Source organism: Rhinatrema bivittatum, chromosome 10 (assembly GCF_901001135.1).
Source record: "Rhinatrema bivittatum chromosome 10, aRhiBiv1.1, whole genome shotgun sequence".
NCBI classification, from domain to species: Eukaryota; Metazoa; Chordata; class Amphibia; order Gymnophiona; family Rhinatrematidae; genus Rhinatrema; species Rhinatrema bivittatum.
In genome coordinates, this window is record NC_042624.1 from 101,902,484 (window position 1) to 102,170,824 (window position 268,341).

Genomic DNA, 268,341 nt, shown 5'->3' on the forward strand with positions numbered 1-268,341 from the left:
TGTTGATTCCCACTGGCCAGTACCAACCCACCCTACCCCAACTCACAAGTGCAGTTCCCACTAAGGCAACCAGGCTGGGGGGCCAGAGCACGAGAATCCCTGGGCTGCAGTTTTAACTATAGATTCTGCTGCTAAGAGCATCTTATCCCAAAGCTATTGTACAACCTACAGGGAGATCAGCACCAGCAATATAGCAGGAAAGCTCCTAGGAGCTAGAACATTTAGATTTTTCTTGGTAACAAAGAAAATCTAGATTTGCTTAGCCTCTCTCTATCCCTCCTATTCTTCTCTTCAAGTCTAGTTGGGTTGATCTTTTCCATATCAAAAAGAACTAAATAGAGGAAATATGACAGACTCCAGACTCACTTTTTCTCCTTTGATGGTCGTTTCAGGTTGGTTTTGTGGTTCGTGCTTTACAAACTGGCTGTTATTCAAGGTTTCTGTGGTTTGTAAAGAGGAGGAGCTGCTGTTGTTGGAACATATGGTTCTTATACACTCCGACATCATGAACTCTGAAAACATACACAAATCATCATCCCCCCCCCCCACCCCCCACTCCCCAAAATAAAATAAAACACACACACGCCAAACTCAGGTGGCTTGATTCAGTCAAGGAGATGTTTGTTGTTTTTCCTCCTACCCCTACAAGAAAGACATTTTTTATTTTTTTGCTACTGCTTTTGGAACAGTAAAGGAGAATAGCAATGTATGAGATAATATTCACCTCTGTGTCCTTCATTTGTATACCTTCAATTCTCTAGGACTTCCTAAATGTTCAGGGTGGCATTTTCTTTCTGTGAGTAGGAACTCTGCCAGCAGCTGCCACTGGCAAGAGAGAAAATTGTACAGAAAATATAGTGCGAAAGGCTAAGCTGACAAGAATGGAGATCACTGTTTGAACTACATTTCCCATGCTGCTTTGCATATTATAGTGAACATGCTGACATCAGTTTAGACCTTTGCAGCTGCTAATTAATTGACTGGGATTCATGCCCCAATTAAAATAGTTTAAAATAATAAAAAAAAAAAATTGCCCTTTTGGAAATTTTGCATTTCAAGGCTCTTGTAGCTATGCTTTCACTTCTGGCCTCACGCAAGCCCTGTTGCGCCATTTTTATTTCAAAGTTTTTCTTGTAAAAGGACTCTTCTCCTGTTTTAGCAGGCTCAAATCATCTGTCTTGGAACCGCGGTAAAGTGCTAAAACCGAGACACCATCCAGCTGCTGTTATTCACTGCCTCATCACCTCCCTTCCCTGTGCCAGGGATCCAGTTATTGGCAAACAGTGTTGATTCCTAAACCCGCAGGCAGTCTTCCTTTTTGTTCCCCTGGCCCCAAGAGCATTTCTCGGGATGAGCAGGAATTACTCAAGTGTGATGCACAGAACAGTCTTCCAGTCCTAGCTTGCCTAGCTTAATAAATTAACTCTCTATAGTAGGGGATACCAACGGGCTCCATGTCACTTGGACAGGCCGACCCACAGCCCTACTTATGCAACAGTGCAAATAATCTTAAAAAAAAAAAAAAAAGAAGCAGGATTCTATGGTACACAATGAGATAAACTAGGACTGACTTGATCCATCCACATGACGTAGGCTGGAGTGATCGGTCCAGCTCCAATGATAAATTAACATTCAGAGCTATAATTCTCAATTTTCTCTCACTAAAATACTTAACAAGTTGACTATACTGTTCAAAAAAAACAAACCACCACGATAAGCTTTGACGCCAGCCTGTTTGTCTTTAATATCCAATAATGGCTCTACAACTCGTACATTTGGGCTTAACTGAAAAATCTGTGCTATGATAAACAATGGCAAATAAAAAGTCAATTTACATATATATTATCTTCTTTTTAAAAGTCTGGAGAGAGAGAATCTGACATTATTCTACAGAGGCACAGATTTGTTCAGATGCACAACTGAAAAGTGTACTGTGTATTCCTATAATAATTTCGAATGGGGCTCTTCAGGTAGCAGAGAAAGTTGATGTCAGCTACTTGTCCTTTACGGTCTTAAGTCTCACGACCTTGTTAAAACATGTAAACCCACAAGGTCACTGCTGCCAGCAGGACCGCTAGTGTCAACGGTTTTATGCATCTGGATCGATGAGTTTGGGAGCACTCGAATGCTTTCTTAATTGTAAACGTTTTCTAGGACTGAAACTGCACAGTTAAGGAAGATGGCAATGGCTGGGACCTGGATTATCATTTCTTCTTTTTTTTTGGCCGCACTTGTTCTTCTCAGGCCTTTTATGTGATGACTGTTGGACTGGTACGCCCGGTTCTTTCCTGCAGCTTGGAAATCTTCAGTGCAATGGTGATAAGAGGAGACAGCATGACCTGCACAAAAGCAGTAATGACATAAAACCAGGCGGTAAGTGAGCGTTCTGTGCAGGGGACATCTACAGGATTCGCCTACTGCTCACATACAGGCTGATACAGTAAAAGTCGCGATTCAGTAAAAAAAAAAAAAATATTCAAATTAGGGCCCGCGGTAAAAGGAGGCGCTAGGGACACTAGCGCGTCCCTAGTTCCTCTTTTTTGACAGGAGTGGCGGCTGTCAGCGAGTTTGACAGCCGACGCTCAATTTTGCCGGCGTCGGTTCTCAAACCCGCTGACAGCCACGGATTCGGAAACCAGACGCCGGCAAAATTGAGCGTCCGGTTTTCAAGCCGCAGGCCGATTTAAATTTTTTTTTTTTAAATTTTTAATTATTTTTAACTTTTGGGACCTCCGACTTAATATCGCCATGATATTAACTTGGAGGGTGTACAGAAAAGCAGTTTTTACTGCTTTTCTGTGCACTTTCCCAGTGCCGGCAGAAATTAACGTCTACCTTTCGGTAGGCGCTAATTTCTGAAAGTAAAATGTGCGGCTTGGCTGCACATTTTACTTACTGAATCGCGCGGGAATAACTAATAGGGACATCAACATGCATTTGCATGTTGCAGGCACTATTAGTTTCGGGGGGGGAGGGGTTGGACATGCATTTTTGACGCTCTATTACCCCTTACTGAATAAGGGGTAAAGCTAGCTCGTTGAAAACGCGCGTTGAAACACGGGTTAACAGTGCGCTGCACCGGAGCGCACTATACTGTATCGGCCTGTTAATTTGTGAGAATTTTGAACTGACCCCATAATGCCTGTTTTCTAATGGGGGTGGGTTACGAGCAAGTGCACAGAAAGAAGAAAACCTAGCTAGGAACCTGAGAAACGAAATAAAATCCAAAATCCAATCCAATCTTACCTGAAAATGTTACTCCTGTGTCCTCCAGCCTCTGCCCCTCACTCTCTCTTGTGATTAAGACAACCATAAGACCAATAAAAACGTGGTCACGAGCATTGGAGAAAGTGCCGCACCATCTGGGAGTTATTACGATTTACTGAGGGCTCTCCTTCTCTGTCTTTTGAGTGGGGGGTTACTTTGGGTAAACGAAGTGCTTCACCCTTACCTGTGGGTCTTCATATATTTTTGAAGGATCTTTCTCGTAGCTGTCAATGTACAATCGAATGGTGGCGCCAGCACTTCCCGTACCACTCAGCCTGAAGATGATTCGCGAGCCATCAGCAAAGATTATTCTTAGACCCTAGCAAATAGGAAAGGCAGAGGACACGGCTATTTAACTCCGCTCGTGGTCAAGGTGTCTCCCTGGCCCATGGCACTCCTGCCCACAACACCGATAACACGGAGAGGGTAATTTCATGACAGCCCACCTAGGGCTGAACTCTGTGAGTAGAACACACACACAAAACGTCAGCCTTAATTTAAAAAAAAAAAAAAAAAAAAAAAAACCGGACTTACCTGCAGGAATTGGCGAGGGTACCCCGTGCGGCATGAGCGTGCACATACATGTGCCTTGCTTGGGAGCAGGGGTTAGTGTGTGTGTGCACACGTTTACGTGCATCCTTTAAAAAAATTGAGAATTCTGCTCCTAAGTGGTTTCCCCGCGCCCAACTCCGCCCCATTCAAGGTCACGCGAAATAACTTCTGTGTGCACTTGTACATGTACAGTGCCCACCCACTCCCCGGGTCATTTTCAAAAAGCCCGCTTTGGTAGATTAACCTCCCAAAAGTCTAACTTGCCAAAGAATGAGGCTTTGGAGGTGGTTCTGTAAGAGATAAAATGATTATTTTCTGCCACGAAAGTCGACTCTTCAAAACGAGAGGGGGGTGCCAAACTCGACACGGTGAAGGAACCTGCTCAAGGAGTCACAGAGCAGGGCCCCTGTGCTCTGTGCTATCTGCACCAGGCGGGATTATGTCCAACAGATTCCAACTCTTGGGTAAAATGTTTGGGATACTTCTGCACATTTGGTTCGTACTCGGCAGGGACATGTTAAGACAGGGGATAATCGCAGCCGGCGACATCTCCGGCGAGTGCCCTGTCACAGCTCGTGAGAGAATCATCTAGCACCAGGCATTGCACTGCAGTTACCTTCACACCGTAGGACCATGTTTAAGCATCGCCGCTCTTAGGATTTATGGATTAAAAAGCTTTGGCGTGCCTTAGAGTGCATCGTAAGGCCATAGAAATTCACCAGTAACCTCAAGACATCATTTTCTGGTAATGTTTCCTTTTCACACATGGTAATCCCGTTTCTTCTGTGAGGCAGATGTTAAATCTAAATCCACGGAGGCTCAAGGGATCAGACTCATCACAGATACATTAGAAATTGGAGCACGCATTTCTCGGACAGGCTGCTGTGGCCTTTGCTCACTTCCAGGATCCTGCAGCTGCTCTAAACCTGCAACCACATCATGCACATTCTTTCTAACAAGATGGATTATGCTATTGTAACTGGTAAATTCCTAGCACACATGTATTGTCCCTTCTTCAGCCCAACATTGTTTATTTTACTTCTGGTGCAGGATCATATATGGAAAATTCAGTAACTAGGGGTCCTGGCTAAATTCGTGGCTTCTAAACAAACCATTACTATTGCATCTCTTGTTCCAAATCTGTTTATATAGAAATATAGGTCAACAAAATATGTTGAAGGTAGCACATTTTCATTGGATGATACATGCGGGACTGGCTTTTGAGAGTAATATTCCCTTCATCAGTTCAGTGAAAGCTGAGCTATTGAAAATGATGTTTAAATATACAAGTATATTGTAGGCTGGATTACACCATTAATGTTTGTTTTCAAAGCCAGAAAGAGTTGTAGTGTACAAAAGATGGGTGGACTTGAGGGGGAGGGGATTATAACTCTTCAAGGCTAATCACAAATGTATTAGGTTAACCCAATAAAAAGGTCTCATCTACATCTGGTTTGTTGACCTTTACTTCTATCTAGCTACAGCAGGGCTGGCCAACGCCAGTACTTGACAGCCAGACAGACAGACTTGGTTTCAGGATATCCAAAATGAATATGCATGAGATAGATTTGCATACAACAGAGGCAGTGCATGCAAATCTATCTCATTGTGGATATTCGGAAAACCAGGCTTGTTTGTGGCTTTTGAGGACCGGAGTTGGCCACTCCCGAGCTAGATTAACACAATTACCGCATTAACTTGCTTGTGATCAGTGCTCCTAAAACCACAGGTCAGCCCAGGCACAAAAGGTCTTGGGCAGGGCTGACCTTAGAATGGTGCAGGACCCAAGGCGAATCAACTGCAGCAGGGCCTTACAACAGTGGCCAACAGGAAATTATGGTGTTGGGGATGGCGCTACCATGACAGTGTGAGGTCCCCCAAAGTGCAGGGCCCAGGTTGCTCACCCCTGTTTGCCACTCCCCTCCCCTCCTCGGGAAAGCCTTGTGGATAGGTCAGAGGTAAACAATTCTGGACCTCCAAAGCTGGCTCTTAGGGTACACACAATGAATATTCTTAGGGTACACACAATTAATATTCATCAGACATGCCTGCATATATTTGGTCTAAGAACCAGCTTAAGTTCCAGTTCTGAGTATCCTGAAGAAAACTCAGACCCGTTTCTGGCTCTGGAGGATTAGAGTTGCCCATCCCTGAGACAGGGCACATCCCAGAGGCCCCATCTATCATCACACGCTCTTTTTTATACGACCAAAAACAAAATAAAAACTTTGCTTGGGATCGTTCCAGTTTGATTCCCATTCTCCTGGTCACGATCTAACTGGTTGTAACGAGGATGAAGCCAATGGAACAGATACTGAAGGAGGGTAGCACCGAAGACGGAAAATTGATTGGCGACGGCTCTAATTTATTTTTTTTAAGCGTTTACTTTAAAAATATCTTTGTGACATGCACATTTCTCACCTGGTTCCTTGAAATGCTTCCATCTACAGGGTCACTGTACTCAAAATCGTCAGCTTTCTCCACGGCGTAAACCTTGTCACCAACAGCAAACTGCTGCCCTACGAAGGAGCGATCAAACATCATAGTCTCCAGGTCTTTCATCATCTTGCCGGCTGCACTGGCGTCCACTTCCTCATAGTCGTACCTAGACCCCGCCACCATAGGACAAATCAGAAACGTTTGATGTGAAAAACAAGCAATCAGTGCTTAAGTGCACTATTACAATTCTTATTCCGGCGCAATATGTAAGGCGGTTGAGATTTCAGATTGTGATCACAAAAAGACAGGAAGTCGATTTTTGTGAGTTGTATGTTTCCAATTGATATCTTGTCAACGGGAGGAATAAAGGCCAAGGTATATACGTGTGTGCACGAAAGAGAGAGAACATTTGTGAACCTCATTTTATCTCTGCAAATGCTGCTGGGCGCTCACCTTTCAAATCTCTTCAACAAATATTCAATCACTCTATGGGTTTTACCGCTATACTTTTAGGCTTTTGAGAGGTCATCCGGATTGCTGCTGTACTTCTTCATGACGCAGATGCAGAATTAGGACACCTAAAATCTGGGCTTGACCATTAAGAGGGTCATTTTGAAAGCTGATTTCTGTGGGTAGCTTTTTTTTTTTTTTTTTTACCCCACCCCAAGTGGCTTTTTGAAAATTGACTGCCCTCAGTGCAGGTAAAAGAATGCATTTTCAAATCTACGCAGGTTATTGTCCTTTAAATTCTTTTCCCGCACAGAAAGCAGATGCAACTACTGCGGCTATTTCGTGCCCACGGAAATAATCAAAGCAAAACCACGCATGCAGTTTTGTTTTCCTTACTGGTGCAAATCTTTCCAGTAAAAAAAAAAAAGTGATTTGCATCATCGCAGGCAGTTTGATTACTGTCCCCCTGTAAAAGCTAACCTTTCGAAGAGCAGGAGTTCCACGGGGGCAGAGTTTTAAAAAGATAATATTTGGGCTTGGGGGGACAAGCTTCTCCGCCACACAACTTCCCAGCGAACGTTCCTGGCGCGCCATCAACTCAAGGCCTCTGTCTGGATCTGTACCGCCACCTAGTGGTTAAAACAAAATCTCCAGCTCCTGGCTGCTTAAGAGCAAAAGTGCTCGCTCCGTATTTTAAAGCCGGAAGTGGCGAGGGCAATGGTCAGACTTACCCAGGGAAGGCGATTTACTGAAAATAAAAAAAAAAAAGTGACCCTGTTCCTATAGGACAGACTCGGCAGGGTCAGACTTCAAGCCGCACGATTTAGTCGGGATATTTCGTAGTTCAAGAGCCACTCTCTGCCTCCAAACCACGGTCTGGCCGCTTCTTACCGTGTAAAGAAATTCCGCCCGTACTTTTGCCAGTGGTCCTTCAAGATGTCCTCCACACTCTGCTTGCGAGTGGCGACAATCGACAACCAAGCAAGAACAGCCCACAGCCCGTCTTTCTCACGGATATGGTCAGAACCTGCAAAGGGCCAAGAAAGAAAGTGACAGTCTTCAGAGAGCTTTCATACAGAGGGGTCAGACCCCAGAAGAAGTTTAAAAATCCCGACGCGCTTCAGGAGGGCAGGCCTGGGGGGGGGCTCACCGGCAGTGCTGGTCTGATCCTCCAGCCAAGTCTCCAGTAGCCCAGGGTTGGCTGGGGATGCTGTGGGGAGGGGGGCAGAATTCATAGCCTCTGGGGATGAGGGGAGTCAAGGTCATCGTTGAGGGCAACACCTGGTGGCCTGATTCGGAGCCCATGATTCAGTGCTCTGGAAGGATCCCCATGGGGGTAAAGTATGCATTAGGGTTTCAAAATGAATTCCAGCAGGTGCCTGAATTTACCAGCTGCAAACTTCAAAAATTGTCCGGGTAACAGAAAAAAAAAAAAAAACTTCACGAAGGTCACAGACAGAAACTGGGGAGAGGCAGGGGTAGCATTGCCCTCTCACAGAGGCACCGAAGCAGCGAGTCATGCAAGGCCTGAGTGATCTTATGCTGTGGCACCTGCAGCCGCAGGAGGCCCCATGCTGCCTGAGGGCGGAAGGAGCACATTAACGGGAATAAAAGATAGGACAAAGTAGTGAAGGCAGTTGATTGAGAGTATAGCAGGTCTAGGAGTAAGCAGTGGCAGTGCAGCTGCAAGCGGGCATGCGTCAGAGCTGGAAGGAAGCAGAACCGCACTCGAAAACAGCAGGCAGTGAGGTGGCAGCAGTTTTTGCCGTGAAGCTGGTTGAGAGGATGCCAGGATTGAGAAACAGCAGCAGCAGGTGTCATCGGGCAGCCTGGTACAGGGCCAGGAAGGAAAGGGATCCAGGAAACACTCAGAGCAAGAAGCAGCAGTACAGCGGCCTGTGCTCCGTGGCTGAGAGGTGCATCGTGGCTGGTGTTTCACCTGAGGAAATGGACTTTTTTTTTTTAATTGCCCGTCCAATTTTTTTTTTTTTTTTAAATTTATAATATACGCACATTCACAAAAAAAAAAAAAGAAAATCTAAAAGCTTCATGGTGGAGAACAAGTCAATACACACAAAACGCAAACTCAAAGACAGAGACAGACCTAAGCATGTTAAGAGACAGGAAAAATGCAAATTAAAGATACTTCTCCTGCTGCTTGCTAATTACTAAAGAATCGGGACAATCCAGATCAAAAGCCTGCTTAAACAAAAAGGGTTTTATGGATTTCTTGAACAATTTGGTGGACACCCTAGTTCGTATCTGTTCTAAAACTCTGGGGCCCGCCACAGATCCCAGTGCACCAGCTTGGAGGGTGGGGGGAGAACTTCCAATAGGCCTCCATTTATAGGGTCTGAAGGAGCGGGAAGGTTTGGTAAGCGCCTGACACCGCATTCATCCACGGAGGAGAATCGTTGTTCACCAGCTCATGCATCCACACGGCTCGCTTAAAACGCAACTCTGCATCCAGCAGGCAAGCAGTGCAGGGATCCGCAGACCCGCGTCCGCAGGGTGGGTCTGCGGATCAGGCAAGCAGTGCAGGGATCCGCAGACCCGCGTCCGCACGCCTGTGCCCTGCTGGTGCGCAAGGCCTTCCCGGGGCAGGGTTAGGGAGGGGTTGAAAGTTCAAACGGACGTGCATAGGCTTTCCTGAAAAGTTCCCGCGCACGGCAGACGTGCGAGTGCATGCGGGTAGATTTCACGGAATCGCTTTGACTCGTGAGCGTCAAGTCCGCTTTGAAAGCTGTTGTAATTTCTGCACGAATTTGCCAGCTAACTTATGGGGCGAAGTTACTAAATTACCCCCCCCCCCTCCCCCAGTATTAAGTGAAAATTAAAGCAGCTTTATAAAGACCCGTGCACTTATTGGCAAGTTTCTGCTGGGAGGGAGGGAGGGGGAGGGAAAGGTCAATGTGAAAATCTTTCAACATGGAGCATAAATTAATCTTAGAACAGATAATCTTCCCATATCAGTCTGGCACTTCTAACTTATCTACACCTCTTGCTTGAAAAGATGCTTCTGGCCCCGGGAGTGCTGGGGAGCAAGTTCAGCTCCTCGTTTCATCCCCCTGAGCAGTGGCCGAGTGAGGAGGTCCCAAACTTCCTGCAAAGAATTGAAGCTCCCTATCCAGGGCTAAAACGTAACCGGCCATTTACAAAAAAAAGGACGGCCCAAAACGTTAACCGGTGCTGCCGTGCGGGTCGCGCCCAGGAGAAATGCGGAATCGGCACTGAATTACCCTTACCACACCCCCCCCTTAGAAGCAGAAAAACAGACAGCGCTTACCGGTACCAAAACTCTCCTCCCCGCACAGGGACAGCTTGTTCGCATCCATCAGGTTTCCAAAAAACTTCCAGCCGGTTGGCGTCTCGTACAAAGCGATCTTTGTAGCTTTGGCCACCCTTCAAAAACAAAAAAAATAAAAATGGAAAAACTGTGCATCGCGGCAAGGTTACGACACTGCTCATAATAAACACATTATGCTTTGTGGCAGAAGCAAAGCGGACAGTTTTACATTCAGCAATTACCTTAGAATAAACCCCCCCCGCCCAAAAAAAAAACGTTTGTTGTCCTTTCCTTTTTTTTTTTTTCTGACTTCAATGTCATTTGATTATCAGTCGTTTGGGACCCGGCTGCACCAGATTCCCATCGAGTGACATCTGGGACTAGGTCATGTTTACCTTTCAGGAGTTTTTACCCAAACTAAGAGTTTGAAAATTCGATATCCATTACGATAAAAATGCCCCCCCCCCCCCCCCCCCCATCGTGTAGCATGCTGCGGGAGATACGAAACCAAATGATTATTTTGGCAATTTCCTCCCTGCTCCGTCGGAACCAGGACCGAGGGCTGACACCTTGAGCCTTTTATTTCTTCCCTCGTGTTATGCTCCCTCCTCACTTTACTTTAGTGCAGTCAAGCCTCGGTCGGAGGGGCCAAGCTGGCATCTTCCAGGATCTAAGTGCAGCCATTAGGTGTCACTGTTCCCCAATGACCGAGACGCCCTATCACCCCAGGGGCTGTGAATGCACCTCCCCCCCCCGCAGCATTCCCAGCGCTGGATGGCCTATGAAACAGATTAGAGTTTTCTTTTCCCTCTACAACCTGAGCCAGTACAACCTGGAACTGTGAAAGAAACGAAGCTGCCGTGCATCGTTACTTTCTGCTGGTACAACCAACGGTTACTGCCGTGGAAGCTCAGCGCTGGAGCTTGGAAGGTTCCGAAGTTCGTTCCTGGGTTGGTTGGTTGTTTTGGCCTGGCACGTTCCTCCTGCTCTTTTGGGCTTCCTTCCAGCTCAGTTGGAACCGGCCTCCTATGGGGTACCACCCGGTTTTCACGCTATTTTTGTAGCTGCTGCAGAGATGGGTTTTGGCCAGGGGCCACAGACCACGGCTCTCTCTCTCTCTCTCTCTCTGGAACCCGATGCACGTGCGCCTCGAGTCTGGCCAGTAGGTGTCAACGTTGTGCAAAAAGCTGAGGTTCTCCCCGAAACAGAGGCTGTGAACGCTGCCTCACCAGCATCTCCAGCCCCTACCGGACTGTTCAAAGACCTTTCTGAATGAAGCGTCTGGAAAATTTGGGAGTTTGTCCCCTCGTTCACTGCATTTTAAATCAAAAGGCTTTCTCGATTCAAGTGCACTCGTGTGATTCAGTTTCACCAACTGTTCCGAGATGCACTATCAATTCTGGGAAATTTACAGCTGTAAAGATCCATAGTTAATGCCATTTCTTCAGCCAAGTTGAGATTTGGCCGGCCAGATGGTGCGATTTGAAAATCCTGCTGCGCTGACCAGCCCCGAGAGAGCCGCATAACTGTTTATTTGGCTAGAAAGTTATCGAGCTAGCTCGGGGGCGAGCGGGGCATTCTGGGGTGAATTTCAGTATTATCTGGATAACTTTTAACGAGGCCGAATATCCCTGCAAAGTTAGCTGGATAAGTTTATCTGGCTAAGGGCCTCATTTACTAAGCATTTTCCCCATAGTCACAGAATGAGACAAAAGCATTAGTAAATCAGGCCCTAAACTTGGTAACTGGCCAGCGGCTGAATATGGCCCTGAAAAAGTGTTTAGTTTTCAATACTACTTGATTTTTTATTTATTTTTTTTAACAATAAACTTGAGCTGGGCATTTTTCACTGAAACACAGCCCATGCTGGGATTATTTTTTGTTTTTTTTTCTCTGTGCAATAAGTGCTGTAGACACTCCCCCTTCCACCCCTACAATAGAAGCCTTTTATATCACCAGCACAGCAGTTAATTTTGTTTTAGCCTGTAGGAACTTACATTGGTTCTACATATATCCCCAAGTTTTGGAAAAAATCAGCCAAATTATCTAAAAAAAAAAAATCAATCACAATTATCTCGGTACACTTTTGGCTTAGTATCAGTGCAGGAAATGATTTACTGTCACTTGAATGTGGAGTCCATTAGCAGGCGGGAGTACCAGCGCTTTTCCATACTTAAAATCATTTTAAGCCAGTGTTTGGCACAGAGAGGTCCAAACATCTTCTGCTGCTTGCGCTAAAAAAAAAAAAAAAGTATGAAAGCCCACACCAGGCACAAGACAAAGCCTTCTTGACCACTTTTGTCCCCTACCTATCCAGTGCTCCACTGGTGGGCATGCTCCGCGCAAACCCTCTGACCCCGGTCTGCTGGAAGTAAGGGATACTGAAGATATTGGCAGCGATGACGGCCACGGAGTCCGAGGGGTTAACGAAGAATCCGTGCTTGCCCAGAATCATGTTACGGTCCTGAGAGAGAAGATCAAAAGGGAGGCATTAGGCTTTTCCACTGGAGAATAAATCCCGACTCACCATCCTTATTAAATCAATACACATATCCAATAAGGGCTACACACAATAGAATGAGGTAATTTTATTGTTTTATTTATATATATATATATATATATATATATATATATATAAAATTTCCAAAACTTGGAGATATATATATATATATATATATATACATATATTTTATTTTATACGGGAAGGACAAGTTGAGTTGGAATTCAGCAATGACAATGGGATTACCGTTCCTCTTCTTGGGGATACTGCCTCGAGATCTCGGTGAAACAAAGCGTCACTTCTCAAAGATCTCACGCTCTGCCTCAGCGTGACCTCTTACACAGAGCTGGGGCAGGGGTTCTTGAACACCCCCGGAAAGGCTCAGTGCCAACCGCTGCCCTGCGGGAGACCACTGGATACCGTGGAGTGCAAAGTTGGAAAAAGTTGTCCCTGGTCTCCTGCTAAGATGTTTTCCCAAATGTTCAGAAAGCAAAACACAAATTTCTGGGCGGCGGCTGCAGGATAATACTTGATCCAGGACAAATTCGGCATCCGGTGGAATAGGAGCAGGCAGGCAGAACAGGACAACAGTGCCAGCGAGTCCTAAGGAACATTTCAGAGGTCAGAGCAACAGCGTTTGATCCACTGAACCCAAGATAAAAACAAATTATTGGAGTTTCTCCTTCCTGCCGCAGCAAAGGTGGCATTAGGTAAACTCGGAACGAGGAATTTCTCCGTTTCGAGTTACATGTTCCCAAAATAAATTTCAAAAGTGCCTTTCGAACTCTCCAGGCTTGCCGCTTTCTCTAAAAGGACAACGTGAGGGACCAAGGAGTGTGATCAGCAGATAGCTGCAACATGAACTGACCGGTCCGGCGCAACGTGCTAAGGGACGTTCAGCTCCTGTTCTGATACAAAGGGGCCCAACAGCCCAATCCATGGGCTGAGGATCTCCTTTATTCCAGTTTTTTTCTCCATTGCCCGTAGGATGCTTTCAGATCCTAAATTCCCAGGCACTCAGGTGCAGCCCAGTTAATTCCGATAAATACTTTTAAAATTCTAACATTTCCTTTCAACGATTTTACATGCCGTCGATTCTGAAATACAGGTTTACACTCAATTCTTTCTTCATGCCCCCTCTCTCGGGCCTTTTCTAGCTCAGATTCTGCTGCAGCCCGTTGTCAGAAGGGTGACAATTAAGTGCCAAAAAATAAAGTCAGTATGTCGGAGATCTCGTGCGTCCCGGCGAGGTGCACATGAAGATAGAGAGAGGACGGGCCCGTGGGATGGACTTATTCCAGCACTCTTAGCTTGCTGAAGAATTGCCTCTGCCGTGGCACAATAACTATTTTCTATTTACTTAAATTAACCCAACACCAACGCAGTTCCTCGGGACTCTTCAAGTTAAAATGGAAAAAACATTCTGGCTGCGCGTGCACAATGAGGAAAATCTTCCGCACTACCTGTGCTGTTACAAGCCGGACCCTGGCATGAGCAGGTACCTTGTCTGTATTGCGCAAAAGTAGAAATAAATCTGAGCTTTCTAGAATACAAAGGACAGGTTTCCGTACTCTCTTCAGTCACTGGTAATAACAGCAAGGTTGCGAGTCTAAGCCCCACCACTGCAATTACAACTGTCCGCCCACCGGCTGCCCCTTCCAAGCCAGCACTCACCCCCTTCAGAAGGTTCTCCTAGCGCAGGGGCTCCCAACCTTTTGGGGAGCCTGGACTCCTTTTTCAACCTGTGCACCCCCACAGGCTTCTCCTTAATTTTTACAAGCAGTTAAATGCCATAGGGAGAAAGGATTACAATAATAAGAAACAATATGATGCACCCCAGAATCATTTGCAATAAGAAAAAACATAAGAAAACATAAGAACATGCCACACTGGGTCAGACCAAGGGTCCATCAAGCCCAGCATCCTGTTTCCAACAGTGGCCAAACCAGGCCACAAGAACCTGGCAAGTACCCAAAAACTAAGTCTATTCCATGTAACCATTGCTAATGGCAGTGGCTATTCTCTAAGTGAACTTAATAGCAGGTAATGGACTTCTCCTCCAAGAACTTATCCAATCCTTTTTTAAACCCAGCTACACTAACTGCACTAACCACATCCTCTGGCAACAAATTCCAGAGTTTAATTGTGCATTGAGTAAATGTATAAAAAGTAAATGTATAAAAATTTATATTAAATAAGGAACGGTTTGTGATTATAAACTTTGTTCTCCCTTCTGCCCTCCCCCCTTCATGGCCCCTTCCCAAGTACCTTCCCTCCTTCCCTCCACCTACTGCACCATCCTGTGTGCTCTCCCCTCCTGCTCGTTCCTCCTCTCTGATTCTGTCCCTCCTGCCTTCCCAAGTGCTCAACTTCCTGTCCTCTCCCCTCTCCAAAGCGTTCCCTCCTGCCCCCTTCCCTAACGCCTTTCCTTCTGTCCTCTCCTTCCTGTGTCCCTGGTCTCTCGACTGCACTCCTCCTTCCCCGAGTGCCTCGCCTCTTGTCCCCTTCCCCGGTCCCCTCTCTCTCTCTCCTTCCCTCTTCCCATGGCCCCATCCCAAGTGTTTCTTCATTTATTTGGATTTATTGCCCACCTTTCTGAATAAGGAATTCACCCAAGGCGGGGACGACGACGTGTTCGAAAGGAGTCTGAAGGAGCCTTCAGTACGGAGTAAAGTGGATATTCATCAGCAACGGCGAAACTAATCCGGTTCTATGTTTTACTTAAACTTGAAACAAATCAACAATGGGACTAAGTAAAATCGACACAGGACTCATTAACAGGCCGATACAGTAAAATCCGCGGGAGAGCCAGCGCTCCGAGGCGAACGCCCGCTCTCCCGACGCGCGCTCATGCCACTCTCCTGGGCGCGCGATCAAGTATTTAAATGAGGGCCCACGGTAAAAGGAGGCGCTAAGGACACTAGCGCGTCCCTAGCTCCTCCTTTTTGACAGAAGCGGTGGCTGTCAGCGGGTTTGACAGCCGTCGCTCAAATTTACCGGCGTCAGTTCTCAAACCCGCTGACAGCCATGGGTTCGGAAAATGGATGCCGGCCAAATTGAGCGTCCATCTTCCGACCCGATTTTTAATTTTTTTTTTTACTTCTGGGGCCTCCGACTTAATATCGCTTGCTGTATAAGGGGTAAAAACAGCACGTCGAAAACGTGCGGCCAAACCGGGGCTAAAGGTGTGTGCTCAGCTGAGCGCACTTACTGTATCGGCCTGTAAGTAAGAATACAAACATCTCAGCTCAGCAGTAGCTTGCAGCAGCATTGTCAAGGCGCTCGCAAAAATATTGATTGCAGCAGCTGTATAAGGCACCCCTAGGTGCCCAGCAGTTTATAGCACTTCCTCCTCCCCCCCCCCCCGCACTCCTCTCTCAAGGCCACGTCTCCTCTCCTCCCCTTCCCCTTTCTGAGTGCTGATCCCACTATGGCCCCTCTCCTCTGACTCCTCCCTCAATGCGCATGTAGCAGTGGCCAGAAATGCTCCCCAGATCACACTCCCCCGCTTGCTGCTGCCTCTGGTCGTGTGGAGCAGCAGCCTGTGAAGGTGCTGGTGGCAGTGCCCTTCCCCTTCCCCTCCTCCTTTTGGTGGCCATCAGCCGCTGGTCTGTACTTCTTGAGGCTGGGATCAGGCAGCCGAGCCTTACGGCAGAGCTCCGCCCAGGTGAGGTCAGCCCGCTCCTCTTCTCAGCAGTTGCACGTTGGTGGCCTCCCTTCTGGCGGACCCCTCTGCAAATGGTCTCGTGCATCCCAGGTTGGGGACCACCGTCCTAGCGCTTGCTTTGGTATCTTTACCATCTGTCGAAACATCAGCAATTGGGTGGAAAACACTGCAATAATTTACTTTTCTGAGAACTAACTTTCCATTGCTCGGCATCTGACTGCTGCCATCTTCTATGTATTTTTATAAGATTTTTAACATCCCTGGGGTTACTTGGCTTCAACCAATCTTTCCTGCTGTCAGACGATTCTCACCAAAGCCTTAGTTCAAACTCAAAAGTCTTTAGCTTATGTTTCAAACGGAACACGTCACAGTGTTCTGAAATGGTTCCCTGCCTTCTTATCTAATGGAACATTCCAAGTCAAACTAGGCAATCATATGTCTGATATCTTCCATATCGAAACAGGGGTCCCTCAAGGCTCAGCACTATTCAATATCTATATGATCCCAAAGTACTGGTGGACTTAGGAATTACATTCTTCCTACGTGCCGACGACATACAGTTCTACATTCCATTCTCCAAATCTCTTGAAAATAAAGCAGCGACACTTTCAACCTATATGAAAGCAATTCAGCAGGAACTAACAGTAAACCCTAAAAAGACTGAAATCATCTGGCCAAGCAGAAGCTCTTCAACAGCTAAACTACTGGCTCCAGACCTGGATAATTTCCAAATTACGCCCTCAAATCAAGTAAGGGATTTAGGTATCCAGCTAGAAGAGGAAAAGCACATCAATAAATTAATTAATACAGGTTAACACCAAGTTGCGTATATTACATCGGCTGAAACTTCTATTAACTTTTAAAGACTTCAGAATTGTATCCCAAACTCTAATTTTCTCAAACCTAGACTTCTGTAACTCCTTATTTCTCAGCCTTCCCGCATGCCTCTTAAAACCATTACAAGTACTACAAAATGCCTCAGCAAGGCTCTTGTTAGGATTAAGGAAATTCAATCACATTACATCCTCGCTAATTTCTCTACAATGGCTGCCAATACAATCCAGAATCTATTTTAAAGTATTAACAGTAACTTTCAAAATAATTCACTCTAGTAACACCAGTATGATGGGTGTGACATTACAACCATTCACACCGCAGAGAACACCAAGATCCCAAAATAAAGGACTACTGGCTGTGCCAACAATACGGAGCACACACCTGACGCAAGTAAGAGATCGTGTATTTTCCATAGCAGGCACAAAACTCTGGCATTCTTTACCTGAAATGCTATGATTGATACCAGACAGAAAAAGTTAAAAGTGAACTAAAATATTAGCTATTCAAAAATGCATAAAACCTAACATTAACATCAGAAAGTAAAGATCTACAATAAAAGAACAGGAGATACGAATGATGCTTGAGAAACTAATTAACGAGATATTGTAAGAATCTCAATACAAAAGACAGAATAATAATTCTGGTCGCCGCATCTCAAAAAAGATATAGTTGCGATGGAGAAGGTACAGAGAAGGGCAACCAAAATGATAAAGGGGATAAAACAGCTTCCCTATGAGGATAGGCTGAAGAGATTAGGGCTGTTCAGCTTGGAGAAGAGACGGCTGATATGATATGATATGATAGAGGTCTTTAAGATCATGAGAGGTCTTGAACGAGTAGATGTGACTCAGGTTATTTTCACTTTCGAATAATAGAAGGACTAGGGGGCATTCCATGAAGTTAGCAAGTAGCACATTTAAGACTAATCGGAGAAAATTCTTTTTCACTCAATGCACAATAAAGCTCTGGAATTTGTTGCCAGAGGATGTGGTTAGTGCAGTTAGTGTAGCTGGGTTCAAAAAAGGTTTGGATAAGTTCTTGGAAGAGAAGTCCATTAATGGCTATTAATCAATTTTACTTAGGGAATAGCCACTGCTATTAATTGCATCAGTAGCATGGGATCTTCTTAGTGTTTGGGTAATTGCCAGGTTCTTGTGGCCTGGTATGGCCTCTGTTGGAAACAGGATGCTGGGCTTGATGGACCCTTGGTCTGACCCAGCATGGCAATTTCTTATGTTCTTATGTGAAATTTATCTTGTTCATTTTTATTTCTACTTTATTTTATTCTATTTTATTTTTGTACTTCACGTCCTGTTTTTCATCTTTAACTAATACGTATTTGAACAATTCATTTGATAGAGGTTAATGCCTGGTAATGAATACTTCCTATGTAATCCATCATTATTTGCAGATTTATACCTATGAAGTAAGTTGTGCTCGCTGGCCCACTGCTGGTGCACGATCCCAAGCACAGCTTGACGCGCGTAACCTTTTTAAAATCCAGCCCAAAGGGTTTAGGCTCCTAACAATTGGGGTTAGGCTCCTAATTTGGCTCTTTTGAACATTTACTAGGGTTGAGTATCTAAGTTTAGGATCCTAGTTTCACTATCCTCTCAAATTTAGGATCCTAAAAGTTGGGTGGCTGTGGGGCGGAGTTAGGGCAAGAAGTCAAAGTTAGGAGCTGAGCACTGATTTTCAGAATAAGGCACATAATTTAGAAGCCTAGATCTAGGCAAATAAATAGCAAGCTTTCATGTAGGAGCCTAACTTTATGTGAATCTTCAGCTGAAAACTTAAGCATCTAAGTTTGACTGAAACAGGCACCTTTTAGAAGCACAGTTTTTTTTTGTTTTTTTTTTTAATATCGGGCTCTTAAAATCCACTTTGTCAAAACTTGTGTTAAATACCACATTCTGCTCTGTCAAAATTCAGCAACTCATGAAGAGATTCAACAAGAATTAGCTCCCTGTCCTTTATTTTAAACCTTTCTTCTGAAGGAAGGCTGCCCCTGTGCTCTCTGGGCCAGATTTTGTAACCTACGCCCGATTTTATAACATGCGTGCGCGCAGGAGGGGTTTTAAAGGGTTACGCGCGTATAATGGATGTCTATGACCTAAGTTTAATATGGGACATCCGAGGTCCTTGTTTTCAAGAGCTGCTCTCACAAAACATGCACCTTTGGAACGGGCTATTCAAGTCCTTTCCAACAATGCCAACATCATCTTTTTCGAGAACTCCTAGTCAGAGCTGGGGCATTTTGAAATTTTTGTAATCCTTAGAAAGGGCTACAAACATGGTCGCCATGTTTCCCAGGTTGAGGTCAACATCACCGGCCGAGGGCATCAGATGCAGCAACTCTGCCCCCCCCCCCCCCCCCATCCAAAACTGGCACCGGAGCCTCCGCACTGCTGCTGCAGCCTGCATAGGTTACAAAATAAGCATCGAGTCAATGCGGAAGCACTAAAAAATAGACGAAAAGCATGGATTGACCGCTGGAGGCTGATACTGCCTCCCCAGCGCTCCTAATGTGTCTGCACGCCAAAAACACAGAACAGAACAACACAACGTCAGTTCAACAAGCCCTTGCTGCCACAATAAAGGCTCCACCACGGGAGACCCTCCCTGCTCCTGTGACTGTCAGGAGGTTTTCTTACTGGGGGAACCTCCTGCATGAGGTGTAAGTTAATGACGACAACAAATAAGCTCGCTCATTTTACAGGCTTAATGGCACTCTGTAACCCAAAGCAGCATGGACTGGACACACAGTGAAGTTATACTGAATACACTTTACTCAAGAAGGTGCATGCACAGAACCTTTTACTGCAGAGAGAGCAGCATTTTCATGCATAAATCGGGCCATGTGAAAAGTGCCCTCCCTCAATGCAGCTAGAGGCAAGCGTGCTGATCAACAATGCGCGACTACTCTTAGTCACGTTTCCTGGGGACATATTTAGTTCGGAGAAGGGAAGGAAAAACCACATGCATAGGGTTGCATTTCCAACTCAATGAGCATTACTTTTCACACCATAAGCAGGTGAAAATGTCCACAGATAACTCATACCGGTGGTGAGAGCACAGGTGCATTTTCACTCTGCGACTTGGTACAATGTCCACAGGTAAAATAAAAACCCCAAAAAAACAAAAAACACCTGTGGACAATGTACAAAATTGGACAGTTTGGGAACGGCCCCCACGCTGTATTGTTGTGAGGTTGTAGCGTCACCTGAACAGAAAGTGGAGTGCAACTGCTCTCTCATTTACCCCGTCTCCATCAAAGGCAGCTCCAAAGTCGTGCTCTCCCATCTTCATGGTTTCCACCAGTTCATGGGCGTACGTCAGGTTCGGATCAGGGTGGTGACCACCAAAGTCCTCCAAAGGTACGGAGTTCACAGCTGAGTTTGCGGGGGCTCCCAGCTCCTCGCACAGGATTTTCTTCACATACGGTCCCACAACTAGTGCAGAGGAAAAAATGTATAATATATATAAAAACACAGGAAGTGGGAAGCATGCATGCAAGTAGCCCAGCAATATGCTGGCATGATTGCCAAGAGATACACACGGTTCTGGAATTATCTATACGCAGATAGATTCTGGACGAGAAGACCCTAGTTTTTGATGCAACGAATTTTGCTAACAAATTTTTGTCAACCCAGCTCACAGCCCGAAATATTCCATCGCGAGCAGAAAACCTGACTGATCCACACCTTCTCTCCGCCCCACGACCCCTCTGATATGTAGCCTCAGCACATGTCTAAAACCTGTATACGTAAGCATGCATTACTGACGTTGCCAGCTCAGAAAGTAACAGAGGCATCTAGGGCGGACCACGAGGGTGACATGGTAAATCAGCACGGAGGAGAACTAGGGAAAACCTTCTCCCGCGGACACTCCTTGTGACCCTGGCAAATCTCGATCTCCTGTTGCTTCAGTTACCCACTTAGACTGTGAGATCTTTGGGAAAAGCACAATATTGTACCTAAATTCCAATAATGCTGTAAGCCACCTTGAGCATCATTTGGAAAAGCAGGCTAAGAATAAAAAAGCATTATTAAATCGTGTTATAGTGTCATAGAACTGGATCTCTACAGGACTGTGGGGCTGATTAAATGAGAAGTCATCAAAGGCTATGTTTATGGATCAGCTCATGGTTGAGGTGGCATTATCCATCAGTGATGCACCGTTTACACAGAAGCAGTGGAGGTGCTGGTCTTCAGAGCATTAGAAGAAGGTCACAGCCTGTACACGTATTTTCTTCCTCTGTTTTTACTAATTATTCTTCATACACCACCAGGCTCAGTACAGCATTTAATGGAAGCAGAGCAGACATACACCGTGAAAACTCAATGTAGAAAAAATAGGTCACATACAGAGTAGGATGAGGTGGTTGTTACTACGTCAAGGGTCCCCATCCATTAATCCAAGGCCTCTCTGGGACAAACCCTGGATGACACAGACCTTTCATTTATTTTAAAAAATGTCATAGACCACCTTCAAGTCCGAAGCCCAGTCAAAGCGGTGTTCAACCAATTAAAATGCAATAAAATACAACAGACATATTATAGCAGTGCAACATTACTCAGCTAAGAAACCTCACAATAAACCTTGCCACCACTGATGTTCTAGCACACTTAATATGCATACCGCTGAAAAAAGAGCCACATCTTAAGTCTTTTTTTGAAACCTTAAATATTCTGTTTCTTGTCAGATTTCCAATAGCAGCTTAATCCACAAAGTGGGAGCCACTATGAAAAAGCCCTTAAGATCTCAACTGTGTCCTTTGCACCACTCTGGTTGAAGGTATGATGAGCAGCAGTCCCCGACTAGAAGGTAAATTCCTCCCAAGACGATAACCAGTCAGCTTCTCACATAAATAGCTCAGGCTCACCCCTCTTAATACCGCAAAAAGCAAAGCAAGCACCTTAAAGTGCACACGTGCTTCAAATCAGGAGCCAGCGTAACACGGACAACTCTTGCTGGAGTTTTTCGTACAGCAGCCCAATACAGTTCTTGTCACCGCATTATGGGGCAATCTGGAGCTTATAGATTCAACGCTGTGGCAAACTCAACAAAAGCCCATCATAATAATCTCGAAGGGAAACAACTAGGGGATGAGTTAAGTCCTTCACCCTCCAAGGCAGGCTGTCGTTTTCGCATCATTTGAACAATCCTGTGCCTCTTCCTCCATCTTAAAGCCTTAAGAAAGACCTCCTCAGATTAAGGTGAAATATGAAGCTCTGAGCATCCCATCTCCAAAGACCTTAACTAGAAGCGTGGATGAAGACTTCTCTGGTACATGTGGGACAGCGCAAAGAGGAGCTCGACCAGGAGAAATGTCTGCTCAGGTTTGAGGGAAACGTCTAAACCAGGGGTAAAAGCAAGCAACCCCGGTCCTCATGTGCTGCAAATGGGTCTGCTTTCCAGGATATCCACAATGAACGTGCGTGATAGGTTTGCATAAAATGGGCCTCCGACGTACGCAAACGTATCTCGTGCAAATTCGTTGCGGATATCCTGAAGACCAGGCCTCTTTGCGGAACTCAAGGATCAGAGTTGCCTACCTTTGCAGGGGCACAGATACAAGCCGGATGCGAACGGTGCCTCTTTGCTGGAAGCAAGAGGGAACATTGATACATGAAGCTGCCATGCTCCATGTGAAAAGGGCAGGATGGGAAAAAAGGAAGAAAACACAAGAGCTCAACTTGTGATGACCTAAGAGCCTTACTGTGACGTGTGGCTGTGTATTTCTTGAAGCACTTACCATCAGGCAAATATTTCAGAGTTTGACTAAATGTATTCATTGCTCAGGACAGCCCCCCCACAAACAGCCTAGACAAATTCTGATGTGGGTTAGCAGGACACAGAGTTACTGCAATTTGGGTGAAAACACTTGCTTTTTTTTTTTCTTTTGCCACATTGTATGGTCTGTTGCTTTTTACGGCTAGCCAGAACGGGGACATTCTCTGCGTGCCCCCACGCAAGCACCGGCATAATTCTCATTTTAGGCTCCAGAGCAGGCTAAGACCAGGACACCCAGTTTGTAGCAGCACCTGTCAGCACTCAATATTGCTTCCACCGAGACCTATCTGGCAGATACACTGCTGACTCTGCAGGCCTGCTATCTATAAAGATGTCACATTTAGCAGAAGCCCCTCGTGTACTGTAACTCAGGAGAAATTAGGAGGAGAGAAGCAGAAACACAATTAGAGCTGTATTCCTCCCCAAAAGCTAAATAAATACATACTAAGCAACTTTCCTCAGTGACATCAAGGGGCCTGAGTTTCAAAGCCATTTACATGCAGAAACCCAAACGTTTTACGTGCGCAAACGGCTGGGCTCAGTTCACATAAAAATATGTGGGTAATCAGATTTCACGCACACTTTTATGCAAAGTGGAGGCAGGCGTTAAGGGAGAAGAAGCTGAGGATCACACGCGTGCTTTGACGCGGTAATAAAAGCATGCACGGAAGTTAACCCGCTCTGGAGAGGGCAGGTGGGGCTTTCTGTGACTTTCGTTTCTGCCTGGCCCAGGCCACTTATCCGGGAATTTTCAAAGCAAAGGAAACTTTTCCACCCAAGTGCACCTAGAAAATGAGGAAGATAAAGTCTTCCTGCAGAAGGTACGTGCAGACCTTACCCCAGCGTGCACAGTCAGAATGGGGGCGGGGGACCCCCGTTAGTACATCTGGCTTTTTGTCATCAGACTCATCACCCAGCCACGTGACTTTATTAAAGATTCTGTAATCTTCATTCTCTGGCCAGAAAACAATTAAAAGCTAATCCATGCACTGCACTGTAATGAACAAGAGACTCTCCCCACCTCCTCACCACACTTTTATTTTTAAATTAAGACCACACAAATTCAGTAGCCAAACTAAGCATTCAGTAGCCTGCGCTGATGGGACGTCTGCAGCTGTGAAATCCTGTAGCCAGTTTGCAGAGCGATGCTGCATGGGTGCTTTCCCTCTGATAAAATTGCCTACAAGGTCCGTGGGCACATGCCCCCCCAATATTTCTGCAGGCAGTGGAATGGGGGCAAAGCACTGAAAATCCAGAAAGTGTACATATGTCGTTTTCTCCCCCATCTGAAACACAACTCCTCAGAGCGGCTTTTTAATCTGGCTGAAAGTTTCCCCGGCACATGGAGGGGAGTGGGGAACAATTTAAACCAGGGCAGTCTCACTGGTCAACTTCTTAGTTGGCTAAATCCTAGTCACCTTACTGTTTCCACCTCTCCCCCACCTAAATCTTTTTGGAAAGTCATCTGCTGCACTTGGGACAAAATTCACGTAAGGAAGGTAGTGCAAGGGCACCAACGAGTTACAAGAACGCCCTGAGAGGAAGCGCCGATCTCTCCCTACGAAGGACTGAGAACCCCTGTGCCCAAATCCTTCCCTGCGGTCTTCTGCCAGACCATATTCTCAGCAGACAACCAGACGCACAATATCTGCATTTACATTTTGATATTTCCAAGCTTTTCAACTAAAAATGGCCCAATCCTTCTCGGGCTGAGGTCACCTTCCCCAGGGCAGTTGCCAGCCTATGGTTCACCCTCCCTCCCAGATATTCCTTGTTGCAATTTGTTTTGGTCTCTGGAAAGGGGGAAGTGGAATATAAACAAACATGATGATGATGATGATGATGATGATGAAATGAGCATCCGGACCGATCCATTGGGCAGGCCCAGATGGATACAACAGCCCCGGAGCTGAAAAGCACTAATATAAGGGATTCGTTTTTCAAGTGACTCGTTTAAGACCCGCAGTAAGGCAAGAGTTTTCCTTTAACCCCACATAAGCTGCAGTGTGCCCGTACGCGGCGGGACGCGTCTTCTTACCTCCGTGCATAGAGTCTATCCGAATCTTCAAGCGATTGTGTCCCGAGACCAGCTCCTTTAGCGCACTGAAGTCAAAGATGTTTCGCAGCATGGTAGCGTAAGCTTCCACAGAATCTACAATCTCAACTGGAAAAAAAAAAACAAAAAACGCTAGCTATAATATAAAAACAGTTACCGCAGTGACATGCGTACTTGTGGCTTGACAGTTCGATTTTACATTTGCAATTCCATCTGTGGCTGGCATTTCTTTAACCTGCCATTGAACTAGATTACAGAATTGACCGTGTGTCTTCTACCCTGGATTCTGAGGTTGGAAAAAAAGAAGGCCCTCTCTCATCAGGAGCCTCTCTGTTTCTTTTTAAAGCCTCATCCTTCTACTGGAGAGAACTGCCTAAAAGCAAAATGCAGAGCAACGTGCATCACAAGGCTGAACTGTGTACAATTCTGGTCGCCGCATCTCAAAAAAGATATAATTGCGATGGAGAAGGGCGACCAAAATGATTTATTTATTTATTTATTTTTAGTTTTTAATATACCGATGTTCTTGTATAATATACAAATCACACCGGTTTACAATGAAATCAAACTGACGCCTCCATGGGCGTTTACATTGAAACAAGATAACAGATGTTATGGGGGGCAGAGGAAACTTGGAGAAAGTTACAGCAATTGAGCATGAATAGCTAAATGGAGATAACTAAAAATGATAAGGGGGATGGAACAGCTCCCCTATGAGGAAAGACTAAAGAGATTAGGACTTTTCAGCTTGGAGAAGAGACGACTGAGGGGGGATATGATAGAGGTGTTTAAAATCATGAGAGGTCTAGAACGGGTAGATGTGAATCGTTTTTTTACTCTTTTGGATAATAGAAAGACTAGGGGGCACTCCATGAAGTTAGCATGTGGCACATTTAAAACTAATCGGAGAAAGTTCTTTTTTACTCAACGCACAATTAAACTCTGGAATTTGTTGCCAGAGGATGTGGTTAGTGCAGTTAATGTAGCTGGGTTTAAAAAAGGATTGGATAAGTTCTTGGAGGAGAATTCCATTACCTGCTATTAATTAAGTTGACTTAGAAAATAGCCACTGCTATTACTAGCAACGGTAACATGGAACAGACTTAGTTTTTGGGTACTTGCCAGGTTCTTATGGCCTGAATTGGCCACTGTTGGAACCAGGATGCTGGGCTTGATGGAGCCTTGGTCTGACTCAGTATAGGCATGTTCTTATGTTTCCTGGTACGCACCTGTAAATGGCTTAAACTTGTTCTCCAGGTCGAACTGCTGCTTCCCAATGGTACTCAGGTCCACTTTCAGGTCGGGGCAGATTGCATAGTCTTCGATAGTCTTGCTAAGCTGGAAAATCTTATCTGTAATAGCTTCGGGAGCAGGTCCTGGAAGTGCAACCGATATAGTAAAACATGCACCACTTAAGGTACTAAACAAATAGAAACAGTGAACTACTGAAGCCTATCTACTTGTGACGCAATGCAAGAGAAAGCGCAGAGTCGTAGGTTTGGGACACTGAAATCTGTGATTGACTTCACTAACTGCTATGCCCCACTTGTTGCGTTAAAATATAATACATTACAGTATAAGCCAGTTTCTTTCTTTCCCCTACATATGATCAAACAGGTAATGCTATACGAGGTCCAAAGGGGATAATATCAATATTTCTGTTATTAACAACTTTTGGAGTCTCTCGATTTAGAATAGCACAGCCTCCCATGGAACTGATAAAGTAAGTGTGGTGTCTGAACTTTTATGAAAGATTTATTTGTAAACCACCTAAAATGAAGAAAGCATGGTTAATACATTTTTTTTAATAAAATGAACAAACCCTTTAGTCCAGTAGTCAATATTGCAATAAATTTTTGAAGAGAGGGAAGTTAGTAGTAGATTAATCTACGAATAAAAAGATTTCAAGAATACAACGAGCAGCAGTTACTCATGTAGTTGCCAAAATGTAAAATACCATGGAGATGAATTCTGGTGAGAACACAACTTGCCTCCATTGGAAGTGTTGAATTTAATGCCAAAGTCGCCACTGGGTCCGCCAGGGTTGTGGCTAGCTGTCAAAATGATGCCGCCGATTGCTTTGATTTTTCTAATAATACAGGACACAGCTGGTGTGGAGAGAATTCCATTCTGTCCAATCACTAATCGACCAATCTAAAAAATACAAAAAAAACCAAACCCCAACAGAGTCAAAAGTATAACATAACAAGGTGGGAAAGCTGAACTCGTTGCTGGCGCGCACAGAGGATCCCAATGCAGACCAGCAAGCTTGAACGCTACGGACGTGTTCTTTACACCTGTGACTGACTACAGGAGGCACAGATCCAAAGAGCAGCCAGAACGTGCATGCCTCCAACATATTGCATCATACTGCAGTGTGACGTGTGCCAGCGTGGACTAAGCGTGCCCACAGGGCTGCTCAAAACAACGTTAAGCAGGAAAAGGCAAACAGAGCTCTCTATGGTGGCGGCTCTTAGGTTTTAAGAACAGTAACCTCCAAAAACATTTCAAATGACTTTTTAATTCATTTTTAACTTAAAATGGGTCCACTAAAATTCCTCTCTCGGGCAAGCTTGTAGGACTTTACTAGTCCTGAAAACATGTACTGGACTAGCATAGTTAGTTTTTTTTATTGAATTATTTTATAGTTTTCTGTTTAAGAAATTTTAATTCTGGAGGATACCTTTGTTTGGGTCGCTTCAGTTGGCCAACACCACCACTATTTTTGACTTAGCCTTCTAGAGGTTTCCCGTTTGCCAATGCTCTTCACTGGGAGATTAAGTCTCCTCCATCTATTCTCTCCTCAATCCTACCTCTTCAAGAGTTTCCAAACATTTGGGTCGATACAGAAAAAAGTGTGGGAGAGCCGGGAGCGCCCACTCAGGCCACTCTCCTGTGTGCGTGATTTAGTATCGTCCCGCATGTAAATGAGGGCCCGCGGTAAAAAGAGGCGCTAGGGACACTAGCGCGTTCCTAGCGTCTCCTTTTTGGCAGGAGCGGCGGCTGTCAGCGGGTTTGACAGCCGACGCTCAATTTTACCAGCATCTGTTCTCGAACCCTCTGACAGCCACGGGTTCAGAAAATGGACGCAAACTGCTCTTCCAACCCGCGGGCCGATTTTTAATTTTTAATTTTTTTTTACTTTTGGGGCCTCCGACTTAATATCGCTATTTTCGACATACTATTTTTACCCCTTATACAGTATAAAGGGTAAAAATAGCGCGTCGAAAACACGCGGGCCCCCCCCCCTGAAACTAATAGCGCCCGCAACATGCAAATGCAAGTTGATGGGCCTATTAGTTATTCCTGCGCGATTCAGAAAGTAAAATGTGCAGAAATAGCAATATTAAGTCGGAGGCCCCAAAAGTAAAAAAAAAAATTTAAAAATCGGCCCGTGGGTTGGAAGACAGACTCTCAATTTTGCCGGCGTCTGTTTTCCGAACCCGTGGCTGTCAGCGAGTTCAAGAACAGACGCCGGTAAAATTGAGCGTCGGCTGTCAAACCCGTTGAGAGCCGCCGCTCCTGTCAAAAAGGAGGCGCTATTACCCCTTACTGTATAAGGGGTAAAAATAGCGCGTCAAAAACGCGCGGCCAAACATGGGCTAACAGTGCGCTCCACTGGAGCGCACTGTACTGTATCAGCCTGATTGGCAGATACACACGAAACTGACGCATATGCATTTTATCAGGATCCAGAGACGGTCCATTACTTCAGATTATGGGTCAGATGTGCTAAACATTTTCCCAATCACACAAAATATGAAAAATGCTTCAGTACATCTGATCCGGTGTTTAAAAATAATCTCATGAACTCTCAGAAACTAGTCTTTTACCTCTAGGTAACCTAACAAAAAAAAGGCTAACAGTTATTTAGCACATGCTACAGCTCCAAATCATTTGAATACACAAAGGACTTGATGAGTTGCACCTTGCACAGCCAGAGAATTCCAGTTGCCTGGAATTCCTCCTTCCCCATGGTCTATTAGGGATGTAATAAAGAAAAGATGGCCATGAATCTTCAACCCAACTACTAGAAAACAAAACAGATTAAAGAGAGCTAATGCAACAAACAGGTCCCAGCAAAATCACATAACAGAGCTGCCAGGCCATTTTATCATCACATCCATAGGTTTTTCATCACATCCATAGGTTTTTCATCACATCCATAGGTTTTTCAACAAAATTAACAACAATGTTCATTAAACTTGTACTAAAAGCAGTGGGGTTTTTTTCTTTATAATATATTAGATGAACAAGACATCACTTATAAAACAATACTTTAACTACGCACCCAGACTAACAAATGAAATTACAGTAAAATAGAATTTAAATCACAGAATGTGATCAGACATGGTGTGATGGGCTGTTACTCAGGTTTGGAAACTCCAAGACAGAGCGACACTCTAAATTCTTGGTTATTTCTTTTGTTTTAAGACTCTCTCTGCACAGTAACACCATTTCTGCCAGATCAGCGAACGTATTCACCGAGGGTCCAGATCAGCGCGTTTACAGCTGTAGCATTTGTGATGCAACAATATTTGTAAAATTCTATGTTTTAAAACAATTCTCAGACAAGAATGAGAGTCGCCAACCATTCAATTCGGTCATGGTGAGCAAGAAATCAATCACCTTTCCCTAATGACAGTCGGGTGAGAAGATTTAATATTAAGCGTAAAGAAGGTAATGTGATTTCCCCCCCCCCCCCCGCTGTGAAATCTCTCTCTCTCTAAATCACAGCAAGCAGACCATCTTTAAAAGACGCTCGCATTATTTATTATATAATAGTGGTATTTCTACCCCTTGGGAAATTACAAACATAGTAGTGTGTTTGTCATCTGATTTTATAGATATCTTGGTTGTAAAATTAGAGGGAGGGGGGCAGCACAATGTTGAATGAAAGAATATATATAAAGCTTCCAGCTCCCCGACCCCCTTCCCTATTAACATTCCTGCGTTCAGATTCAGCATTTTCTGAAGCTGACTGTACGCAGCCAATAAATACCAGGATTAGCTGCCAGTCACCAAAAAAAAAAGCAAATGCATGAAAAATATTTGCATGGTCATATTGTATTGCTACCTAGTTTGGCTTTTTACCCTGCTCAAACGTACCAGCTTAACCACGTGCCAGTTTTACATTGCAACAAATGCGAATGCTGCCTTTCTACATGTTGCTAGTCACATAGGTTAAACTTGATTATATTCCATAATTTCTAAATAGCCAAAATCAATCAATTACAACATAATGGGAAACAAGCAAGCAAACTTCCTCAGCGTAAGGCCCATTTATTAACTGCACTCAGAGAGAGAGAGAGAAAGAAAGAGAGAGAGAGAGAGAAATCAGGCAGAGTAATATGGACTGAAACTCAGATTTATCACATACTAACCCCATTGGCAGCAGCCATCTGAGCTATTATTTCTATCGCAGATTTATTAAAATATCTACCATCTCCTCCTACTACCATGGTGGATCCCTGTCGGTCTCTAAGGTCTACTGAAGAAAATATACTCTGGATAAAATTCTGCAAGTAGTTTGCCTTGGTCTCGAAATAGTAAGTCTTCTTTCTTAATCCACTGGTTCCCGGTTTCTGGTCATAGTAGGGTGCCGTCGGCAAAGTCAGCAATGGCAAAGGGCTATCATCCATTTTTCTAATCCATCAAGGTGCATAAAATAAATAGCTCATGTAGAAAATGAAAGAAATGACTCTGAACACCAGCTAGGACAGATCTACTTGTTGGACACACAGTGAAGCAGTCCAAGTGCCCAAAAATAGCGCCTTGGCCCCAGGAGCTGAATGCAGTTTCTGTAACAGTAGAAGATTTCTCTCTAGCACTTGCCCTGGAAGATCACTGTCAGACAGAGAATATGCATAAGATTCTGCGCTACAATCCCTTGCGGAAATGAAAACGCTAATTTTATAAATTCTGAATTCTTTTGGATTGCGGTCCCTGTGCGACTCCTCTGTTACTTCTACCTTCAGTGACATCCGGGCTGCTTACTGGGGGATCAGGCTTCACCCAGAGGCATCGATTTGCTTCCAGGCTCTGCCTTACAAGCCAATGCAAAGATAGAAGCGTTTCAGCCCGGCAAGCAGATTTACAGACACAGGCAGGCCTTCAGCTGCGGCAGCACAGTTCCTTAAGAGTCTTGGATGGAAGGCGAGCACCGAGAAGGTGAATCTAGAGTGCATGATAGCCCAGCAACTTAAAGGCTGCCCTTAAAATGAAACTTCAAAGAGATGTTATATATGATTTCCTGGTATGTGGTTCTTTAACAAATATGGATTATATAGAGTTTACAAATGTAAAGGGCCCTTTACCTTAGTACAGGAGTAATTACATTCTTTAGGTGGCACATTCTTGGCCATCCCGACGGGTGTGCAATATGAGGTTTCTGCTAGCAGAGGGCACTGTAGAAAACTTGAGTAATTTTCTAGACTTCTCCAGGAGAAGGAGAGCTGGTGCTAGAGGCTCTCTGGAGAGTCAGGATCTCAGACGGATCTGCAGGCACTAAGGAGTGAATTTTCAAAGGAGCTACGTGCGGAAACGTAACATACCATCGCAGCAATCTTCAAATGCCATTTTCTCGAGTAAAGTGCACTTACACGAGTAAATCCTATGGACAATTAAACGACATATATGGTAGCAATTTTCAAAAGCCCACTTACGCGAGCAAAGTGCATTTACATGTGCAAAACCCAGTTCCACTGGTAGAGAAGGTGAAGGGTTAAAGCAGACTGGAGTTGATGTAATACAGGTTAATATCCTGTGCAGGTAAGATGGGGATTTTCAGCAACGCCAAAAATGGTACAGAAGGGCAGGAGGGTCTCTATGTAGGTTTTAGTGGGTTTCAAAAAGCCAGATTTTTACCACTTTTCGGAAGGTTAGGAGGTCTGGGGCGAACCTGATGAAAGGGGACAGAGAATTCCAAAGGATAGGAGCAAAGCCTGCGAAGGTTCTATTTTTGGTGTTTGGGAGGCCTTTAGTTCTTGGGAGGTGGGATCACAAACAGCGCGTTTAGCAAGCAGGAGGGTTTATATAAGGGGGTGAGGGTGCTGCCGCGGTAGGCTGGAATCTGACCTTTGAGGGATTTTAAACACAAAAACACAAAAAGTTTAAACACAAAAGTTAGGAACTGTAAAAAAAAAAAAAAAAAAATCCCACTAACTTCACACGCAGTCACAGCAACATTTTATTATACTTCACAACAATATCTTATCTAATCATTTTGCTACACATCTACATTTTATAATATTATACATATTTATTAATTGATACAGCTGGTTAAAATGCTTATAGTCGTTCTACAATTCTTCCCCTTTCATATCCAAGTTATTTTTCCATGTTTTTTGTAACTTTCTCACATCCAAAATATTGTTATAATATTTGTTAAGTTTCATACTATATTTGTTCTTGTATTGGGAAATGTTCTTTACTTTGTTACTCTCTGCCTTTACTCACATTGTTAATTGTAAACCGGGTTGATGTGATTCCTATCATGAAACTCGGTATAATAAAAATAACAAATAAAAATAAATAAATAAATTTTATAGGCCTGGGTCAGGATCTCGACTATGGCAGAGTGTTGGAAGCCAGTGTAAGCTTCTCAGGACTGGGGGTTATTCAGTCAGATTTCTGTATGCTCACCATCACTGCGGGCCACAGCATTTTGTATGAGCTGTAGGCAGCAACAAGTCCAGTCAAAGCAACCACCTGAAACATCAGATCTGTTTAAATGGTATCTTTTGCCTAAAGCAATCTCATAAAAAGCAAAACAAATTACAGCTACATTCTAAATGACTGGGGGGTGCTGATGTAGTAAAAAGGTTTATCCAATTTTGTGTCTATGCAAAAAACAAACAAAAAAAATGCTCAGTACATCTGGCACTGGGAGCTAAGGAGATGGCAGACAGCCCTTCAAGTGGTCATGCAGCGACCCCCAGCTGACTGCGCTAGAAGTGGCTCCCAAGTGGTCAGTAGACGTGCGATGACTAGGAGAGGAGCAAGATGGAGAATTCAGACTTGGGGGACATTTTTTCAGCTTCTGTTTAATAACATTTTAAAGCAAACTTGAGACTGAAAGCCTCTCAAATAGTCAAATAGCTGGGGTAGACAACTTGGGACTTGCATGAGCAAAATATAGGAAGATTCCATAGAACAAATACATATGAAGCCATATCTGATGAATATTCATTGAAAGCTGTCTGGTTTGCAAATTGCAGCCCTTGTCTATCACTGATGTTTACTGTAAACTCTACAGTGTGTGTGTGAGACAATAAAATAGTTACAAAAAATACATAAAATTTTAACAGGACCCACAACAGGAGAAAATAAGTTATTGAAAAGTTATTTTCATCACGATTTCTGGGATCACTCAATTCTTTGTTAAGTTTTGATACCTTAACTGAACCGATGTAAGAATTAGCCAAAGATAAATGTATGTGGAGTAGGAACTCGTGTCTTGAAAGCTCAGGCATGAAAAATTTCTTTTGATACTTTTTATGGACCAAAGAATGAATTATTAGAACACACAAAAAATCTAGAATTTTCATATTTCATATTTATTTATTTATATACCATCATTCTGAGTTAACAATCACAGCGGTTTACAATGAAAAAAAAACCACATTGTATAAAAAACTAAAATATATACATCCAAATAAAAAAAACAAAAAACTTACAACAAAAATAAGTGCAGTGAAAGGAAAATTGGTTCTTACCTGATAATTTTCATTCCTGTAGTACCACGGATCAGTCCAGACTCCTGGGTTTTGCCTCCCTTCCAGCAGATGGAGACAGAGAGTTTTGACAGACTCTGCCATATATACCAAGGTGCCACCCACAGTCTGCCAGTATTACTCAATGTCAAAGCAGAATGGATCCAACCAAACTAACTATATACAGGAAATGTAAACCCAAACTTGAAACAACCGGATCACTAAGGCTGACCGTGACCCAAACCTGAGAAATCAAATCTGCAGAATTATCTTAGACAATTATCGACCGAACGGACTCGCCCTTGATGTAATGCTGAGAAAAGGGTGGGACTCTGGACTGATCTGTGGTACTACAGGAACAAAAATTATCAGGTAAGAACCAATTTTCCTTTCCCTGTCCGTACCCGGATCAGTCCAGACTCCTGGGATGTACCAGAGCACAATTACTTAGGGTGGGACCCGGAGAGGCCCGCTCGAAGCACACCTTCTCCAAATTTCCCCAGGACTGGCGCCCGGACATCCAGTCGATGTTTCGCAAACGTATGCAAAGATTTCCACGTAGCCGCTCTACAAATCTCTTGAGGGGAAATATGTTGACATTCTGCCCAGGAAGCCACCTGAGCCCTAGTAGAATGCGCTCAAACATTTACCGGCGAGGTCTGGCCCCGCAGTAAATAAGCCGAGTTGATAGCTTCCTTCAACCAGCGAGCGACAGTAGTCTTGGAAGCCATATGCCCCCTCTTCGGACCACTCCACAGTACAAAGAGATGGTCCGACAATCGAAAGGCATTCGTGACTTCCAGGTACTGTAGGAGCACTCTCCGAACATCCAACTTCCGCAAGTCTCGCGCGAGGGGATCCAACCGATCCACATCCGCAAACGATGGAAGTTCCACTGACTGATTCAGGTGAAAGGAGGAAACTACCTTCGGAAGAAAAGATGGGACCATACGCAACAAAACTCCCAACTCAGAAATCTGTAGGAAAGGCTCCCTACAAGACAACGCCTGAAGTTTCGACACCCTTCGAGCCGAGGAAATAGCAACCAAAAACACCACTTTTAAGGTAAGATCCTTCAAAGTCACTCTCCTTAAAGGCTCAAAGGGCGAACCACACAACGCATTGAGAACCAAATTCAGATTCCACGAAGGACAAGGGGACCGAGGCAGGGGACGCAAATGCTTGACTCCCCGAAGAAAATGTGCTATATCCGGATGCGTAACCAACAACATTCCGTGAATAGAACCTCGGAAGCAACCAAGTGCCGCCACCTGGACCCTAAGCGAACTGCACGACAAACCCTTTGCGAGACCAGCTTGTAGGAAACACAAAATATCTGCTATAGACGCCCGGATGGGATCAACTTTCCGTGCTATGCACCAATCTTCAAACACCTTCCACACCCTAGCATATGTTAAAGATGTAGACGACTTTCGCGATCTCAAAAGGGTAGCAACCACCTGTCCGAATAACCCTTGCCTTTTAAGAGTCACCTCTCAAAAGCCATGCCGCTAGACAAAAGCGATCCGCCTCTTCCAAACATACAGGGCCTTGATGAAGGAGAAACGGGATGGCTCGTAGACATAGGGGCCCCGACACAGTCAGGTTGAGCAGATCTTCAAACCACAGGCATCTCGGCCACTCCGGGACTACCAGTATTACCTCCACCAGGTGCAGTTCTATCCGGCGAAGCATCTTCCCTATGAGGGGCTATGGCGGAAAGGCATAAGTAGTACGTCGGTTGGCCATGGGAGTTCTAGCACGTCCACGCCCTCGGCGCCTCTCTCCCTGTGCCTGCTGAAAAACCGTCGGGACCTTGGCACTCTTGAAGGTCGCCATCAGATCGAGAGCGGGAGTGCCCCACTCGTCACAAATGAGTCGAAAGGCTTCGTCCGCCAATTCCCACTCTCCTGGGTCGAGGCGGTTGTGACTAAGAAAGTCCACCTGTACATTTTCGACGCCCGCTATGTGGGACGCTGTTATACGGGACAAGTGCTGCTCCACCCAGCGTATCAGCTTCTGTGCTTCCTCCGCCACTGGGCGACTTTTGGTCCCTCCTTGCCAATTGATATACACCACCTTGGTCGCATTGTCGGACAAGACTCAGACCAATTTCCCCTGAATCAGAGGACGGAACGCTTGTAAGGCCAGAAGTACCGCTCTGGTCTCCAGGCGATTGATGGACCACTGAGACTCCTGTAGAGACCATAGGCCCTGCACAGACTTCCGGAGGCATACCGCTCCCCACCCGGAGAGACTGGCATCCGTAGTCACAATCGTCTATGCGGGCATTACTAGGGAAACTCCCTTTTGCAAATTGTCCGAGCAAAGCCACCAGTCGAGACTGGACCTCGCCACCTCTGGAAGCAGGAGAGGGAGATGAAACTGTTCCGAAACCGGACTCCACCTGGACAGCAATGCTGACTGTAACGGACTCATATGCACAAAGGCCCACGGTACAAGCTCCAGAGTGGAAGTCATGGATCCCAAGACCCGCAGGTAGTCCCACACCCAGGGAAGACGGTTTACCAACAGAGCCCAAACCTGACTCTGTATCTTGGTAATGCGGTCCACTGTCAGGAACACCTTCCCTTGTCGCGTGTCGAACAGCGCTCCCAGAAACTCCAAGGACCGGGAGGGAACAAGCTGACTCTTGGACAAGTTGATTACCCACCCGAGGGATCTCAACAGCTGTAGTACCCGGCGAACCGCCTCTTGACAAAGCTCTTCGGACTTTGCTCGAATCAGCCAGCCATCCATATATGGATGTACCAACCAGCCTTCCCTGCGAAGCTGAGCCGCCACTACCACCATGATCTTGGTGAATGTTCTGGGAGCGGTGGCCAGTCCGAACGGCAGGGCTTGAAACTGATAATGGTAACCTAGGACAAAAAAACGTAGAAACCACTGGTGATCCTTTCGTATGCTGATGTGTAGGTATGCTTCCATTAGGTCCAGCGACGCCAGAAACTCGCCCGGACATACGGAGGCAATCACCGACCGCAAGGTCTCCATGCGGAAGTGAGGTACCCGAAGACAGCGATTGACTCCTTTTAAGTCTAGGATGGGCCAGAAAGTTCCCTCTTTCTTTGGGACCACGAAGTAGATGGAATACCGGCCTTTCCTTTGTTCACCCAATGGGACCGGGGCAATAGCCCCCAGGGCCCGAAGTCGACGTAATGTGTCGAGTACTGCCTGACGCGTTTCTTGATATGTGCACGGAAACGCGTTTCTTGATATGTGCACGGAGACCTCAGGAATAGCTCGCAGGGATGGCGTACAAAATCTAATGTGTAACTGTGTTTTATCACTGTGGACGCTGGGGAATTTACCTCCCAAATTAAGTCTGGAACTCATCTCCTGTAGCTATGTCTGCCGTTGTATAGCTATATTTGTTACTGTATATTAAGGTTCACCTTATCCTTCATGCCTGCTGCTCTCCTTTCCCGTGCATTTCCTCTCGCACGTCCCAGTTTTTATGACCCTGTTTTTTGTAACTGCTCTTTTCCTACTTCATTCTCCCTAGTTACTTGTAAACCGGCATGATATCTCTGATGATGGTTGGTCAAGAAAAACTACAATAAATAAAATGGTTAAAAGGCAAGATGAAAGAGACTTTTATCCTAAAAACTTCCTTTAGAAAACTGGAAGAAGGATCCATCTGAAGAAAACAGGAAAAAGCATAAGCATTGTCAGGTAAATGCAAAACATTGATTAGATAGGCTAAAAGATAATTTGAAATGAAGTTGGCTGCAGAGGCAAAAAACGCATAATAAAAACCTTAAAATATTTCTGAAGCAGGAAACCTGCAAGGGAGATGGTTGGACTGTTAGATGATCAAAGGGCTAAAAGGGGCACTTAGGAAAGATAAGGCCATCGCAGAAAGACTAAGTGAATTATTTGCTTCCATGTTTTACTAATGAGGATGTTTGGGAGATACCAGTTCTAGAGGTAGTTTTCACGGATGATGATTTGAATGAACTGAGCCAAATCATGGTGAACCTGGAAGATGTAGTAGGCCAGATTGACAAAGAATGGCAAATCACCTGGACCAGATGGTAAACACCCCAGGGTTCTGAAAGAACTAAAAAATGAAATTTCAGACCTATCATTAAAGTTGTCCATTGTACCTGAAGATTGGAGGGTGGACAATGGAACTCTGATTTTTAAAAAGGGCTCCTGGAGAGATCCGGGAAACTACAGACCGGTGAGCCTGAGTGCCAGGAAAAATAGTGGAAACTATTCTGAAGAACAAAATCATACAACATATAGATAAACATAGTTTAATGGGACACAGCCAGCATGGATTTACCCAAGGGAAGCCTTACCTCACAAATTTGCTAAATTTTTTTGAAAGGGTTAATAAACATGTGGATAAAGGTGAATCAGCAGATGTAATGTATACTGGAATGGCCCTGACCTGTAGGTTTCAAAGCGCTGCAGCGCTTCCTGGGCTTCACCAATTTTTATAGACAATTTATCCATGATTACTTCTTCTTGGCGGCTCCATTCATAGCCCTGACTAAGAAAGGTTCGGACACCAAAAATTGGACCAAGGAGGTTGTTCAAGCATTCCATCATCTTAATGAGGAGTTTACTCTTGATCCATGCTTGCACCACCCAGATCCGTCCAAGCCATTCATCTTTGAGGTAGATACATTTACACTCAGGGTGGGCACTGTCCTCCTACAACATAGCAATAATGGCATACTTGTGGCATGCTCCTACTTTTCAAAAAAGGACTATACTATAGGAGACCGCAAGCTACTAGCAGTTATGTTGGCCTTGGAAGAATGGTGACATCTGTTTGAAGGAGTCAAGCATCCAGTAACCATCTATACGGATCATAAGAACCTTGAATATTTGGTGCAAGCTCAGAGATTAAACCCCAGGGAAGCCTGCTGGTCATTATTGTTTCTAATCAATTTGACTTCGAGTTGTGGTACCGACCTGCTGAGACGAAGCTTTCTCCCATTCTCTCTCCTGCCCTACATGAATAAAACTGTGAGAGCATGGCTTTGGGGATTGTTATTAGCCGCTGCCAGCCCCCAAAGAACCCTGGACCCTTGTGGCTACTGACTTCATCACTGACCTTCCCCTCTCTGGCTGCAAAACAACCATATGAGTGGTAGTAGATAGAGGCTTGAAGATGGTGCACTTCAGACTCTTCCTAAACCTCCCCTTTGCACCTGAATCAGCCAAACTCTTTATTCAACGCATCTTCCATCTGCATGGGCTACTATTTAACATTCTCTCAGCCCGAGGAGTGCATATTACACCTCACTATTGGAAAGGCCTGTGCAGAAAGTTTGGAATGATGGTTTTCACCTCTGCTTATCACCTCCAGAGTAACAGACAAACCGAACGGGTGACTCAAAGCCTCAAGACCTTGCTGCATGCTTACTTGAACCAACGACAACATAATTGGGCATCCTTTCTTCCGTAGGCGAAATTTGCCTATAATAACCATATGAACAGTTCTACAGGGTCCCTTTTACATCATCTTTGGGCACCAACCCCATATACCTAGCTTTGTTCCCATCTCTGACAACTGTCCAGCAGCTAACCTGATGGGCAGGAGCTCCAGGAACTGTGGCAAAGGACCCACCTCCTTCTAGACCAAGCAGAGAAATGTTTTAAAGAACAAGCTGACAAAAAACATTGCCCAGCACCTCAACTCCGCCCAGGAAGTCTAGTCTGGTTTAGCACCAAAAAACCTAAGACTTAAGATGCCCTCCAAGAAGTTCACCCCATGATTTGTGGGCCCCTTGCCTGCTGAGCAACAATTGGGTCCTGTGGCCTATAAACTCAGAGAACCAGAATCCTTGAAGATTCACGAGGTATTTCACGCCTCTCTATTAAAACCAGGAATTCTCTCCTGGCTGGGCAAGCCGCCCCTCCAAACCACCGAAGTGGAAATTCTAGACTCTCAAAAAGTCTGGAACCAATTACAATACCTTATTTCTTGGAAGAACTATGGACACAAAGAAAAGTCATGGGAGCTGGCCTCTAAGGTAGAAGCCCCCCAACTTGTATAGGAATTTCACAGATTTCTCAGGAAGCCCAAACCCAGAAGCCTGGGGTGGTGGGGGGCTTTGGAGGGTCGGTACTGTTAAGATTCAGCACTCAACCCGATGCTGGTCAGTCTCAGTGCAACGAAGTTGCTGGAGTCAGCCTCCCATGCCACCTTGTCTCTCCTATAGACCACAACGTGGCTTGGCCTCAGTGTGGCAGAAATGCCACTGAACCCGGCATCCCACGCTACCATGCCATTGTGACCCGGCGCACATGATACACGTGCAGTGGCATGAACCCTTGAGCGATGCCTCCAGATGACGCCAGCTTCTTGAACTATTTAAGCTAAGGCCCAACAGCAGTTCCTAGCCTCAGCAACGGGTCTCCTGCTTTGCAGTGCGTGTTGCCAACATTCCCGTGTTCCTGCGTCTTTAACTTGCCTTCTCCTGCCTTGCCTCATCTAGTGCTGGCCTTGCCTTGTTCTGCTCTCTTGATCTTCGCCTGTTTCCTTCATCCAGCCCCCTCATCCAGCTTTGTCTTGCTCATCTCATTCAGTGTCTTCAGTGTATCTTCGTCCTCCCTTGGCTTGACTTTCCGGATCTTGACCTTCTGCCTGGACCTAACCACATTTTACCTGCTGCCTGGGCCTGACGTTTTGCCTGCCATCTATACCTAACCTTCTGCCTGGACCCGACCAGGTCTGTCTCTGACTCCATCTGCCCACTACCTGACCTGACCCTGGTGTGCTATTAGACTCTTGCTCTTGTCTCTGCCCTAGGGACCTGCCTAAGACCTGCTGGCTGCCAGAACCCAAAGATTCAACCTGTGGGGGAGGCGGATGGTATAGGTGAAGCTCCAGTCTGTCCTGCTACAGGGCGCATTCACCAGCTGCTTGCATAGGCCTCATAGGTTCACCTATGAGTTTGCGTCAACTATGCTGCAGCACAAGGCCTCACACCAACCTTTACATCCAGTGTGTGAAAGCATCTAGCAATTTATTTATTTATTTGTTGAGTTTTATATACTGTCATTTGGTAAAGCCATCACAACGGTTTACAAGATTCAAAAGATATTCTCTTAACATATGTGAATTAAGGGTGGTACAGGATACATATTATAAACATAAAGTTAAGGTTTTTTTAATAGTCCGAAATAAAATCATTTTTGAATGAGAAGGGTTTGCTTGGTGCTGGTTGATTACTTGTTTTTGCGTGGTTTCAGTTGGTAATTCTGTTGGGTGTTTGGATGTTGAGATACTGGATTGTCAATGTAGACTTTGTAAAACAGCCACGTTTTTAGATCCTTTTTGAATGTTTTAAGGTTAGATTGTGTTCTCAAATCTTTTGGGAGGGAGTTCCATATTTAGGGCAGGCGATGGAAAATGTTCTTTCCCTGGTTGTTGTCAAATGAACATCTCTGATGGGGGGGAAGGTTAAGCGGTCTGTGTTGTTTGAACGTAAGTTTCTTTAGGGATTCTGGGGGGTTATGTTTAAACCAGTTTGACCTTGATGTTCATTGTGTAGTAGTTTGTGAATGATGGTCATGGATTTGTGTTCAATTCGGGATTTGATTGGAAGCCAGTGTAGTGAAATCAGTAATAGCGTTATGTGGTCATTCCTTTTTGTTCCAGTCAGAATTCTGGCTGCCGAGTTTTGCAGAATTTGGAGAGGCTTGATGTTGGAGTATGATATTCCGATCAGTAGGGAGTTGCAGTAGTCGATGGTTGAGAATATGAGTAGCTGTAGTACAGTTCTGAAGTCATAAGGGTTAAGAAATGGTTTCAGACATCTTAGTTTGTGATATCCTTCTTTGATTTTGTTTGATATATGGTTCTTATATGAAAGTTCCTTGTCAATAATTATTCCTAGGTTTCTGGTGTGAGTGACAGGGAGTATTGGGTTCATTTGATTGCCAATTGTGAGTTGGAGTGGTGGTGTTGGATTGGGTTTTCTATCCATGAGGATTATTTCAGTTTTGTTGATGTTGATTATGAGTTTCAGGGATGATAGAAGATATTTAATTGAGACAAGTAGAGCAGATGTTTCTTTGAAAGTTTCTTCAATTGAGTTTTGGATGGGAATTAGAAGTTGAATGTCGTCAGCGTAGAGGAAGTGGGTGATTCCACTATCTTTTAGTAGTTGGCATATAGGAAGAAGGTATATGTTGAATAGAGTGGCCGATAGCGCTATGCCTTGGGGAACTCCAGTGTTGAGGCTAATTTTTTTGGATGGGTTGTTGTTAAATTGATACTTGGTAGGTTCTGTCGGATAGATAGGATGAGAACCATTGTAAGGTAGTGTCAGTTAAGCCAATTTCATTCAGCCGTTCTAGGAGTATATTGTGGTTTACTGTGTCGAAGGCAGCTAAGAGGTCAAGGAGTATGAGTAGGTATTTGTTTCCTTTGTCGAATCCTCTTAATATCGTGTCTTTCTGAATCCAAATTGGGTTGGTGATAGGATGTTGTTTGTTTCAAGGCAATCTGATCAAATGCATGGACACATGACCACAGGCAACCATCTTGGCCAAGATGACCCCCACCTACTCTCCTCTCCACACCATCATACATTAAGCATTCTTTCCTCTGGAAAAGGTTTGTGCATTAATACTTTTGAATTATCTGAATTTCTCTACCATACACTGGTATACATCTTTAGGTCCTTAAGGCTCATCTTACAGAGCACTTGATGTAGACTCTGCACCATTTTGATAGCTTCTCTCTGGACCGCCTCCTCTTATCTACATCCATTTGGAGGTATGGCCTCCCGAACTGGATAAAATATTCCTTGGGAGGTCTCTTTAAAAACCCGTAGGGAGGAATTATCACATTCCTCTTTCTACTGGTTATGCATCATCTCTCTATGCACCTAACCAGCCCTCTGGCTACTGATTTATCACACTTTCACTACCTTGAGATCACCAGACAGGATCACCTCAAGATCCCTCTCTCAATTAGTGTACATCGTTATTTCACCCACTCCCTTGAATTTCTGCAACCTGACATAATGATTCCGTCGACAAAAGAAATCGAAATGGATATCGGTCTATGATCTTTCTTGGGAGCAGCACCTGCCCTATGGAACTCTCTCCCAGAAAAACTCTGCCCAATGTACGACTACTCCTACTTCAGGAAGCAGTAAAAACTTGACTCTTCTGCCAGACTTTTAAATGACAAACCCACAACTACCACCCACCCTTATAAGTAGTTGAAACCTGTTCTTCTGCAAGCATTAGAATTAAACTGTTTCAAAAGTAAACTAACCTCCTGGCAGCCTGAACCTGCTGCCACAATCTGTTGCTCTGCTGAGATGCTGTTTGTTTGTGTCGTTTAGTCCTTATTGCTTATTTATTTTAAGTTTCAATCCTTTCTGTCCACCTGCCTCCAACTAAAATTGTTATGCTACATCTACTAGTCTCTGACTGTACGGTCCATTCTAACACATTGAACTGTATATTGCTATCTTGATATGTTGTACCCGCCTTGGGTGAATTTCTTAGTCAAAAAGGCGGGTAATAAATCCAACTAAATATTACTGTCTCATCCTCACAGTCATTTAGGCATTGGGGAAAAAGTGAAATACACTGTAGTCTTGCGATACATTTGGGCAGCTGTGCAATGACTGGTATCGGTAGTGACAGCATTGCTGTTTTTTTTGTGCATGCGGCTCAATGCTGGTTCCATGATTCTGAAACAAGTGGTGGTGCATCTACAAGGATTGGTGAAGTAATCTGTGCAAAGAAGGAAATCATAGCTTTCTCCGATGGTCTCTCGCTCATGGTCCCATAGTCTATCAATGCAATAATGTCAAATCAGTCCATTGGGTATTCTTGCAGATAGCAAGGGCCAGCTTTGGTCTACAGCTGTGGGTCTGCAAGAAGACTAAATTATTCTTTCAAACATTTGTGGCACTTGGGATGACTGCATCTCAATTGTACAATCTTGCTTCTCTTAACTCATTCTGTCCCACATTTTTTAAGACGCTATCCTCTAAATAGGGCACTGGGGCATAATGGGTTAAAGATCTACAGCCCAGCCTGATCTAAGCATGTCTTTTTTTTTTATTCTGCCCTATGTGACAGGTTAGCCACTTCAAAGCAGTTTACAGTTCAGGTACTAGAGTTCTTTCCCTGCCCCACAGAGGCAATGGAGAGGGAAGTGACTTGCCCAAGGTCACAAGCAGCGACCCTGGCCTCCCTGGTTCTCAGCCTGCTACTCCTCTATTCAGAGTGGGCCATGAATATTTCTGCAGGACTTCTCACTGCAGTTCACGAGATAATATGTAGTGCATTTAAGAAAGAAGCAAGTTAGATCAACCACCCTTCTTTGATGACGTTCTCTGAATTTTTGCTCATCTGTAACTTTCATCAACTTAACCATTTGATGCAAGGTACAGGCACCAGCTCTCTGCATACTTGAGCATGCCCAAAAATAAGAGGGGGTCAGCCTCATTTCCTCCTATCCCCCCCAATTCTCTAATGCCTCGCTCACCCACTGCCACTGCCAATCAAAGCTGATATGACGAATAGAACAGTGACACCTCACCTGCATCCTCTTCCTTTGCCACTCAATGCTTAAATTTTATGTTTTTTTGAACCATGCAGCACTACAGTGTCCCTGGTGGTTCAATGTGTAACTACAACTTCCTAAAGCAGAGGACATGGCCTGTGGCACTGCCCCGCCCCCTCCTCTTCCTGCTTCCAGTTTGCCATGGAGGAGGGGGGTGGGGCAGCTTGGGGTCTGAGAGGAACTATGGATAAGGAATGCAAGAAAGGGGCTGGAAGAGACAAGCAGGCAATGGTTATGGGGTAAGACATAAGCTGAGAGATTTAAGAAAGGGGACTGGCATTGAAGGAGGGTGAAAAAGGGCATTCAGGACTGGGACAGGAAAGTAATTTGTGTTCAGTTTTGGGTCCCCAATCATTTTGGAAAGTTGGCTCCTATAATGCAAGGTGACGTGGTGGTATGACAAATCAGATTACATTTCACAAATTCATCAGAAATCAGCATAGTTCCATTATCCGACAGGATAACAACCATGTGAGAATCCAAGTATAATTTGCAGTCAGCACCTTGAACTGGATAATTTCTAGCCACTTGCAGAAAAAGTTGACAAAAAGGAATATTTGCTTTTGCTGTGGTCTTGTGAAACTGATGCGTAGCCTTGACCTGTCACCACGGTTTCATCATCTCTGTCTCCTGAATGTAAAGCTGCACTTGGTGGAGCATTATGTAAAAGTTTTGACACTGTACTGTATTTCTTCCAAGCATGTTCAATTTCAGCATCTATTCCTGACCATCACATGCTATTTCTAGATACAGCTTTCATGCATGCAAAAATAATTTATGATAAATCAATGATAAAACCTGAAGCGGAGAATATCAATGTACTTACATGCTTTTAAAAAAGTAGAAGGGAGAAAAGAATTTAAAATTAAGTCCATATTTTAAATCTTAATTAGTAAAAGAAACATACCTCTTTCATATGCAATAATTTCTAACTGAAATGTCAACATATGGGCATACTTTTCATTGCAGATATGCTGCAGAAAGTTAAAATTATGGCAGCAAAATTGAATGTATCTTGCTGCAGAGTTTACCCTCAGGTTCCTCCAGAGAACTAAAGGACCTCAATTATAGCTTGCTGGAATTCACAGTTGATTGACTGGTATTTATGGTAGATTCTATGACTAATTAGGTGTGTATATTGCTATGTTGTATACACCAAGGGATCCACTGCAACCTTTCACTAGGAGCAGAGTTAAATTTATGCTTTGGAAAACCTGTCACGACTTTGTCGTTCCTTACAAAAAGTCTGGAAGAACAGCAGACTTATGGAACACACCAAATTCAGTGTCTACACAGTCTATGTTGTTAGTACTGTCCTCTACTCTATGGCAGCAAGGCATGGACACTGTCCTCACACCAAGAGAAGAGGCTGAACAGTTTCCACAAGCCTATGGCATATCCTGAACATCTTCTGAGAGGATAAAAGTCCAAGCTCAAATTTCCAATATCTTCACCCTGCTTAATCAGATGCTGACTTGGGCACAGCTGTCATATGCACAATGGCAGAATTCCCAGAGTCATCCTATAAGAAGCCAATTGACCGTCCACACCTGCAATACAAGGGTGTGCACTAGTGACCTTAAGGTCCTTAACATTAACACCTAGGAAACATCTGCCCAAGACCCTTGTCACTTGAAATATGAACTCCACAAAGGCCTTCAAAAATAAAGAAAGATGGATGAACAGGAGGACAAGAGAGTTTGCAGGAAGAAACTCCAAAGCTCAAACATAATTGTGTCCATTTTCTGTTGTAATCATGAGCCACTTGCATGTGGGTCTCTATAGCTATAGAGGCCAGGAGCTGCCTTCTTAGAAGCTGATAAGCACATGAAGGACATAAGAACATAAGAAAATGCCATACTGGGTCAGACCAAGGGTCCATCAAGCCCAGCATCCTGTTTCCAACAGTGGCCAATCCAGGCCATAAGAACCTGGCAAGTACCCAAAAACTAAGTCTATTCCATGTAACCACTGCTAATGGCAGTGGCTATTCTCTAAGTGAACTTAATAGCAGGTAATGGACTTCTCCTCCAAGAACTTATCCAATCCTTTTTTAAACACAGCTATACTAACTGCACGAACCACATTCTCTGGCAACAAATTCCAGAGTTTAATTGTGCGTTGAGTAAAAAAGAACTTTCTCCGATTAGTTTTAAATGTGCCCCATGCTAACTTCATGGAGTGTCCCCTAGTCCTTCTACTATCCGAAAGAGTAAATAACCGATTCACATCTACCCGTTCTAGACCTCTCATGATTTTAAACACCTCTATCATATCCCCCCTCAGTCGTCTCTTCTCCAAGCTGAAAAGTCCTAACCTCTTTAGTCTTTCCTCATAGGGGAGTTGTTCCATTCCCCTTATCATTTTGGTAGCCCTTCTCTGTACCTTCTCCATCACAATTATATCTTTTTTGAGATGCGGCGACCAGAATTGTACACAGTATTCAAGGTGCGGTCTCACCATGGAGCGATACAGAGGCATTATGACATTTTCCGTTTTATTCATCATTCCTTTTCTAATAATTCCCAACATTCTGTTTGCTTTTTTGACTGCCGCAGCACACTGAACCGACGATTTCAATGTGTTATCCACTATGACACCTATATCTCTTTCTTGGGTTGTAGCACCTAATATGGAACCCAACATCGTGTAATTATAGCATGGGTTATTTTTCCCTATATGCATCACCTTGCACTTATCCACATCAAATTTCATCTGCCATTTGGATGCCCAATTTTCCAGTCTCACAAGGTCTTCCTGCAATTTATCACAATCTGCTTGTGATTTAACTACTCTGCACAATTTTGTGTCATCTGCAAATTTGATTATCTTACTCGTCGTATTTCTTTCCAGATCATTTATAAATATATTGAACAGTAAGGGTCCCAATACAGATCCCTGAGGCACTCCACTGTCCACTCCCTTCCACTAAGAAAATTGCCCATTTAATCCTACTCTCTGTTTCCTGTCTTTTAGCCAGTTTGCAATCCACGAAAGGACATCGCCACCTATCCCATGACTTTTTACTTTTCCTAGAAGCCTCTCATGAGGAACTTTGTCAAACGCCTTCTGACACACGTCTATGGCCTATTGAGACTGAAGGAGCCTAAGATGACAAACCAAGGGATAAACAGCGGGATGTGGGTGAAATCTCACTACAACACCCACAGTATATTACTATTTCAACACTAATTTTTTTGTTTTCTAGAACAGTTTTGCTATTTAGAAGGGTAAAGAGACTGCATGGCTCTGAAATTACAGTGAGCTGACCATATGTGACTAACTGTACTACTCCAGGGGTAGCCAACTCCAGTCCTCGAGAGCCACAAGTAGGATTGGTTTTCAGGATATCCACGATGAATATACTTACATACGATGGAGGCAGTGCATGCTAATCAATTTCATGCATATTCATCGTGGATATCCTGAAAATCAGTCCTGCTTGTGGCTCTCGAGGACTGGAGTTGGCCAACCCTGTACTACTCCATTTGCAATTTCATGGCCTTTTTATATTCTGCTTTTCAGGCACCTCCCAGTGGATTACATTCAGGCACTCTAGGAATCATAATTCCTTGAGGCTACAGAGTTTTGTTAAGAATCCAAAGGATAAGCTCACACATTACCAACATGATCTCATTTGGGGAGGGCTACTACCAAGAATAAAAGTGCAGCCATTCTTCCAGTATGCTTGGATTTAAATAGCAGCTAGTGTAAATATAAATAAGTGCATGTACAGATTAATGTAAGCAGTTGTGTAAAGTACATGCCTCAAGAGACAAAGTTAACTAAGATATTGCTCAAAGTGCTATTGGCTGCCATGGTGAGGACAGAGGCACTTCCTCCCTTCCCCACATCCCCTGGTTGTCATGGTAACTAGGGCCGGACAGTTAAAGGGACTGCACTTCAGATGCCCAATGTGGCACGCACTAATTGCCTTGCCAGATTATTGTAATGCCCTCATCCTTTGCACAAATCTATCACAACAAAACTAATGTCATTTTACTAAGAAACTAAAACTCACTAAGCTAAAAGTGGCATCTGCAAGAATAAATGCACCTTTCAGGGAATTTTGGTTTTCATAGGAAAAAAATGTAATTTGCATAAAAGAAACCCCTTTGCAATTTTGTTTTAAACCCGAGTTGACGTTTTATCCTCACCTGGCCTTGAACCAAGAAACAGAAAGTAACCTTTACAAAAAAGGCATTAAGCCTGGCGACACGCATTGCTAAGTGGAAACTGTATCCCGCATGCCTGCAAGGTCAACTTAAATGTCAAAGGGCAGAAGCGGTCCGGTGCCGCCCCCCCCCCTGCACAAGGAGACTGCAAGATCATCTCGCCGCCGACTGCAAAGCCCCCCCACCGGGACGGCGGCGGCGGAGCCCGCAACCCCGGCGCGGGCACGAGGGAGGGATCTGCGGCACTGCCAGGCCCACGCGGGCGGGCGGGGGCTGCACCTGAACCTACCCCGTTGGCGGCGGCGATCTGGACGATGAGCTGGATGGCCTCCTTCATGTAGAACCGGCCGTCGCCCCCCACCACCAGGACGGCGTCCTGCCGCGCGGGCGGCTCGATGGTGGACAGGATGCTCTGGATGAAGTTCTCCGCGTAGTGGGCGCAGCTCTGGAAGACGCTGACCCGCTTCCGCAGGCCGCTGGTGCCCGGCTTCTGGTCGCCGTAGGGCTGCGTTTTGACGATGCGGATGGCGGCCATGGCCGAAGGAGGAGGAGGCGGCGGCAGCGAGCGGTGCGGAAGCTGGGCCGGGACTGCGAGGCGGGGACGCCGGCTCTCGGGCTCAGCCGGGGAGGGGAGGAGCCGCCCGCTCAAAGCTGCTCCCATCTCCCCGCCCCACCTCCGAGGGAGCCGGGCTCGGAGCCAGGCCTCCCCGCCTCCTGCCAGCCCCGAGCCACGGGCGTACAAAGGTGAAGATGAGCTCTCCCTCCGGCTCTGGGATTGGTTTTTGTTTTTTTTTGCTTTAGGCATGGAATTCATTTTTCGCCTTGGTCGGAGCAGTGTGTGCGTCTTGATCCTTTCTTTCCATTACTTTTCACCTGAAACAGATGTGGGGCAGGGGCTCACATTCAGTATCCTAGGCTATGCCGACCGACCCCTCTTTAAGGCTGGCATGCCAAGATCAATAGGCGCCCCTTTGGGTGAGCAGCATTGAGTGGCTGGTTTTAGATGCCTAGTGCACTCACTCACCCCTCTAATAGTGATAATTTTCTGATTCCAGAGAGAGAACAGGGAAGAAGCCTTTCAGGAGAAGAGCGGGTTCCTGAAAGCAACTGTATAATAAAGAAGGGAAGGAGAAAGAGAGTGTGCCCCCTCCATGGGACCTGCTGGGGCAAGTCACAAGCTGAGAGCAGATAGCGGAGGTGGCAAGCATTTGATGGGGTGCATGACCCACTCACAGCTGCAATGTTGGCAAACATCTATGAGTAGATCATCTTTTAACTATTACCCAAATTCACAAATAAAATTGTTATCCTAGTAACTAGCTGTAGAACAGGACAATTCTCCCTATTTCCCAATGTAAGTTAATATACTGGTTGGTGGGTCCAACTTTATAGCTGTTTATTTAATATTACATCTAATCATATCTTCCCTTCATCCAAGAACTCTTCCACATTGTTCAGAAAGACCAAAGTTCTTTACCTGTTGACTACAAGGACCACCAGCTAGTTTGGTCATGGTCTAGGCCCAAATGCTTAATCCAGTTTTATGGATATATTTCTGAAGCTATGGTTCTCAATTTGAGAAGTAGGGCTCCCAAGAGAGAGAGAGAGACAATATTTTGGGGAAGCTCAGATTTTCAACAGTGGAGTAATGTTCTTACCCTTTATAGAACCTAAGATTTGCCATACTGGGTCAGACGAAAGGTCCATCAAGCCCAGTATCCTGGCCAACCCAGGTCACAAGAACCTGACAGGATCCCAAAAGGTCAATAGATTCCATGCTGCTTATTCTAGGGATAAGCAGTGGATTTCCCAAAGCCCACCATAATAATGGTTTATGGACTTTTCTTCCAGGAACTTGTCCAATCCTTTTTTAAACTCAGCTACACCAACAGTTTTCAATCACATCTTCCAGTAATGAATTCCAGAGTTTATGCATTTTTTCTCCTACTTGTCTAGTAACTTCATTTAATGTCCCTTAGTCTTTGAACTTTTTGAAAAAGTAAACAACAGATTTGCATTTTCCTGTGCCACTCCGCTAATTATTTTATAGACCTCTATCCTATCTCCCCCTCAGCTGTCTCTTCTCCAAGCTGTAGAGCCCTAACCTCTTTAGCCTTTCCCTCATGGGGCATTGATGAACTGCATCACATGACCTCATAGGTGATGGCCCATTTAGGATTTTTGTGTTGTTTAATCATCTTGCACCGCATAATGTATACCTCTCCGCTTATCAAATATTCTTATAATAAAGGCAAACAACCTCTTTTCAATATCATTCCTTATCATAGACTTCAATAGCATAACTCATTTATCAATAATGTGCCAAAATCTTACTAATATATTTTCTTTTTCATTCACAAATTTAATAAACCACATTTACTAAGATGTTAGAGAGATATAACGTTCTTCCTGCTTGTATGCTACCATCTTTAGTTAAGCAATAATCCCTATTGACATTTGCTGTCAGTGAATACCTCTGCTGTAGTATGCTTGTGAGCTTTGATCAAATAGAATATCAATGGATAGTAAATAGCAAGTGTCCCATCTGGACAAGGTATTATACAGTTTAAAAACAGGGTTTGAAGAATTATTTTAAGGTTTTTTATTCTAGGATGTTTTGGGGGAAAGAAACAGTGGATACAAACAATCCAATAATGTAACACGATATTTCTGGGGATTAATACCCTATGTTACAGTCATTTGCTTGGAATTTTTCTGAACATTCTCTCTCATTTACAGCACAATTCTTAAGGGTTGTAATATCTTTTATTGAACCTACAAAACTATTTTTTGTATACTGTAGATGTAGTTGTCTGAGCTGGCCCTTGGATTAGGCAGGCAATCACCTAGCTCTGGAATGTATGCAGAAGTACATAAGGCTCTGCCCCAATGACTTTATTGGCCATTACCCCAAATCTCAGGCAGCAGGGAACAGCCCTCTGCTTCCTGCTTCAACCCCTCCCCTCTCAGGCAGTGTGCAGGAAACAGGAGAGGAGGGGGCGAGCCTTCTGCAGCACATAGAGCAGAGCGAGGAAAAGCCATGCTGCTCTCTACTCAGGCCCCTCCATTCTTGTTATTTCCCCCTTCCCTCCTGTCCTGCAAGAAATGGGAGGGGAGGTGGATGGGGCTGGAAGGAAGAGAATTCGGTTTTTATGTGCCTATTTCCAATTTGTGGTTAGGGATTTTTTTTGTGTGTGTCAAACATAACATATTCTGCCATTATGTAGTTTGTGTACTCCAGCTTGTTCATTTTCCCAGTAGGAGGTATAGTGCTAATAGTAAATTCCAGGTTTTAGTTAGTATGTTGTTCCAAATAATGCTCAAGGCAGCTTACAGCAGTTTTAGAATTGAGCTATAATAAATGCCTGTCCAAACTGCGTACCTGACGCAACGGGAGAAGGAGCAACCAGACAAGCTTCAGAGACTACTTTCAGCCAATGCGGTATGGGATTTTTTAAAATTTATACATTTCATGTATTTTCTTTTGGTAGGCAATCTAAAAAATAAGATGACACATTCATCAGACTATGATATGATTTCTGAAAAAATATATATATTTATAACTATCTATCTATAATTCCCTTTTGTCCTGAAGACCAGTCCATACCTGCGGGATGCCCTTGCTTGCCAGTAGGTAGTGGCAGAGAATTTTTCCACATTTCTTTTCTGCTTACATCACTCACTATTTGTATCCTGGGATAGCTGGGTGTTTCTTCCTCGGTAGTTCTCTGCCTCCAGTTAGGTGGTGGTGCATGCTGAGATAGCTGGGAACTATTAAAAAATGTAAAAAAATAAAAAATAAAAAAAAAGAGAAACAGGGACAGAACGTAAGGTAGGCCAGGACTCTGGGGAACACTCACCTTCCAAAAAAAAAAAAAAGGGACGAGGACAGCAGAGTATCTCCCGGGTGAGTCCTCAGCAAGCATCAGTCTGCATGGGGCAGTACCAGGAGGGGGAGACGCACGCTTATAGGAAGCGATTGGCGTTTAGACGGAGGAACAGAAGCAAGTTCTCCCCCTCCAGCAAGGCACATGGCCGACAGGGGCCGAAAACGCACGCAGTGTAGAACAAGGAGGAGATATGGCCAAAACAGAATCAGGACGGCCTTCCTGGTGGATGCATTTTATGATTTAATGAGGGCTTTGACCAAGCAGATGGCATCTGTGTTAGTGGCAAGGAGGTTCGTGTGGCTCAGGCACTGGGAGGCAGATGTGCCCTCGAAATCAGGGCTTAACATCTCTTTGGAAGGAGTTAGACACCTTAATGAAGAGCATGGTGGATACAAAGCTACAGAGACTCCCAGAAGATAGGCCTTGGCATTGGTTACCCCAGTATCAGAATTTTTTCTGATGTCTCCCTGCAGGTCTTAGGAGAAAGGCAAGGTAATCAGAAAAACCTTAGACAAATTGGTGGCACTAGAAGCGATTGTCCCAGTACCAGCCTCCGAGAGGGGGACAGTGTTAGTCCCCGTATTTTGTAGTTCCTAAAAAAGAGGGAACATTTTGTCCAATGCTACATTTGAAAAGAATGAACAGAACCCTAAAAGTGAGAGGGTTAAGAATGGAAACATTGAGGTTGGTCATTGGGGCAATCAGGAAGGGAGAATTCCTGACTGCTCTAGACCTAGCAGAGGCAGATTTACATATCCACAACAGAGAAATGCATTGGAGGTGTTTGAGGTTTGCAATGTTAGGGAACCGTTATCAGTATAAAGCACTGCTGTTTGGCCACAGCACCGAGGACCTTCACCAAGGTAATGGTAGTAGTAGTGGCAGCAGCACTAAGGAGAGAAGGGAGTTCAGTGTACCTATATCTAGATGACTGGCTGGTCAGAGGAGGAAAGCAGGAGCTTCACAAGGAAAGTGAGGGTGCTCCTCAAGGAGTTAGGATGGGTAGTGGCTCTAAATTGCTCTTGGGCTCATTTCAAAGAGCAGTTTACCTGGGGGCCCTGTTTGACACTGAGCAGGCAAAGATGTTTTTGACACAGGAAAGGGTAGACAAGCTAAGATACCAGGTGAGGAATCTTTCAGCAGCCAGGAAGCCCACAGTAAGGGAATACTTGCAGGTGTTGGGGTCAATCACAGCAACCATAGAGGTGGTCCCATGGGCGAAAGCTTATATGTGCCCGCTACAGAGAGCATTGCTGTCATGATGGAATCCCAGTATGCAGAAATATAGGGAAAAGCTCAGGCTGATCTCCAAGGCCAGCCTACGTTGGTGGCTAGTAGAAGGCAACTTATTAGCAGCTGTCAGCCCAGTTCCACTAGAGTGGATGATGTTAACAACAGAAACCAGCAGGTTAGTCTGGGGGGCACACTGCAAAGGACAAGTGATGCAAGGCAAATGGTCAGATAGGGAGGGCGGCCTCAATGAACCTGTTGGAGCTGAGAGCAGTAAGGCTGGCATTCAGTCTCTTAAGTCACTTAAGCACTTGGCACTTAAGTCTCAGCGTCAACCACAGCAGTGTCCTATATAAATAGGCAGGGAGGTATGTAGAGTTGGCAGTTAGAGGAAGAGGCAGAGCAACGAATGAACTGGGTGGAAATGAACCTGATGGCGTTGACAGCCAATTTCATAGCAAGAAAGGAGAAATTTCAGGCGGACTACCTCAGCAGGCACATGCTAGACAAAGGAGAATGGGAACTAGCGGAAGCATTCACAAGAATGGGAGGTGGGAAAAGCCAGAATGGGACTTGATGGCAGCCAGAAGGAATGCCAAGACAAAACGTTTTTTCAGCAGGTACCAGGAACAGGGCTCAAAATGAATAGATGCCCTAGTCTAATCGTGGCCGGTAGACCAGATGCTGTACATTTTCCCGCCACAGCCCTTGATAGCAAGGATACTGAAGAGAGTGGCAGAACCTGGGTGGGGGTGCGGATCATTCTGGTAGCCCCAGATTGTCCCAGAAGGTCATGGTATGCGGATCTAGTGAGGCTGAATAGAGACGCGCCACTAAAACTAGGGAAAGCCGAGAGCCTGCTCAGGCAGGGCCCAGTAAAGTGGGAGGTCAGATCATTATTATCTTACAGCCTGGCTCTTGAGAGGAACAGGGTAGATAAAGACTATTCCAAGGCAGTAGCCACCTTGTTAAGGTCTAGAAGGCATTCTACCATCCGAGCATATGGTAGTGTCTGGAAGGTTTTAGAAGAGTGGTGCACAAGTAGGAAAGTTTCTCCAGAGGCAGCAAAAACAGGGGAAATCTTGCAGTTTCTGCAGGATGGCCTAGAAAAGCGGTTAGCCCTGAACTCACTCAAAGCGGCAGCATTTTCTTGTTTTACAGGTTGCCTACTTCCCCAACCCCAATACTAGCAGGAACGAACATCAGTACAGCATGCTGTGCACGGAGAAAGTCCTGAAACCCTTCTGTCTCTGATTTAAGATATAAACTTTCTTTTTTTTTTTTTTTTTTTAAACCTTACCTGTCTCTGGTTGCAGGGGGAGAAGGGCATCTGCCGACACCACCATGCTTGGCTTCCTGCATCTGCTGCCTTTCAGCTGAACTAGCAGCTAAGGCCATGCTTGGAAACCCAGCTACTGGACCAAGGCACACCTCTGAGAGACCATGCAAATCACCTCAGGAATGCTCAACTGGGAGAGGGACCTTTAGCTATCATCACAGGAAAGATACATGTCCACCCACCATCTACTGGGCAGGTCACTGCAGGGCCTCGTCTCCATCTGCTGGCAGGGGAGCATAAACCCACTGGTCCTGAGTTCATCTGTCTACATGCTTTTTGCACTTTTTTCAGCACTTCAAAATGGATTACATTCAGGTACTGAATGATATTTCCCTATCCCTAGAGGAGGGTAAAGTGACTTGCCCAAGGTCACAAGGAGCCATAATGGGACTTGAACCCTGGTGGCCTGGTTCATTGCCTGCCTCACTAACCACTCCGAAGAGCAAGCATTCTAGGCTTTAGCATTGCAACTTAAATCATAGAAACATAGAAATGACGGCAGAAGAAGACCGAATGGCCCATCCAGTCTGCCCAGCAAGCTTCACACATTTTTTCTCTCATACTTATCTGTTTCTCTTAGCTCTTTGTTCTATTCCCCTTCCACCCCCACCATTAATGTAGAGAGCAGTGATGGAGCTGCATCCAAGTGAAATATCTAGCTTGATTAGTTAGGGGTAGTAGGGGCATTGCCTTAGAGGGCTTCTGAGAAGATGATCTTGAGGGAACAGGTGGAACCAAAAAGTTGTAGCATTTACTTTTTAAATAAGAAACCCTTTACATTTCCCTTAAATGTCTTTTTACATACTTTTGATCGTAGCTGGAAAACATGAATACCTCCCTAACATTTAAAACTATGACAGAGACCAATTTCTAAATCGCAGTTCTGACAATGATGGTGATGTGTTAATTACTTATTGAAACACACTGGATTCATTTTTAGACTTATGATAGTAAAAGATAAGCAATACCTTTTTACAATATTGGACACTTTGACCCATTTTCAAGATCTGCTTAATGTAATTTAAACCTGGAACTGCTCGCTGATTGGCGCCTGAGGCAAGGTGTGAAATTAACCAGAATAACTTGTCTTTCCAAACCCATGCTCAAGGACAAGTTAAAAATTCAGGTACAGTAATTAGTCCTGCCTCAGAGAGAGTTTACAATCTAAACTAATATAGGATATCAGAAAAACTATACTCCGGTGATGGGGTGAACAGTGCTGCACAAAATGTTAATTAAAGATGAGAAGATGTAATCATATCCCTTCCCAAGCAAACAAAAATACAGGAGCTGGCTGAAATGTAGTGTCAGTTCTTTATGACGTAGCCTCTTCAGAAGTCAATAGATGGTGGTATTTTTTTCACAGAAATATATATTGCTTAGCTATAGAAAGAAATAAAGAAAGCACTTTCAGCAATGACCTGTTGGTCTATAGCTAGAGAATGAATTGTTGTTCCTAATCCTTTTTCCCACCCTGGAGAACCTTTCCTACTTGCTGTTGTGCTATACAAGGAAAATGTAGATAATCTCAAGATTTAAATATTTGTTTCACCTTTAGCAAGTTAAGTGGCTTTGTCACAATGAACAGAGGACCTACTGGGCAAAGAAATACAAGGCCGTATGATGAGATTATTCTTAAACTGAATCCTTATGTACCAGTTTAATTGTGGTATATGCCTTTAAAGTTTCTAATTAGCACCAATAAAATTAACATCTCTGTTATAATCAACTAAACTTAATTTTCTTGAATTTAAATAGTCAAAATACATGATCACAATAATCTGAAGTACATTATGCCTCGAGTACATACTTTACCAGTGTGTAAAGTGGGAAGTGTTGAAGAGTTACTCAATATTGCCTCATAATAAAGGAATCCATCTAGTTATGTACAAAAACCAACATCTTCTCAATATACATTGCAAATGAACCTCCTTATATTTATCCTAGACTCACTCAGCATCCTACTATCTTTCTCTTCAATGAAGGTTGTATAATGAGAAATTAATAACTGCACATGTTGCTTCAATTTTGCATACTAGAAAAATCAGCTTCACATTGAAAATAGAACCTTTGTATTGTTTTTAAGAGAAAAATATCTTTTTTAAAAGTGAATAATGCTCACAGGTTTGTTAAAATCAGTGGTTTCTCAACTGGCAGAGTGTACCTTGCATAATGAGAATTAACCAAGCACTAGCACCAATGAGCCCTATAAATGTTTTTGCACAGCTGACATTTGCATGCCCAGTATACTATTACAGCAGAGCAAGTTAGACAGTGCAAAGGTCACTGACTGGTAAATATAGTTTTCCAGTGCTGCTTGCTGCACACTCAGACAAGATCCCGTAAATCAAATGTTGCTTCATAAAAGAAAACTGAAGCAGGAAGTTCAGCGTTAACTCATACATGTTTTCCTCTACCAAATCCTGAACAGTTTTTACTGTATAGCAGAATATCGGGCCAATACAGTAAAAGTCGCGGGAGAGTGCCCGCTCTCCTGGCACGCGCACAGGCCACTCTCCTGTGTGCACGATTTAGAATTCAAATGAGGGTCCGCGGTAAAAAGAGGCGCTAGGGACACTAGCGCGTCCCTAGCGCCTCTTTTTTTGACAGGAGTGGTGGCTGTCAGCGAGTTTGACAGCCGACGCTCAGTTTTGCCGGCGTCGGTTCTCAAACCCGCTGACAGCCATGGGTTCGGAAACCGGATGCCGTCAAAATTGAGCGTCCGGTTTTCAACCCGCGAGCCGTGGACTGATTAAAAATTTTTTTTTTACTTTTGGGACCTCTGACTTAATATCGCCATGATATTAAGTCGGAGGGTGTACCGAAAAGCAGTTTTTACTGCTTTTCTGTATACTTTCCCGGTGCCGGCAGAAATTAACGCCTACCTTTGGGCTTGGCTTGGCTGCACATTTTACTTACTGAATCACTCAGGAATAACTAATAGGGCCATCAACATGCATTTGCATGTTGCGGGCGCTATTAGTTTCGGGGGGGGGGGGGGGGGTTGGCCGTGCGTTTGACATGCTATTACCCCTTACTGAATAAGGGGTAAAGCTAGCGCATCTCAAACACGTGTCCAAACGCGGGTTAACAGTGCGCTCGGCCAGAGCGCACTGTACTGTATCGGCCCGTATGTTGGGAAGATTCTCAATGAGTCAGTCAGACTAGGCTACATGTAAAACTGTAATCGTGCCACCCAGTGGCCATTTTAAATATTCAGCAGTGCAAAAAACTATACAAGTCTACTACTGTCTTTATTTTATCTTTTCAAATGCTGTTGCTAAATTTGCTGTTGCTAAATTTTCCTATAGATGTTAAGAACATAAGAAGTACAATCACAGATAAACAAATTAGGGAACAACTAGTTTTCAATTTAAATGCAACTAGCTGCTAGAGTTAAATATTGTGTTGCCAAAAAGAGATAAAAAGACCAGTGACTGAAACAACTGGCTTATGAGCTTCTGTGTTTATCAGATACTTTGCCAGTCCTGAGGTCTTTTCTCTCACCATAAAAATATACAAAATATCTAAAATTATAAATTACTAAAACATTTTAAATAGCTTACAATATAATAAAGATCAACAATTTTTTTAACTGTAGAAATTTTGTGAGAAGTTGGCAACACAATATTTAACTCTAGCAGCTAGTTATTTGTTTGCAAGAACATAAGTACCAAGTTGGGTCAGACCAAAGGTCCTTTGAGCCCAGCATCCTGTATCCGACAGTGGCTAATATACAGGCTGATACAGTACAGTGCGCTCCACAGGAGCGCACTGTACTGTATTGGACGCGCGTTTTCGACGTGCTAGCTTTACTCCTTATTCAGTAAGGGGTAATAGCGCGTCCAACCCCCCCTCCCCCCAACCTAATAGCACCCACAACATGCAAATGCATGTTGATGGCCCTATTAGGTATTCCTGCGCGATTCAGAAAGCAAAATGTGCAGCCAAGCCGCACATTTTACTTTCAGAAATTAGCGCCTACCCAAAGGTAAGCGTTAATTTCTCCGGGCACCAGGAAAGTGCACAGAAAAGCAGTAAAAACTGCTTTCCTGTGCACCCTCCGACTTAATATCATTGTGATATTAAGTCGGAGGTCCCGAAAGTTAAAAAAAAGTTAAAAAAAAAAATTTTGAAATCTGTCCGCGGGTTGAAAACTGGACGCTCAATTTTGCCGGCGTCCGGTTTCCAAACCCATGGCTGTCAGCGGGTTTGAGAACCGACGCCGGCAAAATTGAGCGTCGGCTGTCACACTCGCTGACAGCCGCCGCTCCTGTCCAAAAAGAGGCGCTAGGGATGCGCTAGTGTCCCTAGCGCCTCTTTTTGCCACGGGCCCTCATTTGAATACAGAATCGCGCGCACAGGAGAGTGGCCTGTGTGCACGCCGGGAGAGTGGGCGTACGCCCGCTCTCCCGCGACTTTTACTGTATCAGCCCGTTGGATCTTTAGGGAAGTACATGATAAATCTCAAAGAGGAGATCAATTTCTTTTTGCTCACTCGCAGGGATAAGCTGTGGCTTTCCCCAAGTCCACTTGGCTAATAATTGTTCATGAACTTTTCCTACAGAAGCTTGTCCAAATCCCTGTTATTCCTAGCTTTGCTAGGTGTTTTGACCACATCCTCTGGCAACAAATGCCATAGCTTAATTGTTCATTGGATTGAAAAAAAAAAAAAAAAGACTTTCTCCAATTTTAGGCCTGGATTTATCAAAATGCGGTAAGTACCACATGCGATTGCAAAAGGGGTGTGGTTTATGCAAAAATTCAGTTTATCGCAATTTGTGCTAATTACCTATGCAAAGCGCCAAGTTAGTGCACATTGCGATAACATTATCAGAATTTGCGATAGGTGTCAGACCTGATGTATTTCCTGCATATGACCACTGGGTGGACCATTTTTTGAGAGAGAGAGAGCCTGGCCACAATATCATCCCCCTAGGTAGGTATTTGTATCCCTATGGTAGGCCCACCTAATAACTCGAGGTGGGGTTTAAGTATGAGTGTATGGGGTTAGGGGCCACTTTGACATTCTATGTGACATGTACGAACATAACAGTGGTCTCTTGTGAAGATTTGATGGCCTTCGGAGTGAGGAAACTCACTCCAAGTTGAGATTTGGGCAATGTTCTCTCAACCTAGCTTGCTGGACTCTCTATCTGGGTAACATCAAGCTAGGTGTATGTATATATATATATATATATATACACACACACACACACACACACACGGCTCTGGGCCCTTCAATTCACCTCAAATAGGCCTTACGGGAGACATCGCAAAGGGTGATGAAACCTTACCGCATGGTCACGGCAGCTATCGCACAGCCTAACGCAATTCAAAGAGGTGTTGTTAAAATCGGCGTTATGGCTGTGCGATAGCTCTTCGCAGACAGGTTAACCCAGCCCACTCTCCGCCCCTAACTCCTCCTATTTTCTGAATTTGCATCGCACCAAACGATATGGTGCTATCACATGCGTTAAGGACCTATTGCACGCGTTAACGGGGCTTTTCGCATGCGATAAGCCCTTAATGCATGCGAAAACGCCTTATCGCATTTTGATAAATGAACCTCTTAGTTTCCTTCTGTTTCCTTTACTTCTTGTATGGATTCAATGGAGCAGTACTATATGGCCCTTGCTTTGTCTTTGATGTAGTAGGGGGTACAGGGTTGGGATGGATGGGTTGGATTTCTACGATATGGTTTCTGCTATTATATTATATTATACTAGTGTGTTTAGGCTGTGATAATGTGTTATGCTGTTAGTTTTGCAATTTTGTTATATAATTGTGAAATGCTAATACAAATATTTTACAAAAAAAAAATTATTCTTGGGCCAACAATATAGCTATCCAACACCACTTCCTCAAATACTTCCTCCTAAATCAGCTTTTTTGAAGTAGGTCCAATAAAGCTAAATCTGAAGCCTGAGAAATTTAAATTTCACTGACATATGAAATGCAAGGTAATTTTTTTTTCTAAAATCTTTTGATCAATGGACAGGACCAAAGCATATGTATATAAATTATCCTCCACCTGAAATTCCCTCCAATTGGATAACACTTCACCGAACTTATAGATCCTGTACAGCATAAGATAAGACCTGTGCATAATTAAAAAATTATTAACCTAGACTCACTAGGCCTCAAATAACTTCCCCATATATTCAAGATTTGTCATTGTTTAACCTCAAATGAAATTCCCAAATCACTCACTTTAGCAATGGCACAATGTTTTAAAATTAAGAAATATCTTTTTGAAATTGCATTAGTTAAAAGAGCCCAGTTTCTTATAAACTTATCTAAAACCATAACTGTTCATGAATGGATTTCTCCAGGCTAACACTAAGACTGCAGCTCAGTTCTCAATGGCATACATTTCTTTCACTTAAGACAAATTTTAGTTGTATGTTAGAGAAGGCCTTCAGTCTTCCATGCATAAATAATTGTTTAACATATATGACTATAAGGGCCTAATTTTTATATATTCCTTTTTTATATAGACATTGGTAGTTAATTTCTTTTAGGTAGATCATGTAATCTTGCTTTTGTCATATTTCTCTCTTTGAATTCTGCTTTCTTCTAGCAGAAGTCCTGGTTTCCTTTGGCCAGCTGACCTTTCACCTTTATTGTCTATTATCTTATGTTTCTTGTTACTTTTCTGTTCTGTGAGATAGCAAAGAGGAAAAGGCTATTTTTTTAAGGCAGATTTGGTTTAGATAGTAATCACAAGCGATCTGTTAATTAGCCAGAGACTGGGAAACTATCAGAGGTATACCTCAATGGTCATCAAGTCATCACAGATGGACATTTGAAATTGCAAAAACTGAAAAAATAATTGTTGGCCATACAAAGTGCTGAATGTGTAACTTTTGTAAGTGAACTGTTTCAAATCCTGGACAATCGGAAACGCCAGCTATCAGATGGCATGCAACCTTTGCTGAACTGGGAAAAGTTTTCAATATCTTGTATGAACAATGCTGGTATGGTATCATAGCAAGATTTCTGCTGATTGATTTGGAAAAGAATAAGCAACTAGGAGACGTTTACTGGCAGAACTCACTTTGAAAACTTATTCATTCTTGAAATAACTTCTTTACTAACCAATTCACTTACATGCAACCAGCTGTACATAACTGCAGTACAAAGTTACTGTAATACCAGCACTAGTGAAAAGACTAACAGTAAAAAGAGAGCTGATCACATAGTTAAAAGGCAGTCTCAATTTTAGAGGAACAAAATACCCAAAAATTACCTTATAATTTTCAGGGATATGTTTGATTTTAAACTGGAAGTCACTGAGAATATTGTTACGAATTGTTGTGGCCAGTGATGGTATTGTATTTTATTTATTTTAACATTTTATGTATGTAAAATTTGAAAACTGCCTAGACTGATGATAGGCGGTATAGAAAAGAGAGAAAATATATAAAATGTTGTCTGCTATTATGAAATATATTTTGTTTATGTTAGGAAACTTTATCAATCAATCTGGGGGAATTCTTATTTGTGTTCAATAGGATGGTTACTTTTGTTGTATTTGGTGTAGAGTGGGGCCTTGAGATAAACAATGGAAATTTATTAGGATAGTCTCACACCAAATTAGCTGAGGGTAAGAGATTTGGGGGTGGATTTAAGACAATTCACCAGGGTTTACATGGCCTCTTTCTTCTCCCATTGTTTCCAATAAAAGGATTGTTTATATCAATCCATAATTCAGATTTTTGTTACAGTGGGGCTTCTAAAGATGTCCCTGGCTTAAGTTTATACAGTTTATGTACTTTATGCCACAGTGACCAAGAAGATTTGAATATAAGATTTAATGACACCAACTCATTAAGTTCCTGATACAAAATATCAGGAAAAATAAATACATTTAAGGGCAGATTTTCAAAACTTACATGCTTAAGAGCCTGGGGTTTACGCATGTGGCCGGGCCTTACGCGTGCCGGGTCAATTTTCAAAGGGCCCGGCCACACGTGTAAGTCCCAGGGCTAGAATAAGGAGTGGGGCGGGGCTAGAGGGGCCCCGCACAGTAGCCATTTGCTGCTGTGCCGGGGGATCGCATACCAGCGCGTGCAACTTGCTCCTGCTCAGAGGCAGAAGCAACAGGTAAAATAAAATTAGGGGTATTTAGGATAGGGATGAGGGAGGGCAGGATAAGGGAAGGGAGGTTAAACTAGGGGGTTGGGAAGTTCTCTCCCACTCCGCTCCTTAATTGGAGCGAACTGGGAGGGAACTGGGGAAGGCCCTGATGCATCACTTCATGTACTTGCATAACTCTACCCCCCCTTGCGCATGCAGACCCGAAATTTTATAACATGCGCGCGTATGTTATAAAATCGCGCGTCCGTTTTGAAAATCTACCCATAGATTTTTAGCCCACGTTTCCAAATGATATACAAGGAGGTTTATGGCATTTTTAGAACTTAGAAGCAGTAAGTTGCTGCCCCAAATAGCTTTCAATTTAAGTGGGTACCCAAGGCAATGGGAGATAAACTGACTTGAACAAGGTCACAAGGAGTGTCAATGGAAGACATTAGGATCTAAATGCTGGTTTCCCTGGTTCTCAGTCCATTGTTCTAACCAATAAGTCACTCCAACAGTTCTTTTTCAATAGTCACCCAGTCTGTTCTTCTATCAACAGACAAATTAGCACATGCACACATGGTCACTTGATAAACTCAAGAATAAAATGTGTTAGCCCACTTATTAAGAATTAGAGAAGTTATTTTTGAACAGAGACAAATTTTGCAACCTTTTAGCTAAAACTGTTTGGGAGTAATTTTCAAAGGGACTTTTGCATATAAACAGTATAGTGCATGCAGAGGTAGCCTTTTATAACATTTACTCCTAATAGGCAGGTAAACTTACGCAAGTGTGTCATATTCACCCACAAGTTCACCCAGACTGAGTAGAGGCCTTTCTGGCAGTGGAGTTGGGAAGGGGTTTGGATTTATGTGCATACTTTATGAAGTTTGCCAGCATGTACCAAACTTTTCAGGAAAACTTTGTCTACACAAAATAGCAACTGGAACTTGCGTGGGGTAGTTTTGCCAGAATAATTTTCAAAGCGGACTTATTTGCGTTTTTGCTAATTCCTTCCGCAGGCTGTTTGAAAAGGAGCCTCCCAAATATCTACTAGCATTAAGCTATGGGAACATAGAATATTTAAACATATGTGTACAGGAGTCAAACTACATACGAATACAGAGTGGTGAATGCATAACAAGCATACAGCAAAAATGAGAGAAAGTCAGTGGAAAAAATGATTTTTTTTCCCCCACTGATTTTGCTCTCATTTTTGTTGGGTAAAATAAACACTGATAAACCTCTGAGAAAAATGAACTACAAACTGAAAAATGTCTCTACATATAAAATATCCAAGCTGATGGAGAGTCACAACCAGGTATCGGGCACAACACAACAGCTGCAGAAACCTGCTTCAAGAAACTCTACAGCTCCACATGCATTTTTAGAAACAAGGTTTGCTTTGGAAACATTGAAAGAAGTGAAAGCTAGGCTTATGCATGAATTTTCTAATGACCCTTTTTGGACTGAGGCCATTTTCAATAGGGTGGGTAGCAGGCCCTTATCCATCTTTTCCCTCCCTTCCCTAAGTTTGGACCCAACTGGTGAATTTTTGTGGAAGCTATCATGCCTCCATACAACTGGATGGCGTGAGCTGGCTCCTGAATGCTTTTTTACATGAGCTGAAACATGCTAAAAATTAATGTAAACAATGAAACCCTATCTAAATGGACTCACACTACAATCACACTATTTCACTGCAAAATAGAAAGTCTTTCACAAAATTCCAAGAACATTATGATGTGGATTGCCAAGAAGGGATCAAACCAAAGACTGCATGAAGGCAGATAAAGGGTGTTGTCTTTCTAAAATGTACCAAGGTCAACTGCTTGCCTCCACTATATTAAATGAAACTTTCTTTAAAAAAACATAGACAGTATAATAGTACAGCAAAAGTTCACATGAAACAAATTAACATCATAACTGTGAACAAAGGAAAACGAGGGAGGCCTATTTAATGAAATCATAGGAAGACACACAGAAAACCATTTAATATGGAAGGTGTTGTTTATCTAACGATACATACAATATAAACAGCAGAAGGCCAGCATCTCCTGGTAAAGTTTTACCATAGCAGCTAATTACCTTGTTAAACACCCGTTTATAGATACTGTTTAGGTTCTGCAACCTTTTTACAAACTGTGTGGTAGATGTAGTCATTACACTGTAAGAAACAATTTCAAAAATATTGTATGACTTTTGTTTATTACAAAATAAATAGCAAAAACATTACAATGCTGTTTTAAGCTATAAAGTTTTCTATCTAAAGTTTTCAAAAAGTCTCTGCATTTGTTTAGATCCCCAGTTCCAAACATTTCCATCAAAGCAGATTGCATTTCAGACTTTTTCAGCTATATTTTATTAGCATATATACAATATTAATTGGTTTTTTAAATCAATGAATAATAAAATAAAGTTTAGATCATTGGAATTTTTAGCAGGTATAAAAGAACAATAACTTGCATCGGGAAAGGTTAAGCTAAGATGTTTTGTATACAATTATAGATCCATTCTTGACTCTCATTCAAAGGCATCGTATGTTGGCAAATCTGTACATAAAAAAATGAAAGTTATATGAGCTGTGTTCGTTTATATTTAATTCATCAAAATGATAAATGTTAATGCTTTATTGGCACTGCATCATATAAGAAAACAAGTGGTTTAGAGTTAGAAGACTTGCATGTCTTGCAATAGCATTTCAACACAGGTAAAAAAAAAGGCTACATTGAAATGCCTAAGCATGGGAATATTATTCAGCATTACCCATCTTTCAGAGGTAAATATCATTTCAGAAGTGAAAGTTATGTTCCATTTCTGAAGATCAAGCTCTGGGTTATGGTGCTACTGGACCCTTTAGAATTCCTCAAGAAGCATGAGCTCTCTGATAAGGTCTAGCAGTGGATTAAAAAGTTACCGAGGGGCTGCTCTGATAGCACAGTACTGCCATGTGAGAGACCCGGGCTCAAATTCCAGATGGGACTCCGGTTCCTCAACCCGGAGTGTTCCCTGCCCCTTGAGTGGGGGGAATGAAGCACCTATTGGAAGGCTCAAGGAGGCAATGGAGCCAGGTTCTAAAGGTCTGTGCTCCTCAAAGAGCACTGTTGCTACACTAGCTGGGCTAGACAGGAAGAGGAGTGGGATTAAAATTAGGGAAAATATCCTGGTGTCTGCAAATGAAGGCCTATCATGCCTTGGAGTCATAAATGACAGTGAGCATGGTTGGTGCAGGTTCCGAATGACTTGGAAGAGGCAGACTCATCCCCCAAAAAGGAAACAAAAAAAAGGCCTTCGAGGAAGAAACTGAAAAGTGGAAAATAATCTGGGGGTAATTTTCATTCTCCCCGCAAAGCTTTGAAGCCGATATTCATATTCCAAAGGAAATGCTCTGTGGAGTTTCCTTTTGAAAATTCGGGCTGGTGCAGGACTTGGCACCTGCTTTGGAGCATGCGCAAGGCACGCGCATTAAAGAATCCATGGGGAAATCCCTACACATACTTGCCCTCTCCCGTCCTAATCCCATCCTCTTTTTCCCGTGGGTAAAAGCGTGCACACTGTGTGCTTTCACCTACACGGGGGAAGGGGGGCAATTTTCTGACAGAGTTTTATGCAGTTAAACACAGGTTTACCAGAGTTAAAAGTTCAGAAAAATGCTCTCTTAAAAGTGACTTTTATCTCGGAGGGAGAGTGCACAGTGCCAGACACCTTCTGGTATGTATTATAAACCAGCCAGCTTTCTGATCAGCTTTGTTAAAAGCCCGTTTCAAAGGAATGTTGTTACACTGGATAAGATGAGAAAAAGAATTGTTTTTTATCCTAGTGTGGCTGTTTATAGCAGTTTAGCAACGCTGTCACTTATTTTTAAAAGCTTTCTGCCATGTGTTTCTTCCATTGCTCTTGATCCACGTTGCCCTGGTGAGCCACCCTGCAAGTGTTAGAAGGCTAGGGCAGCTTAGAGGGGTTGGCAAGTCCTCTTACTTTCATTTCCATCTCCTTGTTCTCATCCCATGGAAGAACACAAAAAGCAAAATTTGCAGTGGCTGGGATCATACTTAGAAGCAAAGGTCTGAGGAGAATGGGCTTCAGTTGTCTCAGATAATTAAAGTGGCAGCTTAAGCAACAAATTTCATTTGAGCCACAAAAAAAAAAAATAAAAAATAAAAGTCAAGCCACGGGACTCTTCTTATTTATTAATTTAAATTTGATGTTTTTCAAATTTTGGTCTTTATCATGTACAGCATGAGGGTAATTTTCAGCAGCTCGTGCAGGGCTACAGTTTGAAAATACAAAGTACAAACAGACTTTAGCCTGAATTTTAAAAGCGAACTTACTGTATATGCATACGTCCATTTTGAAAAATAGCGGGTGTGGGGTGGAACGCGTAAATGTGTACATGTAGATTTATATGAATACTTTCAAAACTGAAACACATGCAAGTAAATGTACATTACGCATCTCCGCCCGCTAACGAGCAAGAGTAAACGTGTGCGCGTAAGCCGCGCTGTGTTCCGCACACGCCTGCTGATTTTCAAAGTGGAAAAGCAAAAGTATGTGTGGAAATGGTTTCTCCGCCCCGAAATGCGCTTTTTAGTTTGCTTAAAAGTATGCATGGAATTGCTTCTGCTGGCATTTTTACACACACAACACCCCCCCGGGTAATTTTCAAAACACCATTTATGCACCTACATCTTTTTGAAAATTCAGCCCTAGGAAAGCTAGAAAAGTGATTTCTGTAACAGTTGCATGCCCTCCAGTGAAGGGCAGAGTTACAAAAAATAACCCACTTTTTCCCACAGATGTATTGCAGAGTGTGCTGAACTAAGGGGAGAAAATTAGAACAAAAAGACCACTGCATTCTTCTATGATTTTCGCTACAAAAATACAAAGACTAAGTTGTACTTTCTGTTGTGACCTTAGGCATTAAAATTAGGAAAGAAAAAAATGTTTTACCGTCTGGGATTTTGGTGGCACTTCCACCGCGAATGTGCTGAGTCCCCTGCTACTAACACAGTTTTTACTTTGCTCGTTGTTGACATGAAGCACCACCTTATTCACAGACTAAAAGAAAACGGAGAGAAAAAACTGCAGGCACTGTGTGCATAATAATAATAATAATAATTTTTTTTTAACTAAAATATGTCAAAGGTTTGAGATTCTGCTTTACACTCAAGACAAACTAAAATGAACACTATACGAATGCAGAAACTGGTGCCTGATTAAGAAATGCATTTTGCAGAAACAAATTAATAGGTATGACTTGCCTTAAAAAGCACACACATGGGGGGCAGCCTAATGGCCATGCTGGGTAGTACTGGAGGGGAGAACTGGGTTTGATTCCTCCTCAGGCTGACAGGTGTCAGGGCACTCTGGAGACAGTAGTGGGAGTCCCAGCCATCGCTCAACAGTCCCACCTACTGCCTGGCTCAAGACCACACTTATACTGGGGTTCAGAAGGGACCCAGTCTGTATCTCTCCACTAAAGGGCGGCTCCTACAATGCCTGGTAGAGATGGGTGGAGGGAGGGAGAGTTGGCTGCAGTGAAGGTTCAGGGTAACCCAGCCCCAGCAGGAGCAGGTTCAGAGTGAGCTGGACGCCCAGAGGAGGAGAATGAAGTCCTGAGCACAGGCCTCCCTCGGCATCGATTTTATGTTGGGACTCTCGAGAGCTGTAACAAAACATCCTTCCTTATGCTCTCCTCTCCACATCTCTACCCAGCGATCCTCTAATCTGCCCTTTAAACTTGCTACTCCTAGAAAGAGCTAGCAAGGACCAGGGCTGGGTTTAGGCACAGGCAACACAGGCATGTGCTTCGGGCACCAAATTCTGAAGGTGCCCAAAAACTTGGATCCCCCCCTGCTGCTCTCTGATTTTCAGGGGAAGAATAGGAGGGAACCCCTTACCCAAAAGTCCTCTGCCTATGGGTGCCGTCGCATTAAATGCAGCCCTGGCAAGGACACGTGAATAAACAGAAAAATGTGCAATCGATGCAACTGGAAACTACTATTCAATCATTGTGAGTTTCAATGGTGCCCTTAAAGGAATGTCTCAGGAATAAAATGTGTGCTGGGGAGAGGTTGCTAGTATTTTCTTTTTCTGAGCCGGAGCTTCTCCCTGTAAGACATGAACTGCAATAAGACAAGGCTTGAAAGTGGCGTCGTCGTTCCATTCGGCAGCTTTCCTTCAGGACTGAACTCTGCACTTCCTGCTGGCAGCCCAGCTATGTGTATGGCGCAAGCAATTTCTAAAAAGGACAGTGGGGGAGGGGTAGTGACATCATCAAAAAATAGCTGGAGAAAACTATACAAAAATAATAATAATAATAATAATAATGCTGTACCTTATTTTCAATAACAGACGTGATACGCGTGTCGCTCTTGTACGTATAGATAATCACATTTTCATAACCATCCATGACTTTGGCTTCTCCTTTCATAACAACAGACTTGCAAATAGCCTGTTCCAGCTGCCCACTGCCTGCCTGCAGATTGGTGGCTTTCAGTCTGGGTTTGCATTTCTCAGCAAAGACATCAATAATGAAAGGGCACGCCTATTGTGTGAGAGAAAGAAGGTGAAACGGTAGAAAGTGCAAAAATTATCGCTTTTCAGATTTTGATTTTAATTGGTAGGCTAATATCCAAGGTTCTGCCCGCCCTTCAGATTAAGTTCTAATACTGCAGCTCTAGGAACAGAAACAATGCTATGGTAGCGATTCCCCTTCAAAACCCATCAATTCATGCCCTTCTGTCAAGTGAAAGAAAGACGGTAGAGAGCTGGGACAATTGGTAGCTATGGTAGGGAGAGGACAGAATAGTCTGTACCAGGAGCTTCAATGCACAATTGAAATACTCATACATGAATGAGGATCCAGCTTCACTCAGAACTGGGACTCTACTTACAGAGATTTAGGACTTTTCAGGAGAGATGGCCTACATGCATTGTAGAAGAGGACCAAGTCCTCAGCCAAAAGTTTAGATTCTACATTGGAAAAAGCTTAACCGAGAGGCAGCAGGGAGAACCAAGCTGTCTTCCTCCGCCACAAGTGAGTGAAATCAGCTGTGAAAGTCCCAAAGGTGAGAAATCTAAAAAATGGCCTAGAAAATGACAGGAAGGATAAGGCAGGTAAGTCTAAGGATACAGAGAGGGGAGTCAGGAAGAGAAGGGGCAACATTTTAAAAGCCAAGTGCAAGAATGCTTAAAGTTTGGGCAATACAGCCCTAGAACCTGGAGCCTATAAAGGCAGAAGCTAACCTGGATATTACCACTATCAGAGAGAAGTAGAGGAATGAGAATCATAACTAGGACATATCCACAATGGCTAAATCTGTTCAGAAAGGACAGGCTAGGTGAGGAAAAGGGAAAGAATGGCAATTTATATAAAAAGGAAGGCAGGCACTATGGATTACCCTGGAGATGGGAATCTGAACTGTCACAGAGGGAATACTTTGACAGATAGTTAGCACACGTCATCCATAAAAACAGAGATTTTATTTGCTGAATTCTGATTGGGGCATTCCAGTTGCAATTACAGGGAGGAGCAGGAAGAACCTTTCATGTTTCCAAAACGTGCTGGAGAAATTTGTTAAACTATCTATCAGGGTTGGTGCTTTCTTAATGCAGCATAATTGATGGCCTGGGGGCAAAGCCAGTCAATCTTCACCCTCCCCTGTGCATCTCTTTTCCCCTCCCTTCACTGGCTCTGCAGTTCTTTTTTGAAGAAGCATTCTCTGTGCAGGCTGACCCTGAATCAGACCACCAGTGGCAGCTTTGAAGCCACAGTATTTTTAGTATTTGAGAGAGGGGAATGTTACCTGACGTGCTCTCATAGTCCTCATGGTGGACTCACTCTCTTTTTTGGCACCATAATGGGTATTATAAATTCATGCTAATGGTGGTAATAGTAATGGAAGCCCGTAGAGTGGGTGGCAGATTTTTGATTTGCCTAAGTTAGGAGAAAACATACGACAGCCTTACTACTTATAAGAGGAGAAAAGATATTGTGTAGTTAATTGAAATATCGTTTGCACCCACCCATTTATGGAAATTTTATTTATTTATTTATTTTTGGTTTTTATAGACCGAGGTTCCTGTATAAAATACATATCACACCGGTTTACAAAGAAATAAAACTGATGCCTCGTAGGGCAGTTTACATTGAAACAAGTAACAGGTAATATAAAAGGGCATATAGGAACTTAGAGGAGGTTAGAGGAAGTTACAGAGAAGAAACATGTCAAGTTTAATTGCGATAACAAACTATTCAGAAACCTATGTACAGGAAGGTCAATACTTTGGAAGAGTACAGGAATTGTATTCTTCCGGCTCTTAGATCTCCGGGAATGCTTTTGCGAAAAGCCAAGTCTTTAGCTTCTTTTTGAAATGAAATCAATGTTCAAAGGGATCTAGCCAGCTAGAACAAAACCTCTGAAAATTTGCCGGGTTAAGTAGCAAAATGTATCTGCTTAAAATCTGGATAAGCCTGGAACTGAAGGAGAAAGTTAGGTGGCTCGTGTGAATTTTCCGTGCTAGCCACTTAACTTGGCTAGCAAAATCTAGGCACTGCAACAGGCCTAAGTTTGGCCAACCACCCTCCCTCCCAACATAAGAACCCAAAAAAGTGTTCAGCATTAACCACCCACCTTTCCAATCCTCCTGCTGGAATGTAAAAACAATGGGGGCCACCTTAACCCCTACCAATCTCCTGCCCTTGCTTTTCCCCCAAATCCCCAGGTGTACCCCTACCTCCTGACTCCTCCTACCCTAGAGCTCCAAAATGCTTCCCTGAGACAAGCGAGAGGAGGTCACAGTGTTACCTCCTCCCCCTCTGCTGTATACTAAGTGCTGTGAGCTTAAGAGCTTACCAGCACTTAACATTCATTTATTTAGAGGGACCAATCCCCTTTCAGAACTGAGAGCTGGATTTTCTAAGGTCGCAGACCTTAGAAAATCCGGTGGTAACGGGGGGGCGCAGGGGGGGGGGGGCGGGCCTGCGAAAGCAGCCATCGCACCACTGTGGTGCGCTGGCTGCCGGCTTTCGCACCAAATAACTACACCATGAAAGGTGTAGTTATTCGGCGCAAAACTGGCGGCGATAAAGGTCCTTACCTTTCGCCGCCAGCGATGTCTGCGCTGTGTCAGCCCTAGTGCCGCCCCGAATCCTCCTCTTCCGGGGCCAACTCCGCCCCCATTTAGTTATCGCACGCGAAAAGGGACTTTTCGCGTGCGATCGCTTTTGAAAATGACCCTGAGTTAGCTAATTTTCAATCAAATACTGAGGCTTGCAAATTTTGAGGCAAGCTGTAGCAACGTTATTTGCTTTGCATCTGATTTCCCCTATTTATGAGCTGATTTGCATATATTTGCATGCAAATCTGCTCATTTAAATACTCATGTTGCGCCAGGTTTTCAGGGGGAAAGAGCCTGTGAGTCATACTGCCATCTCCTTACCTGCAGCAGTATGCGTCACTCAGGTCTCCTTGCAAGACACTTGTAGTTCCTGATCCTACAGGTCCTAGGAATTTCATGGGGTCACTTTCCTTTACCTTGCTGGGTGCTTCCCTCTTACCTGCACTTCTTAACTTAAAAGTATGTTTTTCCCTATTGATTCCCTCTGAACCCAGGGCACCGTAGGAACCTGCCCCCTCTCTCAACCAAAGACAAGCCCCATCTTAGACAAAGGTGTACGCCATCGATTTACACACCTCCTCCCTTATCTCTGTATTCTGATAGAAGCATTATCCTTTTTTACACTGATTTGAACCAGGACTTTTACTAAAAGAACTCAAGGATTGCCTGTGCAATATTCTTGATTTCATCTCAATATTTACATTAAATTTTCTATGTTTTCTTCAATTACGCTGTAAATAAATGTTTTGAAAATTAAGAAGTGGGCCTCCTAAATAAGTGAAGTCAAATACAAAGTTTAGCTGCTTGTGAATCAAGTTATACACTGCGTTCAGACAAGATATCCGGTATTTCAAATACCGCATGTCATCTGTGCATTAAAGCATTTACCGCGTGGTAAAGACTAACACAGCTTAGTAACTAACTCCTTAAATTTTACAAGGACTGTCAGCGGGATCTGAGCCCTGGCTTTCGCAGTTCTCAGTCTGCTGCTCCCTGACTAGGCTACTCCTCCACTCTAAATAATTTTGCAGTACAAATGCATGCAGGAATCAAGAAATGGATTTTGTTGTAAAACTGATCTACCTCTGTCATTTCCAGTGCTCTGTTGTAACCCATTGATTCCAAAGTTACCCAGAGGTCCTCAGGGTCCCCTTCACGATCATTTGCTTCCATGAGATTTAGATCAATAAATCCTTGCCTTGTTAATTCATTTTTCTTTGTATCAAAATTTTCTATTTACAAAAAGAATACATGACATTTTTTTAAACATTTTATATATCCTTTATGTATGTATGTTTGTCTATAATTTTGCAAACTTAACTTTCCATACTAGGAGCTACATTCAGACCTCAATGCTACTTGAATACACTGTAGTTAAACCAGATTTCAGCACTTAGCTAAATCTTTTAAAAACAAAAACAAAACAAAAAAAAACAAACCATATGTGTTTATTTTCCATAAAACTGAAGACAAAATAAAAATGAATACTTCAAAGAAATTCTCTTGCTATGGTGACATAGGTGACTTCTCATTACTATGGTGTCCAATTTTTAAAATGTACCTTTGCAAACAGCCCAGGCATCATCATCACACTTCTCACCGCTAGTTCTCAGCTCAAAAAAATTGTACTCTTCAAGGCTTAGAAGTCCATTTCCATCTAGATCAATTACATCAAATATATCTGATAACGTTGCTCTAAAGTACAGAGAAAAAAAACAATAAAATACTTCAAACTTACATTTCTACACGTACTCACATTTCGTAGTTCACATTTCTAAAGGGAATCCTTCCGGGCAGGCTGTGCCAATAACATGCGTTTTTATGCTTAAGCAAAGCAATTAATGTAAATTCATTTGAAAACTAATAAATTCTGAACTTCTGTATGATGGAGCATAAGCAACTACAGAAAACTCACCTAAACTCCTTAGTGAGCACCAAATCATTGCTCTCATCTCGGTGAACCAGCCTGGCCTCTGCAGTAACATGCTTCCTTTTCTTCCTGAGTCGACAGCCAGTTGTGAATGGGATCAGCCAATAAACACCAGAGCCCATTTCACCTTTCCAGCCAAATGTCTATGTTTCAAATAAACAAAAGAAATTGAACATTTCCTAGTTGATGCTTCTATTTCTAATTCCACTATAATTATGAATTAGTTGCATAAAACAAAACACACTAAAGCTAGAACAGGGTTACAGACGATAACTACAAAACTCCTCTAGTCTGCTTCGTTTCCCTTCTTATTGCAGTCATGCAGACCCCACTTGATCTTTGACTTAACTTTCACTTCTCCACATCTAAGGATCCACTGTGCTTATCCCAGGCTTTCTTGAATTGCAGGACTGTTTTGGCCTTTACCACCTCCGTGGGCAGACTGCTTCATGCATCCACCACCTCTCCTAGGAAGAGATAGTGGATGCCATCTCTTAATCCTGGCTCTATCCTTTTTCAGCTCTGCATTAAGATCCCTTCTTATAAAACGTCCTCATCATTGAAAAATGCTTGCCCTCTGTGCATTATTTATACCGTGGAGGTATCTGGATCTCTCTAACATATCTCATTCTCTTCTCTCCTCTGGATGTACATATTTCGGCCCCCAAGTCTCACCTCACAAGGTCCATGATACAATTGCTATGTCACTTTGCACTGGTGCAGCTTTACTTATATCATCTTGGAGATGCGACTTCCAGGACTATGCATAAAAATCCCACCTCTCTCACCAATGATTTGCACAGATAGATTCATCACCTCCTTTTTTTTGTCTGTGGACTATGCCTCTTCCTTTGCATCATAACATTCCACTTGCCACTGTTTGGCAATCTAGAAATGATCACTTCTCATGATCGCCACCCCTTGGTACTGTTACCACCCCTGCCCACCACCATGAGGTCTAAGACACAGCCCCACAGCTCAGGGATTCAGTCAGTGGCAAAGATTTACAAATTGTACATTCTTAAAATAGTTTTCCAGCCTTGCTTGTGCCTATATAATCTATTTTCTTTTTACTGGATGAGGAAAAGGGATCTCAAGTATTAGTACAGGCTGGAGATCTCAGGGATGGGGAGGGGAGAAAGGGAGGGCGAGAGGACCAAGGATGGGGAGAGAAAGGGTGGAGAAAGGGAAAGAAGGCTGGGATGGGGAGGATCGGAGGGGAAAATTGAGGATGGGGAGGGGGGGTGTTTCTGGGATTCAGGAAAAGGAAGAGGAGGAGTAGAGACCCAGGAAGGTGTGGAAATGAAGAGAGATCTAGCAAAACTAAAGGAATGGTCTACAGTTTGGCATCTAAGATTCAATTAATGCTAAAAAATGCCTAGGAACTCTGATCAGGGCATTTTTGGCCAGATACACAGTCGATTTGTTATTTCCACTTTGATTAAGGGGATAGTACCTTCAGTTTTCTATGATTTTTATGCATGTTGAATTTGTTCCTCGCTTTGAACAACAGAACGTGCAGGTTATTCATTTTTTAAATAAATAAATAAATAAATAAATAAATCTGGGAGATAGAATCCAAGATCAAGGAGGAAAGGATCTGAATTGCAGTGGTGGTAGGGGAGGGAAAGGCAGTATCTCTACCATGCTCCGATCCTGCTCCCCTCTCTAACCTCCCACCCAATCCCTTCTCTCTCATACATACAAATACTGCCCCCTCCCTTATTCCCACTCTCTCATACACATCCTTCCCAGTTAATCCCCTCTCGTCCCCCCGCCTCCCTACTCATCCCCAATAATCTCCCATTCAGTCCCTCCTAAATTTCCTAAAGTGATCCCCTTTTGCTCTGTGTTTCAGGCTCACACCCTCCCTTCCTGTTTGACGCACATTACTTGACCAGATCATATACTGCTCACTTTGGCTTCTGTGCCCCAGATGCATGCCTGTTTATTTTTTTTATTACACCAGATCTTAGATGCCAAAATACTATTCAACACATTTCAATGTTAAGCAAATAAAAGTATATTGTTTGTCTTCCTCCCTCGCTATGGTATGAGGCATAATAAGGTATACCAGATCTAAGATGGATATCCTCACTTGCTTTTATTTTGATTTTTATATGGATTACCATGTTTCTTTTGACAGATATATGCTTGCTGGATGTTAACTGAAATTTAAGAAATAAACAGTTAAAATAAAAAAAATATATTGTTTTTCAGTAAGCTGAAATAAACTTTTTGGCCCTGTAGATCCTCCTCTCTCCATCTTCCAGCTTAACCCAGAACCAGCGTTGTTTGCTGAATCCATGGCTATGCCCTGAGTCAGAAAGCTAACTAGTATGTAAGAAGCACTAAATCTAGGCCATCCTAGGGCCCAATTCCTCAAAGGATTTTCTGATAGAAAAGAAAAAGAACAGAAGAAAACTCCTTGCTAGATCGGTACTATAGTCTATTGATGGTGGCCAAGGGCATACTGTATAAAATTCAGGAGCCCGGTTTTCAGCGCCATTTGTCCTGCTAGGTTCAAATGGTACTGTTTGAATATCCAGCTGTGCTCAGAGGCCAGCACCTATCCAGCTATATTTACATCCAGCTATAAAGTTAGTCAGATAATAAAGGGGTGAGGTATTCGTCAGAGGAGGATAGAATTTGTGGAAAACAGATTACGTCACCTGAATTTAAGGTTTCTTAAATTTTCCTAGGGTGGTTGATGAACCCCCTAGAGTAACATTAAGCATTGAAGATTTCTCCAGAGACTGTTCCTACCTTGAATAAAGTCTACTTTTTGACTTCTGGGGGTAGACAGATGCAAGCAGAGACCTTAGATATTACAGCTTTCCTAGAAACTTCAAATTTTGCAATTTCTGAAAGATCTACTTTATTGGTATCGGGGTTTTTTTTTCACATTATCACTGGCAGCACCGCGGGAAATAATTACACCTTTTCCCGTGGTGCTGTGGAGGCAATAGTGTGCAGTGCAGCCACACCACAGCAGGTGAAACCGCACCCCCGCAGTGCAGCCGGCTGCCCGCTATCGCCCTCCCGCCCCTTTTTCTTTTCGCGACACATCATGGGGTAAGTTAGCTAGATAAACTTATCCAGCTAACTGACATATTTGTGGGTATTCAGCAGCAGGTGCGTGTCGTTCAATATCCAGTATAAGTTTACTTGACTAAGTTATGCACTCCCCACACTGCTGAATACTGGGCTCTAGCTATTTTCTTTTATGTAATGTGGTTTATAGCATATTGTCTCCTTTAGTTTAAAAAATATATAATAGCCCTAGACAGTCCTAATATAACAATGTGTACAAGGGCTAGCCCGTAAACAAGACTTGGTCCTACTGGTCTTTGCAAACTGGCAAATATGTACCTTTCTTTTTAATATAAAAGATCCAAAGCATTCAATATCAAACCTCATTGGTTCTTAGTTCTGTGAAGCACACAAGCTGTAAATCCTCATCTTCATCTTCCTTTAGAACATACACAGCTGTGTCCACTGAAATCCACTGGGATGGCTTCCCTAGTGTTTTTTTTTTTAAAAGACGTTAATGCAATGAAATCAATTACCATGGAAGACACTCGCACAGGATCCTAGTGAACAAGAGCACAACTGACCCCATAGCTAATCCATAACACGGACATTAAAAAATATTTGGACGCTTTTCTATTGTTCAGTATTCCTTAATGATGACATTCAACTTTGGAGTAGTCACAGAGCAAGAGAAAACACTTTTTGGTAGTTTTCTCCAGATTTTCTGTTCCTGGAATCCCCAAGGGCTGAAGTCTTCTCCAAGGATAAATCTTTTAGTTTTTCTAAGTGGAGTCTTGATTCTACATAATTACTCAGCCAAGTAAATGACCAAATATGTGGAAGTTATTGACTTATAGCATTTTTCCATGCTGTAAAATATTTGAACTGAAGCAGTTTTGTCTCTCTCTTGCAGTCCATGTTTTGTACACTTCCTAATTTTGCAGACTAGAAGCTTGGGTGCCTATGCATCTGTACATTCTGATCTGTGCATCTCCCCCACCCACCCCCCTTCACCTGCCCCAAAATCCTGAAACTTCAAGTTCCCAGCATCAGCACCAAACCATCTCCCCCACCCACCCCCCCCCCCTTCACCTGCCCCAAAATCCTGAAACTTCAAGTTCCCAGCACAGTCACCAAACCATGGATTTAATTTTGCCAAACAGATATAGCAATTAATCTATTTTAGTATATTTACAGGTTTGCAGGTTATTCTTCCTGGAACCAAATATTCAAAATACACACCAATTTACTTTTTGAAAGCCACGATTCATTTCTGATAAATAAAATGGTATTTTATAAAACTGACAAGACAGGAAAGAAGTTGCAGTCAAAATAACAAAACACAGAAAATTAAAAGTGAAGCACTTAGAATAAATATATGTGCACAACAGTAGGAAAAAAAAATCAAGCATCCACAATCATTATCTAGATTTCATTTAGGGGCTTAAATACTAAATGTTTTCCCCATTTTGTGGTCTGTGGACTAAACATTTTTCCTATAGATACAAAATAGAAAAAAAATCATTTAGTATATCTAGCACTTACGTTGCTATGGAAAAAGTACTTAAGCCCAAAATTTTCAAGTGTACTTATGTGCATAAGTCCACTTTGTAAATCTGCAGGTGTCCCCGGGATGCATGTGCAGGAAGTTACGCCAGCTCCTGATCAGGTTGAACTTTTTCTGTGGATATTTATGTACATACTTTTGAAAATGGAAAGCATGCACATAAATGCTTCCCCCCCCCCCCCAACCTGGAATGCAAGGGTAGGGATAAATATGCACGTGATTGAGTTACTCGCATGACCTGCTGTGCTCAAGTCCTTTTGAAAATAATAATAAAGAGAGGTTAAACAACCAACTTTTCGGTTCCAAAAGAAGGCTGCCTAGCAAAAAAAAAAAAAAAAAAAAAAAGTTTTAGTATACATTCAAGTTCTGAAAATAATACTGGACAAAGTTACTAGCACTGTTAAAAAAACCCAAAACAAACAAACATCTACTGGCAAATTTGCAAGTAATAGGGCTGAACTTTTTCTTTGCATGACTCGCATGCTATAATAGCACTTACTGCCCAGTGAAATCAGGTGACTAAAATACAAAGAAGCATTTCCTTATTACTAAGTGGAAGCAAAAAAAATCTACAAAGCAAATGCAGCTAACATATGCTTGATTTAAGAAATTGTTTCCTTTGGCTGAGCACGGCAGTGCTTGCATAAAAGTGTTACATCAAAACCAACAGCTGACCTACCTGTTTTCTGGAACTTAGTGAAACCCTGCATTAGCAGTTTATTTGCATTTAAACAAAATACCTTCTATTTGGCTGAGGTTCAGAGGTTTAATAGTTAAATAGACAGTTGACTTCTGAGGAATGTGCAGTCTGTAACGATGTGTCACTATTTCACCATCTTCCTCTAAAAAGAAGCATCCTTTTGACTGTGTGCATTGCCACTCCTGAAAACAATGCACAAGAAACCCCAATTAGCAGCAGAATACTTAAGGAACAGTAAATAGGAAAGCATGATCATCCTTACTTCTCTAATGTGTTTATATCTATTCATAACTTAACATTTTTTTTATTTTGAAAATAGTAATATAGCTCTATCAATAAACCCCAGACCCCAAAAAGCAATAAACTGTTATCAAAATCTTGACATTTTAGTTTAGTAAATGAGTGAAAATCAAATGGTATTAGATATGTGATAGAACAGTGATCTTTACTATTTTTCCCGTGGGGGACACATTGAGAAAAAAAACGTCATTATGAGAGCCAGGACCATTATGGAGAAAAGTAGCTGGCACTCTGGGCAAAGGCAGGGGTGGTACCCTTCCAATGACAAATTGGGCCCAGATAGGGGGAGGGGAGGGGAGGCCCCCCCCCCATGATGCGGCTGACATGACTGCTCAAGTGATTCAGAACAACTCATGTACTAAACAAAATCTGTTCCCATGCATTCTCTCTCTCAGCCCGTCTTCACCCCCCCCAACACACACACCTCCTCTCCCCTCAGCCCATCTCAATCCCATTCTCTCTTTCACTCTCCCTGCCCAAGACATTCTCTTCCCCCCCAACAACACAGTCCCCCCAACCCCATTACAGCCAGGCTCAATCCCCACCTGCCCATCCCACCTATTAGCCTCTACCATCCTGTTCCCACCTTCAGTTATCTCCCTAGTTTGTTAATTCCTCCCCATGAATACTGTGATAGACTGTTGGACTCTCTCACTGAACGTTGGCGTGACTCGGTCACACAAGCTGCCAATGCTTCAGCTCCTTTAAGATCATGGTATCCTAAGCGCTCTGAATCAACTCCTGGTTTAATTCCATCCTGATGGAGCAAAAATGTATTCTGTGTAGATCCGAAACCTGATGGCGCAAGACGCCTTCATCCGATAGGCCTCGCAAACTATAAATCTTTGCGTGACGATTATCGTTTAGCTGTTAATTCTGCTTGAATGACCGAATCATGAAATCAGCTATTCTCATTAATTATTTTATACAGTCAAATCCTTTTCTCAAGCCTCTTATATAAGTTCACCTCCATTGATTTAGGGACAAATGATACTCTAGCAACCGCCTTTGCTTCATTCTTTGAAAATAAAACGCAATCATTTTGTAACTCTTTTCTACTTGCTCATTCAATCCCAATCTTTCCAAATCCCACTGTACCCCTGTGGCACAGTTTTACTGACATTTTTCCAGATGATATAGTTCAGATTATTCAGTCTGCTAATAGCTCCACATATCCTCTTGATCCCTGGGCTACTGCCCTTTTAAATGTTGTCACATCGAAATAGCTCAGATTTTAACCAACATCGTTACTCTCTCTCTCTCTACTGGTATACTGCCTGCTCGCCTTAAGTATGCTTCCGTTACTCCTATTCTTAAGGTCCAGAGTTACATATCGCCAATTTAATTCTTGACACAGCACTTCAAAAAGATTGCCTATCCTTGGTGTATACCTATCTCTCTTACAAAATACCAACTTCCATGCGTACTTCTGAACTCCACTCCGGAATGCCCCAGCCTGTGTTTTTTTCTGCTGGTAAAATTTATGTGCGAAATGGAAAATATGTATATATTCTCAACATTTATAAAATAGCATATCTGCTAGTACATGCTAGCTACTTACAGGCAAACATGCTATTTTTATGCACAAAAATCCTTTGAATATTTACTCCTATACATGGCCTCAGTGTCTCTCTTACTCACTCTCACACATACTAGGCACAGCCTCAGTTTATCTACATAGACCCAGCTTTCCTCTGTCTTAGCCACAAACATATATATTGGGTGATTCTATAGGTTTTTTTAAAATTTCCCAAACATGCTATAAAATAGCATAAAAATCCCTGGGTGGCTATGAATGAAGGCTCATAGTGCTAGACCCCAGACTTGGTTTCGATTGAGCTGGAAGTACAAAAGAGCAGGAGCAAACTGCTGGATGAAAAAAAAAAATGGGTTCCTATTCATTGTCTTGGGAAGAGAGGTTCATTTTCTTAAAACCCTGGATCATTAAAAACATTTGTTGGTTCTCATTTAATTAGTTATTAAAGACTGTGCTCTCCTGCATCATGGCTTGCTATGCTTATACAGTACAGGAGATGGTGCTATAAACACTCTAACGTGTCATACAATTTTGCCAAAGCATCACCTAAAGATTACAGTGTCTACCAAGACATATGACAATCTTAAAACACTCTGTTACAAATTTAATAGTCTGTTGGCCGTGACTACCTAATTCTGATCAGTTATTATAATGCACATTAATAGCAGATTCCTGCTATTTTTGCTAAATAAAAATATTATGATTTTTCAAGCAATCTTCTTGCTATAAAGGTGAACAAGAACATTCATATTCTGTTTTGCATTGGAGGATGTTACTGGAGAATAAGCGCTGGCTGGATGTAGTTAATCATTTTTTCTCTGGTTTATCTTCCCCTCTGAGGCCTCTCTCCATACTACTTTCCATCTAGCTCTCAGTGTGAATGACTTCCACTGCTGCACCATTTTTCACCATGAACATCTCCCCCCTCCCCCACACACATATATGGACCATGCCCTGTTGCAATTTACTGTCACCAACAGTGTTAGACACAGTCATTTGTTCAAAGCAACTTTCAATGCTACAGTGCCCATAAGTATAGTACTTGGCTATTCTTCCATGAACCACAACCCTTCCATATCCTGGTGCTCCAGAGAAGCCGTGGCCCGAGACAGGGACGGGACCCAGATCTGCTACTGGACTTGGGGAATGAATCAGTTAATCATTTTCTGCAGTCGCTACCCATTTGTTTACACTCTACTTGGTTGTGAAATGAGAAATGGCTCCTGTACAGGAAACCTGGTGTTTTGTACACTCACTATTATGTTTGAATAGATTAGAAAAGCAAATTAAATTGCAGGAGGGCTGTAAAGTCCTGAACAGAATTTGAAAAATAATATATGTTTCTTGAAGGCAGTGTTTTTAAATTTTAATATAGAACCAAAATGTCACCGTCTCGCAGTTTACGATTTAAAGCACTTCAGAGCCCAACAAACCCAGAGTTGTTATTTGAAACAAAAATGCTTCTCAAGAGAACAATGAGTTCAGTTTTTCCAGTGGTAGTTATGGTATATGGTCATCATAATTTTTTTTGCACACAGAGGTCTCCAGGTGCTCATTTTTAATGTGTCCTAGCAGTTTCCAGCTTACACTCTATATTTTTGTAGCTATTATTTTCTGTTGAATGAAAACTAGAAAAGGTTGAGTCAAGAAAGAGAAAACAAAAGGAAAAAGATCAATATTAACACTCAACAAATATTGACTTTGCAAAGGGACTTTGCTATTTCCCCCCCATAGGAACTGATATTGAATGAATGATTTATTGTAAAGAAAACAGAAAGAGTGCGTTCCTCTAAATAAAAATCAATATCGTCAAGTTATAACTACAAGTTAATTGACAGGGAACTAAATCAAGTCTTGGTTGGCAATCCATAACTCACAAAATTAGGGCTCACCACAGAAGTTTGGTAAAAAATCTGAGATGTTTATGTTTCGAGGGATGGAGCCTCTCTCCCAAGTATGGGCCTGGGGAAACATGGCTAGTACTGGAAATTTTCATGGAATAGAATCAAGCATCCGTTCTGAAGGCAGTGTCAGACAGCCATCTGATTCTGGAAGACTCATCAAGATAGAAACAGAGCGGGTCGGGAACCCACAAACACCGCACTATGTAACAGGACAGCTGTCACTCAGGAAGAATCCAAAAGCTAGAGAAAATGAGACTGAGGTCGCCAGTATAGCTTTTTTTTTTTACCTTTTATTTTTTGAGATTATTTGGATCCTTGGTAAAGCTACACCTTTTCCACTCTCAGGCGCTGTCAAACTGAATTTTAAAAAGGTGCTGTGACCCAGTTAAAGCGACCAGTGGTTCTGGAACCCAGTGATGTGCTGCATGGGGCTCTTGGAGGCTCCTGAAAGCCCCTTGTTACATGATTTTATGAGAACACAGTGGGCTCTTACTTAGTGCAGCTAAAAGCCCCTTGCTGAGAACTTGGCAGCGCTGCGAATCAGTGTTGCCGAGGAGCTGCAGAGTGAATGCATTTCTAGGCGGAAGCAGTCAGAGAACCAATGCAGCAACTTGAGAAGAGGGGTTACACGGTCATAGTGACTGTGAAGGAAGATTTATTGATTTAAAAGATTTGTAACCCTGCACATTCTGACGTTCAGGGCAAGAGACAATTAAAACACACAAAATCAACAGACATTTTGAAAGACATTCATCACATCCTAAATAAAACAGGACAATAAATTAACATTAGGCTAAACTTTAGACAAATTCTAATTGTACTAAGCTGTGCCACTGAATTCTGAATAGATTGCAGTGCAGAAAGGTGGCTGAGAAGGAGGCCTATGAAGAGCAAGTTGCAGTAATCTGAACGGGATGAGCATTTCTGTAGCATGTTCGGAAGGGAAGGGATGAATTTTAGAATCTTACAGGCCGATGCAATACCGAGCGCTCAGGTTAACTCATGGTTAGACGCACGTTTTAGACACGTGTCCGTAACCCCTTATGCTATAAGGGGATTACTGCATCCAAAATGCGCAGCTAATAGCTCTCATCATATGTAAATTCATGTTGACGAGGCTATTAACTAATAGTATGATGTAAAAAAAATAAATGAGCACCAACATGCACATTTTTACCCTAAAAAATTAATCCCAGCCCCGGAGTTGGCGTTAAGTCTTGAGGGGCCCCAAAAAAAAAAAAAAATAATAAAAAGAACTTATACTTTCTACTGAGTCTAAGTGTTCTTGTGTCCCTGGCCACAAGCATAGAGTGTGCTTTACATTTTACAAAAAAACCCCAGAAAATACTGCTTTTTTGTGGTTCCTCTGACTTAATATTGTGGCGATATTAAGTCAGAAGAACCATAGAAAGCAGCAACTTGAAAAATAAAATAATAAAAAAAAAGTCTTGCCAGCAGTCAGGTTTGGAAAATGAATGCTCAATTTACTAGCGTCCATTTTCCTCGTAAAATTGAGCATCCGTTTTCCTAACCCATGCACATCCACTTCTCCTGGGTGCCCGATGCCATGGACGCGCTAGGGACGCACAATTTATCCCTAGCGCTTCTTTTTTAGCATGGTGGCCTATTTCATTGAGTGCCCAGGAGAGATGATTGTGCTCTTGTTAAAAAAAAAAAAAAGTGCGTCCAGTTTGAACGCACATTTTTTGCGCATTGATATTGCATCAACCTGTTAGAGAGGCAGAAATGACATGCTTTAGCATGGAAATGACATGGACGTGTAAAGAAGAAGAGAGGCAGAAAAGATTACTCCAAGCTTACGGGTGAAGGGAACTGGGAAGATGGCAGTGCCAACCACAGAGGTAGAAAAAAAACAGAGGGGAACCGGGTTTGGGGTGGGGGAAGACAAGAGGTTTAGTCTTGGTCAAATTAAGTTTAAAGTGGCAGTGGAAAATTAATTTGGCAGCGTCAGACAAGCAGTCTGAGATCTCAAATACTTCCCTAAATTTTAAGATGAATTTAACAGTGATTAGAAGCTTGAAATGTAGGGTAATTCTTCTGGGCATCTAAATGGCAGATGCAATTTGATGTGATGTGGACAGGTGCGGAGTGATGTACGTGGGGAAAAATAAAAAAATCTCAGCTGCAAGTGGGCGATACTGGGTTCTGTGTTGGGAGTCAGTGCCCAAGAAGGGGACCTCTGAGTCTTTGAGGACAATGCCTCTATATCGTTGGCTCAGTATGTGGCGGAGGTCAGAAAGGCAAACTGAATGTTCAGAATTCTTTGGAAGGAATCCAGAACAGGCCTGAGAGTGCATTAAGGCCTTTATGTAGCTTCATGGTGCATCCACACCTTGAGCACTGTGTGCGGATCTGGGTGCCCTATCTCAAAAAAGACTTACCGAACATAGAAAGGGTACAGAGAGGGGTGACAAAATAATAAAGGGGATGAGAAACTACCTTTTGGAGAAGGGTAAACAGATCAGAGCTCTTTAGCTTGAAGGAGAGATGACTGAGAAGAGATATGATTGAAATTTATAGAATTATGAGCGGGGGGGGGGGGGGGGGGGAGAACAGTTATTTACTCTTTCAAGCAACACTAGAACTAGGGGGCACTCCATGAAACTAGCAACAGGCAGAATTAAAACAAATTATAGGAAGTATTTTTTTTCACTCTGCACACAATCAAGCTATGGAATTTGTTGCCATAGTCAAGGCAACTAACATAGTGGAGTTCAAAAGAGGACTGGAAAAGTTCCTGAAGGAAAGGTCCAAACCCAGATATTTACCAGGCAGACTTGGGAAAGCCAGCACTTATCCCTTGGGGTGAGATACAAGAAATAGGTCAGCTACTGGAAAGCTGCCAGGGGCTTGTGACCTGGACTGGCCTGGTCATAGACAGAATGCTGGGCTTGATGGACCTTGGCGCTTCTGACCTTCTTATGGTTTTCTGCACATTACATTTTCTTTAGTCACGAGGCAACAGAAAGATGTGCTGCTCAGTAAGCCAGCCAGGTTGATAACACTCACCGATCATCTAGCACAGGACAATGTACTTCAATTAAATCCCCCCACCCAAAGGAAAGAGGAATTGGCACAATATGATTTATATAATCCCATTTAAAATGGCAGTGCCAATATTTCTAACAATTCACAGGCAGCAAGCACTCACTTATATTTATGCTTATTCTTACACAATTTGAATAGGTTACTAAAAACCTATGCTTTACAAACAAATCCTTTCACTATATCTAAATTCAAATGATCAATTTAAGTTTTTAATGTTAATTAGGAATATTAAAAGTGTTCTGTGTATTACCTACACTCGTCTTAATTCGCTTACAACATGAACTTCAGGCTGCTCACAATAAATTTATCCATAACTGACTGTAAAAGACAAGTCATGCTTCTTTATTTTTTAACCTTTGAAATCTTGATAATAGGATGCCCTAACGATTTATAAAAGTATAAGTTTAAAAAAAAAAAAAGAGAGCGAAATAGCAATGACATTAGAGATTACCTTTATGGTGTTTGGTTCAATTAGCTTTGAATTTTTAGCACTGTTGGCACCCATGCTGATAATAGAAGAAACAGATGCTTTGTAGCTTCGAGCTGACAAGGGTCGTGCAGATCTGTCAACTAAAACATTGCTATTAATTACCTCCATGCTTGACTTGAACCAGTGCCAGAGTGAGGACACAGGCTTGTGTTACGCTGTTTTGCTATCACAGTCATGCAAAGCAACTTGAACAATGGACTGCAAATGTACATGGCTAAATGAGAAGTGCTGTACAGAATGATAACTAATCTGGTAATACACTGGACTGAACGTTTTGGAGGCATCTGATCTGTCTTAGTTGGTTAGCTTTATGTAACAATTCCACTAGCAGTTAACTTAAAGGACCAACCCCTTAGATGGACTAAGCCGCGATGGGTTTTTTATGCCGGAGGGATCCCGATATCGCAGGGGGTGCTGGCACGATAGTGGAGCCACTCTCTTGAAAAAGCATCGCGGCTGTATGGCGTGTTCTTGTGTCTCGTGGCCAAAACACTGCAGGACAAAAAGAAGGCAATGGCAGCCCCACCCTCACGGGACCACCATCACCTTAAACGGCTGTTGGCCCGAAAAAAAAAAAAAAAAAGTTGCCTGCAACCAGGGAGGTTGAGCGGGGTTCTCTGCTGAACCCTGTCTCAACCCGGGGAGGGGGGCACAAGCTGAGGCAGCCCTGACTCCCCAAAATGTAAATAAACAAACAAACAAACAAATAAATAAATAAAAGAACCGCACGACGATGGCTCCGGTTCCCCCCCCTTCCCAAAGCTAAAACATAAAATGTGGCCCCAGCCCCCGCTGGCATATCCTATACCCCCACAAGAGGCAGAGATTCCCCTTGAAAGTCCATACTCCCCACCCCAAGTGACAGCAAAAAAAACAAGAAGGTCCTGGGACCCTCCCGATCCGCAGACCTTACCCCAGTCATATGGCTGGGGCAAGTTCAGGTCAGCGCCATTCTGGAAAATGACACCGACCGGGCTGATTGGGGGGAGGCGGGAAGGGGGCATAGGAGCCAGGACTCTGTTTTTTTCCTTTAGGGGAAGGCCCAGGACTTTTTTTTTTTACACAATCGCTATCAGTTAGAGAGTGGGGGAGGGGCAGGGGGGCCACTGCTGTCACTTGGAGGAGGTGGGGGGATATGGACTTTTGGGTGGGGGATCTCTGTCACTCGGGGGTGTGGGGAGTACAGCAGCAGGGGGCTGTGGCCACATTTTATATTTTAGCTTTGGCGAGGAGGGAAGGGGGACCGGGGCTGATGCTGCATGGATCTTTTTGGGGTTTTTTTTTAATTTACATTTTGAGGGAGTCAGGGCTACCTCGACTGGCGGCCCTGGGTTGAGATGGGAGTCAGCACTGATCCCCGCTCAACCTCCCCATTTGCCGCGATTTTTTTTTCCCTGCCACTTTAAATATGCAGCAGTAGCCTTGGGACCTGCATTAGGATCCTGGGTCTCCCGCCTCACATCTAACCTATTTCAGCTAGGTGTTATTTTATCATGCCTGATCACTTTCTTGGTCAGCCGTGATAGCAGAGTTGCTTACCTGTAACAGGTGTTCTCACAGGACAAGCAGGATGGTAGTCCTCACATATGGGTGACATCATCAGGATGGAGCCCAATCAGGGAACACTTCTGTCAAAGTTTCCAGAACTTTGACTGGCACCTACTGGGCATGCCCAGCATGGCACTAACCCTGCAGCCCAGCAGGGGTCCCCCTTCAGTCTCGTCTTATAGTAAAAATACATGTGAAAAATAAAATAGGAAAATGAACCCAACACCGCGGGGTGGCGGGCGGGTTTCGTGAGGACTAACATCCTGCTGTCCTGTGAGAACACCTGTTACAGGTAAGCAACTCTGCTTTCTCACAGGACAAGCAGGATGGTAGTCCTCACATATGGGTGAGAACAGAGCTGAGGATGCCCGAGCGATGCACCAAATGTACCCAAAGACGTGCAACAGGCACAACAACTGGGGTGGAATTTGGTTAAAAGGCATCCTGAACCCTAACGGGTCGTAAAAGGGTGTTGGTACTTCAAGTTGAAATAGGTTGCATAGCACACACTGGCCGAAGATGGAATCTTGTCTGTCAGCCTTGTCTAAACAATAATGGGCTGCGAAGGTGTGGAGAGAGCTCCAGGTAGAGCCTTACAAATGTCAGCAAGCGGCACTGAGCGTAAGTGCACTACTGATGTTGCCATGGCCCTGATAGAATGTGCCTTGACACGATCTTGTAGCGGAATGCCGCCTGCTGGTAGCAAAAGGAAATACAGTCTGCTAACCAGGAGGAGAGAGTCTGCTTACCCACAGGTTTGCCCAATTTGATGGGATCGATGGAAACAAACAATTGAGTGGATTTCCTGTGGGCAGCTGTATGGTCTAGATAGAATGCTAGAGCACATTTACAGTCAAGGGTATGCAGAGCCAGTTCTCCTGGATTTGCATAGGGCCTGGGAAAGAAGGTGGGAAGTATAATGGATTGATTAATATGAAACTCCGATACTACTCTCCTGAGATATGCAGCTACCACTACGAGACACTTGGTGAAGACTCGTGGGGCAGATGCTAGGCTGAATGGCAACACTCGATATTGGAAGTGTTTTGGGCCTACTAGGAACTGCAGGAATCTGCGATGTGACGGAGTAATTGAAATGTGTGTGTAGGTGTCCTGGAGGTCTAGAGAGCAGAGCCAATCTTCCCTTTGGAGAAGGGGAAGAAGAGAACCCAAGGTCACCATCTTGAACTTTTTTCTTTGTGGGTATTTGTTTAGGGTGCGAAGATCTAGAATTGGTCACACACCACCTGACTTTATTGGTATCAGGAAATACCTGGAGTAAAACCCCTGTCCCTGTTGGGAGAGGGGTACCGGTTCTATTGCTCTGGACTGGAGAAGCAGAGAGACCTCCTGTTCTAGGGGCGGTGAGTGGTCGGATGTTCCCCACGTCAGCTGAGGTGGGGAATCCAGTGGAACTGAGAGAAAGTTGAGATGGTAACCTTGTGTCACTATCGCAAGTACCCATTGGTTTTTGGTGACTGTGTGCCAAACGGTAGAGAAGTGACACAAGCGACCTCCAAAGGGTACGTGTGGAAGTGGAATCTGGGTACTGCTCTCTAGGAAGGAGTCAAAAGCCAGATGCTGGACCTGGTTGGGGAGCTGGCTGTGACTTTTGTACCCTGGGTTTCCTAAGTTGGCCTTTCTGATAAGGCTTAGAAGACCGACCCTTGGCTGCCGGGGGATAGTATCTCCTCTGTCGGTAGGCTGGTCTCTTGGAATCTCTCCTAAAAGGCCGTTTAGAAGAGGGATCAGAAGGTAACAAGGAAAGCTGGCGCAGAGTCTCTTGGTGGTCCTTGAGCTGCGCCACCGCTTCTTGAATCTTTTCCCCAAAAAGATTATCCTCGGCACAGGGAAGGTCTGCCAATCGGTCCTGTACCTCTGGTCTGAGGTCTGACGACTTTAGCCAGGCCCTTCGTCTCGCACTGATGCCAGCTGCCGATACCCTGGAGGCAGTGTCAAAAATGTCATATGCTGAATGCACCTTGTGTTTGCTGGCATCTAAGCCCTTCTGGGCAAGGGCATGGAGTTGGTCCTGGAATTGTTGAGGAAGGGCCTCAGCAAAATCCTGAATCTTTGTGAATAAGGCCCTGTTGTACTGGGTCATGTAGAGCTGGTAGGATGCAATGCGAGAGATGAGCATTGATCCATGGAACACTCGCCTTCCCAACGCATGCAGAAACTTCTGATCTTTTCCTGGGGGAATGGAAGAGTGCGGTTTGGAGCGTCTGGCCCTCTTCTGGGCAGACTCAACCACTACCGAGTGATGATCCAGTTGAGTTCTTTGGAAGCCAGGGGCTGACTGAACTAAGTAGGTGGCATCTGCTTTTCGATTAACAGGTGCCACATAGCCAGGGTGCTCCCAATTTCTTTTTAGAAGATCTAAAAGGATGTCATGAATAGGGATAGACATGATTTCCTTCGGGGCATCGAGAAATTGCAGAAGCTCTAGCTTCTGATGTCTTGTATCCTCTTCTGTCTGGAGCTGGAATGGGACTGTTTCAGACATCTCCTTAACAAAGTTGATAAAAGAAAGGTCTTCTGGAGGAGAATACTTTCTTTCTTCAGGTGGAGAAGGCTGAGAAGGCAGATCATCCGAATCCTGGGATGAATCATCGGTCCAGGGATTATAAGGGTCATCCCCAGCTCCCACATGTTCTTCAGAAGGAATTAAAGGTGTTATCCCCTGAAGGCCCTGGCCTGGGCATTGATGACCTAGAAGGAGGAACTGAAGGCATCGATGGAGGCATGGAAAGCATCGATGGCGGCACCGATGGAATTGGTGACATCGATGGTTGTGTCGATGGCAGCACTCCTGAAGGTGGAATGAATATCGGTGTTTCTTCTTCTTCTTCTTCACCCGATGACAGGGGAATCAGAGAGGAAGGTATCGGATCCATGGGGTCCATTGGTTCCCTCGGGTCCATTGGTGGAAAGGCACTGATTAACTTTTCCATCCTTGCCAAAAGCGGTGCAAGCGCCGTGGGTATCGGCTCATGGCCGGAGGAGGAACCGGAACCGGCATCGATGGTGGTTGAAGTCCTTGGAGTGCTTTGCCGATGGCCTCTTGGATCATCCGATCCAATTCCTCACGAAAACCTGGGGCATGGATGCCCGGTTCCGGAGTAGGAGGCAGCACTGGCATAGCCGGAGGGTCCCCCGGTGAAGATGGAATCACAGATCCCGGCACCTGTCCAAGTGGGGAACGCCTTGGTGACCCAGAGACAGAAGAGGACGAGGCCTTTTCTGTACTGGGATTTTTCGACGGTGGCTCAGACGACATCGATGCCGAGGGCTTGCCTGTATCGGTCGTCTGAGCCTTCCGATGGCGGTGTCGATGCTTCTCTCGATGTTCTCCTCGGTTGATTTCCTGAGGCGGAACAGAGGGGGGGGTCGACATCCGCGGAGTCGTCGAAGCCGGTTGGATAGCAGCGGCTTCCTGGTGCTGACGCGACGTGGACGGCACTAGTTCAGACGAAGCAATCAATGGAGTCGGGGTTTTAGGCCTTAAGAGAAGACCCATCTTATCGAACCTAGCCTTGCGACCCTTCGGTGTCATTTGGGCACATTTGGTCCAGGTTAGGACATCGTGGCTGGACCCCAAGCACATCACACAGACCGTGTGAGGGTCAGTGATGGACATTGTTCGAGTGCAGTCGGGGCACGGATGAAAACCCGACGCCATGGCCTCCACAAAATTTAGTCGTGGTGCGGTCGATGGTCAGTAGGCTGTGAGGGAGAAACTCGACGGGAATTGACCGCAAATGGGCAAAAACGTACCGTTCGACCACGAAGTGATAATATCTATAAGGGGACCCCTGTGGGGTAAAAGGTTTTGAAATTTTTGAACAAAGTTCCGTGAGGAAAAATTCCTGTCAGGAATCTCTGAAGAGCTCCTTAACCCGCGTGGCTACTGCTGCGCGGAAAAAAGAAGACTGAAGGGAGACCCCTGCTGGCTGCAGGGTCAGTGCATGCTGGGCATGCCCAGTAGGTGCCAGTCAAAGTTCTGGAAACTTTGACAGAAATGTTCCGTGATTGGGCTCCATCCTGATGATGCCATCCATATGTGAGGACTACCATCCTGCTTGTCCTGTGAGAAAAAATATTTACATCAAATTGACTAGTAATGATCTTCTTTACATGCATTCGCATTATTCATCAATGCAAATCACATGCAAAGAAGGTCATTGTAATAGGGGAGAGTATCTGGGCAGGAAGGTGCAAAATATCGCATGATATATGCAATATAATGCATGTCTAATGCAGCTTGATGAAATAAACTTAGGGGGTGGATGCATTACCAAAATCAGGCAAACCTGTGAAAGTTTTCCATCAACCAGCATGAAAGCAGTCTAAGAACTAAACATATTCACAAATCTAACAGCTCTGAACTATAAACCCTATTTGTGTAGAAGTACTCCAGATGACTCTAGGTCTGATGAAAGGTTCTATTCAAATCTCATTCCCGCTTTCAAAGAGCAGGACTACAGGTGCATGCATGGAAGAGTAAGATGGCTGGAAAAAAACCAGACAAAAGTAAAACATTCTTCTTAACATGCAGTTTTCCCCTTGCAAGCTCTTAATTCTGAGACTAAAATGAAAAAAATTCTATTTGAAGCCTGTCCATTTGTCTATTTTTCTTATACAATTTAGAATCCTTTTATACACTTGAGGGTCCATATTAAACTTGTGAGCTATCCAGCTAAATGGCAATTTGTGGATATTTCTTATTTAGCTAAATTTTAACTGGATAACATAGGGGCGTTCTGGGGCGGAGTAAAGTTAAACAGATAAGGTATCCAGCTAACTCATGTCTTTCAGCAATCCTAAAGTTATCCGGCTATCTTTAAGATAGTCTGGCATTCTCAATGGTGGGTCTATGCTGCTGAATAGCCTGCCAAAGTTAGCAGAATAAGTTTTTCTGGCTTATTTTGCAAGCGGGCCAGTGGCTGAATAGTGCCTCCTTGATGAATATATCTTCATGTTCAACACAAAACATAGCAACAGAGATCTCAGCAGATAAAAATCATTATCCTACCCAATCTATCTGGTTGCCCTAAGTAAGGATATCTTCCAGCTGTTGGTCATAGAAGCTTGATCACCTACACTGCTCATACTCTGGCTTTACCACTATCCCTTGCAATAAAGAGATCTCCCAGCTTTATTGCTTGTAGGAGATTGTTTATCATCTTTTTTTTTCTCTTATAATATATATTACAAAAATCTCACTGCTGGCATAGAGTATGGTGAAGAATGTGAACAACCTGACTTTCTGAGATATTGATGCTTGATAAAACTGCTTATACATCACACTTTAGGTTTTACACAACTTTAAGAATCTCAGGGCTTCATAGCCTGGTTCTGCATAATTCTCGGTATCACACTTTATATCTGCAACATCTTAAAAATGACATGTAGATGCATACATGTACAAATGTAGCAACAGATGCAACAACACACATAACCAATGTGGCCACAGTTCTATTAGACTTCATTTTTGCATTACATAGTAAGAAATCTTGGGTAATTATTTTGCATTCTGTAATTTTTCTCCCTGTCTTCAACCTCATAACCCCACATTCCTAGGATGACAATAAAGGCTGGAAGGGAAACATCCTCCAAAGCTGAACCCTTTAGTGATGAGGTAAATAATGTGTGAGAATGACACCCTAGCAAATCTTTGCTTTCTTCACATCCAACCAACTTCAGTACTATGCATGCTCCTAAAGTCTAGTCCAGGGAGGAGGCTTAAACATCTGATCTTAACAGTCCACCCAGAACTGCAGCAGGTGAAAAATGCTCCCTGTGGAAGTCTATGTATATGCAAATATGACAGACAGCTTGTGGATTTACTGATGCTTCATTTGTATATCAAAGAGAAACTTCACAACTTGTCTCCCAAGAAGGGTCTGCTTCCTTTCTGCTATGCACATACCTTTTTTTGGTATTGGGTCAAGGTTAGTTTTTCCTGGGGATCTTGGAGCTGGTTTGGAGGCTGACGATGCAGTACATTCAGGTGACTTGCCAGCATGACTTCCAAAATGCTGTTGTCTTAATTTACTATCAGCTTCCAGCTTTTCTGATGCAGTCTTGAGACATTGTTCTTTGGTTGCAATATATAATTTACAAAACTATAGAATAGGAAAGTATGAATACATCAATTAGATATATTGTGCAATCTTAGAAAATCATTTCTGACACTTAAAATCAATTTAGGCAATGGAAAGAAGGCATCCAATGACCAGGCGAAAAATCTAGCCATGGCCCTACATAGGGAGAGTGATTTTTAAAACAGTGCTTTACCTGCAGAAATGGGCTTTTATGAAAGTTGACCATTTTGTATGCAGGTAAAACATGTGACAAAGGCCTCTATGCATGTATTTTATCTGCCATGGGGGGAGGCAGTCCTGGGGGTGAAGCTGGGGTGGGGGTTTGAACTCTATGCATGTAGTTTTTGCCATGAAAATTACCTGCACTAATTAGCAGGTGCAAATGTGCATGGGTAATTGCTAAATAAGAAGTAATAAAAGTTCATAGACAACACATACAACAGAACACACAGCTATAGCCTTTATCTGGTACAATCATTATGTATTCTCTACTGGTAAAAAGACCATAAAAAATGTGAGGAAATCTAGTAATAACATTTAGAAACAATAACATGGGTTGACGTTATACTGAAGCTATGTGTGTGTGGCATGGCCTCTAAGAGGGAGGAGAGTTCCTTTTGAAGCAATTCTTGATGCTAAGACATTGGCCAAGCAGGTTTTGGTGGGTGATTTGGAGGTACATCCAACAGGCATAATCTGTATCCTTTTCAAATTATGCTGAGGACCCAAGTGTCTGAAGGGCCAATGGTTTACATAAAACCTTATCCTGCCTCTGACAGGAAAGTCCTTTGTCATAGATACCAGGATCTCGGCTATGCTTGCCTCTAACCAGCCAAAACTCCATCCCAGGCTCTGGGGCCTTTTGCTGTCTAATGCAAACATGGGGGTCCTGTTGCTGACAGGACCAAGGGGATGGAGGAAAAAGTTTCCTCAGCATCATGCTCCTTCTGAGGAAGTTGCTCTGCGCTTTCTTTCACACTCTTCAGAATTCTTTGGTGCCCCTGGGGAAGGAGTCTACCTCCTTGGGAGAGAGGTTTTTCAGGGGATTCTGCTTAATATCCAGATAGTGTTCTATCAGCACTGCATGAGCAGCTATATGTGGGACATGCATTCCAGACCTTTTGGCTTCCTTGAGAACGGATTTGACTACTACTGATTTGTGAGGCAGCTGCTGCTTTTCGAATCCTGGAGTCTTCTAGGCATGATATATCACATTCATCTTCTTATTAACTAGAGCCACAGAGAGGGAACTCTCCCAAATCCTCATCTGCACATCCTGAAGAATTTCATGGACAGGCATTGCCATGATATCCTCTGAGAGGTTCCACAAATTGGAGGATGTCAAGAATCTTAGCCCTGAACTCTTCCTCCTTTTGTAAAGTAAATGGAATGGTATTCACCATCCTAGTAACAAAGACATAGATTCATCATTTTACTATAAATTTCACAAAAATAATGCCCATGATAAAAAAGGGGGGTGGTTAGGGTAATTTTCCAGATACCGTAAAGTGTGCTATTTTACTGTATCGCATAAGAATTTTAGCGCAACAAGAGAGAAAGAGAGAGAGATTCTTTATAAGGCTCTCATATAAGTAAACTATTTATACCACTGTAAGAGGGGCAATTAGTAACCAGGGGTGAGGTTTTGGTGGTGGCCTAGGTTTTACATGCACAGTCAGAGGTACGATCAGCACAGTAGACATCAGTGAAGATTTGATGTGATTTGGAGTGATAATAGGTACACAAAGATGAGATTTGTAAATTGTACTCTCGACCTAGCTTGATGCACTCTCTATCTAGTTGCTATCAAGCTAGGTCGAGAGTACAATGTTCAAATCTCATCTTTGTGTAGCTTTCATCACTCCAAATCACATCAAATCTTCACTGATGTCTACTGTTCCACTGGTCCATCATAATCTGGACCCACATAAGAACATAAGAACATGCCATACTGGGTCAGACCAAGGGTCCATCAAGCCCAGCATCCTGTTTCCAACAGTGGCCAATCCAGGCCATAAGAACCTGGCAAGTACCCAAAAACTAAGTCTATTCCATGTAACCATTGCTAATGGCAGTGGCTATTCTCTAAGTGAACTTAATAGCAGGTAATGGACTTCTCCTCCAAGAACTTATCCAATCCTTTTTTAAACACAGCTATACTAACTGCATGAACCACATTCTCTGGCAACAAATTCCAGAGTTTAATTGTGCGTTGAGTGAACTTTCTCCGATTAGTTTTAAATGTGCCCCATGCTAACTTCATGGAGTGTCCCCTAGTCTTTCTACTATCCGAAAGAGTAAATAGCCGATTCACATCTACCCGTTCTAGACCTCTCATGATTTTAAACACCTCTATCATATCCCCCCTCAGTCGTCTCTTCTCCAAGCTGAAAAGTCCTAACCTCTTTAGTCTTTCCTCATAGGGGAGTTGTTCCATTCCCCTTATCATTTTGGTAGCCCTTCTCTGTACCTTCTCCATCGCAATTATGTCTTTTTTGAGATGCGGCGACCAGAATTGTACACAGTATTCAAGGTGCGGTCTCACCATGGAGCGATACAGAGGCATTATGACATTTTCCGTTTTATTCATCATTCCTTTTCTAATAATTCCTAACATTCTGTTTGCTTTTTTGACTGCCGCAGCACACTGAACCGACGATTTCAATGTGTTATCCACTATGACACCTAGATCTCTTTCTTGGGTTGTAGCACCTAATATGGAACCCAACATCGTGTAATTATAGCATGGGTTATTTTTCCCTATATGCATCACCTTGCACTTATCCACATTAAATTTCATCTGCCATTTGGATGCCCAATTTTCCAGTCTCACAAGGTCTTCCTGCAATTTATCACAATCTGCTTGTGATTTAACTACTCTGAACAATTTTGTGTCATCTGCAAATTTGATTATCTCACTCGTCGTATTTCTTTCCAGATCATTTATAAATATATTGAACAGTAAGGGTCCCAATACAGATCCCTGAGGCACTCCACTGTCCACTCCCTTCCACTGAGAAAATTGCCCATTTAATCCTACTCTCTGTTTCCTGTCTTTTAGCCAGTTTGCAATCCACGAAAGGACATCGCCACCTATCCCATGACTTTTTACTTTTCCTAGAAGCCTCTCATGAGGAACTTTGTCAAACGCCTTCTGAAAATCCAAGTATACTATATCTACCGGTTCACCTTTATCCACATGTTTATTAACTCCTTCAAAAAAGTGAAGCAGATTTGTGAGGCAAGACTTGCCCTGGGTAAAGCCATGCTGACTTTGTTCCATTAAACCATGTCTTTCTATATGTTCTGTGATTTTGATGTTTAGAACACTTTCCACTATTTTTCCTGGAACTGAAGTCAGGCTAACCGGTCTGTAGTTTCCCGGATCGCCCCTGGAGCCCTTTTTAAATATTGGGGTTACATTTGCTATCCTCCAGTCTTCAGGTACAATGGATGATTTTAATGATAAGTTACAAATTTTTACTAATAGGTCTGAAATTTCATTTTTTAGTTCCTTCAGAACTCTGGGGTGTATACCATCCGGTCCAGGTGATTTACTACTCTTCAGTTTGTCAATCAGGCCTACCACATCTTCTAGGTTCACCGTGATTTGATTCAGTCCATCTGAATCATTACCCATGAAAACCTTCTCCATTTCGGGTACCTCCCCAACATCCTCTTCAGTAAACACCGAAGCAAAGAAATCATTTAATCTTTCCGCGATGGCCTTATCTTCTCTAAGTGCCCCTTTAACCCCTCGATCATCTAACGGTCCAACTGACTCCCTCACAGGCTTTCTGCTTCGGATATATTTAAAAAAGTTTTTACTGTGAGTTTTTGCCTCTACAGCCAACTTCTTTTCAAATTCTCTCTTAGCCTGTCTTATCAATGTCTTACATTTAACTTGCCAATGTTTATGCTTTGTCCTATTTTCTTCTGTTGGATCCTTCTTCCAATTTTTGAATGAAGATCTTTTGGCTAAAATAGCTTCTTTCACCTCCCCTTTTAACCATGCCGGTAATCGTTTTGCCTTCTTTCCACCTTTCTTAATGTGTGGAATACATCTGGACTGTGCTTCTAGAATGGTATTTTTTAACAATGACCACGCCTCTTGGACATTTTTTACTTTTGTAGCTGCTCCAAATGTGAGTCCCTGCATCTTCATGGTTCCGGAGCCTGTATTCTTTCGAAGCTTTATAGGCTAAATGGAGTCAGACTTCCAAAGGGATGAGACTGAGTAGAAGCTCTTCTGTAAGGGCGCGAATAAAGGAGAACCCTGAAAGGGTAACCTTGCAAGACTGGACTTGCATTGGTGTTTGCCAACCAATTTCATAGCTGCATCTGGTGACTAGTTGCTTTCATGGAAGCTACCACTCCAGCAGCCATCGCACCAAATCATAGCCTGCATCGGCTAAGAATGAGGCCCCCGGTTATACACCAATCTGCTATCAGACCCTGCTCCTTGCATCTCTTGAGAGAGACAGAAACCAGTCCAAGCTACAAATCTGCAAATTCACTGCCATGGCCTCAAAGGCCTGCTTAAAGTTAGCCTCAAACTGCCTATCTTGAGCATTGTTTAGAACTGCCCCCCCTTACCCCGGGATGGTAGTTCACTTAGTAACAGCACTTACAAAGGTAGCCACCTTCGGGAATCACAACAGTTCCCTTGATTTCGATCCAAGGGCTACAATTCCACTAAAGCGTGTTCCTCTTTGAAGTAAATTTCAGGGGTGCTCCATTCAAAGGTCAATCAACTCTTGAATCATATCCAGGAGGGGGAAAAACATAGGATGACCAATATGGGGTCCTCTTTGGCACAACTGAAGAGTCACTCCCAGCTATACCAAGTGTCTTCAGAGTCTGAGACAACAGACTTGGCAATACATCTCTGTGAAAGAACCGGATTTGTGGCTCCAAATCCAGAGGAATTTTTCATTCTTCCACAGGAGAGAAAACCAAATCCCTGGAGCCTTCTGATGTATCTCATTCACATCCTCCTGAACACCACTAAGGACTGTTTCACCGCGGCACTTGTACATAGAGGCTGAAAAGTGGGAGCCCCGAGTACGTGAATCCAACATAGAAGGAATTCACAGCTCCATTGGGCAACCATGCAGAAAGGTCTGAAGACCCTGGAAAAAGAAATTCCACCCAGGAAAAGGAGTATGGATACACACCAGGATCCATAGGCCAAACTTAACATTATCCAACTGACCCACATCTCTTGTAGATGTCTCTGTCACGGGAAATAAAGTAGAAGTGGATACATTTGTTATATCATTCTCAGCCCCACTCCCCTTAGTCTGAGGGGATGGCCCAGTGTCTTCCACATCCATAATAGGTAAATCATCTTGTCCAAACAACGCCAACACAGGCTTAGAGAAAGCGATGGCTATATTGCACTTATAGGGCAAGCTGCATAGATAGTTAGACTCTGGGACCTCTCTGTACCCAGCGCTATAGCTGTCCAGCACCGTGTGCCAGACAGTCGCCTGCCTACACAAATTGAGTCTGGGATTACATGCACCCGCCAAAGGGCCATGGCAGTATGCATGCAGATAGTATGTGCTCAGATATGATGCATCCAGATAGTATGGGCACAAGTGTTTGCACACACATAACCTACGTGCACAAAACCACCTGCACTCAAGAACACGCACAAATATAGGTCATGGCCTTACGCGCCCATGTGCACGCTTACATCCCTACACTGTCACGCAGTGGGAAAAAATGCCTCCGCGGCCTACCATGCAGCTGAAGAAACCAAGCCTTTTGAGCAGGGCCTAGCCAAAGGCAGCTCAACCTGCAGAGCAAGCGCCACCTCTGCTCTACACTAAACTCCACAGAGAAGTGAGAGGGAAAGGGCGAGGGGAGAAGGACGCCGAACACCCAGATCTGAAGGAAGGAGACCCGGAAGAGAAGGAAGTAAAACTAAAACCTACACTTTCTTCTTTTTTTTTTTTGCATACCTGAGCTGTTACCGCCAAGCCCTCCCTCGGGCTCCAACCATTTTTTTTTAAGTCCATGCCTGAGGTAGGCTCCTGGACTGAAAATGCTCAACTGAGGGAGGTACCCACTGGTGTCACCTCAGGTGCTCAAGCGGTGTCTGAAAATCTTCTATCTCCTCTTCTCATTTTTTTACCACAAGCAGTCCCAAGAAGGGAAATGCATTTCCACTATCTGCTGGAGATGCAGAATACTGGTGAGCTGCTGTCAGGGCAAGGCTATACGTCTGTGACGTCAGCTTTTACTCTGTCTCCATTGGCTGGTAAAGGTGCACGCCCCACTTGTGGGGCTTGGCCTGCCTAAGTGCAGAGGAAGTCTCCGATACACTAGACCAGGGGTCGGGAACCTTTTTGGCTGAGAGAGCCATGAACGCCACATATTTTAAAATGTAATTCTGTGAGAGCCATACAAGACCTACCAAATTAATTTACTACAACCCCCTACTCTCCTGACACCCCCCAAGACCTGCCAAATTAATTTACTACAACCCCCTACTCTCCTGACGCCCCCCAAGACCTGCCAAATTAATTTACTAGAACCCCCCACCCTCCTGACCCCCCCCAAGACCTGCCAAAAGTCCCTGGTGGTCCAGCAGGGGTCCAGGGCTCGCAGACAAATCTTTAATAAAAAAGTAAAAATCTAACAAAACCCCCCACCCTCCTGACGCCCCCCAAGACCTCCAAAATTAATTTACTACAACCCCCCACCCTCCTGACCCCCCAAGACCTGCCAAAAGTCCCTGGTGGTCCAGCGGGGGTCCGGGAGCGATCTCCTGGACTTGGGCTGTCGGCTGCCAATAGTCAAAATGGCGCTGACGGCCCTTTGCCCTCACTATGTCACTGGGGGTCGACCAATGGCGGCGGTAGCCCCTGTGACATAGTAAGGGCAAAGGGCCGTCGATGCCATTTTGATTACTGGCAGCCGATGGCCCTTTGCCCTTACTATGTCACAGGAGCTACCACCGCCATTGGTCGACCCCAGTGACATAGTGAGGGCACAGGGTCATCGGCGCCATTTTGACTACTGGCAGCCGACAGCCCAAGTCCAGGAGATTGCTCCCGGACCGCTCCTGGATCCCCGCTGGACCACCAGGGACTTTTGGCAGGTCTTGGGGGGGTCAGGAGGGTGGGGGGTTGTAATAAATTAATTTTGGAGGTCTTGGGGGGCGTCAGGAGGGTGGGGGGTTTTGTTAGATTTTTACTTTTTTATTAAAGATTTGTCTGCGAGCCAGATGCAGCCATCAAAAGAGCCACATCTGGCTTGCGAGCCATTGGTTTCCAACCCCTGCACTAGACTTACGAATCCTAAAGTGCTTTCCTATGAAGTGAAGCTGGGAATGATGCCTTCTAGGGGCCATAGTTGCACAGAGGGGACTCCCGTGGACTTTGTGGTTGGCCCCTGGGCAAAGGACTCATCTATCATGAGGTCTGTGATAGACATGAAGCTTTCGTACAGGAGGCACTTGTGGTTTTCTTCTCCTTCTGGGGTTCAGACAAAAAAATTAATGAAGCAAAATCAAATGAATCTGACAGGGAAAAACTGCAACCGATGCAATTCCAATGCACCACGTGGCCACTGAAAAATAAATAAACTTGAAAAAAATACTTGAGACCCTAAGTATATCTTTATACGCATACTTTTGAAAATTAAAACTGAACACATATGCACTTTCTCTGCCCTGTCTCAGTCCTCTAGACCACTTATTCCTATTGCGGGCAAAAGAACGCCTGAAATGGGATTTCAAGTGTACTTTTATGCACACATTCCCCACAAAACCACTGCCTTCATGAGCTGTTTAAAAATGACCCTCTTAAAAGGCAGTTGCCAGTTCCAAATTATGCCACAAAGTATAAACTGTGTATCCTTCCCAAACCTAGAAAATGCCTATAAAGCCAGAAGTTGCACTACAGTATTAGGAGAATTTTCTTAAAAATTCCACAATACTGGGGTAAATTAGGCTTGTGAAAAATAAATCCTGCTAGAATTATAATTAATCTTATTTCTAACTCAATCAAAACTAAAACAGCAGCACTAGTTAGATTGTTCAAAATGCCAACTAAGGGATGGCCTGAAAGCCTGGATTCGGTTCTGGTGCTGGCGAGTGGGCAGGTCAGGACTGTTCACGCTACAGATGCAGTGCCTGCAGCACCTGGAAGGGAGTCTTGGCTGTCGCTTAATAACACCTCCTCCTGGCCAGTAAAGAGCACACTTGTACTGGGCTCCAAAGGGAACTGTGGTTCTTGCCTCTTGGCCAAGGACCGTCACTAATGAAGATACACAAAAAAAGTGGTTAAAAATTCCAGTAGCCTGCAAACGAAGGCTCACAGTGCTTTAAATGGCTGCTGGAGCCAGAAGTCCAACATTGAAAAGCAGTAATAGCTGGGCTGTAAAGAAAAAATCCTAAAAGAGCACATTTTATAGGGGCAGCAGCTATGTGCTATGTTACAGGAGCTCCAGGTCAATGTATATTGGGGGGTGGGGGCAACGGGGTACAGGAGCTCTGGGTGTGAGTTATAAGAGATGGGGGTAGGGGTGGTGTGCAAGTTGTGCTGGGGTGGAAGGGGATCTTAATTGCTCTGAAGTGGGGCTCGGATGTGTGAATATACTGTAAATAAGTCTGCACATTGCTCCAGTGTGCGCGCGAGTTAGGATAGAGTAGATGGGAGCAGGAGTTTCATCCTCAGTCTTTCATGGGAAGGGAGCTGAATGGGGCTGAGGTAAATCTTCAGCTGCCTGGCAGCTGGAGGGGTGGGTGTCGATCTTTGATGGCACAGCAGGACAGTGGGATACTGGGGCACTCTGGTGGGGCAGATTTTGTTCTAGAGCAACCCAGAGGGATGGTGGCAGTCTTTGCCCCACCACTTATGGTTTTAGTTTGTGCACCTGTGCCGCCTGTGATGTCAGTGTCACAGACAGATGAATGGACAGAAGAACAAACTAAAATTATAAGCCTTTTTCATTTCATAAAATGGGCAGTTTTCAAAGTGATTTATGCAGGTTAACGGCATTTTACCATATAAATTAGCTGTCTGGAGATTATCTGCTCTCAATGTGGATAAGAGTAGACTTGCTGTTCCATACCATGTATACTTTTAGCTGTACTGAGAGAAGGTGTTCCCAAGAGGGAGAAAAAGTAGATGCGTGGATGGCATTTTCAAATCTACGCATGTACTTTTCAAGCAAAATTCTACAGGGAGAAAAGGCAGTTGTGCACTTTATACCTGTGGTGATTTTCAAAGTGAAAGTCCTGAGTACTTTCCCTTTGAAAATGGGTGCAAAAAAAAGTAATGCATAGACTATAGACCAATGCAGGCACTCAAGCATTGCCCGCACAGTGTGCTAACATTACTTGGCTCTGTTACTTTCTCTTTTCTTTGGTTTGGTTCCTAATATATTGTAGTTCTTAAATTTTCATACATTTTTGGAATTTTAAGTGTGTACCTTAATAATCTCCATACCCTGCTTATAAAAATCCTTCTCCAACATGGGAAGCTCCTAAGACCATCCTTGTAGTGGAGGTGGGGAGGGAGGAGAGAGGGTCGTCAATCAGGGCAATTGCCCCTGGATCCACTCATGCTGCCCTGGTAACCCTGCCCATCAGTACCTGCATTTACATTCTGTCTGATGTCATTTCCTGTTTCCATTGAGAAGGCTGAGGCAAGGTAAAAATCAAAATGTTAAATAAACCTAAACCCTATTGCTGCTATAAAGGCTAGTAGTGGGAGGAGCATGCTAGAGTGTCAGCGGGCCAAGAGCTGTAGCGGCCTACATGGTAAAGAAGTACAATGGCAAATATTCTACACACCTCGCTCTTCACTTCAGTCTCAGGACAGCCACATTATACCCGATTCCCCCGGACCCTGCATTCACCCAAAGGTCAGCCCTGGATGCTCTGATAAAGATCCTCACATCAGTAGCTCGATTAACCAAAATTCATAACGATGGGAGTGGCTAAGCAAGAGATGCATTCAAAAGCTTTACCAACACAAACATCTCCACAGGCATAAAACCAAAATGAAAGCAAAATCATTCCGAGCTCAGTTTATCTGAATTGTCTACAGACTTCCGAGTACCACCATCATAAATACTGTACAAAGTTCTCTAGCTGACTGGTACGTTTTTGGACGGTCTTCTTGTCCATTTACCTTGTTGTAGTCAAGTCTGCCACTGTTGTTTACATCAGTTAAATTTATGATGGCATTCACCTCCTCTTGACTCATCTTTTCTCCTCTCTGCAAAAGAACATGTTATGTTTCACTTCCTCATTAACAATCCATGGTAATTTTATTTTTAAATTTCCTAATATTAGGCCAAAGAATTTGGTTAGGAAGTATATGCACTGCAGAAACAATTTCAGGCCATTCTTACGGCACTTTTAGTTCATTCTTTTGCGGCAAAAATCTCTCTCACTAAACCAAATGCACAACTGTCTAACTGCCTCTGGGCAAAGACCATAATTCAGAGAGAATGTCAAAGGCAGTCTGTAATATTACTTACCGTAGTAAGAATTTGATAGAGATCTTCATGTAAAATATAGCCTGTGTTACCCGGGTCGATTTTTTGAAATGCTTTCAGCAGCTCAGTTTTTGTGGCAGGGTTTTCCTTTCTCAAGATAGCACAAAAATCATCAAAATTCAGTCCTTTGGTTTTTGCTGTCCAGTACTTATTAAGTGTCTTTAGAGATGGGTTTCTTCCAGCGTGCTGAAGTACTGCAAAATTCAACCAAACAGGCTCACTTAAAAGTTAAAAGAAAAACATAAATCTGCAGATCAACTTGAGCAATGTAGCTGAAAATATTTGCTCGTGGTGAGAAAGTAATGCATTCTGATGCTGAAGGAGGAGGAACAGGAGATCATGTGAATAGTTCCAGAAGTTAGCAGGACCTCTGGCTCTCTGATTATGATTAAAAAAAAACTTTACTGTCACTGGCATCTTTTTTTTTTTTATTTAAAAGAACTATGTTTTCAACAAAAATATCTGTATTGTGACATATGCAACTAACTTTTTAACAGAGAAATTTTCAAAGGCCTGTGCCTGAGTAAAATGACCTGACAGATACTCTCCCTGAATGCAGCCAAATGAATGCATACTTTTAGCTGCATTAAAAAGGTGTTCTTGAGGAGGAAAACAGCGCATGCCTCCGCTTGGCCGTCAGTACAGAAAGCAGGTGCAAAGCACACGGGCTCTTAACGTGCGCACTTTTCTAAGTTTCAAACAATGTGGGTTGTTTCCCCACACATTAAGGGGGTCATTTCGTAACAGCCTACATAAAACCAAAGTCATTTACCCGCAGACTTTCTACTATCAAAACTATGCACACAATTACATTTGCAACCTGTGCGCAGAGCTTTCTAAGGAGAAGTTACACACATACTTTGGAACATAGAAAACTATGCATGCAAATCCAAACCCCCTCTTTATTTCCAAACCCACAAACATCTCTGCTTAATCCAGGTAAACTTATGTACACACAGGACATATGCTCTTAAGTTTACCCCGGTATCAGGAAGGCCATTTCTGCAGGTAAAGTACTGTTTTACTTGTGAATATGGCTTTGAAAAATACTCTCTAAAAGCACCCGCAAAGTTTGCAATTACGTAGTCTGCTTCAAAATTGCTCCTTTCAAAATTGTGCCTTGCTAAAGATATTTGCATCTGAGAACATCATCTCCAAAAGCAAGCCAAAATATCTTTACAAGGTAATATAACTTGCTTTATTCTCTATATTTTGTGAAATCAGTATGGTTTTTTTCCCTAGTGCCTCATTTTAGTTGACAAATGTTACACTTTAAATCTATCCCAGTCCAAGGCTAATTTAAGAATGCACCTAATCCAAAAAGCTGATAATAAATTCTTATTTCTAGATTCTGTTCTATCAGAAGGAAAAGGTGGCACGTGAGATCGCTGTGTGTGTTTGTCCTCACTGCACCAAGTAGTCAGAACACGACAGGGTTGGCTTCTGGTTTTCAGATGCACGCCCACCTGAGGATCACAGGCGTGTAGGTGTGGGTCCCGGAAAGTAGGCTCCTCTGCTTCTGGATACAACTTCTTTGTTGTCTTTCTCACGGAATGTGAAAATTATTTCATTTTGTCAAAATGTGATCATGATGCAAATTCCTTGCGAGACTTTTTTTTTTGCACACAAGGATAAGAAACGGTTCTGTGGCTATGGAATAGATGTTTCTTAGCCTTTTCTGGGCATTTTGGACAGTGAGATCCTTTATGATGACCCACTCCTTTGATTGATTGTATTCTTAGCATGCACCTGTGTTTCAATCGTTTCTTAATTTGCTTTTTAGCTCAGCTACTTTCACAGTGTTTCTTGCTAGCAGCGTTTTGATCCATCAGTAACTTTCACCTTTTCAGCGACTGTTCACTTTTAATGAGTTCACTGCCAAATCCTCAAGTAATACTTTCATTTGTAGAACACACACAACAGCACATTATTTCTAATTATTTAGACTAGCAACAATTATACAGTTCTAATATTTTTTGTGCATACAAAGTGGAGGGGGTTAACAGGAGCTACAAGGCATAAACTGCTTCTAAAACAGGTTCAAATGCACACATTGCTGCATTATCCTTTATCCATGGTGGCAGAGAAGCCTGAGCCCTGCTTATTCTATGCATGCTGCTCCAGTTCCAGATGTGCATGATGTCATCTGCAGGGATACATACCCAACATTTCATAATGAGGGAAGAAGAGATTAAAATACAAGGCCATCCCTATAATCCCTCGCTTCCCAAGCACTCCCTCCCTTTTTTTTTTTTTTAAACATAGAATACAAACTTTTCTGTTCTTGAAAAACTGCAAATATTTTTGCCCATACATTATTCCAAATTGCAAAATTTGGGAGAACTAAACCCTTATTGCCTTGCTCACTCATATTTATCCTATTTTTTATTTCATAGGATGTAGTAAATGTAATAGTACAATATAAAGTCTATACTGGATAATTGTACCTTCTCACCATGACTGAATTATCCTAATTTGTGTGTGTGATACTTATCCGTAAACTATGGGTTATTGTTGAAGTCACACCTATGAATTCAAAACTTGCCCATGTCTCATTCTGTGGACAGCACGGGAGATAGATGCCCCATCTACAAATTATACCAAACATGTTTTCTAATTTCATGCCAGGGCAGCTGGCAAGTTTCACACAAATCTCTAATGGACATTTTCAAACAATGTAAGATATTCACCAAAATTGCTAGAGACCACTAGGGATTGCCTTGTTTTCTGTGACCTTGAAAATGATATGACCAGCCATGGGAAGCAGCAAAAACTGGAGTATGAAACAATTAATTTCTCTTCCTATTTTTGAATCCTGATTATCAGAAACTGCTATAACAATGTAACAAAAGAGCTTTTGTCTAAAACTTTTCATTGTTCTGAAGTCAATTATATACTGCATATGTGTGCTAGGTTACGTAATATGAGGTCCATATTCAGCTGCGGGCAGTCTGGGTAAGCTCTCCAGACAAACTTATCTAGGTATTCAGCAGCATGGCTGTACTACTGAATATACTCACACAAATTTATCTGGAGAACTTTAGGACTTCTCTGCAGCAAGACCAGACTTACCTGGATAACAATAACCTCTGACTTATCCGATGAAGTTTTTATCCTAATAGGTTAGCCGGATACGTCTGCACTAGTGAATGTGGCAGGAGATTTGTCTAGCTAAGTTCCAAACTTAGCCAGACAAACTATCTGAATATGGACCTCTATATGTTAACTAATGACATCACTATTCATCCTATGAATTTCAGACCATCTGAGCAGTATAGTAAATGTTACCTGTTTTGCAGAATACTCCTGTAAGTATAATTAGTGATATAATAATGGAATGATTCCTGTCCTAAAAAATACATAGATGTGAGAAAAACAAAAACAAGACCAATGCCTTGGAAAGAAAATTTATTCAGTATAACAGTAACCACCCAACTCTGGCCAAGTTTCGCCCTTTCGGCTACATCAGAGACTCTTAAAATTGGATGATTTATAGAATATGTACTCGGGCACAATGTGTAGTATAGGAATTGTCAACTGATTAGATATTTATAATATGGATGTAAAAATGACTTTAAAGTCATATTTAGGTGGGTAATCCTTCAAGAGTCTTTCTATCCACAGAATGTATAGGATGAAGTGCTGCAGTTGTGCTGCACACAATAACAAATTTCACCGAAAAAATCTTCAAATCTCTCCAAAGACATAAGCACGATATGATACACTTGTTAACAAGGATAGAAAGACTCTCGGAGGATTACCCACCTACATATGACTTTAAAGTCATTTTTACATCCATATTATAAATATCTAATCAGTTGAAAATTTCTATACTACACATTGTGCCTGAGTACATAATCTATAAATTATCCAATTTTAAGAGCCCCTGATGTAGCCGAAAGGGCGAAACTCGGCCAGAGTCGGGCGGTTACTGTTATATTGAATAAATTTTCTTTCCAAGGCATCAGTCTTGTTTTTGGTTTTCTCACATCCGTGGCTACCCTAGACCGATTACCTCTTTGTTTTTTTGGGTCCTTCCCTAAAAAATACATATCCTTAATATCAAGTTTGAAGGGCATAAAATGCCATTTTACATAGTAACATAGTGGATGACAGCAGAAAAAAGAACAATTGATACATTCATTCTGCCTAGTTATTCCTGTCCACGCTACTAAGACATATCCCATCTACCACTCTTTATCTAAGACAGTTTTGTTATCTTCCTTTATTGTACTTCACCTTTTTGGGTAGCTGAGTATGCAAAATCCCTTCTTTAGTTCACACCCAGCACCCTTCCCCTTCCATGTCCAACCCAAAAGATCCAACAATAATCCAAACAACCACAATATGATGGTTACCCAAACATCTAGCCAACCCGGTCCCCGTGGCCTTTCTTGACAGCTTTCTGCCACCACTAACCGGCTGCACCGCCCCAGTCAACACAAAGCATGCATGGCCTGCCAGACAGATCTGGTTACATGAGCATCTACGTTTCCACTAGGACTTCTAGGTTTTACTGTATTTGCAGCCTACCAAACTGATCCAGCTACTACTTTATAATTATGGCCTGCCAGACAGACCAGCTACAAGAGTGCCTGTGTTTCCACTAGAACTTCCAGTGATTACTATAAAATGTTCATTTTCTAAACAAACACAATTTGATAAATGAATATGTTTGTGTTTCCATAATTTCAATGTTAAAGAAATGTAACATTGATCCTTCTTAAGACAGTAAGGACTATTGCCCAAGAAATATGAGCAGAAACTCTTAGGGTTAGTGTCTCCACATGGGTTTGATTTGCACATACCATGGCAAGAATGAATCTCATGCTTAAACTACAGTTATGCTCATAAGTTTCCATACCCCTAGCAGAATTTGTAAGATGTTTTCTTAAAACGCTATACATGAGTGATCAAATAAAAACACGTCTTATTTTTAATGTGTTTCAATTTAAACTATTATGCATCATAGAATAGCACAATCATTAAACAAACCATAGCAAAAAGAGAAAAAATAAAATAGTCCTGTTCAAAATTTTGAGCTTATAATATGCACTCGCTGATCAGCTCGACAGCTGGGGAGGAGTCTAAGATGGTGACGCGTTAGCTGCCAACTCCAGTACGCTGCCCGACTTATCCTCTGGTTTCTTATTACCTTTTTTTTGAAAAATGGCTCCAAAGCGGAAAAGGCAGGGTTAGGGTTTACCCCGTGATCCCTCCCCTGCCTCCTGGACAGCGTACCATCACGGGACTTGCGGCGGGCTTTCAGAAGTTGGAGGAGCGCGACCCCGCTGAGTTGACCGTGGGAGGAGCAGCGGCCTACTCTGGGGAAACCACCTTAAGCCCTCCAGAGTCGCGAACACCCCCAGTGCCAATTCCCCAGACGTTCTCGAGCCCGGTGAGTGCCCAACTACCTAAGGGGTTCGAGTCAAGCATGTGCGGGAGCCACTGCAGGAACAGGGAGTGGAGATCAAGGCCTGGATGGGAGAAGAAAGGCTAATGGGCAAACGGTTAGCGAAGAAACAGGAGAGGCTGTTTCCTCAATTTTTTCGGGTACTGTGTTTGATCAGATTTCGCTAGAGCCTGGGAGCCGGGAGTCCTATCTTCATAAAGCCAACAGTAACGCTGGACTCTTTATGGGAACTGTTTGCCAAACTGGGAATGGCACTTCAAATTTATTCCCAGCAACAAAATTTAATTTCCACCAAGGTAGAAACTGCAACTCAGGACTTCAACTCCAAATATCTGGATCATCAGCAGAGAATTCAAGAACTTGAGGATAAAGAAAAGAGAATACAAGAAACCCAGTCAGCTTTGATTCAAGAGCGACAAATATTGAACAGGAAAATGGAACAAATAGAGAACAAGCTGAGTCATTTAAATTTAAGGTTTCTAAATTTTCCCAAGGTGTTAGGAGAGCAGCCCAGATTAACACTCCGCAAGTATCTGATTGATGTTTTACATATTGCCCCAGAAAATATTCCTGTGTTTAATCGTGTATTTTCTTCCTTATCCTAGAGAAGGAGAAAATGCTGCTTCTCAATCTATTGATCTGGAAAATCTGACTGCATTTTTAGAAACTTGAACATCTGAAATTATAGAAAGATCAACTCTTCCTGTTTCTTTTATATATGAGCAGGATGTAATGTCTCGCTCATATATAAAATAGTCTCATTCAGGATGTAATAGTCTCGCTCTAATAGTGCATACTGCTACTGTTCCTAGTTATGTTATATTATCCAAGTTGTTCACTCCCTTGTTCATTGTAAGACATATGTTGTCATTGTTTTCTACTTGTTATAATGTAAACCGGAGTGATAAGTAATTCTGTTACCTGAACTTCGGTATAAAAAAGTTATAAATAAATAAATAAATAAATAATGTTTATAATGAGAAGTTATTTTCAGAATATGGAAGTGGAATTCTTGGGGAAAGCAGTTCAAATCTTCCCAGATTTGGCAAAAGTAACCCAGGAAAGGAGGAGAGGGTTCCTAGCTTGAGGCAGGAGGCCCGTTCTTTGGGTGCTAATGTCATGCTCAGATACACTTGTAGGTGTAGCTTGAGACTGAAAAATGTGACCTATGTGTTCTTTGCACCAGAACAGCTAAAACTATTGCTAGAAAATAGGAAGAGATTACTGCCCATACCTTCAGTCCAGGAAAGTTCTATCAGAGACTGAAAGAAGTGGGATAGCTTAAAGATGCGCTATAGCTTTCTTTATATTTTTCTTTTCTTCTCTTCACTCCTCTAAAAATTGTACTCCTCTCCACAAAATTTTGGGGTCAAATATATAGCATTGTTTCTTCTTTAGATGCTGTTTAAAGCAGAAATGTTAACAATCTTGATTTCTTATTTTCAGTACAAAGTGAAAATCCTTTGTAATTTTCATTAAAATTAATAAAGAGAAAATTATAAAAAAAAGTTGACACATGCAGGCTGAGATGGCAATGAAGGGTAGGTATCCACACTTGTGCTTTGTTTAATTGTAATTAGTGTCTGTGTATGAGTTAATTAGTCAAGGAGTTCCTTAGCTCTTGAGAAACCTTTCTGCATTTCATCCAGGGCTGCACCGACTTTGGTGGTTACTGAAACATGGGGAAAGCAAAAGAACAGTCAAAGGATCTGTGAGCAAAAGTATTTCAACTTTATAAATCAGGAAAAGGATATAAAAAGATATCCAAAGATTTAAAAAATGTCAATCAGTACTGTTCAAACTCTGATCAAAAAGTGGAAAATTTTAGATTTGGTTAATACCAGGCCAGAACAAGAAAGATTTCAGACACGACTGTCAGTAAATTTGGTGGGATGCAAAGAAAAACCCACAAGCAACTTCTACTGAAATACAGGCTTCCCTGAAACCAAGTGGTGTGGGTGTTTCAGCATGCACAATAAGGAGGTACTTGAACAAAACTGGGCTTTTTGTCAGAAAAAAGCCATTGTGGCACAAACACCACTGCCAGAAAAACAGCCTGCTTACAATACGCCAGACTGCACCTAGAGAAGCCTCAAAGCTTCTGGAACAAAATAATTTGGAGCGTTGAGACCAAAATTGAACTTTATGATCACAACCATAAACGCTATGTTTGGAGAGGAGTCAACAGCATCCCTATCGTGAAGTATGGCAGTGGATCTCTGCTGCTTTGAAGGGGGGATGGGGGAGAGCTACAGTAGCACAGGGAATTTACTCAAAATTGATGGCAGGATGATGAATGCGGCATCTTATCAGAAAATATTGGAGGAGAATTTTCATTCGTCAGCCAGGACGCTGTGCATGGGGCGCACTTGGAATTTCCAGCATGACAATGATCTGAAACACAAGGCCACGTCGACCCTTCAGTAGCTGCAGGAGAAGAAAGTGAAAGTACTGGAGTGGCCATCACAGTCTCCTAACCTCATCATCATTGAGCCACTTTGGGGAGAACTCAAAAATGCAGCTCATGCGAGACAACCCAAGAATTTACAGAATCTGGAGGCTTTCTTCCAAGAGGAATGGGCAGTTTTACCCCATGAGAAAATAAAGGGCCTCGTTCACAACTATCACAAAAGACTGCAAGCCGTCATTGATGCAAAAGGGGGCAATACGTGATATTAAGGACTAAGAGTATGTAAACTTTTGAACAGGATCATTTTATTATTTCCTTTATTGCTATGGTTTAACGATTGTGCTATTCTGTGATGAATAAAATAGTTTAATTTGAAACACATTAAAAATAACAGACATGTTTTGTCTGATCCCTCGTGTTTTCTTAAAATGCTACATATCTTACAAATTCTGCCAGGGCTATGTAAACTTATGAGCACAACTGTATGCTAGCTATGTATTGTGCTCAGAAGAGCTTCCTTCTAGATCTTGTAAAGGGTCATTTTCAATGAGCTCACAAAGCAGTAAAGTCTGTATGTACTGAAGATTTTCAAAGTGAACTTATGTAGATAAATTGGCAGAGTAAGTGCACAAATTACCTTGCATAAAGTGACACTTACTCCAAGCAAGGCCTGGTAATTTACGTGCATAGTTTTTAAAATCCAAAGCAATGTGTGCACGTGCCAACTCCGCCCCAGTCCTGCCCCCTGGAATGCCTCTGTGGCATGTGTAAAAATATGCACAAAACAGAGTTATTTTTATGTGTACAGACCCCAGACTTATTTTCAAAATTGGGTTTCTGTACATAAGTTCTTTTGAAAATTACCTCGCAACATGCAGGCAATGTGTTGAGGTATGCTTGGAAGTTGCCTTTGTTAAATCTCACATTGCCTAAGACAACTGGTGCTCCACATTTCCCTGGGCTCTGACTGGCAATGCCACATGTATTACACAAGAGTCACATAGTACTGATATTCTAGCACAACATCATCCTCAGATTTTTCTCCTTTTCCACTTTCTTTGGTTTTCTAGCCACTTTCTTTGGTTTTCTAGCCTTTGTTGGTATGGGAATGTCCCATGTGATCACAGCTTCCTTGCAATAAAGTCTGTGCCAGCTTCTTAGTGAGGGTGGGGGAATTTATATTTTCTTTTGTAGGTCTAAGATGGTGCTTGCTGTATTTGATGATTTAGATTGCTGTTTTTGTGTGTGTTATTTGTCAGGATAGGGATAATCCATACTAATAGTGTAACTTTTCTGATCCCATGCTCCAAAAGCCTCTACCCTGTTCAAGTGAAACATCTCTAGGGGTCTGAGCTGTTTGAAGTTTATTTAAAATAAATTATTCTTGCATTTTGTAAAATCAGTTTGCAATCTTATTAGATTTCTATATACATAGGTACGATTAAGATCACTAACAAAACCAAAAGATTATTTTATTTTCAAATAATTCTGTTACTGTGGAGTGGAGGAGAAACCTTGTGGTTAGAGTAGCAGGGCTGAGAACCGGAGCAGCCAGTGGTGAAATCCTGCTGATACTCTTGGTGACCTTGGGCAAGTCACGTCACCTTCTACTGCCTCAGGTACAAACTTAGGCGGTCAGACACAGAATGGGAGAAAAGCCTTAGTAAGTCAGGACCTAAGACTGTAAGCCCTCTTTGGGGACAGGGAAATACCTTCAGTACCTGAATGTAACTCGCCTTAAGTTACCAATGAAAAGGCCTGAGCTAAATAAATAAAACAAATAAAATGTTCACGGCCTGAAACAGAGATGCATATCTGACCTGCAACTAGGGAAGCAGGAAAGTGATGCTACCAAATCTAATTTAAAGAAAGTTATAAATATGAATCTTAGCTGGATTTCAAAATTGTAAAAGGGCAACTGCTGTAATCCCAGTTGCCATCAAAACAAGCGCTCCCTCAAGCCCTACTACATGTGCCTCTCAATTCAGCTACAAAAGTCTTCCCAACGAGCATTGCTTTAACTCCAGAAATTACATTTTGGTGAATCGCATTAGTAGGAAATGAAAATAAAACAGAATGTTTCTATACTGTACCTACCTAAACAGAGTTGCTCCTTAGAAGCAATGTTCTCCAAGCTGCTTCTGAACACAGTAAGATAAGCTGCCCTACAGGCCACGTAGAAGATCTCCTCTTCAGTGCTCTGGGCTTTCTTTTCTTCTGAATTTTCAGCTAGCGTGCATTTCTGACCGGAAAGGGAGGGTTTACTTGCAGGACAACCGGCCATTCTGCAAATTACACAAACACACTGAAAATTGCTTTCATTTCCTTACAAAGCATGCAAATATTTTCGTCCAAGACTAATGATACAAGTGTAGCATACGTCATGCAAGGGTTCCAGTTTTTGATGTAGGGAGGCAGTCAGTCTTTGGGGAGGGAGGAGGGACCAATGTTGTTGGGGGGAGGGTGCTGGATTAATTAAATTCCTCATACTAACAAGCCCTTTCATTTTGAGCCACTTAGCACGAAGATTTTGAGATGCAGTGTGTATGCAAAAACAGTCAACACCTGCTCCAAGGCAGCTGTTAAAAACTTTAAGCCTTAAGAATGAATTTTAAAAGCCCTACGCACGCCAAAGCTGGGAAATACCCACATCTAGGACTGGTGCATGCCACGTGGATTTTAAGAAGCGCCCGAGTACACGTGTATCTCCCGGTATATGCACAAATCAAAAATGCAAAAAAGGGGTGGACATGGTCTGGGCAGAGCCTGGGTAGGACACGGGCGTTCTGGGAAGGTCAATTGAAATGTGCGAGTAAGTATTTACGTGCCCAAGCACCCGCCAGGGTCCCCTATCGTGTAACTTTACTTCTGCTATGAAAGGCATGTAAGTATTAAAAAAATCACGGCTAATCATTGGGGTTTGAAGGGTCGGGGATAATAGGGTAAAAGGGAGGAAGGTTAATTAGAGGGGTTAAGAAGTCAGGACCCTTTACCTGGGCAAACTGGGAATGGACTGGGGAAACTGGTAATTGTGTTGGCATTCGTATCTAAAAAAATTCCCCCCACTTAAGCGGTACAGCTGGCATTTGCACACACAAGCCGATTTTATATCATACTCACATATACGCGCGTTTGTTATAAAATGGCCGCGCCCATTTGTGCAAGCCGCCATATGCATGTACATGTACGCCCGCAGGGCTGTTTAAAAGCTACCGTCCCAGTGGGCACTCATGAAATAGCACAGAGGACAACATACCACACTACTTTATGTGCACCTGCTAAAACCTAATTTGTGTGAGATGTTGTTAAATTTACATGTGGTTATGCACTAAATTTAGCACATACCTGCTATAGTGTCAAGGGAGTAGTTTAGTGTGCAAGCTAGGCCATTTCTGAACAGCTCACTAGGTTTTGTTCACACTAAATGGCTTTAGTATGCATACTAAGGGGGTAATTTCCAAAAGAATTTACGTGCGTAAAAGTAGCATATTTTCACAAGCTCATTTAGGCACTTAAAGTGCACCTACATGCGTTACTCCTGGGGGAATTCTTTACTACTGAGGAGTGCAAAATTTGCGCAGAATCCCCCTCTTTCACAGAATTTCCATTTTTTGCACAAAATTTGGAGAGAGGTGTAGCGGGCTCTGAGTGGAGCCAATCCTGCTCGTGCCAAAGATGTGAGAAGCCCGGTGAGAGTGAGTGAGAGCCTGTGTGTAGAGAGGTTTGTGTGTGACAGAGAGCCTGTGTGTATGTGTGTGAGAGAGAGTGCCAATGTGTGTGTGAAAGATAGAGCCTGTGTGCAAGGGTGCATGGATGTGTGTGCCAGAAAGAGGGAGCTTATGTGAGGAGATTATGAGGGAGTGTATATATGTGAGAGAGAGATTGGTAGCTAGTGTGTATGAAAAAGGGATTGTGTGTGTGAGGGTGTGTTTGTAAGAAAGAAAGAGAGCCTGTGTGAAGGGATGTGTGTGTGCTCGAGAGAAAGAGAGAGGGAGCCTGTGTGCAGGGGTTGGTGTGTGTGTGCTCGAGAGAAAGGGAGCCTGGGTGAGAGTATGTGTGCAAAACAAAGAGGGAGTCTATGAGAGAGGGTGAGTGTGTGCAAGAGAAAGAGAGAGGGAATCTGTGTGATGGGGTGTATATGTGCACGAGAGGAAGGAATCCTGTGTTAAGGGTATGTGTCTGTGAGAGAGAGGGAAAGAGGGAGCCTGTTGTTGCGACCGTCGCTGCCCGACGTCTCCACTCCGCCCACCTTACCTCTTTTGCAACTCCCTCTTTGGTTTATGGAAGTTTGGCTGCCGCGGCGTCATCTTGCCGTTCTCCTCCGGCGTCCCCATGTTCCTTCCGCCATGTTCTTCTGAAGCCTAAGGGCGCATGTGCGGCCCCGACTCAAGTACCAGCTGTGGCGCGAACCTCAGGGGCGTCTCCCTGAGATGACGTCATCCTCACCGGATACTTAAGGTCTTTCGTTTTGCTAGCTATTCGAGTTAGCAAAGGTTATGGTTACGGTTTACCTAGCTTCCTCCAGATATCACTGCGGATGGGATTTCGCTCTCCGCATACCTTGCTACTCTGCCTCCTCGTACTTTACCAGGGGTACCTGCTCCTCGGGGCCTCGCTCTCTCTCTTGCTTTTCAGGTCGCAGTCTGGAACCAGTAATCGCTCCTCGAGGGCCCATGTTCCCGGACCTGCTACCGAATACAACTTCTGCCAGGAAGTCACCGCTGCGTACAACACCAGTGAGTTACCATCTCTCTCTCAGAGCTTTCCCTGGAACCAGGTACTCACTCCTCGAGGGTCTGCTTCATTCCAGCCCCTGGGCTGCTTCAAGGAACTATTGTGTGAGTGTTACCATCAAGGTTCTGTTCCTGGACTCTGCATACTCTGCCTACTCACTATATTCAGTTTCTCTACAGCTCAGCCATCCTGGGATCGCTGTTCCAGTGCCTGAGGGACTACAGCCCAGCCGGGCTCTTCCAGCTCACTACTGCCACCTCTGGTGGTTCTCTATACAGTTTAATAAAAGATCTAGTGTGTGTCTGTCTCCCAACTCTGAGCCTGACCGGTGGCCCCTCTCGGGATCTTCCCCCGTGGGCATGGTCATCTGCCACCGGCCCAAGGATCCACCCACAATTATCACAAATAATAACACCTGTATGAGGGGCAATATTGGGAGAGGGGTCAAACCTCTGAGAATGGAGATAGAGAGCAGGGGGTTGAGCCTAGAGGGGGAAGGAAGAGCTAGTGGAGGGTGGCGGAGTTGGGGTCTGAGAGGGCGGAAGTGTACTTATAGTGTACTTCTAGGGAAATTTTATTCAAAATATTTAAAACTTTGCATCTTTAATAACTTTTCTGTATTACATTTTAAATTACTTAATGACTATGATGTACATATTATTTTTGACCAATATAAAGTATACAGAATTTTGCAGTATTTTAAATTTTTGTGCACAGAATTCCCTCAGGAGTAACACGCAAAACCTATTGACAATTCAATAGCATGTATCATAGCAATTTTCCACAATGCATTGTCAGTATGCGCATAAACCCAGTTTTAAGTGTGTAATCCTTTTGAAAATTACCCCCTAAGCTTTAGTGCATAAACCCTTTTAGCACTATGGTGTCAAATGTCAACATTATGATGCTTATTTAACATAGTTCTGCCAAATAAAACAGAACATAAAACGTTCACCGAGGTACAGTAATAAGTACATTCTAAGGGAGTAGATTTTTTAAGGCACACATATATTTCCATTCGTGTATGTTCAAAGTCACAAAAGGCAGAATATCGATAAAAATGTAAATAAAAATTTAAAGTAGTATGTAATGTAACTATGAATTGGACAGCCTATTTGTAGGTACAATTTGAATAATTGCAAAGCTGAACCAAAATCTCTGTGGTTTATTTTTCCCTGTGTTAACTGCAACTTGAATGTCATTAGGATTGTTTGTGCCTCGTCTGTGGATTGAGTTTGGTGGTAATTTTATTTTCAGAACTGTGCATAACAATTCTTTAGCTGGTTGTATACCATGTGCAACCTACTGCTGGCATTCTTCTGCACAAGTATTTGAGGAAAGTATTATATTTTTTTAAAAACATATCACTTTTTTCCTAGAGCAGCACAGATGTGCAACAAACGCCAAGAAAAAGCAGATGATGTCAGAAAACATGTTCACCTACATGGAAGCCTACTGATACGGTTCTTAGCATGTGGTAAAGGATAGCTGGGCAAGGTCTGAAGACTGAACTGCTGAGTGAAGAACATTGTCTCTTCCCATTTCACTGTCCTTTGTGAAGGACGGTTCTTTTTTTTTTTTTTTTTTTCCGGGTTGTATTTCCGCCTATGCTTTATGATGATCTCCATTTTGAGCACATTTTTGGGAAGACAGATAATAGAACTGAATTAAAAAATAAGAAAAATGATGGATGAGAAAAATACTTATGATCAGCCACGTTTGTTCCCTTTTCTCATGGCTCTGCAGGAACAGCAAGATTAATGACAAATTGCTCTAATGGGAATATTTTTTTTCTGAAAGCTGAGTCGCAATAAAGTCTTAGTTGAAGAGAGGAATCTTTTGATCAAGAGTTGCTTTATTTTTTAAAATCTTATATTCCAAACCATTTTGTTCCAAGTTCTCTATTTAAAAAATATTAGGACTACAACCCCTAGAATAGTTTGGAAGGGATACTGAAAATAAAGCCATCTCTTTAAAATGTACATTTGGTTTATAATGAATAACAATAGCATTAATTGAAGGCTGTGTTCCCTTGAAAGGCCAGTAAACTAATACAGCCACTTCCTACCATACTAAAGGCAGCAAGGCTTCTTAGAGGCCTTCACTGTGGAACACTAAATCTTGTTGTATTGTTGGTCTAACGGCTTCTAACATTATTTTAGCTAGCTTTGACTTCTGAAAATATATTCCAGTATAATAAATTGAATATCTCAAGTTCAGCAACAAGACAACGACATGCGTAGGGTCCCCTTCAGGACTCATTGGATTCTTACTCATGAGGCCTAAATCACTGGCACCTTCATGAGTTATATAGGTCTTTTACACTTGGGAAAGAAAGATAATAATCGCCTATCATGGATGAAGTACCCTATTTATAATATACAGACCGCCTGGCTGACACTTTCATATTACAGCAGCATTAGAAAGACCCCACAGGGACTTGGTGTCACAGTCTGCTTGCTGCTAACTGGTGTCAATATAATTAAGCACCAGGAGGAAAAACAGAAGTGAGGGAAGCAGGTTCAAGTCAAGGAGGAACTAAAGGGAGGTGGAGAAAGGATAATAAATACCTGCTATTTTGTAATAATTAGCTTTGTGCGACACAGGGGCTCTTCTGGTTTCTGACTAGTAGACATCTACAGCCAAGTGCACGTTTTTAAATAAGAAACCAGGACAAAAACTATTGGAAAGTACAAATACAGCAGCCAGATGTTACAAATTATTGGCAAGAATGGGATACAATGAATGAATCATATCGTACCCTTTTTTCCCTCCCCCTTTCATTAACATAGGTAATTATATTTCAGGAACAGAAATCAATGGTAATCTTCTAACAGAAAACAGTGAGCCTCTCTCAGGCAGGGGTATCTAGCGAGCCTTTTCACACAGACGCAACAAAGTGACAGAGCGCTAATGGAGCAGGCGGTGCTGCTGTTGCTGCTTCATCAAAGAAGTGACTAAGCCAGCACCAAGATGCAGAATTAATAGCCATATCCTGTTTCTCCAGGTGCAGAGGAGGGAGCGGACATTGTTTCACTAAAGCAGCTAGGGCCCAAATGCTAGATTCGGCTTTGACCAAATTTCATCCAGCCCCCAGCAACAACGGCTGGAGAAGCTTGATCTGGCTTGCAATGGCAGGAATGCACTTCACTGCTACTGCCAGCGCAGAAACTTAAGGTCAGAAGTGCAAGTGGCAGCACATTAGAGTGCCATGGGCAGGGCAAGCTACTGCTACTTAACATTTCTACAGCACTACACGACATACGCAGCGCTGTATAGCGCTACACAACATATTTATTTTATTTATTTTATTTATTTAACATTTTTCTATACCGACATTCGCACGAGACATCACATCGGTTTCCAGACAACAGCAAAATCAGCCAACAGGGCTTTACATTGTAACTGATATTTTAACTGGGGGGGAGGAGGGGGAAGGGGCAGGGCAGTAACTTGGAGCTAATGAGTATGCTGGGAACAGGGGAGGGGAGTACAGGGTTAATTTACATATGCAGGGGAGGGGAGTACAGGGTTACATATTTACATATCCAGGGGAGGGGAGTACAGGGTTAATTTACATATGCAGCGCTGTGTCATGCCATGCCATACCAGTGCAAGGCCTCCACTGACTGGCTGCATTATGCATTGCTGGTGTTCGTGCTGCTTATACATGTGGAGCCACTTGAGTTGAAGATGAGTTGAGAGCCTGCAACACAGCTATAATGCGTTTTTGTTTGCTGTGGAGAGCAGTACAGGCCATGGGGATGAAGGGCCTGCCAGGGAAAGTCAAGTAAGGCTGGTGGCTCCTGGCACTTTCAACTGTACCACCATCTCTTTGGCGCTATGTGAGAGAGGGCATGAATATCGTCCCCTAAGGATGCAGGCTTTTGACATCCAAGGAGCTCAGGAAGAGATACTCCTCTGCATCCCTGACCTTATCCAGGGATGGCAAGGAAATGGACTGATTCAAATGAAAATCTGACACCACTTTGGGCAAGAAAGATGGAACAGTATGCAGCTGTACTGCCCCTGGAGTCACCCAAAGGAATGGCTTCCGGCAAGATAAGGCCTACAGCTCAGAAATTCGACATGCTGAACATATAGCCACCAAGAACACTGTCTTCAAGGTCAACAACTGCAAGGAAAGGCTACGCAGTGGTTGGAACGTAGGACCCACCAAGAAATTCAGCATCAAGTTAAGACTCCACAAGGGAACCGGCAACCTCAGGGAGGCCTAAGATGCTTCACTCCCTTCATAAAACAGACTACATCAGGAACCTTGAAACAGGCAAGAGCTGCAACCTGCACCTTCAAGGAATTAATGGCCAATCCTTTATTCAACCCATTCTGCAAAAAAATCCAGAACGAGTGGGATCTTAACTGAACAAGGAATAACACCGCATTCCTCACACCAGGCCTCAAATACTCTCCAAACCCGCACATAGGCTAAGGAAGTGGAGAACTTTAGAGCGCGGAGTAAGGTGGAAATCACCATGGAAGAATACCCACGCTTCAACAGACGAGCCTTCTTAAGGGCCAAACCATAAGACAGAACTGAGTCGGATCCTTGTGAAGAATATATACAAGACAAAATAAAAGGTGGTAGATGGGATTCAATGATTACAATACAAGCTCCAGGTTTAAATGAGAATAACGTTGAGAGCATATTTATGAGATATTCCACCCTACTTATTATTTTCACTACTCACAATTAGTGGATGACCTATAAAGTGATGTGTTTTTTGTGCTATTTATATTTTCACTTTATTTGTGTGGTTTTTCTTATATAATATGGTGGGCAATGGTACCTAAAATGGGCAGGCATACTTTCTCTTTAAGAATTCAGAACCTTTGCACAGTGAATATCCTACTCCACAGTTCCACCTTTATCAGGACCTCCATGGCTTTAGTTGCTATTGCCTTGGCCTCCACTGCCTTTTTCAACTGGTTCAGCTTGCTCTGTGGTTCTCTCAAGAGTTTTAAGCATTGTCTGGAGGATTGGTGTCTTGCTTATGACCATATTCACTTTCCTCTTGAGCTTAGCTCTATAAGTTTGTACCAGAGTTCTTGGGGTTTTATCACTAGCATCTCATGCTCTTGGACTACCACATCTAAGCAGTCACAAAGATGGTGTCACTCAGCTCTTTATATCTGCCTTACAACAACTGCAGATGCAGATCACTATTAACTGCATGGCTCATGAAGTGATCATGGATTAGGGCTATAGTTCTGAACCCAGTCCTAAAGGCCCCTGCAAAGACCCTTTAAGATTTCCACAATTAATCCAAATGAGATATAAAGTTTTTGCATACATTGTGTTTTTGCATGGGGTTAATATATGTAAATACATCTTATGCATATTCACTGTGGATATCCTGAAAATCAGACTGGTTGGAGTACCTATATGACCTGGTTGAGAACCATTAAGCTGGGGCATTCTGCATCTCCAGGTTGGCCTGGAGAAAGGTGTTTGTTATTAGACATCTCAGAGCATATCCAAAGTCTTGCAATGACCCTTTGCCTTCCTCTAATAAAGGAAAACCTATCATCATTCTAGCTCTCTAAAGACTGCTGTCAATCAATTAGAGTCTTTTCAAGCCCAGTATTCAGGCCTTTGTAGATTTTCCAGGATTTGATTTGCATGAATAAGCCCAGGAACTCTAATTTTATTGGTACCACTACCAACTTTAACTGTGCCAATCATCCATATTTTGCATTACTCAAGAGATGGGGCTGAAGACTAGCCTTTGGATTCCTCTCAGTATTCAAACATGGATTTTCTGCACCTGGATCATTTTCACCTAACTCAGAACCCTACTGACACCTGCCCTCTGTTATTCAAGTCCATCCTTTTCCTTCCCATCCCCAGTGATATAATTCACTCTGATCAACTTGCACAGTCAGGACAATACTTGCACAGTAACCTTGATCTAGCCATCAATTCCCTATTTTCTAGTTTTAAAATAGCCCATTCAAAAATGTTACAGCTGCCAACAATCCTCTGAAAAGCAGACTTCTACATTACCAGTGTCAGCTAGCATTGCACTTTTCATATATGACAGCATTTACACCCCTATAGATTATTATTTTATTGCAGTCAATACAAAAAGCACTCATACAGGGAAACTGCAAATAATGCAAACTTCACATAAACTTAGAAAATGATGGTTAGAATAAAAAACTAACAATTCAAAACAGTAATTCTAGTTATTTAATCAGTATTATTTTGCCAACTTAAAAGTTACCATGAAAGTGACCATTTTTGTAAATCAGAAAAAAAGGACCCTTCTTTGGCCCGCAGATCCACACAAACCCTCTTTTTCGCTCCACCACGCACCCTTAACATACCATCATCCATAATAGTGAGGGTTGGACCTATTCCTGGAGGTTTAATTACACAAGATAGTTTTAAGGAACAGACTTATTGTTTATCATTTATTATAGAAAGAACAGTTTATGCACAGTTTGTCCTCAGAGTATACATATGCATGCAAAGTTCACACATCTATATATTAAAAAGAACTTATGTTATTGTATTTACTTTCAAAAAGCTGGGCCTCCTGTAATTGAATGTCTATGATCCTATTTGTCTTGCTCCTTAAAACTTGATATTGCAATCACTAACTGGATTACAATCTCCAAGACTACTTTTTGTTTATCTCATGCCTTTTCATTGGTAGCTCAAGATGAGCTACAATAACATACTGTAGGTATCTCCATGTCCCTTGAGGGCTTGCATTCTAAGTTTGTACTTGATAAAACTAATGAAATTCTGATAAGATAAACCTGATTCACCATTCAGTATTCTTTAATAGAGAATTGCCTCAGAGATTTCTCCAGGATTGCTCACAGTAGTGTCATCCTGATCTGTAATACCTGGACACTCCAAGACAACTTGGAGAGTTAGCAACCCTAATAAGAACTTCCATCACATGCCATTTCATGATCCTCACCTCTCTTCCATTCTCAAAAGACATGCAACTCCCAGCCTCTCTGCCCTTTCCAAGATAGCCCCTAGCCTCTCTTTTCCCTAACACACTGTGCTGCCAGCATCTCTTACATAGAAACAGAAATGTAATGGAGAAAAAAAAACAACATAAGAAATTGCCATCAAGCCCAGCATCCTGTTTCCAACAGAGGCCAAACCAGGCCACAAGAACCTGGCAATTACCCAAACACTAAGAAGATCCCATGCTACTCATGCAATTAATAGCAGTGGCTATTCCCTAAGTAAACTCGATTAATAGCTGTTAATGGACTTCTCCTCCAAGAATTTATCCAAACCTTTTTTGAACCCAGCTGCACTAACCACATCCTCTGGCAACAAATTCCAGAGCTTTATTGTACGTTGAGTGAAAAAGAATTTTCTCCGATTAGTCTTAAATGTGCTACTTGCTAACTTCATGGAATGCCCCCTAGTCCTTCTATTATTCAAAAGTGTAAATAACCGAGTCACATCTACTCGTTCTAGACCTCTCATGATCTTAAAGACCTCTATCATATCCCCCTCAGCCATCTCTTCTCCAAGCTGAACAGCCCTAACCTCTTCAGCCTTTCCTCATAGGGGAGCTGTTCCATCCCCTTTATCATTTTGGTTGCCCTTCTCTGTACCTTCTCCATTGCAACTATATATTTTTTTAGATGCGGTGACCAGAACTGTACACAGTATTCAAAGTGCAGTCTCACCATGGAGCGATATAGAGGCATTATGACATTTTCCGTTTTATTAACCATTCCCTTCCTAATAATTCCTAACATTCTGTTTGCTTTTTTGATTGCTGCAGCACACTGAGCCGACGATTTTAAAGTATCATCCACTATGATGCCTAGATCTTTTTCCTGGGTGGTAGCTCCTAATATGGAACCTAACATCGTGTAACTACAGCAAGGGTTATTTTTCCCTATATGCAACACCTTGCACTTGTCCACATTAAATTTCATCTGCCATTTCGATGCCCAATCTTCCAGTCTTGCAAGGTCCTCCTGTAATGTATCACAGTCCGCTTGTGATTTAACTACTCTGAATAATTTTGTATCATCCGCAAATTTGATAACCTCACTCGTCGTAACCATACAGCCTTTTCTAGTCTGCCCATCCACACAACTGCTCAGCTCTACAATCTTTACTACTCTCTCAGAGATCCTCTGTGCTTGTCCCATGCTTTCTTGAATACAGATACTGTCCTTGTCTCCACTACACGTTTTGTAAAGAAATATTTCCTTAGATTACTCCTCATCCCATGACCTCTTGTTCCAGAGCTTCCTTTCCATTGAAAGAGACCTATTTCCTGTACATTGATACCGCTGAGGTATATAAAATGTCTCTATCTTCACTCTCTTGCCTTTCTTCTTGGATATATATGTTTAGATCTTTAAGTCTAGATCACCGATCAGTTTAGTAGCCACCCTCTGGACTGACTTCATTCTGTTTATACCTTTTGAAGTTGCAGTCTCCAGGACTGTTCACAGTATTCTCAATGAGGTCTCACCAAGGATTTATACAGGGCAATATCACTTTCTTTTTTCTGACCATACCAAGCATCTTTCTGGCTTTTGCGGTAGGTGCTAATTTCTTCGGGCACCAGGAAAGTGTACCTTCCGACTTAATATCATGGCGATATTAACCCGGAGGTCCCGAAGGGTGGGTGGGGGTAAATAAATAAATAAATAAATAAATCAATCAATCAATCTGAAGTCGATCCGTGGCTGTAGGGTCGAAAACCGGACGCTCAATTTTGCCGGCGTCCGGTTTCCGAGTCCGTGGCTTTCAACGGGCTTGAGAACCGACGCCGGCAAAATTGAGCGTTGGCTGTCAAACCCACTGACAGCCGCCGCTACATGCCAAAAGAAGGCGCTAGGGACGCGCAAGTGGCCTGTGCGCTCGCCGGGAGATCGCCCGCTTTCCCGCGGACTTTACTGAATTGGCCCAAATGTGGGGCTGTGACAGTACTGTTTTCTAGCATAAATCTAGCATAAATCATAAGTTTTCTAGCATAAATCTTAGCTGCCTCTCAAAGACTCTCTTCTCTCCCCAGCACACATAGCCATCCTGCTCTACCAATTCACTTCAAAGATGCGCTGCCATAGCACTCTGGGGGTCAGTGGGGTGAAAGGGACTTCCCCCACTTTCTGATGTCTAGGGTCTCCCACCCCTACTGTTCAACTCTGCCTATGGGGGCAAAACTCTTAAAACCGGCCCTGAGTAAGGATCCTTTTCTGCTACAATTGCTACCTGATTCCATATCATAAAGAACAGGCCATTTCAGTCTTAGTTTTATCCTACTGGACCTGTTGTTCCGATTGTTTCATTGAAGTCTATAAGAAAATCAGTACTACAAGCCCATGCAAGGTTTGGAGTAAAGTCAGAACTGGGGTAGCTGCTGTTTACCGGACAGAAGCAGGTCAGGTGGCAACCTTAATTTCTGTCCATTCACCTCGCCCCACCAATAAAGAGAAGCAATGGAGAAAAGGAGAGGGCGGGGGCTCGTTTGTCACCACACATTGACCCCTTAGTGATGTAGGAAAGCATTATCTCTTACCTCGCTGCAGGACCCGACCTGCTTTCTGACTCTCGGTCCCAGTTCGTCGGGAGTCCCGCCTCGCGACTCCTCCGGTTGCCATGCGAACCAGTAGCCCCAACACCCGAAGTTGACGTAGACGGCCGGAAGTGCCCCATCTCTTTGTGCCCGGCTGGGAACTGGGGGCTACGGAGTCTCTCGTCAGGAAAGATTTTTTTTTCTAAACTCCCATCTTGCTGCACTTCTGCAGGGAGCGCTCGTTATCTTTCGGTCAAATTACTAAGGATTTTTTTTGTTGTTGTTTTTGCACCTGTGGGGGCAAATGCTTGGCGCATCTAGCACGTCCTCGGGGAAACGTTTAGGGTTTCCGGTATGGGTGAGAAAAGGTCCAGGGGGTTTTGGTTTGCGACTTTTGAGCCTAATTGTGGCTCTGTATTTTGCTGTAACCTTGTGATATCATTCGTCCTCTGCTGGACTGCACAAAAGTGAGCAGCGGATAAAATTGCCGGAGGGCTTCAGTGCGCCGGAGAATTTGGTTGCTGCACAGCGCTAGTTTTCTAGTTCCGTGACCGCGCAAAGCAAAATTCTTCGACTGGACGAGGGGAGCATGCCGTAAGTACTACCCGATAGTCTTCGGGAGTTTAGGGGAAAATACGTTTATATTCGCCATGTAATAGCCACTCCCCCGCAAAAAAACAAAAAACAAAACGGTGGTAGCAGGAAGAGAAAAGATCTGTCGAGTCAGGTAGTGTGTAGGGCACCATCCTTGGATCTGGGAGAATGGTTTAGGATGCTTTTTTTTAACGCTGCCCTCTATAGGGCCCTTCATGGGAAGCTCCGCTATAGGGGTCACATGGACTACGCAGTTTTAACATAGAATAAGCACATATGCCCCAGAAGAGTAAGTGATTATTCTGTTATAAAACTGCAGTCCTGCCAACTCATACTTGAAGAAAGTCACCAGATCCACCGTGATAAGTCTCCATCCAGTCTGAGCAGCGTTTTGGAAGACCTGGGACTGGTGGGCATATGGCAGGTTGCTTGTCCGGGGTGGGTGCTGTGGTGGGTTGCACTGCCGCTGCTACTGACCTGAACCAGAGGGCAGTCTCTGTGCTTCCCCATCTAGTTCAGTGCAGGAATGAACATTTTCCCCCCCTGGTCTGGCTGTTGGGAAAGACTGATTTGTCTTAAGGGTAGACTCAGCGTCCCTTGACATGGAGGGGCTCGTCTGCTGGTTTGTGCAGGAAGCTGAAATTGAAGATCTGCTGAGATGTAAAGCAGAAACACCGCCCCCCACCCCCCTTCCCACTCTTGAGGTGAGTTAATAAACAGAGAACAAATGGAGAAGTTAAGATTCTACCTCCTTCCTGCATCTAGAGTTGGCAGTATCCAAGAAGAATGTATGGAATCCTGGGATTTGTAGTCTTTAGGTCTGTGTATATTATACCAGCATAAAAAAAGTAGATTACAGTTTCAGGATCATCTAAGCAGGCAAACTCAGTAGGATCACTATGGAAGTTTTATAAATGTGATTTAAAGTCAAATCGCCATACTGGGTCAGACCAAGGGTTCATCAAGCCCTAACATCCTGTTTCCAACAGTGACCAATCCAGGCTACAATTTCCTGCCAGTAATAGCAGTAGCTATTCCCTAAGTCAATTTGATTAATAGCAGTTAATGGACTTCTTCTCAAGAACTTATCCAAACATTTTTTAAAACCAGCTACACTAATTGCACTAATCATATCCTCTGGCAACAAATTCCAGAGCTTAATTGTGCATTGAGTGAAAAAGAATGTTCTCTGATCAGTTCTAAATGTGCTACTTGCTAACTTCATGGAGTGCCCCCTAGGCCTTCTATTATCCGAGAGAGTAAATAACCGATTCACATTTAACCATTCTAGACCTCTCATGATTTTAAAGACCTTTATCATATCCCCACCTCAGCCATCTCTTCTCCAAGTTGAACAGCCCTAACCTCTTTAGCCTTTCCTCATAGGGGAGCTGTTCCATTCCCTTTATCATTTTGGTTACCAGTCTCTATACCTTCTCCATCGCAACTATATCTTTTTTGGATGCAGCGACCAGAATTGTACACAGTACTCAGTGTGGTCTCACCATGGAGTGATACAGAGGGTTTATGATTTTTCCGTTTTATTCACCATTCCCTTTCTAATAATTCCTAACATTCTGTTTTCTTTTTTGACTGCTGCAGCACACTAAGCCGACAATTTCAATATATTATCTACTATGACACCTAGATCTTTTTCCTGGGTGGTAGCTCCTAATATGGAACCTAATATGGGTTATTTTTCCCTATATGCATCTCCTTGCACTTGACCACATTCAATTTCATCTGCCATTTGGATGCCCAATCTTCCAGTCTCACAAGGTCCTCCTGCAATTTATCATAATCTGCTTGATATTTAACTACTCTGAATAATTTTGTATCATCTGCAAATTTGATTACCTCACTCATTGTATTCCTTTCCAGATCATTTATAAATACATTGAAAAGCATTGGTCCAAGTTCAAATCCCTGAGGCACTCCACTGTTTATCCTTTTTCACTGAAAAATTTGACCATTTAATCCTACTCTGTTTCCTGTCTTTTAACCAGTTTGTAATTCACAAAAGGACATCACCTCCTATCCCATGACTTTTTAGTTTTCTTAGAAGCCTCTCATGAGGGACTTTGTCATGCCTTCTGAAAATCCAAATACACTACATGTACCGGTTCATCTTTATCTACATGTTTATTAACCCCCTTAAAAAAATGAAGCAGACTTGTGAAACAAGTCTTGCCTTGGGTAAAGCGGTGCTGACTTTGTTCCATTAAACCATGTCTTTTTCTATATACTCTGTGATTTTGATCTTTAGAATAATTTCTACTATTTTTCCTGGCATTGAAGTCAGACTCACTGCTCTGTAGTTTCCCGAATCGCCCCTGGAGCACTTTTTAAATATTGGGGTTACATTGGCTACCCTCCAGTCTTCACAATGGATGATTTTAATGATAGGTTACAAATTTTAACTAAAAGATCTGAAATTTAATTTTTGAGTTCTTCAGAACCCTGGGGTGCATACCATCCGGTCCAGATGATTTGCTACTTTTTAGTTTGTCAATCTGGCCTACTACATCTTCCAGGTACATAGTGATTTGCTTCAGTTCATCTGACTCATCATCCTTGAAAACCATCTCCGGAACCGGTATCCCTCCAACATCCTCATTAGTAAACACAGAAGCAAAGAATTCATTTAGTCTTTCTGCAATAGCCTTATCTTCTCTAAGAGCCCCTTTAACCCTCGGTTATCTATTTTTTCAAAATAGCTTAATTAGCACTTTGTGACATTCACATTCATAACATTTTCACCGCATTCAAAGTGTCAACAAATCTAGCTACAAAGGGTGCTGCCAATTTCTTGAACCACCTTTTCTGTAAAGATATATCTATGGTACCTGAATTTGTAACTCACCTTGAGTTCAAGTTTGGAAAGTCAGGTAATCAAAAACAAAACTCCTGCTATTTGCCAGCCCATTCACAGAATTGTAACAATTTAGGAGTGGAGTAGCAGCATAGTGGTTAGAGCAGTGGTCTACAAACTAGGGTTCAAATCCCACTACTTCTCCTTGTGACTTTGGGCAAGTCACCGAGGTACAAACTTAAGAGTGAGTGTGTGTGTGTGTGTGTGAAAGCATGGCTAGGAGTGAGAAGCCTGTGTGTGTGCATGTGGATGTGAAAGAGCAAGCATATAGGAGTGAAAGCCTGCATGTGAGAGAGAGAGCCTTGTGGGAGTTGGGGACCTATGTGAAAGAGAGAGTATATGAGAATAAGAGCCTGCTTATGAGAGTGGGAGTGGGAGCCTCTTTGAGGGAGGAAGGAAAGAAGACAGGAGAAGAGAGAAGAAATAGAATAAAAGAGATCTTGAAAAAGGAATTAGGAAAAGAAAGACAGGGAAAAAGAGACTGTGACCAGCTGATTAGAAAAATAAGATCAGATGAAGGTAAAAAAAAAGATTTTGACTTTCAGCAACTGAAATATGCTATCTTTGGGAATGTGCATTTCTTATATATTTTGTATTTTACTTTTTCTTCAGTATTCCACTGTTCGGAGTCTGGTTTCTTGTGTTTTCCATTTCAATCTTGTCTGCATGTTTGTTTCTAATTTATAGTTTCTTATTGTGCCTGTGTTGCGCATGTATGACAGAGGTGCAATATTTTGACTAGTTTCTGTGTAGGGATTTGTAGCAGTCCGGCTTGTTTACCCAGTAGGTGGTTTATTAGTGTTCTAGGGCCTGGTATAATGTTTGCCTTTTCATAGATAATGTTGCTGCTATTTGAGTTCTGAGTGTTACTGCTGTTATGGTATGATATGGCAAGGTTCTAGATGGCTTTTTTTTTTTTTTAATTATATTTTTGTAGGGGTTTGCATTACTTCACAAAGTGCTTGGCAGTGGAGGGTGTTAATTTTGCTGTTACTGAGGTGACACCAGAATCTGAATATATATATATTTTTTGCATGTTAGGTTATAATATGAACAATCCTAGCTCTGTTCTGCACCCATTGCAAACCTTAAGTTCTTATGATTATTGCTGTTTTATTGTTATAATATATTCCGCATTTTTGGAAAGAGGATTCATAAAACAATACATTGATATTTGTTTTATTATGTGATTAGATCTGATGTTTCTGTGAAGTGTTCTTTGTATATGATATTGTGTATTTATAAACTGCAGTACACATAAAATAAATCCGTACAGATCAATAAGCTATTTTTAATATTGGTAAGTGCTTGAAATAAAATATTTTAAAGTGTCACTCATGATGCATGATGGCTGCTGCAAACTACAAAGAAATCCATTGTCAAGTGCATTCTAAGGTATTATTTATTGATAAGAGTACAACTAGTAGGGCACAAACCTATATAATTACTGCCCACCATGTTAACCTTGCTCCCCCCCCCCCCCCCCCCCCAAAAAAAAAAAATCAGATCTGGCTACCCCACTGGCTATTTCTATACAATCTTCCGCTAACACCATTTATATCTGACACTATTGCAGTGGCAGTCAATGGCCAGAGGGTGCAGACCATGGCTCCCTCAGGAACCTGGTATGTAGGCATACTAAGTCTGGCCAGTAGGTGGCACTATTGATCAATGGCTGAAACTTCCTCGTCCCAGAATCTGTGAGTGCTGTCTCTGAAGCATCCCCAGCTCCAGTTGACCTGGAGAGCAAACATGATCTGGGACTCAAACTTAGGCCCACTGCATGGCAGTGCAAAGCACACTAAACCACCAAGTCACTCAGTTGGCCCCTTGCCTAGTCTTAATACCGCTTGAGGTATTTGGATGTATCTGTCATATCACCTTCTTTCCTTCTAGAGTGTACAGATTTGGTTCTTAAGCCATTTTTCAGGTTGTGACATAAATGTTTTGTTGCCTGTCATGCCTTTGTCAAAATAATTGTCATTACTGTGCTTTCATTAGAAGTCCTTAGAGCTCCACCTCCCCCAGTCCATGACAATTTCAGGATGACTAGAAATCAAAAGAGCCCAGATATGAAAAGCAGGAGATTTTTTTTTAGTCCTTATTAGTTTGAATTATTGCATGTTATTTGATGATTCTGTTGTTTTGAAACATTTTATTTATTTATTTATAACTTTTTTTTATACCGAAGTTCAGGTAACAGAATTACTTATCGCTCCGGTTTACATTATAACAAGTAGAAAACAATGACAACATATGTCTTACAATGAACAAGGGAGTGAACAACTTGGATAATATAACATAACTTTATTGGTATGTTGGGAAATTTATAACTTTTTTTTAACTTGATGTCTTATTCATCATAGAAATGATGGCAGAAAAGGACCAAATGGTCCATCCAGTTTGCCCAACAAGCTTCTTACGGTAGTAACTGCCCCTCTGTGCAGGTTACTCCCATGTTTCGCTTTGTGCAGTTATCCCCAAGCCTTATGATACCCATACAAATTGTAGCTAGCAACATTTTTTTTTTAACTGGGTGATGAGCTTTCTTGAACATTCAGACAGTGTTGCTTGATGTGCTTTACTTATGGACTAGGCTGGAGAAGCAGTCCTGTGCTTTTTCCCTTATGTCTGCGTATCCGTACCCAGACCGTAGAAGTCGGGTTCTCTTGTTTGTTGTCTGTATCCTATTCCCTTTTTCCCCTGCCGTTTGAAGTGGGGAGCAATTTTGCAATTGCAATAGACTCATCAAGGCATATTGGTTAAGGGTAGTGATCTCCCTGCTTTCTGTTAAGGGTAGTAACTACCACACCAGCAAGTTACTCTTCTGCACGCTTTTCTCGTTTCCATCCTCTAGCCTTTAGAGATCACAGTGTTTATCTCATGCTCCTTTGAATTCTTGAACACCATGAGTTCTTTTATTTGGCACAAAACATCATAAAAAGCCCCAACTGGCCGAGTTTCGCTCTTTGAGCTGCTTCAGGGGCTATTATGTGTAATGCCGGGGGTTTGTCTCCATGAAGCAGTTCAGCCTCTTTTAGAAATGTGTAAACAATTGCCACCTCCACTCGAATGCCGGCACAAACACTTCAGCGGCAGGTTCCGCTCTAAAAAAAAGGCTGAACTGCTGCATGGAGACAAACCACCGGCATTACACATAATAGCCCCTGAAGCAGCTCAAAGAGTGAAACTCTGCCTGAGTCGAGCTTTTTATGATGTTTTGTGCCAAATAAAAGAACTCCTGGTGTTCACTGATCCTCTTGTTTTGGTCGCAACTGCTGTTTTGGATCGGTTTCCGGTTTGCTTTTTTGTTCCTTCCCTTTGAATTCTTGGACTGTTTTCATCTTCACCTCCTCCTCCAGAAGAACATTCCAGGCATCCACCACCCTATCCGTGAAGAAATATTTCCTGATGTTGGTTCTGAGTCCCTCCTGGAGGTTCATTTTGTAACCTCTAGTTCTATTGTTTTCTTTCGAGGAAAAGGTTCGAAGTCCGTGTATCGTTAAAACCTTTCAGATATCTGAAGATCTGTATCATATCACCCCTGCACCTCCTCTCTTCCAGGGTGTACATATTTAGATCATTCAGCCTCTCCTCATAGGTCTTCTGATACAGACCCTATACCGTTTTGGGCTGCCTCCATCCTGTCTCTATGCCTTTTGACATATGAATTCCAGAACAAAAAGTACTCACCAAGATCTTGTACAGAATAGCCTGCCTTCAATGCACTGGTATTGGAGATGGGCTAATTTTCCATGGGCCACCCTGTACAAGGGCATTATCACCTCCTTTATCTTACTGGTTATTCCTCTCTCTGTGCAGCCCAATATTCTTCTGACTTTAGCTATTGCCTTGTCACATTGCTTCACCATTTTCAGATCTGCAGATACTATTACCCCAAGATCCTTCTCTTGGTCTGGGCATATCAGTCTTTCACCCCCCACCCCCACCCACCCCCCCCCCCCCCCCCCCCAATCACATACAGTTCTTTTGGATTACCTCACCCCAAATACATGACTTTGCACTTCTTGGCATTGAATCCTAGCTGCCAAATCTTTGATCACTCTTCAAGCTTTCTTAAATCTCTTTTCATTCTCTGGGTAAACAAATAAGCATGGGTGTAGCTTGCTTGTTATGGTGGCTACTACCCCGAATCAATTAAGCATGATGCTTGACTTGGAATAAGTATCCAGCGCAGCTCACTGCTTCAGCAACAGAGGGAATTAAGTAAAGAGGATTTTTATTCAGACAACCAACAATGGCTGAATTGCACATGCAGGGTAAACAAATGGGAGTAGCTTGCTTATTACGGCGGTTACTACCCCAAACCAATTAGCTAGATACTTCACTTAGATGCAGCTCCAGCACTGCTGTCTGCATCAATGGTAGGGGTGGAAGGGAATTGGAGCCAAAAAGTTACCAATAAGGGCCCTGACCTCAGCGGTCAGAGTAACAGATTATGAAAACAAATAGGTGTGAAAGCTTGCTAGGCAGACTGGATGGGCCGTTTGGTCTTCTTCTGCCGTCACTTCTATGTTTCTATGAGAAAGTAGGCTGTTTTAAATATAGAGATGAGAAAGATTCCTGATAGGACGGAGGTTCTTGGAATACTGAAAATATTCGAAATGCCTCCAGAGCCAACAGCTCTACCACCACATACAGTACTGGATACAGTCCTTCATAAAATGTGGGAGAAACCTTTTACCACCACAGCTACATCAAGGAAAACGGACTTCAAGTACCGTGTGTGTAATTCAACAATTTACGGTGTCACACAATTTCCACACAACTCAATAGTAGTGGAATCTGCACTATCAAAGGCAAAAAGGTCAAAACTTCATGCCAATTCACCACCAGGGAAGTACCATAAGTCCATGGATGGCTTCGGCCGTAAAGTATACCATTCGTCCATGCTAGCAACAAAAATTCAACACCATCAGTTTTACGTAATCCAGTATTTATTTGAATGTCTTCAGAGATTATGTCCCATATGTTTAGCCTCTGATAATATTCCACAGCCATTTACAGACATGGAAGAAGGACTTCATCATCTACTTCGGTCTGTGTATGAGTCTTTTGAGTCTTCCGCAAGATCTTTAGCTACAGCTATAGCAGCAAGACGAATGGCATGGTTGAGAGCGAGCGCTATAAGAGAGGACGTCCACGATAAGTTAACGGACATACCATGTCTAGGAGACAATCTTTTTGGTGAGAAGTTTGCAGAAATCGTTACCCTTCTTAAAGAACAGAGTACCACGGTACTGTCACTCACTTCTCCTACGGACCCCAATACCTCGTCCAGAAAATTTTACCCTTCATTCAGGAAGAAATCCTACTCAAGGGCACCCTTTAAACCATACAATACCTATCGAACGCAAAATTATTCCCACCAGAGATACTAATCTCAGACTCATCAACCCTGTGGATGACCTCATCAACAATGAGGGGGTGCTAGTGCTGGCTTTTGAGGTATCTGTATCTCATGCGGCTCTTCATTCACCCACCAGTTCCACTGGAGAACTACCCACATCTGTTAACTCAGGAAGGGGGGTCCCTCCTTCATCCAATGCATCGTTCCCTCTACCTGACAGCTTGGAGGTTAAAAGGCATTTATTAAGCCACCTGGGTCTGCCATATCAACTTGAAAACATTCTCATTGCATCCAGGAAACCTTCAACCAGAGGTAACTATGCCGGAAAGTGGCATCGTTTACAAGGAATGGTGCAAACCGCAACAACTAGATCCATTCTCATCAACAGCCACACAACTTCTAGAGTATCTCCATACACTCTACCTTGCTAGTCTAGCGTTGGCTTCTGTTCGTGTGCATGTTAGTGCTATTGCAGCTTTCCACCACTCTCATAATGGACTTCCCATTTCCAACAATCTGCTGATCTCCAGATTCATGCGGGGCATGCTACATCTACAGCCACCGGTGTCAAAGCCACCTATACCATGGAATCTCAATATAGTCCTTGAACAGCTAATGCTGCCTCCTTTCGAGCCATTAGATTCATGCCACATTAAATACCTCACATGGAAACGGTATTTCTAGTGGCCGTCACATCAGCACGGAGAGTAGGTGAACTACAAGCCTTGGTTCACTATTCTCCTTATTTAGAATTTTACCATGATAAGGTCACTCTTTGGCCTCATCCTACTTTCCTTCCTAAAGTAGTATTGGCTTTCCACATAAACCAGTCAATTACATTGCCAATCTTCAAACCTAAACCTCATCATAATGACCGAGATAAGCTTCTGCACTCTTTAGACTGTAAAAGAGCGTTAGCTTATTATAAACAAATGACTCAATCTCAAGGAAGACCATCTCAATTGTTCCTCTCTTTTAACCCTAATAATCCAAACCAGCCTGTCTCCAAAAGAACCATTGCTAGTTGGCTATCCCAATGCATTGAATTCTGCTACAATAAACGTTCTATTGTTTTGAGCAACAAACCAAAAGCACACCAGATAAGAGCAACAGCAGCATCTGTTGCGCATTTAAGGAAAGTTCTGCTACTGGACATCTGCAAAGCGGTAACTTGGTCTTCTCTTCATACTTTCACATCTCACTACTGTATCGGACAGCAAACATCTTCCGATGCAGCTCTAGGTTTGGCAGTTCTGTCAACCCTAAATACAGAATAAGACTGTCTACCTTTTATTGAAGGGTAGTGTCCTCAAATCATAAAAACTTACTATATGGACATAACCCGGGAGCTTGGGACTCCTAGAGAGCATGGGTAATTCAGCCCTGCTATCGACGGGAAAAAGCAAGTTTGCTTACCGTAAACGGTGTTTCCGTAGATAGCAGGATGAATTAGCCATGCGATCCCTTCCCACTTCCCTAGACAGTCTACAGATTCTACCAAAAAACATTTCCATGTACATCTCGCTTGGCTACAAGAGACTGAGGTAACAAGGCAATCGCGCGGGAAGCTCACCGCACAGAGTTCAAAACTCTGTACTAACTGAGAAAACTCCGCCTACTGACCGGTCGCAAGACGCTCCCATGCAGCATGGCTAATTCATCCGGCTATCTATGGAAACACCGTTTACGGTAAGCAAACTTGCTTGTATGGCCACTGCATTGACTTAGCTCTTTCTTCAAGTGTGATTTCTGGGACTTCTTCCTCTCTCAGTTCATCAGCTGATAACTTTGAAGTCCTCTCCCGCCTTTCCCGCTCCCCCCCCCCCCCCCGTCCTTACCATTGCGCTCTGTGTTTGTCCCAAGCATGCTTAAGTTTTGTCAGACTTTTGATTGTAACTGCCATTGTCGGTAAACTTTTCCAGGCTCCTACCACCCTCTCAATAAAGATGAACTTTCTCATGTTTCCTTAGAAACTTCCTCCCTGCAATTTCATATCGCAACTCTTTGTCCTTGAATTTCTTTTTCTCTGGAAAATGTCACTTTCCCGTACATTGTGGAAACCTTTCAAATATCTGATTGTTTCTATCATATTGCACTGTGGTTATGTTTGCAACATAAGCAAAGTGGGATTTAAACTAAAGGTACAGGCTGGCTTCTAAGAAAACACAGCCATTCCCTTGACTGTAGACTTCTCTATTCTAAATCCTTGTTGTGTTTAGTACTACTAAATGACGGTATAGAAAAGCTGTCAAATAAATAAATATAGTACTTTCCTGTCATCTACCTGACGCGTGCCGATTATGAATGTATTGCTCCTTTAAGGGGGTTTCTTTTCTTCAGCGCTGTGCTTAGCAGATGATAAAAGTTTTATATATGACAGTTTCAAAGAGGTTTTATTTGTTGTTTTTCAGGGGGGCGGGATTCTTTATTTACCTTGTACGGTGCTGTTTCTGTCAGTTTTTGGATTTTTTTCCATTTATGCAATTTCTACGTTACTAGATAGCAATAGCTTATCTATGATGGGTCAAACAAAACAATTCAAATTTTATATTGTGTATATATATCCATACATTATTCAGGTAAATATCCATATCAGTATTGAATACTATCACAATTTTCAAACAGAAATTTTCAGACAAATGTAAGACCCGTTAAAGGTGATACAAGGTTGCAACTGGAGCAAAACTAGGAAAACATTTTCAATTATAACAATGAGTGAGTATTAGCACTAATACAATACAACGTACTATGACTCGACGGTTAACACTAACAATTATTTTCAGGAATGAGAATTAAGAAAAAGAGCGTAGTTGCACTGGATCAAAGAACACATATCTGTTATTGTTAAATTTAATCACACATTTACTAGGATATCTAATTGTAATCATAGCGCCAAGGCTTCTTGGCACATGGCTAGAAATTTATTTTCTACACAATTGGGTGGTCTTAGTGATGTCTGGGTATTTCAAGTTATTTTATGCACAAAAAATCTGATCTCTGTTTCTAAGAAAAAGTCTCAAAACAGTGTCTCTGTCAGAGGGAAAGACAAACGTTACCAACAAAGTTCCTCGGTAATCAACTTGTTTTTCTGTAGAATGCTCTATTAGATTCGTCAAGTTAAGGGATTCAGTTGGCGGGATTAATGCTGTTTCTTGTTGAACTTCCCCTTCTTTCTTTTTAACATTCAAAAAATATAATTTTGCTATAGGTGGAATAGCTTCTTGAGGAATAGATAGTATTTCTATCATACATTTTTTGAATTTCTCATATGGTGCTATTAATTTTATATGAGGGAAGTTTAGAACTCTCAGATTTTTATATTTCATCTCATTTTCAATTTTTCTAAGTAACTTGTTCCCCTTGAATCAGTCCAGATTGTGTTTTCTGTGTTTGAACTACTTGGGATTCTAAGTTACTTATTTTTTCAGTATGAAATGATATTAAAGGTTCCATTTGTTTAATACCTTGTTGCGTTTCAGTCATTATACCCGCTAGAGTCACAATCGATGAATCTAAAGATGTCAGTGCTCTTCCAGACAGCCTCTAAAGTAATATTTTGTGGCTTGACCAGCTTCGAAGAAAATATGTGCGTGCTTACTGCACATGCCCGACGGCGTTCTTGTCCCGAATCTGGGGCCGCAGTCAGGTCTCCGCTCCCTTCAGATGTTAAGGTAGTCAGGGTAGGGTTCAGTTTTTCTCTCTCAAACATTTCCTGCCGGTATAATGGTGGCGTTTGTGGCATCATATCCTTTCCCCCGATTTTCCTGGCCGCTCACGGCCTTACTCTCAGGTTCCACCTCAGTGGGTGCGGAATCTCCCGATGCCATCAGTCGCATGTTCTGCCCCGGCTCCTGAAGTAGCTCGTAGCGTGGGGGTGAAGGGGTCATGTCCAACGGCCCTGGAACCTGCTCCAAGCCAGAAGCCATACCGGACTGCTCATCTGGAGTTTGTGTGCTGATAGGAGAGAAGAAGCCTTCAATTGTCACCTGAGACGAGGTAATAATAGGAGTGGATGAGGTTTCCACTCTTAATTTTCCCTTTTCTTTTTGTGTGAGGCATTATGCAGCAAGAAAAAAATTCAGGCGTATGAAGAGGAACTTCCAACCCAACCTCACTTCAAGCAGCCATCTTGGATCTCTCCTGTCAGTTTTAAATAATCAAATGGTATGCTCTAAATAGCATTTTTTTGTTTGAGGACAAGAAGTATAAACCCTTTACGTTCCACAGACGTATGTTTTATGAAGCAGAAGATCACCCATCCTGAGCTGGAGCTATCTCGCTCTTCCTAGCAGCTGACAGGAACACAGACCACAGCACACACAAGAGAGAAATAGTAGAATTTAAAAAAATCGGTCAGAAATTAAATAAGCCTACGGGGTTTTTTTCTCCTTTTGCCTTTCCTTCTAAGGGAGAAGGGGGCGCAGCCTGTGGGGAGAGTCCTGCTTTAAAATGGCCATCCGTGGAAAGCAAGGTGTGGCCTGGTGCTTAGACAGGGCGGCTGCCCTGGAGGAATTATCCCCGAGTCCCAGTGCATTTCTAGTGCGCAAAACAGAGCACAGGACTTGTAAGTCAACAGCAAGTTTGTGTGAGCAACCTATAGTTGTTGATTTTGCAGACTGACTTTTGTCCCTGGAGGTTTAATTTAAAAAAAAAATGCTGTGCCTATAGAAATGTATTAAAAAGTACTGTTTTAATAATGTTGTGAGCTTCCACGGTAAATGGCATGATAAGCAAAGGTCTTCATGCCACACTGCTTGTGAGTTTGAGCACAGATTTTAGTTAAGTGACAGATCCTTGATTTTCCAAACTCTGTGCCTTAGCTCTTTGTTACATAGTGAGTTCTTGGGTGGCTGTGAATAAATAGCGCGCGTGAGGACAGCTGAAAAGCTGAAAGCATTATAAATATTCAGCTTGCTTTTTCTAGCTTTGCCATTGACAGCTGAGCATCTAGTGCAACAGAATAGATATTGGAGAGAGGGAGATCATGCTATGCTCCTGAATCACTCTGGTGTTGAAGGTTAGAAAATAGTTTTCTTGGCTGTTTGGACTTGTAATGATGCAAATCCTGTTTTTGAGGCAGCACACTTCAGTAAGTGGAATCTTTTTGTCTAGAAAATATTGAGGTACAATACGAATTAAATATTGGCTCTAAATAACTTTTATACTTTGCACTGTAGGTGCTAAAATTAATTGTTCTTTTAGTATTGGCTTATTCACTAATGCATGCTACTATGAAAACACACATTCACTACAGCTCCCATTATTTTACTGCGGCCTAAGCACTACGAATACAAATTTCTGCATTAATACAGTAGTGTCTAGGCCTTTTAAAAGTGAAAAAGCCACCTGTTTCCTCAGATCATGTTTCAGATGTGACTATGGCTTACTGAAGAAAAAGGATTTGCAGCTGCGTATCTTTTTTTTTTTTGCCTTTTTCATTTTGTCCCGCCATGTTCTAATTCTCTGACTTCCTCCTCCTCCTGGGTGGTTCTGGCCCAGAGGCTGGAGAGGGGTGTCTACTGTGACATAGACTCTCAGAAGCCAATCTGGCCTCCCTTCCCAGGACTGAGCGTATCCTCTCTGCCGCATGCTTAGGCTGATTGGCCTCTGGGTTGGGGGGGGGGGGGGATAGGGGATTCAAAGCTGGATCCCCCGTGCCACAGCCACGCGGCTGGCCCTGTAACAATAATATTTTATAGAATAAGAGTAAAAACTGTTTAATAAGAGCTTTCTTATGTTTTCTAACAGTGTAAGAAGATCATTGAGGATGGGTGCAGCAGCAAAAGAAAATGTAAGCATTTTATTTACTTATGTGTTTTTAATAACTGCAAATTATCAACTACTTTATCTGGAACGATGAAGTATATACAGGGAAAGGGTTTTGTGAGAGCAGGAGGTTTGAAAATTCCAGTTCCACTACTATTTCACTCTACAAGAGTAGAAAATACTTTTTTATAACTTTATTTTCAGGACACACATAGTATATCAATAGTACCATGTAAAATTAGGCTAGAATAAATCAAGCAAAAGAGCAATAAAACGTCAATAAAGATGATAAATGATCAGAGTCCCTCGGCAAAGTCTGTGTTGAGATCTCCGCCAAGATTAATAAGGGCCCCAGATTTTCTCATAGACCTCCAGTCTGTCCTTACGCATGTAAGTAACTCTTTCTAAGGAAGCCGTTTCCGCTATCTCATTTTTCCAATGAGCAAGCTGCAGGGAGGATTTTCAAAAGAATGTAATATAAAAGATAAGAAATCAATTTCTTTGTTTTGGATTCAAAAACAAGTGTGTAAATAGACATAATTGAGTCGAAAGACCTGAACAATTACCTAAAAAAGACATTTTGCCTCCTTGTAATTGGATATTGATGATGATGTTCCTTCTCTAGCATAGTATTAGAGCACTGAAAAGTTGAGTAGATGCATATGTGTGTACTATCTACAACAACCGAGCAACCACGGACTACGTAAGAACCCTATAACAGGACCAAATAGTCACATTTGTAAATGCTATTTTCATAAAATTTGTTCCCACTTATAAAACACATCCTTTGTATGTGTAAAACTTCCAGTAAAAATGTTGAAAAGGGAGACCAGGTGATGCACTAAGTAGAGAAGCCACAAGACTGTGAAGCTCTGGTGAAATTTCAGAGATGTATTTGTTCACACTGCAGTTTCCAGTTGACATTAAGTTGATGGATTGTATGGTTGCTATGTATGTGTTGGATTTGATGTATGTAATGATTGAATTTGTGTGGCTATAATTATTAACTGCTTTGATTAGTACAGAAAGAAGCAATAAACTGAACACATTTCATTTTCCTACTGCGTAGCATTGTACATACCAATAAAATGGAAGTCTGATGTCCTAGATGAGAAAATGAAGGTGGTCAAATAGATGTCAGGCTCGAGGAATGTTGTTATAATGACAAAAAGGTTTATATTTGTGGTTCTCCTCCGTGATTTCTCGAACAGAGCGAGTTTAGGACCTCGGATAAAACCATGTATTAGGAATCAGCTCTGCAATAGTCACTGCAACAAGCAACTGCGTGGAATTATGGTAATGTCACAGTCAGCTGCTTATAAAATGAAAAACTGAAATGAAAACGGAGGTCTTTGTATGTCAAGAAGGCAATTATCTGCCTTTGCTAATCTGACATAATTAAGCAATAAACAGTAATCCTGCAATAAATTTTAACACAGTTATTGCAGTAAAAAGAAAATGATACAGTTGCTGTTGTTTTTGCAGATATAATCTTTTGCAGTTTCCCAATGCCAAATCATTCATAACTTATCAGTTTTATTGGTATCTTGGACAAACTGGGTGGCAGACACTGGCACAGAGTTAGTTATGAGACGCCAGGTCATGAACAAAAGGAAGAAGCTAGTTGGTAGATTTCTGGTTATTTACTAAATTTCCAGGAGACACTGCTAGCAAGAATATGTGGTAAATTACCACACTAGCAGTAAAAAAAAAAAAAATAATAATAATAATTAGATGCAATTTTATGGCCTGTACCGTAAAGCGTTCCCCAGCTTGGGCTGCTTACAGAGGGCCTAATGTAAGAAGGTGTGAGTTAAACTGTGTGCTGAAACTTCAGAGCACGGCTCCTGAATGTGCAGGTTAAAAAAGTTATACTCCCAATGCAGAAAGCTAATGGCAATACTAATGCGTCAGGACTTAAAAATGTGCTGACAAATATGACTGACATTTTATACTTTCCTTTTGGGGAATATTACTCTCAAGCTCAGTAGGGGTTGCTTGCTGTATGTTAACTCTGGTTCCTTCCTAAAGAACGAAGACCTTTTGTTTTGAAATTGACTGGGTAGGGTTTGTATGGTTGCTTGATTTCTATTTCTGTTTTATTTATTGTTAGGGGAGTGAAACGGGAAAATTGTTAAACCTTCTACGTTGTGCTTGGAGGTTTTGACGACATGTTTTAATAAAAAAATATATATATATAAATAAACCAAAGCGTGCTGTCTGAAAAATGTGCACACAAACCTAAGTTAAAATGTGTGCTCAGCACAGGCTGATTGTACATTTTAACTCGGAATGGGGGAGTCTCTCAGACATGAATTATGCGGACAAAACTCATGTTTCATGCACATAAAATACTTTTTATGTGCATAAAATATGATTTATGTACCCAAAAATGCTTTTAGCACAGAAAGCATATTTTCCACACATAAATCCCGATTACAGGTCCTGGCAACCTAGCTTTGGCTTCTGCCCACAGACTGCCACTAGCGCTGGAAACTTTACTCCATCTCTGACCAGGAGTAAATTTCCAGTTCTAAGAAAATAGGAGTTAAGCCAGCACAGCTCTCTGCACTGGGGGTAGGGGGGTAAATAGTTAATGCTTTCATTACCATGAGATTTCCATGCGAGGGCACTAAACAGAGCACACAGCGTTGTGCTTAAATCTCCTTGCTGCATTGGGAGTAACAGCTGCACACAGCTGCAGGTAAAACCATGCGCTGTGCTGAACACACTTTATTGCATCGCGCCCAGAGTATTTAGAGAAGCATCTTCTTCCATTGGGTTGAGCGCAGCAGTGTTTTGGGAAGGGGTGATGGGTAGGGGGAGCAGAAAGCATTGATGAAGAAATAATGTCCACCTAGGCAGGTGATTCTTGGGAGATAAATGGCCTGATAGGAATTCAGTGCCAATGCCAGACTGCTTTCAGATAGGAAATGCCCGCATGATGCGGCTCTGCTGCTGTTGTAAGTCATCTAAAGAAGGAAGAAGAGGAGAATAGTAAAAGAGAGATCGATGCCTGTGGCTTAAGCAGGAGAACATAAGAATTGCTATACTGGGTCAGGCCAAGGGCCCATCAAGCTCAGTATTCTGTCTCTGACAGTGGCCAGTCCAGGTCACAAGTACCTGGCAAGATCTGGGGGTGATAGACAGAGCCCAAGCTGCTAACACCCATGGAAGTAATGGGTTTCACCAAGGCTGCTTGGTTAACTGTTCATGGACTTTTCTTCGAAGAACTTGGCCAAACCTTTTTTAAACCCAGCTATGCTAACTGCCTTTACCACATCTTGCAACAGTGTTTTCCAGAGCTTGACACTGCATTGAGTGGTTTTGTTTTAAATGGTCAACTTATTAACTTCCCGGAGTGTCCCCAAGTCCTTGCAGATTTTGAAAGAGTAAGCAACCAATTTGCATAGAAACATGACAGCAGAGAAAGACCATAAAGCCCATCCATCCAATTTATCTAGCCTTACGATCCCCCCCCCCCCCTGAATTTATCCCATGCTTTCATGAATTCAGATATCAATTTTGTCTCCATTACCTCCATTGGGAGACTGTTCCATGCATCTACTACCCTCTCTGTAAAGAATTATTTCCTAAAATTTCTCCTGAATCTACCCCCTTTCACTTTCATTCTAGAGCCTCCTTTCCATTGAAAAAGGCTCGCCTCCTGTGCATGGAAACCTTTGAGATATTTGAATGTCTCTATCCTATCTCCCCTATCTTGCTTTTCCTCTAGGGTGTACATAGTTAGATCTTTAAGTCTATCCCCATATGCTTTAGCACAAAGACCACTGATCATTTTAGTAGCCGCCCTCTGGACTGACTCCAGTCAGTTTATGTCCTTTTGAAGGTGCGCTCTCTAGAATTGTACACAGTAATCCAAATGAGGTCTCGCCAGGGACCTATTCAGGGGCAGTATCTCCTCCCTTTTACTGCTGACCAGTCCTCTCTCTGTGCGACCAAGCATCTTTCTGCCATTGCTTTATCCACCCTTTCTACTTCATTCATTCATAATTTTATAGACCTCAGCCACCTCTTCTCCTCACAGGGGAGCCATTCCACCCCCTTTATCATTTTGGTTGCCCTTCTCTGTACCTTTTCCCATTTACACCATGATGAGATTTGTTTAAGTGATTGTGGGAGATGGGGAATGCGTAACCTTAGGAACCGGCGACAGGAGTTCGCTGAAACTTTGGCTGGTGTCGGGGGGGGGGGGGGGGTGTATGGGTTACCTGTTTATGAGCACCATTAGGATTGAGTCTTCCGTACAAATAAGATAAGTAACATCACTCCTTTTTTGGGTAAAAGTGGTTTTTAGATTAATTTTTGGACAGAATTATTGAAAAGAAAAATATAAGCCAAATTTAAATTGAACCAGTAAATGATTGAGCAATAGCGCTGGTTTCCGAGACTGCTTGAGGTCCATTGTGTGACGGGAGTTGTACGTTTCTTCTGACACCAAGTTCAGTTTTTGTGGAATTTAAGTTTTGGTATATCTTTTAGATTTTATATATGTAGCCTCTTTTTTTTTTTTCTTTTCTATGTTTTTTGTCAGTACAAGTAATAGAAGACCCTCCCCCCACACACACCTGATCTCTGGCTTTTGCTGTATTTCTTCACAGCTAATGATTCTCTCTGCTTATCCCCTGCTTCTTGACGTCTGTCGCTGGCTTGTTTGATTCCTCAGATCGTATTATTTTTCTCCTTAAACTCTGTTCTTGTACTCATCTTATTTGTCTTAGCAAAACATCACAACACCTGTCAAGAAAAAACATGAACGGAATCAATTTTCCTCGCCAGCAACAGGAACCTGCCAAAATATCCCAGCACCACCACCTAGTGAAAACAGCAAGGCCGTTGGATCCAGGAAAGAGGCTTCAAAGGGTCAGTTAACCATTCTGCTTTGCATGTATATTTGATTTCTCAGAAATCATTCTTCCTGCACTTTTGTTCCAGGGCAAGCAGGTTACAGACCATACCGGGGGGGGGGGGAGATTTTGTAACAGGCTGCATAGATTTAAAGACTTTCTGCATGTTTGAAAGGGAAATCATTGCACTAAAACCACCCAAACACATTTACACCTGATAACGTGTGTGTATCGTACGTATGTGCGTAAGTGCAGACTCCTCTCCAGCCCACCCAGAGGAAGATCTCTGCTGACTTCTGGGAAATTTACCTGCGTGCTGGGCAGGCGATTTTGTAAGAAGCCCCGTTCTGCAAGTAAAGTACGGTTCCTTATCTTACTGCTAGACCAGTCATCGATTTAGGGATTCTCTCTTCTGCTGCCATTGGAGACGGAGACACCACCTCCTCAGACTTTCGTGTCACATCAGGTCCACTGTAAGAGAGGTGTGGCTGGAGGCGGCATCTAGCAGTTCTGTCTCCAGCAGAGGTGGAGCAACGGAGTGACTCTCTTCTCTTCTCTCTTCCTGGTCTGGTCTCCCTCACAGCGAGCTCCCTCAGGCAGTGCTCCCAGTTCCCTATGGGGTTTCTGGTGTGGGCTCCTTGTGGGGAGGGTTCCCCTCCCTAAGGGGAGGCCAGGAACCAGGGGTGGCGTTTCCTCCTCCCAAAGAGTGAGTAAGTTTTTTTTTTTTTCCTTTGCTCCCTCGCTATTCCCCTTCCCTCCAAAGATCATCGTGGAGTAAGTTGCCCTGCTAGAGGCATTGTGGCCAACAGTGTTCCTGACTGGGGAGGAGGGTTGACGGGAGCGCTTAGTGAGCAGGAAGGAGGAGTGAGTGGGGGTAGCGCTCGAGGGGACATTGTATCAGGAGGAACATGCGCACGCATGGTGAGTTTAAAAAAAATATATATTTTTTTTTTTTTTTTACAATACCACATCGTCTGTGCAGGCTCCATCTCTACCGCAAACATGCTAAGAGGAAGAAGGTGCCCAGATGCAGGACTAAGAGGATCCTCATGGTAGCAGAGTCCCTCTGCCCCATTTGTGACACGGACTCTGGGAGGGAGCCCCCACCCCCTCCCCGAGGAGCATATGGAAATGGCCAGCTCCCTGGAGGGAAAGGTTGCGAAGGCATCAGACCAAGCGGCAGATCTACAGCAGGGCAGCTTATCTAGAGGCCTTGTGGTCTCAAACCTACCCTTGATGGCTTTCTCCAATGCAAGGCAGCTTCTCAAGGTAGAGGGGAGAGCCTCTTGAGGCCCCTTCCAGGAAGTTTTTCGGCAGAATTCATTCCCCTGATGCAGCAGGCCTTCGAAGCCATGCAGGCAAATCAGGAACTGCAAGCTCTTCAGCTCCTGTGAAGGCGAGGGAACCCCCACAGAAGAGGGCCAGATCAACCCTCAGGAGTCTAAAGGGAATTCAGTCCACTCCAATGGGGAAGCATGGTCCTTTGAGAATGAGAGGGAGGCAGCAGTGGTATACTCATTCTGTAAAGAGGAGTTACCTCCACTGATCTCTGATACCCTGGTGGCGCTCAAGATCTCCGCCCCCTAATAATAGGATATCCAGTCAGGGTACTCTTGGACAATATGGCAGCAGTGGAGTATGTGAACCGCCATGGAGGGACCCACAGTTGGACTCTGGCCCATGAGGCAGCGGTGATCTTCGATTGGGCAGAACAGAACTTGAGATTTGTCAGCAGCCCATATTATAGGGACAAGCAACATCCAGTCAGACTACTTAAGCAGAAATAAGCTGGACCCAGGGGAGTGGGAACTCAGTCAAGACGAATTCCTCAGGATCACCACTAAAGTGGGGGTATCCAACCGTGGATCTGATGGCAGCTCGAGACAATGCAAAGACAAGAAGACTTTTCAGCCGAAGCAGGGAGCCAGGCTCCTGTAAGATAGATGCGTTGATCAGACCTTGGCTAGAGGGAGAGCCTGCTGTATGTGTTCTCCCCTTGGCCCTTGATCTGGAGAACTCTGAAGAGGATAGAGAACCATCCAACACTGACAATCCTGATCACATTGGATTGGCCAAGGAGACCATAGTACAGGGATCTTTAAAGATTACTGACAGATGTACCACTACGCATTCCAGTGGAGCAGGATTTGTTGCACCAAGGGCCAGTGACACTAGAAAACCCAGCTCTATGCTGTCTTATGGCATGGTCCTTGAAAGGACGTGTTTAAGCAGTAAAGGATACTCACCAGAAGTAATATCCACTATGCTGAGGGCCCGAAAAACCTCGACATCAGTGGCCTATATTTGAATATGGTGCCTCTTTGAAAGCTTGTGTCACCAAGGTGGATATACACCCTAGAAGGTAGGCATAGCACAGATTCTGGACTTTATCCAATGAGGTCTAGAAATAGGCCTAGCCTTCAACTCCCTAAGGGTACAGATAACAGCTATCTCCTGTTTTAGGGGCCCAAGAAAGGGCAAGTACATGCTTACATATCTGGATGTAAGTCTCTTCCTGAATGGGGTAAAGTGCATAAGGCTGCCCTTCTACCTTCTGATTCTCTTAAATGGACTTTAATTTGGTCCTTAGATCACTAGTAGGCCCACGCTTTGAGTCACTAAGGCAAACCTCCCTCAAGGATCTGTCCTTGAAGACGACCTTCTTGGTGGCCGTGTGTTTGGCAAGACTGATCTCTGAACTGCAGGCACTCTCCTGTAGAGATCCTTTCTTGGTCTTTTCTGAGGATGCAGTCATGCTCAGGCCAGTTCCCTCCTTTCTGCCGAAGGCAGTGTCCATGTTTCATTTGAACCAGACTATTACCCTACTAGACTTTAAGAACGACAGAGCAGGGAAGAAAGGTCGGGCACTACACTGCTAAGATACCTGAAGGTGACAAATGCTTTCAGAAAAATAGGCTTTTCATACTGTTCGCCAAGCCATGGAGAGGCAAAGCAGCCTCCAAAGCGACGTTGGCCAGATGGATCAAGGATGCCATTGGATCAACGTATCTACTGGGATGTAAGTCAATTCTGCCAGGGTTGCGGGTACACCCAATGAGAGCCCAAGCAGCATCCTGAGCGGAAGTGTCAAGGGTGTCCCCAGAGGAAATTTGCAAGGCGGTCACTTGGTCCCCTTTGCATTCCTTCACGAAGCACTACAGATTGGAAGTGCTGGCCAACTTGGACGCAACCTTTTGGGGTCGGGGTGCTAAGGACTGCGCTCGCACTCTCCCACCCAACAGAGTAGTGACTTTGCTACATACTCATCTAGAAGTAGGATAAGGAACATTACATTATATCTTACCTGATTAATTTTCTTCCCTTGACTAGTGCTTGACCAGTCTAGCTCCCACCCGGCAAAGGAGAGTGAGCATTTATACAGGGGATAAAGAAATTCCTGCTTCCTTTCATGGTCCATCCCACCCTCAGGGGATAGGTTCCTCCTATTATCTGTATATTTTCTACATCCTTGTCTATCCTTTACTTTCTTTGTGTTAGAGGAGCAAAGCAAAAAAAAAGAAAGGGGAAAAGGAAAAAATAGACATGAAAATAATTAAGTACATTTCGAGCAGATGATTTGACAAGCTTGACAAGGAGGAAACCAGAGACATGTCCCAGAGGGATAAGGGTCAAGTGGCCTATGGATCACAATCTGGAGATGATGCACAATCGTCAAATCTTTTCCATTGGAAAGAAATCATGAAATGAAGCTCCAGGGAGGGCGACTCAGAACCAATGTCAGGAAATATTTCTTCACGGAGAGGGTGGAGGATGCCTGGAATGCCCTTCTGGAGCAGGTGGTGAAGAGAAAAACAGTGAAGGAATTCAAAGGGGCATGGGATAAACTCTGTGGATCTCTAAAGGCTAGAGGATGGGAATAAAGAAAAGAGTGATGGGGGGTAACTGGGGGTAACTTGCTGGTGTGGCAGTTGCTGCCCTTAACCAATAAGCCTTGATACTGTTAATGCAACTCCATCATTGCTCTCTGCTTCAATGGCAGTGAGAAAAGGGGAATTGGATTCAGACAGCAACCAACGAGGGTCCCGACTTTTACAGTTTGGGGCGCAAATAAACATGGGGGTAACTTGCTGATGCTGCTGTTACTACTCTTAATCACTAAGCTTGATACTTTGGGTGCAGTTTCAACATTGCTCTCTGCTTCCACGGCAAGAGTTAAGGGAAATTGGATGCAAACGGCATCTGAGAGCCCTGACGTTTACAGTCTGGGAAACTGAAAAGCATGAGGGTAACCTGCATAGTGCGGCAGATACTGCCATAAGCATAAGCTTTCTGGGCAGACTGGGTGGATCATTTTGTCCTTTTCTGCTGTCATTTCTATGTTTCTGTTTATCCTCTACCACATTGGCCCTGTCAGCAGCAGCAGGCTCCTTATAGCTGTCCTACAGAAGGGCCCAAAGCTTCAGCCAGCACCTCAGCCAATTCCTGGGACAAGGTTTTGACTGGATTGAAGGGAGCATAGCCAAGTCCACTGTATCTTCCGGTAGGGGGCAGGCTGCAGTTCTACTCAAACTGGTTGCCCAGTATAACCTTGGTCCTTGCCATTGGTCACAGAGGGTACACGTGATTTAAAATTCCAGCGTATCTCTGCTTGTGCTCCGATCCGCGCCTGTATTGGGTGCATGTGTGCTTGTTTTTAAATTGGCCTGTATGCTTTTATTTCTGCTCGGAAGGGGGAGTTGCAGGTGCCACAGAAGCTTACATGAGCCTCTCTTCCTAACAAGCCGCTTCATTATTTGTGCAGGACAGGGAGTCAAAGTGGATTCATTGCAGGTCAATTAACCAAGCTTTCTCTTGGCGTAAAGAGGCACCACACCTCGTCCTGTGCACAAACGAAATGCACACAGTGAATACTATTAGAAGATTTCATAAACTTGTTTAACATTTGTAAAGCTTCTATGGAGTACCAACTGAATTATTATGCCTTGAAAGTACATTAAAAACCTGCAGCAACATTGTCTGCAGTATCCGTTGCAAATCTGTGTTTCGAACATGACTCGCAAAGGAAATCTTTTTAACATGAATGAAAAAATGAGCAGGAACTGCTGTACTTCCACCAAATCTAGGTGTATTACAGAGGGTGACGGATTGTGGTGTCTTGTGGGGAACTGACATGGGAAAGCCACGAGCTTCCCTGCCGTGCACGCTGCAGGTTTCTTCTTACCCTCCTGCTTTGCACCAGTCCTGGAGGGGCAAGTACGCACCTACTTCCCTTTGAACGTTGCCTCTGGGGAGATCTACGCCTACTTTTCTCTGCATGTACTTTTTTCCCCCCCCCTCAGCAATGCGCTTTAGGGTTTTGAAAACAAGGCGTCGTTTCATTACCTGCCCCCAGGAATACCTCCACTCGTTGTGGGTAAAAGTGGGTGCGTTGAGGCAGGGTGGGTGCATTTTACCTGTCCGCAGGGTGGGCAGTTCTCAAAAAGCCCTTTTTACCCAGGAAAAACTGCCCATCCTGTGAGCATGACCAAGAATGGAAAATAAAAACACAAACAACTTTTCCTTTAGCTCCACGTTTTTGCTTGCCCCTTCCTCTCCCTCTATTCTTATCACCTGTTGTTTTCTCATTCCTCAGGTCTTTCTCCTTTTACACAGCCTGGCAGCGGGTGAGCAGCTCCCAAGTCGTGTCGGAACCTACTAGGCCTGCACCAGCCTCGAGCATGCCCATTAGTTTTAAATGGTTGAAGTTTATCTTTCGGGATTCAAACTTGCAAAAAACCCAATGTGCTGTTTCCTGCAGTGAAAGTCTCTGCATGTGGGCAGATTCTTTTCATGGTTTCTCTTTTTTCCTATCCAGCAGACCATGCAGAAGCAGCTCTGTCCGGCAGAGGGCAGCCTCCATCAGAAGAGGATGAGTAAGTTCCCCTAACTCCCATTCAGAATGGTAGAAACTGGCATCGCGCCTTTTTAGTCATTGGTAAAGTTCTGAGACGCTGGAGCTAATGGTTCGTTCTTCTCTCCTCTGCTGAGGAACTTGTTCCTCAAGAGTTTCCATGAAAGCATCAGCGTGTCTGTCAGAAAGGGTTGTAAATTCCTGATCGGAATATGCAGCAGGATTCTGTAACACAGGGGTGAAAAAATGATTTAGAAAACTTTAATCTTTGAGTCAGCGGAAAGCATGATTTCTTTTTTCCCCTTTTTGTTTTTTCTTTGTTTTGCTTTTAGTCTTTTATTTCTCTTATGCAAATTTGGGGTGGTGGAGAAATATTTGGTTTTATAATGCATTTTTGGGTTTTTTTTTTGTTTTGTTTTACTTTCCCTCTCTTTTTAACCTAGCTACAGCACAGATTGGGTCGCAAAAGCCGAGGAAAGGGACTAACTGGACTAACTTGTTTTGTTTTGGTTTTTTCTTTTCTTTACTCTGCAGCTTCATGGCACTGCTCTCTGAAGTTGAAGAATCATTGGGAAAGTTTGTGAAAATGAGGCAAAATCTGAAGCATCTGCAGGTCTGCCTTTCATATGATTTAACTTCCTAGCCTCTCTTGTTCTTTAAGAAAATTGGATCGGAGGTAAAAATCATTTTAAGAGATTTTTCTCTTCAGTTTCTTTTCTTCTCTTCTGCTTTCAGCAGAGAATTACAGAATGAAAGAATTTAAAGCAACAAAACCTTAAATCTCTGTTTTGTCATCTTTCGCTTCCATACTGCCTCTTGTTTATCCCACCCCCCCCCCCCTTGTTCATTTTCCCCTGTTAATATGTACTTTCAATTCTTTTGTTCAATTGTAAACCGGTATAATGTCCCCACTAATACCGGTATATAAAAGTTTCTAAATAAATATATTTTACTTTTTTAAAAAGTCTTAACCTTCCAACAGTTTATTTCCTGCCTGGCTTTCCAGGAACTGTTTAGCACACACTTTAGTTCTCAAATCAGGTCAAAATATAGTAAATCAAGTTCATTCTAAAATCGGTTGGAAATTTCAACAGTGGTGTGCGGGGAAGCAATAGATTTTTGGCCAGTATTCATTTCATCTCAGGATAGCTTTTAACGTCTGACCATCTCCTTCTAAACTATATTGCTAAAATTCGCTTCTGGTGAGCAAATCCGCTTTCTGCCGTTGCTCCATTCACTCAAAAAGTGTTTCTCCGTAGGGCAAGAATGGGTGCAGATATTATTGAATGTAAATCACCACTTGCAGCTTTTCTTCAGATGCTGGAAAATGGGATGTTGTTTTGTGATGAGCCACTGCCAAAGCTGAGACAGCTAACACGGTAGCGGGTCACCTAAGTTGTCCAGGAGGGCATCCCAACTCTACAGCTGTGTTTAACTTCAAAGATGGTCACGCTGCTCATCCTGCTCGCTCCCTGTAATGCTGCTCAACCTGTCAACACGGGAATTTGTGTGGGGGGCATTCATTTCTACAAACTATCCTGCAAACTATTTTTGTTTGATATTCTTCAATCCTATTTAGAACACCAGGGAATAAAAGTGAATCTAAAGCTAACACACACTTACATACACATACACACACACACACACACATACATATATGTATGTGTGTGTATATATATATATACACACATACACACTGCTTCACACTCACAAGGAAGTACGTGCTCCCTCTCTTCTAGGTCATTCATGCTCCATTCTCGCCCGGAATGGACTCTGCCATCTGGCTTAGTCTAGACTGAACATACTTCCTGACTTCCTTAATGCCTTATTATCATCGTATATTTATTCTCATTGCAGTAGTATATAATTTGATCTTACTATTTGTTTATCTTATAGGCTTTTTATCATTGCGTCTTTATTATCATATGTTTTTCTCTTGATTTGATATTGTTTAAGAGTCATTCTAATCCTCACGTGGCTCACACTTTTTTAGTTGTCATTATTTACCTTTGTTTTTTATCCCTTATTCCCAGTTCCATGTCACCCTGTTCTGTGTAATGCTATTTGCAACTTTTGTGTTTTTCTCTGTAAACCGATATGATATGTAAATTTTCTACATGATTGTCGGTATATAAAAGTCCAAAACAAATAAATAAATGCGCACACTTTTTTTTATATAATGAGAAGACTAATGCTTCTTGTTAGCTTGTTTAATAATTGCTGACATAAGTTTAATGGCTGTTTCCTGAACATACCCAGATCAGTCCAGAAAAGTGGGTTGTGTATCCCTACCAGCAGGTGGAGTCAGAGAACACTTAGAACTTTGGGCACTGCTACATAACGAGAGGGCCACCTGCAGTCACTCGGTATTTCTCTGACTCCAGCGGGTGGTACAGATGCACACCTGCAGTCTTTAGTGTTATTTTTTATTTAGTTAGTTTGAATTTAATTTTTTGGTTACGGTCTTTTCCTGAGGTGTTATGCGCCTTCGTGGGCCATCCCTCAGTAGAAGCCGGGCGTCCGGGGAGTCAGGGTTTCGCCCGCCACAGTTCGGTGTCTGATGACCAGGGGCTCCTGGCTACTCACCACCGTCTCTGCTACAGCTGCTCCCTTGTCTCCTGCAACAGCTTTTCTCTGTGTCTTGGTAGAGTTTAATTTAAAAAAAAAAAAAAAGCTGTTTTCTCTGCGGCTGACTGACAGTCTTCAGTGCTGAGGTAAGGAGAGGTGCAGGAGGGAACCAGGTCTTTTAAGGCCGGCCGGGGAAGCTGTCAGCAGTGTTCCCCTCAGCTCCCGGGGCTCTGGGCCGTTTCCTGAGGGCAAGGGTGAGTTTTTCTCCGTGTGCCTCGTTTACTCGCCGCTTCCCTGCTGGGGGCCTTGCGATTTCACTATAGACAGACTCCTTTCCCACGGCACAGCTGCGCACGTTTTTTTTCTCCTCAGCCGGTAGTCTCTTCGCCCGCAGCACGAAAAGTTTGTTTTTCCGGCCCTGCCTGACCGAAATTTTCTCCGCGTCACGGCACCGAGCGTTTCTTTTTTTATTCACGCCCTTATCTATTTCACTTCAGACTATCGGCGCGCTGCTGCGGATGGGACCGAAAACAGAATCGCAGGCCTGCCGCATATTTATTTATTTATTTATTTAACACTTTTTTATGTCGACCTTCATAGTGAAAACCATATCGGATCGGTTTACATAGAACAAGGATAACTGAAGCAATAAATAAAGTGATTAACAATAGAGGAGAAAAAGGTAAAGTTACATTTTAACAAGGTGTAGAAACTTGGAAGCTAAAAATAGCTGGAAAAAATAAAGGCAGGAAGTATTGTAACATAATAGTAAAGGATGTGGGTTAAAGCTTAAGGTGCTTTAACCTGGAAGTGCCTGAGTCCATCTTTCGAGAGGATAGCAAACCATTCGTCTGGGAGCATATGTGGGTCACGTGGCCAGGCGTTAGATATGGCCTCCTTATGCGCAGCGTGTTCCCCGGGGTTAGAGGGTTGTTCAGGGCTTCTTGCCTCCTCCCTCAGGGAGGGAATGTCTCTTGCCTTCGGCTTCGCGGGAAGAGGATTTTCCGCCTGTTCTAGCCCCAGTGAGGGAAGACCTCACCGGGGGAACTGATGATATCACCCCAGCCGACTCTCCAGTGGGGAAGGGGGACCCGGAGGGGTTTTCCCCAGAATTTGTCCTCCTTATGCACCAGGCTTTCCTGGCAAGGAAACTCTCGGCGGTAAAGCGGCCAGGTCTCCTGGGGGCAGGTTTGGACCCGCCTGAGAAAAGAGGTCGGGGTACGGACCCTCGTCAGCGCCTTCCTGATCAGGCTCACTCCACAGGGGATTCTCCCCAGGGTATGCGAGATCCGATCCCGGGGTCTGGGGTGACACCGGCTTCTGGGGTAGTAGGGGTGGCTGGATCTGGCTGATGTGGATACTGATGATACAGATGAGCCTGATGACCCTCCTGCAGAGGGGGATGACCCCAGCGTGGTGCGTTTGTTCAAGCGGGATGAGTTAAGACCCCTTATTCCCCAGGTTTATCAAGAAGAGTCTGACAATGAGGGCGTCAGTCCAGTCCTCTACGGCATTAGACCTTGTGAGACTGGAAAATTGGGCATCCAAATGGCAGATGAAATTTAATGTGGATAAGTGCAAGGTGATGCATATAGGGAAAAATAACCCATGCTATAACCCAAGAAAGAGATCTGACATTAGCAATGGTTACATGGAATAGACTTAGTTTTTGGGTACTTGCCAGGTTCTTATGGCCTGGATTGGCCACTGTTGGAAACAGGATGCTGGGCTTGATGGACCCTTGGTCTGACCCAGAACAAAAAGGAGGAGAACGTTTTAAAAAAATAAATGAATTTTATTTATTTATTTATTAATTAAAGGCTTTTATATACCGACTTTCTTGATACAAATCAAATCAACTCGGTTTACAATGAACTAAGCATAAAATATAATTAACCAATCAACAAGAGATACGGAGCATACAGTTACATTATAACAAGGATGCCTTAACTTGGAGTAAGAAATAAAGAAGGGGTGAACGGAAGAGTAAATAAATAAAATAAATACTATATACAGAAGAGGGGGCGAGGAGCCAACCTCTTTAATAGATACTATGCATGAGAAATATGGAAAATTTGTTTACATAGGTGAGTGGTGGACAATTCTAGATCAGGCAATGGGGTTTGTAGTGGGGAAGGCTTGGCTGAACAGCCATGTCTTTAGTTTCTTTTTAAAAGTTGTTAGACAGGTCTCCAGTCTGAGGTCCGGAGGCATGGCGTTCCAAATGGAAGGGCCTGCGGTAGAGAATGACCGGTCTCTGATGTTTGCGTGGTGCACTAATTTGATTGGAGGAACGTGTAAAGATCCCTTGTAGGCATCCCTTAAAGGCCTGGCCGTCGAGTGCAGTCTGAGAGGATGAAATAGATCAAGAGGGGTCTGATGGTGGATATTTTTATGAATGATTGTGAGAGATTTATGAAGGATCCGGAAGTTTACTGGGAGCCAGTGGAGATCTTTTAGAATAGGAGAGATATGCTCTCTCCGATTGGTATTTGTCAAAATTCCTGCTGCTGCATTTTGTAGCAGCTGGAGGGGTTTAATAGTAGAGGCTGGAAGACCATGCAGAATGGCATTGCAATAGTCGATCTTGGGGCGTATTTTTTTTGAATAAATAAGTGTGCCGGCACTCAGGTTAGGAAAAGGGAGGCTCAGTTTTATGAGTGTCCATCTTCCTAACCTATGCAAGCTCGTAAAATCGAGCGTCCGTTTTCCTAACCTGCTGACAACCACCTCTCCTGGGCGCCCGCTGCCGAGGAGGAGCTAGGGGGGCACAATTTCCTCTAGTGCTTCCTTTTTATTGCGGCAGCCGATTTAAATATTAAATCGGGCATCCTGGAGAGGTTGATTGGCACATGTTAGTAGAGCCATTTTCCCCTCGCCAATATTGCAGCGGCCTAAGTGTCTGGCCTATTGATATGCCAGTTTGTGGCCTTCAGGAATGCATTAACCTTGTACTTGTGCTTCTGTTTCAGACTTTAGAGGGCAGTAGAGAGCCTGAAAATGTTATCGACAGGATGAACAATTCCAGAGACTTGAAAGCTGAACTACAGAAAACCAAAGTATTAAGTAAGATTTGCCTTCAAACTACTGACATATTACTTTTGAAGATCACTTACACTTACTCTTCTTAACCCAGCTGCTTTTATTGGATTAATAACATCAATACAAAAATGTGCATCTATAATAATAATTATGCTTGTAGTACCACCAGTGTACAAATTAATTCACATGATTACAGTGCTCCAGTCTCCGACATCTTAATGTTTCTAATTCTGAGCACAGGGAGCTCAAATGACTTTCTTGGGGAATCCAGCTAGGATCTTCATTGTGTTTTATCTGCTGCTCTACACTGTCAGCAAATGACTACTGAGATAGTTGCCTTTTTTTTTTTTTTGATAGCTTATCTGTTAGAGTTGCATATGATGTGAAACTCCAAATACGTTTGCCAGTGGTATCCAATAACCAGAAGCTGACAGCAGAATGCAGGTCATTGGCCTGCACCTGGGGATGTTGAAAGAGTGCATGTGGGTGCTCACTGGCTCGCTGTTTCTGCAGGCGTTCAGCCATTGCCTTTTTTTGAAGTTGGCATGGCTGCTACGAACAGAGGCAGCACTGCAGCAGCAGGGAAAGGCATGCACACATGCTGTTTCAACATCCCCACAGTGCATGCTAGCTGCCCACATCCGGCTGCTGATACCGGAGTAAGAGAGACTGGGACTGAGGCCGTGGGGGAGGGAGGGGGAACTGGGGAAATGGAGTCTAGGGGGATTCTGATAGTTGAAGATGGAGGACTGTGGCTCATTGAGAGGTGGCAAGGAAAGGTTGAGAATCCTAGGTAGGCAGGTAAAGGCTTATAAGCAGTTGAAAACTAGAGAGGGAGAGGCAAAATGGAGGACTTAGTGGAAGTAATGGTAATGAGAGAGGGGTGGAGTGAGAGACAGCATGAGGGGAAAGAGGAGGGAGTGATGGAGGGGCAAGGATGGACACTAGATGGGGAGAAGTGAAAAGGTGGGGAGCAGGAAGGTAGAGATGAAGAAGAAGAAAATATAAAGTTAGATGAGAGAAATGTTGGCGGGAGAGATGGAAAAATGGACACAAGGAAGACAGACAAGACCGTACATAATTATGTAAGGAAAAAACTGACAGCAAAGATAAAAATTGTTTTTATATTTGTTAATTACTAGAATATTTTTCACTGCAGTATTAAACTATTAGATATTTCCTGTACAATTGTTAATTGTTAAAATTCTGAAGGCAATTTTTGAAACTAGCTGCAGGGACTGCACCTGCATCTACTTTGAAGCGAGCACAAAGTAAGTGCCTGAGAGTGCAAACAGAGACTTGAAAATGCAATCTCCAAGCTTCTTTAAAAAATGAGCATCCCGTTCCATCCGCAGTTCTGAGCGGGTAACATCGATGCCTTTTGACACCCCCAATCTGTCAGGGCCACTCTTTCTTTTGCAGGTATTTTACCTGCACTGAGGGGAGGCAATAATCAAAGGATGTTTTAACCCAGGTAATTTTCAGAGGGACTTTTGCAGGTAAAACAGTGTTTTAGGTCTGCCCAATAGGCGGGTAAACTTATGCGTAAATGTCGCATTCACATGAAAGTTTACCCGGATTGAGTAGAGGCATTCCTGGGGGTGGGATTTGGACTTGCACTGTACACCTAAATTCTCAGGAAAAATTTGTATGTGTGTTATCAGGTGTAATGTGTGCAGGTAGATTTTGTGGTCTAATTTTCAAAGTAGACGTGCGTAAGTCTGCTTTTGAAAATGGCTGTAACTTGCATGCATTTTGGCTGACTTTCATATGTGGGCTGTTTGAAAAAGTCCCTGCCGGTGTGTAATAGCTGCATGTGCCATGCTCTACAACTTCAGTGAGACCTTTTTTACGCCCTGTTTTTTAGCTGGTACCTAGAAGACCTTGCCAGCAACCACATCCTTTGCAATTTTTGAAGCCCTGGTGTAGAAAACCAATTTTCAAGAATGGAAAAAGGTTAGAGATTTTGCAGTGGCAAAGCTATTGAAGGATGACATTCCTCGTGCCCGCCACCCATCCTTTCTCCCAGTGGCTGGTACATTAAAAAACACCGTCAGCTACTGCTCTAACAGTAGGCAGGGCTTCACATCAGTGCTGCTAGAAGAGAAAAAGGGTAAACACCCCCCCCCCCCCCCCCCCCCGTTATGAAAGGATGAGCTAAGCCGACAGCACCCAGCTTCCCAGATTTTCACATGGCGAGAGATTTCCTTTTCCAGAAATGTTGCGTAATTCAAAACGCACAAAATTGTGCATCTTTCCTTCAGAATTTAGGTTTTATCCACCCCACTGTTGGTATTTTCATCTTAGTCTTTGCAGCTGAAGGGGGCAGAAGGTATAGGGTGTCATTAGATATTCTGACTAAAGGAGACCACCTTGTAAGTGGGTTTAATAAAGGGATTTAGAAATATTCATTTTGTAAAAATTTGCTTTTTTCAAACACCTCTACCCTCGAGCCATTTAAATAAAAGCCTCAAACCATATTGTACCGATAGAAGAAAGAGGTGTGATCATATCCATGGCAACAGGCACGAGTCCCATTCTAGACACACACGTTGCAAGAGCAGTTTTGGGGAGAGGATGAAAAGCACCTCACTAACAAAGTAATTGTGGCGGTTTTGTTGAAACTGTTGCCTGCATGAGTGTGTTTAACTTGTGGATCTCACTCTTTCTTCTTCATCAGTGGCTGAACTGGAAAAACGAAAGCGACTGCACAGAACCGGACAACGCCCTCCCCCAGGTAATGACAGATTCCTTTGTTCCTGAACATAACAAGATCAGTCCAGACACGTGAGTTTATGCATCCCTACCAGCAGATGGAGGCAGAGAGCAAAAAACTTTGAGGCACTGTTACATAACTGACAGTGCCACTTGCAGTCCCTCAGTATTTCTATCTCCAGCAGATGGCAGAGGTGCAAACCTGCAGTCCTGACTGATTCTGGAGTTTGGAGAATTGGATCTGCTCCCCGAGGTGCAGGATCCTTGGCGGGCCACCCCTCAGGTTGAGCCGGGTGAATGGGGGATTGGATATCCCTGGGTGTTGCAGCCCACTAACTCTGGTGCCCCTATTTGTCTTCATTAATTGGTATGCTCCGCTTTGAAACCTAAGGAACCTCCTCTTGATTTCATCTTGCGTTGTTTTAAGCCAATTCATGTGGCTTGTAAGCCCCTGAGGCAGCACTTTGAGCGAAACTCGGCCAGAGTCGGGCAAGCTTCAATAAAAATCTTGATTACACCGATCCATTTACGTGTTTTATTGCTGACATACCTCAGATCAGTCCAGACAAGTGAGTTTATGCATCCCTACCAGCAGATGGAGGCAGAGAACAAAAAAAAAACATTGAGGCACTGCTACATTGTACCAATGTCATTCCCGATCCCATTGGGGTAAGGGAACGTGGGCTTCTGAGCAGGTTGAACGGATATGCGCTGGAATTTCACAGCACTCCTTGGGACATATTTATGATGTTTCCTTGCCACTCCCAGCACAAAAAACAGTCAGTGGAGACTACGCTTTTAAGGCTCCTCGGGATGAGGGCTATAATCCCAGTACCTGTGCCCCAGGAAAACACAGAGTGTTATTACATCTATCTCTTCGAACCCAAGGTTCCTTTTGCCCCATACTGGACCTCGAGTGTCACCTGACATCTACAAGTGAATCCTTTCTGCATGGAAACCCTACGCTCGGTAATATTGGCCGTACAATCTGGAGAGTTCTTAACTCCCTGGACCTATCGGAGACCTACCTACATATTCTAATCTGTCAAGAACACCAACATTTCCTACACTTTGCAGTACTGGGTTGCCATTATCAGTTCCAGGCACTGCCCTTTGGCCTAGCCACCGCCCCCAGAACATTTTCCAAGATTATGGTGGTCGTAGCTTCAACATTGAGAAAAGAGGAAATCCTGGTGCTCTTATATTTGGATGACTGGTTGATCTGGGCTAAGTCTGTGGAAGAGTCTCCAGGCCTGGTAAACCTGGACAAAAGCAGTCTCAAGCCCTCCTAGTCTTTGGAATATCTGGGAGTCCAGTTTGACACCAAGCAGGGCAAGGTCTTCCTTCCAACCATGTGAATAAGGAAGTTGATGTCCCAAGTGTGTCAGTTAATGAGCACAATACGCCCAATGGTTTGGAGCTATTTCCAAGTTCTCGGTTTAATGGCAGCAACCTTGGAGGTAGTGACGAGGGCACACTTGCGACCACTTCAAAGCTCACTATTGTTATGTTGGAGCCCAGAGTCTCAAGACTATTCGATTCGCCTCAACTTAGCAATGGGAGTATGCTCTTGGCTCCAGTGGTAGCTACAGGAAGCTCATCTGAGCAGGGATGTACTCCTGTCCTCTCCAAACTGGCTGGTCCTCAAAACAGACTCTATCCTCTGGGGCTGGAGAGCTCACTGTCAGGAACTGATGGCCCAGGAATGTTGGACCGAGGAAGAGACCTTCTGGAACATCAACTCTCTGGAAGCCCAGGCAGTCAGATTGGCATATCTACAATTCTGCCACAGACTCCAGGGTCAAGCGGTCTGTGTAATGTCGAGCAATGCAACGTCTGTAGCCTACATCGACCGCCAGGGTGGAACAAAGAGCCAGCAATTATGGAATTGGCAGAAATACATCTACAAATGATCTCAGCCTCCCACAACACAGGAAAAGACGACATCCGAGCAGCCTTTCTAAGCAGGGAGAGTCTGGATCCAGGAGAGTGGGTTTGCCAGGCAAAGCCTTTCAGCTTATGGTAGATCGCTGGGGTCTCCCGTCCATCAGCCTGCTGGCCGCATCTCACAATGCGAAGGTTCCCTGATTCTTCAGTCGCAGAACAAATCAGTGGTCCCTGGGGATCGTCGCTGTCGTTCAGACCTGGCCAGAAGAAGAGTTGCTATGCGCCTTCCCTCCTTGGTCCCTGCTGGGCAGGGTCATTCGCAGAATCGAGCACCACAGGGGATTAGTCCTCCTAGTAGCTTCAGATTGGCACAGGCGTCCGTGGTATGCAGACAAGTGGAGACTCCCCTGTGTCTCCCACTGCACAGGGACCTGCTACAGCAGGGACTGGACCTTCAAGAGGATCTGACTCGATTCTGTCTTACGATCTGGCCCTTGAGAGGGCTCGTCTGAAGTGAGGATATTCTGCGGCAGTAATTGCCAACTTGCTCCGCGCTTGGAAGTTCTCTACTTTCCTAGCATATGTGTGGGTTTGGAGAGGATTTGAGGCCTGGTGCGAGAAATGCAGTGTCTCCCCTTGGATGGTCAAAATCCCACTAATTCTGGAATTTTTGCAGGATGGCTTGAATTAAAGGTTTGACCCTTAACTCCTTGAAGGTCCAGGTAGTGGCTCTCTCCATTTCAGAGGTGATGTGAATGGAACCCACCCGTCGGTTGATCTGAACATGGCCTGTTTTCTGAAAGGGTTGAAGCACCTCCGGCCAGCCCTCCAGTGGCTGGTTCCCTTGCAGAATCTTAATCTAGTATTAGAAATTTTAGCAGGGCCCTCCTTTCCTTGCATTTATTAACTTTGAAAACTGTGTTCCTGGTGGCTATATGCTTGGCACATCACATCTCTGAACTATAGGCATTGTCATGTTGGGAACTGTTCCTCCTGATGACTCCAGGAGCGTTACAGCTTCGTACCATTCCATCCTTCTTGCCCAAGGTAGTCTCGGACTTTCGTTTGAATACTGCCTCCTCTGTCATTTGAATGTTAGTAGACTTTTGGTGCGGTATCTGGAAGTTTCAGAACCAGTCCCCAAGTATGACCGCCTGTTTGTCCTTCATAGTGGAAGGAAGCGGGGCGAACCAGCTTCGCGGGCTACCATAGCTCGCTGGATTAAGGAGATGGTCATGGAAGCCCATGTGGAGGCAGGAAAGCCATTACCTCTTTAGGTTAAAGCTCAGTCGGTATCATGGGCGGAAGCTAGACTGCTGTCTCCTGTTGATATCTGCCAGGCAGCAACGTGGTCCTCCTTGCACACCTTCTGCAGGTTCTATCACCTGGACGTACAGGCTCAATAGGATTCAGCCTTTGCAAGGGCGGTGCTAACTGGACTGTGGGCAGCCTCCCACCCCGATCAGGAGTAGCTTTTGTACATCCCATTGGTCCTGAGTCCATCTGGCTACACACTAGGAAATGGAGAAATTACTTACCTGATAATTTCGTTTTCCTTAGTGTAGACAGATGGTCTCAGCATCCCGCCTATGGCTGCCCAAGAGCAGTGCCAAGAATTCGCCCGTGGATTGGATATCAAATCAAAGATTACAGGTAAGTCTTCATCTAGTCCCTAGATCAGGACACCTAAGTTCTTACTGGGGTTCAGTTTTTATGATTGGTTGAGTACAGTTCGGTTATCGATTTTAAATCCTATTTTAAATCCAAGTTTTTTCAATAGTATGTCCACAGTGGCTTTTGAAGAGACTACCAAATGGCTGAGGTCACTGCAGGGGTGTATCTAGGGTGACATCAGCTTTGAAATCTGACTCTGACTCCATCTGCTGGCAGGGGGGGAGCATAACCCTTTGGTCCTGAGTCCATCTCTCTACACTAAGGAAAACAAAATTATCAGGTAAGTAATTTCTCCAGTATGCACGTAAATGCAAGCCCCTCCCTAACAACCTCTCACTGCAGGTAAATTCAGATTGGGATATTTGGAAAATATCACAGTCACTGGAAAAACTGTTAGCCAGAATGATGCCGCCTCTATGGGCCGGCCATTCTCAGTTGCTGAGTTGGTTCATTCAGTGGATTGATCTGACCCATCTGGAAGGCCCAGTGCTTTGCTGATGCACTGCTTCTGCCACCTCTCCCTCCTGTGCATGTGCGATTCAGTCTCAGATTAGGAGACAGTGGTGGTAGAAGCAGTAGGGTAGCAAACCACTGGGCTTGCTAACCAAGTTAGGTGAGTAATCTAATTCTTTTTTATACATCGTATTTCTTATTAAGGTGGCCAGTAGACTCTGCCATTGTTAGTCTAATCTATAATAATGGTTTTGATTTTGTTTTTAATAGCTATCTCTCTTTAAAAAGCTCTGAAATCTTTTAAAAGATGCATGAAATTTTACAGTTGTAGCCCATGATCTGCTTTATTTATGAATATTGTGTATGTATACATGTTTATGTATGTGTACACACATACTATACAGTCAGGACAGCATATATAAGGCAGATAAATATAAACTATCACGTGTATATGTAGATGGTAACTTTGATACCGGTGTGAGAGCGCACATGTTCGCGCGTATGCCAGCTTGCGCCAAAAGATGCAGCCATTTATAACATACGTGCGTATATGCGCACATGGTATAAAATAGGCTGTGTGCACAATTTTATGTGAATGTGTGCGCAATTGCCACCTCTATCGCGTAAGTGAGGGGATTTTAGTAGACACATGCACTGATGCGATTACCAATTTCCCCAGTTCGTTCCCAGTTTGCCCAGGAAAAGGATAGGACTTCCTCACCCGCCCTAGTTAATTAGCCTCCCTTTTACCCTGTTAGCCCCTATCCTTAAAACCCCACTGACTAGCCTAGTTTTTTTTTTTGTTTTAGGACTTACACGCCATCCATAGCAGAAGTAAAGTTACGTGGTAGGGGACCCCGGCGCGTGCTTGTGCGTGTAGCTATTCATGCACTGTTTTCATTCATAAATCCTGGACTGCCCAGACCACGCCCATGCTAAGCCCCTTTTCTGTAAAAACAAAAAATGTGTATGTACCGGGAGATACCCATGTGCATGGGCACCTTTTAAATCCATGCAGAGTGTGCTGGCCCGACTTCTGAACTTACCTCCCAACTTTTGCACGTGCCAGGCTTTTAATGTTCACCCCATATTCAATATATAGAATGCACACCAATGCAGACAAATAAATCGAATAATATCAGTTTTACAGCTTTTGCTGTTTTTATATTTTTTCTGTATTTCAGTTGTTCATAATATCATATAACTTAGGCTTAAGAAGATTTAAACAAATACCAAGGTATACAATGAATTATGTTATTTAAATCCTTCAGTAGTACCAGTGTACTTAGCTCATGTCAAGAGCCATAGCCCACATTTATTAAACAGACCAAGACCTTCAAACATGGTGTCCACAATCCAACATGCAGTAGTAGTAGAAGAGATGAGTTCCACTTTTAAATGTGATGCATCAAAATAATGTCCACTTTAATTGATTCAAAGAAGGGCTAGTTGAGCAACCCAGCTACGGTATCTGGTATAGAAAAACCTCTAAATAAATAAATAAACAAACAACTTAACCTTGATTTATTTGGGTATGTCTGGCTTGCCTGAATAAGTTTAGGACTGCTCTGCGACACGACCAAACTTAGTTGAATAACGCTGAATTATCAGCATTATCTGTCTTAAGTCAGCCCTGCCCCCATCCTCCTTTGGCTACGATTTTATCCAGCTAATGACTTAGCTGGATAAGTTGGAGCCGGGCAACGCAGCAGGAAATTTAGAAACTACAATTTGTCTGGCTAAGTCCCAGATTTATCCGGACAAACTTTTTGAATATGGAGACACATTTTTCATATAAGGAAAAGGCTTGATATTTTTGAGTGGTGTGTCAGTGAAAAGTGCATTCCTGCAAGGAGCAGAGTTTTGGTTGCTGATACACTGTATGCACTCTTGCTTCAAGTTATTTAAAAACTAATAAAACAAACTACATGCTTTACCTTCTGGAGTGAGGGAAAAGGCCTTGGCACACAGACCTGAAGTAGAGAACTAGTGAAAGTGTAAGGCCTTATGTTTCATGAAATTTGGAGACATGCAAAACCTTATGCATTAATGTTATATTTCTGCTAAATAGAGAAATATATCTCCTGAGCCAACTCTAAGTATTTTATAGCTTGAGAAAAATACCTCCAGCCCATAGACATGGCTCAGGCATTTTATAGAGTTGAGGTACAGGATGTAAGTGGGATTCTTGAACATGTGCTGCCTTTGCTAATGAAGCAAAAAGATGAGATAGCCCATTACTGGTCCAATTTGACAAGTGTATGACATTAATTAAAACAAGCTTTTCTGACAACCTTTTGCTGACAAATGAGTATTTGACAGCGAATATTATGCTGAAAAAAAATAACTTGTCTGGTAGGAACGATAATGAAATGATTAATCTAGGCCGTAGTTTGTTACAAATACTCAAGAAGAAAGATAAGTATCAGCATTTGGAAATATATACAAATTGGGAATGTTTATTTAACTTAATATGAACAATTTTTATTTGGAAAAAAATTGTTTTCAAAAAATATATTACACATTGGGAGTACACAGTGACCTAGATTATATGTATTTATAGTTGATGCCTATTATGATGGTCACATTTAAATAGTATTAGTGACAACAGGGGAAATACCATTTTGTAAAAAATACTATTTAATAAAATCCATTAAGAATACCATCTACATCTCTTTACTTAAGCTTTTATCTTAACTGATCAATTTTTATATTGCTGACATTCCTTCACCATTTGCTCATTTAAAAATTCATAGTATATAAGATATGTCTCTGGAGAAAATGTCTATAAAATGTGTTACAGCTGGTAAATGTGTAGGAGACCGTGGTAGCACATGACTAAAGGCTTCGCAGGAAATGAAATTTGTTTTGGTAGTAAGCAGAACAGTTTAAATGATGTTTATTTTTATGTTTCAAAGAAAATATATTGTGAAGTGCTGCATTGATTTAATACTCAACAATACTTCTTGGTTTCATATTCCAAAATGAGAGCCCCTCAATATTTGTTTTACAGTGTGTGTGTGTGTATTACACAAGACTAGAAAAACTGGGGTGCCAGGTCATCTGGCGCCTAAAATTTGATGGGCGGCACCCCCAGCATGAATGTACGGGCGCCGCAAATAACCGGGTGCCCGATGCACCCGCCACACTGATGGCTCACCTCCGGTCAGAGGGAGGAAGGGTCCAAACCCCTTCCCCTCCGCGTGCTGCTGGCGCCGCGGGGGTGCTTTTGATGCTGTGGCGCTGATGATGATGTCGCGCCGGCCGATTGGCCCAGCGTCGGGAGCGGCGCCTGACGCCAGGGCACCCAAATTGCCGAGGCCAGCGCGCGACGTGACATCGGGAGGGGGAAGGTGGCCGGTGGGCCCTTTAAATCCTGCCGGTTCCCCGTGGTCCGGCCTCTTCCTCCTCGGCCCCAGCCGGAGCTGTTTCGGCTCTGCGGTTGTCGGTGACTCCATTTCTCCTTTCAAAAAAAACAAACCTTCCTTAATCAAATTACTTAAAACACAGCTCTGAAATTAATTTCCCTTGCCTAGGGAATTCCGGGCTGCACCTTCCTTGGGGGGAACTTTGATCCGGACCTCAGGCTGAGCAGCCTGTTTCTTCCTTCTTCACGCGGCGATTGCACCAGCTCCATCCCGGCAGGCCGAGGGTCTGAACTGGTGAGTAGTGCTGAATCAGCACTCCCACTCCTTTTGCCTGTGTGACTGTGGCTTGGGTGTCCGCAGCGCTGTGCTCCGTGGGCTGTGGGTTTGACCCTGGCTTGGAGGAATAAGGAGGGTAACAAAAAAAAAAGTTGGTTCTAGGCAAACCTGCTGGGGGATTTTAAAGCTCAAAGCTATTACCCCTGTTTCCTCTTAGCCATTTCTTGCTTGAGCTGTTTATTCAGCTCATTTCTCCTTCGGCTCCAATTCCCATCTCCAATCCCTTCTGCAAGGGTCGGACATTTCTGACCCAAGACGAGGGTAAAGTTAGGGGCTGGGGGTCCGCAGGGGCCACCAGCTGACTCTCATTTAGAGTATAAAGGGGATAAGCCAGGTGTCTCGCTCTCTCTTCCCTTTCCTGCTGGCCATGGAGCAAGGTAAGCTGCAAGTAGTTACCCGGGGCTCTCCCCTCGTGGCAGCCTAGCCAGTTCATTCCCCCCCCCCCCCCCCCTTGCTTCTCCGTCCCCTATTCTATTCAGGGACTCCCTTGGAGCCCCCCACCCCTTCGTGCTGGAGTGGAATCGTAGGCTAGCGGTCAGAGCAATGGGCCCTGAACCTCGGAAGTCGGGGTTCATTGCTCCGAAATCTCCGACACCCCCCCCCCCCCCCCCCAATAGCACCCCGCAGACATCCAGTTATGGAGCAGCTTAGATGGCGGCACCAGTCCCTGTCTGCTTGCATCTAGCCCCGAGCCTCCCTACAATTTGCCTTCAGGCAAGCCAGTAGCATCTCTCCCTTCTTATCCCTGCTTGCTCAGGCACAGCCTAGCTCTACTGCCGGAGCTGCAGGTGTGCTACAGCCTGTTCAGCACTACTCCTCAGACCCAGCTTCTCCTAGTGCTACCCATCTGCATGGAGGGAGTTTGTAAGAAGGAGGGATACAGCGTTGCAATGCTGTGGGCAGCTGCCAGGACGGGAACACAAACCCCAAGCAGAGGTCTATAGGGGCGGCACCACCAAACCGCTGGGGCAATGGGGGAGGAGAAGAGCAATATTTAGAATTGCCCCTCATGGTCCTACGGAGCGTGACTCCACATTCTCCCCACGCCTTGTGCCACCCTTTTGGCCCCCATGTCTGGGTGAGGCAAGGGGAAAGCAGGTTCTGCTGTGGCATAGGCCCTAATATCTCCAAGCGAGCCACCTTTGATGGCTGATCAGGGGTGGGAAGCCATCATGTCCCATAGTCAAGATGTAGCTACTAGGATAAGGGTTACCCCCCAGTAGAGTAGGATACTCAGCCAGGTAGGAGGCTCCATCTATTTATTCCCCAGCTGATCCCTGTCCCAGCGCAGTAGAGGCACTGTAAACGCATCAAGGAAGGGGCAGGAAGTGCGCCTCTCGCGCCGTCACGGAAGGAAGCGCCTGGCCAGACAGCACCTGGCAAACAAGATGCGGCGCAGAAACGATAGGAGCGTGAGGGCTCGTGTGTGCCGGCTCACGGTTCCTTTTAGAGAGGTACACGGTGCAGAGTTTGTTGTTCAAACGCATTATGCGTTACAGGATACAGTTTGGCAATCTTCCCTGCATATAGGGTGGGAGGAGCATGATGTCTGACCCACACAGCCCCAGTACTGTTGGTCTTATTAGGTGGCCTTTCTTTTAGTTCCGGCTTGTAATCGTGCGTCAGGGAAAGGGAATAGCACGGCAGCTGTGCTGATCTTCGGCTCCCTCATTTGCAACTATAACAAAGCAAATCAGTTTCTCATTGCTAACCGCTGGTCCTGCTATTGATTAGCTATGTAGGGCACGCCATACAGCAGGGATCGCCCAGGAACATGGTTCATTCACACCTAGCGGCTAGTTTTCTCGAAGTGGGAAATGCGCCGCCCAGTTCGGTACATTTAAAGGGGAAGTGACATTCTGCGCCCAGAATTGTTGTTATTGGCAGTGGGAAATTTAATGTTTCCAGGAATCCAAATCCGTTCACTCCTAAATCGGGCTGCAGTAGCTGTCGGGTACAGCAGAGGAAACTTATACCAGCACATTCTGTTCATTCACGTTACGATTGCTGGGCCGTGAGCGGGAAAGGTTTCATAACTTTCCTTGCGGTGAGAGGGGGAGCTGAGATGGCCACAGAAAGTTTGCTGATACGTAATTCAATATTTGCAGGCGAAGAGCCAATTATGCACTTCAGGAAATCGTGATTTCCCCTTCTTTTCCCCACTTCGATGGGAGTACTTTGGCATGGCAGTGCCTGGTGGTCCAGTGAGAAAACAAGCAGGTTCCCAGGAGCCCTGGCATTGGAGTTGCGGTGGGGCTTCAATTTTGTTCTAGGTGCGCCATGTACACGGTGGTGTGAGCGAGTTGTGATCTCGGCATGTGCGGTGAGAATGTGGAGAGCATTTATAAATGCAGAGGCATTAGAAGGGAGCTGGGAGGCGCCGAGATGTACTGTGGGGGGAGGGGCCCCGGCAAGGCTTGTTCTGTGGGGGCTGAGCTAAGATTCCTTCTGGTGGATGGGCTCCGGCCGGGGGGCTTGCTTTGTGGTGGCTCGAGCTGGGGAGTCCATCTGGTGCTTGGCGGTAATGATGGGTGGAGATTAACGTATTGGCATTTGCCCAGCCGCAATTTCCGTAAACGTTATGGACCCGACATGGGCGCCTGCTTAGACTTCCATGTTAGGGATTCTAATAAGCGGCCGCAGCCTTTGCATCCAAATTATGTGTCGCGTTTTCCTTGTGTGTAACTGGTGGAATCCAGCAGGGCTGGGGTGGGGGCAGATTACCGATTTATTACCCTGCCACCAGGGGGAGAGGCTGGCAGGAGCAGCAGCTTCCAAAAGGGGTCAGGAAGGGAAATGGCGGCAGCAGCAGGACCTGGGTGAAAAAGCTGGGAACAGAAGAAGAGAAGAATTGGATGGGAAAAGGAGAGCAAGAAATGTTTGAAAAAAAAAAACAAAACTCAAACCTTCCATACAGAAAGGTAGCTCCATTCCAGGCTGCAGGTGTCTGCGGTTTGTGAATGTGTGCAAATCTGAAAAATCTCACCCTGTCCTAATTTTTCCTCCTTCCCTCCCTTTCATGTCCTGAAAATTCGGTGAGGACAGGACCTCAAACACACACAGGCAGACTTAGCAACCTCATAAGCCTTCTTTCCTCTCTGAAAATAGCAAGTTCAAAAATTAAAAACTAGACAGAATTTCCCCCTGACTTCTTAAAGTTTTTTGTCTGATGCCTAAGTTTTCAAAACTGTTTGCCCCTCTGATTATATGCCCATATGGAAGTGCACCGGGGGGCAGTTTTTGTTGCAAGGTGCTGGTGTATGTAGAGCAGGGCTCACGGGAAAGGCGCTGTGATTCCTCCCCCGGGGCTCTGGGTTTCCTCTTGGCATTGTCATGTAGAGCTCTCTGATTTCCTGTGGCATCTCCTCACTACGGGAGAACATTTCAGCTGACTCTGCCGTGTATGCGCATTGCAGAAGTTGGAAGAAAAACAGTGAAACGTTTACAAAGCAAATGGGAAGTTGGGGGGGGTGGAAAACAGTAAAATGTTTACAGAGCAAATTGGTTGAAAGTATATTCTACACTGCAATCAGGTGCAACTTTCATCTTCACCCTGACCTAAGGAAACCCTGAGCAGGGCAGGAACTGCTTAGTTTTTTTGTTTAGGGATGTGCCAGAGGAATGGAGACTGAGAATAAAATACTTCAAGATCTAATGTTCTGTGGATTATAATTCCGTTTTAACAAATGCAGGATAATCCAGGATACCAGAAATGGGGGGGGGGGGAGGGGGGGAGAAGATAAAAGATAAAGAAAGCAAACCGTTTTCTGTTTACAGCATCTGAAATGACAGCAGAGACGCCTGGAGAACTGTAAAGTTTCTCTCTCGCGCACTGATCCTCGCGGGGGGCCTTACCCGAATGAAGATGGTCTCCCCAGGCCCCGAACCAGGGACAAGGCCCTTGGTCTGCCGCATCAGATGCTGAACACGGTGACGCCTGTCCTGTATGTGAGGGACAAAGTGGGAAGCAGGGAAAAAATGGGAAGAGGAAATCCCCCCTTTGGGATGTGGTGATTTTTTTTTTCCATAATTTATTTTTAATTCGTCAGGCTGCAGACTGGAAACCTGTGAGCGCTCTGCGGCTTGCTGCGGATGGAGTGTCACGTTATCATCACATGGCTACGCACGAAGTGTATTTACTTTACATGGACATCAGCTTATTTAAAACAGAAATTTCCTTCATCAATGGCAGCATTCTTTGAGGGCCCCGTCTATCTTTTTGCGCTACCAGCACACAGAATAGCAGCATTGTTTGTCCATGGCTAGCCCTGACTGTAAACAAAATGTTTTTGAACAGAATATAAGCAAAGTGTCCAGCAGCTGCCAAAAACTGAAATCTGGAGTCTGCTGGGGGTCGGAGCAGTGATTTTCTTTTGGTAATAAACAATGTAGGGTTCGGTAGGGATATGTCAAGTTATAACCTTTTCTGCTTTTGTTATGTATTTCTCTTTTGAAATAACTTGATATATTTTAATTGACTTTGTAAATTTATTGTGCATCACTTAGAGCCTCAAGAGGGGTTGGTTAATACATTTGAACAAATAAATAAAATGTCACCACCTTTCCTTCTGTGCGATCTGTTTTTTTTTTTTTCTTTAAGATGAAATCTAAATGTTTGCATTTCCAACCAGAGAAACCGTGAGGGACCTGCTCTTCTGCCAGTAAATCCAATAAAAGTGAATTTGGTTGGAACCAGAATGGTAAGACTCGAGCTGTACTGACTTCACGTTAGAATTACATTATAGGCAGCCTTGTATTTTGCTTATGGTCACAAATATTTTCTCTGTCCACATCCACTTCTATGTGGTCCTCTCATCACCAATTTTAAAGCCATCATGTACTCTCTAGCTAGCACAACATATATTTAGTGGGAAACAGCTTGAGTGCCAAAACCTTTATTTTTATGATTAATAAACCTTACCTTCTGGTCTGTGTCACAAAGAGGTGGGGGAGGAGCTGAGAGCTGGGGTCTGCTCCCCGCTGGCTTCCTCCGTGGCTGAGCTTTAATTTTGGCGCTGGCTGTACAGAAGTTTGAAGTTCTTGCCCCGGTTATTACTGTTTGTTTTAGCAGCATTGGGCTGCAATACAGCGAGTATACTACACGTCAGCTGGAACAAGAAGCAGCTGCTGACAGCTTAGCCAGAGGCGCACGCACCGCGTGCTGCAAGAGAGAACTGGAAGGAAGAGTTTCTGAATTGGTTTATGCAAAACAAACAAGCTAGAACTGAATGGCGATGCTTCCCTTGGTTTGCAGTTTGTTTCCAGATTGCTAGAAGGTTTATTTTAGTTCGTAGAAATGGCCTTTGACCTGCGGAAGAACATATAGCTACTTTTTCATCAGCAGGATAAGCAAAACTTGGCTATTTTCCAAGCAGGCTGCCAAAATACCAGGCAACTATTTTAAAGTGTGCTGGTTGGGGTAAGGTTATTTCATTTTTAAGGAGTTGGGTATTTTGTTTCCTTGGGTTGGATGGCTAGAATTTTATTAATACTGCCTTGCAGAACGAAGAAAAAAAACATTTAAAAACTGGCAGTTTTAATAATGGGATCATAGTTATGCATACTCAAGGTACAGCTATAGAAAAGGAAGGTTGCCTAACGTTCATCAGGACACTCAACTTTCTTGCCATAACTTTATTTTGGAGGGGCTGGCGTAACGGCTTTATTCCTCCTAAGTTTAAAGCATTTAAATAGCACAGCTTTGACTTGCCTTACAGCAGCTCTGTGTTTAGAAGATATAAATTACCGGCTATCCCGACATTACAAGTATCCAGGTGCAGGGTATGTGCTGATGACAACAAAATTGAAAAGAGAGACTGTAATAATTCTGACTGGTTTTCTCTGCAGAAGATATTGATTATTTGTGTGTGGTGAGAGATTTGGAAAATTCAATTAAAGGAGTTGTGCAAAGGTTTCATAAATTTTCTTTCCACAGCGTGTACACAGACATTGCTGCGCATTAAATCAATGCAGCACTTCACAATATATTTTCTTTGAAACATAAAAATAAATAACATTTAAACAGTTCTGCTTACTACAGAAACAAATTTTATTTCCTGCGAAGCCTTTAGTCATGTGCTACCACGGACTCCTACACATTTGCCAGCTGTAACAAATTTTATAGACATTTTCTCCAGAGACATATCTTATATACTATGAATTTTTAAATGAGCAAATGGTGAAGAAGGAATGTCAGCAATATAAAAATTGATCAGTTAAAAGATAAAAGCATAAGTAAAGAGATTTGTATGGTAGTCTTAATGGGTTTTATTAAATAAAAATACTATAACGACAGTAATGAACAGGCTGAGAATCTGAGGGTGAGCTGGAGAAAAATTATTCTGGCACAGTTAGAAGATTGGTTTTATATCACTTGAGAGGAGAATGTTCTTTTCCTTGCAGATCTGTAAATGTATTAGGGCAGTGGAACATGATAAAATAATGTACAATAAATAAATACCAGCCTACCTAGTCCAAATGGCCACAGAGACAAATCTGCTTTGTAAAAGATCTGGATAGACACAGTCATTTGAAATTGCTGTTCTCAGCAAGAGAAAGAGATGGCATGAGAGGTTGGCTTTTTTTTTTTGGTTTGTTTGTTTGTTTTTATCCAGCCAGAGTTTGCATGTTTGAAAAAGTAATAGAAGTCCTCTGCTCTATGGGAAGAACTCACGCACAGTCTGGCCCTTGAGTGTCCTTGTGAATAATGTCAAAGCTCTGGAATTGGTAAGGCAGCTAGTGAAGCTGGGTTTAAAAAAGGTTTGGATAAGTTCCTGGAGGAGACGTCCATAAGCTGTTGTTAATCGATAGGGAATAGTCGCTGCTTGTTGCTGGCATTGGTAGCATGGGATCTGTTTAATGCTTGAATACTTGCCAAGCACTTGTGACTTGGATTGGCCGCTGTTGGAAACAGGATGCTGGGCTTGATGGACCCTCGGGTCTGACCCAGTACGACAACTTCTTATGTTCTTTTGTATGTATGTTTGAGAGGATTTTATTTTTTGTGAACCCCCTCAAATTCTCTACCAGTGATTGTGCTGTTCCACAGTGTTTGCTGAGGATTGGCCTTCTTTCTGCCCTTCTGCGTAGCCTTATTTTGGCAGGGAGACCTGCTGTCTGCCTCTTCCCTGCACTGAATCATCTCTCTCTACCTGTGCTCTGTTTGGCTTGGTCCCTGCTGAAATTTCCATGCTTTATGTAGGGTTGGGCTTTTGTCATGGATCCGGCCCCCCCATGGGAAACACAAGCATCCTAATCTCTCTAGGAAGTACTAAACAGTTTGCATGAGAAAATGCTTAGCAAGTGTAAGGTAATGTCTCTTTGTGAGGACTAAATAACACCTCTTGCTGAAAATAGATTAATAAATAGAAACTACTGCTTACAGCTACTGATTATTACTTTTAAAAAACTAATAGACACATACAACACTGTATGAACACTTGTTAAAAGAATGACCCATTCTATTTTCATCACTCAGTTTCCCTACTAAACAAGGTAAAGCTAAGACCAGAACTAGTACAGTTCACTAATGTCCTTCTGACAGTTTGTTTCTTGTTTCTCCACAGCTTGTGTTCCAGCCGTCAGCAGTTATGACTTTCTCAAATCCATTATTCATTGAACTAGACGGGCTGTCGCACGTTTTAACCTTGAATGACGCTGCATGTAAGCCATTTGGGTGTTAGTTTTAAAATGGGCCAGAGCTCATTACTTCTAACATTTAAGAGCAATTCTGTGTCTTGTTGATTGTTTATAAGTCTGCTTGTCTAAAATGAATGTTACTACTTGTTCAGTAGTGGAGAGGTGTTAAGTGCATCTTTTTTATTTCTTTTCTATAATAGTTTTCTCCACTTAGATATTTCCTGTCTTGTTGCATAGTCAGAATCGCACTATTGTATTAATGATGTTTTGCAATAAACCTTATACATAGTTTGCTACAAACTGTAAAATGATCAGTCGATGAACAGCTTCGGTTGTATGCACGACCATCCAGTAGAGGTCTCATAATTAACCATTATTTGGGTCCTGGCACTGTCGTACACTGACATGCCACACAAAGGATAGCTTTCACATCTTTGAATACGAATTTAAATAATACCGGAAAAACTTCCTAGAGGGCTTCAATCACCCAAATCCTGTTTGGCCTTTGAAGACTGAATAGTGGAAAAACCTTATTTAACAACTGTACTATAGGCCATAATAGATTTTCTTCCTTTTTTGATGCCATTATTATAGCGGTGTTGAATCTTCCTGAAGAGGACCTGGAAGTCTTAAAACCCAAGCCTCAGTTCCCCCTGGATAGGCTTTTCAGTCTCTGGACCTTTTTGGGAAGCAGCAGCATCAGAACACTAATCTCTGGTCCCGCTTAGCTTCCTACCCAGTTTACAGTGCTTGCATACGGTCCTGAAAGGAGCCCTAGGAATTCGCCAAACTTTCTCAAGAGAAATGGGCAGAGTTTCACTATCAGATGGAGATCGATGAAGTGTGTGAGATGCTTCTGGTCTTTATGACCTACACTGCTTTTGAAATGGCAGCAAGAGCCTCTGCAGTGGCCGGGGGTCAAAATATGTTTAGAAAATTTAGACAGCCAAATTTTTAGGAGCTAATTAAAAGGATGGCAGACCTTATGCTTGGGTGATGTCATCCAATGGAGCCCAGCATCGAACTTTGATTTAAGAATTCTAAAGATTTTGGCATGTTCTACTGCCAGTTTTTTTTTCCTGAATTTTAGGCACCAGCTAACCTGACACTTAATGATTTTCCAGTATGAGGTATGGCCCTTGATGTCTCTCATGGCTGTGGACCCTCAGCCCTTTGTGAAGATGTGCAAGAGAAACATGCAGATCAAGAAAGCAGTGTAGTCATGAAAAACCGCCATTCTATGTTTCAAACTGTATCCCTTGCTTCTGTCAAACCACCCTCTACATCCCTGAGGTTTTATAGTGGTCATAGGATTTGCCTCACAGACCCTGTTCTCCATAGATAGCAGAGCTTAAGGCATAACCATAGAAATTAGAAGAACTCTAAGCCCCACTCAAAACTGGAGCTAGGTTTCTGACTGAATCCAGAGGAGAAAGCAAGAATTTCAGTATCTGTCCCAGAAGACCTCCCTCTGTGTAGGGGGGAGGGAGGAGATTGACGTTTTTCAGTAACCATCGGCCTGTTGACCGCACGTTCCTCTATCATAAACGAAGAGTGCAAATTACACATTTTAGGATAGATTTTCAAAGCCCTACACACGTAAAGGCCGGTACACACCCAAGTGCCAGGCTTCCTGGGAGGGGCGGGGATGGGCTGGGACAGCGCCATTGATAGATGTCCTGAAGATGTGTGTGTCGGCCTGCGCAACTTAGTTCAGCTCGGGAGCTGAAGTAATTGTCAAACAAAGGAAAACAAAAAAAAAAAGGTAGGGTTTAGGGGATGGGGAGGAGAGGAGAGGGGAAGGGAGGTTAGGTAGGTGGGTAGGGAAGTTCCCTCCCAATCAGCTCCTTAATTGGAGTGAACTGGGAGGGACCTGGGGAAGGGCAGAATGTGTTGCTGTGCGAAAATTGCGTAAGTCTCCCCCTCCTTGCGCGCGCCGCCCACACCTACGGGCGCAGATTATAAAATCCAGCGCGCATGCCGGGAAGCACGAACACATTGGAAAATCTACCCCATTGATAATACATCCAAATTGCCTACACCGAAAGAGCACTATAGCTTCCTTAGCAGCAGGATCCTCCCTCTTGCTGGTTGCAGAGATCAAAAATCCCACTGCTGAAGAGAGAGTGTGAATTTTAGTTCAGGTGTACTTCCTGCTCCCCAAAAAGGGAGGATTCTCTTCCATCCTAGACCTAAGGACCTTGAACAAAGACCCTGAAGAAATTCTTGAAAAAGAAAAGAATAGTTATTTTGGGCTCCACAATGTCCCTTCTTTTTTTTTTTTTTATGATTAATATTTTTTATTGAATTTCAATATATATGATACAGATAACATTTGATAATTAATAAAATTATCAATATGCCAGAACATATTAAAAAGAAAAAAAAGATTTAAGAAATCAAAATTTGGTTATCTTCAACAATCATTGTGCAAAGAAAATAGAAACACACATCATTTAGTGGAGCAACATAACAAAGAAATCAGCATTAAAGTAAGATAACTGTCTGGCCCTCATCGTTACATTATTAACCTCCCTTCCCATGGGGAGAATTAGGAGTGTGAATTCAAGTATTCCCTTAATTGCTCCGGATAACTAAAAATATAACGAGAATCTTGGTGAATAATTACACAACGGCATGGATATCTTAAAACAAACTTAGCACCCCTCTGCAATACCTCGGCTCTCATTGCTAGAAATTTTTTTCTACGTAGCTGTGTGGGGCGAGCTATGTCTGGGAATATTTTTATACATTGTCCATAGAACACACAATGTCCCTTCTAAACAAAGGCAACTGGTTATGCTTTCTGGATCTACGGAAGGCACACGCCCACATAAAAGTTAAATCCAAGTCACATCTTGGATTTGTAGTAAGGAAACAGCCCCTTCAGTACCATGTTTTGCTTCTTGGCCTACCTTCAGCACCACGACTATCCACAGTAGGCCATCATGTTTGCAATGTATGCAGGTACTTTTAGCTCACATGCGCTGATGCTGGTTTTCAAAGTATAAATACCACCAAAAAATAGGATCCGTTTAATTTATTTATTCATGAAAAACATTCATCTATCTAACACAATCATTCATCTCACACATACCCCCACATAAAAACATAATACATCATGAAATATGTATCAAATACAATATGTATAACAATGTAATTTTACAGAATTCGTATTAATTTTGATCTTAAACAAATTATATAAAGTGCAAATGCTTTTCTTTGAATCTATAAATCCAAACCTGAAAAAATGTCATTAAATACAAATATTAAATGTATTTTCTGAATATATTATTCCAAAAAATTATATAAAATGCACATATTATTTTCCAACTAGTAATTTAAATGAACAAATGTTAGCTCATATACATTCCAACAAAGATCTTCGTTTCGCCTGATCTCTCAAAGGCTTCTTCAGGGATGAACCAACACCTCCAATTCAACAACTCCTATACATCTCTCAACGGGTGTGCTCATAAAGATCTTATCCACTCGTTGACACACTCCAATAAAACCAATTTATTCAGACTCTTAAATATAATCCCGACCGGGACTTCATCTTCTTTCAAAATTCTAAAGAAACAAATATAGCAAAAACATCAAAGGACAGGTACCTAATAAACATGCCCAGGATTTCTCATTGCGAAACTTTTCCTAGCGTCATAATTCAAACTAGTTACAACCACACGATAACCATATCACCATTACCCCAAACACCAAAATGCTGATATTACCTGCAAAGGTCACTTCACATAGTGGTTCCCGACTAATTTAGTTCAAAATTCGGCATCTATAACACAGCATTTATAACACAGAAAGTTAGCGAAGATAAATCCCATACTACATAATCAAATCCTTATATATACCCCACGGATCATACCTTACCTTCAACCAGAGCATTAAAAACTCATTGTATCACCACTTATTTTTCAAGAATTACTCCTTCGGAGATTCATGTTGTCGAAACCACTTCACCTATATCACAACGACAAATCATCAATAGTCCATTAATAACCATAAGAAAACTTGTTCTTAACTCACCAACGCGGAATATCAACTGCTCCTTACCCGGAACTGACATCATCTTCATGTTTGAAAGCAGCGGAATTACCACAATTCTCGCGTCCCTTATATACTACCGGACTCTTTCAAATGATTAAACTTAAAGGCACAACGGAGTATTATCAAAAAAAGGCACTCCACTCCACCGGTCCATTCAGACCCCGTGGAGCCATAGTTTGCCATTTAAACACAAAGCTCTGTTCAGCGCAGCGTAAGAAGCCTTTGAGAGATCAGGCGAAACGAAGATCTTTGTTGGAATGTATATGAGCTAACATTTGTTCATTTAAATTACTATTTGGAAAATAATATGTGCATTTTATATAATTTTTTGGAATAATATATATATTAGCTCAGTAAGTATTTGTAAGGAAGAGTTTAGAAATATAGAGGCTGCTATTTAGAACGGCACTTATCTGGCTAAGTGGCACCACTGAATATCGGACTGGGATCAGCGGGCACCACTTAGCAGGATAAATCATTTTTTGCTGCTAGGTGTTTAGCCAGCTAAATAAGTCAGGGGTTTGGAATGGGCAGATCAGGGAGGACCGGAGTTGGTTGGGCGACCTCCGGTTAACTCAATATTCAGAGTTAGCTGGCTGAATTATCTGGTCAGCTCTGATCAGGCATTAGGGCTGTCCTAAAGTCAGCTGGTTTAACTTTATCTGGCTCAGATAGCCGGGTATATTCAGCAGCGCGGCTGCACCACTGAATGTACAGTGCTAGTTAGCTGGATATGGACTTCATCACATTTGTCAGTAAATTAGTAGCAAGCTGAGAGAGTCCCCTCAGACAGGACACACCTGTGGAAGCAGAAGGTGAGGAAAAAAATCTGTATAAGGTCACAGACCCATTAATTTTATTTTATTTTTTTCCAATCTATGTTTTCTAAAACTCAGTGGTGCCCTTGGCAGAATTCTTTACTGCTAGATTGTTTGTCATCTCCATCCATTTCTCACTTCTGAAGACATCCGCACAGTCCTGTAGTCCTTAATATTCTCAGCAAGGGTTACTGTAACATCTTATACATTGGTCTTCCAACTTATGCACTTAGATCCCTTCAGAGGGCTACAGCACGACTTCTCACAGGTAGTAGGTGGCATGATCACATCACTCCTATCCTGTCTTCACTCCGCTGGCTTCCCATCCACTGGCGAGGCTGTTGTAAATTAGCTGTTACTATTCACAATCTCAATAGCGTTAAATCACCCTGGGCATGCTCTGTGTTAAAGATTCACACCCCTGTCTGCAATCTCCGTTCTGCCAATCGGAACATTCCCAATTTTCCTTCTCTTAAGGGAGCTTGATTATACGAAACCCGCAAACACGCCTTCTCAATGGCGAGGCCTGTTTACTGGAATTCATCACCAGTTGCAATCTGTTCCATCACTGATCCAAAATTTTTCAAGCGTGCCCTGAAAGCTCACTTGTCCTAGCAGCTCTATTCTTAGTACTGCCTCCTCCTGATAATATTCCACCTGTATTAAGTTTATCAAGTAATTTGTATGTTGTATTTTATTGTGTTTTTCTGTTATGTATGTCGCTATGTAACCCGCCCCAAACCATTCAAAGGGGTGGGCTACAAAAACTTTGAAATAAAAAAAAAAAAAAATGAAATAAGTGCTACTAATCTTGTTAAATAAACTTGACTTCAATGTATAGCATCTAGCTTGATTATGGGAAAACATTTGATAACCTTGGTGATTCCTCCACATTGGAAGAGTGCCTTAATGAATTTATTGGTGGTTTATCTCAAGACGTTAAGCTATGTTCACAGGATGACCTAACAGGATTTATGTCATTGCTGGCTTTGTATTCAGCTTTCTGCATGCTGACATTCACCATCTGTAGTTGGTGCCTTGATAAATTACCTGTGGCTTTTCTCTACATAAATCAGATTCCAGAAGTGGCATTCATGTACCAATTATTTCACATTCCTTTTGGAGCCCTTACTTTGCTTTGCAGGAACCAAAGGTTCTCTAGGTAGTGTGCAGTGATTTGAAATACTGCAGCTATAGAAGCATTCTGCTGAGGAAACCCATCTACATTTTGGATAGCTCTGCCAGGCAAATGTAATTATCTCAAAGATTGCTTTCAAGTACATGTATGTTGAGAATCTAAAATGTAGACTTTGAATATCAAATGTTTGTTGGGCGACATTATACATGGCAAATCCAACAACAGTGTGGTCAATTAGTACTTTACAAATTCTGTTTAGTATTTTATGGTTTATTAGGATTTCTGCCAAAGTTGACAAGATACAGGATTAAAAGTAAACACTTTATAGTTAAAGTTGCTATAATGACTATGATGATGTAATAACTATTCAGAAGGGATGTAATAACTATTTTGATTGTACAGGTTGTCAAGGGTGCTGGGTAGAGGTAGGAGTACGGGGGGAGGGTGGGGTAGGGGCAAGGAGTGGGTGGGGGGGAGCAGGGGGATCCTTGAGGGGTTTTGGGAATTTACATTTGCTGTTTACTTTAATTCTTACTCAACTTTGTATTCACTTCTTTTTGTCAAAAATCAGCAGTTATGTTATGTATAACAATGGTTGAAAATGAATAAAAAGCATTACAAACAAAAAAAAGTAAACACTTTTTTGAAGCTGTTGCGGGCTCCTTTTTTTGGTGCCTTCAAAATATGATGCCCTTGGTAGTTGCCAGTGTTACCTATGCCTAAATCCGGGCCTAGGTAGCATATGAAATAAGTTTATGGTAGGAATTATGCCGCTGAATTGGTACTGTGTCTGGTCACTTGGCTGCAGTAAGCTTCTGCCATTTAGAGTCTGCCCAGAAGCATCACCCAGCACCGCACAAGCTGGAGCAGGTGACTTTCGCTTTCTCACCCCTGGAGGTTATCTGAAGGGCATAGCAAGAAGAGCCATGCCCACAGATAATGGTTTTTATTTTTGTACTAGAAAACGCTTGGCCTTCATCTTTCACTGCCTATAACAGAAGACTTGTTTTGCTGGAATTTGAAGCTACGCTTATCCGCCACTGTTCAGCTGTTTCCGAGAAGAGACGCAGCTTTAAGGCCTGGAAGGAGGCGTTGCTCACCCCGCCTGCTCCTACCAATAATCCAAACTTCTGCTCTTCTGTTTGCAGAGAATGCTCCTTGTGTTATTTTGCAGAACCACTGGGGGTAATGAATCGTATGTCTTATGTTTGTTCTGTTTGGTATACTAAGGGCCCTACTCCACCCCCACTGAAAACAGAAAAAAATACATTGTTTTCTTGCTGTCAACGCTGACTGCCTCACCAATGAATACTTATTAATGGCCAACTCCTTCTCTGCAAGAATGCTTAAGTACTTACATAGAAAGGATTCATTTGTTCTAACTTCTGGGGAAGAGAACAAACCAAGACTGAGCTTGGAAAATACACAAGGGCCCGAGATCACAGATCGCAATCTTCATGGCTTTGGATGCTGTTCAGATTCATTACATATTTATTATGTAGCTTGGCAATGCTGTATAAAAACCTCTTGGATGGTTTACACTGATTATGGCATGGTAATGTTTTTTAAAGCAATAATCACTTTCCCTTCTCCCGCTCCTTTTTGGAATGGCACCAGAGCGGAGAAATGACTTTCTAGCAAACCTTTGGAATCGGTGTACTGCTGAGCTGAATTTATCCTAAGAAAAGGCAACTTCCTGAGCAAGGAAGTAACTTAAGAAAGAACAAAAAAAAAGGAGCAAAATTCAACCACCCAGCAGGCAGCCCTCCTTCCCCCTGCTGTTCACAACTTTCAAGGTTAAAAAGCTCAGTTTGTACAATCTGCACAGAAGGGCACTTCTCCCTTTAAATAGTGGTGGAGTGGATCCCGGCCGCTCAAATGAAATCTCCGCCGATAGGACTGAATACAATCACAGACTGACTCAGCAAGAAAGCAGCCAAAGACGGAGGAGTGGTCAGCAATGAAATCTTAACTCCCTCCCTTATATAGAAACTGTTGGCTAACTTCTGCTGCTATTTATTCAACACCAGGCTGCAGCATAAAGAAACCTACTTCTAAACAAGCAAACAAGTTATAGAGCCCTCTACAACATACAGGTCTCACAGGGGAAGTAGCTGGAAGAGGAGTGGTTGGTTTTTTTTTTTTATTTAGATTTATATTCCACTTTTTGCAGTGCTTCAAAATGGATTACATTCAGGTAGTGTAGGTATTTCCCTATCCCCAGAGGGCTTACAATCTAACGGGGTTATTTACTAAAGGCTTAATGCACGCAATACAGCCGTATCGCGTGCAATAGCATGCAAATTCCAGTTGAGGCGGAGTTGGGGTGGCGAGGGGAGGAGTCGGGGTGGACTCGGCGGTGTCTTCGCTGGCGGCAATAATTCACTGAATGATGAATCCAGGCCTAAATTTGTACCTGAGGTAATGGAGGGAAAAGTGACTTTAGATTTTATATTTTTTTATATATATTTTTATATTCTGCTTTTTGCACGTTTTCAGCACTTCAGCGCGGATTACATTCAGGTTCATTAGGAAAGACTTTTTAAAATGTATTTACAAATGGGACATTACATCATTACTTTGTTCAAATCTGAAACACAAGCTATTCCATTCTTTGCTTTCAAAATATTGATATAGGTTTACAAAAACAGCAAAGGATCTCTTTCTAATCTATACAAATGTTAGCATTCCCAGTCTTGGTAGTCGGCAGATGTTTGGAGCAAAGATATGAGCTTGCAACCTGCAGAAGAGGTGTTTTGTTAGTTGATCAATGTTCAGAAAATGTGATACTGCGAGAATTACAATTTCAGGTTGTACACAGAAGGATAATATCCCTTCTGCGAACTTGTATAGTATGAATGACATCTTCTAGTAATGGCCTGAAATGTCAAGGTCTGAATGCAACATTGCTGCACTGCTTATGGGAATGTCCATTAACTGAAAGATTCTGGCATCATGTAGCAGGGGAGTTGTGCATGGGACTCATACCAGAGCAAATTTTTCTTAATAGATCTCATGAAATGTTCTTAGAGAAAGCATGTATTAAGGGTGAACGATGGCTGAATAATAATCCATGTGGAAAGCTGAATGGTACAACATGGCTGGTATGGAATTCCGTATAGTTATATTGACTACAGTGAGTGCAAAAAAAAAAATAAAGATATTCTATGGCATAGGGGAGCCTGTTCTTCAAACATTGCCAAAATTAGACAACAGTGATTGCGTTGCTCCAGTCTATACCGTAACAATTTTAATACAGAGATTCTAAAAAAAAGTTTCCTAGATTATCAAATTATTTTGGTCGGTCTATATAAATGTTGGGGTGCTGAGTCTAGACAACCTTAGTGAAATTTTGTCAAATTTAGTTCAGCCTAGTCTAGTATTATTTAGTTGATGTGCTTTGTTATCAGTTGTGGACTTTGTGAGCTGAACCTTGTGAGTATCAGATATTTTTCGGTTCTGTAATATTGGCCATTTTTGACAAGCTCCTTTTGTGATATGGATTTTATTTTAATTTGCTCTTGTGGGGATGAGTTGTTTGATTGTTTCTATGAAATAAGCTATTGTATTTTTTCAGAATAAAAAACAAAAAAAAAAGATAGGTGGCAGGATTCTTGTATTTTTCTGATGCATCATGGCTGCAATTAAACATCAAAATCACATTGGTACAGTTTTCTTATTAAACACAGGACATAATCACAATTTAATGACAGACACAGGGAAAGCAGAGAAGTTTTGGATTTAAAAGCGAGATATAATTGATTTAGGTACAGACTTTTCATTGAAAATGCCCATCTATGTGTAAAATTACATGGGTAGATTTTGGGAGCCTGATTAGCTTTCTTCTTCCAGGCATATGAGGAATGATAATTCAGAAGCTGGATCCTGCACTTCCCTCTTGCTGAAAATTTAAGAGTAGTTTGAAATTAGTTTGGAGTTTTGATTGAAATTATTATTAGAAAGTAGGTGAAAAGTGGGGAGCCGTTGGACGGAGAAGGAGTGGGCTACCCAATCTGCTCCCACCGGGAGAGACTTTTTTCTTTGAAACATCCTACCCTTGGAACAGCTTGATCTCTCTCTCTTCCAGATCGCTAGAGACGGCTGCGCCCGGAGGAGACTCCTAGCCTCTTGCCAGCCCTGATGAAGGTTGAGGACATCAGTGATAAGAGATGTGCAATTGTTTTTGCTGAATTGGACTATTTCAAAGAAATAGTCCAGTTCGGCATGGGTCGGAGGACCCGAACCCCGAGACAGATTTTCCCCGAACCTCGGAGAAAGTTTGTTGTTTGGATTAGCACAGGGAGGAGGGGCATCTTTATTTAAAAACAAAACAAAACCCACCCAACCCTTAAAATTTAGTTATTTACAACCCTCCACCTTCCAGACCCCCCCCCCCCCCCCCCAAACTTGCCTAAAATCCGTGGTGGTCCAGCAGGGGTCCCGGGAGCGATCTCCCACTCTCAGGCCGTCGGCAGCCAGTAAACAAAATGGCACCAGTGGCCCTTTGCCCTTACCATGTCACAGGGGCTGCCGTGCCATTGGTCGGCCCCTGTCACATGGAAGGAGCAATGGATGGCCCACGCCATTTTCTTGAGCCTCCATCAGGCTCCCTACAAGCTTAGAAAAACCTGCGATGCTAACGCTGATTCCATCTGGAGTGTATTGGTGCATAAGAACATAAGATATGCCATACTGGGTCAGAGCAAGGGTCCTTCAAGCCCAGTATCCTGTCTCCAACAATGGCCAATCCATGTCACAAGTACCTGGCAAGTACCCAATTATTAAATAGATCCCATGCTACTAATGCCGTCAACAAGTAGTGGCTATTCCCTATTGACTAATAAGAGTTTTATGGACTTCTCCTCCAGGAACTTATGCAAACCTTTTTTTAAACCCAGCTACAATAGCTTCCTTAACCACATCCTCTGGCAACAAATTCCAGAGCTTAATTGGGTGTTGAGTTGCTAACTTCATGGAGTGCCCCTAGTCCTTGTATTATCTGAAAAAGTAAATAACCGATTCTCATGTACCCTTTCTAGACCTCTCATGATCTTAAAGACCTCTATCATATCCCCCCTCAGCCGTCTCTTCTCCAAGCTGAACAGTCCTAACCTCTTCAGCCTTTCCTCATAGGGGAGCTGTTCCATCCCCTTTATCATTTTGGTTGCCCTTCTCTGTACCTTCTCCATCGCAACTATATCTTTTTTGAGATCCGGCGACCAGAATTGTACACAGTATTCAAGGTGCGGTCTTGCCATGGAGCGATACAGAGGCATTATGACATTTTCTGTTTTATTCACCATTCCCTTCCCAATAATTCCTAACATTTGCCAGTTCTCGGCTGATTATTATGGAATTTGGCCATCACCTTTCCCTGTGTGAGATTGTTTCTTTATTTCTCCTCCCCCCCCTCCCCCCTTTTCTTTATTGTGGCTTAATTTCATGTTCCAGTTTTTTTTTTTGTTACAAGTAATGTCTTGTAATAATGGCATATTTTGAATAAAAATAAACTTTAAATAAGGGGGCGAAGGATGTGTGTTTGATTCCCAGCTCAGGTCTTCCACTCCTGGGGGAAGGGCAGGCAACACCCAGTGGCCCAGGTTTAGAGGCCGCAGGGACCCTGGCAGGATTATAAAAGAAGAAAGCAAAGCCCCAGCTCGCAACAAACAAAGGCTCCTGGCACCAGAGGAGAGCCCTGGGTCCTGATTGAGTTGGAAACCTACAATGAGTAGGAAGAAACTGCACTTTCAAAGAAAATGGATCTACAGGGAGGGGAGAGAGGAAAAAGAAAATCCCTCCTGTATCTGAACCCCCTCCCCCAAGAATCCAGATGTCTGTGCTATAGGGAACCTGCTCAAACTATAGATTTGGGGAATTTCTGAAGATGAGGCTACAATGTGGCCTCACTCTCGGGCGTTGGACTGTATGTGAACATTTATTGGACTCCTTCAAGGTACAGGACTACACCAACTGCAATAGCATTTTGACATATAGGTCACTGGACACCTTCACATTTATTCAAATATTTTAAAATAAGTTTTGATCGACTTTGCATTGTGATAAAAGGACACCCATACTTCATATAAATCAATTAACTTGGAGGAATTAGGATAGTGTAAACTTGAGAGAGGGTTTACACTAAATGATCATACGTCTCGGTGCACCTTTGGAATTAGTTCTAATTGAATATAGGCTCTGCAGGCAACTTGCAAACGCCAAGAATTTGAAAAAGCCCCACCTCATAGAGAGTCCTACTAGCACTTAAAACAGTCTTCAAGCAGATTCAAGCTGCCTGTTTGCAAAAATTATTTTTCTTCTCTGCTTTCCATCGGTCTAATAGGCTTTGCTTCTGAGAGTTAATAGAGTTAATGACATTTTCACTTTACGCTCATTTATAATCACATTTTCTTAAGAGCAGTGCCAACACAATGGGCCCTTGTTCAATACTGATTTTTCCAGACATATAATGAAAAAAAGTAGCCTTTAGGCATAGATACCATGCCTCTATCCTAAATACACAGGGTTGGAAGTGTACCTAAGTGGTTAGAGCAGAAAGCAGCATTTAATGGTCACTTCTCAACACTCACTGTGTGACCTTGGACAGCCCTGCCCCTGCCCTGTGCTCAGGCACAGACTGGGGAAGATCTTGTAAAGAAGACAGTGTACTGCTACACAAAATAATTATGGTTTGAAGCAAACCAATTTTGTTGCATTGAAATTCTTACTGCTTAATTTTGTCTGTCGTTAACGATGAATAAGCACCACCGCGCCAGATACACTTAGATGTTTTTCACATACAAGCTAGATGAACAGTAAAATCTATTCCACAGCTTGTTATATTTCCTTATCAAATGTAAATACTGTCACATTTTTACACTTTGGTTTGGGGTGATAGCTGGAATCATCCTAGACTAAATTAAGGAACTATCTTAAAAAAAAAAAAGTTTAGTGTGTAGAATGTTGATATTATTGCAGCCCATTTTAAGAGATTGCCTTATTTCATTTACATTGTTAAGGGTTTATGCGATTGCTTGCATCCAGTATACTGGCAGTGGACAGGGTCCCAGTGGTTAACAGATCTGCTCCTATAAAGAGGGACATATGAGAAAAGGGGACCAAATAAATGGAAGAAATAACTCTTTGGTGATGGACTAAAAATTGATTTCAGCGACTGCAGAGTTTGATGCCAGCACAAGATGATTACATCAGCATGTAGTCGGATGCTGAGTCCTGCTTATTACTCTGGTGGCCTTGGTGATTTCAGCTGTACCATACAAAACAGTGATATAGGAGGATAATAAATTGCTTTGCATGAATTTATAAAAACATGTTGCTAGAGGAGAAAAGAAATACTTTTTAACAGAAGTTGCTTTTACTATCCAACCCGTTTAATATGAAATGGAATGCAATAGACTCTTCCTGTAACAGTGCATAAGATGACTTTTACAATCTGATACTCTTTGGATAAGATATAATCTACTGCATTTAACCACACTATAGTATCAGCTCATTTGAGCTGCTACACTGATGTTGAATTTCCATGAGGAAAATTTGCTTTTGTTGACTAAAAATAGGTATTATGACAGTTCCCCCATCAAAGCCTTCACATAATAAGTTAGGAGATGTGTCATATGCCAACAGTTTAATTCTGAGCAATGACTATAACGTAATCATGGAATTCTGGCACATCTACAACAGACATTAGCCTTACTGCTAATCTACCTCTACTCTTACACTTGTTACTGCTCCAGTAACTGGGTCCTATTGCCAACATCTCAGTCCTCCTAAACCCCACCTCACGTTTCTTTGCCCTTCCTCCTCCTTTTCCAGGAAGAAGGAAAATCTTGCATTGATCCTGGTACCATCCCCCTATGCTGTATTGTTTGATTTAAAGTGATTGTAATTCACATGGAGGCCATTCTTGGTAAAGATGGAATATCAAATATTTCTAAATAATTTTCTTCCTACCTATGTAAAACAGCAGCACTGCACTTTATCCAAACAATGGGTTAGATTTTGAATGTTTGATATTTTGGCAAAAAAAAAAATCAATCTACTTAAAAACGAGCAACAGAAAACATGCTGGGTCTAGTTAAGTCAGCTCCTTGTCTCGATTCAACAGCATTTTTTTGGACAGATAACACAGCCTGACGTTCCTCATTTCCACAATCCTGCAATGAGATTTTTGTTTTTCAATTTTTTTTAAAATAAACTTTAGTGAATTTTAATTGTCAAAGTAGGGGAAAGTACTGCACTGGCTAAAAGCAGATTTACATGGTACAGGCAGGCATCATTAAAGAGTCCTCAAACTGTTTTCTGGCAGGGTACCTTATCCTCCCCTGACTTATAATGCTCCTATCCTAAACAAAAACAGCCAGGTAGGTTGTATGGTGTCATATACATTACGGCTCATGGATAAAATAAATACAGAGTGTGTTCTCTGGTTCCTGATGGACATTGCTGTGTTAATTTTGGTCAGGGCTGCAACCAGACTGAAATCCAGAACTTTCAGGTGCATTATCTTGGGCAAAGCACATTTACTTGTAAATGTTCCAATGAGCCCTGCACAAGAGGCTAATTCTTGGGAATGCTCACCTCCAATGGGAAGAAGGAACTCATTTTACAGACTCTGTGCCAACCTCTTTTTCTTCTTCATATCAAAAAACTTTTGGCAGCTCTCTGTTAATAAATACTTGACCTAGGAATGTAAACGATTTGACTCTCTACATAAGCAGAGGGAATGATAAACGTAATCCATGCAGCTTGCTGATTTTAAAAGGGTCTTGCTTTACATGATCTCACTGTTTCACATTTAATTAAAATGTAATGGGTACCTGATTTCACCTGTTACTGTTATGTAGGGGCAAGCAAAGACTGTATGCAGAGCATACTGCATGAATCACATTTGTAAAACTTCTCTCTTAAAGTAATAGGTGCTGATGTACAAATCCGCTCAACTTCTCATGGCTTAACTGCCCATTTCCGTATAAATTTGCTATGGGTGCAAATGAGCACGGTAGCAGACGTTTGCAGGAAAATTTGGCACTGGTCCAGCCAAAAAAAGAATACACCTCAATGAGGTGAAAACAGGCATGTGAAGATGCCTTCATGTGGGGTGTTCACACAAGTCTGAATTAATGAGGTGCTTTGCATTATAGTGCAGCACAGCAGCTCCTTAATTCAGAATTTTAGTCAACTTTGGCCTGTGCTGAGACTATGCACCAAAGTTTAGTACTTATAAAGGAGGACAGTCGTGAATTTCTTTTTGCAAAAATTAGCAAAACAACCTGGCAGCTATTCTGTGCATTTTTCTTTGGCTCACAGGCCACATCTGCCACAACATTTTGCAGGTTAGTATATATGGCTCTTGGCAAGAGGTGCTGTGTGAGTGTCAGATGAAGGGGGGGGACCCGTGTGGTCTTGTAGGTCCATGTATCATAACATACTTCTTGTAGGTCCTTTGCAAGGTATCACACCTATTAAGACTCCTGTTTTCTCCAGGATCAATATGGCTATAAGAACAGCCAATTAATTAGTACAGAGCATGAGTTGCTGACAATGGATAAAGCTGGACTATCTGTGCTAAAGGTGAAAGAAAGAAAATCAACAAGCTAATAAAATCTTCACTTTCATTCCAGTGCACAGTTTGTATACATAGTGCCTGAACAAATGAAAATCCTTCCTTGTGATTCACACAAATTCCACCACTCTCTAGCTTTAATATATGATGTACCAACATCTATATAGAGGGAGATGAGATAAATATATAGAGAGAGACATATGTTGGTACATCATATGATGAGCTATCTATATATCTCATCTCTCTCTATATAGATGTTGGTACATCATTTGATAAACCATCTATTTATTAAAGATGGAGAGTGGTGGAATTTGTGTGAATCACAAGGAAGGATTTTTAATCAATCCATATGTATAGGTTCAATAGTTTTACATTTTAAACTGGCAACTAACCCACACTTATCTTCAGCTCTGCTATATTTATGGCCACGTAAAGTTCTTCAGCTCAGACATACAACGGTGTTGTAAGCATGGCTGCCACGGGAGGAGCCCAACTCCACATAACAGCTCAGTGGCATTAGCAACAGCACACGATGGCCCATCTCGATTGAAATTATCGGGCAGTGAAACCTTTTGTGGTTCACAAGGAAGGATTCTGATTTGTATTTCTTTTTCTTCCTTTATTTGGACTGTTTTGAGTGGCATGTATTGCTACACCAGACAAAAATACACACTGCTTATAAAAATGGCACTGTTTAAATTAAAATTACCTCATTGCTATACCATAGCAAAATTACAAAAAAAAAAGTTACAACTTTTATAAATCATTCCTGCTTAAGGCAGGGCCAGATTTACCTCGTAGGCACAAAATCAAGTGAGGTCCCCTTTAAAGACACAGGAGTAAAGGAATGCTTCCCTGCCCCAGAGATGCACAGTGGCCAAAAGGATGGCCTCCTCAGCGATCCTCCTAGCCTCTCTGGCAAGCACTGCTCATACTAAGCACCAGTGCCCCATCAGATCCAACCTCCTTAAAGGCAGAGGGGCGGGCTGACAGAGTTCAGAAATGCCCTGGGGCAACCCTCTACCTTTAAGGGGCACTATCATTCAGGATGAGCTGCTCCTTAGGCGGGTGCTACTTTACCTAATTAGAAACCTGGGCCTGACCTACACATGCGATTTTTAATAGGACATGAAATAGTGTGGTTATTAGAAATTTGTTTCTTTTTAAATGGCCTCTAGTCTTAAAAAAAAAAAAAAATTACTGAGGCCCGTAAGTTACAACATATCTGGAGAGAGTTGTCGAGCAGCATTTATTCTTGTCCTGCAGACAGATATTTAGGCTGCCTTGAGGGATATTTAGTTCTGTCCTTCAAGGATTTACTTGCCAATTGCAGGCATAGTTTGCAAACAGATGGTCTTTATTACATATCCAAATGTCATTTATTGGCATGATTTGTATAGCACATATTAGATGGACACAGGCAGGGAAATTTTCAGAGGGACTTCCCCAGCTAAAGTAGTGCTTTGCCCACAAAAATGGCCTTTTAGAAACTTATCTGACCAGTAACACATGTAAGATTGCATGCATACACTCCGGATGTGCTTATTTTCACGTGCACAGGGGAGAGGCATTCCACGGGGTGAAATCTGGGCAGGGCTGGGATGTTTTGATTTTAAAAAGGATGCAAGTAAATTTGGTAAAACCACATGCATCACATAGCAGGTGTAATTTTGTGTGTATGAAAATTATGCTGGCAAAACCAAAGTGGCGGTCTGTGCACAGGTCTGTTTTGAAGATTGAGTAACTTATGCCTAATGGTATAAAATTTCCCTATAAAGGGCAGTCCTTACTCCTTAGAGCTTACAATCTTAAAAAAAAAAAAAAAAAAAAGTTAAAAAAAATTTAGTGCTTTTTTTTCTGATCTCTTTCATTCTGAGAGTCACAGAGATAAATAATATTAAAATATATTAAAAAGACTAAAAAGTGCACACAACAAATGACAGACACCAAGACAGGAAAGAGATCTGGGAACCTCAATGGTGGAGTCAGGGTAGCGCTCATGAAAGTCAGAATAGCCATCCCGGTGACAGAGAGAAAAAACTGTAAGAAAATAAAGAGAGAGATTAACACACATTGCTTCCAAAATGCACAGGCAATAACTGTGCTACTGCTACTTGTGATGTAACATTCCAGTAAACTGTGATTTGTCAGAAGGCATCATGTGATCATGCTCGGAAATCCTCACTTACACAACCACACACTATTTAGTTTAAAAATGTCTAAACCATTCTCCTGGTCCTCGTTTAAAAGGCCGCCCAAAGCTGTGTACAACTGCAATCCAGATTACAGTATATAGAAACATAGAAACATAGAAATGACGGCAGAAGAAGACCAACCGGTCCATCCAGTCTGCCCAGCAAGCTTCACACATTTGTTCTCATACTTAACTGTTTCTCTTGGCTCTTAGTAATCTTATGTTCTAATTCCCTTTTCACCCCCACCATTAATGTAGAGAGCATTGCTGGAGCTGCTTCCAAGTGAAATATTAAGTTTGATTAGTTGGGTAAGCGGCAGCATAGCTCTCTGCCATGAAGCAGAGGGCAATGCTGGAAATGTGTGAAGTATCAGTTTTTCTTTTCCCCTGTCATTGAAGCAAGGAGTCATGCCGGACATGCACCGAAAGTGAAGAATGCCTTGAAAGTCACATTAACTATCATCAAATATTGAAAAGCCTAATAATTGGTAATACCTATAAGCCCATGAACCCATCCCTGTTTTTTTTTCTTTTTTTTCTTTTCTTTTTTTAATTGGGAGATGGATGCCCTTCATCCTTCTACTCTGTGAAGGTGGACACCTACCACCGGCCACTGGCATCCCGCTCCGTTAATGCCTCTGTGGCTACTGCCGCTCCATGCAGTGTTTTACTACCTGCTCTTTATATGCGTCCTCTAGAACTGATGGATCCCATCCCTGGGTTTTTTATTATTTATTTAATTGGGAGATGACAGCCCTCCATCCTTCCGCTCCGTGAAGGTGGACACCTACCACTGGCCACTGGCATCCCGCTCCGTGAATGCCTCTGTGGCTACTGCCGCTCTGTGCAGTATTTTACTACCTGCTCTTTATATGGACACCTACCACTGGCCACTGGCATCCCGCTCCGTGAATGCCTCTGTGGCTACTGCCGCTCCGTGCAGTATTTTACTACCTGCTCTTTATATGTGTCCTCTAGACCTGATGGATCCCATCCGTTTTGTTTTTTGTTTTTGTTTTTATTTAATTGGGAGATGACAGCCCTACATCCTTCCGCTCCATGAAGGTGGACACCTACCACTGGCCACTGGCATCCCGCTCCGTGAATGCCTCTGTGGCTACTGCCGCTCCGTGCAGTATTTTAATGTATATTTAATGAACTCAGTAAAATCAGACAAACAAAAACAGAACAAGTTAAAACAGACAACAAAAGGGATTCTTGATCAGTTGCTTGCTATAGATACCAGGGCCCACAACACCCAACCTCAAATCCACCCATCTTGCACAGACAGTTCAATCCCAGACCCTCTGTGCCCTCTCTACTACACCCCAGGCAGCCATAAGCGAATGGCAAGACTGAACAAAATTGCAATGCACACCAGCTCAAGTCAGCTGAACTTTAAGCAAACTGATTTAAAGATACCATTGGTGACTGTAAAAGCAAGATATGCTGTTTCTTTTTAGTCCCAGAACACTTAAAAAAAAATGAGTGCAACAAGGCACTCAAGTGTGCATTACAGGATCTCACCCCATGTCCTTTATATGCTGAGGGCACTTGCACTTTCCACCCAAGGCAGACACCAGCATCTACTTATGCCCAGGACATGGTGGTGCCAGCTACCTCTCAGACAGAATCTAAACATAGCTGAAAGCAAATCTGGTCAGGATAAAACTGTGTTAGCATTGGTTTACAGCTACTTGATGGCTCTTATAAAGTGATACCAAAATACCACAAACACAGCATCTACAAGGTTTCTCAGAGACAGAGGGAAAAAGACAACACTTGTCTTAATCTGACTTCCCAGGTCAATAAACAGAACCTGATCACTAGGACAGAATTCAGATGAAGGCACGGACGTGATGCCAAAGCTTCCCTACTACTCTCAGTCTCAGCAATCCTTGAAAAAGCAGCATTTTACAGTGCAAAGCATCACTAGGGGCAGAGTTGTTTGCCCTCCTCTGCCTGCTGCCTTGGTTGTGTATTTTATTTTTATTTTTTTTTAATTATTTGCATTGAAGTAATAGTGTTATGGCACGTGTGCAGGGCCTGACTTGGCCATTTGTTTACCTACCCCTGTACTGCTGTTTGCCATGGCTTCTGGATACAGGATATTTGTGGCCCTAGTCATGGATTATATAGTCCTCACATCTATATAAGTACAAATACACAATCTTGATGCACACCACTTTGAATAGTTATCTGTATGAATGGCTTTTACAATACATACATTGTCTGCATATATTGTAGCAACATACACAGTGCAGATATTTTTCTGGAGAACCCTTTAGCATCCAGTGCTAGGACACATGCATTACATAGGTTGCAAACAGCACCACTTTGTACAAAAAAACAAAAAACACAAAGGCAGCTTCCACCTCATTTTTCCTACAAGGAAAATCAGCCCCTACAGCCCCATCTCTAGTCCCTGCGTTGCTTTGCACTTCCTAGCAGGATCAAGTGAAACACATCTCTTCTTTTTTGGTTAATGTATTTTAGGTTGCTTTTTTCTGGATGATCCTCGTACCTTTTCATTCCAAAAGGAAAGTGAAACCATGTGAGAGAGAGGGGTACCTTAATGAACTTTAGTCTGCAGATATTACACCACACACATTTAAAAATGTTACTTACAAAACTCCTGATTATATTTGTTAGAACCCTTACTCCTGGGAAGGGCATTTGCAGAGAAAGACAGCAAGATTTCAGCCTCCGAGCCTCTTCAGATGTCTTTTCGTGGATTGAAAAGGCAGTCACAGATGCTAAAAGAAACATTAGTGTTGTGACAATATAGGGTAGTAGCAATCCATCCTTCAACAGAAGTGGAAGCATGCTGATGAAAAATACAAAGAAGATGACAAAGCTTTGATTAATAAAAGGACTTGTGCAGAACAAAAAAAAAAAAAGTTTACATTTCAAGAATAAAATGATAAAACTCAGTCCAGCATGGTGAAACGAGCCACCACTTCACAAGGATTTACTGTGATGCAAACAAAAATTGCTATGCAGTCAGTTCCAACTGTATAAGGACATTGTCCCCCTTTTATCACTCAGTGCATTTTGTTTTGTCGGTACGCACAAAGTTCATCAGTCTTCCATCTGTAGCATGAAATTAATAATCAAGTAACGGATGTGATATAGCAAAATCAGCTGTTTTTGTCCTCATGAAACATCAGTTCAAAGGCTAACTGAATTCATATATCGCTCATGAGCCCAAATGCTTCTGACAGATTGCAGAGGAAGATGGAAATAAAGCACTCAGGAAATATTACTGCAAAAAGCAATAAAAATGTACATCAACTAAGCCATTCTGAATGCATGATCAGTTTCATTCAAGGCCCCTGAAATTCACTGCAAGTGCCAGACTATTAACTTACCTGAAAGTGGATACAAGTAAAAACCAGGTAGAGACAAAGGGAACTTCATCTACAATTAAACAGACTGGTCTAAAATAAACCAAACAAACCAAGTGTAAATATTACAAGCATAATATGTAGGAGTTCCAGTTTGCAAGCAGAGTTGCTTACCTGTAACAGGTGTTCTCCGAGGACAGCAGGATGTTAGTCCTCACGCATGGGAGACATAAATCGGAGAGAGAGTCTGGCATGGAACTTTGATCTCAAAGAATCTAGAGAACTTTCAGACACGCCCTACTGAGCATGGGCAGCTGTAGTCATCACCCTGCCCCCTAGGCAGAGTCTCTCAAGTCCATAATATAGGTAATACATGGAGAAACCAATTCTTAGGGAGGCGGGTGGGTTTCGGGAGGACTAACATCCTGCTGTCCTCTGAGAACACCCGTTACAGATATTCTCTGAGAAAGCAGAGTAACTTAAGTAGGATGGTAGTCCTCACACATGGGTGAATCCCAAGTTATAGGCTGTCTGAGCAGGAAAAAAGCAGGAAACCGCACAGTGCTGAAAGCACCAGCTCTCTCCCCTTTTGCCTGTGAGGCAGCCGACTCACAAAGGGGTCTAGGCGGGAAAAGAGCTAGCTTCTAAAGAGAGAACCATAGAGAAGACAGAGAGAAAACCTCGATGCGAGGCAGAGGCGCTTAAGGCAGGGAAGTGATGTGAGTGCCAGCAAGAAACATCCCGCATCACGGAAAACATTACAAGCAGAGATTTGGATCAGTAAATCCTGACGAAGACAGCAGGTCTAGAAATCCTGGATACAGGAAAAAAAAAGTCTAGAGATGTAAACAAGATAAGGACTCTTGGGCGAAGATCGTACAGTTTTCTTTGGTGTTACCAGACAACCGAAGAACGAACCGGGGCTCGAGAGCTCCCCAGAAAGAAACTGTGGTCCACTTGCATCTGAAGGACAGCCTGCATCTGCAGAAATATGCCCATGTTTGGCTGATAGGCACAATGGGCAGAAAACCCAAGCAACGCTTGGAAGAATAAATCAGCAACAATGGCAGGGTCTGCGACAGACCCTACGTGCCAAAATACCAGACACAGGTGACCATGCAGGACAGTACCAAGAGTTTCAGGGCATGAAAGGCAATCCCTGAATGGGACTCATAGCCCAAACCCCCGAGCAGGGAGATGCATTAGGCCTGAAGCTCACCCACACTGCACCCTGTCAAGGGCAGGGCTATCCATCCTGCGTACAGGATAGTTCAGGTGAGCAGAAAGGCACTTTGGACATCCTAGAGAAGTGAGAAAACACTAATGGCAGTATTGGCAAGAGTTGGTGAAAATATAAGGAAAAAAGTGGTGCATCTTTCCCTGCAGGTATACACTAAGATGTACCACAAATGCCTTAGCTTTTCATTTCCCCCCCCCCCCCCTGAAATTCCAACTGGAAGTTGGAAGGAGCAAAGAACACAAGGACGCAGACCATTGGACTGCCAGGGTAAGCACAACCTAGCAACTTGTATAACTCAACCCCAAGCAAATAAATCACTGCTGATTCCAATAAGGAGTTACTCAGAGTCAGAACCCTCAGCCTGCTTGGAACAGCTGAAACAGAGCAACTTCCACAGGGAAGAGATCCAGAAACACTCCACTAAGAGACAGGAAACCAAGGTGCCGCACGTGCAAGCTCCTGTCGAACAGGATTTCTTCACCAGACTGGAAATTCCAAGGGTACCAGGGCAGGGCAAGGGCGATCTCGGAACAGACTGCCCCAAACCTGGCTTAGGTATTAATACCTCGGCCATGATAGCAAATACTTCCCTGAAGGAAGCACGCGGTCCAGCAAATGGAATAATCATTGCATGAACCAGGACTCCCCTGGCCGCAGACAGGGTTCTCCCTAAAATAGGGAAGTATACTTTGCATGCCACTGTAACCAAAGAGCAGCACCTCTGTTGCGGGGTTCCTCGCCCCCCCCCCCCTCCCCCAGCCATAGATATGGTGATAGATTGAAAGGCATATTTGCCAAGTAGATGGATTTAGAACCCTCCTTGAGATAAGAGTCTTGCAGGTGAGAATGACTAGCAATAGTGGTCTTATCAAAAAATGCCCATTGAGCTCAGCAGGTGGGAGAAACCCTTAATCTTCACCAGGGAGCTACTCTGGAAAGACTCCCTTGCGAAATAGACCTGCTGTGGCTTAGGAGGACCTAAGAAAAGCACTACCGCTTGACCGGCTCTTGGATCCCACAAGGAACAGAAAATGCAAACCTGGTGCTCAATGCGTTCAAGGCAAAAATCCCTGTCAGACGAGGGCTCTCAAAAGCTCTGGCAGTCGATAGCCTCGGGGACGACCAGGATACTTAATGGCAATCCCATTGCCTTGGTGGTGCTCGACACCTCAACGGCACTGAGGCGGCCAAAGCATTGAGGCCACGCACCTTGACGGCATCAAGGGTGACCATGCCGGTCAAAAGGCAGTCCTTGTCCCTGACATCGATGCGTCAGATCAATGGTGCACTGGTCAGATGAGCACAGGCAACTATTATTGGGCATGGTACCGAAGGTGCGGCAGCAAGCTGCTTGCCTGGGCTCCTGCTCACCCTCTCTCACAAGGAGACTGCATTGCCATCACTGGCAAGCAGGAGGGGAGGCTATGTCAGCCAGGGCTCCTGCCCGTGGAGTCTAGTTTCTTTGAATGTGGAGAGGATGAGCGCTCTCCCCCTCCATGTCTGCTCTGTCTGAACCTCCATTGATGAAATGACATGGAACTTCTGCCCGGTTAGAACTCAGGCGAGTCCCCAGGCTCAGTGGCCTACACAGATCACCCATGGACTGCACTCAGTCAGTCCTGCCAACACCTGACAAAAGATACAAAAACAGACAGAGCAAGGAGAGGACACAGATATTAAACTGCCGTTGCAGTATTTATTTATTTTTTTTTTTAAATAAGGGATAGAAAGACTCTGCCAGACTGAACAGCAATTAAGGCCTGCTACACAGCTAGCAGACACAAGAAAAAGAAATAAAACTACTGTGAGGTAAAGGAAAGAAAACAGCCGCAGCTCTAGAAAAAAAAAAATCCCTTACAAAAACCGTGAGGAGAGCGCAAAGCTGAATACCGTGACACACACTGCTCTCGCAACAACATGATTCTGCCGGGGGGGGGGGGAGGGGGGGAAGAGACTGAGGGACTCTGCCTAGGGGGCAGGGCGGCGACTACAGCTGCCCATGCTCAGAAGGGCATGTTTGAAAGTTCTAGATTCTTTGAGATCAAAGTTCTGTGCCGCGCTCCATCCGATGTCGTCACCCATGTGTGCGAGGACCAACAACCTGCTTGTCCTCCGAGAACCGCTGTGCTCAGCTTTACAAAACTTTTTCCTGCACTGCATTATTTCTTCCACAACCTGTTACATTTCATACCTACGTATATGCATGCAAGGGTGAATGCATAAATTCATTAGACTAGCTCATTTTCCCCCCCCCCATTATCACAGAATTTTGTGTAAAAATTTAATGAGCTGATTAAAATACAAAATTATACCAATCAGCTCATTTAAATGCAACGCAGATCGCATTGACACAAAAATCTGTGTTGATGATGCCATTAAGGCAAAACTAACTACACCTTTTAAGGCATAGTTAATTTTTTTTTTAGCTAAAAATGCATTACCACAAGATTTTGAACATGCTTTTTGGTAAAGCATTTGGTGAACAGTGCATTAAACGTGTTACCACAGGCTTTTAACGCAGTTTAGTAATTGGACCATCTTGTTAAGACTGATGAAATATAAATAAATATCAGCGCCGATCCATGTCCTAAGTCTGGTGCCACAGCACAGACACATTGAAGCAGCGTGATTGGTCCATGCAGCCGAGTCTCTCTGGCTTGGGTGGACATATATTTGCTGATAAATTCTCTCATAAATGCTATCTAGTGCCATGTGGCACACCATGGCCTTTAACCTTTCTTGATCTCATTTTGAAAATGTTAGTAGAGCAGCCAAGGTGCTGAAGTAAATGCAAGACTCAATAAAATACTCAACACCAGGACACATTCCCACCTCACTAACAGTGTCCCTTGGTTTTTATAAGCAAAAATAAAACATTAAACGGTTTACCTTCCACTATACTGTATGATAAATCTGTAGGATTGAATGGGTGTTTCTCGATGAAGAATGTTTTAACTTCTAATATCTCAGCAATGACAGATTGAAACTACAGATTTAAAGCTTTCCTATGGCATCAAATGATGGTATACAAGGAATATTCAGGGGGGGGGGGGGGGGGGGGAAGAGGAAGAAGGGAAATCAGCATCTCAAACAGCTTTTGACTGGGCCTGACTCGCTCCCAGAAGCAAACCTCTCTCTAGCAATGCAGTATTTCAAAGTACACATGGCAAACTGTAAAAAAAATAATAATAGCTGGCATAACTGTCAAGATTTTTATTAATTTCTTTAAGCAAACCTCTTGTGGGAGTCACCGACAGCACACTCAATGGATATGAATGGTTCGTGCTGCTCATGTCACAAATGACAGCACACTCACTAGATATGATTGCTCCACACTGGCACATGACACTGCATACACTTGGCAAATGTTCACTGTCAGGGCAATTTGAGGCACTAGGCCTAGCATGGCCTGACCCCAGTGAAACTTCAACTGATACAAAGTGGATACTCCCACTTGCTATGTATTTTTTTTTTTTTTTTTTTAAGACATTGAATATGGGAAGGATGGGTATGGGATTATGGTTCTCTGTTCAATGTTGTTTTTTGTGTGCAAAATTTATTAGCTGTTCTATTAACTACTACAATTCCACAATTTATGTACAATGAAAATTGCTTACTTACACGGAGACCAAAAGGATAGATTTTTCATGTACTTGAAAAGAGAACAAGAAGAATGCCAAGGCACTGCTAACCTTAAAAACAATTAGAAAGGCAAAATACGTTTTGAACCAAGAAAAACACATCTGCCTGTAATAATTTATTTATCAGACTGTATATAAAGGGTGAAATCATGGTAACCCAATTAGTATCTTATACATGCACACAACAATCACCAAGTGTGTGTTAGTGCACGGCACATGCTCTGCAATTAGACCATGTGGCATCATCTCGGCTGTCTGTTACTGCTGAGTTAACAGTCCTTCCCAGGCTGTGAAGCCTCTAACATATCACATGGCTGAAATTACTGGAACATAGATTAGGCAGAACTGGTTCATCTGTACAAATCTTGAATGAAAATTCCAATTGTCAGTAAACCGGTGAGAGGTGTAAGATATGCTGGTGCTTTGTAAAAATAAACCAACCCCAACGCAGCAAGGGTTCTTAGATTAATTAATTTAAATAGTACAACTTAAAATGAGAGATTGGATTTACCAACAGGCTGAACATGCCTCTTTCAAATCCAGCTAAAGGTCTGCACATCTTTGGAGCCGCTATGCTGGGAGTAACTTTTGCTCCAGTGCAGCTAGCCATCTAAGTTGGTAGTTATTTGACTAGATCCCTTTGAAAGCTGATTAATCTGGAGAAACACACACTACTCCAAGCTACACAGGGGCAAAAGGCTGGAGCATTTCTTCAAAGAAAAAAAAGTTTTACTTAAATGGCCAAAAAATATAAGTCAAAATAAACCAGAGCAGAAGGATGGCCCCAGTCTCATGGGAGGGTGTAACAATATTGTTTTAATCCAGAAATCTAAGAATCCTCCATCCAAATTGTTTTGCAGCAATGCTTTGATGTGTTTGCACAGAGCACACTGTTTTTCACGGCTCTTTCAAACTGTAATGTTCTTCACCGATTTGCTCTAAAAGGATTTCATCAATAATCTTGTAAACAAAACTAGAAAACATTTTCAGTACAAAAACAACCAAACCAAATACAATAACCAAAAACCATCATGCTATTTTCAGTTCATATTACTTTAAATATGCGCTTGGATTTGAAAGGGAGAATACTGAAATAGCAAAAAATAAAAATAAAAAGATATGCAATCTTTTATCTTCTTATAAGGGTCCGATTTGCTATGACTTTTCAAAAAAAGGTACAAAAAGGGATACATTCTTAACTAAATAGGACTCTAAAGACCCTAGCGTGGTCCCCGTCCCCACCTCGATCAGCGCAGAGAACATCCAGTTTGGAAGAACTACTAAAGAATTCATGAAGTGATAAACAAATAAATAGAAAATCTCAGGTATAAATCAAACCATTTAAGCTTCCTAGAGGAGATTCAAAATTAAAAATGTTTAACTCAATTACTTTAATCACTACTTCTATAGCATACACAAAATTACATTGCACATTACAAGGTGCATAAAAATGGCTACTGTGTATATTATTGTTGAACAAGAAAGCAACTGCATAGCAATGAATACTAGATGAGATATAAATATATAATGACAAAACTAACCAGGGCAAATTTCAGTCCTCTGAGGGTTGGCTGTAGAGTTAGCTTTATGCATGCTGGAAGCAGAGCCAGAACTGTGAAAGCAAAGCTTAAAAAAGAAAGTCTATTTGTAACTTTTATTAAAAAATAAACTTAGAACACCACTCATCCCTACGTTAGCTAAAATCTAGACCACAAACAGAAAGGAGGGATGCGGTGGCTGCAGCATCCAACTATATCCCCCGTGCCTCCAAGACCCAGCCAATCACTAGGCATGTGTCTAAACCTGGCTTGTCCAATCAGATTCACCCGCCCCCAAAAATAAAAAAAAACTGGGCAATTCATTCTCTTTCTACAAGGTCTCGGTCCTATCGTTCCTACCCAGCTCCATCATAACTGGCCCCCAGGGCTATTCTATGTCTCCCTCTCACATTGGGGCAGATTTTCAAGGATTTACGTGCATGGGGGGGGGGGTGTGTGTGTTACGAGCACTGGGCCTATTTTCAAAAGGCCCGGCGGCTTGTGTAAAGCCCCAGGATGCGTGTAAGTCCCGGGGCTTGGAAAAAAAAAAAATGGGCGGTCTGGGGGCGGGGGCATGGCCAGAGGCCTCTCCACGGCCGTTGGGCCAGGGGATCACGCGCTGGCACTCGGTTGGGGAAACAGGGAAAGCCAGCGTGCGTATGTTATAAAAATCGGGCGTACCTTTTAAAATCTGCCCCATTGGTTTCCATAAAGAGGTCAAGTACTATATGTAGCAACCTCCAGAAGCAGCTTCTCTTAAAAACCAAGTTTACAAAAGGATTGCTTGACTGGCCTCTAGGAGTCACTAGAACAACTGTACTTGGCTATACCCACTGGTCAAGATATTACTAACTCCACCACTCAACCTTTTTTTTATGGGTTCAACAGTTGCTTGGTTTTGATTGTAAATATTACTATCCTCATCATAAGGCTAGGGAATAACTGCATGGAGCGGCATTTACTACCCTTAAGAGAAACATGGGGGTAACCTGCACGGTGTGGCAGATACTAGGAGAAGCAGTTTTCTGGGCAGACTGCATGGACCATTTGGTCCTTTTATGCCATAATTACTATGCTACTGGAGGAGGAGGAGGAGGAGGAGTGGCCAAGAACCAGGGAAGCCAGGGTTCAAATCCCGTTTCTCCCAGTGATGCTCCTTGTGACCTTAGGCAAGTAAACTCATCCCACACTGCCTCAGATGCACACATACAGGTGGATTTTCAGAGGAGTTCTGCATGTAAATGCAAGATACTATTGCAGCAATTTTCAAAAGCCATTTATCCATATTAAGTGCAATTGCTGCAGGTAAAAGCTATGGACAATTCAATGGCATATATTGAAGCAATTTTCAAAAGCCCACTTACATGGGTAAAGTGCCAGTTTTAAGCGTGCAAATACTTTTGAAAATCTGGCCCTTAGATTGTAAGCCCTCTGGACAGGGGCAGAGACCTACCAGCTGTACCTGAATTTGTGACTCAGCCCTGAGCTTGGATTTGGAGAGGAAAATAATTAAAGCTAATCCCCAGAGCTCTAGGCCCGGCTGAACACAGGTCTTTAGCTCAGGGAGGTGCGCAGCGCTAACCAATACGCCACTGTACTTACTCGCTAATCGTCTGTAACCTGTTTGGAGTTCTCGGGAAATGAAAGGACCCTCCAATTAATTGTTTTGCCATCTGGCACAAAATGGCAAAAAAAGTGGGTCTGCGGTTTATACAGAAACAATTACATTTAATTTCCCCCTCGCCCCAAATATGTTTTACAAAAACGTGCAGATATCACAAAACAAAAGGGGGCAGTCTACATTTTGTTTTGTACAACAAACAAACATTTTCTTACAAGGAAAGATAAAAGCAAAAAAAAGAGGTTCCTGTCTCACCTTAGCATGAGCTGCGTTTCAGGTGACAGAATGTTCTTTACTTTCAAGAGAATACTTAAGCTGCACCAAACGTTGGCCACTTTATCCTGAAAGCATACAAATTTGAGCAGATTCATGTTTAGTTTGCCGTTCTATCGCTAATGGTGTTATAATCCTTAATCTACGATTAACTGCAGCATGCCAAAGTCTCAGTAGGCCCTGCTTGACTCAAATATATACCGAAGTAAAAAACAAATAAATAAAATCAATGATCTGAAAACATGAGGAAAATCCCCTTACTCTCAACCAAACCAAAAGGAAGTGGGATCATCTGCACACGAGTAGGGAGGAAACTAAAATTATTAGTTTGGTTTCTGACCTCTCTTCATCACTCTTCTGTTACATAAGGGCTACATTTTTTTCACCTGAGTTAAAGTTGGATTTACAAAAAAATGTAAGATATGCCATACTGGGTCAGACCAAGGGTCCATCAAGGCCAGCATCCTGTTTCCAACAGTGGCCAATACAGGTCGCAAGTACCTGGCAATTACCCAAACATTAGATAGATCACAAGCTGTTATTGCTTATTAATTACTGTAATAGTGTAACTGGGTTTAACAAAAGTTGGATAAGTTCCTAGAGGAAAAATCCATAAACTGCTAACTGCTGTAAACACATCCTCTGGCAATTAATTCCAGGGCTTAACTATGCACCCAGTGAAAAAGAATTTTCTTTGATTTGTTTTAAATGAGCTACTTGCTAACATCATGGAGTGCCCCCTAGTCCTTCTATTATCCGAAAGAGTAAATAACCGATTTACATTAACCTCTTCAAGCCCTTTCATGATCTTAAAGACCTCTATCATATCCCCCCCTCAGCCGTCTTCTCCAAACTGAACAGCCCTAACCTTTCCTCATGGGGCAGCCGTTCCATTTAGTGATTGGCAACGACAGAGTTAACCAGTAATAAATCAAAAACTCTAAAGACATCAGCAGTTGTGCTCAGATCACTTTCAAAATTAAATTTGTAACCACAGCTATCATGCTCATGAAAACTCATCCCTTTCACAGCTGCTTGGGTCACAGCTGTGTAGACATAACAGCAAGAACCTTACTAGCATTAACAACTGGACTAGCTCCCCTGTACTCTAACAAGCAATACACAATATGTTCTTAAAATTTGCTGAGTATATGACACCTATGTAGTAGCCAATATGGTGTTTTACGATTACCACCACTTGCTTCAATTTCTGTAAATGGAAACAATTCCAAGTATCTGGTATAGGCATGCCAGTACAAACTTACTGGGCATGGCTCCCAGGGACAGTTTCTCAGTTTATCTTGATAAACATCCAAAGAAGTCACAGCAGTACTCAGCCTCGCAAGCATTTGGGCTAATGTTAGACAAAACCTTGCCCTTTCATAATATGATTCTATGATGAACTATTATTCAATTAAGCAATGGACAAAGGTCATTAGTGGGAGGGCTGTGAAGGAATATGTGAATAACAGACAGTAAAATGGATCTCTCAACGTGCTCCTGAACCCTGCGGTGTCAAATAACCTATTAACCTGCCTTTCTCCTCTCATGCACTTCTGCGCAACGGCTGATACAGCTGCTCAGCTAAATAGTCCTGAGGAATTCTACAAAAATGCCCAGGCAGATTGACACTTTAAACGAGCAGCGTGTACACTGCAAATCAGTGCAACTCTGTATAAAATCACAAGACTGCCCGACAGTGTCTAAAACGTTAATTCAACAAGGACCTGAGAGAAGTCAAGTTTTTCGGAAGCAGCAGATCACTTGAAACAGTGCCATGCCAGTTGCGGGTAAGAACATAAGAATCACCTTTGCAGACCCTCTACATTTATTTCCACAAGTCTGAGATGAAGTAGTGTTTTTAGGCAATTGATGTTGTGAATTTATTTCAAAGACATTATATTTATATATATCACATCACACAGACCAGATGATTATATTGATGGGCAGCTGCAATGTGATGGCATCTTGATGTAGCAGTGAACATCTGCTTATGATAAATAACGGTCTACCTAACATTTATTTGCAGGTCCTAAAACTGATTATATTACAATATTTTTATGAATGAGGTGGATTTTTTTGCGATTTTGTTACTTTCAGTTGATACATCCTGAACAGGCTTAAGTAATTCCCAACAAGGTGCAGAACTAATGCACAGATGCATTTCATTTTTGAGAGCTGGCAAAAAGCTCTCAAAAATGCAGCACAGTATAAGCACTTAAATCATTTTCTTGATGGACTTATTCTAAAAAAATAAAAAGTTAGTTACTTACACTCCGATATCCTAAACACAGCCTTTATATTTACTTGTGTATATTATAGCTGTATTGAGTTAGTTTTGTGATGTATTTTGACTAGTGTATTGTTATGAACTGCTTGTTTGAGGGTGGTAGTGTACAATAAAACAGAACATAGCCATGCCGAATTAAACTTCCTATGCCTGCTGAGAGGAGGTCTGGGTCCACTAATAAGGAAAGGGTGGGAGGATGAAAGACAAGTTAAACCGATAAGAATTTCTTCGGTGAAAAAAAAGGTTCTGAAATGTTTATGACCTCTTCATAGGCTGCCGGTGCAGAACACAGAGTCATTCTAGGTGCCTTTTGGTAGTTCATGATCAGTATACATAGGCACTACAAATTATTTTCTGACTCTTGGTAATTGCACACTGTATATGTTATCAGATAGGCGAAACTGACCCTTGCAGCTACATTTCTGGAATAACCCTTAACTAGGGAATCAGTTTCAATGAAAAAATGTAGGAGCGATGATGCAATAAGGATAGTATTCTGGAGGATGTCAGCTGAGCCACGGGTTAATGCCTAGACCAAGTATTGGCAAGAAATAACAGCAGACGCAGACAGCTCCAATTACCATTGCTGTGTCTGCACTCTACATGAAATCTCCAGAAGGTCAAGGCAAAGGGTTCTTGGCTTGCTGAGGGATCCAGAAACCCCCCCCCCCCAAAAAAAAAACCCCCCGAACATTTAAGAAAATATAAACAAAATTACAAGCATGCCTCAAACAGTCCTCTATCAACTGGGAAGAGTCTTCTGAGCACTTGCAGGATTTGGCCAACATCTGTCAGAAACGGTAGCCAGCACAGAGCAAAAGATGCGACCACCGTGAGGGCAACTTTCATTAGCAAAGCTAGCCTGTAACACAAGAATATTTTGTTTGATAGAAGTTCACTTTGAAACAACAACAACAACAAAAAAAAAGAAAAGATTAACCAACCATCCACTGAAAGACTGCACAATAATTCTGCTAATATTACTTGCAAAACTATAGTAAAAGAGCTGAGAGAATCTTCAAGAATTCCAGTTTCCGATGAGCCTGTTCTATATTTTATCGGTTTCACCTCCTTTGGCAGTGAATAATTTACCATAACACATTTTCGGGTGATTCAGACCAAAGCTCTACTGAACTTAAACTAATTGCCATATGCTCTAGTTTAAAAAAAAAAAAAAAAAGAAAAGAAAAATTCCTTCTTAATTGCAAGGTGATTGAACAAGCCTCTGGATCCATAACTATTCAATAGAAAAATGTTTGAGATGTTTTTTGTACCTACTCTTCTTTCATACGGCCCTATTGATTGAATATTCCAATTTCCTGATTAGAAAGGTTTCTTTATTTTTCCAGTGGTTACCTAATTTATCTTTTGTGGTTTTATGCAATCTCTAATATTCTTACTGTACACCATTATTTTGTTGTTGGAGGTAACCTAGTAAATGATGGCAGAGGGAGACTGGACTGCACTACCAGCCAGGCACTTAAGGGGGTACAGGATCTCCCCCCTGCATTCTGATTAGGGTTGCAACTGTGGCTCCCTGCAGATCAGCCCCTTAACCTTCTATTTGGGGTGGTAACTTCCATGCAGGAAAAGAAACATGAATTACAGGTTACCCAGAGCTTCATTTCCATCCACTTGCCACTAGGGATCCATCCTGTGTGTTCAATCCACGCTCTTTGAATTTGGTTGCCACTTTCTCCGGGAGGGCATTCCAGGCATGAGGGGGCATTCCTTTTGGAGGGGCAGGGACCACCCACCAACATCAAGGTCAGGAGAGCCAGCGGGAAGGGGCTGTGCACCAGGCTCCTGTGCTACTTCTGGGTTTGCTGGCCGGCCATTGCTACTGCCTCTCTCCCTTCCTCCCGCTAAGCTGTTCTTTTCCCCGACTGCAATCCAACCCACTCTTCAACCTTGGGGTGGAGGAGGGGTTTTAATTTAAAAGTCTGTATCAGATCCCCACCCCCATCTCTCCCATCTTTTAGGGTATACTTGTTTAGGTCCTTCAAGTCTCATCGCATGTGTCTTTTAGTGCAGACCCTGCAGGTTTTTGGGGGGTTTTTTGCTTTTCTCTGGACCTTTTCTATCTGAAAGAAACTGTTCCTGAAGAACATAAGAAGTGCCATGCTGGGTCAGACCAAAGTCCATCTCTGACCCTGACCAGTCCAGGTCATAAGTACCCAATGGATCTATTTCATGCATTTTACGCCCAGGGATGAGCGCTGGCATTCCCAGTTCTACCTGGCTAATAACTGTTTAAGTGTCATATTATTAAAATCGACAGGGAACATTCTCCGACCACTATAATCTTACGGCTTGTTGGCCAGCAGAACGTTGCTCTTTAATGTGAATGAATCAGGTAGCTTTATGTGAAAAAAAGATTTGTATCACAGTTCAAAACCTGCACGTATAAACCCGCCTCTCCCCCCCCCCCCAACCCAAATACAAACCTTCTGAAACAAAAAAACTGACTTACAATGTGTATTAGTAAATGTGCATAAAACCCTTATAAAAAGGGCAAATCGTCTGCCTATAAGCCTGATCACTAGTACTTAAGAACAAGTCTCAAGGGGAAACTCTAATCTTAGAATTGTGTTTGGTCTGTTAAGCCCTCCTCACTGCTATTTATGACAAGAAAGTTTCATCAGCAGCGCCCACGAGGGCTCCTTCCCCGGTGAATGACAGCGGAGTCACTGCACTGGCATTTCTCTGGCTGAGGTTCGCCGACCTCCGATCCCTTTCAAGTTTAGGACATGTGCCAACAAGTTTTGGTGTTGCAACTACTCCCACCCCCGCATGAGGACTGTGACCACTGCCTCCACAGCACTCCCAGCCCCTGCCAGCTATGAAGCTGGGTAAGAAAATAAAACTCGGCTCTTTTGCAGGGCAGCTCTCCCGCTGGGCCAACGAGCCAACTTATGCAAAAACGTCTAATGTAGCCATTTCACCAAACTCGATAGAATGAAGTACAAAAAAAAAAAAGGCACTTACCCCCTTCCTTTGATGCCTTTCTTTAAGCATTTTCCAAGCAGGTAGCAAAAGAAAGGCAAAGAGTGGTAAAGCTCCATTTGTTTATAATTCAGGGCCAAGCAGAAGGCCAATGATCCAAGCAGGTCCCAGTCATATGACAAACCCAGCACGCCCCACAATGCAAAGCCAAGACTCACACAGTTATATGTGTTTCTATGTTAAGAAAAACTATTACTTTCACAGATGTATCATACTAAAGCACGGCTGAATTCACAAACATGATTTCATGCATTTAAAATGGATGATAGCATGCCAAATTTAGTGTCTGCGAATCTGGCTGCGTAGTCTCTGCAAAACAGGTCATGAGCTACATGATTATATAAAGCAGCTCGTTAACTAAGGTTGTGCGCAAGAGTATGCACAACCGCATTTCCACGTGAAACAACACTTTCCCTGCATTGTAGTTAAGTTTTTATTTTTTGCATTAAAGTCCATGATTTTGTGTGAATTTTGAACACAAAAAAAAAAAAAATCTCCACATGTCCACTTATAAAACGTGATATGTAAATGGCCCTGTATTGTAAGAAAAATCTCACGCGATACCAGGCCATTCCTGCAGAGCTTAGTCCATCAGTCCCACAATAAATGAGATTTTAAAATCACATCCAGTTATTCAATACCAAACATCAAAACTGTAACTTTTCAATGTGTGCAGCCACATACGCGGCGATACACCAGACTATGCCACCGTAGACAAAGCTCCAGGGCTGGCGCGTATTGGGAGTTATTCCCCGGTCAGGGATGGAATCCCCACCCTCCCGTTATGCCACGTGTGGAAGGTCATGCACTTTTGGTGAATATGAACATGGAACTTCTCTTAACAGAAGCTTCATCGGCAGATTTGCTCCTTAACCTTTTGGCCAACACAGAACTGCATCTTGAGAACATCATTTTTTTTCTCTCCATTCGGCTTTTCTCAAATTTTTGACTAGACTGGCTAAGTTGCAATGATTCTGTATTACCTTCTAAAACCCACTAAACTACTGAAAGTCTGGAGGTAAAGTACAAAATGGGTCAGGTTTGATATTGCTTCAGCTCACTTGTGATCAAGAAGCTTGTTTCAAATGATAAAAAAAACCCAAATAAAAAAAAACCACAAACATCTTGTACTGGAATAGCTTACACCATCAGTGAATCCAGAAAATAAAGACATATCTTCATGAAGATCAATATCACTGTCGGACAGATTCCCACTGTTCATCTTGATATAGAGATCAGCTACTATACATTGACAGATACAATGATTAACCTGTATGCTGAAGATATCTCTGACAGATACAATCACATTGGCAAAGAAATCATTTTCTGGAATAAATATACAATACAAATGTAGCTTCCCATCTCAGCCTCCCAGTGAGGAAGGGCTCTGCTGTAGTTCCTGCTGGTTGGAAGAGAGAAAGGCAAGGAGAGCAATAGGTGGGGGAAAAAAAAACCCAAACCAAAACCAGGGGATCTATAAAATAAAAGGTTAAATCAAGAACTTAGTCTGAAATCCGACCCCTAATAATTAGCTGTGGAATTCTAGTTCTTCATCAGGTAAACCAGTCTTGTGCTACTGCCCATACATTAAAAAAAATCCACACAATTCTGTGAATAATGGGAACTACCTAAGTCACTGGTAGCCTCAAAATGCACGATCTGGCTTAGTGAAAGCCAAATGCACTTCTAAGGTCTCCACTCCCAGTCACAGACCCCTGCAATCAGCCACATTTGAACTGAAGCTTGGTTCTGGTTTCAGGACAGCCAAGATGAATAGTACACGAGATATTTGCATACACTGGAGATCCAGTATATGCAAATCTCTCACATACATATTCATTTTGGGTATCCTGAAAAAGCACATTGGGTTGGTTTGTCCCCACTGCTCATTTTACAAGGATGTACAGGAGTGCACTGTCAAATCTTGGATATTAACATACAGGTTGATTACTGTGCTTTAGTTAGCCGCCTTTTTTCACATAATCCAGACACAAATGGCCCTTTCTTAACAGCCCATGCAAGAACCTCAAACAGATCTCATGTTAGTGCCTTACGCCTGTTCATCTGATATTCAAAAGGGGACAAATGTTTCAGCAAGGAAAGATATCCGAATGTAGATTCCAACATGCAATTTTTAAAAATTGGAATCCAGTTCACAGGCCCAGAGTCAGATTTTGACAGCTTCTCTCTTCTTAATACAAAAGGTTCTCAAGCTTGGTTTTCCAGAATATGCTAAAATATACAAAACTGACCTCTTTCATGATTATTCACCGTAAATATTCTAAAAACTAGACAGACCTTAAGAACAGGCGTCAAGATCCCTTGTATTAACAGAACGCATCAACCCTTTACCGCCAGAGAAAAGATATGGATGGCAACAAAAGAAATGAAAAATACTACGTGAGCTACTTGCAGGGCTCTTGCTGCGCCATTTCATCTACCACACCCACTTCAACAGAAAACAGTAGCCATGCGTGCAACTCTTCTTTAAATGTGTCTCTGATGCTGTGCCATAGTGAGCACAGAGTGGCTGTCTCGCGCTGAAGTATTGCGGCCTCGGAAAATTGTGTGGAATCATCCGGTTACAGCCGAGTGACAACGGCCAGTAAAAATGATCAATTATTCTGCAGGCTGTTTGCAAAAGCTAAAAAGGTTCAGGCTGTATTTGACAGAACTGGGAAAGCACGGCCCATATTTGCTGTTCTTTTCCCCTTCTCTAGCAAGTGGTTCACAAAGACCTAAGGCACCATTGCCACTGAAGCGGAAATGTGAAAGCAGCAGGGCTACATTGGATAAAGCACACTGGAACAGTGAGAACCAGTGCAAGACAGCAGCATTTACTGTCCTCTTCCCTTTCTTTTTAAAGTTTCCCAAGCAAAAAAACCCAAAACACTTTCAGTCTCCCATTTATAGATCAAAGTGATCTGGTGCACTGACATACTGTCAGCCATCAGAAACATGCATGTAGTTTTTGGAAACTGCTTTAATTACTTGTATTAAAAAAAAATGGTGGTATATAAAGTCAAAAATTATACTAAGATAGATTTAAAATTTTAGTATAGAAAGAAGAGCTGGAGAAAGTAATAGTGAAATGGATCAGATTAATGTAGTAATTCCAGAAAAAATATTAATGCAAACATCTACAAAATATTAAGTAAACCAACTACCTGCCTTCCCAAAACAATCTAAGGATCAATATTCTCCCCAATAGCACTGAGGATATCAGACCCCCATAGGCTTATCTAGGATAGAAATGAGTCTTCTGCTCTGGTGAGCATTTCCCCATGATCAGAATGCCAGTCATTCAGAAGGATATAGCAGAGTTGCTTACCAGTAACAGGGACGGCAGGATGTTAGTCCTCACACATGGGTGACATCATCAGATGGAGCCCCAACAAAAAAAAAAAAAAAAAAGCTTATGCCAAAGTTTACAGAACTTTGATTTGGCACACTGAGCATGCCCTATGGCACCTGTTCACGTGAGGTCCCTCTCCAGTCTTGTAATATAGAATTATAATTAAAATGGAAGAAACCAAATTCCTTGGGGTGGTGGGCAGGTTTTGTGAAGACTAACATCCTGCTGTTCTTGGAGAACACCTGTTACAGGTAAACAACTCTGCTTTCTCAGAGAACAAGCAGGGGGGTACTCCTCACACATGCGTGAAATCCTAGCTACAGGTTACTCCCCAAAACAAAAAGGGGCCAACAGACACTCAACCAGGGATCAATGGGTACAACAACAGTACCTTTGGTAACAGAGGGGAGAAAGACAACCTGAATCCAAACAACGGGCCCTATGCGGGGATAATTGGGTTCTACACCTCAAACAGGTTCTGAAAGACAGACTGGCTGAACCTACTGTTGCATTGGCCATCCCTACCCAGACAGTAGTAAGATGTGAATGTGTGAAGAGAACTCCATGTCACTGCCTTGCAGATCTCCTCCATGGGATTCGCTTGCAAGAAGGCCACCGACACTGCCACGGCTCAGACAGAATGAGCCTTGACATGACCCCAAGATGCTGTCCTGCCTAGGCATACCAGAAGGAAATTTATTCTGCTAGTCAACTGGATAGTGTCCGTTTGGCAATGCCCAACCTATTCCTATCAAAAGAAATGAAAAGTTGGGTGGACTGACTATGGGCTTCTGTCCGCTCCAGATAGAAGGCTAAGGCTCGCTGTAAGCCACAGGGGATGGGGCCCTAGGTGCTTGCCTTTGTCCAGAGGTGCAGGCACCAGTGAAGCTGGATGGGGGACAACAAGCCTCAGTGTGTCTGCTGGCCCAGGTGGAGCTTCCGCCAACAACCACCATACCAGTAGGGGGAGGCCCTGCTGGGCACTGATGCCATCCCAGGAATTGATGCCAGCTAGTCAGTCAGTAATGCACCAATGAGCATGATGAGCCTCTCCAGCAGCATATGGACGATATTGGCTCTGGTGCTGTCAGTGCCACAGGATCAATGCCCTGCAACACCCGTTCCACTGCCAGCTGGACTTGGTGCTCCACCTCCTCTTTGAGCATTGCCAATGCCAACACCAACAGGGAGGAAGGAGGAGTGGCCAGATCTTCTTCAGACCCGCAAGATGGATCGGTGACTGGTATCAGGACCGGTGGAGACTGTTGCGGCTCCCCAGCACTGATGGAGTACTGGTGCTCCTTGCAGCGGGTCACTTTGGGGACATTGTGGCAGGAGCCAGTACATCCCCATCTCCGGCATGGTGTATTGAGGTCTGGCACTAATGCTTCTTCGGCTTCTCTTAATGCTTGCATTGGTCCTTCCCCAGTGCCATGGTGAGAATGAGGAACCCAACATCCTTGGCCCGGAGGAGATCGATGGTGGTCTCCAGCACACCTATCTGCTGGCAGCACCAACAGAACCAACGGACCTCCAGATGTCGATGGCATGGTGTCCAACAGTGCAGCTCCATGGTCCATTGATGCCAAAGACTCTGTCTTCTTCAGCCTGAAGAGCTGTGCCATCTTGTGGAGCCGAAGTCGATGTCCCTTCAGGGTCATCTGTGCACATAAGTGGAAACCCCAGATGACATGCAATGCCCCCAAGCAGAGGACGGGTCCGTAATGGACATGGTCTTCAGGCACTGGGCACATCGCCAAAAACTGGACATGGCTGTGATGGGACGGAATAAAAGGGCTGCAAAATTAAAATCAATGGCAGCAGGCATAGATGGCCAGCGGGCACCGAAGCACCACTGCCGGGGAGAAAAATCAACCACGATAGGAAACTTACCAGAAGCATTGAAAATCCTGACTAAGAGCACTACAGGGAAGCACCGAGAAGGACCTGGCGTCGCAAACCGCAAGGGAAAACACAGCAAGAAAAAAATAAGTTTTCCAAAGGCCAAAAAACAGCCAAAGTGAGCTCAGTCACACCGCGATTCTTTTTCTGTGGAGCTATAAGCGAGATTGGAGAGGGACCCCGAGTGAACGCATGCTGGGCATGCTCAGTATGCCAAGTCAAGGTTCTAGAAACTCTGGCATATGTTTTCTGTGTCGGGGCTCCATCTGATGATGTCACCCATGTGTGAGGACTAACATCCTGCTTGTCCTTGGAGAAACAATGCTCTTTTAAGTATTGACCCATAAATTAATACTTAAAAAAAAAAAAAAAAAAAAAATAGGAGGGGGGGGGGGGGGGGGGGAAATTATCTGGCTGAAATCTTCCCAACCCTTTGTCCCTCCAAACTCAATCAGAACCAGGGCTCACATCTGGCACCATAAGACTTCATTTACATTGATTCAGGGATTTTTCTATATCCCCTGCCCGCAATATACCCAGTTGGGCCATTGCAGCAACAGTCCAGGGACCTTACAGCAGGGGTCACTCCAGAACCCTGTAATCATGGACCCAGAATTGAGCCACTAGATGTCACCCTTAAGTAACTGCCATGAGTAAACCTTCGACCCAGAGGTCCGTGATTGCTGCCTCTGCAGCATCCTTGGTTGATCCAGAAAGCGACCTGGGAACCTTACACATGACTGTGAAAGCCATTGGGCCAGCCCGCTTTACACTCATAAGCATCAAAATGAGTGCTAAGCTACAAGTTTCCATTTGATCTTTCATTTTTCCTGGAGAGGGGGGGGGGGGTTTGCATATCCCCAGATATATAAATTACTGTGGTGCCAACCATTGCTTTACAAGCAGCTCCTTGCAATAAATGTTCAGAGAATGGGAGGGGGTATAGGGAAGAGGAATTGTACTCCCAGCTCCAGAATGTGACAGGGACATCACAGACGTTCATACAAGTGCAAGAAGGAGAAACTTCAGCAGGTGAAAATTCGATATCCAGCACAGAAGTTCTGGGAACATACGTTGCGGAATACACGCATTAAATGTGTCATTTTAAATGCAGGACTGCACATGATCATGCCTTGGTATGGAGTCTGATGAACCATTCATTAAATTTGTATAACTAAATCTACAGGGAAATGCAGGTAGACAGTACAAAATGCATATCCAAATCAGTATCTAAAAATGTTTTGAATGGCACACAGTTAAGTTCCCTGAACTCTACAGCACAAGCTGTGATCTTATTTCCCCATGTTCAGAAGTAGACTATAAAAGTTAGCTATTGTAATGGGACGGCCACACCTCTGCTTTCCTACTGCTGTGTCATGCTAATCTCTTCTCCCCGCCCAAATACTTTTAGTCTTTTCATTTTGGAGGAGGAAAGAGCAGGAAGAGATCAGATTTAACCAAAACGGGCCCCACTTGTACTCCACATGAAAGGATACTGAAAATGTCCATAGTCAATGAGGATGAGGCCTGGATAAAGCAAAATGCAGAGCAGAATGGAGACCTGAAAAAGACGAGACACAAAGTTCTGATTGCACGTATTTGGCGGGGGTTATACCCCACTTCTCTCACTCCTTTCAAGGCAAATTAGTGTAAGTTCTACCACGGCGCCACTTTGATAATTCAGATCTTCTGGGAACCACCCTAGATGATCAGCATAGGTACAATAGCGTAGGAGGGGCCGAGAGGCAGGAAGTGTAACTCACTCAACAGTAACTCCCCATCACATCTCTGATCAACCTTTGCCTGCCCCCGCCTGGGCTCCCTGATGGGCACCAAAGGAGAAACCCCAGCCCATATCCCCCCACACTTCAGGCAGAAGATTGTTTACATTTCACAGCAGCATTTAGACAAGTCACACAGAATGATAAATAATATGACTGACTGAAAAACAAAAAAAGTACTGATGAATATACAATCAAGACTCGACTTGGTATTTTTTCAATCCATGATTTAATAATTCTCACAATAAACGCTAGCAAAGAGTGATACTTACCTTTTTATTAGCTGAAGTTTCTTTTAAAGAGAAACAGTAGATCACAACTGCAGGTATATACGCTATCAAATCCGCAATAAGAACTGTAAGACAGGAAGCAGTCAATCAGTTCGTTAGTGCAATGTGCATAAATGAGGAGACGCCAAGTGCACAACTGGAACCTGTTCTCGGCCTTTAATATGTATAGATGGGAAAATAATTTGAAATGGTTGTAGCAAGGTTGATTTTTCAAGCTACCAACCCTCCCAGAACATGCAGCGCCCTTTTGGCAACAGATGCAAGCAGGAGGGGCAACTGTGAGGGGGGGTGGATGGGGGAATAACACTACAGTGCTCTCAGGAACAGCATGAAGACAAAGTCTGAAACCGGGCACCCTCCAGCTCCCCCCATCCCTCTTCAACCCCACACGTGCGTCTTTTCTCCCCATGCATAGTGAAATGCACCAGCAGATAAGTCTGTGGTACAAATCAGAAAGCACCTTCACCGCAGATGATACAAGAGAAGAACGCCATCGAGCAAGACCAGGCTGTAAGATAAACATGCTATAAAAAAAATAGGAACGGGTCCAGAATCCCCTACCCCAGAGAGGCAGGGCGTGCAGCAGGATTTCATGGTGGTATTTGAGAAGAGCGAACAAGGGGGCTTGCTGAGCACCAAGGATGGAGCCCAGCAAAGGGGAAAAAAAAAAAAAGCATTGAGGAAATGAGAAAGCCGACCTCAGAAGGGTAACCTGAAGTGCACAATCACTGTGCTGGCCACCCCCTCCCCCCACCATCTGTGAATGCTAATCACCACCCTCAGTACTTATTTAGAACACAGCCCAGGGTGAAAGAAAATGTGCAATGGTGCTCCTGCCTTCTTCCCTCCTCACCCATCACAAAAAATAAAGAGAGAGGCAGCAAACATAAGAAAATAAGGAGTGCCCAGCATCCTGTCTCCAACAGCGGCCAAGACAGGTCACAAGAACCTGACAGGATTCCCAAAAGGCCGGGGCTTTCTCCTAGTCCAGCTGGCCAATAATTGTTTATGGATTTTTTTTTCTCCAGGAATTTGTTCAAACCCCCTTTAAACCCTGCTATTCTGGTCACAGATTCCACAGCTTGATTGTGCTTTCAGTGAAAAAATAACTCTCTCCAATTTGTTTAATCTGCTACCTGCTAATTTCATGGCATGTCCTCTAGAGTCCTAGTGCCATTTGAAAGAATAAATAAACCATCCCACTCAGAATCCTTCCCAGTTTTCCCTTCCGCTTTGAATGTACACACATCTTAAAACAAACCTATGACCAGAGCTGTGCACCTTCCCTGTGTTAGTGCAGCAATCATATTAATAAAACAGGTGTGTACGATGCAGTGCAAGGCCTGAGCCTTACAGGGCAGCTCCCAACCGGGCCTGCGCGCATCTGAGCAGAGTGCCCTTACTGGGACATATTTAACAATGCAAAGAAGAGAAGTGCCTGTGGTCTTACCTGTCGTGCGCATAAATAATTTATGGGGCAGGCTTTCGTACCCTCGGGAAGTGTTCAGGGCCACCCAGTCAGGGTTTATTAGGTTTGCACTGAAAAACAGCAAAGTGTTAATGTCTCGGTATTTGTGAAACTTATCTGTCCTCTCTCTAGCTTCAAAGGATCTGGTGGGTCACACACCCTGTGCCTTGACAGCATAAGGTGCCTTCCTCTTTGCGTGTACCTAGGAGATTTCCACGTTTTCTATATTTGGCTCAGGTGTCTTTCGGATATTCACTGCACTGCATTTGTAGTTTAGGGAGTTGTTTTTTTTTTTTTATCAAAAGGAAGCATCGCAACCCAGGTCCTAGGGTTATTTATTATTTATTTATTTTTATTTTTTTCTATACCGACATTCCTGTAAAAATATACAGATCATATCGGTTTACAATGTAACTTCAACATTCACTCAGGGGCGGTACAAGGAACACTGGTGATAGTTAACGGAGGAAAAACAGGTCAATAACTCATCTTAACATATCATAGAATAAAAACCTCTCATATCATCTCGGAAACAGAAGGGATGATAACTAGAGCTTGTGGTGAACTGTTTGAGAGTGGTCTCTCAAGGCGGCACACGTTTTTACTCCCAGGACAGATTTATCACTATTAAAACAGCTTTTGTGGCAGAGAAAACAAGAGTCCAAACAAGAAATGGGTAAAACTGAAAAATCTCACTCCTCTAGCTCTCTCGCAGCTCTAGCTTCTGTACATTTCTGGTGCAAGCTTGCTCCACACCATGCTCATCCTGTTAAACCAGTAAAACAGGCTGAGGATATGATACCTTCTTCTCAGGCTCTTTCAAAGAGTTTCTGTCTGTACTTAAAGGATTTCAGTGCTTCCAGGAGCCCAGAACCCTCTTTCTTCCATGGGTTTTTAAATACAAAAAAAGCTTCTTCTGAAAGTAAAATTACAGTTCATTTAAACACCTCAGAATGCTGCTGACAAGGCTTTTCCAGGCTGGAGTCTGATTTTTAGCATTAAACCTTCCTGCAATTCCTTCTCTCTTCAATGTACAAGAGCCAGGTGTTTGGCTGTTGCAGCTCAGGCTTTCCTTCTACAGTTTGCAGGCCTGTGTTTATCTGCACACTTCCCAGCAGCCAGTCACCCTTTTACTGGCCTGGCCTCCGTAATGAAACAGATCCAAGTCTGGGAAAACAAGAAGTATTTGGAGGTGGATTATTTAAGCAAAGTTTAGGGTGAATCAAAAGCTGAAACATGCAAATCTCATGTGATTCTTTACTGTGTTCAGAAGTGGCTCATATTCATAATCAACCTCAGAGGATGAACTCTCCTGAAATATTAGAACATGTGCAGAGAAGAGGGGATGTCTAGAAAAGAAATTACACTCTAAACAGAGCACAGATTATGCCAGCACAATTAAGCTCTGGGATTCATTGCCAGAGGATATGATTAAGGCAGTTAGCTTAGCTGGGTTTAAAACAAGGTTTGGACAAGTTCCTGGAGAAGTCCATAAATTGCTATTGCTCAAACTGACTTAGAGAATAGCCACTGCTTATTACCAGCATTCGTAGCATGGGATCTATTTAATGTTTGGGTACTTGGCAGGTACTTGTATTCTAGACTGGCCATGGTTGGAAACTGAATGCTGGGCTTGATGGACTCTCCGTCTGACCTGCATGGCACATCTTATGTTCTTAAGATGTGGAAGGACCACCTTAGTCTGGGCTCTGATTCTGTTCTGGTACAATTAGATCTTAACTTGCTAAGAATCTTTCCTCAGTCCTGACAGACTTCACAGTGGGTCTTGTCCTCCTACAAGCAGATAGAGGCAGAATGCTTCATAAATGTATGCACTAAGGCCCATGTGGCTACCCTGCAGATGTTCATGAGAGTCACTGACCTGTATTCTGCCCAGGAGGTGGCTTATACCCTTGTTGAATGTACCTTCAGGCCTTGCGGTACCTCCTTGCTGCTCACTATATATGCAGAGGCAATGGCTTCCCTGATTCATCTCACAATCAAGGTCTTGGGGGCTGCCTCCCCTCTGCAGACTCTGGAGTACAACACAAATAGATCTGTCTGACTTCCTCAACTTGTTTGTAAGCATCAAATACTTCAGAAGGGTTCTTCTAACATCCCAAAAATGCCAGTCCTTCCTGTCCTCTGTACAATCTGCCTTCCTGAATCCAGGCAGAGTGATCGATTGGCTGAGGTGGAATTCAGACACCACCTTGGGGAGGAAGGATGAAACTGACCTTAGTATCACTTTTTCTCTCAAAAAAAGAAAGATTCGGTTCCCGGCCTGACAGGGCTTGGATCTCATACATTCTTCTTGCTGAGCATATTGCTACCAGGGAAGCCATCTTCCAAGCAAGGCCCCTTACCTGGATGCTATTGAAGGGCTTGTAGGGGGCTTTAGCTAGTGCCCTCAAAACCAAGTTCAGGTCCCATGCAGGAGGTACCAGTTTGTGTGGTGGCTGGATATGTTTTGTCCCCGGTAAGAAGTAGATGACGCCCGGAGGAAATGCCACCAAGGAGCCTTTGATCCGCTCCCCCCGGTAGCAGGAGATAGTTGCCACCTGGACCCTCTGGGAGCTCACCGCGAGCCCTTTATCTCGGCCGTCCCGTAGGAACTGCAGTATTGTAGCTGTATCCGCCTTCCCTGGATAAAGGTTTCTTTGGGAGCACCAACACTGAAAGAGCCTCCAGGACCTTGTATATACTAATGAGGTTGACCTGCATACCATGGCCAGTCTGGTGCTACTAGGATTACTCATCCCTGTTGACTCACTAATCTGTTCAGAATCCTCCCTATCATAGACCAGGGAGGGGGAGGAGACTTGGAGAAGGGCTTCGGTGGGCCACTCCTGGGCTAATGCATCGATCCCCTTGGACCCCCATTCTCTTCTACTGCTGAAAACGTTGCCCCCATCAGATTATTATTTGTTGAAAGGCCTCTTCTGACACATCCCACTCTCCTGGGTCCAGACTTTGTCAGCTTAGGAAGTGGCCACTGAGATATTTTGGAGGTAGCGTTCTGCCCATGTTATTAGACAGGAAATTTCTATTGCCATTTGTGGCCTATTGATGTAGGCCTCTTGTCGTCGCATTGGCTGAGAGGATCCTGATTGGGCATCCTTCCACCTTTGATCTGAACCTGATTAAGGTAGGTGCGCCGCTCTGGTCTCCAAGCTGCGACCAGAGCCATTTTGCCACTTGTCCGTTGCAGTGTGCCCCCCCCCCCCCCCAAGTCCTTGTTGCTGGCATCTGTCGTCAGTAGGGCCCACTGAAGGGGTTCTAAACATGAGCCTTTGGCCAGGTTGCCTCTCTCTTTCTCCACCATTGGAGGCTTTTCTTTACCTACAGCGGTTGTGGAAGCTTCCGATCAAAATCCCACTTTTGCGATGCTCACTTGCCAGGAGATACTCCTGCAGTGGTCTCGTGTGTGCTTTCGCCCAGGGCACTGTTTCGAAGGATGCCGTCATCGACCCCAGCATTTGTAGATAAGCTCTTGCCTTGGGCTTTTTGGGTGGATATCAGCCTTTCCCCCTGCCGCTGCAACTTTTCTGTCCTCTCTTCTGGAAGGAACAGCATCCTTCTGCTTGTATCAAAAAAGGCTCCCAGATACTGCCACATCTGTGATGGGCATAGATAGCTCTCAAGTCCTTTTTATATCCAACCCAAGCCTTCAAGCTGTTTAATAACTCTGTTGCCTCGATCCCTTCTTCCTTTGTGTTTGCTCTTATCAGTCAGTCGTCTAGGTAAGGAAGGACTCAGATTCCCTTCCTTACCCAAGGAGGCTGCTACCATCACCAAGACCTTTGTAAAAGGTACATGTCGCCGTCGCCAGCCCAAAAGACAAGGCCTGGAACTGGTAGTGACAGCCTAAGACTGCAAAACATAAAAACTTCTGGAAGCTCTCTCACATAGGTATGTCAGAGAAGGCTTCCATTAGATCCAAGGAGGAGAGAAATGTGCCCCTTCTTACCACTGCCTTGACTACCTTTAAAGACTCCATTCTGATATGTGGAATCTTCAGCACCTGGTTCACCTGGATCCAGCACTAAGCGGGCTGATCTGTTCTTTCCTGGTAATGTGATAAATATGGAGTAGGTGCCTTTTTCTCTTTTCTGGCTGGGGACAGGGGTAATGGCTTTGAGGTCTAGCAGCTTAGACGCTGCATCTTGAACTGCCTGTTTCTTGCTCTGCTGCAAGGTGAGGGAATGAACTGTTCCTTCATAATGTTTTAGTTCTGGGTAGTACCCTTCCTTTATAATTTTGAGTACCCACCAATCTGTAGTCACTAAGGTCCACTTGTGAAAAAAACTCCCTTAGGCTGCCTCCGAACTACGGAAGTTTCAAGTGGACCTTCCAAACGTCATTGTTCCCCGTTGGGGGGGCTGACTCCTATTGCCGGTGTCTCTGGAGCCGTGCCTAGCCACCTGAAAGGGCTGCCCACATGACCTACCTGCCCCATTGGGCTGGAACCTTGACCATCTCGGCTGACTGGTGTCCCTGGGCTGCTGTGTACTGGGCACCCCCTCTCAGCGGTCTCCTGCTCCTATTCTTCGGGAGCGTCACAGGTTTGGACGAGTTTTTCATGAGGGACTACAAGCTTTCCCTAAATAACAATGTCCTAGAACAAGAGGTCATAAGAGGCTGCAAGGGGGTTAGAATCAGGAACATCAGAAAATATATTTCTTCACAGAAAGGGTGAACAACCTTTCAGGGGAGGCTGTGGCAGCAAAAGCAGTAGCAGAATTCAGAGGATCCTGGTTGTGAAAAAGTAAAGGGAAATCCAGAGATGGATTTGGATTTTTAGATTTAATTACTTGCTTTATCAAAGCCGAGCTCAAAGAAAATTGCATACAGTTATAGTAGGTTTTTCCCTGCCCCAGAGGGCTTATGATCCACGAGCCTGATTTACTAAGGCTTTTCTCCCATTCAATGTCTATGGTAAAAAAACATAGTAAATGAGATACTAAGTTTGTATCGGAGGATGAAGTTACTTGTCGAGGGCTCCAAAAATGTCACTGGGAGAAATTGGATTTGAACTTTAGCCACTAGGTCACTCCTCCACTCAACTGGAGTCTATGGCACACACCAGGAAATAAACTGAGTATCCTAAATGGATCTTCAGTCCTTATCTGCTGGCATATTATGGTTATGTTTAGAATGGAATTTCTTGACTTCCAGTCATGGGAGCTACCTGATAAGATATGCATAGGGCGAGCTCTGTGGACCTCCCTGAATATCCTCAAACATTTTACAAATAACAGGTATATCTTATTTATAACCTCTTAGGGGGTTTCTACATCGGTGGGTGTCCCCCCTTCAGTCATCTTGAGGATATGAGCATGAAGACGACTCTGCTACAAGGGAGATAGGCCGACCGGTACAGCTTAAAATGGCGTCAGAAACACCACCCAGTGCCCAAGACTCAATAGTAGCTGTGGCATCAGAAGAAATGATAATTAGCTTTAGAGGACAGATTGTGGACTGCAATTTAGACAATCGATGAAATCAAAGAAGAATTCGAGTCTCAGGGCCTAAGGATTTCAGAGGTGGAACAGAGAGTGTCAAATCAAGAGAGGTCATGCTGAAAGGGTGGATGCCCAAATCCTTTCACTGCAAGGTGAAAACGCGGCCCTGATGAGGAAATTAGAAGACCAAGAAAATAGAAATCGTAACAATCTGAGAGTGATTGGGTTACCGGAGGCTCTTAAGGATAAGGACCGCCCTTCTTTCTTTGAAAAATGGTTGCCCAAGGCTTTTGGCCTAAATCTGGAAGAATTTTCAATTGTTTGTGAAAGAGCTCATCAGGTCGGGCCTCTACCCGAAGGAGCAGATTGCTCGAGACCTATTTGTCATATCCTAAACTAGGCTCACAAAAACGACACTGTTGGCAGCCTACCGAGCAAAAAAGAGAGGTCAACTATGACGAAGCTAAAAATCTTAATTTTTTTATGATTTTTCAGCCAGAGCTGTGCAGCACCGCAAAGAACTCTCAACGTGTGTGGAGCTGTAAAAGAGGTAAGCGCTTCTCAGTGTTATAACCTGTGAGGCTGCGAGTGATTAGCAATGACAATCCAATTTTTCTGGCTACTAAAGAGAAATTTCAACACTTTATGAACACGCTGCCTCAGCAGCACTGTGAAGGTGGCACTCTGTCTCCACATGTCCGGATTTTGTCTCTCACCATGATCAACACAAGACATTAATTTTACTTTTCTGGTGGTGAACTGGGAATTTGTATGTTATCGGTTGGGCCATTTAGGCCTGCCAGCATTCTTTGTGGCAGATACAGAGACACAAGCCGCGAGGGTAAAGAGGAATAGTGCTCGATACATTTATGATGTCTGATATGTCGAACGGAGGGTTCCTGTGGGCCCTGCTTTTGTTTTTGGATTTCCCCTTTTGCCAGTTCCGTTATTCATGTGGCAGCAATGCACAATGCGCAATAAGCGTAAAGGAAAGCTTTGGGGTCTGAAGCCTGAACTTTTTATATTTATTTTATTTTTTTTTTAATTTGAGGATCGTTGTGGAATGTCTTTGGAATATTTCTACTGACCCACTTATTTGTGCTTCTACTTAGTGTACACTGGTAGGGTGAAGCTTGCTACATGCTACTATGCAACTGGGCTGTGAGGTTTTTTTTTTATTCTCACACTGTCCTGCTTTTCTTTTGCTTTATGCTTTGTTTATCCTTTTTTTGTTATTGATCACTTAGTTTTTCACTGCGCTGTTCATGAGCACCATTTCATTTTTAGTATCTGGATTTTACTGTTTGAGATATAGTTCGTATGTTTTGTGTTCAGTATGACTTGTAACAGTCATGATATATATTGGGGATGTTGGGGGGTACACATGGGTGCATCTTCTGGCTGAGGGATGCAGACACAGTTGACCCAAAGATGATGGTTCCTTGGGGCTCACAGGAGAGTGGTAGAGTTTTCACTATTCTTGGGGGATGGTATGGCTGATGTGTTTGGGGGGGGAGGGGGGGGAGAATATAGAGGATGTTGGGGAATGTATGCAGGTTGTATGGTAGGATTTGTGGGGTACAATTCTTCTGACCAGTCTATGTGGGATATTACACAGGGTGAGACTATTGCTTACCTGTTAATCATCATTACCATTGCTTTGCTTTCAGGCTGGGGAATGCACAACAGAGCATACATTACATATATGTCCATCTTTTTCTTGTGTGTCATACAAATTTTACCTTCTGGCATGAGGTTGTAGATTGCCTAGCTAAGTGCACACAATTAACTTTGCCATTTCGGGATGAAGTATTGTTGCTGGGAGACATTGCATCTCTTGGAGATTTGAGATATGAAATATCTAGAGGTACCTCTTTATTTTTAGCGTTGGCTTTCGTAACGGCGCACAATTGTATCCTGAAGGAATGGATAACGGATCAACCTTCCTTTAGAATGGAATGTGGAAAGCATTCATGACCACAATTATGCAGATATAAAAATTTGATGCATGTATTTTAGCTAGGAAGATCCCTAATGATTATATAACAGCTTGGAAATGCTTTTATGATCTGTCTTTTGACGAACAAACTTATCTGCAATCAGTGGGTTAAACTACTGAGTGGATTAGGAAATATAAGCCTGGTACTTACCAGAAGTAGCCAGCTTCTTGATGTTGGACTGTATGATAAATGAACGGGGTGTGGGCTTCTAAGACAAGAGGTTGTTTTTTGTAGAAATGACTGTTCGTTTCATATGCACTCTCATTGTTATCTTGTTTTGCTATAATTGTTCTGTATTTATATCTGCACATTATTTACACCAGAGGTATACTTCTCATGTTATAATAAAAATGATTTGGGAAAAAAAAAAGAATGGAATTTCTTTTGTAGACATCCCTTCTTGACTGCACATGTTCTAATTTTCAGAAGAATTCCTCCTCAGACTAGTTATCAATATATGAGCTACTTCTGAACATGTTTCAGCTCTTGATTCACCCTAAACTTTGCTTAAATAATCCACTTCCAAACAAACACTCCCTTGTCTTCCCAGACTTGGGTCTGTTGTGTTTTCAATAGCTTTCCCGCTGTCCTAACTTCTTTTTCTAGAGGACTGCATTTTATTTCACACATCTTTAAGACTTGTCTCTCTGAGAAAAGGTCCTGTGAAGTCCCTAATCCCCAACAGTGAAGAAACCCTACTCTCACTCTTAGCTTTTATAGGGAAATGCTTCCTAAATATAGAACGATAATTCTTAAAACTAAATGGGATTTTCTCAAAAAAAAAAATCCATGACTTTCAATTTAACCCAAAAATTCTGTTCTCATACGTAGCTAACAACCAAAACTGCCCCATTCTCAACAGCAACTCTGAAACTAACTGTAAAGACCTTGCAGAGACAAGATCCTAAATTTAATGACCTATATTCCAAGATCCAATATAAACAAAATCACCTTACCAAAAAACCCTGAAATAGTATGGTCCACGTTTGAGTGGATATCTTCCACCGAAATTGAGACTCTTATTTATTTAAGATTCTTATATACCGACATTCCTGTATAAAATACAAATCACACCGGTTTACAATACAACAGAACAGATGCAAGGGTGCGACACAAGGAACATTAGAACATTTGAAACATTGAAACGTTTGTACATTGAAATAAGGAACAATTACAACTACAAGAACAAAAACAGAGATTCAATACAAGTCCAAAAGTGATGATGTGCCGAATACCTGTAGGTAGGGATGTGCAGACCAAAAGTTTAAGTTCATAAGTCCATAAGTCGAAAGGGGGTCCCATTTGCGGTCAATATGGACATATGGAGAATTCCATAAGTTGAGTCTATGTCCATATGTGCAAATAAAAATTTAAACCCCTCACCCGCCTTAATCCCGCCCCCCCCCAAGACTTACCAAAACTCCCTGGTGGTCCAGCGGGGTCAGGACGCCATTCCTGAACTCCTTTGCAAGGAGCACGTGACGTCGGCGTCACGTCGGAGTGACGCGGCGTCACGTGATTCCCCTCGGGTTCGCTCCCGGACCCCTCGTTGGGCCCAAAAGGAACTTTTGGCCAGCTTGGAGGGGCCTCCTGACCCCCCCAAGCTGGCCAAAAGTGCCTTTTGGGCCCAACGAGGGTTCCGGGAGCGAACCCGAGGGGAATCACGTGACGTCGGCGTGACGTCGGAGTGACGCGGCGTCACATGATTCCCCTTGGGTTTGCTCCGGGACCCCTCGTTGGGCTCAAAAGGCACTTTTGGCCAGCTTGGAGGGGCCTCCTGACCCCCCCCAAGCTGGCCAAAAGTGCCTTTTGGGCCCAACGAGGGGTCCGGGAGCGAACCCGAGGGGAATCACGTGACGCCGCGTCACGCCGACGTCACGTGATTCCCCTCGGGTTCGCTCCGGGACCCTCACGGAACTTTTGGCCAGCTTGGGGAGTTTTGGTAAGTCTTGGGGGGGGGGGGATTAAGGAAGGTGAGGGGTTTAAATTTTTATTTAGATCAACAATCGCGATTTCCAACGTATTCAACATAGCTATGTTGAATAAGTTGGAAATCCGATCGTTTACGCCTCATCATTTTTTTAAGTTAAAAAAAAATAATAAGTTGCGTTTTCCATTTAAGTTCAAAACGAATGCACACCCCTACCTGTAGGTAATAGATATGGAAGAAAGCTGAGTGCATAATACAGGTTATTAGGTTAGGAAAGCTAGTGCTTAGGTCCAAAAATCTGAGGTGTAGCTAAAGATGTAACTGACTGTCTTTTTTAACTGTGCCTTTTATCTATTACATTGTAAACCGATGTGATGTTCCTGACGAATGTCGGTATATAAAAGTAAATAAATAAAATAAATAGCCATGGATCCATGAAAATTACCTGTAACTGCTGTTCTCCAGAAGCAGCATTTCCATAGAATCACATGTCCACCCCCCATGGGAGATGTTCACTCATTTCTTTGTAGACCTACACTCGCATAGATTGAAAAGTGGCCACTAGAGTGAAAAACTGGCAAGTAGTAATCTGCAGAATTTCCAGATCCACAGACTGGCTGCTCTCTGCTGTGAATTGCCTGGAGCTTCAATTCTCCATGCGACTCCCCAGCTGAGCATTTGCCTGTGGCTTAGCCCAGTCATCTCTTTCTCAGGCTGGTAACAGGCAGAAAATTCTAGAACTCAAAGAGTGGGAAATGTGACAGGTCAGGTAGCACATCAGAGCGAATCCCTGAAAGCATCATCTTTGGAGAACAGCCATCACATTTAAATTACCACCTTCTCAAACCACAAACTGGCCTCACTGCTCTGTTCCACTGATAACAGAACAAGAATTCCCAGGTGAGAATAAACTAATGCCAATTTACTTACACATAAGCACACAGGAGACTGTGATAAGCGGTAAGAGGTGGATAGTCAAGGCCCCAGTATTGTAGGTTATTGTCGTTAGTATTGAAGTACCTGAACAACAACAAAGTTAATCAATGTCTGCACTGTAACAATGTAGTAAGACATTTGCTGCTCAATCTCTATCAGAGATGTTTCACAGATGGTATGCTTAGGCCTGGGAGGGAGGGGGACAGAATGATGGATGCCTACAGTTTGGACTGCCTTAACATCAGCATTGATGGGGGTCAGAGAAAATGTCCCACTGAGCCCCCTGCCAGTGGAATTCTAGTGCAAACAACAGGGAAGGAAGAATATGAACAGGAGAAACAAGCAGCTCTACGCAGCACTAATGGAGCCTACTGTACAAAATGCCCATGCACATTTATACATATGTACATGTGGATCAAAAAAAAACCTCCCACTATCAGAATTCCCCTTGTACTCCTGGCACATCCAGAAAATGTGTGTCGACAGGATCCAAAATACAAATGTTATTTGGGGGGGGGGGGGGGGAGGAGTGAGTGGATAGATACACACAAAAGGTGACCTCATAAGCTTTCTTCCCTTCAGAAAGTAGGCCAGAAAAGGATGAATGGTAATTTCTACATTCCTAAAGCTAAAACTACAGCAAAGCATTTCAAGATTAAATACATTTTGCAAATTAATAATGAAAGTTAATATATTCATACCCACAGTGCAGAATGTATCTTCCATCGACACAAACACACACAAAGTGTTTCCATTTGGAAAATACTAAACTCAGAAAAATAACACCTGTGAAACTCATTCTCACATGTGAAGTACTAAGAGTTCAATTTGGACTTTATTTCAGCCTTAGACCATCCACAATTGGGCATAGGGACCAGAAAGCTGCAACAGGATTGGCAGTGGAGGCCTGCATAGGTTGGAACAGAGGAAAAAAACAGTGTTGGCGTCAGCTGGACATGAGAAAGCAGCAGCAATGGCCTGGCCTATGCAGACTGGAAAAGAGCTTGGGCAGTCTGTATTGGTCCATGTAGCCTGGAAGTGGGGTCCAGTGGAGCCTAAATGAGCGAGATAGATAATGAGTTTGGGGTCTTGCTAAAGAGGTTGTGGCAGACAGAGGGAAAGCTAGAGAGGCTTGCTAAAGCTGGTGGTAAACAGAAAGAAAGCTGGGGGGTGAGAAACGGGGGGAGCAGAGAAAGAACTGGGGATGGATTCAAGCCTTGTGAGGCGTTTCCTGGTGGGGTAAGGGGGAAAGGGAGAGGGTCAGAGGGAGAGAGAATAGGGGAGTAGTTCAAACCTGGTAAGGCAGACAGAGAAAGCTGATGGAGAAAAAGGGATGGGAGAAGGGTCAACCCTGGAAGGATGAGGAGGTAGTGAGGGAATTGAGAACTGACCCGAAAGGAGAGATCAAGCATGGAGAAGATGTTTAAGCCATAAGGGGCAAAGAACTGAGGAGGGTTGTTGAGCCTGGCAGAGGGGAGAACAATCTGAAGGGGCCAAGCCTTATGAATGAAAAATTATGCACAAAAAAATTAAAAATTCTGCATCTTTCTGATTTGCACTGTAAATTATTACTCAACGACAGTGATTGTATTGTGTTTTCTGAATAAAGTCTGCAGAATTTTAAAATATTGTGCAAAGAATTTGTAATTTGTTTGTACAGAATTCCCTCAGTACCTCTATTTATAAATCCTGAGAATCAGAGTTTGCATACCATTCAGAGACAGGAAGATTATATGTAATTTCCTGCCAGTGTCTCTGGGCTTCATAGTCTCCATACAAAGGTGGTTTTGCAGCTCCTACCAAGAAAGAACAGACAAAAAGTGCCTATAAATTGTTCATTCATGCAGACCATAGAATCAGATAAATTAAATGTGGCATCATACCTCTGTATATCCCTTTTACAGTTATACTCTGCAATCAGGACAATGGCACAGACAACAGATTTTTTAATACAGAAAATACATGCAGTATGGTTCGATTCCAAGCTCTCTGGGTCAACCGGAGCTAAGAATGCTGTAGAGGCAGTGCTCACAGCCCTTGCGGAGGAGGGAGTCACAGTCATTGTGCAGTGGTGACATCCAGTGGCAAGATTTAGGCCCCATGACTCCACGGTCCTGGAGCATGGCCCATGGCTGAGGACTGTCACTGCAATGATTGGACTAAAGTAAGTTAGGAGGGAGGGAGAGGGATTCTCAGGCAATTGTGAATGAAGGGCCATGGTGCCAAATCCCAGGGCCAGCCCTAGTCCCAATTGAGCTGGAAGTCCATAAAGAGCAGAAGAAAAACTACTGGGTCAAAACAAAATAGAGAACAATGGCTAAATCATAAGACTCTCTGGAAAATAAAGATATTCTAAGTGGTGCTGCAGTATTATGAAACTGTACTCACAAACCTAAGTATTTAGTAGAGGAAAGTTTTTCATGCAGCCAGTATACTTTCAAAATGTGGTTTTGGCACAGGAGAAGTAATACTGTCCTCTCAAAGCAGGTTATTTATAACAAACTTGTCACAACACAAAATCAACATCCTTCTACAAGTATACATGTGACCTTTCAAATTCTATAAGAAGACAATTATTCAGAGGCATTCCACTTGTTTGTCTAAAATCCACCACCACCTCTCTGTTGAGCCTCTACAACTACACCATTCCTGCAACTGCCTCCATCTTTGCACTCAGACTATGAGAGCTCTTTGTAGTCAACAGTTTTCTTGCCCAGCATGGATTGCATTAGTCCTACATTCAGCTCGGCTGCAAAACGTTACGCACAGGATTATATTTCTGTGGGGACGGAGCCAAATATCTCCCAAGCTCTCCAGATATTCAAACATTTATGCTGCTCAAATTCTGCAGGACAGAGGCTTACATCAACAAGTCTGCATCTAATGCAGCTCTGTGCAGCTCCAGTCCTAGGGCCAGATATAATTAGAAGATGGAAACCCCATTACAGAAAAATTAAACACAATTAACAAATAAATCCGCTTCCCTTTCATTCACTTCTCATTATTACTAAAGATTTCTAGACTTTCATTCTGATCAGATTTCTTTATTTATGATACTGCTTTTATTTTTTTCTTTGCTAAACCAGTCCTTGAAGGCATAAGTCAGTCAAGTTTTTACAGTATCCAGAGAATACTCATAAGATGCATTTCTATTCAGCTGCTCTAGTGTTATGATTGCATTACATATTTTGGTTACCTGAAAATCAGATCAGCTGCAACCCTACAAGACCAGTGCATGCAAATCTCTCATGTATATTCATTATGGATATCCTGAAAACCGAGAGCCACAAGCAGGCCAGAGAACTGGAGATGGCCACACCTGGCCTAAAGAATAGATAAACACCATGGCTTCATGTCACTAGTTCCTGTACTAATGTGCTTGGGGAGGGAAGGGGGAAGAGTGTGCTGGAGGTAAGACAGTAGGAAGAAATTGCCTGGAAAGATGAAGCGGGGAGTGTGTGCCTGGAGTGGAAGAAGCAGAGAGAAGTGGGGCTACTGCTTGGAAAGAGGGCAAGATGGAAGAAAAGAGCAAACAAAAGTACAAAGTAAACAAAAAATGGAACAAAAGGAAAAAATAAAAGGGCAATATAAAAACAATAAGCAAATTACAGTTATCCAGAAATACATAAAAGCAATCTAACTACTGGAATGGCTCTGGAATTCATTGCCAGAGAATGTGGTTAGTGCAGCTGGGTTTAAAAAAGGTTTGGATACGTTTATTGAGAAGTCCATTAACTGCTATTAATCATAGGATCTACTTAGTGTTTGGGTACTTGCCAGGTACTTGTAGCCTGGATTGGCCACTGTTGGAAACAGGATGCTGGGTTTGATGGACTCTTGGTCTGACCCAATATGGCAATTTATGCTCTTATGGGGCAGAAGCATCAAATTAAGTGAAAAAATATCATTATGTACCATTAACCATAGCTATTTTTTTGTCTTAAAAAAAACCCACTGCTTTTTACCTTTTTATTAATAATTATGCACATTTTACTCACATTTTTTCAAAACCCAGAAACTACTATGCAGCCCACTTTAGAAGAAATAAACTATTGTAACTGTATCCAGTTTTCATGCAACTTAGTTCTGAAAGACAGAACAGTTCTCATCCCACTTCCAGCTCTGTTTGATGTAGCCATCACAGAGCAGCCAAGTTAGAACAGCAAGGTATAGCTAGCTCCCCAGAAACCAATGGCCGGGTACTGTCCAGCAAGGCCATGAGACCTAGGAGGACAGATAATGGGCAACAGTTTTGATAGCTATTTAAATTATGAAAAAGCTGGGTGATTAGACGTGAGGGAGCCTGAATGCTAAATTAAGTATGGGCAAGATGCTGCAGAACCAGATAGGAAAATAAAAGTGGCGTAGATCGTTAAATAATGATTTCCTACACGTGTTCAGACTTCGACGGCAAGCACATGGGATATGTCCTTCGCAATGCAGCCCAGAATGACAGGGGAAAATAGATGAGCCAAAAGCCTTTCACCACCATCACCTACTACGTTACCATGGTTTGCAGTGTCACATTACCCGAATAAGAATTAAAGGACACGGACCAGCGTACAATCAGTCCTAATAACACTGACAGTGTCGCTACGCTCCGTGTTTCCATCGCCGCTCGAGAAGCAAAGCAAAAGATTCAAAAGAAACCGAAGCGGAAGAGCTACGAGCTCAATGACAGACTTCCTCATTCACCCCGTGCACTTCCAACTCAGCTCGGACTCGAGATGTGGCGCCTTCGCCACGGCGGCGCGGAGTTATGACGTCACGAGTGGTGGGGCGGCGCGTTTTCCTTCCAGGCGCGCGCGAAGGACGGGGCTCTCGTTGCAGTGTTGCCAACCTCGCTTATTTCCCGCGAGATTGGGCTTCTTTCCCTAGTCATTCGCGGTTTTTTGTTTTTGGTTTTTTTTTTCGATTCGCGGGTTGCTTTTAATTGGGCAATTTTTCCTGCCAATCGCGGTTTTTTTGGGCTTGGAGGGCGGGGCTTGTGCTCTGATGTTGAAGTGATTGGCTGCTGCCACCGATGAGGCCTGTCCATAGCAGGTGCACCCTAAATTATTGCAGCAGTAAGCCAATCAGAGCTACAAACCTTCACACGAGCACGTGGGCACGGCATTGCAGCAACAAAAGCATCGCATGTGAGCAGACCTGGCAGGCTAGCACGGCATTGCAGCAAGCAACAGAGAAGGAATCATCTGTGCAGCTGCAGACCTGAATGCTGAAGGGAGTGTAGCACTCAGCTGGCTACAGCCAGGTATCAGGAGGGGAGGAATGAGTGTGGGGGGGCCAGAGATGTGCTGGGAGGGGGGGAATGAGCGTGTGGGGGCAGAGATGAGCTCAGAGGGGAGGGTGGAATGAGTGTGTAGGGGCAGAGATGAGCTCAGAGGGGAGGGTGGACTGAGCTTGTGGGGGCCAGAGATCAGCTCGGGGGAAATGAGTGTTTGGGGGCCAGAGATGAGCTCGGAGGGGGGAATGAGCGTGAGGGGCTGGTGTTTTTTTAATTTGTTCTATACCACTTGATTTCATCTATTTTTTTCTCTCATTTCTTCTCCCTGCAGCAGATCACCTTTGTAAGAAATCCTTATTTTGACAAAAAGCTTGTCCATACCTGCTGACTACAGATAAAAAATAATGTGACATGGAAATTTGTAATGCTATTTTTTTTTATTTGTTCTACACCACTTTTACTTTCATCTAATTTTGCTTTTTTTTACTTTCATTTCTTCTCCTTGCAGAAGATCAACTTTGTAAGAAAGCCTGTCCATACCTACTGTTTCTGTCATTGGCTGCTACGCTACTAAATGGTTTTGATCTACTATGGCTAAAGTAAGGAACTGGGCTAAGTTCGGTAAAAGGTACTGCAAAGCGTGGAAAGAGGAATGTGAACTAAAAGCATGGATTCAGCCTGCTGTCAGCAATGAGAGGAGGAGGGGAATGAGCGTGAGGATTGAAGTTTCAATCTCGCTTTTTTTGGAAAAAAGTGCTTGTTCTTTCATGAACACCTGGCAACCCTGCTCTCGTGCCGCCGTAGCGTGCGCTGCTGCTCCAACGAAACCTCTGACTGGGGAGGTGTGAGATTTCAAAGGAGCCGAGCGGAGTCCTGACCCAACCTCAAAGGCTGGCGGCGGCTTCTCCCAGTCGCTGAGAAAATGTTGGTTTCCCCAGGTTTCTCCGGCTTGTTTCTGTGCTCCCCTCCCGCTGGAGTTCAACTTTCGGAAGGTGCAAGGAGTAAACGTATTGTCCGTTCGGAAAAGCTGCTAGTGGTGGGCTGGTGGGGTGCCAGGGGCTTCTCGGCACCTGATGCTGCTGCGTGACCCCCGTGCTGCATCTAGACAAACTTGAGTCACAAGGTCTCTCCGAGGAAGGGTATTTTGTACGTTTGTAATCTGATTATATCAGAAAGCAGAGAGGGAGCATCATTTCAGCCCACCGAAAATAACATTTATTAAAAACAGGGAAGGTTGAGAATAGACTGAAATGTTGTGGTGGTGCAGAACTGTCCTGGTCATTGGCCGGAGTCTGATCGTGATAACTTGCTTTGAGCAAACATAAGTTATTAAAATATGTTGTACATGAAGTTTGCGGTCCACATGCATCCGTGCTGCAGATGAAAGTTTTGTTTGGCCTGATTTTCCTAATTGTTTTATTTGCTTGAAAAAGGGGAACTTTGTGCAAAAAGCCTTATAAAAGTATCATTGCTACCTAATTGCATTTATAACAGATTTTATGGATCAGATATAAAAAGCCTTGGGGCTGCCACAAACTGAAGTCATGTATCTAATGGTACTAGCTTTCTTAGCACCTTAAATTCTATGTAATCAAATGCAAATTAAGACAAAAAAAAATACACGCTTGATCTACACCTACATTATATTATATATAGGCAGAACAAGCTTGCAACAACATATGCAAAAATTGAAAAAGGTTTTAGCACTAACATTGCCAAATGCAACATATTAACATTTTAGTGTTACATTAAGAAATGAAGAATCCCTGTATCATTGTTGGGTCAAATTGGTTAGCAACAGATTGTGATTAGTGCTGGGTGTAGACTTCAGCAGACTTTTTTTTTTTCTTCCAAATTCAAAGCTGGCTTTATAAAGTTGCCTACATCAGGGTAGTAACATATATTCTGACCAAGCAGTTGTTACAACTGTCAGTGCCCGATGTCTCCAGTCCGCCCACCTTACCTTTTTTGCGACTCCTCCCGCGGTTGATGGACGTCTGCCTGCCGCGGCGTCTGCCTGCCGTCCTCTCCGGCGTCCGCGGTCTGGCTTGGGCGCTGCATCCCCCCATGTTGTCCAGGTACCATAGGGCGCGCGCTGCGTGGCCCTGCTTCTTATTCTCTCTTTGGCGCGAACCTCAGGGGCGTCCCCCTGTGATGATGTCACGCATCCCGGATACAAAAGCCTACACTGTTTGCTAGCTAATCGAGTTAGCAAAGGATCTCCTTACGGATGGGATTCGCTCTCTGTACCTTGCTACTCTGCCTCTCCAACTTTTGGGCTTTATCCTAACGGGGTACCCGCTCCTCGGGGGCCTCTCTCATTTCTTTCAGGTCGCTATCAGGAACCGGTACTCGCTCCTCGAGGGCCCATGTTCCCTGACTCGCTGCCTGAGCTTATCGCTTCTGCTTGGAAGAAACCGCTGCCTACATCATCAGTGAGTTACCAACTTTATTTCCTCAGAGCTGTTCCCTGGAACCAGGTACTCACTCCTCGAGGGCCTGCCTCTATTCCAGCTTCTGTGTCACCTTCTGGGAGAAACCGCTGTGTGAATAACGTTATCACCGAGGCTCCATATCAGCACTCTGTGTATGCTCCACTGTACTCACTATCTCAGTTTTCTCCACTACAGCACAGGCATAGGGGGAATCGCTGTTCCAGTGTCCTGAGGAACCCTAGCCCAGCCAGGCTTCATCTCTACTCACTACTGCCACCTCTGGTGGCTTCTCAACTCTGTCTAATAAAAGATATAACTCTGTGTTGTGTGTCCCAAAGCTGAGCCTGACCTGTGGCCCCTCACGGGACTTCCCCCAGTGGGCATGGTCAGCTGCCACAGTGTCCAAGGGTCCACCCAAAACCTTACAAACAATAACAGCAGTTCCTGCAGAAGACTGTTTCTAGTTCTGAGGTGGATGCCGGCTCAAGGGATCCTTAATTTGAACTTAAGCGACTGCATCAGGGCAGTTTTCTATATTTCCTTACTGCCTGTCCTCTTTGCTGTGCTATCACTGTCTCCCACCCCTAAATCCTTTCCCTGAAATCTAAACGAATGGCTGGTGCTATTTATATTCCCAGCCTTCCAAGTGGCTAGTTTTAAAATTGAGCTAGAATGCATCCAGTCTCTTTAATTTAGCACCAGAAGATAACATTCCTTCAGCACTAAATTACTCAGGCAGGGGCAGCTCTAGGCTATTTTTGCTTTGTGCTAGTATGATGCAGTAGCCCCTATAACTATTAAAAGCTTATATGAATGGAAGCTGTAGCCATCCTTTTTGTTGATGCATCCCTTTAGCTTTGGTTTTTTTTTCAACTGTGGTACTTATAATACTTGAAATGCCCCAGTATTAATTGGGGCTTCGAACAAATAATATGGGCAGCCAGGACATCACTCGCTCACATCCGCCCTTTTACATTTCCAATAATATGCAGACAACAGATTGGGTTTAACAGGGCCGCAGCTTTAATAAAACACCATGGAGGCCCGAGTCCTGCAATTAACATTCAATAGTTAACAATCAGCAAAATCCCATAACCATCTGTCACCCCCCCCCAGCAAGACGGTCAGCACCAGCCACGGGGCTCTCGTTCCAGGCCTTACACCGAGTTCAGACCCCCGCCACCTTCCAGCAAGGAGCCAACCCAGTGGACCCCCGCCACTATCCAGCAAGGAGCCAGGCCAGTGGACCCCCGCCACCTTCCAGCAAGGAACAACTGCTCCCCCCCCCCCCCCCAGTTGTCAACAAATACAAAATGTAACAGGAATGAATCTTAACACATAACAAACAAGAACTTTAGCGGCTTGGGCCATCCGCCATAGGACACGCTCTATACAGTAAAATGAATTGCGAACGCCTACCGCTTCATTGACGCGCTTTGGATGCCGCTTGGATTTGCGTCTAATTTGAATACTGAATCGAGCAGCTTGTGAACCAAGATGTGCGCGTGGCAAATGAGCGGGCGCCCGGCACTGCCGCACGTTTTCTTACGCGTCCTTACTGTATCGGCCCGATAGCTGGGGTGGCTGGTGAGTATGAGGATCATTTGGTAACTAGTGAGCCTGGTGCGAAGGGGTTAATAAACATGTGGATAAAGATGAACCGGTGGATGTAGTGTATTTGGATTTTTAGAAGGCGTTTGACAAAGTCCCTCATGAGAGGCTTCAATTACAAACTGGTTAAAAGACAGGAAACAGTAGGATTAAATGGTCAATTTTCTCAGTGGAGTGCCTCAGGAATCTGCACTTGGACCGGTGCTTTTCAATATATTTATAAATGATCTGGAAAGGAAAACGAGTGAGGTTATCAAATTTGAAGATGATACAAAATTATTCAGAGTAGTTAAATCACAAGCGGATTGTGATAAATTACAGGAGGATAAATTACAGGAGGACCTTGGAAGATTGGGCATCCAAATGGCAGATGAAATTTAATGCAGGCAAGTACAAGGTGTTGCATATAGGGAAAAATAACCCTTGCTGTAGTTACATGATGTTAGGTTCCATATTAGGAGCTACCACCCAGGAAAAAGATCTAGACATCATAGTGAATAATACTTTAAAATTGTTGGCTCAGTGCTCCTGCATGTTAGAAATCTGCTATCTGATGGGAGGAGCAATCAGATAGGAGTTATCAATCTGTTAGGGAAGCTCTGTGTTAGAGCTGGGAGTAGCAATCTGTAATGAATCTCTGTGAGGAGTTAGCAATCTGATATAGTTGTGGGTGGATCCCTGGGCCGGTGGCAGATGACCACGCCCCCGGGAGGATATCCCGAGAGGGACCACCTGCTAGGCTTGAGTATGGAGACAGACACACATTAGTTCTTTTATTAAACAGGTTTTTGAAACCACCATAGGTAGCAGTAATGAGCTGATATGCCCGGCAGGGCTGTAGTCCCTCAGGTACTGGAACAGCAATCCAGGATGGCTGAGCTGTAGAGAAACTAGAAAGTGAGTAGGCAGTGTTCATGAACAGAACTAGATGACAAAACTCACATAAGGTCTCAAGGAAGCTCAGGTGCTGGAAAGGTTTAGGCCCTCGAGGAGCAAGTACCTGGTTCCAGGGAAAGCTCTGAGAGAGCGATGGTAACTCACAATTGTTTGTAGCAGCGATAGCTTCCAAGCAGTAGAGAATCTTCAGAGTGTCCAGGAACATGGGCCCTCAAGGAGCGAGTACCGGTTCCTATCTGTAATCTGAAAGTAAAGAAAAGAGCGAGGCCCCCGAGGAGCGGGTACCTCTGGTAAGTCCGAGGAGGCAGAGTAGCTTGGGAGGTGCAGCCGAAGCAAACCCCTTACCCATGCTAACTCAGATAGTGAAATAGAGACCTTTAAATATTGGAAGCGGATGACGTCATCTCAGGGGGATGCCCCTGAGGTACGCGCTCTTCCTGGTATTTCAATCAGAGCGCACGCGCCCGAGGTCTTCAGGCAACATGGCGGATCTGCAACATCGAGCTGGTCCGGGGACGCTGGAGGGAGACGACATGGAGACGCCGCGGCAGCCAGATGTCCATCGGACCCGGAGGGAGTCGCCACAGAGGTAAAGCGGACGGAGTAAGGGTGCCAAGCAGCGACGGTCGCAACACTGCAGCAGTCAAAAAAGCAAACAGAATGTTAGGAATTATTAGGAAAGGAATGGTTAATAAAATGGAAAATGTCATAATGCCTCTGATTCACTCCATGGTGAGACCGCACCTTGAATACTGTGTACAATTCTGGTTGCCGCATCTCAAAAAAGATATAGTGGTGATGGAGAAGGTGCAGAGAAGGGCAACCAAAAGGATAAAGGGGATGGAATAGCTCCCCTATGAGGAAAGGCTGAAGAGGTTAGGGCTGTTCAGCTTGGAGAAGAGACGGCTGAGGGGGGATATGATAGAGGTCTTTAAAATCATGAGCGGTCTTGAACAAATGAATCAGAGAAAATTCTTTTTCATTGCACAATTAAGCTCTGGAATTTGTTGCTAGAGGATGTGGTTAGTGCAGTTAGTGTAGCTGGGTTTAAAAAAGGTTTGGATAAGTTCTTGGAGGAGAAGTCCATTAACTGCTATTAATCAAGTTGACTTAGGGAATAGTCACTGCTATTAATTGCATCAGTAGCATGGGATCTTCTTGGTGTTTGGGTAATTGCCAGGTTCTTGTGGCCTCTGTTGAAAACAGGATGCTGGGCTTGATGGACCCTTGGTCTGACCCAGCATGGCAATTTCTTATGTTCTTATGTTCATTTATTGCCTAGATAGGATTTTAGACTGTGCTGTGGAGGTGCTGTTATGGTACATATGAGCACCAGTGACATAAAAAGGTCCGGTAGGGAAGTTCTGGAAGCCAAATTTAGGCATATGGGTAGAAAGTTGAAATTCAAAAGTCCAGGTTAGCATTCGCAGAAATGTTCCTCATTCCACACACAGGACTGCAGAGGCAGGCAGAGCTCTGGAATCTCAATGTGAAGATGATGTGATGGTGCAAGGAAGAGGCCATTCCTCTTTGTCCTGCCAGGCCAGTAACCTGTGGGATTCTCCCTCCCACCAGCAGATGGGGGCAGAGTGCAAAAGCTTCCTCTTTTATATCACTATTATAAAAGCTGGCCCAGCAGAGGGGAAGTCAGTAGTCTCTATCTCCAGCAGATGGGGGCAGAGTGCAAAAGCTTCCTCTTTTATATCACTATTATAAAAGCTGGCCCAGCAGAGGGGAAGTCAGTAGTCTCTATCTCCAGCAGATGGAACAGAGCTCAGACATCACTTGTCAGCAGTCTAAGAAGGGCCTTACGGTAACAGTTTTCCCTAGGGGGCGGGGGTGGGGACCCCGTGGGTTGACAGTCTTCCTAGGTCTGATATTCCCTTCCCAGGGCAACCAGTTGTTTTAGTCTTCTGGTTTCCTGATGAAGTTGCCTGACTGCGTATAAAAAAAAAAAAGGTGGAGAAGTAGACCGGTCTGACCCATTGTGCCAATGGGTCCCAGCAGGTCCCTATCATTGCTGCAATTGTGATGGCAAAAAGCAGGCTCTGGGGGAGGAAGGGGGCGGGGCCAATTGAACCACGCACACACCAGGGAGCGCATCCTTTCCTCCGCCTCTGGAACAAGTTTCAGGGCAATTCCTCAACAGCTTCGGAGGGTGGAGCAGCCCCAGGTAAGCACAAGTAATTATTTCCCTAGACGCACCTTGTTGCCTTGACTTCACTGTTCAAAATCTTCCTGGCAACTGCTTTTTATTGAATAATATATCATGAAAAATGCCTTTTAAATTTTCAAATTCAGTAATAATTTATAGAAGTGTAATTGTTAGCTATATTCACTGCAGTTTAAAGGCCCGCCATCTTCATGGGAGTCCTTAGTTACCTCTAGTAAATGTCTCTTTAGTTGCTTCGATATACTAGGAGAAGAGGTCATGATATGAAGTTGAAAGGAGTAAGCTCCAAAGAAATTCATCTTTACTGAGAGGGTGGTAGATACCTACAATAGCCTAGCGATAGAGGTAGTAGCAACCATGAAAATGTAATCATGCATGGGGCAGCTCGGAAGTAACAGAAGAAATAAAGGGGGGGATCTGGCAATGTTTGGGCAGATTTGTTGAATCATTGTCTCCAACTTCACATCTGGTCTCTTCACTTCAGCATGGGGAGCTTTCTTTTTTAGCAATCAGGAACTTCGCACATAAACTGCTTTGCATCACCATTGAAAACTACTGAGCAAAGAGGCCAATGAACACATTAGGGTTAGGGATAGGATAGGGTTAGGGTTAGGATAAGGAATTGATGCATCTGTTTCCTCCAGTTTCTGTCAAAAGCAGTATTCAAATGATTCTCATGGTTCCATTTTGGCCTGGTCAAGTCTGCATTCCATGGTTACAAAGACGAGCTATAGCCCCTCCCATTTGTCTACAACTATTCCCAGATCTAATTTAGTTCATCCCAACTTTAATTTTTACAGTTCACAGCACGGATACTGCAAACAAAGTAGTGCACACTTCACATTTTCCTACCAAAGTGAAGGGAGTAATCTTGACAGCAAGAAAACCTGGTACCAGATATTCATATTACTTCAAATGGAAAAGATTTTCTCTCTGATATTCCTTTCATAACGAGGAGCCTTTCACATGTCCTGCTGCCGGCCTTATACTAATACTTTCTTCACTTTTCCAGTTCTGGATTAAAATCAACATCAGTAAGCGCATTTGAGTGCTATAGCAGCATTCCATCACCAATTGCAAGGTTTACTTGTTTCTCAAAATCCTACAGCACCTAAATTTTGTAAGGGACTATTTTACTTACAACCTTTAAATCAAGGCTTCCTCTCCTCAGTGGGACCTTAATGTCATGCTTTCTCAACTGATGAAATCTCCATTTGACCCTTTAGCAACTGGAGCTTAACTTCATTACATGGAAAATGTTTTGTTTATTATAGCAGAAGCCTTAGTGAATCAGCCCCAAGTAAGCAAACGTCAGGCTGCACAGATTTTTAAAACTAGAGCTGTATTGCAAACACAGCCAAAGTTTTTCCCAAGGCGCCGATATTAAGTCGGAGGAACCGAAAAAAAGGTGTAAGGGAAAAAAAATAAAAATTTTGCTGGTGTTCAGGTTAGGAAAGTGGATTAACGAGCGTCCATTTTCCTAACCCCAGCCTGTGTACAGGTTAGGAAAACAGGTGCTCGTAAAATTGAACATCCATTTTCCTAACCCGCACTGACAGCCATCTCTCCTGGGCGCCCAATGCTGAGGAGGCAGGAGGCGCTAGGGATGTACAGTTTACCCTAGCGCCTCCTTTTTACCAGAGCAGTCCATTTAAATATTAAATTGGTTGCCCCGGAGAGTGGGCACTCACTCATGGGCACCTGTTTTACATGCGCTGATACTGCAATGGCCTAAAGGTTGGCAGCTTTTCTAATGGCAAAATTAATTCACATTCAAATTACTAAATCTTTCCATGACTAACATGAGAAGCTACTCTTAACAGTGCTGGAAGTTAGGTAGTGATGTAAGTACTTTGACTTTTCACTAGTATTAATTTGGAAAGTTTTGGGACAGCAGAAGGTCAGGGATGGAGGGTAGAGAGATTGTGGAGAAGTCAATGCCTATAGAAGAGGGAAATGATGCTAATATAAGCTCCTGAGTGGAGAGAAATATAGCAGTTAGTGATGGAAGAAGAAGAGTATGGTTATTGTTCAGTTTAGCTTTAGGGTTCATGAAATTGTGGGATGTTCAAAGCAGTTTGAAAAGTATGGGGGGAAAAAAAAGCCAAGCAAATATGAGCTTTGTAACCCCTACCTTCATGCACTCACTATATCTAACTTCATGCTCAGACCAAAGGATAAGATAAATGGCCTTAGCCTGAAAAATATTTCCTGTATTCTCCTCCCCCCTCCCCCCCCCCCTCAATAGCCAGTTCATATTTTCCCACTGTATAAAGCTTAGCTTAGCATTCTGACCTCAGCAGATGCACAAAATGCGGTGGAAGGCAAAGGGGATGGCTCCTCCTTCCTTGATAAGGAACTGCAGCAGGTGATCCTCCAGCCCCAGCTCTCTGGAATGAATGCAATGTCACATCAGTGGGCCTTAGTCACTTTGCATCAGATTTGGATGCAAAACTGCTCTGTGGACACCACTTAAAAATACCTCTGACAACAGGAGGTGGAAGATCAGCTTTCGGTAGGCATTGAGCTGTTCTTGTTGCCATGATGCCTGTGCTTTTTTAATGACCGTTAAGGAAACAAATGGATTGAGAGTTGGCTTTTAGCACATCACTCCACATTGGGTTTGAGCATACTCTGAAAGATTCCAGTTACTAGTCAGAGCAATTATACTGGGTTAAGTTGGCAGCCTGAACGGGATCTGGGCATGGAACGAATTAGAACGGGACTTGCATGGATAAAAAGTGTCCCTTTTTGCTGCTAGATGGGGTATGAAAAAAGAAATCCATTTCTACTCTGCCAGTTTGCTGTGCTTCTCTTACTCATATAGGGCAGCTGTTAACACCTATTACATGTACCTCGGTTATGAAGCAGAAGAAGAGACTTAGGTATTTCCTCATCACTGGTTCCATCACTTCTAGGAAAGGGTTACATTTGAGAATGGGGTTGACTTGTTTGCCTTGTTCTCTGTATGAGGAGAATTTAGGTGATCAGGACATGGATGTTGCCTTTCATCTGTGAACTGCTGTGATGAGCTGAGGGTTGTCATTCGAGAACAGAGTATGGATGCCGGGTGAGGGGGGGGGGGCAGGTCAGGGACTGGGGGGTGTTTGAAAGTGGATAGAAGGGTTAAGTGATACCATTCTTGGAGATACATTTCTCATTCAATAGACTTAACTGACTGAAAATAAATCCTTTAGAACAAAAAATCCCCAGTGTAATGCGTACAGTCTGCATCTCTGGGTCTGATGTGATGGTTTGCAGGTTGTGCATGAAAACCACAACAGTCTGACTGAAACCTCAGTCTTCCCCCAAAGAGATGTTTAGTATGGGGCTTATGTGTTCCATGTTTGCTTGTTTAGTTAAATCATTTATATTTCATAGATCCAGAAATCTCAGCAGATTACAAGTAACATACACAAAAATACTTAAAGACATCATGGCAAGACCTATTCCTTTACAGCCACAGTTGAATGATTTTAACTTTGCTGCAGGTTCATTTATACTGCAAAACTGCTTGTTGGGTATACAAAATGATATTAAGTGACATTTACCATACACATTGAACCAGATGTAGTTGAGGGTTTTCACAGTTTCTGTGGGGGAAAAATGCTTAGTAAATCTGGCCCAAAGTCTGTGAAATAAGCACAGAAGATTCCTCATTACAGGCCTTAGAGAGCCACAAGATGCTGAATAGCTGAGTGCTTCACCACTTGTGTGACTGATACCTGATTTAGCAGAGTAAGCAATACCTACTGTAGGGTAAGCTTCATTATTTACAGGCCTGTACTGCACTATGAAATTAGGGTGCACTGTGTATTGCTAACCATAGTTTTGCATTGTTCATTTCCCAGTTTTGTGTTATGTGCACTCCCTCACCCCAGACACAGGTACTGCAATTCACTTCCTTCTTTATAATTTGCCAGCGTTTAGCCAGCTAACTCGAACGTATTGGCCACGTTATTTGGCTAACTCTGATATTCAACGTGAGCTGGCTAATTGACTAAGTGGGGTTGGGCTGAAGAAGGGTCTCCTGCTAACTGTAAGAAGTCTGGCTATGGCTATATTCACTAGTGTGGTTGCACTATTGAATATACCTTCAAAGTTAGCCAAATACGTTTAATCTGGCTAACCTTACAATCTGGACAGTGACTGAATATGGACCTCCTAGTGACTGGGGCAGATCCGGGGCAATGCTACAAGCTCTTATGCAGAGGATGCCCCAATTTGATTGCCAGAATGGGTCCTGCACACTCTAGGTCAGCCAGATCAGGGGATGTGGAAGCAATGCTCAGAAACCCTGGACTGGGGAGGGAGTTATGGTCATTGTTAAGGGTGAGGCCTAGTGGCTGGATTTAAAGCCCATGTACATGGTATCCAGCAGGAGCTTTGCTGTAGTGACCAGAATAGGAATAGTGGGAGGGAGGGGTTTATTAAAATAGTGGAAAAATCCCCTGAGTAGTTTTAAATGAAGGTTCATTGTGCCAGAGTCCAAGCCTTGGTTCTGACAGACAAAAAGGACAAAATAGAAACTATTGAGTTGTCCGATGGCTCAGGGGGTACATTCTGTGCACTGTCATGTGGAAGGTCCTGGCTCGTCCCCGGTTGGATCTTTCATGCCCAGTGTTGACAGGTGCTGGGGATGCTGCGGAGGGGAAGGGAATCATGGTCATTGTTTAAGGGTGACACCTAGTGGCCAAATCTAGGTTCCATGATTGCAGGGTTGCCGAAGGAGCCTGGTACGTGGCCCCCCGTCCAGGACTGGCATTCCAGTGACTGAACTAAATGGAAGTGGATATAAAAACAAGGGAAAGAAATGCCAGGGTAGTTGTGAATGAAGGCTCATAGCACCAGATCCAAGCCCTGGTTCTGACTGAGCTGGAATTACAAAAGAGCAGGAGGAAACTGCTGGGTCTTAAAAGAAAAAAAACCCCCATTGTGACCAAAATTGCCCTTTCTTTTCAGCAGTGGTGCAGCTGGAGTGCAAAAGAGTGGAGAGAGATGTTGCCTTTTGTTGTTGTTGTTGTAAATAACACAGCCTGCCTCCTTGGTCCACCTTGATTTTAATATTGAAAGTCATTGTTCCACCTGTCAGGCACACATTTCGGGCACTCTTTGCAACCGTTTCTAAATTAAAGCTTGTTTAAAAAATGCTAACTGGGACAGCCCCGATGGACAAAATTAGATTTCAGTTGAGTGAATGCCCATGATTCACTTGGTGCTTCCAAGCACTGTAACAGGCTCTCTCATTACAAGCGATTTCTTTTGCAACGTTGGCATTTGAAAATTCTGAGTGACATGGGGCTAACACTCATCTCTAGGCTTAAAGAAGTTAATGTAAGAATGTGGCTAAGACGCACTGGGGGAAGTGTCCCACGAACACTCATACGTTGCTTTGTTACACATTCTGCTAAACCTCCGCATGGACAAGCTGTGCTGATATATTCCAGGATTGCCAAATGGAGTATTGCCATCATGATAGCACGATATTGCCCAGCCTCCATCTGTCTAGAATAAGAACCAGAAAAAAAAAAAGATCTTGCAAAATGCACAGTAAAAGTTAAGAATTTCTGTATTTTGCTTATGCTTCTCTGAAAAAAATACTATTTTATCTGACTGCCAGGAATCTGAAACACTAGGCACACATGCTTTTATTTCAGGTTGACATCTTGCTTAAAAAAAAAAAAAAAAAGTTTACCTTTTTGGCTCCTGCTATAGCAATGGTAGGAGGTCTATTGCAATATTTTCATCCTGTCAGGGAACGTTCCCTGCTTCCATTGTTTCAAGATGTGGTCTGTCAGGCCAAGCATAAGGATTTACCAAGCTGACCCTTTATTTATATTTTTACAGTTTAGACTATTTAAAGAGAGAACCCGGAAAGAAAGTGCAACATCTGGTTTGGGCGCTGGTTGGTTCCGTGACCCTGCCGCATTCACCCAGGACACCGATTTACTTCTTCGTAGCTCCCTGGCTGCCATCAGAAACTCACTGCTCTTGCCCTCCATAGGCGCACCCCACCTCCCCTTATAAAGGCCCTGCAGTGGGAAACTTCATTTGATGCTTCCTGATGACATCAGGACCCTCCAGGCCATTTAAACCCTGGCTGGATCCCTGAAGCTTTGCCTCGGCCTAGCCCGCAGTGTGTGTTTTGGTCCGTGTGCTCTGTCTTGGCTCCAGCCATGTTCCTGCCCTGCTCTGTGACTCCCTATCTTCTTCCAGTCCTCTGCGTCTCCTGCCTTCTTTCTTACCTAGCTCCTTGTCTGCCCTATCGTGCTCCTGGCTGCCTAGTCTGTATCTTGTCTGGCCTGGCCCTTGTCTCCTTGTGCAGTTCTCTGTCTGTCTTCCAGTTCTGACCTCTGCTTTGGATTTTGACTTTACTACTGCATTCCTGGAGATTTTCTTGGGGTAGGCTGCTTCTCTCTGGAACCTCCCAAGACAATCCCCTCTACTGCACTCTGTCTCTGAAGAGATCCTTTCTTTCTTGGGGGGGGGGGGGGGGGGTGTCCCCAGTTGCAGTTTCTTTACACACCACTACTCTTCTGGATTCTCTGGAAACTCAGGACTTTAACTCTCCTGGACTTTGGAACGTCTCTCTCTTTTCAGACACTCCCTTGCTCAATCGTATATCATTCCTTCAGGCCCAATTCATGTGGAGGGACAGACCCACCAAGTGTCCTTTATAAGGAGGGACACCTGCTTCTTTAGTCCTGTGCTAAAGCTCACGCTGAACTCCCCCTTTGTCAGGTATAGGAATTTGGTTAACACAGAGACCCCCCCCCCGAAACCCCCCCCCCCTCCACACCTAGGGAAAACTGACCACACACAGAGGGGCAGGGTCTGGATAGAGACCTCTGACTCACACCACTGACAGGATGGCCTATTGAGACCACAATTGTCATTCTACTAAAAGTTAAACTTTTAGTAAGGGACAGATTCTGAAGTTTCCTTACACTAATATTAAATCTTTTTAGATTGAAATGATGAGATTGTAAATATAAAATATTTGACTGATATAACTGTAGCATGTGCCTTTACATGTTGTGTCTGTGTATAACCTCTTCACCATAGTTTGGTGATGCAGGCCATATCCAGAGTACCATGTTCCTTCTGGCTATTTAGGTAGCTTTGTCCTCACCTCAAATATTTTTCTATAGTAAGACTGGGGGGCTTGTGGAAAAGTGACCTTGGTGTGTACACTGCAGTTAGTGAGGAAATTTGCTGTATGCTATGTAGGGTAAAAGCCAGTGACCCTAAACAAGAATGTGCATAATTGAACCTGGGTTTGCAGCATGCACAGACTGAACAAAAATGAAGGCCTAAACAACACAAAGATGGAGTCTTCAGCCATGTGATGACCTTGGCATTTCAGATGGGACTGTGAATCACACAGAGAAGAAACTGCAATTGCTCTTCCATATCAGACATCTATCTACATTTCACAGTGGACTAGAAAAATCTTGTACACATGAACTGTGAACATGTCCTTGGTGAAAACTTTGTATCTAGCCATGAAACCAGCTATGACATGGGTATTGTTCAGCAAATGACCACTGATTAACTTCATTACTAGAAGCAAGAATATTCATATGCATCTTGACTCGGGTGACCAATCCTGTGTCTATAGATGGTGACATCCAATCAAAAACAGCATTGGATCCTATGAAACTGAATATGCAATGAGGTCTGAACAGAGAAAAAGACTTTGAATTAATCAGATGGTGGATTTCCCAGGATTTTCATCCGAGAACTTTAAGTGCTGCAGTTCACTATACCCATGAACTAGCAAGCCTAAAACTGAGTTCCGTGCTCTGCACGGCCTGCTCCATTAATCTTGGAGTAGCTGCTTTACCAACTTTATTCCCTAAATGAACTTTGGCAAGCCAAGTGCTTCTTCACCCAGTTCCTACCAACATACTTCACGGACATGTCTGTGAGACCTTTGGTTCTATTTTCCTGTCCTTCGCCTGCTGGGGATTTGCTGTATTTTCCCCATGGTGTACTGAGAGGTCCCGGATTTCTGCAGGAGAATGACCACCAAGGGTTAAGAGTGAGATAAAACTGGGTTAATTCGTTTGGCATTATGTATTCATCAAGTTGAAGCTGATTTGCTGATAATACATGAGTTATTCTTGTTTTTCATAACAGTGCTTTGTTCTGTAAAACTTTAGAAATTTAAAACAAAAAGGAAATATATATGAACCGTATTAAATCTTGTATACCTATGCTGCTACAATAAAACTGATTATCTTTCAAAAAGTGTAAGCAAATGCTCCCTTAATAGTAAAGAATTTGTATTATAAGATGATCAGTTAAATCTGCTACTCACCTGTAGCCATTATCTAACCTACAGTTGGAGGTTCCACTGAGATTACTGTTTACACAGATTACTTGAACTGAGGTTGTGAATATTAAACACACATGTAAGTAACAAGTGATTGCAATGTTATTGTTGCAGTGCCCACTGTCACTAATTACAGTAGTGTACAGTTCAATCCATTCCATCCTTGAATAAAGGGTTAAACCAAATTAATTACATGATGGCTGCCAATTGGTTCACTGCATAACTGCCATGTTCAAATGACAGGTGAATAAAACATTGGTTTTAAAATTTTGTGTACGCTGCATATAGACACAGAATTATGGTAGTTCTTTGAGTTATGTTGAGATAAGAAGTGCTCAATAATGTTAGCAGCTCAGAGATAAGAATCTGAAACTAATGTCTTTAGAGAATTTGCCTGGAGAAAATCAAGATTGAATTTTTCCCTGAGTTGTGTGAAAACAAAAATAACTTCACACTGCTCTATAAATCTTTCAGAAATGTTTCTTCTTTGGAGTTAGGAATTGTTCTAATTAAATTTGGAATTCTACCATATGGTTTGGAGTTAATAAGAGAGATTTTCATGATTTGTTTACAATTGGTCCTAAAAATAGTATTTGGAATTAGTTCCATTTCGTCACAAGCTTTGTTACCTGGAAAACCAGGAGTAGAATTAACAGATTCTCAATATGGGCTACAAAGAATTTTAAATAAACTTGCTTTGGTGACACACAAGCACCAATATTGAAACACTACTTTGTCGGACAAGTAGGACTTATCCAGATAAGTTGCAGTTGCTGAATAGCCATGTGGGGATGGGTTATGGGCAGATTGAGGTGGGGTGACTTATCTGGTTATCTTAACCAGATAAGTACCTATATTCAGCCTTATCCAGTTAAGTTAACTGAATAAGTTATACCATCTCAATAGCAAGTCTAACATTATCTGGATATTACTTATCTGGTTATATTCAGAAGTATAGCCATGCTGCTGAATATCTCTTCTAAGTTAGCTGGATAAGTTATATGCAGATAACTGGATATATTTGAATACTGGGCCTAACAATGTTAAGTAAATGATGAAGTGATTAAGACTGATTAAAAAGAATGTACAACTTCAGAGCTTTACCCTCCATTGCCTCAAGTACAAAATTAGATTGTAAGTCCTCTGGGGATAGGGAAATACCTACACTTCCTGAATGTAATAAATAATTAACCAACAGGAAGATGATATATCTATGCTTCAGGTACAGATTGAAAACTTACACTCACCACTGGTCGATGCCTCATAATGTTCAAATACAGATTTTATGTTCCAAGAGTGAGACAAGATTCTTTAGGTAGAATCACCTAACTGAAGTTAAGAGAAATCTCTGCTGGCATTTGAAGTTCATATTCAAAGTCCAGTGCAGATTTTCCATCTCTCTCTCTAAATGAGAGAATGACACTCCCCTTTTCGAGATACATAGAGCCTGCTAAGGGGGAGGATCAGACCCGTTACTATTTGGTAGCATATACCACCTGCTACCACAAGAGAAGGCACAGGAACAAAGGCATTTTAATTTCTCTCCTGAAACAGGCAGAAATGAAATGCAAACATGATAATTTTATTGATTTTATGAGTGTGGTCAAACTATTACTATTAATGCCTCTCAAGAAATATGAAAATGATTTCAGTGAGCACTTTAAAAAGCTCTGCTAAGTTTATTAGTAGGCAAGATATAGGGAAAATTATGAAGTTACTGTATATTTCTGAAATTTAGATTCTTTGTTTTCCCTGATATTTCATATTCTACACAAGATAGAAAAAGTGGTTTTCTTTAAGACAAGAAACTGTAGCTTTTGGCATTTGCTTTATTATATGTTACCCTTGCAAGTGCATTGTTAAATTTTAGAATAAAATTTGTTCCTAATCAATTAAGAGCCTTTTTAGATGCCAAGAAATTGCCTATTGACACTCTGTCTATCCAATGGATGGACTATAATTTTCACTGATAGATTCACATGTTAAGCCTTTTCCTCTATAGTCCTTTATCTAAAAATTATCTCTTCTGTGTATTTTGTTCTCTTATTGGTTTTGTTGATGTAGCAAGGTGAGGTATTTTAAGTATATATTTCTTAATTTTGTATGCTTAATTTACTTCATGTGAGACCTTGATGTGTCTACTGTACAAGTAATGTTGTCTTGTATATATGAAAAGCTATAAATAAGTATTTAAAAAATTATATATAAAAAAGGCTACTATATTTTTCATGTTTTAAGGGTTGTTAAACTCACAATCCAGAAGCTGGAATCCCAGCCCAGTAGACAACAGGATAGACATGCTGTACTGTCAGAAGAGAGCCAGCCATATGTCCAAATGATAAATCAGAAGACTGCAGCAAGCTCAGATCTAGAAACAGTGTGTGAAAAGCTAAGCCATGAATACTTGGATCCTGAAGAGTCAAATAAGGTCCTAGCTGAACAGATTCAGCAGTTAGAATCAGCTCGGTCTATGTCTGACAGATACAAAGTGGAAGTTGACATTGTAACATCACAACCGACATCTCTCCAGCAAAAAATGCAGGAGAAAGATCAAAAGATAACTAATGTAAAAGTTCAACCAAAGAGTATAAAAATTTGTATCAGAGTGCAATTTTATGTAAAACTATGCAAAGAGAGGAGTTGTGTAAAAAATGTAAGGAAATCAATGCATTGTTGTGTGCAGATCTAGAAAGATTGAAAAGGGAAGTTGAAACTCTGAAGGAACTAGCTCCCTCTGAATCAGGCCGATACAGTACAGTGCTCGGAGAGCACTGTTAACCTGCCCTTGGATGCACGTTTTCCCTTACCCCTTATTCAGTAAGGGGAGGAAAATGCGCGTACAACCCGCGGCACCTAACAGCGCCCTCAACATGCATCAACAGCATGTTGATGGCCCTATTAGGTATGCCCGCGCGATACAGTAAGTAAAATGTGCAGCCAAGCCGCACATTTTATTTTAAGAAATTAGCGCCTACCCAAAGGTAGGCACTAGTTTCTGCCAGCACTGGGAAAGTGCACAGAAAAGCAGTAAAAACTGCTTTTCTGTGCACCCTCCGACTTAATATCATGGCGATATTAAGTTGGAGGTCCCGAAGAGTAAAAAAAGTTAAAAAAAAAGAAAAAAAATTTAAAATGGGCCGGCAGCTGTCGGGCCGAAAACCGGACACTCAATTTTGCCGGCGTCCGGTTTCTGAGCCCATGGCTGGCAGGCTCGAGAACCGACGCCGGCAAAATTGAGCGTCAGATGTCAAACCCGCTGACAGCCGCCGCTCCGGGCTAAAAGGAGGTACTATGGACGTGCTAGTGTCCCTAGCGCCTCCATTTGCCCGTTTCTACCGCACCACCTAAATACTGTATCGCGCGCACAAGCGAGTGGCCTGTGTGCGCGCCGGGAGAGCGGGCGTTCGTCCGCTCTCCCGTGGACTTGACTGAATCGGCCTGAAAGTGATGGGGAGGAGGGCTCCTTAGAGTAAGTCTGTTCCCAGGGTGGCTTTGGACCCTCCAATCTAGAGTCCAGACCGGAGTTCTCAGATGCTCTGAAGTCAGAGAGTAACCCTCTCGTCAATGTGCTGCTTATGCCCAAGTCCAGGTCTAAAGATCAGAGCCCATGTGATGACCTCTATGCTAAAAGCAGACTTAACAATAATAAATCTCCATTGCCAAAACAAATTGTCAGTGCTGTAATAGCTCTTATTTGCATTCAAAGGAAAATTCTAAATTCTCTGATTTACAGAATATGCCTGGTACTAGTGAACCAGCAGAGGCATCCAAGTATGAAAAAAATCCACTCTCTTAAAGACCTGCCATGAAAAATCCAAGCTGCCTGATCCACTCACACTAATAAAGGATCACAGGAAGGTCCAGCCAAAGTGATTAAGACCGTGAACAGCTTAGTACCTAGTACTTCCCAGGGGAAACTCAGATCCCCTTCATCTCATGTTGTTAATAAACAGCTGATGTCCTATCTTTGACACAGGCATTCACTGCCAGGGCACAGGATTCTCTCAAATCTGGTCAACCTGCACTGACTACGTCAGCAGACCTAAGTGAAAAAAAGTGAGAGTGCAAACTTCTGACTATTATGAAGCACACATATTTCTTGGGTAAGCTGCAGGGTGCAATACTGCTATTAAATTGCAGGGTGTGTTCCCATACGAGGCCCTTGTGGACTCCACTTCCGAAATCACACTGATTACCCACAGCCTCTTTCACAGCCCGAATGCTTCTGTAGGGAGGAAAGTTGCTAGCAAGGTAACTCTCTGTGACCAATCCTTAACATGTTTATTTATTTATTTCAAAATGTTTATAGCCTGCCTATAATGAACTTGCCAAGCTAAGTAGGTTACAACATATATATAAAATTACATTAACATTGTATAAAAACAGCATTAAACATTAAAACATGTTATGGGGAGCAGTCCATTAAAACCTCTGGAAAGATGTGGCTCACAATTCAGATAGGAAAAATTACACTGACGCATCCGATGATCATTACCCTGAATTCAGGAAAATAATTCTTACTTGGAAATGAACCTCTAAAAAGATTGTCTCCTATCCTGAGCTATTTCAAGAAAGTTATTTGGATTCGGGTCAGACACCCTATTCCTTATGCCAGAGTTCAGCAAGGGGGCAAGGTTTGGTTTGTCAGTACCCCCCACAGAATGAGATAAGTTTCTCATAGTAGACATGATGTTTTTGACAGAGGGTCTCTGCCAAGTAATGGGTGCCTTATTAGCATTCCCAAGACTTTTATAGTTGATGTGGGAGGAATATCCCTGTACTTTCTGGACTACCAGATCCTGTCACCTCCAAGTCAGAGATCCTGGACGTGTTTCAGGGACATCCTATCAACTTTAATGAAGAGAGAGATTAATTGTTGGACTTTAAGGACTTCCACACTAATTGAAGTGTCTGTGGACCAGGAAGCCATGTGGATGGCAGATTATCATTGTGATTCCTGTAATGTGGACATTTTACACATGGACTATGTTTTGACATATGCCTTTCCTACCCTTGTAGTTCTTTTGCTCCTACAATAAGTTGTTCTGTTTTTCATGAACCGAAAGATTAGGGCCATGACTTCTTATGGGCAGAACTATCTTGCTTCCACCCCACTGCATTTGAAAGACTTATTGGAATGCCAGGCTTACTAAATTGTGATTTTTCTCTTAAATAATCTTAATTTTGAGTTACCTAAAGGATGTGAGCTCATGTAATTTATCTAGCTCATAACACATTTTCATTTTAATTTTTCACATAATATTAAGTGAAATGTATTTACTCACTTTTATTATTCATGCATGATTAGTATGATTACATGATATTTGTAAATATATTCATAAATTTCACTGTTGATGGTATATTGAAGATTTATCAATAGAGATACTGATGCTTATTTTCTATATCAGTTTTTCTATTGATTAATACCATTGATATCATTGCATTTATTTTTATCTTGTGTTATCCTGAATTCACCTTACACAGTTATATTTGTTAGTTAGGTTTAAGAAGTACATAAGACTTGCCATACTGGGTCAGATCAAAGGTCCATCAAGTCCAGGGTCCTGTTTCCAACAGTGGCCAATGCAGGTCACTAGTACCTGATTATCCTATAGATAAGCAATAGATTTCTGCAACTTCACCTTAATAATGGCTTATGGACTTTTCCTCCAGGAATTTATCCAAACCTTTTTTAACTGCATCTTCGCTAATAGCTTTCACCACATCCTCTGGCAATGAATTTCAAAGTTTATGCATTAAGTAAAAAAAATATTTTCTTTTTTAAATGTATCACCTAATCTTTGTACTCTTTGACAGAGTAAATAACTGATTAACATTTACTGATTCCACTCCACTCATTATTTTATAGCCCTATATCATATCTCCCCTCAGCTGTCTCTTCTCCAAGCTGAAGAGACCTAACCTCTTTAGTTGTTCCATCCCCTTTATCATTTTGGTTGCCCTTCTCTGCACTTTTTTTCTGGTTCTACTTTATCTTTTTTAGATGTGGTGATCAGATCTGCACACAATACTCCAGATGAGGTTGCACCATGGAGCTATACAGAGGCTGTTGTTGTTCCACTTACTAGGTCATTTATAAATATATTAAAAAGCAGTGGTCCCAGAAGAGATCCTTGGGGCACTCCACTATTCACCTTTCTCCACTGAGATAGTACTTTCTTCATTGAGATGTGTCCTTTGCAGCTCATTCTATCTTAAAAGGGGGAAACTGTAGGGTAAAAGGTCAGCGACCCTAAACAAGGGTGTGCATAATTGAACCTGGGCCTGCACAGACTGAAACAAAGTGCAGGTCTAAACAACACAAAGATGTAGCCTTGCCCCTACTTTTCCACAACCTTAAGCAAAAGAGGGTCAGCACAATGTATTTATTTTATTTGTTACAAAATTTTGGTGCACGCTGATTTACCTAGTAACTACCCTGCTTTTTATAATTAGCGCCTCAATATTAATTGCCATCTCTCCAAAGAATGTACTCATTTTTTTCCCCTACACTCAAAATGTTCGAAAACCCTTTAGTACATCAGGACTTTCTAAATCTAGCGCCTGGATGCCAAACAGCGTTAAATGGTGCAATGTTCAGCTGCTTTTGCTGTGTGGAGTTGGTAAAGGAGAACCCCCCCTCCCGGAGTCATTTTATCTTTTAACTACGAACATAACTTCGGCAGGCTGGGTTTCTTGCCACTTCATGCGTGCCACACATCTTTCTCACCTGTTTCATCCAAACCAGCCCCACCGTAAAAGCTGGAGTGTCTCCGACTGCCCTGGAATGGGCATCCTGGAGCTTTTCCAGTTCACGTGCTATAGGGCCGAATGAGGAGCACCTTCTCGTCCCTTGCAAAACCTTATTGAGTGGAGTCTAATGGCCCAGGTAAGTCCCATTGATCAGTATTCGTCCTTTCCGATTCCTTTTGTCTCTTATGCGAGTGACCCGTCTCATTCCCCTTGCTCTTTTCTAAAGCATGGCTTTTTTTTTTTCCTTCTTCTTTCTGCCCGGTGACTGCCCCCCCCCCCCCCCTTCCCCCTCCCAGTCCAACCTTTATGGCCACATTTGTACACGCAGAGCAGAACAAGCAGCTTTAGAGAATAACCAAACGCTGTTCCGGAACCAGGCTTCCTTGCTGGAGGTGGTGGCTGGATGGGAAATCTCAATTCATCTTTTGAACCAAATTTGTAACCGTGTTTCAATGCATCTTTGGAGGGGGGAAAAAAAATCTATTGAAATCGAATGAGCAACACTGTTCATAGCCAGTAGTCACGGAAAAATATGACTTATAAAAAATAAATGGCCTTATTAAAATTAGAGTTACTGTGGGGTAATATGATATGAAAAAACCTTTCCCCAATAAATCAAATGACTCATCATATCCTGCCGAAACTTTACACGAGTTGATATATTTTTTTTTTTAGTTTCAGAATAATTAAAATTAAATGTTAAGCTGTTGACATAATAAACCTCCAAAGCATTCCCGTTAAGCTGAGAAATCCTAGCGCGGATGGAAAAATAGCGTCGCTATGCAGAAACAGTGTTAGGCGATTTAATATTGGAAGAGGTTTTTTTTCCCCCCACATCCAGATCTGATATTTTTCGTTGTTCTGTATCTGAATGTCGTTTTGTTTGTAACTTTATTTATTTTTTTTTTGTTTCATCCCGAGGGTTACATACAGTAACTAGCAAAGATGCTGGCCAGTGCTATTGATGCCATCCCAGCAGAGGGTGAGGATGGACACTCTGCTCCCTGCGCCGCTCCACGCGCTGTTGCCGACCAAACGCAATCCGGGGAGCAATACACAATTTATTGCACTTCCAAACTGCCCCTACAAATACAATGGATGCATCTCTTGATTGACCGACATCTTTCCGCGGTAAAAAAAAAAAAAAGAGAGAGATGCAATATTGAAATTGGATTTGCAGGTTTAAATGCTAGCAGTGCCTCTACAGTCTAATAAAGGTTATTCTACGATTTGCTGGCGTGCGTTGGAAAACGAAAAGTGCGGGTATTATTGAGGGAGCGCAAGGATCCGAAAGGTCAAGGCGTCTGCCCGAGCTAGGACAAGGGTCCAAGCTGGACCGTATTTGCAGAGTAATCCGTCCTTGTCAGTCTGCGATGACTTTGGTCAGCAGCTTTCTGCCCCCCCCCTTAGCTTCCGATCTTTTACTGCTCCTTAACAATTTATTGAAAACATTCAGGAAGATTCACTTAACTTGTGAAATGTTTAAAATCAATAAATACACTCCAGAGCTGGAACCAGAGACACTCCAGTCTCCAGGTACAACGCAAATGATCATTAACCGCAAAAGATCTCTGTGTCTGTCTGTGTGTGTGTGTGTCTGTGTGTTTGAACTTCTCATTGAGAATCTCAAATCTGACAGATGGAGCGGAGGTGCATTATTTGTAATTGGATTGTTTAATGAAAACAAATACAATTGATTTACATATTCGGTAAATATAAGGAATAGACTTACGTAGCGAAAGAGCGTAAAGTAGATTTTGGAAGATGCTTTTCCTTAGTGCAAGGAATGGTCTTCATTTAAAAGCAGCACCTTTAAAAATGTAAAATGTGTATCTTACTTACAGTTAGCATTATTCATCTCAATTTCTTATCGCAAGATAATGATTTCAATTGCAGTTACTACCTCAGTGTTGCATGTAAGGTTGTATGTAACCTCATAGCTACTGAAAACTATTTTTGCAATTGAGTAAATTATAAATACATAAACAAATAAATAAATAAAACAAGCCCAACAGCAGAAGGCTGGCTGTGGGTAAGTAATATACCATTGAAACCAGGGGATGGTCATTTTACCAATGTTTAGGATCTGGTTACTTTTAATACACCCCAGAGGCTGGTATGCTATGCCTTACACTAATAGGCATCTGTCACCAGCAGTGTCAGCTTTTCCCATATGTGTCAGATAGGTTATTGAGGCAGAGAGAAAAAAAACAGAAAATAAAACTTCTGCTGCCCGGATAAGCTCGGGAGTTTTCTTCTGTCTTTGGATTTTCCTCCCTGTGTTGGCCCTGTATAACTCTCAACAGACTTCCTTGCAGCAGGGGAAGGCTTCTTTAAGACTGGAGGATACCCCACTGAAATAAAGCGATCAAAGCTGACTGTAATAACGCAGCTTTCACCCTTATTCCACGCCTATTCGATTTGCTTATCTTATTTCTGCCTCAGCTCCTTTACTTTAAATGTGCTTCATTTCTGCTCCAGAGCTTATTAACCTGACTGGGAATTTTGTTTCTCACAAAACTGAAAACAAACAAACAAACATGTTTCATCTTCACTTGTCCTAAAATATCCAGACAAGACTAACAGGGCCAGGTGTAGTGAACGGCTTTCCTCATTCTGTGTCTATGAGAAAAATGCTTAAGCCCATCTGACCCCCTTACATTCACGATTCCTCCGCGAAATCTGATGCATCAAAAGTCTCTTCCTTCAGTCCTTTGAGATAATAATAATAATTGCAAGTGTTTCAGTCCTTGCAAGTCGTCTAATAAATGCAATGGCATAATCAGCTAACAGATTTCTAGACGAAAATCAAAGTAATCGGTCGCAGTTCTCTAAATTAAACTGTATAAAAAAGAAAAAAAAATCACACTGTTACGGTTGTTAAAACCATTCAATTTCTCCTCCCCCTCCCCAAAATAATGTAAAACAGAGGAGTTAAAATCTCTTTGAAGAGTTGTCGCTGGGCAATCTAAAACCGAACGAGGAAAGAAAGGAAAACCCTGGTCTAATGTGTAGCAGAGCTGGATTTTATCCCAAAATTCACTATACACCCGATGCCCTCTGCAGCTTCCCGTTAGTATTACAAGTCTCTGCCCAACCTCTTGGATAATTAAAAGCCCCCAAAGTAAAGGCTCCCCCCGCCTATTATTTCATCTGAGTCAATCGCTTGGTTTCTATTGAAACGAACTAACCCTTAAAAACGTGTTATTTTCAATTCTATCATTCAGCTAACCTTAATCTAGAATAAAAACGTAATACATCACGCATAGCACAAAAAAAAAAAGAAGCGAGAAAATACCAATATAAAAATTCTCAATCTAGGGCAAGAGGTTAAAAATAGACCGTTCATAACAAAGGCATAGAATAAAAGCCATATCTCCCAGTCTTTTTTTTTTCCCATTGATGTAACTAAAATATTTTGCCTTATTACAATTGCTAAAAGCAATTTTAAACGCCGTCAAAAAAATATTATTGTGGAAATGATTGGAATTATATTTCGCTTTTATAATGTAAAATATGTAAACCTGTTTTCATTGTCAGCCTGTACGTCTGTGCAGCATGAGACAGACACACAAAACTCCTCTCTGTGCCTGCCTGTGTGCCAAGCCGTGAGAGCGAGATGGCAGACTCAGGAAAGGTTTTCGTAAATTGAAGTTCCAATACGGGGCAGCTATTTTGCCCATTGGCCGTATCACTCGAAGCCCGTATTACAGCCCTAACAGAATATGTCAGTCTGTCGTCTGCTAGCACTTGTCTTGAAAGAAAGTCTAAACCGGGCAAGGCGGTCTGCTCCTTCCAGCGGCCTTCTACCAACTCTGCTGGCAGGAACGCAGCCCCGGGAGCCAGAGGCACGACAGCTATGCGGCGAAATATGAGGGAGTAATTTTATAAGTAACAAAGGATCAGGGCTGGAATGAGGCCCCTGTTATCCAATGTCATTTAGAAGCACTAGATCAGCAGCTTCTGGAGCCTAAAAGTGAAAGGAAGAAGCGCGAGAGCCCCCTTTCCCTTTTCCCAGGGGTATCGGCTAAAGATAGAAATAACCTCTGGCTTGCACAAATCATGTACCATTTGCCGTTTGTGTAAAACCGATTAGCCAGACACAACTGTGAAACAACTTGTTACTTTAATAGCCCGCGCACACAAACAGATTTAGATCAGTTTAGTTTTTCCTTGTAAAAAGAGATTAGAGGGTCTCCATGTAAGGAACTGCTTTGAGATCCCGTGATACCTAATACCCTCTCGGTTTAGGTGACTGCTGTGCGTTTTAGTGACAGATGATTATCAAGCTCTTATTTATAAAATTCAGATCACCTCTTCCGCAGGCAGCTTGTTTTATTTTCGTATATTTATGCAGAGGTATAAATTGTTTACTTAGCAGAGGGATAACATTTACTGTTAACCCGAGAAACCGCGGAGTTGTACCAATGTAAATATTATCTATTGAACAGCAAACCCTGGAAATAAGTCAGTAATGAAGTTATACCCTTGTGCTGTGAAATTCCATTAATCACCATTATAATGGATTTTTACAGACAAATTGAGATTTTCTTTACAGACAGTTTTTATTAACGTCCAAGTTCTATCATTTAATTGATTGTATGGTAAAAAAAAAAAAAAGATACATATTTTGAGAACGGGATCAATTAACAGAAATATAGCAATTCATGTATAAAACATACCTCTCAGTGTCTTTTGTTTTTATACATAGAAATTAGGTATAAATAAATAAAATGTATTTTTTTTATTTTCCAAGTACCTTCTTTTGCTTGATGGCATCTGTAATTTGACCCGCAGGAGCGGTATGAGCCAGTTTTAAAAGGGTGTCCATTGAAGAAAATAAATTACAAAAATATAATTTATAAAAATTCGTTAATTTCATAAAAAATATTTTAAATAAAGTAATTTTTGTTTTATACAAAGACGTAGTCATTTGTCACCTTTTACTATAGAAAAATTACTGGTGGCAAGTGTTGTTTGGTTTATTTAATACCACCACCCTTACAGATATTTTTTAATGAATTATGATTTAATTCCAATACATCTTTCAAGAGTACTTTTCACTATTTATAAAAATAAATGTAGCTGAACACTTTGTCGCGTTCAAATTTAAAATTATATCTTGAAGGCAGTTTTTAGTGTTGAGAAATATATTTCCATTAAATAGGCAATGTATTTTTACCAGATGAAACTCTGGCTTGCTGATCTGTAATTATTGAATTATTTGTTATAAACAGTTTATTTAAATGTGGCTTAGCAAACCTTATATAATTACAAATGTTTTAATACACACCATAAAATTAAGACAGCTAAATAAGTTGACATAAAAATGTTGCCTTGATCTTTAGTTTTAATTATATTCATTTTAATAAACATAGTAGAAAACCAAAGCTACCTGCTTGATAAGCAATTCTCAAACTGATACCTCATCTAAACCGAAAATTAACATGTAAAAAAGAAATTTAATTTTGCAATATAAATTGCATCAATAAAGATAAGATTATGGTCATATTTAAGTAGAAAGTTATTAAATAAAACACAAGCAAAACCGTTTAAAAATTTATTTACAAAGTTGTGTACAACACAATGGAATAACATTTAGAATACATATATCCATTCATTTATAAACAGAGTTCTATAATAGAATGAGCGGTTTTCTCTTCTTTTTTTTTAAATTTTATATTTAAAATTTCCCATTATTTATATACTTCTGATAAACTTCGGAGAGTGAACCTTCAAAAAAGCGAAAGCTCAATCCTCTAAATCTACTTTTCTTAAAAAAATAAAAACCCAGAAAGGAAAGTCAATGATTTTTATACAAATATGTACAAATATTTTACCTGTCCAGAAAGCATTCCATTTTTTTTTTTTTTTTACATTTTGGGTTACAGTTTGGCTGTTTTAAGAGTCCAAGGTACTTTGGAAGGATCTGCTTGAAAACGAGAAGGCTCAAGTAGCAAGTCCACAGTCTGATTTTTTTGTTTCTGAACAAAACCAACCAGAAAAAGAGAGAAGTAAGCCAGAGAGAGAGAGAGAGAGAGCTGCCGTGAGTCCGGATTACTGGGCTGGCCATTTGGCCACCGCCGCCGCGGCGGAGGCCGACTGCAGGAACTGTCCGGAGAGCAGGTTGCTGGGCATGCTGAGGATGGGCGCGATGGCCGCCGCGCTCCGGCCCAGGGCCAGCGGCTGGTGCGCCATCAGGGCGGACTGCACGGTGACGGGCGGCCGCAGGAAGCCGGGCGTGGGCGCGGCGGCGCCGCCGGAGCCGGCCACGCCGATGATGTTCTCGATGCTGAACGACGGGCGGCTGCTGGGCTCCGACTTGACCAGGGCGCCGGCGGCGCTCAGGCCGGCGCTGAGCTGCAGCTGCAGGCCGGGCCCGAAGGCTTTGCGGCCGAGCTCGCCGGAGGGCAGCAGGGGCACGGCCGGGGGCAGCAGGGGCCCCACGGGCGGCATGTAGGGGTAGGGCAGCGCCGCCGCCGGGTGCGGGTAGGCGGCGGCCGGGTGCAGGCCGTACGGGCGCCCGTAGTGGCCGGCCAGGCTGTAGGCGCCGAAGCTCTGCATCATGAGCGCCGTCTGCTCGCGCAGCGGGTCCTGCTGGTGGCGCTTGAAGCGCTTGCGCCGGCGCAGGAAGCTGCCGTTGTCGAACATGTCCTCGGACTGCGGGTCCAGGGTCCAGTAGTTGCCCTTGCCCGGGTTGCCCGGCTCGCGCGGGATCTTGACGAAGCAGTCGTTGAGCGAGAGGTTGTGGCGGATGGAGTTCTGCCAGGCGGGGAACTTCTCCCGGTAGTAGGGGAAGCGGCCGCTGATGAACTCGCAGATGCCGCTCAGCGTCAGCTTCTTCTGCGGGCTCTGCAGGATGGCCATGGTGATGAGGGCGATGTAGGAGTAGGGCGGCTTCACCAGGCTGTTCTTGGGCTTGCTGGGGAGGGCGCCCCCGGCCGCCGCCGCCGCCTCCTGCTGCTGACCGCCGCCTTCCGCCTGGCCCTCGGCGGGGCCCTCCGAGGGGCTGCGGGGCCCCTCCTCCCTCAGCGCGATCTCCACCTCCTCCTCCTCCTCCTCGTCGTCCTCCTCGGCGCCGTCCTCCGCCGGCGCCCGGTGCTGGCGATGGGCCCCGCAGCCGGGGCTCTGGCACTCGCTGCCCTCCTTCTGCGGGGCCTCGTCGCCCTCGCCCACCACGTCGATGTCCACATCCTCCGCCGTCAGCGCCGTCTGGCCGGACATGTCGCTGCCGCCGCCGCCGCCTCCGCCGCCGCCAGACAGGGTCATGGCAGCCCCAGCGCGCAAGGGACGGGAGGCGAAAAAATAAAACAAATCGAGCGAAGAGAAGAAAAAAATAATTATTATAATAAAAAAAAAAATAAATAAAAAATTGAAGGAAAGTAAAAATAAATGGCAAGAAGGTGCCTTTCAGGAGCAAAAGTCTTAATTGCTGCTCGCTCGAGTTGCAGGTTTTTTTTTCCTAAGCCGAAACCTCTGATGCTCCCCTTTTAAAGGTTATTTTCCTCTTCTACATTGTTTTTGCTTTTTTGTTGTCTTTTTTTTTTTTTGGCTCCCCCTTTCTGGCTTATTTTGTAGTTTTCCCGGGGTGTGCAGGAACTCGCTGGCCACTTTTAAAGTCCCCCTTTTAAAGACTGCCTGATAGATTACTTTCCAGTTAAAGATATACCAGCGGCGGGGCACGTGACCGCGTGACGTCAGGCGCCCCACTGTGAAGCCAAGCAAAACTCAAGTTGTTTCACGGGATTGTCAACAAAGAGACAAGAGTAGCACCACTTATCCCCCTCCCCACCACCAGCCCGGGGACGGGGAAAGCAGGAGCATCCAGCTGAAGCCCGGAGCCCCCCCCCCCCCCCGCCTTTGTTTAAGGTTACACTCCTCTTCCTACAACCCCCCCTCCCCACTCCCCCCCCCCCCGACTCCATGCGATCGCTCATAGAGGCGCAAAGATGTCACGCAATCCCCTCTCAGCCCTGGGAAAGTGGAAAAAGCTGCAGTTTCGTGGCAACGAATAAAGAACGACTCGGGTGTCTGTGTATGGGAAAGGGGACACTCTGGTCCTAGAAAACTGAACTGTGCACGGGCCCTATTCCCTCTTTGCCAAGACAACCTAATAACACATGAAAATTAAGCGGATTCAGCATATTCCATTTTATTTTAAGAGCTGGGGGTTGGAGGGGGGGGGGGCAGAAACAATGCTTTTGACAGTGAAATCGCCTTGCTGTGTTTCCCCCCCCCCACACAGCATCAGCTGGGAACTGAAGATCAGAAAATGGCTATTGATTAATCTATTAGATTGCTGCTGAGAGAAATAAAAGACGTAAGATAACAAAGGGAAACTATAAATAAAGAAGCCTTAACTGGTTTTGCAGAGGTGTTAACGACTTAATCATGGCAAGCGTTAGCATATGAAAAAGTAGGAAATGAGAGAGTGTGGATGAATGTGAGCCCTCTATTCACCGAGAGCGAGGTAAGCCGTGTCCCGAGGAGGATGCAGCCAGCTACCACCGAAAAGAAGCCTAAACAACAACAACAACAAAAAAAAACCCCCAACAACTTAAGAACACATTTCTGCGTTTCCTTTGCGCCAAGGGACTTGTTCCAATAAAAAGAAACCCAACATCTGGGAAGCCAGTGTCGGAAACGGAGGTTGGCTCAGTATTTATTTGTGAGATCTTTGTGTATTGTTTTCAGGGCTGCATGCGACTGTAAGGAAAACAATTAAGATATCGGCACTAGATCTATATAGATAGGAAACGTTAATCCTTTATCTCAGTGAAGCCTTATGATGCTACTTCTTTTTTTTTTTTTTTTTAAATTAAAAGCCATTTCTATAAATGCTTTTATATTGTCTGTATTAACCTGCCCGTCCAGCTGGATTTGTAGGTTGTATTCCGAATGATTTGGGGGGGTGCCTTTTCTCTCCTGCATATACTAAATAAAATTAAACGCCTATAATTGACCAAGGAATCAATTCTGGCTTTTTTTTTTTCCCCCACCTCTCTATTAACACCCGACGTGTGAACTACTTTACGAGGAGCACTGCGAAGCCCCCTGTTAACCCTGCCAAGGTTTATTCCGTTCAAACAAACCCTCGCCACTGCTGCCCGTCTGAAGGGGGGTGGGTGGGTGGGCGCCTGACGGTGCTGGCGATGGCTCCTGCTTAATCACGGAAGCAGCTAACGCCGGGAAGTACAGGATGAACGCTAAAGTCCAGGACGGTTCTCTGCTCGAGGCTAGAAAGGAACGGTAACTTAGTGACATTAGATGCTTTGATTTCTTCTGGATTTTCAAACACCTAATCAAACTGGAATCAGGTACAGAGCACGGGGTGGGCTGATGTAGAAATGAATTCTTTTCTCCAGGAAGTCAGTGTAAAGATGAGGGGAGCGATTCTGCGAGGTAAGGGTCCCGGGCTGATACGTTCTTAAATTAGCCATGTGCGGTATTGATACATAAGGAACGGTGTTGGCTTTTCTGCACCGGAGCAAAGAGGTCAAAAGGTTGAAGGGGGAGACGGGGGTTCCTTTGACGAAAGAGAGAACTTTTGGGTTTGATATTATTGTATTTTCTTTAAGATTTTCCGAATGAATGGGGATATATTAGGACATGGAAGCAGACTTCTTTTTTGAGGAAGAATGAAGTGGGGACTGTTTCTCGTCTTATTTTAAGTGCGGCCTTTTTCTGTCTAAGCCTGAATTTTATTTCCCACCCCACCCCCCCGGATAATTCAGTTTACGCCGGGCCGTACCGAGCGCGGTCTTGTGCGGTCCTTGAATTTCCCCCAAATTGTCCCGCGTTATATTTTCCCCCACCTGGTGCAGATGTGGCGGGCAACCTGGCCTTTCCCTCCTGTTCTGCCCGCCGGAAACCGGCAGTGAGAGCGGGGGAGGAACGCCAGGCCCTAGGACTCCCGGTTTCATTTGTTGCGCTTCTCTTCCACACAAAAGTCAAATGAATTGATTCGCGCCATTAATTGCGCTGGAAAGAAACGCGTCCCCCGGACGGGGGATCTAGTATTCTCCTAATATCCTGTTCAGTCGTCTGAGAACGGGGGAACGTTTTACCGCAAGGCAAGGAGGAGCTGAGACCTTTCGGAGGCAACGCACCTTTCCAGGAAAAAAAAAACCAAAACAGCAGCCCAGTTTACTTTTTTAAAGTTCCGATTTATATAAAGCAAAACTAGTTGCAAAGAGATTACGGAGAGCCCACGGATGAGGCACAAGCAGCCTGGCTCTGGCTTTTTTTTTTTTTGGGGGGGGGGGGGGGGGTGTTCTCCACTTCCGCAGTATTGAAGTTATTGTTGGAAAGGGGTGGGGTAGCGAAATCTGTGTTGCAGGAAATTCCCTGCGGTATTTAACGATGAAGAGGTGTGGAGATGTCGGGGAAGGGAGGCTGCATTAAGCACGCCTGCTAGAAGTGTTGCTTTCCCATCTGACGGGATTTCGGTGCTAGAGTAAATCCTGTTTGAAGCCTAATTGCAGTTTGCCATTAAAACCCACAGGTCTTCCATCGACTAGCGCTCGGCTTAGGGAGGGGGGGGGGGGGGAAACCTTTCATGGTAATAAAGGAGATGGGAATGAATCTGATTGCTAGGGGGTGACACCTATGCCTCTGAAGCTGAAGGTATTGTAGAGAGGGGAAGCTGGAAAGCAAACCCCACAGAAATAACCGGAGTAATCCGGAGCGGCGCGAGAAGCAAAATAGAGCGGTGAAGAAGGGTAGCCCGACAGTATGGGAACTCAAGGGAAAGGAAACTTGTGTATATAACAGTTAAAATCGATAGAGAAGAAAATAGAGACATGAATGCCAGCCAAAAAAAAAAAAAAAGAAATAGGTAGATGGAAGAACTTAAAAATATATTTTAGAAGACAACTGTGTGGTAACTACCAGATGTGCTTGTTATGTTAGATGAAACTGTTGATTGGCGAGTTGCGGGGCTTGTGTGTGTGTGTGTGTGGAGTGTGTGTGTGTGGAGTGTGTGTGTGTGTGTGTGTGTGGGGGGGGGTTGGAGAGAGAAAACTACGAGGGAATGTCAGATGGTATCTCTGTGATGGAGGGGGCAGGATTGGCGCTGCCTTCCCTTAGATGTACTTTTGTAATCGTTTTAAACGAATAAGGAATCAAAGGTGTCCTCTTTCATCTCTTTAAGCCTATTACTTTCCCTAATGACTTATATAAATCGGCGACCTGACCTGGATTGGGCCGGCATTTTACTTTCTTCTGAAGGAGATTGGGATAGCCA

At 43.2% G+C, this 268,341-nt stretch overlaps 5 protein-coding genes across 18 annotated transcripts; 1 reads left to right on the forward strand and 4 right to left on the reverse strand.

Annotated features, from left to right (window-relative positions):
• Nucleotides 1–1,714: 1,714 nt before the first annotated feature.
• On the reverse strand, nucleotides 1,715–49,147 carry PGM1 (phosphoglucomutase 1). 2 transcript variants are annotated; one of them, XM_029618918.1, is made up of 11 exons: nucleotides 48,608–49,147; nucleotides 26,842–27,004; nucleotides 26,080–26,226; nucleotides 24,833–24,958; nucleotides 20,260–20,450; nucleotides 12,304–12,458; nucleotides 9,995–10,110; nucleotides 7,600–7,735; nucleotides 6,241–6,424; nucleotides 3,452–3,586; nucleotides 1,715–2,339 (listed from the first exon to the last, which is right to left on the reverse strand). In XM_029618918.1, the coding sequence occupies exons 1-11, from the start codon at nucleotides 49,130–49,132 to the stop codon at nucleotides 2,250–2,252; spliced, it is 1,968 nt and encodes a 655-aa protein (XP_029474778.1). In that variant the 5' UTR covers nucleotides 49,133–49,147; the 3' UTR covers nucleotides 1,715–2,249. The 2 variants fall into 2 exon arrangements, with proteins under 2 accessions (XP_029474778.1, XP_029474779.1); XM_029618919.1 differs by lacking the exon at nucleotides 48,608–49,147 and adding an exon at nucleotides 30,235–30,507.
• Nucleotides 49,148–65,051: 15,904 nt separating this feature from the next.
• On the reverse strand, nucleotides 65,052–126,953 carry EFCAB7 (EF-hand calcium binding domain 7). 2 transcript variants are annotated; one of them, XM_029618916.1, is made up of 15 exons: nucleotides 126,788–126,953; nucleotides 114,612–114,799; nucleotides 104,674–104,885; nucleotides 104,322–104,408; nucleotides 93,996–94,191; nucleotides 86,477–86,595; nucleotides 79,256–79,397; nucleotides 77,331–77,437; nucleotides 76,045–76,083; nucleotides 73,901–74,058; nucleotides 73,547–73,680; nucleotides 73,069–73,217; nucleotides 69,200–69,409; nucleotides 67,813–67,920; nucleotides 65,052–65,414 (listed from the first exon to the last, which is right to left on the reverse strand). In XM_029618916.1, the coding sequence occupies exons 1-15, from the start codon at nucleotides 126,922–126,924 to the stop codon at nucleotides 65,340–65,342; spliced, it is 2,061 nt and encodes a 686-aa protein (XP_029474776.1). In that variant the 5' UTR covers nucleotides 126,925–126,953; the 3' UTR covers nucleotides 65,052–65,339. The 2 variants fall into 2 exon arrangements, with proteins under 2 accessions (XP_029474776.1, XP_029474777.1); XM_029618917.1 differs by lacking the exon at nucleotides 76,045–76,083.
• Nucleotides 126,954–127,245: 292 nt separating this feature from the next.
• On the forward strand, nucleotides 127,246–176,081 carry ITGB3BP (integrin subunit beta 3 binding protein). 2 transcript variants are annotated; one of them, XM_029618920.1, is made up of 8 exons: nucleotides 127,246–127,378; nucleotides 141,370–141,412; nucleotides 146,130–146,271; nucleotides 152,071–152,128; nucleotides 152,641–152,719; nucleotides 157,647–157,740; nucleotides 160,397–160,453; nucleotides 175,715–176,081. In XM_029618920.1, exons 1-8 carry the CDS (start codon nucleotides 127,374–127,376, stop codon nucleotides 175,765–175,767), a joined length of 531 nt encoding a protein of 176 aa, XP_029474780.1. In that variant the 5' UTR covers nucleotides 127,246–127,373; the 3' UTR covers nucleotides 175,768–176,081. The 2 variants fall into 2 exon arrangements, with proteins under 2 accessions (XP_029474780.1, XP_029474781.1); XM_029618921.1 differs by having other exon boundaries at nucleotides 152,074–152,128.
• Nucleotides 176,082–178,826: 2,745 nt separating this feature from the next.
• ALG6 (ALG6 alpha-1,3-glucosyltransferase) lies at nucleotides 178,827–234,519 on the reverse strand. Of its 11 annotated transcripts, XM_029617482.1 has the most exons (16): nucleotides 234,193–234,517; nucleotides 231,374–231,458; nucleotides 229,657–229,746; nucleotides 219,314–219,402; nucleotides 217,846–217,928; nucleotides 217,289–217,353; nucleotides 210,518–210,703; nucleotides 208,256–208,391; nucleotides 205,222–205,307; nucleotides 203,349–203,433; nucleotides 201,788–201,858; nucleotides 196,951–197,019; nucleotides 196,208–196,406; nucleotides 193,655–193,656; nucleotides 193,358–193,425; nucleotides 178,827–184,221 (listed from the first exon to the last, which is right to left on the reverse strand). In XM_029617482.1, exons 1-15 carry the CDS (start codon nucleotides 234,272–234,274, stop codon nucleotides 193,392–193,394), a joined length of 1,362 nt encoding a protein of 453 aa, XP_029473342.1. In that variant the 5' UTR covers nucleotides 234,275–234,517; the 3' UTR covers nucleotides 178,827–184,221; nucleotides 193,358–193,391. The 11 variants fall into 11 exon arrangements, with proteins under 11 accessions (XP_029473342.1, XP_029473337.1, XP_029473334.1 ...); XM_029617477.1 differs by lacking the exon at nucleotides 193,655–193,656 and having other exon boundaries at nucleotides 234,193–234,518; XM_029617481.1 differs by lacking the exon at nucleotides 178,827–184,221 and having other exon boundaries at nucleotides 193,254–193,425.
• A 28,370-nt stretch (nucleotides 234,520–262,889) lies between these two features.
• Nucleotides 262,890–264,714, reverse strand: FOXD3 (forkhead box D3). The gene has a single exon (XM_029618861.1). It carries the CDS (start codon nucleotides 264,363–264,365, stop codon nucleotides 263,154–263,156), a length of 1,212 nt encoding a protein of 403 aa, XP_029474721.1. The 5' UTR covers nucleotides 264,366–264,714; the 3' UTR covers nucleotides 262,890–263,153.
• Between the last annotated feature and the right edge of the window lie 3,627 nt (nucleotides 264,715–268,341).

Excerpts from the sequence above, each read along its gene's own strand:
- EFCAB7 (XM_029618916.1), bottom strand. The coding sequence starts at position 126,924 with ATGGGGCACTTCCGGCCGTCTACGTCAACTTCGGGTGTTGGGGCTACT. Across the intron at positions 86,596-93,995 it reads TGACCCAATACCAAAAAAAG|TTGACAGATCTGCACGACCC; the intron begins GTATGTGCATAG and ends GCAATGTTTTAG. Across the intron at positions 79,398-86,476 it reads TTGAACCAAACACCATAAAG|GAGTGGCAATGCACACAGTC; the intron begins GTAATCTCTAAT and ends CATTGTTTTCAG.
- ALG6 (XM_029617474.1), bottom strand. The coding sequence starts at position 234,274 with ATGGAAACACGGAGCGTAGCGACACTGTCAGTGTTATTAGGACTGATT. Across the intron at positions 219,403-229,656 it reads AGTCTCCTGTGTGCTTATGT|TGCAAACCTAATAAACCCTG; the intron begins GTAAGTAAATTG and ends GCTGTTTTTCAG. Across the intron at positions 203,434-205,221 it reads GAAACGCAGCTCATGCTAAG|CTTTGCTTTCACAGTTCTGG; the intron begins GTGAGACAGGAA and ends TTCTTTTTTAAG.
- FOXD3 (XM_029618861.1), bottom strand. The coding sequence starts at position 264,365 with ATGACCCTGTCTGGCGGCGGCGGAGGCGGCGGCGGCGGCAGCGACATG.
- ITGB3BP (XM_029618920.1), top strand. Across the intron at positions 141,413-146,129 it reads GTGCAGCAGCAAAAGAAAAT|CAAAACATCACAACACCTGT; the intron begins GTAAGCATTTTA and ends TATTTGTCTTAG. Across the intron at positions 152,129-152,640 it reads CCTCCATCAGAAGAGGATGA|CTTCATGGCACTGCTCTCTG; the intron begins GTAAGTTCCCCT and ends TTTACTCTGCAG.
- PGM1 (XM_029618918.1), bottom strand. The coding sequence starts at position 49,132 with ATGAATTCCATGCCTAAAGCAAAAAAAAACAAAAACCAATCCCAGAGC. Across the intron at positions 20,451-24,832 it reads GATAGACTCTATGCACGGAG|TTGTGGGACCGTATGTGAAG; the intron begins GTAAGAAGACGC and ends CCTCTGCACTAG. Across the intron at positions 6,425-7,599 it reads GGGCGGAATTTCTTTACACG|GTACGACTATGAGGAAGTGG; the intron begins GTAAGAAGCGGC and ends GGCGGGGTCTAG.